Consider the following 288,358-nt stretch of genomic DNA (forward strand, 5'->3'; position numbering starts at 1 on the left):
AACCCAGGCCCACCAGTCCCCGGGACCGTGTGCCAGACGCTGCTGGTGAACCCAGGTGGCATCTTGCGCTCTCGTTGCTGGTGACCGAGAGGGACTGGCCTCCAGGAATCCCGGCTGCCCCGACCGTGGTTGAGCCGGAGAAGTGAAGTCGTGGGTCAGCTGGGGGCATGGGTGCTGGGGACATGGGTGCTGGGGGCACGGGTGCTCCGGGCAGTTGAGTTGTGGCGGGTGGGGAGGGGAAGGACAGGCAAGGGCCCCAGCCAGGCCCCCTCAGGGCCCTCGCCAGCCCGGCCACTGGGCCAGCGCACACGTGTCCCCCTGGGTCTCTGGCTGGTGGCTGCTGGGCTGGGGAGGCTGCCCTTCGCGGGCAGGACACGAGCCGCCTGCCCAGCCCGGGGACGGCTGCGCTGCAGGGGACCGACCGAGGAAGCCTTTCACGGTAAAGGTGAGAACCACCGAGCTGGGCGAGAACAAGTGTCCCAAGACACTTGTCCCAAGAGGTCGAGCAAGGATCCAAGGACATTTTCTGATTCCAAATGCTCCATCGTATTAACTAGATGGATTCTTAAAGTCGATTTCCACCCTGATTCTAGGGTTCAATATTCCCAGTGATGGAATATTAGGCTTTTGGTTTAGATTGTCGCAATGGACCCCGCTTCATTGTTGTCAGTTCAAAAGCTACTTTGCACTCGTGCGTGTGAACTGTGCATCTCGTGGGATTCCTGCACAGCGGGGACAGGGCCCTTGTCACGGGAAGGATGTGCAGGGGAGGCATGGCTTCTCCTGGGCCTGACTTGAGTGCAAGGCGGGGAGAGGTGCTTCTGTCTAGAATGTCGTCCAGGGCGTCAGGGGGGAGACGATGCAAAATGAGGCTTCACCAGAGGCTCGCGGACAGGTGAGGGGCTCTAGCTGGGGCCAGAGGCTCTTGGCCACTGTCACCAGGTGGCTCTCCCTGCCTGTCACGGGGGGTGGGCCAGCAGGAGGACTGTAGGCCCTCAAAGGGCAGACAGCGAGCGAGCCCGTGGGGGTCGGGGGCACGAGGCCACAGTAGTGGGTTCGTGAATGACGCACTCGCTCTCTTGTCCCTCCCTTTAAAGTAGCGTCAGATCAGAAGAACATTGGCATGTGATTGACTCGGAGAAAGGCCCTCATGTAGTTTGGGCATTTCTTTCTCACAAGAAGCTGGTACTACTCAATTATTTTATTTTTAAAATTAAGTTATTCCCCCCCCAAAAAAAAACTAAAAATAAAAAACTAAAATAAAATGTGTCTCTAAGAAATAAAATCGTTATTCCCATTGATTTGGAATTCCCATTGCTTTGGAAGCATAGAGTGTGTTCTCTTGACGTCTCCAATGCCTATTTTTTCATCTTCATGGGAGAGTAGGATGAAATGATGTTCACATTGTATTTGAGAGGGAACTTGCATAGGAAGGATGGGAAGACTTCCCTTATGTTCATATTATGGAAATTTGAAACGAAGGGGGCAGGTAATGGCCAGGGCAGGGGCATTCTAGATCATTCTAGATGCTGGTCACAGATGTGTATTACTGGGAAATTTATAAGCAACGCCAGTAATGTCACCTAAATATTTTCTTCAATGTGATACGTTTTGTGTGGGGTTTTTCGAATAAAATTGTCCTCGCTTTATTTCATTTGTACACAGGTGTGTGTTTCTGTGTGTGTGTGTGTGTGTGTGTGTGTGTGTGGATTTCTTCCTGCCAGTGGGGAAGCTCACGGCATACGAGTTTTCCCCACAGGTCACCAGAAGAATGCCAATGACCACTTTTTAAAATATACTTACACCCACCCAAAAGTCCACTGCATGCACAATCGTACTTGATTCTGATTCCGACCTCTGAGGTCTTTTGTTCTCATTTCAACACCCAAGGGAGGAAACCCAGAGGCGAAGCGGCTGCCAGATGAGCAAGTCAGACTTTTTCTGCTAGTGAGACCCGGAGTCTTCGCTGGTCTGTCCCTTGTCTCTCTCCAGCCTTGAACGAGTTACTCTCCCCGAGTCCTATCGTTTAGTTCGAGGTGAAGGAGGACACGGCCCTCTTCCCATGGCGCATTGAGATGGGTGGAAATAGTTGGACTTTGCAGAACGCGCTTCAGGTGCCTTCATTTACTTTCCCCATGAAGATTAAAGGATGGGCATTGGAGACTTCAAGAGAACACTCTGTACGCTTCCAAAGCAATGGGAATAATGATTTTATTTCTTAGAGACACATTATTTTATTTATTTATTTATTTATTTATTTATTTATTTATTTATATATTTATATTTAGGAATAGCTTAACAGACAATAACAGCACACACATACCAGAAATGGGCATTGGAGACTTCAAGAGAACACACTGTACGCTTCCAAAGCAACGGGAATAATGATTTTATTTCTTAGAGACACATTTTATTTTCTTATTTATTTATTTATTTATTTATTTATTTATTTATTTATTTATTTTGGAATAGCTTAACAGACCATAACAGCGCACACATACCAGAAGCGCAGTGCATAGCGGAGCGGTGGGGCACACCACGTGTGTTAGCTCACTCCATCCTTGTCACAACTCTGGGACATATTATCACCCCTAAGATTATCCCTGTTTTAGGCGTGAAGGGAGTGAGGACAGCTGAGGTTTAAAAAGTGGGTTCAGGGTTACCGTGACCAAGCCAGTAAGCAGAGTGCTGGAGTTTGGACTGGGAGACGGTTTCTGAGCTCCAGATTCCTGTGCCTCCCTCGCCAACTGTTGGGGGGAGCGCAGGGGGGACGCAGTGCGGGCCCAGGGGTCACACACTGGAACACCTGTTGGAGGACTCGAACTTGTGAGTCCCATCAGGTGGGAGATGAGTCAACCTCCTACTCATTCCATTCCGTGGCCTCCATTTCCCTCTGGCAAGCTGATGCCTGAACGAAGAATACAATCATTTCCAGGTGTCCTCAGCCCATAATACGTGGTTTTTGAACAAAGGGGGCAGCGGCTCTTCTTGAGACTTAACCAGCAAGTCCTACTTACACAAGCGAACGACCCGAGGTGCTCAGGGTCAGTACCTGCGGCTCCTGGTCCAAACGTGGCCCTCCGGAGTGGCCGGCTGGAAAGGGGAAGGAGCGGCGCGGAAGCAAGAGGAGGAGTCCTTTGAGGTTTGGTGTGTGGGAGGCCCCCAAGGGGGTGCTGCGCACCCCAAGCGGAGGCCCTAAGGGGACACAGGACTCACGTTAGATCAGGGTTGATCAAACATCGCTTGACCTTCCCGTGCCACCTTTATGATTGACTTAATTTCATAAGGCAACTAACTTGGTTTTTAATCTGAACAGCGTGAGAAACATATGCAATCGCAAATTTGTTAATTCATCCTTTAGAACGTATATGGGTTTATAATATACACACATATGGAACTATTTTTTCTTTCTTTTTTTTTTTAAAGTTTATCACTATGTTGCCTAAAATGATCCCACGTGGCATCGGGGGTTTTAACACACCTTGGACACTGAAGTAGAAGTAAGAGAGGCTATGTTGACTTGCTCGGGGCTGCGAGAGAGGCCCTAGGAGGAAAGAAGGGAAGACGCGGCCTATGTGTGCTGTAGAGGGTCACATGAAAATGGGGTGAAAGAGAGGGTTAAAAGGTCTGGAGTAGCTCAAAGCCATTCGAACGAAGAGGATCTCTGTCCTCCAAGGTGAGGACACGCTAGAGAAGACAGTAGTCAGCAGGCTAGCAAGTACCAAGGAATGACGTCAGTGGGCCCTACTCACACCAGAATCCATGCAGGTGGGAGGTTCTTTTTTTTTTATTATTATTTTTTTTGCTTCCTGGGGGAGGTGTATGTCTTCTTTCTTAACAAACAAACAAACAAACACCTTCTGCAACACTTTTGTTGTGAAGCAAATACTGCCTTCTGTTCACTTTTTCATTCTGTTCCCGACACTATATTTGTTACTCAGGAAACAGCAATAAAGACAGATTTTGCTTAACTGTGGTGTCATCCTAATTATCAAGAGTTGGGAGCATCCTGCCACAGGGACATATGAAATAATGTGATATAAAAAAAAAAAGTCATAGAATGTGGTGTCTAAGAATGTGGAAGTCAGAGGCCGTTTAGGCCCAGAGAAGCATCTTCTCATTTAACAATAGTTAACTGAGATGCATATCGTTTAATTTAAAAAAAACAGCAGCATTAGTACATGGCAGAATTTTTTTTTAAGCCCTGAAGTAATAGATTGAATCGTATGAAATTGCCAATATTTGCTGTTTTTTATTTATTTATTTTAATTTTTTTTTTAATTTTTACTTATTTATGATAGTCACAGAGAGAGAGAGAGAGGCAGAGACACAGGCAGAGGGAGAAGCAGGCTCCATGCACCGGGAGCCCGATGTGGGATTCGATCCCGGGTCTCCAGGATCGCGCCCTGGGCCAAAGGCAGGCGCCAAACCACTGCGCCACCCAGGGATCCCTATTTGCTGTTTTTTAAACCTGCGTATAGACAGTTTCATAGGAGTCCGTCTCTGTAGATACTATTTGGTTAATAGGGTGATAGTTTCTACTTCAGACGAGGGGAGTGAGGCCAAGGGAGAGAGGGAAACACGTTTTATTCCATGCTCATCTGAACCATCTTTTTTTTTTTAAACAAGGGAGAAGGGTATACTCCTGTATTACTTGGTTTCATAACAAAAAACAGTAACAACTAGCTTTTCACAAAATGGTCAGATAAGAAAATATACATTTTTTTTTTGAGATTTATTTATTTTAGAGAGAGTGAGCGAGCATGGGGGAAGGGGAGGAGGAGAGGGGGAGAGGAGAGAGCACAGGATGAGGGGAAGGGGCAGAGGAAGAGGGAGAGAGAATCTCCAGCTGACCCTGCCGTAGGCCGGGGTCCCCTGCACATGGGGCTCCATCCTTGGACCCCGAGATCCTGACCTGAGCCGAAACCAAGAGTCAGTGCTTAAAGGCTGGGCCACCCAGGTGCCCTGAACACTCACGCTGCTAGTGCCCATGGTCCACAAGGAGGTTTATTTTAGTTACACTGATAGCAAACAGTCTATACTCCAGTTGGCATGGAGTTGCCGCCCGCTTCGGCTCCCTTGGGTGGCTTTGTTCTCCAGGCTCCTGGGGTGATGGGGTCCTGTTGTGGGCGGCGACGACCGGAGGCCGGTGGCAGCTGGAAGCCCAGGTTGCTTCAGCACACGTCTAGCTAGAGGACTCAAGCGCCTCTTTTTACCTCCCCGCGGAGATCGGATTCACATACTGCACAGGTTTGCAGCTACATTCTGACTGAGCACTCAACTCTTCGCTCGTATGCATGTTCTTGCTTTTTGTTTTCTTTAAATTCTTGCAGATTCATGTTTTTTTTTTTTTTTTAAATGGACAGGGCAACATTTATTGTTAGTTTGCAATCATAGGAACTATAGAAGTAAAATTTGAAGGTAGGTATTTTATGACTGCAGAGTTAGACCGAATGCATATTTTAAAATAATATTTATAAGTAAATCAGGGATTGAGGCCTAGGATATTGTGGTGTAAGTAACTATTCACCAGAGCTCTTTCAGCCAGAGAGAAGCATTTCTAGATTTTTATTTCTAGATTTTGATTTGAGGTTCTACAATGTCAATCATTCTAAGTCTAGAATATAAATTTACAAAATTGTGAAAGTAGGCAATGATAAATTCTGTGAGGAATCCATAACAGGCACCATTATATGATGAGGCAGATGTCCCTATTTTTCACTTTTTTTTTTTTTCCTGGAGAAATGAATAAACATACTCATTCCTGCAACGTAAGTGATGTGTAGATAATCTCCAGGTAGAAACTCTTGCAGACTTGCCCTTGGAAAATGGTCTAAGGAGGTATCTGCAGTCATTCAGGTTCACAGGGGACATTTTCAAGGTTGGGGGGTAGCAAGGAGACACGGTGTCATCAGCCCTACATCAAGGATCCTCTAAAGGAAAGTTGCATTTTCTGGGCTTTCAGATGGGCCGAGCAGAACACATTCTTGTCTGGCCCTGCGCTAGAGCAACACCATTATTAATTATGCAAACCTTTTTTTTTTTTTTTTCTTTTTGGATGGGTAAAAGAATTTGAGGATGACTCAGCAAGAGATTTCAAAACCAAATACCTTTACCTACTTGCTGAACACGGCCGTTTGAAACGCGCTCTCTGTTCGGTGACCTGGGGTTAAGAGTCTGAGACCCACGGAAGGAAGGCTCCCTGGCTGCCCTGGCCTCTCGGAAAGCTCCAGTTCCGCCAGGAATGTCAGATCAGTTGTTCTAGGTCTGGTTCTAGTCCTCCCATCCTTTTAGTCTTGGCTTAAGTCGGCAATAGATGGGATTTCCAGGGCGGCCTGCAAGGTTTCTCCAACAACCCTGAAACTTGGGTAAATCCCCTAACCTAACTGATGGGGTCTAGGCCTCCTGGGCGTGTGCAGGGGGGTGGGGGGAGCAGGGTGCTAATCCTAACCCTAACCCTGTTCCTCCAGGTGACCTCGGGCCAGGCGGACGTTTCCATGCACAATAAAGATGGGAAGGCAACAGATCTTTCTTTCTTTTTTTTTTTTTTCTTTTTCTTTCTTTTTTTTTGTTACCAGTCCCCCGCTAAGGTGACAGTTCAAGATGCAGCTGCAAGAGGCCAGGCTCCCAGTCACCAGCCGGGGGAGGAGGAGGCGTCCTCTCACCTATTTTGGAAACGACTTGCAGATGTGGGGAAACCGCCGAATCGCTCCCACCGGGGGTTTTGCAGAGATTTCCTCTGGGTTTCTTTCCTTTTTCCTCCCCCCTCCTCGATTCGATCTCCCGCAACCTGTGTTTGTCTCGCGTCTGCCGGGCCGCCCCGCGGTCTACCTCGCGCTCCCGCCGCCCGCGTCTACGCGCCCCGCTCCGGAGTGAGGCGGCGGGCAGGGCGCCGGGGCTGCAGCCTCCCTTCCTGCGCCCACGTGAGCCGCCGCGAGCGCCAGCCCCGCAGCCGGGCCCCGCGCTTCCTGCCGCTGCGACCTGCGCCCGCCGCGCCGCGCTCTCTGCGCTTTCTCTCTTTTCCTTTCCTTTCCTTTTTTGCTTTTTGTCTGTTAAATCGCAGTTTTGGGGATGTTCGTTCTCAGCAGAAAGTTTGCTGGTTGGGGGACTCGGAGCGCGGTGTACCGCTCCCCCCCGCCCCCAGTCCCGCGGCCCCGCCGCTCTGCTCCCCTCTCCCCTCCCCGCCCCAGGGCGGCCCGCCGCGCTGCACCCCCCACCCCGCCCCCCCGCCCCCCAGGTCGGCCCGCCGCGCTGCACCCCTGCCCCCCGCGACCCCAGGTCGGCCCGCCCGCTCTGCTCCCCTCTCCCCTCCCCGCCCCAGGTCTGCCCGCCGCGCTGCACCCCCCACCCCGCCCCCCCGCCCCCCAGGTCGGCCCGCCGCGCTGCACCCCTGCCCCCCTCGACCCCCAGGTCGGCCCGGCCGCGCTGCACCCCCCCACACCCCGGGTCGCCCGGCCGCTCTGCTCCCCTCTCCCCTCCCCGCCCCAGGGCGGCCCGCCGCGCTGCACCCCCCACCCCGCCCCCCCGCCCCCCAGGTCGGCCCGCCGCGCTGCACCCCTGCCCCCGCGACCCCAGGTCGGCCCGCCCGCTCTGCTCCCCTCTCCCCTCCCCGCCCCAGGTCTGCCCGCCGCGCTGCACCCCCCACCCCGCCCCCCCGCCCCCCAGGTCGGCCCGCCGCGCTGCACCCCTGCCCCCCTCGACCCCCAGGTCGGCCCGGCCGCGCTGCACCCCCCCACACCCCGGGTCGCCCGGCCGCTCTGCTCCCCTCTCCCCTCCCCGCCCCAGGGCGGCCCGCCGCGCTGCACCCCCCACCCCGTCCCCCCTGCCCCGCAGGTCGGCCCGCCGCGCTGCACCCCTGCCTCCCGCGACTCCAGGTCAGCCCGGCCGCGCTGCAGCCCCCCACCCCCCGGCTGGCCCGCCTGCTCTGCTCCCCTCTCCCCTCCCCGCCCCAGGGCGGCCCCGCGGCTCTGCCCTCCCTGCCCCCCGCCCCCGGGTTGGTCGGGCCGCGCTGACCCCCCAGGTCGGCCGGGGCTGCACGGGGTGGGGGAGGGGAGGCTGCGGTCGGCCCCGGCCCCGCGCCCCGCGCCCCGCGCCCCGGCCCCCGCCCCGGCCCCGGCCCCGGCCCCGGCCCGCCCGGGCCTCCCCGCACCGCCGCTCCGCTCGCTCGTGGGCGCCGCCGCGGCCGTGGTGCGTGTTTATCTCGCGGGTCGCAGCCGGAGGCGTCGGCGCGCGTTTGTTTGTGGAAGGCGCTCGGGAGGCGGCGGAGCTGCGGCCCGGATCCTGACCCTGATTGTATGAATAAGTAAGCAGGATGCGAGTGATTGGGTTAGATGCTGCGAAGATTTTTTTTTTTTTTTTTCAAGTTAGGAAGAGGGTGAAAAGACAGCCGGGGGGGGCGGCGGCGCATCCCCAACCCTCGCGCTTCTCCGCTCCCCGCCAGTCGCTGTGCCGGCGGCCGAGGCTCCCGAGTCCCGCGCCCCCCCCGCCCCCGGCCCTCTCGGCGGCGAGGCGCGGATGTGCAGACCGGACTCGCCCTCCCCGGGCGGCGGCGGCGGCGGCGGCGGCGGCGGGCGCGGGGGGCGCGGGAGCCCGGCCTTCGGGGGCCGCTGAGCCCGCGGGGACTTCGGCCGCCGGCGGGGCGAGCTGCGGGCGGGGGCGCCCGCTCCCCGGAGCCGCCCGCCCCCTCCCGCCGCCGCACCTGCCCCCCCCCCCGGGGCCCTCCCGCCGGCCGGCGGCGCCCGCATGTGTCGGGACACCTGAGCCGCCGCGGGTCGCCCAGGCCGCCGGGAGGCGCGCAGCCCCGGGCCCACCTGCCGCGGCGGGAGCAGGATGGGGCTGGCGGCGCTCGCCCCGGGGATGCTCGTGTGGCTGCTCGCCTCGGGGATGCTGCTCCCCGGGGAGCCCCGGGCGCGCGCCGGCCTCGCCTCCGAGGACGCTTCGGACGGGAACGAGGGCGACGGAGCGGACGCCATCGACTACAGGGACCCCTGCAAGGCCGGTGAGTGGCCCCGGGCCGCGGCGGGACCTCACCTGCGCCCCCCGCCCCGCTCCTCCGCTGCCCGCCCCGGGCGCCCGCGGCCCCCACTTTGGGCCGCACGTCCGGGGCGCTCGGGTCCCCGCCTCCCCCGCTCCGGGCCGGGGGCTGCGCGCGTCTGCGGGGCGCCTCCTCGCCCCGTCCCGGGCGCCCCCAGCCCCGGCTGCCGGCGCCCCCCGAAGCGGGCGGGACGGAGCCCTCGGGGCCGCGCGGGGGCCAGGCGGAGGGGGCGCCCGGACCGCCCCGGAGCTCCCACGGCGGGGGCGACCACGTGCGTCGGCCCGTCCGAACGACGCCCCGAAATAAAGAAGACCCCAGAAGCCCGCACGCGTGCGAGTGGTCACCCGTTCAGACTCGTGCCCTCGCTCCGTGCACGCCCCGGGGATGCGCTGCGGCCGAGCCCGAGCCCAGCCGGCGCCCCGGGACCGTCTCCGTCCCGCTCGGGGGCGCCCCCGCAATCCCCCCGGGTCGCAGCCGCGCGGGTCCCGGGTCCGAGGGCGAGGGCTCCGGGGTCCCAGGGCGGGGGTCCCGGGTCCCAGGGCGGGGGCTCCGGGTCCGAGGATGGGAGTCCCGGGGTCCCAAGGCGGGGGTCTCGGGGTCCGAGGATGGGGGTCCTGGGTCCGAGGATGGGGGTCTCGGGGTCCGAGGGCGGGGGTCTCGGGGTCGAGGATGGGGGTCACGGGTCCGAGGTCCCGGGTCCGGGGGCGGGGTCGCGGGGTCCGGGGGCGGGGTCCTGGGTCCAAGGGCGGGGTCGCGGGGTCCGGGGCCGGGGGTCCCGGGGTCCGAGGGCGGGAGCTCCGGGGTCCCAGGGCGGGGGTCCCGGGTCCCAGGGCGGGGGCTCCGGGTCCGAGGATGGGAGTCCCGGGGTCCCAAGGCGGGGGTCTCGGGGTCCGAGGATGGGGGTCCTGGGTCCGAGGATGGGGGTCTCGGGGTCCGAGGGCGGGGGCTCCGGGGTCCGGGGCAGGGGTCCCGGGGGTCCGAGGGCGGGAGCTCCGGGGTCCCAGGGCGGGGGTCCCGGGTCCCAGGGCGGGGGCTCCGGGTCCGAGGATGGGAGTCCCGGGGTCCCAAGGCGGGGGTCTCGGGGTCCGAGGATGGGGGTCCTGGGTCCGAGGGCGGGGTCTCGGGGCCCGAGGGCGGGGGCTCCGGGGTCCGGGGCCAGGGGTCCCGGGGGTCCGAGGGCGGGAGCTCCGGGGTCCCAGGGCGGGGGTCCCGGGTCCCAGGGCGGGGGCTCCGGGTCCGAGGATGGGAGTCCCGAGGTCCCAAGGCGGGGGTCTGGGGGTCCGAGGATGGGGGTCTCGGGGTCCGAGGATGGGGGTCCTGGGTCCGAGGGCGTGGTCTCGGGGTCCGAGGGCGGGGGCTCCGGGTCCGAGGGTGGGGTCCCGGGTCCGAGGGCGGGGGTCTCGGGGTCGAGGATGGGGGTCACGGGTCCGAGGTTCCGGGTCCGGGGGCGGGGTCGCGGGGTCCGGGGGCGGGGTCCTGGGTCCGAGGGCGGGGGCTCCGGGTCCCAGGGCGGGGGGTCCGGGTCCGGGGTCCCGGGGGTCCGAGGGCGGGAGCTCCGGGGTCCCAGGGCGGGGTTCCCGGGTCCCAGGGCAGGGGCTCCGGGTCCGAGGATGGGAGTCCCGGGGTCCCAGGGTCCCAAGGCGGGGGTCTCGGGGTCCGAGGATGGGGGTCCCGGGTCCGAGGGCGGGGGCTCCGGGTCAGAGGGTGGGGTCCCGGGTCCGAGGTCCCGGGTCCGGAGGCGGGGTCTCGGGGTCCGGGGGCGGGGGCTCCGGGGTCCGAGGGCGGGCGCTCTGGGGTCCGAGGGCGGGGGTCTCGGGGTCCGAGGGCGGGGGTTCCGGGGGTCCGAGGGCGGGGGCTCCGGGGGTCCGGGTCCGGGGGCGGGGGTCCCGGGGTCCAAGGGCGGGGGCTCCGGGTCCGAGGGCGGGGGCTCCGGGTCCGAGGGCGGGGGTCCCGGGGTCGAGGATGGGGATCCCCGGTCCGAGCTCCCGGGTCCGGGGGCGGGGTCCCGGGTCCGAGGGCGGGGGCTCCGGGTGGGGGGGTGTCCCGGGGGTCCGAGGGCGGGGGCTCAGCGGCGGCCTGGGAGGGAGGGCGCGCCGGTCCCGCGGGGGTGGGGGTGGGGGTGGGGTCGGGGGGCGGGGGCGGAGGCGGGGGCGGGGGGGCGGTCCCAGGTGCCCCTGCCTCGGCGAGGCTGGCCTTGGCCGGAGCTGCCCGTCCGTGGGTCCGTCCGTCCGAGCGTCCGCCCGCGGGTGGGCCGTTCTGGGTCCGAGGGAGGAGGCTGTGCGCGGCGAGGGGCGCGGCGGGCCCCGGACGGGCGGGGCGGACCCCTGGTGCTCCCCGGGGCGCAGCTCGGAACCGCCCGGAGCCGCCCCCGCCCTGCTCTCCTTCGCAGGTGCCCGTCGCCCCGGCCCCTCGGTCCGTCCCAGCGCAGGTCTGTCGGGCTCCCCCGTGGATGGTCGCGGCAGGCGCCGCCCTGCTGGGTGGGTGACCACCGTCACTCCCGAACATACTTTTTTTTCCTTCGAAAAAGGACTTTTGAATCGGGTTTGCGACTGGGTGAAGATCGTAGACGTCCCTGTTTTAGCTGAAGGAGAGATGAAGTGTTATTTCTAAAGAGCGTCTAGGAAAACGTCTGATGCTCTGTTGTGGGAAAGATTCAACTGGCTATCCATGTTAAAAAAAAAAAAAACCCACAAAAACTCCAATGCATATGTATCCATTGGCCTGATGGCAGGAATATAATATAGTTTTCTATACAGATTCAACAGAAGTTCATGCCTTTTAAAAATCATTCATTTCAAATATGAACATAAGAAGTCTCCAAAATTAGTACTATTTTCAGAAATGATGTTGTTTAGGTTTACCTTGTGTTAGAAGTTGTCTAGGGTAACGTCGTAGACATAATTGTTTCCTTTTTTCTATTTAAGAATCTTTTCAATTTTAAGATTTAAGTGGTTGCGCCATGTGTATTGAACTTCGCCTCAAGCATAAATGTTTATTATCCTCAGCAAATAAACATCTAGGGCAAGAAAAAGACCTTCAGGAGCATTTACTTTAGTTTTTCCTTTATTTTAGAAGATAACTGTTGAAGATAAAACAACAAAAACAACTTTAAAAGTGGATTATTACTCAAAACTTATTTCTTCCCTATCGTTGAGTGCAAGAATATACCTACCTGTGTATGTGTGTATATTTATATGTGTAATGAAAGAGAACTAAGAATGGCCCAAGTGGAAGGCTGAGAAGTATATCCAAAATCTGAGATCACTTTTTAAATGACCAACCCTGCTTTTTAAATTAAGTGACACGAAAGGTTTTAATTTCCCATCTTGGCTAAAGAGTGGCAAAATCTTTTTCTTTTTCTTTTTTTCCCTTTTGGTGGCCTCCCTTTTGGCACTGTTTAAGACGAGTAAAAGTTGTAATAACAGGAAAAAAAAAAAAACTAAATAGCACATTGAAATCCCAGATAAGAGTCCAAAAAAGGTCACTAAAATAAGAAAGTTGAGGATAGATAAGTGAAAGAAGGCCACAGGAAAGCAAGAGAGGGTGCTCTCCAGATTCTGGGGCACCTTTGATCTGCCCTTTCGAAAGAGCTAGAGTGGAGGGCGAGGGCCATAAAATAAAGTGTCCTTTCTGAACTTCTCCAACAAGATCCTGCTTTTTCTCAAGCTATGCAGTGGCTCGGTGTCATAACGACTGGCATCGCTTTATAGTCCCAAAAGCGCTTGGAAGTACATTATTCAGCTCAACAATTTGTTAATCTTCCCATTACGCAGGTAGGAAAGCAGATGCTCCATGAGCTCAAATGGTTGTTAAGATTATCCAGAGCTTGATGTGGTGTCTTCTGGCTGTAAAACCTGGCACGTAGATAGACAGACAGACAAATAATTACACTGCATTCTCAGCCAGCCTTTTGGAGGACTTCCTTGAAAAACAAACAATAGAAATTTAATCTGGTTTACCTAGAGTCTAGACTAAAAGAAGTGCAGTTACTTTCACATCTGATAAGCGTGAAATGACTAAGAATATGGTTTCATCTTTTCCAAACCCAGTTACAGTATAAAGTCTTTGAGGGCAGAGGTCATGCCCGATTTTTAATGTTTATCACGGGGATAGATTACCACTGCTGATATCTAGTAAGTTCTCAGTTCCTTTTCGATACCTATAGACTATACATATTGATCTTCATCCCTTAGCTACAGACTTCTGTTCTAACCAGTAATGTTACCCGAGGAGAAATCGTCTTCATATCGCTCGTTAAAAATTGTGCCCTTTTTAATGTATCTGTGAAACGGTGTAGTTTTTATACCCACGAGAACTCCGATGATTTCAGGTTCGTGAAACCAGTGGACAAAGAGGAAGCCTTGTGTGAACTGAACATTCACTTAGAAAGACATTTTGGTGTAAGTGACAGTAGGTAAGTTAGTGCAGTGCAGCTTCAGGTCTATTTCTATAGCCAAGTCCATTGGGACGGAATATAGGTAATTAATCTCTCTCTCTGTATATATATATATATAGATAAACACAAAGACGCAGCTAATTCAGAGGGATCTCTGATTGTCTTTCTTCAGCACAGTACATAGTCATCTGAGTTTGCAGTCTTACTGTCTAGTTCAGAAGGTTCCTGAGGGACACGGGGGAGCTGATGCTGCAGGAGGCCATTCCAGAACAGAGAGAGGCAGAGGTATCCTGTTTCAGTGTTGTCCTGTTCCAATAGGTGTTAATCAGAGTATTAATAGCTGTGAAGAGCCTGGGCAGATTCGGTGTGCAGCTTAATCTCTCAGGTTCGTCTAGAAATTACCTGGACAGACAGAGACCCGAGAGACCGACTCTGTATCAGGAAAGCTCAGGGCAATTGAAAATATAACATGCAGTAAAAGGGATGAAAGAATTTGATAGTTTGAATGACGGGTAAACGTAAACCGTTTGTTCAGAAGCTTGTCCTTATCCTCTTTGGATAAGCGTGAACACCCTGAAAGAAGAAGAAGGAAAAAAAGGCTTTCTATCTTGAATCTTCTGAGTAAATGACTCCTTTCCTTGGAAAAACTCCAAACATGATTAAAGGTCAGTGACTTGCAAGGTTAAATTAGCCTTTAGAGTGGCGTATGCGAGCCTGTTTACCTAGAAACCGGGTTTGGGCGTCCTCAAGGAGTCTTCTTGCTGCTGTTCTTTAAGATCAGCCTCCCGGGGCCCTCGTACACGAATTCTTGGGGTGCTCTTCCTAAGTTTATAAGCTCTTGGAAAGATCGCCCCTTCGTTCAGTCCTCGGTGCCGGGCTCCCCAGCTCCGCGGTCAGCCTCCCAAGTATGACATTTCAGAATTTGATGTCCAACCCTGTGTCGACTTTATTCTTTCTTAGTATTAAATATTGAAGCATGTATTTCTTGGTCAGCACCTCCGTCAGTTGCCAAACCCTCATGTTAAAAAATGCATTTCATGGAGTGGCTTCTCTTTACCAGCCTCTTTTCTTTTGGTTTTCAGGCCTCAGATCTTGTTTTTTCTTTTTCCCTTTTTTTTTTTTTTTCCCCATCCCTCCTGTTTCTGATGCCAATTCAGAAGTGGCCAAAATATGGTTCTTGCAAAAGGAATGGACAGACATTACATTCTATGTACTTGGATTCTCTTCATCCTTTGCCAGTAGTGATTCTGTAGCCTTCGTCGTGAGGGTCCCCGTCCAATTTTGGCCCATAAATGGCCATTCCTGTCACTACGTATGGATTAGATAGACTTTTTTTTTCTCTTAAATATATTCCCATAGAGTAAACCGTTTTTGAAGCTCCTTTTTGTTTGTTTCTTTACATCTCGTCTCCTGAGGTCTTCCCATGTTCTTGCCTCTGAGGAAGGTACTGTCACTTGCAAGTTCAACGTGTAGTTGGAATCCCTCCTCGGAGGCAGCTCGGGTAATCGTTAATGGAATCTTTATGATTTCTGATTCAGACCTACTGAATTAGAGTCCCGCCTTCTCTGTTTAGGCCTCCTTAGTCTATGGTGGAACAGTTAAAAGGGGGTAGGAGCCTTGCAAAGGCTTTTTGAGAAACTTAGCATGTACTTGCACACGTTTCCTCTTGCCGTCACGATGGCTCACTTTTTTACGAAAGCCTAATGTGTGCCGTGTGTGGTCTCTTCTGCAAAACCATATTGTCTTCCCCTGTGGTATATGTAAGGACCCTATTTTTGTACATCTTAGCAGCTTCCCCTGATTTAAAATTTAATCTCACTTGCCTCTAGTTACCATCCCGTTCTTTGTAAACCTTAAGAATATTAGTCACATTATGATCCCTTAGGCCTCTTCACCAGCGGGTATATTGGACAGAGGTTAGCCCTTAAATGTTTCTAGAACTCAGATGGATGGTATCAAGTGCTAGGGATCGACCAGCATTATTTCTTTTCTTTTTAGAATATTATCTATTAGTTCTTATTAGTACCTTAGACCCATCTGCTTAGAATATTTAAAACTAGGACCTCCCTAAGCTTTTCTAAGAATGCTTGGAAAAGATAGAGGCCAATAATCCATTTAAAATGAGGCCTTACACATCCTGCTGGGACCATCTGGTGTCTGGGGAGGTGGGGGAGGGGGACCATGCTGCTCCCCTGAACTGGAGGAAAGCCCCCTGCAGCATCTCGAGCCTGTAGCTAGGCCTGGGCCAGGCCGAGGCTCAGGTGCCCGGCAAAGTTTCTGGGGATGTAGGGCATCCTCTACTGGGGGAACTTTGAGGCCTCTTACAGTTCTTTCCTAGTCCAAGATCTGGACTTAATCCTGGACCGATCCTCCCTAAATGATGGAGTGAAGAGTCCTCCCCCCAGCCCTGGATCCAGTAGAATGATTTAGCAATATGGCTTTAGTGGTTTATTTCCTTTAGTTATCTAGTGAATAATGATGCTTGGGGAGGAACATTTAAAAAATTATAGCCTTAAAGCTACGGAATGAACTGCACAGAATGTGTTCTTTCCCAGAAAGCAGGAGGGAGAGAATCCCTTGCTTATTTATTTAGTTCTTGCCATTGTCAGCCCTGAAAATGGGATATTGACGATTAGATTCTGAGACTTTGTGGGTTGGCTGATGGAAGGCTTGTGCTGTCAGCTCTTTGCAAAACGTGTGCTAATCCTGTCAAGCCGTTTGAAAGAGCTGACTATATACTTGTATTAAGAAGTATTGCACATTAGGTGTTAATTGAAATCCAGAAAGCGAACCAAGGAGGCGTTCGCTGGTCTTACTCAGCTCTTCTCTTGCAACTTATATTTATAGTTTGAGCTAAACTATTTGCCGTGGACCATATTTAAAAAACAGCAACAACAACAACAAAGCACAGCTTTCTTAATGATGAGAGCCCTTTAAAAAGTTGAAACCGTGCTTGAAGGAGGCCTGAAGTGTTTGCACGTGTATTATTTTCCCCAAACAAAATCTAACGTTGTGTATTAGTGAGCTACTCAAAGCATTTACCTAAATGTTTAAAAAAAGACACCCCGACAGTGTTTAGCGCGCTACACCGTTCTACAAGCCGCAGTTGCACGGGCACCGAGTCACAGAGCCTGCACGTGTTGTGGGCATTTGCTGCCTTCCCCGGGTTGTGAACTTCCAGTGGGGGCCGTTAGCTCGTGTGTTGGGGGAGGCGGGGGTGGGGGGGGTGTAGGAGGGTCGGGCAGCTGCTTCTTTCCTTACCTTTCCCATCTGTGCTACTCGGGTGGGACCGCCGGGCCCCCGGGTGCCCCGGCCCGGTGGGCCATCTCCTTTGGCCATGAGTGGACTTGAGGTGCTCCCGGGGTGGTGTCTGTTGTTGAGCAGCGTTGGGAAGCCCCGTGGCCTCGGTTCCGTGGAGCGGCCCATGGGAAGGACGGGGCTCTGTTCCTCGGGGCTCCTGGTTCTGACCCCGAGCACCTAGCAGATGGGGCTTTGCGACGTTCTGTGCTACCCCTCACGTTGGACGTTGGACTTTTGAAATGCCCCAAGGAAGAACATCCTGCTGCACTAGAAAACAGCCGCGTGGAGAACTTTCTAGAGAACGAGCCCATATACCTGGTAGATCCAGGCATGGCCTCTGTGACTCCTGTCACAGTAGCGTAGTTCACAGTTTCACGTTAAGCCTCTTCAGCGGTCGCCTGCCTTGGCCCTGTGTCCGTGAGCGAAGGTGACAGTTCCCCTTCTGGGGCACACGGGGACGCGGGGCGGGACGGCTCGGCCGCAGGCCGTGGTGACAGTCGCCGAGTGATCAGAACTTGAACCCAGGGGCCGTATGTCAGGTGCTGGCTCTTGGCCCCCCTCCACGGGCTCCCCGGCCAGCCCCGGTGTATTAGGGCTGGCGATACCGGGGGCGCCCGGGGGCTCGGTGCTTGAGGTGGGGCAGCTGCCCCCCGCCCAGGGCCTGACCCGGGTCCCGGGATCGAGTCCTGCATCAGGCTTCCCCCGGGGAGCCTGCTTCTCCCCCTGCCTGCGTCCCTGCTTCTATCTCTGGGTCTCTCATGAATAATAATAAAAAAAATGACCTGCAGTTGAGGTGGTGGCGCCTGTGGCACGGGCGTCCAGCTGTCGCGCAGGTGCTCCCTGTAGGGAGAAGCGTGTTGCCATCGACGGCTCGCGCTGTCACCTGCCTGCTGCACGGTCGGAGGAAGCCGGGGCACCTCGGGCGGGGCCTGGTCCCTGTCCCGAGTGTTCTCCAAGTGGGGCCGGTTGCAGACGAGATGCCCGGCGGGGTGTGGGCCCCGTAAGGAGGCACAGGATCCATCTGAGCAGAGTCCGCGCAGCGCTGGATCTGAGCGGGGCCCGTCCTTAGAGCCCCGTTCTTGGCACAGGCGCTGACGTGTTGTGTGGCAGGCGTTAACCTGTGTCACACTGGAGACTTGCTGTGTGAGTGTCCGTCAGTGCGTGACTCGGGCCCCCGAGAGTGAGAAGCACGTCCTGGCAAATGCAGGCCATTCAGGAAAGTGCTTTGCTGTGTACGTTATGTGCGGGGATGATGTGTGAATGCCTTTGAGAAAACAAATATGCTGAGACAAGGCTCTTTTTTTAAATTTTCTTTATTTTCATTTTTATTTATTTTTTATTTTTTTTGAGACAAGGATCTTAAAGAACTTCATCTTCTCAATCCTAACTTGCCTGAAAACCCAAAGGTCAAAAGCTTGAAAGCTTCGCAGGGATCATAGGGGTAACTAGACTCCTCGGATCTGCCCTGTGGTTTCCTAAGACTAGGAAGTCTGGCATGTTCGAAATATATACTTTATGTGATATTTACTAAATTACAATTTCTTTGAAGAAAGCCTGCTACTTTGAGCAAATTATCATGTGTTCTAGGAGGAAGAGTTCCTTCTTGTATTTTTTCTCAAACAAATGCGTAAGAACAGAATCTGGTAAAACAGGCTTCCTTTCTTGTTCTCTTCTTTTCTAAACCTAAGAACCGAGGGGACTTTTTTTTTTTTTTTTTCTTTTAGATACACATTTTAGTCCCAGGGGAAGAAATGGCATCTCTCTGGACCTGGGTAGACTGCGGCCTACAGGCAGTGACCAGGGGAGGAATAATTAGGATTTGCCATTTGGAATGGGTAATGGATGTCGCGACCTAAACCAGGAGTTGGTGTGGAATCATGTTTCTGGGGGGAAAGAGATTTGTGAGATTTGTCGGGTCAACTAATGACCAAGAGTCAAACACAGAAAAAACGATATTGATGATAAGATACGTCTCCAGGGTGTCCAGGATTAAAAAGAATTTACAATAAGGGTAGATTTCTAGTGTATGTAATGGTGGAAGGGGCTTCATACACAACACTGTGTGTATCATTAAAAAGTGCTCTGTAAAGTATCTTATCTCTCTTTTTTTTAATTTTTAAAAATTAATTAATTTATTTATTTATGATAGTCATAGAGAGAGAGAGAGAGAGAGAGAGGCAGAGACACAGGCAGAGGGAGAAGCAGGCTCCATGCACCGGGAGCCCGACGTGGGATTCGATCCCGGGTCTCCAGGATTGCGCCCTGGGCCGAAGGCAGGCGCTAAACTGCTGAGCCACCCGAGGATCCCCAAGTATCTTATTTCTATATTGAATGGTAGCTGTGGCTTCGTGTTTTAGGATAACTTACTCTAGGTCACCCAGTGATACAAACAGAATCTGAATCCAGAACTCTGGATTCCGTGTGTTGCCATGCTGCTGCTTCTCTCTCCCTCCCTCTCTCGCTCTTTTGGATGGGGATATTTTTGAAACTTGGGGTTGGTTTCAAAGATTATTTTTTAATATTTCGGCAAAACATAATAGTGCATCTGTTAAAAACTTGGCATCTAGAGCGAGATGGGTGTGGCTTCTAATATCAGACCCATCCTATGGTAGTTGTGGCTTTTTGCGACCTCCACAATACTTCGGTTCTCTGATCCGTAAAATGGAGATGCTGTTATGATCCTCATGGTGTTATTACAAGACCTAAATAAATGTTAGGTAAAGACCACTCTGTCTGGAACATAGTAAACACTGTATAATTTTTACTCATCGTGCCAAAAATGTAGAGGAGGTGGAGGATTTCTTTTTTAATTGCAGCTACTTATTTGTGGGAAGATGATCTTTATCAAAACACTTGTAGATAGAGTTCTTTTTTCTTGTCATATATAAAAATGCTTTCATGTCTCAAGTCCTCCAAACCTTGCATTTGAGAGGTTAAGTCCCTAAGTGGAAAGGTAGGGGAGGTTTGGAGAGGTAACGGGGACAACCAACATACACATTTCAGTGTGTTGTTCTCTTGCCTATTTGCTCAAATGCTTAGTAGATCTAAAATATATTGACGATTTTCAATTCACATTGACTAATATGTGACTAGAATCTTGGCTATGTAGTCTTCAGTAATTTCTGGTACAGATTTTGCCATCTGGGTTAATTTGAGGAGCTTACATACTCACAATCCTATGTTTACACAGAGCTAAGATTAAGCACATGGCTCTAAGCTACAAATATTCAGAAATTCATCAAACCTTAATCGAACACTTGCTGTTGATGAAATGTGGATTTATCCTTGGAGTTGTAGAAATGTGAAATATGATACAATGCCTGACCCGGTGTAAAGTCTTAACTTTATCATTTTTAGATAGACAATATTTTATGTATAAATAATTGTATACTAATCACTGAACTGAATGCTGAAGTTATTTCAATTTATGCATTTGAAAATGGTACTATTATAAGTCGTGACAGTCAAGATGTATATTCTTTTAAATTTTTCCTGCAATTTTCTTTACTCATGATATGTGAAGAGTAAGCCTTTGTGGAGGGCATAAACACTTTTAAGAAAGTACTTTGCAGACTTTGTTATTTGGCAGGGGATTGGGAGGGGATGTGACTGATAATTACACAATTATTTGGAAGAGGTCTGTATTGGTAATATGATTTTTCAATTATTTTTCTCAGATAGATCGATTTAGCAATTTCAACTTATTTTTTGTCATATTTTCCCACATCATCTACTAGAGCACATTTCGGCCCTTCGCACAATGTCCTTATCCTTGCATACATTTAAATATACATGGTTGACTTTTTCTTTGGTTGCAGGTCCAGGAGAAGCAAAAACAAATGGTAAATTGAAAAAACAAAGTGTCTAGTCTTTTTTCACTTGCAATATTCTACTGTGGTTTTGAAAAGCAAATATAAGTTTTGCTTTCTTTAAATAATTCTGTGTGGCTAGGTGGTATGGCAATCGAAAAACAAACTATCGGTAATAAGAAATGTAATTTCCACTGCTGGCTGTGCTGTTGTACTTGTGTGTAACCTTAGGGATATCCCTTGATTTTCTGGGACTGCAATTTCTGAGGTTTAGAAACCTCGAAGGCTGTCCAAGCTACAAAGCCTTTTGAACCCTCGCGTCCCTGACAACAGAAGCAAGAGCTCCTCTGAAGTGGTACCAGGAAGTTGCAGGGCCAGTGTCCCGTAGCGTTCATTAAGAGGGAAGGGAAGATGCTTCTACCTCCCCAGCGGGCACTCTTGTTAAGGCCTCAGGTTTCTCGTGGCTCCAGCCCAATCATGGCAGCCAGCGGATGCAGCCGCAGTCACTGTGGAGCTCCTTGACTTGACTTTGCCAAAATCATCATTGAAAGCATTTATGCATAATATTCCATCCCTCTTTTCCAGCTTCAGTCCATCAGTAAAAAAATCTGCCAACACAGTGACCAGGTATTCAGGCATCACCTATGTGCTTTTCAGAACTTGTTGGGCTCACGTGCCATTAGAGTCAGTGTCGCTTGATATGTTTCAAGGGAGAGATGATTGCTTGTTGGATGAGCCGAAAATGGCCAGTGGATGGGGAAAATTCAGTTCTTTCAACTTTGAGGTCGATATTCATAATGGAGAGAACGAGTGCTATAGGCAAGTTTCTGCGGGAAAGTTCTGATCTATAAAATGGAGAATCTGTGGGAAAGTTTATCTGGCTTAAAACATGAAATGTACAGTATATTAAAAGATACCTTCTTATATCAAATAATCACATATCTATGCCTGGAAACATTCTTCCACTTGGCATAAGTGTATATTGTTAATTATCTCTATAAAATTCAGTTTCAAAAACCTTCAATTTATTTAAATTGTCTGGTAAAGAACTACTTTTTTCATCATAAGTTAATATTTTATGTATGAAGAGTTTTTTAATGAAGAATCTCAAATTCTCAAACAAATCATTGCCAAAGGAAGTCTCCATTCTTGAGCTTTTATAATAGTAAAGAATGAACGCCAGTAGACATTAATAGTATGGATGTAGGTAGTATGGTTTTCCTTAAAGAGCACTGGGTATCATGTCAGAAGACTTAGGTGCAATTCTAGGGTCTTCTGTGTTTAATTCTATTAATTTGGTCTACTTACTGCTGCTGAACTTAAATTCTCTTATTTCTAATATGGGGGTGGGGTTACCTCATCTATGAAACAAGTAAGGATTAAATGCATAAGTGTGATGCACTGTACAAATACAAATTAATACACCGATATTTTGCACCTGATGTGTCTCAGGAAGATTGGGGAATACTAATAAGATGTGTCCCCTCCAGTAATGATTTCAAAATCCACCAGAAAAAAAAGCAGCACATATTTCAATTATCAATGTGAAAGTGCAGTAAACAAAATATCATGGTAACACGGAGGAAGGAATGCATTAATTGCATTTGGGTTTGGGAAGGGTTTTCAAGGAAGGTGACATTTGAGTTGGATCTTGGTCTTATAAGTTTCTTCCTGGACAAAAGGTGGTGTAAAACTTTACAGAGTCCAATAAATAAGATAAAAACTGAAGTTGTAAAGATTCACGAAACTTTATGAAAGAGGAGGTGGTAAATAGCCCAATGTGGGTAGTGCAGAGGGTATGTAAGGGTTTATGCTTTGGCAAGAAATGATTTGGGAAGGTGCAACGTAAAGGATTTGTAAGGCCCAGGGGGGTTGTTGTCTGGATCCCCCTTTGCAGCAGGAAGGTGATTTACTGAATATTTAGGTCAGGTTACTGGCTTGAAAACAACCTTATTTTTTAAAGATTGGTGAGGATGTAAAGAATGGTTTGATATGGTAGCAGGAGGAAGTAAGGCACAGGTAGGAGCAGGAGACTTGTAAGAGCTACCCTAGAAATGATGGCAAGTTGATGAGTGCTTGCATTTGTACCGTGGCTGTGGTTAGGGAAAAGAGGGGTTGGCTTTCAGAGACCAGATAGCACTGGAGTAAGGGTCAGAGGGTAGAAGAAAAGGAAGACTCAAAGATGATGTCTCCAGGGCTGTACGCTTGAGTCACTGGAGAAGCAGGGATACAAAAGAGCAAGGTAAGAAACACAGACTAAGAAAAACACAGTTTGTCTTTTGTAGAGAAATATAAATTTGGTTTTATGATCCCTTTGAGTCACACTGACCAGATGTTTGTTATCGTAGATCCCCTCATGTTGTTATTCTTCAAGGATATATTGATTATATTCAGACTTCTTTATTCTTTATTAATTATTATTATTAATTGCAAGGGAACAATTGTCGTGTCTCACTGTTTAAATTGGAATTGCTTTGACTCTAAGGATTAATTTAGAGAGAATTATTTTTTATGCTAGTGAGTCTTCTAATCCATGAACATGGTATGTATCTGCATTTGTTTAGGTTTTCTTTAATACTATTTAACACATTTTTAGTATTTTTAACTATGAAGGTTTTTTCTTTCTGCTTGTTTTGACAAATTTATTCGTATGTATTTTCTATTTCTTGATGACATAATTATACCACTTTATAAATGGTACTTTTAAGCCATTTGCTGCTGTTGTGAAATGTATTTGACTTCTGTTATGTTTGCTTTTTACCCCAAATCTTTGCCAAACTTTCATTCATATTAATAATTTATCTCTATATTCTTCACACAGGCAATCAAATCATCTGCAGTAAACTTGTAGCTTTGTCTCTTCCTTTACAATTCCTATGCTCTTAATTTACTTTGATTTTCTTCCCTTATGTGCTGGTAGTCTTCCCGTGTTATTTGGAAATGACGATTGAGGGCTAGATTACTCTGTTCTCAGTTTCAAGTAGAATGCTTTATTTATTAATTATGCTATTTGGTGTCTTAAAAAAAAGATACCTTTTATCAGATTAAGGAATTCTGCTTTTACTGAGATGATAGGATTATCTTTATCCTACCAGTTACTGTGGTGTATTAGAGTAATTGATGTACTAATATTAACCCTCTTTGCATTTCTGGGATGAAACCAATTTGAACATAATCCATTACTCTTTTAAAATCCTTGTATTCTGTTTATTGATACATACTTTAGAATTTTTGTTTCTGTGTTCATTAGTTAATTTGCCTGACTTCTTTTTTTACTGTTCTTATTGAGCTTTGGTGTCAAGGCTGTGTTAGCCTCATAAATACTCTGGAATATTTTGTGGAAGACTGGAGTTGTTTGTTCCTTTACTGAATTGAAGTGATTATTCTTTGTTTCTGTCCAGTGTAAACTTAAACTAAGTTATCTGCTTGAGTTTATTGGGCTACCATGGTAGTATTAATTTAGAATGCAGACCTGCTTTGGGAATGATTTTTGCCTATGACACTTGAGAGGATATTTGCTTTTTTCTCTCCTATTTAGTTTTAAGCTTCTAGATAATCAGATTCTGTACAGTTACCTTAGGTGATACGAGTTTAATATTCATTCTTCCTTATAGTCAGGCAGCCCAGATTTGGGAGCCTTAGTATTTTTGGGGAGAGTTATCTGTTATACTTTCCAGCTTTGTGGGCCTTGTGCTGTGTCTTCTTTCTTCTGAATCGTGGTTGACAACAGATTTTAATCATCAGGTCAACCGAGCTTGGCAAATGCCCTCACTGGAGAGCTGGCTTTAGTCTTCTGCCTATTCTTTTGGGTTTCCTCTTTCACTCAGCCATGAAAATGTTTACTCATCCTGTCATACATCCGGGGGGATTTTTTAAACTATTTTATCTACCAGTTTTAGTTATGCAGGAAGCTCCAGTACACGGTCTGCCATGTTGGTAGAAACTGCAGTCTTTATAAAGGATTTTGAGTGTTAAAAAGGACTTTATAATGTTAAGCATCATCAAGGAATTTCTTTTTAGAATTTACAAATTATGATTAAATGGCTTTATTCAAAAGGAATTTATCATTTTATATTAAATATAATCATAAGATTTTCTATGAGAATATACCATATGTTTAATTTGGTTCATAATGACCAAGCCACCATTTGCTTGAGCTGACTTTTCAGGACATTCATTCAGTCCTAAGTATGCACCAGAGGTCCAGAAGTTTCATAAGTTTTGTGTGAATATATCAATGTAAATGTAAACATTTTCATGCCCTTCACTTGAAAGAATTCAATTCAAATTTCATGGGAAAAGAAAATCTATATGTAACACAAACTAGCCATTGTGATTTGCAAGGGAAAGACTTGCTTGAATGAAGCAGTATACACAGGTTACCTGCACTGACTTGCTGTCTCTTTTACCTTGTTAGAAAAAGCTAGGATTAGGATTTTCGTTAATTTGCTGTGATGTAGATCAGGAATGTGTTTTAGCATATTGTGATATCTAATGCAATTTGTTTTATTGATTTTGAAAACATAGAGAAGCAACCCACCATTATTTAATCTTTTATTTTTTTAAATTAATAAGATTTTTTTAAATTTAAAATAAGCAGAATTTTGTTAATCTCCTAACAAAACTCTGTTTTGTTTATTACGTTTATTAAAACTCTGACTAATATGACTTTAACCTCAATTAACAATTAACTCATTCAAAATTTCCTGTATTACTTTTGAGTTGTAAGTCCTCAAAGTAAATATTATTCTCTACATTGTAGAAATATAGCTCTGAAGGTACTCTTAGGGATTATAACCTAAAACTCCTCATTTTAGAGGCATTACAGCACTGTTTTGAAGTCCTAACCAATCCCAGTTACCATGCTTAACCTACACTGAAACAGACTATGCAGATAGGTTGAGCTGGAGATGGTGATTTGTATGTATGAATGGAAGTGAGTTAGTGAATGTGTCATCTCTGATTCAGTAGTTTCCCGAAAATATGCTATTAATGTTTTCTTTCAAATAAGCATTGCTTTCTCTATACTTTTTTCTTTTCTTTCTTTTCTTTTCTTTTCTTTTCTTTTCTTTCTTTTCTCTTTTCTTTTCTTCTTTTCTTCTTCTTCTTTTTTTTTTTAAGATTGTATTTATTTATTCATGAGAGACACAGAGAAAGAGAGAGGCAGAGACACAGGCAGAGGGAGAAGCAGGCTCCATGCAGGGAGCCCGATGTGGGATTCGATCCCGGGTCTCCAGGATCACGTCCTGGGCCGAAGGCAGGCGCTATACTGCTGAGCCACCCAGGCTGCCCTCTATACTTCTTTTAAAACACAGTACTCTTTTCTGGATAAGTATTAAGTCATTAACATGGAAGATTAGGTCCGTTTTATAAATGTACTAGGAACAGAAAATAAGAAAGTCAGAATGAAACTCTGAGGATAATCCTATCCGACTTCACTTTGCTTTTGGGCAGGTTCTGGTCAGGGTACCTCAGTGACTCTCTTGCCCTTAAACTTGTGCATTCTTTTGTATTGGTGCCTCTGCATCATGCTCAGTTTTTCTTACTTAACCTTGATCTGGGTTGTGCTTATAGACATTTTTCTTCTTCAAATAAATTCTCCTGACCTTACTTTAGAGGAGTTCATCTTCAAGATGGTAACCATTTCTGTCAACCTCATTCTTCATCACAGCTTCAAATTGTGCTTGTCATTTTGAGTCTTTAGTGAGCATGTAAGCTTGCACTGAGCTTTTGAGTGAGAGTATCACTGATAGTCTTATCAACTTCCATTGAATGATAATAATTTTTAACTGCTTTTTTTAGTAAGATTTTCTACATAGGTGTTCACTACCTAAAGAAAATTTGATCAAAATCAAATGACTATATTTCTTAAAATGGGGCTGAATAAAATCTTAATAAATTCAAACTATGTGAACTTCTACTTCTGGCCAGAGTGGGGTAAAAGGGGCCAGATTATCACTGTGCCTGAAGCAAGTGAAAAAGTGGACAAAGTATAAGGAACAATAGTTCTAAGACATTAAGCATCAAGCAACAAAGGGCAGTGGTCTTTGGGAGATAGGAAATAAAAGAGGCGTAGAACAGGATTGGGGAATCCAGGCAGAGACCAGAAGTCTCCTTATGTTGAGGATATGGAGCTGGGAGTCCAGAACTCAAGGCAGCTAGAATTTGCAGGGCAAAATACCAGAGAGGAGATTGATGCACAGAGAAAAAGCTCTTGAGATCTGCAGAAAATCCCTTTGTCTTTTGTTATTCAGCAGATTGTCCATCCTGAAGAGTTAGCTGACTACTGATTGGTCTATGCTTGTAAGAAGTCCATCCAAGGCTCAGGAAATAACTACCCTAAAAAGATAAGGTTGAGAAATCCTTGGAGCTCTCACAGAGCTGGTAACAGTGTCCTGTTTGCACCTTGCAGAATGGAAAAACTCCATAATTCACTAAATATCAGGTAAAATCTGACAAGCATTTTTCCAGAATATTGGCAAAAACTTAGCTCTAGACTGAACACTGTTCTGGGCCTTTCTAACAAAACTTGAAAAAAAGACCAGAAAGGATCCAAGTTACTGGACTGTTTTCCAGAACAAAACTCAAGAATATTTATAGAAATATAAAAATATCCGGGAGTTGCATCTGGCATGCAATCGATATCGCAGCATTGCTTTAAGAGGCAAAACAAAAACAAAAACAAAAAAGCACCCCTGCGAACACAAAGAGAAAACATTGGAAACAATGAGAATGTCTATTGTTAAAAAATGGTTGATTAAAATATGTTAATGTGGTTGGTAGAGAATAAAATAAAGAAGTTGAAAGAGAATTAGTTAAGCATGTATCTCTTGACCTAGAGACATTTATGGTATATAATAAAGGGGAAAAAGTGAGTTCCAAAAACACCCACAAAGAGAAATTCTGTATTTGTCTATATATTGTTTACAGACAAAAGATAAGGAAATGGAAAAAGATAAGGAAGGATACACACCGGAGTGTTAGTATTTGTTAGCTGAGGAAATGAAACTGAGGTCGGGTGTGGAGACCACATATCGGCACTCCTGACTTTATTGTACTTTAATACAGATGCTGTGTCTTTGCAGATACTGTGTTTTTTACAAATTGAAGGTCTGTGGCAACTCTACATTGAGCAAGTCTGTTAGTGCCAGTTTTCCAAGAGCATATGCTTAAGCTTATTTTGTGTCTCTGTGTCACACTTTGGTAATTCTCACAATATTAACACAATTTTTTTATTACTACGTTTGTTATGATGATCTACAATCAGTGATTATGATTCATTGAAAGCTCAGATAGTGGTTAGCATTTTTTAATTAAGGCATGTACATTTTTTTTCTTGACATAATGCTATTATACACTTCATAGACTGTAGTATAGTGTTAACCTAACTTTTATATGCACTAGGAAACCAAAACATTCATTTGACTCATTTTATTGCCATATTTGCTTTATTGAGGTGGTCTGGAACTGAACCTGCAAGATCTCTGAAGTCTGCCAATAATTTTTTCTTTCATATAATTGAATTATTTCAGTTGTAAAAGAAGCACAAATTATCTTGTAATTTTTTAATCCTTAAAATATTTAAGAGAATGACAAGACTATATGAGGATATTAAAGATCTTTATAATATAAGATGACAGCATGGAAATATTAATTTGACTATATGCTTTGAATCTGTAGCTATAAAAATGAGATATGCATTTGGATAAAAATTAGTAAGAACTTCAGAGTTTTTTTAAAAGAGTGCTAGATATAAGTATACTTCCCCCCATTTATATCTGAATACTTGTGGGCAATAATAATGATAGCTCTGTGATATAAAGTATGTGAAATATAGATGGATGTGGACAAAGTGTAGATGAGAAAATGTAAAAATGAACAGTGTTAGGATGGCAGGTTATGATTCATTTTATGTTTTCAATTTCCCCAAACTGTATGTAATGTTGTACTGTCTTTATAATAAAAAATAACTCAAAACCCAACAGGGCCTGCAAAGAACCACAAAAATATGATTTACAATGAGGAGAAAAATCAATAAAACTTTTAAAGCATCTCAGAAATGATACAGATGATAGGACTAGTGGGCAAAAACATTAAAATAATTATCACAACGGTATTTTATATATTTAAGAAGCTAGAAGAAATGTTTAACATATCATTTGGAGACCTGAAGGATATAAAAAAGACCCAAATTGAATTTGTAGAGAAGAAATATCCAGTGTCTGAGATTAAAAATACCCTGGATGGTATTACCAACAGATTATACAGGGCAGAAGAAAAGGTTAGTAAGCTTGAACACTATACAAGAAACTATGTAAAATGGAACACAGAGAAAAAGGACTTTCAAGATACGAGCAGAGCATCCATGAGCTGTGGCGCAAGGTCGAGTAACATAATATTGCAAGCAATTGGAATTATATTTTTTAAGATTTATTTATTTTAGAGAGAGAGAGAGAGCACACAGCAGGAGGAAGGGAGAGGAGAGAGAGACAGAGAGAAAAAGAGAGATCCGTGGGGAGGAGCAGAGGAGAAGGAGAGAGAGTCCCAGCCAGACTCCTCGCCAAGCACAGAGCCCGAGGCGGGCCTTGATCACATGACTCTGGGGTCATGCCATGAGCCAAAACCAAGAGTGGGTCACTTAACTGACTGAGCCACCCAAGTGCCCTGCAAGTAACCGGAATTCTTGAAGGAGAAGAGATAAACGTGGTGGTGGAACTCAGCCTAGAAAACCATACGTAATGACTAATGAATCTCTAAATGTTACAGAAACAATCAATCCGTGCATGCAATAATCTCCGCACACCTGCGGTACAAGAGATCTGAAGAAACTGCACTATGTCACATCACAATCGTACTTCTTAAAAACAGCGATAAAGAGAAACGATGAAAGAAACCAGAGAGAAGAGCACATTACAGAGGGACATGCAAGGGAACCGTAGGTGGGGGAGCAAAAAGAAGAATGACAGCGGGTTTCTCATGGTCAGCGCTGCAAACTGGTGGACAGTGGAGCATGTCTTCAAAGTACCGAAAGAAAAACATTGTCAATCTAGAATCTTTTACACAGTGAAGATACCTCTCGGTAATGAAGGCGAAGTACTTTTTCAAGCATATGAGAGCTGAACAAAGTTGTAAGTATCCAGCTTACCCTGCCCTACAAGAAATGTTAAAAGAAGTCCTTCAAGGAGAGGGCAAATGGCAACAGGACCGTCTGAATCTACTCAGAGGAGTGAAGAGCATGGGAAACGATGACTCCATTGGAAACAACTTTTCTTTCGTTGTTTGAATCTCTAGTTTAACCTTTCCTTCTGTCCTGTCTTAATGTGTCTCATTTCACAAAGGATTTGGTGTTCTACATTCTCCCTGCGTATTGTGTCTTTCCACACTGCCATCCAGTTCGCATCTCCTGAGCCGTATTTACCTTGTTATCTTCCCTCCCTACTGTCCTCCTTTTGCTGGCATACCCTGCTCATACCCCCTCCCTCCCTGAACCTGCACACATCCACACATGCACACACACACACTTGTGCACCCCTCCTCTTGTAGTGGTGCAATTTGGTTAAAATTAGCATCAAGTACAACTTTGAGGAGGTCCTAGAATAATTAAGAGTGGTAAATCCTGGAAATGGTTAGGGTTAGGGACTGAAATGAAAAGAGAACATCCGAATATGTTAAAACCAATGTTATAATTTCTAATCTGTTTTCTAAAAGCATCATCAGTTGCTTATCTGACTCGTTCTCTGGTTGCTCACCAATGAGGCATCCCACAAATGTCCAGGGAGGCAGATGCCCTCATTATCTTCTAAAGTGACTGCTTGTCTTTGTAGAGTAATAATAATGCCCCAATTCATTTCAAGATAGGAGCAATTTTCTAAGTGTTATAGGTCAAGAGTCATCCACTCCTGACTTGATTTTATAAATGAAAGTTTTATTAAAAAAAAAAAGCTTTATTGAAACACAGCCGTGTCTCATCTTTTCCGTATTGTCTATGGCTGTTTTCATGCTACAATAGCAGAATTCAGTAATTGCAACGACTATAGTTAGTATGGACCTCTCATAAGCCTAAATTGTTTACCTTTTGGTCCTTTAAGGAAATGTTCACTGGCCCCTATAGTTACTTAAAATTAATGAGAGCAAACACAGTACTTACTACCTACTATTTTTTTTTGACTTTCTTTTTTTAGAGAGAAAGTATCTGTGCATGTGTGCATATGCTGAGAGGGGAAGGGCAGAAGGAGAAGGAGAGAGAGAATCTTAAGCAGGCTCCACACTGAGATCACGACTTGAGCAGAAATCAAGAGTCAGATGCTTAACTGACTGAGCCACTCAGGCACCCCTATGTACTAAGCTTTAAAAAAATATGTTAAGTACAAATATTAATTTTAATACTCATAAAAACCATATAATGTGGGTACTGTTCCAACACCTATTTAGCTGAGGAAACCGAGGCACACAGCATTTTATCCTAAGTCATAAACTTAATAAGTGGTAGGGCCAGGATTCAAACAAAGGTGGCTTGACTCCAAAGTCTGGGTTTTTAACAGCTGTCTCATACTGCTGCTCCAATTAAAGAAATAAAGGAAATACAGAACTAAAAAAATCCGGCACATAGAGCACATGGTTAATTTATGGTGGACAGCCAACCAATTTGGGTGAAAAGCAGAGAATTATTTAAATTACAAGAAAGAAGAGAAGATATATTTAATTAGTTTTAATTATTGCAGTTTCTTCAGGCTTATCCACAAAAGAATAATTAAATGACTAGCTGTTTTTTTTTTTTTTTTTAATTTAGTTTTAAACAGCCTCAGCGAGTTACCTGTTTGAATTAGACCCGCATGTCAGGATGGTAATTCTGTAAGATCAGTAGACTCGGACTCCTTTTGTCATCTTCCCTATTTCTCTATTTGTCTTTTCTTTTCCATTTGGTTCAGTGTCACATCCATGGAACTTTTCCACTGAGGAAGCAAAATCATTTCCAAAAGTTTAGTTCCATGACTCTGAGTTTTCCTTAAACCTGTTTTATATTTTCTGCATCGCTGTAGTAGAGAAATCAGTAAGCATTTATATTGCTAATTGTTTGCAACTAAAACACGTGAAACAAAACAGGCTCAAGAGGTTCTGACAGCTTGCTTATTTTTCTTGAAATTATCTGAGTCTGAATTTTTGACGCAGTGGTCTCAAAAAGTTGAAGAATTATAAACACGCAATTTGGGAACGGCTTCTTCTTGTGAAGACTATACTTGTGACCAGAGTTTAGCATGAACTAAATTTAAGAGTACGTCATGGTTAAGCTTTTATTAAAAGACCATCTTGCTGTAGCCGTATTTATTTTCGAACTCAAACCATAATGTCTTTTCTCTTTTAGAGCTATGATATTTCTTTCAAGGTAGGAAGCACGAGTTTCGTTTATCACGAGATGTTAAAGTAATACCGATTCATTGCATCCGTATAACCACACGAGCTATAAAATAAATGTGAGCATTTTCTTTTACTAGGCCCCGGTGGCATATATGAGAACTTAGAGGAGGATCTCGAAGAGGGTGTCTTGTCCGAAAAAGAGATGATAATCCGGTCGGGAGTAATAGGATGCATATACAGATGATCGTGATAAAAAATGCAGAGTAAGATCGGGTTCACGCAGGACACTTCATCCCCCTGTGATAGGTATTGACTCACCTACTCAGGACAGTGCCACAGATCGCCATGAGATGCAGCAAACATCTGCAGCAACCTGTGCTATAGGACTTAGAAAGGAAAAGGTATTCTTTTACTAGTTCACCTTGGGATGCTCTACAAAAAGGTGTGGACTGGGTTTTCAGTAGACAGGGAGGATTAGATCATAACGAAATACTAAATATGTCCACAGCACTTGGTGTTTTCCCGAACGCTTCCATCCGTCTAATCTGATTTTACAACAACCTACTAGAACAAGTAACATGGATATTTTTATTTTGCAAATAATCTGAGATGAGAGGTTAAGCGTCTCGGGCAGACACAACTGGTAAGTGGAGACGTTGCTCTTTAGGGTCTTCCAACTCTGAACCCTCTAAGTTTTGTATTGGAGCAGCCTTTAGAGAGGAGGGTGGAAAGCACAAAGCTCCACTCGTTCCGCCTTGAACTCAGGTAAAGGAGGTTGGAAATTAAGCTGGGAGTCAGGGAGGGTTTAGACTCTGAAGCTCCTGAAAGGCCTGGGAAGGGATTTGAAGTGGGGGTTTTCTCTTGAAAACGAGTAGACCATCGCAAGAACCCAGGCAAAACAGGCCTGTGCCCCCGACCGGAGTGTGAGTGATGTGAGGCGGGAGAGCAGTGTTCAGATTCTGGATGCGATTTGGAGACTGAGCCACTGCACATGCTGATGAACACGCGTGGGGGCTTGGGAGAAGGCGAGGGTCAAGAATGGATCCAAAGGTTACAATTCGGAGGAGTACAGAGCCGGGTGTTAGATGTATGGAGTCGCGATGCCGGTGAGACATCCAAGTGGTGATGTCACACGGGCCGCTGGACACTGGAGGTTAGAGGTGAGCGTCGAGTCTGGGCTGGAGGGACAAAGGGACGAGTCCTCAGAACGGAGGTGGTGCTTCTGGAGGGGAGGCTGGGCGAATCCTTAGGGGAACGAGAAGGGGTCTGGGAACTGGTTCTGGGCCGCTCCAGCGACCTGAAACCCGGAGGAGGAGGAGGAGGAGGAGGCGGCACTTGGGCTCTTGTACCGGAGCAGTGGCTGCGCGAGCAGAAGCTGCCACGAGGCTGCCAAGTATGGGAGAGCGGTAAAGGCAAGTCGAAACATAGCTCGAAAGCAACTTGGAGAGATTTCTAGAGATTTCTCGACCGTGCTACGGGCATAATGGTAGGTTAGGCATGGAGTAGTCCGAGAAGGGCCATCGTAAGACGCTGTAGCGGCTTATTTGTCGGGTGAAGCAGTGCTCATGGCTGTCGCAGGAACCGAGTGAGAAGCGAAGGGGGGTCCTTAGCCCCACTTCTAACACAGGGAAACCGAGACCGGAGAAGGCGAGGGAGGTGCCTGTGGCCTTACCATGCACAGTAGAACTTTCCTTGCTGTTGGTACTCAGGTCAGGTGAAGCTTCAGTCGGTGCCGTGGGCCCTGCTGTCAAAGATCTTGCGAGCTCCGTGTATTTCGTGAGGCTAAACCGGTTAGGGGTCAGGATAAAGTGGAGAGAGCAGTAAGGGAAACAACAGAGACGGTTGGAAGGCGGTGACAGGCTGTGGGGACCCGAGGGCCCGGCCCGGCCCGGCCGCGTGGCTTTCGGGAAGCCCGGACGCTGGGGTCTCGGGGCCTCGGGGCTGGGTGCGTGGCCCAGGGCGCAGCTTTCGCGGAGAAGGGAAGGGAAAGCACATCGGAGGGTCTGGGGGCCCCTAGATCAGGGGGGCAGGTCCCAGGAGCAGGCCGGACTGGGGGGCGACCGAGGGCCCGTCTTCCTTCGCCCGTCGGCCTCGCCCGGTTGGTTGAGGTGTCGCTCTCCGTAGTTTCACGAGGAAGACGAGGAGGAGGGAGCACAAGGAGAGGCCCGGTGGGGCCAACCGAGGCATCGGGGGACTGGGCCCTCCTCCTCTCCTCCTCCTCCTCCTCCTCGGGCCTCGGGCTGCGGCCCTCCCGGGAGCCCAGGCGTGGGGGCCGCTCGCAAGACGGGGCCTGTCCTCAGCCCTGGGCAGGGTCTAGGACTCCTGGAGCCCAGGAGAGCGGGTCCCCGAAACGCCTGCAGCCTGGGGGTGCCGGGGAGCTGGCGGCCTGGGCGCGGGGGGCCTCCTCTGGCTGGGGAGCCTGTGGGGCCTGGGCACCCCGGGTCGACACCTGCCTGGGCCACAGGCAGCCGAGGGACAGGGCCCCAAGCCCGAAACCTGGGACCCTCGGTGTGCGTGAGTGGCTCCCCTCCTTGACGCGGGGACAGCCCTGCTGTGTCACACGTGTGTAAGGCACCCGCGGGGGCTTCCAGACCGCAGTGTTTCTGGCACATAAATGTGACAGTTTGTGCTTCTGTTGAATGTGACAGTATTTCCTTTGTTCTGCCGAAGACCTAGACCCGCAGGTGTCCTCCAGAGAGAGAGGGTCCCCGAGTCCCGAGGCCCGCGCCCGTGGGCCGGCTCCCTCCCTGGCCTCCTGGCCCCGAGCTCCAGGCCGCCTCTCTGACCCCCGCTCCCCGCCTAACTGTCCCACACTGACCCCCCGACCCGCAGTTTGACCCCCTCCCTGGCTGCCCCCTGACTGTCCTTCCAGAAGCTGAGCTGCCTGCGGCCGTGACCAGGTGAACAGTCCCAAACCCGCCAAAGCATCACGGGCGCTCGGGGACATTTTTACTGGTGACAGACTGGCAGGTCCGGGCCGGAGGCGATTGCCCGACGCCCAAGGCCGCCGCCAGCCCGGAGCCTGGGCCCGTGGGCCGCCGCACGGGAAGCGGGGGGCCCCGCAGTCTCTCGGGGCTCAGTGTTCTGGGCTCTTCTCGGCTGTGGGGAGGCCGAGATGAGGCATCACCCTGTCCTGGCGCCTTGGTCGGCACGAGAGGACACCCCGGGCTCCCGGAGCTTGTGACAGCAAGTCACATGGAGCGTCGTCCCCGGGGGGGTGCTCGTCTCGCCGTCCCGTGGAGAGGAACACGAGGGGGTTGAGCTGTTGTGTTTTTTTTTTTTTTTTCCCTCTTTAATCAAATATAAACCACTGAATGCACTGGGGTTCACAAGCGGATGCTTTCCGAAAATCAGCATCATGCCACATAAACTGTGAAGTGCCTACACGCTCGTTCCAGTTCTTGGAATAAGACAATCCAGCCAGTTTCCCAAAGAATGTTCTTGCTTGAATAACAAGTCCAGATCATTGATTGCTGTTGTTCCCTTTAGTACACGATTAGTTTCTTACGATTAAAATACCCCGTGACAATCAAGTTATGTCTGTTAAGGGGTGGGGTCAACGCTGGGGATGTCATCGGGTGCCAGGGACAAGCAAAACGCGCTGAGGTCCTCACGTTGCCGACGATTGTCTATTTTTATCGTGTGAAGGGAGCCTTTGCGGAGCTGAGTGTCCCTGCCCAGCACCTCGTGTCACCCTCCTAGGACGGCACATGCCGATCACTAGTTGGGCTGTGGCTTAATTACAGACCACTGCGTGCGGCAGGTGAAATGATGTATAATTTACGCACCTGGGAAACTCGGGGCAGAGCTGATCCCGCTTAGGTGGGAGAGTCTAAATACCGTGCTCCAGGGCCAAGTGCCCGGCTGCCGGGCCCCCCTCCCGCGCCTCCCCTTTAATTTGCAGCCGAGCACAGTAGCCGCCGTCTGGCCGTAGCCCCTGAGCCCGGGGCCCGCGTGAAATGCTGACGTTTTAGTGTCTGGTGTTTGCCGCACACCCGGGGGAGGTTCCAGAAGTACACGGGGTCAGTGCAGGAAAGCCCGTAGCCCTCTCGTTATTCTTCACCACCCTTGGTTGTCTGGAGCACCAAGGAATGACGTTTATAGTCTTTTCAGGAACATTTAATTTTTTTTTAAGTATTTTATTTATTTATTCATGAGAGACCCAGAGAGAGAGGCAGCGACCCAGGCAGGGGAGGAGCAGGCCCCATGCAGGGAGCCCGATGCAGGACTGGACCCGGGACCCGCGGTCACGCCCTGGGCCGGAGGCGGCGCTAAACTGCTGAGCCACCCGGGCTGCCCTAATTTTTTGATATTCATTACCTTCATTCAATACTATTTTGTATTTTCTTTCTTTTTCTTTTTCTCTTTTTTTACCCTTTGTAAGATGCAAGGATTTTTTCCCATCGCTACCCGCAGAGAACAGCAGGCTCCACTAAAAGTCCCCTATTTATGCAGATTTGGAGAAGTCTTGAATTCACTCATGCTGTCCCCAGGTTCTCTTTCCTACATAAACACGATCATCTGTGAGCGCCTGCAATGCAGGCAGCAGCGGCCTTTTGGGACGTCCCTGGAAGCTTGTCCCAAAGTAAGGCCGGGCTGGGATGGCCTTTCAAAGGAGACGATGGGAGCGGGTGGGGCGGGGGGAAAGAGAGGTAGGGACCAACCATTCGGATCCGACGCACGACTGCTGAGAACCGACCGCGGCTCTTCCTGCCTCTGAATTTTGAATGTTGTGGTCGGGCCTGAGGGCGTCGGGGCTCGGGGATCTGAGAGCCACAGGCCCGCGTCTTTCTTCCCTGGCGCTGGACCCCCTGCAGGAAGGTGGCTCTTTGGACGGGCGTTTGGAGCCGAGTGCTCCTATGACTGGGTTCTTGGTGCTTCGGACCATCGAGCCCCCCCCCCCCCCAGATTCCCAGCCAGACAACCGAGGTCCAGGAGGCCTGGGACAGTCGCCTGAAGCCACAGGACGGACATCCCACGGTTGTTTACTCAAAAGATATATATCATTAAAGTCAGAATCTGGGGGTGGGGGGGTGGGGGGCAGGACTGCTAACCGTCCCGTCGAGAGAACCGCCCTGTGCTTGGGAACGGGCCGGAGCGTGTCGGGGAGCATTTGGGTTTAGGACTGGAGCCGGCCCGGTGTGCGGCACTACTAATTGCCATTCAGAATCACTTCAAAAAGATGAATATCTGAGATGCAAATGCGGGATCGCCTCAAGCACAATAAACAGACAATTAGACCAATTATAACTTAGCAGTGGAGCTTCCCAGTGGTGAGACATTGGCCTCGTTTCATGTCTGGCGAGAGCAGAGGACGTCGGGCGGCCTGACTGTGGTCACCTGCGCTGGGAGGCCGGAAGGGCCTGGGGAGCATCCGCTGGGGTGACTGTCTCCCCCCGCGGGGCCCGGGGCTCCTGGAGCCCGGGGGCAGGTCACAGGGACCACGGAGGATGCGAGCTCCACGCTTCTTTCTCGTGGAGAGAAGAGCTTCACTCTTTGCCGTATCTTGGCTCCTGCTCCGAGAAAACAAGCTCAGAAACCAGTCCGGTAGTTTATATCTTGAAAGGAGCTCGGGGACATACATGTGTTGAAACTAAGGTGAATATGCACGTTCAGATTTATGCTTCATTATGTTTGTGTTTTATGTAAAAAAAAAAAAAAACAACGGAACAATCACTGAAGTCAACTACCGCATGCCCAAGTATTTAGGGGCCGACGCGCCGACGTCTGGGATTTACTTGGAAGGACACCAGGAAGGAGGTGGACTGATGCTTGCACACACGGTGGAGCAAGGAGAGTGACCTGTTCATGGCAAAATGTCGACGGAGGGTCCATGGGTGCTTGGGATTGGATTCTTTCAACTTTGCTGTGTGTTTGGAACTTTCCTGGATAAATTACTTTGGGGGGAAAACTCACCAATATAGTTCAACTCCCTCATTTTCCTAAGCGAAGAGAGTGAGATTCAGAGCGAATAAGGTTAGTCATTGGCAGAAAGGAGCTAGAGCCGAGACACAGAGCTGGTTCTGCTGCTTGTCCTTACCTCCGAGCACTTGCCCCCAGACGTCTTCACATCAATGTCAGGAAAGTCGTGAGTGTTTTCAAGGATGAAAAAAGGCCTTCTACAGGACGACTGAGCCTCCTGCTCTTAGAAGGATTGATTCTCCTCCTCCCTCTCCTGCTCCTCCTCCCCCTCCTCCTCCTCCTCCTCCTCTCCTCTTCCATGTATTTTTCATGCTGGTAGCATTGAGGCAATTTGGGGGCTTCTTGTCATGTTCGATGCACTAGAATTGATTGTGAGCTTATATATGCTACGGTTTTTCTGGGCCAACTTTCCATTCTGGTTTTCATTCATATATAAATAAATGCATATGGTCTTTCTTGATCAGTATATTCCTTTGAAAGTATGGAAATGACGTTAACATTTTTAGAAAAGGTCCATGAACTTTACATAGATTCTTCTAAAGCCTTTTCGGGGCAGGGGGGATACAAGGGGTGGCTTTGCTTCTGGTGTTTGGCTGGTGTAAGTCATGACGAAAGGCCACCCAAAAATGAATTCTCCTTTATTCGTATACTCTGCTAGAACATTTAGAGGCTAAGACTCTCTGGAGTCAAGACGGGCTTAGGTTTAAATTCTAGCTGTGATATTTCTAAGTGTGAGGACCTGGAGAAGTAATTCAGATTCTCTGATCTTTCTTCTTTGGGTATAAAATGGGGATACGGATGGTATCCTACAGATTGCGGTATTTAGTGACATCAGCTATTAGGACTTTTATTACTGGTAACCTTAGAATATGCTAGTGGATATCTGATATATATTTACATCATTTTATATTTGCATTTTGTTTGATTCGTTTTACTTTTTATTTATAGCTGATATTTACTTTCACGGGGGATTGTGCTTCTGAGTATTTGTAGGATTTGCATCTTTACTCCCTGTCAATGAAGCACGCACTGGAATTCTTACAGTTCCTTGCACAAAATCATGAGTCCTCTGTAAAGCACATTTTAGTTAAGATGAGGTTTATTTCATAATTGTGTTGTCCTTTAAAAGATTTTTTTAAAAAAGATTTTATTTATTTATTCCTGAGAGGCACAGACAGAGGCAGAGACACAGGCAGAGGGAGGAGCAGGCTCCCTGCGGGGAGCCCGAGGCGGGACTCGATCCTGGGACCCCGGGGTCAGGCCCTGGGCCGAAGGCAGATGCTCAACTGCTGAGCCGCCCCCCCACCCCGGGCGTCCCAAGAATTTTTTTTTTCTTTTTTTCTTTCCTAGGTTTTAGTGTTGATGACTGCATTTCAGTTTCCTCTTAGATTCCCAAAATGTTAGAATTGCAGACTAGTACAACTCAAAAATAAGAAATGTGGAATTCTAAAAGACCAGGACATTAATATTTTTGTCATCTAAAATACTTAAAAAGTGAGCTTAAAAATTGTAATGTAAAGATGCTAATATTTCACAATAAGTGGATAAAGATATTGGTTAATTGTAGGTGCAGGTTCAGAGTAATGAAAATATTAGCTACAAGTTGCTGGATAGGTATATTTTATCCACCCCAACATATAAGTATGTGCGTGTATAAATAATGTATATATATTAATATGTAATATATACAAGTAATATAATACACATAACATGTATATTGATACATAATAAAAACATACCCACACATATCATAGTTTAGTATTTGAAGGAGCAAAAAATCATGGTTATATTTACTGTCATTCAGTAGTTGTGTCTATCATTTGAAATTTCTCTCTTTCTCTCTCTTCTTTTTTTTTTTTTTTTAATAATCTGATGTTTCATGGTTTCCATGAGCAGCAAAATGAGCTACGGTACAGAATCATAAAATTTGGTGGGTTGGGAGGAAGCTTTGAGGTCATCTGGAATTCTAGATTTGTCATTTTTTAATTTTTATTTCAGGAAGCTTTAAAAAAATCCTTCTATTTCCTTATACTCCAATTACACTAAATTAGAATCTCTGTGAATGGGGACTGCATAGTCCTACTCTTCAAAAGCTCCTCTTGTGATTGATGTCAGAGTCATCCACCTGGGGTGTGTGTGTGTGTGTGTGTGTGTTTTATTTTTGTCGAAATTTAGAAAGGAAACAGGATCTAGATCTTGGTGAAGTTACGGAGCTATTTGCCTTCAGAACTGAAACAGAATCTTGGTTTCCTCTTAAACCGGTGGTTTTTCCAGTCTCCTACACAGCTTCCTTTGGCTACTCCGGATTGTTCCCTTTAGAATTGGTGTGGTCCCCCAAACCCTTGGAATGGATGTCTCCTGTGTAGTCAGGTCCTGTTTTGGTGGGTGAGCCGTAGGGATACCATCGACTTGTATTTCCTAAAACACTGGGGTGTAAGTGAGGATGTTGGAGTAGCTCCTATATCCCTGAACTGGACTGGTCCAGCTGTTCCTTAGGGCGCTCCTGGGCCGGGATGAAGTACGGTGCCTCTCCTGGTTGGTCACTCTGAGTTTAATGCAGTATGCATTAATTAAATTATATGGTACTCGGGATGCCTGGGTGGCTCAGCAGTTGAGCGCCTGCCTTCTGCCCAGGACATGATCCTGGGGTCCCAGGATCGAGTCCCACATTGGGCTCCCTGCGTGGAGCCTGCTTCTTCCTCTGCCTGTGTCTCTGCCTCTCTCTCTCTCTCTCTTTCTGTGTCTCTCATGAATAAATAAATAAAATCTTTAAAAAAATAAATTGTATGGTACTCTATTCAGTAATAAGGGAATATGGGTCTATTAGAGTAGTTTTAGTTATGGGATATACATTAAATTATTTACAAGATGGTGGGAACAAATGGAACAAGTACATCCTGTGATGAAAGTTCATTTTATCTATTTCATCCATTTTAATTTTATCTATTAAAATTTTATCTATTTCGTGATATGCTTACGGTTTTGTTATTTATAAACAACATCGTTCATATACTGTCTGTAATTAACTGACTTTCTGAGTGTTCCATAATTTCTTTAAATATGGCGGCAGGACGTCATTCCAGTAAAGCTGATTTCCAGTGACTGGCGGTATGGAAAAATGTGTTCATAGCCCTTTAGTGATATATTCTTTGGATAGATACAGTTCATTCTAGGTTTTCGTCACCATTTCTTGCTGTGGTGGGATGATGTTATAGGCTCGAATGGCGTGTGGCCAAACATGGATGCGGGGTTCGTGCCTCTTGAAGGCCTTGTTTAAAACTCTCACCCTGGGATACTACTGTGCTTCTTTACTTCCAGACTGACCACTGCTCTGAGCAGTGTTGGGGCAAGGCCTGGGCCGCCCGAGCCCTTGAAGTTCAAGAAGAAGCACCTGGACTTCTCATGATGGGAGGTCAGAGTCCATGTAAGTGACTTCCTAATTTGGGGGGCTCGATCCCTTTAGTGATTTAGGTCGGTATGAAGTCGGCCATATAGGTAATTATATTCCCTGTGTGTTTTGTGTCATCGTTATACCCCTAAATACCGCCGCGGACTTAAAATAGACCTATAGAAGCGTTTCTCAAGTAAATTCTTATGCGTCTCTGGTGAAAAGCATCGTCTAAAGATAAGATGCATTCAGTTCCTTCTGTTTCCTTAGGACTGCCCGTCGACATTTTCAATTCCTTAAAACTGTTGCTCCGAGGAAATTAGAGTTACTTGGAAAGTGTGCATCAATTATCGTTTAGGGAAAACTTGAGAGTCTGATTTAAAATTTTCTTAGACTTTAAAGCTGGGCATAAATAGACTCATAAATGCTTCAGAGGGCAAAGCTACAAATATACATCTTTGAAAATAGTTTTAGTTTGCCTCTGGTTTGAGCATCGTGGAGCATTGTTCCTCGGTACGAATTTATTTCTTTTCAAAGATGTTACTTCATGAATTCCCAGCCATGTAGGAATTCCCAACTTTTAATTCCCAATTATAGCAGAAAGTGCTTGGTATATGTACAAATGGATGATAAAAATAGGAGAAATAGGGATCCCTGGGTGGCGCAGCGGTTTAGCGCCTGCCTTTGGCCCAGGGCGCGATCCTGGAGACCCGGGATCGAATCCCACGTCGGGCTCCCGGTGCATGGAGCCTGCTTCTCCCTCTCCTATGTCTCTGCCTCTCTCTCTCTGTGTGTGACTATCATAAATAAATAAAAACAATTAAAGAAAATAGTAGAAATAATGTTCGTTTGTGATAAATTACAGGGATTGGATTTTTGCATTTAGGGCAAAATAATGAAGTTATGATGCTTGTATTAGGATGGAATTTTCATCACGAACAAAGAGGAGAAATGATTATATACATCAAGTTTTACTCTCATCAGGTCCTGAGGATCGAAATCTCTTTTTCAAAGAGTTTTTCCAACTGTTAATAAGTTATAAAGTATTGATATTGGAAGATCATGAGGAGATAATTTCTCTTATACAGTTGAACTCTAGAGCTCTTGCATAAAATTATAATGCTCCATTAAATAGAAGGGAAAAACAAGGTTCTACAATAAGTAAAGATTCAAATAAGTTTCTGCTTTTCTATACAGTGGCTTGCGTCTAACTCTGATGAGCGACTTTGAACTTCTAGCACACAAGTTAACGCTTTGTGTATCACCACTTCTTTAACTGAATCCGTCCTATAACATATTAAAATAGCGAATACTGGAGGGAACATGGTATATCCAGCAAAGAAGCCTCAGGTGTGTTTTAGGTTCCCATTCCCCAGTTCTCTAGAGTGTCATTAAAGGTCTCTGAGCGCCTAGGGCTTCTAGGTTGCGAGGACCGAATGGGATGACGTATGTAAAATCACTTAGTCAACTGGAGCAGGCTGTAGAAGGTTAGTTAGTGTTTTGGGTGCAAGACTTAGAACAAACCACTTCAGATCTGGGTGTTTTGCCCAGCAACCTGAAGGAGGAGTTTCGTCTTCATACAACTTCTATTTAAAAACAAAAGCGCCAGGAACAAAGTTATTAAAAATGCATAGTAGGCTGAAGTACATGGAATGACAACATCAAAATATTTATGAAAAGCAGCTTTGGTTAGGTGGCGTCGCCTGGGTCAGGTGGTCTTCAGAGGCCCCCCTCCCCTCACTCTGCTCTCTCTTAGCTTCCCCACTCCCCTCTCTCTTTCTCCAGTCTGTTCTTCCCCCGCCCCTACTTTGCAAAGATGTGGGGCTTTCCTTCCCGTCTTCTGACCTTATGTTTTGTCCCCTGGGTGGACCCTCTTCTTCATCAATATCATATCACGTAGACATCCTGGCAGGTTTTGTATAAAGGTATTATTTATTTATTTATTTATTTATTTATTTATTTATTTATTTATGACATCTTTCCCTTAATGTTTTGTAGTAAGAGGGGGTGAAGCTCTAAGCTGCTGGGCTAGGAAAAGGAGAGCAGTCTTTGGTCCCCAGTGGGTGATAGAACCCCAGGTAGCATTGACAGGTGTGCATAGTCACACTTTGGCGGAGACTCTTGTGCGATTTGAACCTCCTTGGCTGTATCTGTCACTACCATTCAAAATTTAAAAGCAATATTTTTTTTTTTTTTTTTTTCTGAAACCGCACCAGATGTTTAGAATGAAAACTCGGGGAAGAGCGCAGAGAGAAAAGTAACGCGTTCAAAAGGAAAACTAAGCAGAGTTTAAGAAGTTACATAGAAATCTGAATTGCACGAATAGGATAACAGCCAAAGTTGATTTTTTTGGTTTTTGGAGATGGGAGGAAGCCTCCTGACTGAGAGCGAAAGACAAAGAGAACCCCTTTTCCCAGGATGGCCGTGGCTTGTCAGGGTGGATTTCAGAGCAGTTGACTGGGGCTCTGGGAACCAGTCCACACCAGTTGACCTGGGCCAGGAGCACTGGGAAGGGAGATAAAAGCCAAAAACCAATGGGTAACAGGAGGTGGGGAACCTATTTATCTTGGCATTCATCACTTAAACATCTTAAAGCAAGAGGAGTCTCTGTTTTGAAACTACATGAACTTATTAGAATCAGATACTTGTTGTGATTCTTTGTTATTGGTTGTTTGTTTTTGAAACTTGTAGTTGAAAGAGTGGTTTAGAAAGCTGAATATTTGCATGAATATTGTTTACCATTCGCTAATTACCCTAAGGCAGAAAACCGGGGTTGCCTTTTTCTCCGTTGTTCCCTTCATTTCTTTATTATAATCATCCTTTTCTTTCCCTGCCTTTCTTCCCATGTCTCTTCTGGCTCTCCTTTGTTTTCTGTTCTCTGTCCCAAGATTTTAGAATGATTTCTGTAGATGCACAAGCCCTAACTTGACCATGGGACACCTCAGGAATAGGTTTCTCAAACATAACCATGGATAATAGCAGCTTCAAGGGGCTCCTTGTGCCGCACTGAATTCTTAAATTTTCCCTATTGCTCGGAGACTGATGCTGGTAAAGATGTAAGAATGAAAGCAAAACAAAACAAAGCAGGGCATCACTTCAATAATTTGGGCTGTTTGTTAGCATTGCTTTAGTATTTTCAGAATTTGTAGATGTGTCAAAATTATGAATTTTGCAACGTGATCTTTAGACAGAGCCAGCTCCTCTCTGAGGGTTACGGTCTGGTAGCCAGCACAGGGTTCTATAGGGTGAACCTCTGATCACTTGAGATTTTTGGGGGGGAGGGGTGGGGGGCTGGCCGTCCACATGTGAGTGTTTCTCGAGCTGCTGTAGTGTCCCTGTCTCTCAGGTAGGCATAGCATTAACTAGCTTGTACTTGTCTTTGGATAAATGACAAGAACGTGCCCCCTTTGAGCAGAAGAATCCTAATAATGCACTTTTCCTTTCAGGTGTGGCTTGGCACTGAGACGGGGCTGGGTTTGGGTCCCCACGTGCCACCCAAGATCTGTTGCACATATATAAATAGTAGAATCGTATGCAGTAGCCCCGCCTCTAAGCCACAGGGCAATGGAAAACATGGGAAGTTTTCCCTGAAACATCATCAGATCCCCGAAATATAACAAATACTTTCTTCCACTCTTTGTCAATAATCCGAAATTGCTGGCTTTTGGGATGAGCAGATTATCGGCATTTCATCTATTAGTTTTCAAAGTTTCCTAAGTCAAGTATTTGTCTTAAAGTATAGTCATTATATTAACTATTGGAAAAGTGAATTTGAGATGTAAGAATTGTTTCTGAGCTACTAAATGAGGCTTTGGGGTAGGAAAATAATGCAATTTTAAATGAAACCTATATTTATTTATTTATTTATTTATTTATTTATTTATTTATTTATTTTTAATTTTTGGGGCATGAAACCTACATTTAAAGCAGAGATTAAATTTTGAATCCTATCACAGTTCACAGGGTTGGTGGCAGTAATGATGAGTCGATACTCTTGGTAGCGTCCCAGATTCACAGATAACTTGGGAACCTGTGGATGGCAGTAGAAATAAAATGTGTGCGTGTGTGTGTGTCTGGATCTAGGTCTGTCTATTATCTGTATCTACTTTTTTGACATATGAATTCAGGTTTTAAGGCCTCACTGAAGAGACAGGGAGCAGGATGGGATGAGGTTCTGGTTAAAAACTTTGTACTTAAGACTGTGACATTCCTCTTAAGTGCATTTAAAAATATGAGTGACTGGAAAAAGCCCCATAAGAAATCAAACCTGGATATAATGTGATTGGCAGTCTGCCCTCTCCTCTGGCTAAAGTTCTTATCTTAAGGGGACCCCAAGGGGCAGGAGATGGGGTGGGCAGTGGGAGGTCACTCCGCGTCAGGAAGCGGAAGCAGAGAGGGGAGCCTTGAGTCTCTTGGATCCAACTGGCAGAGTGTAGTGAGGAAACCACCTGAGTTTCAGGACTCGCTGCTCTTGTCCTTGACATTGCGGCCAGCGTCAGTGCCATATGCTCATATGCTGTCCTCATTGATTTTTAGGCTGCACTGGGCACCCAGGGGTGCCGTGCATGTCAACGCCAGGAGCTGGAGGCCAGACCCCGGGAACCTGCAGCCCGCCAGCTGGGCTGCCTCACTGTTGTTTCGTTAACTTTGCAATGATGGAATCTCACGGTTCATGCAACTGAAAAACTGGGGTTTGGGACTCTACTCATGAAATCGTGATAGGGTTTTATTGGACTAAATGAATGGAGTAGACTAGGTTTCCATTCTTCCTCTTCCTTTTTTTTTTTTTTTAATAAAACCCCAACTTTATCAAAAACAAAAAGTAATAGATCTGGCCACTGACTATTCATGTTTAATGTTTCAGTTTTAAAATGTGAATTTGTTGCTCTACTACTTGGTTGAAACCAGAACAGAGCTCTAAATTCTGGAGCTGCTTTTGAAATACATAAAAAAAAAAAAAAGCAGGGGTACATTACAATCTGAAACGAGAAACCTTTTGTGTACCATGAGGGAGGGCATGGCTTTTGGATGGTAAATACTAAAATCAAGTCGAGGATATTTGCTTCTTCTTTAATATTTTTTTTTTCCTTAGACTGTTTTGTAGGAATATTGAATTGGTGATTCTTATGTTTGGCTCCAAGGAGGGACTTTTAAGCAAGTTTAAAGTTAAACTAAAATAAAAATTATTAAGGTTATGTCTAGGACACGTTAAGTGTGCTTAATTCCTTTTAGAGCAAGAGGTTTTAGCTAGGCCTTTCTCTCTCTCTTTCTCAATTTCTTTTCTTTCTTTCTTTCTTTCTTTCTTTTCTTTCTTTCTTTCTTTCTTTCTTTCTTTCTTTCTTTCTTTCTTCTTTCTTTCTTTCTTTTCTTTCTTTTTTTCTTTTCTCTTTTCTTTTCTTTCTTTCTTTCTTTCTTTCTTTCTTTCTTTCTTTCTTTCTTCTTTCTCTTTCTTTCTTTCTTTCTCTCTCTTTCTTTCTTTTTCTTTCTTCTTTCTCCTTCCTTCCTTCCTTCCTTCCTTCCTTCCTTCCTTCCTTCCCTCCTTCCGTTCTTCCTTCTTCTCCAGTTGTTGTATTAACAGCTATAGACCAAGTGACAACATCATTGTTTTTAATAAAATGGATTAATAGAAATGTAAGAAGATTAAGTATTCCAGGTTCTGGCTTCTATGCGTGGTATGAGGATATTGCTTTGAAGCCAGTATACCAAACATGCTGATTTATTGGTACTTTGCTTAAAGTCGCGTAGAAGGTGACCTCCTCTGAGATGGTTCACCTGGGGTAGTTAGTCTCAGCCTGGAGCAGTCCTGCCCCCAGGGGACATTTGGCAATGTCTGGGGACATTTTTGGTTGTCATAATTGGGGAGGTGAGCTGCTACTGGCGTCTGCGTGAGTAGAGGTCAGAGGTGCTGCATCCCACAAAGCGCAGGAAAGGCCCCACAACAAGATGAGCCAGTTCAAACTGTCAGTCGTGCCGAGGCTGAGAAACCCTGGTCCAGGGCCATTTACAATCTGGCTTCCTCCTTAATCTCTTTCCATTTTCTTTTTCCTTCTTTCTTTTTCCACTCCTCTTGCCTAGATAGCTGTGTGTGGCTTGGTGAGGAGAAGAGTCCGTGGCCCTCTCGGTTCTGTGCTGGTGTAATGTCTTCGGGGTCGTGTCCCAAGGTGTGGTGTTGTACGGAGTGGAAAGGGAGTCAGGAGACCTGTGGGGTAGCTGTGACCCTGACCCTGTTGCTTAAACCCTCCAATTTCTCTGTCTCTCAAAATCAGGACTGAACAGGACCCAAGGTTTCTTCTAGTCCAACAAAGTTAAAGTAGTTTGGCTCAGCACTTTATTCAACCTGACATGAGCACCTCCTCTGCGTCAAAGAACATACTGGATTCTGTGACTGAAACGATCCAGGAGACCAGAGGATGTGGTTCTGACTCTAAGTGCCTGTGATTTAACGGGGGAGACAGACGTGCAAACAGATGTGACTGTGCGCTGTGACGGGCGTCCTAATAGACGTGTGATCAAAGTTCCACAGTGCAGGGGAGGACGGCTGCTGCCAGAGGTAAAGGGGGTTGGGGAAAATCTTATCAGAAGGAAAGTGGAATTCGACAGCCTACTGGGGGGATAGAGGAGGGATTTGCTGGGAGGGGAGGAAGGGCATCCCAGGCCAGAGGAACAGCAGGAGCAGAGGCTTAGGGGCGGGACAAGCCCTGGAATATGCCCTAACGTTGAGCAATTTCAGTGTGGCTGGAACATTCTCACTGCATAAAGATACGTTGCTTGTATTGCCTTAAAAGAGCAAAAATTTCCCCAAGAATCCCCAGGCTGTGAGAAGTGAACGTTGCCACCTCGCCCTGAGCTTGCACCCGGCCGTTCACTCACTCCCGCGTGCGCCCCAGCCCACCGGCCTCATTCCAGTCGGAGGTTTCCCTCGGGCTCCAGCTCTGCGACTTGTGCTAACTTGTGCCTCGCCTGCCGCTTCGTTGCTCGTGTTGGGCTCGTGGTGCACAAGCGTCAGCAGGAACAGACCCGATTAAAAAAAAAAAAAGTGCATGATTTTTTTTCCCCCATCAAACACCCTTGAAATAATTTTGGATTTTAATAACCCCCTTGGGGCAATGGACTTGGGGAGTTAAAGCTGCCGTTGGGGCTCATGGGTGCCAGCGGGCCAAGCGTGGGCCCTCCCGGACCGGCCGGGGCCTCGGGCACAGTCGGCGCCAGGCCCCAGGTGGGCTGCGGGTGACCGAGGCGCAGCCCGGCCCTGCCCGCGCGGGGCTCTAAGCTGGCTTAGGGCACGACGGCATCACCCGCTTCCCTCGGCAGCTGTGCAAGTCAGCGTCTTCCTGCACGTGGTGTCGTCAAAGGGAACGAGAGCATGGAGGGAGACCCAGGTCTCCATGGTGGTAAAGAAGGAGGCACGTGTTGCTGCGACTTTCCTCAGCAGGAGGGCGTTGAAGTGGGACACCTGCTGTTGCCTCCTCTGGAGCCCCCCGGGTAGAGACGCAGGTGGCGAGCAGAGAGCACAGTGACTTGATGTGACTTCAGCCCAGCAGTGGACTCTCTGTGACAACTTTTTTTTTTTTTTTTTTTTTAATTTCTGAACTTCTTCTAGAAATAAACCTAGTAATCACCTGGTGTCCATTGCTCAGGACTTAGGAAGTAGCATCTCACAGTATTTGAGAAGTAAAATGCTCTGCGACACGAATAAGTGTTTTTCCAACCTTGATGTCCGTTGGCTCCCTGCTTATAGGATTAAATTCTAAGTTGTCTGATATTTGCCATCATCTTTTTTTTTTCTTCCCCCACCAGAAGGTAAAATTCACGATTAACTCCTCATTAAGAATTTGTCAAAACATTACTTAACCTAATAAATATCCCAGAAAAGAGCCGACTTGGCTGGAGTTGAATCAGTACAGCCTTGCTAATTTGGCCACTGAATTAAGCCAATACTTTTCATCTCAAATCTGGATTGAGCTAAGGGGGGTTGTTCAGAAACCAAGGCCTGGGTGCATTCTCCCAGAAATCATGGGGGTGCAGCTGTCTTTATTCAGGTCCCTAAGAGGAGGAGGGGATACAAATAAACGTGTTCAGGTCCAGCGCGTCCCCCTGTGAGATGTGTGGACCCCCAGTGGTATTAACCCAGGGACTCTGAGACTATTTACGACCATGAAGAATTAGTGGCTGAGCCATCACGATGTGACTTATGATAATTAAAATATTTTGAGTTCTTAAAGACTGTTCATCACGCAGTAGTGTGTATTCTTTTATCAGATTTTGTTTTCCGTGGGAATACTTATTTATAGCTTGCTTTAGAGCTGGACTAGAAGGTTTATTGAAAGCTTCACACTCCTTTATTTACATGCAGCTTGTGGCCGCTTTTGTGTGACGATGGCAGTTAAATAGTTGCAACAGACCATTTATGGCCCAAGGAGGCTAAAATAAAACACTTATACTATCTTAGAGTTTGCTGACCCTTGCTTTAAAGAAATGCTTTCTGTAAACACAAATTAATTTCTGTGAAATCGATAAATTCTCTCGGGGTCATTGTTCACCCAGCGAAGTGAGATGCTTCTCTTCTCAAGGAGCGGAACCCCAGATGCTTTCTTTGCACCTCATTTGCTTTCTAATACTTGAGAAATTCTCTAAACAGGCAAATGTTGAAATAATATGTAAAAAGGGGATGTGTCTCCTAGCTCTGTAGGCCTCCAGAGCAAACAGGCTTGGAGCAGGACGGGGCCTGCCCAGTGACCCTGGAGAGTCGTCACCAGTTGCACTTGGGAAATGAATACATGACAACAGTGGCAGAGTCAACATCATCCTTATTTTATAGGCGGCAGTTTTGAGTTGAGAATCCGTCTAAAGGCTTCACCTTGCGAGAAAGACGGCTGAGGAAATAGTGTTCCTAATTCATTTCACGGATTTACTGAGACCAGTGGACAGGGGTGTCCGCGGGGTCACCGAACCCGGTGGCCGAGGTCATCGAGAAGGGCCAAGGATTCGGAAAGTGCCCGAGTCGCACCTGCTGGTGCACCTGCTGGTTTTCGGTCCTGAGCCTGGTGGAGCGGGCGGGCTGCTCTGAGCTCAGGCCCCGCAGGCTTCCGGGGGCCCCGCACGGACGCCGACCCCGCAGCTCCGCCCGCGGGGGAAACTGAGGCAGGGCCGCGGCCTGGCCGCCCTTCAGCGGGGTCGTGCCTGCCGCGGGGCTGGACTGCGAGGAGGCGGCCAGAGGTTGCTGCAGCAGGCGGGGCTGCGTGTGCGGGGGTCTGGGGTGGGGGTGGGGCGGGGGGCAGGGGGGCAAGGGGTGGGGTCGGGCAGGGAGCAGGGGGAGACGCCCACGGCCTGCACTGGAGGTTGCCTGGGGTGCCCGCAGCAGGCGGGGCTGCGTGTGCAGGGGAGAGGGGGTCAGGGGGGCAAGGGGGCAGGGGGCGGGGGGAAAGAGGGGCGCAGTGGGGCAGGAGGAGAGGGAGCCAGGGAGCAGAGGGGGGCAGGGGTGGGGGGAAGAGGGGAACAGGGGAAGAGGGTAACAGGGGGACGGGGGAGGGGAGAGGGGAACAGGGGGCAGAGGGGAGCAAGGAGCGGGGTCGGGCAGGGGGCAGGGTTGATGCCCACGGCGTGCACTGGAGGTTGCCTGGGGCGCCCGCAGCAGGCGGGGCTGAGTGTGCAGGGGAGAGGGGGTCAGGGGGGCAAGGGGGCAGGGGGCGGGGGAAGGGGGGAAAGAGGGGGGCAGTGGGGCAGGAGGAGAGGGAGCCAGGGAGCAGAGGGGGGCAGGGGTGGGGGGAAGAGGGGAACAGGGGAAGAGGGGAACAGGGAGATGGGGGAGGGGAGAGGGGAACAGGGGGCAGAGGGGAGCAAGGAGCGGGGTCGGGCAGGGGGCAGGGGTGATGCCCACGGCGTGCACTGGAGGTTGCCTGGGGCGCCCGCAGCAGGCGGGGCTGCGTGTGCGGGGGAGGGGGGCAGGGGGTCAGAGGGGCAGAGGACGGGGGAAGAGGGGGGGATGGGGGCAGGGGGAGGGGGAAGAGGGGGGCAAGGCGGGGGGTTCGGGCAGGGGGCGGGGGGAGACGCCCACGTCCGCGGCGGAGGTCGCCTGGGTGCCCGCAGGTGGCGGGTGCGCCGCTGGGACGGCGGCAGGTGCCGGGGGTGTGGGTGGAAAGTGAGGCTGGATCCTCCCCTTCAGGGGGTTGCATGGGGACACCCTGAGACAGGCGGGCGGCTAATCCACGGGGCTCCGCGACCTTCCCCCGCCGGGGGCGCTGCTCGGGCTCCGCGGGGACCCGCCGGGCTGGGAGCTGGGCCGGGGGGGAGGTGGTGGAGGTGGTGCCGCGTCAGCAGGTGTCCCCCGTCGCCATCCCCCCCCCCCCGCGTCCTCCCCGTTGTTCGTAGTCTGTCGTGCAAGGCCCCGGAGCTCCGCGCACGCCGACGGCTTCCTGCCCGGAGCCGCGTGAAAGGGGGCGGGGGCGGGGGCGGGGGCGGGGGCGGGGGGGGGCACGCGCAGCGCAGGCCGTGGGGGGCCCGGACCCCGAGGCTCGGCCCGAGGCGCGTCTGCGTTAATAGTCACCATGCGGTGCTGGAGGGGTGGATGACGATGCTCGGTGCAGGTGCTCGGGGCGCGGGTGGCGATGCTCGGTGCAGGTGCTCGGGGCGCGGATGACGATGCTCCGTGCAGGTGCTCGGGGCGCGGGTGGCGATGCTCGGTGCAGGTGCTCGGGGCGCGGATGACGATGCTCCGTGCAGGTGCTCGGGGCGCGGATGACGATGCTCCGTGCAGGTGCTCGGGGCGCGGATGACGATGCTCCGTGCAGGTGCTCGGGGTGCGGATGACGATGCTCCGTGCAGGTGCTCGGGGCGCGGGTGGCGATGCTCCGTGCAGGTGCTCGGGGCGCGGATGGCGATGCTCCGTGCAGGTGCTCGGGGCGCGGATGACGATGCTCCGTGCAGGTGCTCGGGGCGCGGGTGGCGATGCTCCGTGCAGGTGCTCGGGGCGCGGATGACGATGCTCCGTGCAGGTGCTCGGGGCGCGGATGACGATGCTCCGTGCAGGTGCTCGGGGCGCGGGTGGCGATGCTCCGTGCAGGTGCTCGGGGCGCGGATGAGGATCCTCGGTGCAGGTGCTCGGGGTGCGGATGACGGTGCTCGGTGCGCGTGCTCGGGGCGCGGGTGGCGATGCTCCGTGCAGGTGCTCGGGGCGCGGATGGTGGTTCCCTGTGCGCGAGCTCGGGGCGCGGATGACGATCCTCGATCCTCGGTGCAGGTGCTCGGGGCGGGGGTGGCGACGCCCTGCGGGGCCCCCGCAGCCAGTGCGCGGCCGGGACGTGGCGGGGCCGCCGGGGAGGAGCGGGGTCGCGGGCACCGAGGAGGAGGCCCGAGGCCGACGGCCAGGAGGGCGCCCGGGGAGGCGCGTGCGCAAGGCCCGAGCGGTGCCCGCGTCGCTCCGCCTGGGCCAGGAGTCGGCGCCTGCTGCCCCCTGCGTGCGCCCGAGCCGCCCCTGGTGCCCGGGGCCACGAGGCTGCTGTCGTGCGAGGCCCGGGGGCGGCGACCTCCCATCTGGGCCCCGCGGTCCCACCGGGCTCTGCCCCCCGCCTGGGCCGCTGCCCTGGTCGCGGCGACGTCACCTGGTGATGCTCACCCGGCGGGACGCCCCCAGCTTGCAGTCCGGGGGGCCTGGGACTGCGGGGGTCTCGGAAGCCTGCCCCGCTGCCTCAGGTCCCTCCGTGTCGTGCCCCAGCTCCCCCGGGGTAGCTCTCCCAGGGCCCCAAGCGCCCAGCTCCCCCGGGGCCCCCAGCGCCCAGCTCCCCTGAGACCCTGAGCACCCAGCTCCCCCGGGGTAGCTCTCCCAGGGCCCCAAGCGCCCAGCTCCCCCAGGTCCCCGAGCACCCATCTCCCCTGGCCCCAAGCGCCCAGCTCCCCCATGGCCCCGAGCACCCCGAGCACATAGCTGCCCCCGGGACCCAAGCACCCAGCTCTCCCAGCACCCTGAGCACCCAGCTCCCACGGGGTAGCTCTCCTAGGGCCCCAAGCGCTCAGCTCCCCCAGGTTCCCGAGCACCCATCTCCCCTGGCCCCAAGCGCCCAGCTCCCCCATGGCCCCAAGCACGCTGAGCACATAGCTGCCCCCGGGACCCAAGCACCCAGTTCTTTTTTTTTTTTTTTTTTTTTTTCCAAGCACCCAGTTCTCCCAGCACCCTGAGCACCCAGCTACCCCGGGTTAGCTCTCCCCGGGCCCCAAGCACCCAGCTCCCCCCGGTCCCCAAGCGCCCATCTCCCGCGGCCCCGAGTGCCCAGCTCCCCCGTGGCCCCGAGCGCCCCGAGTGCATAGCTGCCCTGGAGACCCAAGCACCCAGATCTCCCAGCACCCAGAGCACCCAGCTCCCCCAGGACCCCAAGCACCCAGCTCTCCCAAGGCCCCAAGCACCCAGCTCTCCCAGGGACCCTGGGCACCTAGCTTCCCTGGGGTCCCGAGCACCCAGATTTCCTGGGTCCCCCAGGGGCCCAGCTCCCTTGGGACCCTGAGCACCCAGCTCCTCTGGGACCCCAAGCACCCAGCTCCCCCGGGACCCCAAGCACCCAGCTCTCCTGTGGGCCCCAAGCACACAGCTCTCCCAGGGCCCAGAGCACCCAGCTCTCCCAGAGCCCTGAGCACCCACTCTACCAAGGCCCTGAGCACCCAGCTCTCCCGGGTCCCCCAGCACCCAACTCCCCCGGGACCCAGAGCACCCAGCTCTCCTGTGGGCCCCAGCACCCAGCTCTCCCAGGGCCCCGAGCACCCAGCTCTCCTGTGGGCGCCCCAGGCTCCACCCCCAGCCCTCGCTAGGTCACCGCGCTTGGGGACCGAGTCCTGCTGCTCCTCTCCATCCTTGGCACTTTTGCGAGCTCCCTTTTTTCTGCTTCCCGTTTTGCTGCAAACTCCCTTGGCTCACGTCCAGCTCCCAGGGGCGTCCTCCTCGCCCTGAAGGGAGGCCTTAGTGTAGAGGCCGCGGCTCCGCGGCGGCGTCCCCGGCACCTCGGAGGACCAGGCCCCTGTGTCAGCCGTCGATGCCAGCATCCTTGAGAAGGCACAGAAGTGGCGCTCATGGCACCTGACACCAGGCCTCACATCCAGCTCTATGAGGATGACCCAGGGGGCCGAAGGCAGAGGAAGGGCGCCTGAAAAGAAAGGAAGACAGAGGACAGGTTTTCGCCTTTTGCTCTATGCCACACGCGCCACTGGTTGGTGTGAGCCCGGCGCACTGGGGGGTCAGCGGTGGCCCATGGCCCTGCAGCTCCAGCCCCCGTCACGCCCTCCCCAAACCAATGCTTGTGTGTATGACAGTGGCCCCGGGAGCCTTCTTCAGAAACAGGTCCCTGGACTGCGTTTGGTCCGAGGTGCGTGGGAGCCAGGAGTGGGAAGGGAGGACTGGAGCGGGCCACGTCCCGCCTCTCCTCTTCCGGGCTACAGTCCGCATTTCGGGCTCCGATGTTTTCTGAAAGCGAGAGTCAGAATTTTAGAGGGAATTTCCACAATCCAAATGACAGGCGGTATTTCTTGAGGGCCCGAACTCCCTCTGGCTCTTTGCACAAAGATTCGCCGGCGTTCAAAACCATAGTGTCAGTGGTTACTCCCGTCTTGCGAACGAGGAAACTGAAGCTCAGGCTAAAATCGCAAAACCAAAAAGCAGTGGGATTGGGATTAAAATTCGCGTCTGTCTGACTCGTGCCTCTTCACGCGACTGAGCTTCAGTAAATAGACCGCGTTAGACGTATGTCCATGGCCAAGGATCTTGTGCCAAGTAGTGTTTCTTGCTCGTTACCCTAGAAACACACTGAGGACATCTTCTGGCACAGTCAGTGTTGCTCGTGTGACCCCAACCTCCTTTGCTCCAGCGATACAGAAACGTAAGGACGACTAACTTAACGTTGCCTGATCCAAGTTGGACCTCGTTAGGCCTTAATTATTATAAAAGTAAAGCTCAGATGTAGGAAACCCAGATGAACGGGATGAACATGCAGTTTTAGTGACTTACGAGGTGTAACCTCCCCCCAGGTCAACGAGCACAACCTTGCCACCGGCCGGGGAAGCCCGTGTGTCTGCACCCGGACAGGATGCCCCCGTTCGACACACGTAGCCACTGTCCTGCCTCCGTAATAACCCCCTCGCCCTCCGCCTCCATCAGCGGCCGGTGTCTTCCTCGACACTGTTGTGTAGTCTGGCCCATGAGGAAGTGTGATGAATCTTAGAAATCTCTGGACCTACAGATGCCCCTCAGTCTCTCTCTTTGTGGTGTAATCTCCCCGGGAGACGGTGCCCTCTGGCTGGCGTACCTTCCGTAGTAAGTCTACGTTGTGGTGATTTGGAGACTTGTGGTGCCCTCGTCCCGTTCTTCCTCGTTCTACATTTCCTGCACGTAGCAACTGGAGCCTGACATTATCAGACTCAGGTTAGGGCCCTCTGGTGTTGTGTTCTTTTTATCGTGTCTGGTTCTAACTTCATATATTAGCAGCTGTTGACCCTTGAGGTTTATAATAATTACTAATTCCTTCCTTGAGAATTGCAAAATGGTGATTCTTTTTCATTTATATAGCTAATTCCATAAAGACATATTTTCCCTCTTTTGTTTTCCCTATTTTGTTTTTTTCTTTATTTTTCTTTTTTTAAAAAAAATTTAAATTTTTTAATTTTTTTTCCTATTTTGTTTTTATACCCAGATGTATAGTTCCTATAGGAAAGGCAGGATAGATGTTTGATACTTTCACTTCATTTATACAGTTTATAGGTGGTGATTTCATTTGCTATCATCCTTTCAAAGTGACCAATTACTATTTAAAAAACATAATCAGGAGCTCATCTGAACGTATTTGTCATGTTTTATTTCACAGCAATTAAATAAAATTAAGACTATAATGGTTTTCCCTGTGGTTTTTATGTGGTTTCCTTAGTAGTTGCTTCAGGTTTTATGATCCATTATGCATTCGCGACTTATCACCATTTACTGGCTTGAGCATTTTACTATGTTATACGAAGCATGGAAACCTTCCTTCCATGTAGGTGCCTTTACCATCTCCATGTGTGTCATCATCTTAAATACTGTGTTATATCACTTGTATGTGGAAACTAAAAAAGCCAAACTCTTAAAAACAGAGACTAGCATGGTGGTTACCAGGGACTGGGCGGTGGGGGAAATGGGGAGATGTTGATCAAATAGTACAGGCTTCCGATTTTGAGAGAAGTATGTCTGGGGACCTAATGTACAGCCTAGTGATTAGAGTCAATTAGAATGTAGTCTATACTGGTAAGTGGCTGAGATAATAGATCTTAAATGTTCTCACCCCAAAAAGATGTGCTAGTTACATAAGCGCAGGGAGGCATTAGCTAAGGCTACGGTGTTTATACTTTTACGCTGTGTAAATGTGTCAAACCAATATGTTGTACACCTTAAAGTCATGCGAGATTTTAGTCAGCTGTACCTCAGTCAAGCTGGGAAAAAAAAAAAAAGTATCATTGTCTTGAGTATTGGACGTCTTGTAATTTTGGTTTTAATCATCAAATATGATTTATAACACTCAAGAGGAGCATACTCGACTATATACACCTAGTTTTCTGCTCCCTCTGTTATTCTTACACCCTTATCCTGTTCCAAGATCGCTTCATCTATTTTTTTTTTTTATCATTGTTTCTTGGCCTACTCCCTGGAAAAACTAGGAAATAGTATATATTTTTAAAGATAAATTGCCTTGTGAGTTCATTCAGATACTGCCAATTCAAATATTGGGTCCCTGGGTTTTTACGTAATCTTTTTATTTCGCTTAGGTTCTCAAGGACACGGAGGACGTTAGAATATTCCATAATTGTCCCGTCCCACACATTACGTGCAATATTCTCAGAATAACAATACTAGGACTATTATTACCAATTCTGATTACTGAAAATAATAAAACAAAAGTCTTTGTATACGATACATCTATTAACCTTCATTTTTGGGGGTCAGTTGATGGCTGTAACATACAATGATTTCTTCCTTCAAACCTTCATTTCTCTTTGCTCTGCGAGTAATTATTTGTTTAATGCTCCGTGCAAGTTCTCCTGTTGATGGCCCGCCAGTCATTTTGGGTGTCACAAGTTTGTTCTCTAGTAGATTCTGCGAGAGGGGCTAACAGTAGCCACATACTTTCATGCCAATGACAGTCTGTATCCTTTATATTGCAAGTTTTGTTGGGTAAAAATCTTTGCCTCAAATTTTAATTTTTTTTTGAGAATCTTAATTATACTCTCCACTTATTTCTGAAATAAAGCACTACTCTCAAAGAAAATAATTTTCTTTCCTCAATCAATTATATACTCCTTTAGTCTAGATGCTCACAGCATTTCTTTTAAGTCCAGAATTTCGCTAGGTTATGTATTGGGGTTGATAGTCATGGGTGGATACTTCTATGTGCTTTCCCAGTGTATAGTTTCAAATATCTTTATTTTAGGATTTTTCCAAGTTGTGATTTTTATTTTTATTTGTCTTGTTTCCTTCAGGGACTGCATATAGAATAATAGAGTGGATATACTTTAATTATTTTGAAAGTGTGGCCTCGCTCTTTTTTTAGCATCTAGTATTACGTAAAAATTCAGAAGCCATTCTGATTCCTGCTAAATTATGTACTTTTCCTCTTATTGACTCCTCTCCTACCCAGTGTTCTGAAATTCCTGAAGCATTTGCCTTAGTGTAAGTCTTCATTCATTGGACAAGGCACTAGGTGAAATATTTTTATGTGGAGGGTACAGTTCTTCAGTTTGGGGAAAATTGTTCTCTTGTTTTTTAAGATTTTCTCTCCTTCTTAATTTTCTCATTTTGCAATTCTTATCAGCTGAATGTTTAGCCTCCTGGATTAATTTTCTAATGTTTTCCCCTTTGTTTTCCCATTTTTCATGTTCTATAGGTTGTGTCTCCCCAAAATTCGCATATGAAATCCTAATGCCCATGTGATGGTGCCCAGAGGCGGGGGCTCTGGGAGGTATTTCGGTTAGGAGACGAGCCCCCCCGAGTAGGCCTTGTGCCCTTCTACAGTAGCCCGCGGGGAGCTCCCTGGCCCCGGCCTCCCTGTGAGGACAGGGCGACAAGAGGCTGGCCTGCCTAGAGCAGGAACCGGGCGCTCACCAGACACCGACTCTGCTGCCCCCGTGGTTTTGGACTTTCCAGCCTCTCGAACTTCGAGAAATAAATGGCTCTTGTTTATAAGGCCCGGGCCGTGGTGTTCTGTGGTAGCATTCCCAAAGGACTCAGACGGCATCTCTGTGTCTTTTGTTTTTTAAGCATGATTTACACGCATTTTTGCATTGCCCTTTCCAAGGCTAGAGTTTGATATGTTGACGAAGGTATGCGGTCACTGAACGGCCACCACGATGTCCCTCGGTTCCCCTGTGCTCCTTTGTAATCCGTTCCCTTCCCCACCCTCCTGTCGTGGCAACCACTACTCTGCTTTCTGCTCCTAGAGGTTTCCCCTTAAAACCTCTGTTCTTTTGTTCTACTATCTTTTAGGTTTTCACAGCTTTTAGATTTTTTAAAAACTACTCTTCTAAGAAATATTTTAATTTAAGCCGTATTTAACGTTGTCCCTGACCTCTTGTTCGATGGCTTCCATGCCATGCTGTCTGTCTATGGATAGTAATTATGGTTTCTTGGAAGTTATTTTTCTGTATTTCCTCTGAGTTCCCCTTTTTCCTTTATTTTGCTCTTCTTCTCCCTCCGCACTACCCCAGCCCCCCAAGTTGGACAGCTTTCTTAGGTGTGTGGTAGTGGTTAACTATCCAGTCCCATTAGTGTGAAGTTCTACGTGCTTGGGTGGGTCTTGCAGGATCTGAGGCTTCATGTATAGAGGGACGAGCTGGTCTGTCACTGGTAACTTCAAAATTATCTGTAAATGTGTTTTTTGGTGTTGGTAGTTTATCTTTAAAGAATGAGCCACCATGTCCTTCCTGGTAATCTAAGCTGCTACTTTTACAAGTTTGAGGTAAGAAACGGGGGCTTTGGAGCTCACTGATGGCTACACCGAATATCACTTAACCGTTGTGTTTTGAATGCCACTTCTCATCACGGGTTTATCCTGTGCTTAGTGTCCCCAAATCTGGTGTCTGATTGGCTCCGTTTCTTCAGAATCTCTAAAACTCCTTCCTTCTGGGTCGCTTGACAGATCTGACCGGGGTAGGGTCTGGGGACCTAACTATTTTTTAAACAGATTTTCAGATGACCCACCTGTTTTCGGCCCCAGCCTCACGTCAGCCTTCCACTGTACTTGGAGTTTTCCGTACTTGCACCTCTCTAGGGTTCTACAAGGCAAATAGGGTTATTTCCTCTTCATTCTTCCTATAAAGCTTCTCTCTCTTCCATTCTGCTAAGTCACTTACTCTCCCTTTGTCTACTTACAGTTTGGGCTATGGACGTTCTAAGAGTCAGTCTAGATGGTGTCTAAACTTTTCTCTCTCTCTTTTTTTAAAGATTTATTTATTCATTCATTCATTCATTTATGATAGAGAGAGAGAGAGGCAGAGACACAGGCAGAGGGAGAAGCAGGCTCCATACAGGGAGCCCGACGTGGGACTCCATCCCGGGACTCCAGGATTCCGCCCTTGGCCAAAGGCAGGTGCTGAACCGCTGAGCCACCAGGGGATCCCCTAAACTTTTCTTTCTTATTATATTTTTTGTTTAGGGGGAGTTTTGGGAGTAGAAGTGTGTGGAAAGGTCTCTCCGTATCCATCTTGTAATGAGAAGTCTGCAGCTATCCCCTCAGTAGCCCTATGGACGTCTCGTCCAGAAACCGCAGTCTTCTGCGGCGTTTGACATAATGTACTACCATTGCTAGGATTTCTTTTCCTTTGACTTTTATGATTTTCTTTACTCTTATTTTTCTATGTCTACCTTCTTCTTTTGTCTATTCTCATGGTGCCACTTGCATCCATAGTACCTCTTAAACGTGGATATAATTCTGGGGTTTGTAATTCTCACTCTTCTTCATTTCCCTGAGTAATCACTTGGAATATCATGTCTTGCTTTACCCAAACTGCAGTTGTGTATATCCATCTTCTTAGTAGGCATTTTTATTTATGTGTTCTACCCATTTTAATAGAAATCAAACAACAAAGTCAAAGATCTCTTCTGTACCAAATCAGCTTCTTTTCACTTTTCTATACTAGGACACTACAATTCCTTTATGCGATCAGGCTTGATATTTTAGTATTACCCCTGCCTATTTAATTGGAAAGTAAAATTATCCATTTGGTTTTTTTCTTTAAAATCATATAATTGTATTCTACATTTTCTTTCCATTGCTGTTGCTTGAATACAATTTGAGTTATTTTTCCCTTTATTATTTTTATTATCCTACTAAGAGATATAGATCACACATTTGTATAACTAAAGAAATTTGCTGGGTGTAAATTCCATCAAACTGATGTCAGGAAGTTGAAATTCCTAAGAACTACACAAATAGTGCTTGTTCTCTCTACACACACACACACACACACACACGCATGGGTGCACACATGCTAGGCATAAAGATAACCAAAGAGATTGGTAATGAACGATGGACACATTGGTTATATGGGGAGTAGAAACTTATTTCTTAATTTGCTCAAGAAAAGCAGATTTCTCATTAATACGAACCTGTATAAAGTAGAAATTGTTTCAAGGAAAATGATATGAGATCTTTGCCCTCCTAGATGTTCCTTTCTGTATTATTGTTAGGAAAGATGTGATATGGATTTGTGACCTTTTACAGATATTATATTAGCTGTTTTATGAAAGAGCAGAGTGCACATGGCCACCTTTGTTATCTGGGTGATGGGGGTCTTGTAGGGCAGTTTTGGATGGGACCAGACTTGCTTGCATTTTGTAAGCACTCACCATTTATAGAATTATTTCTTCCTGGTGTTCTATATCCTGCCACTTGGCTGGAAATGTTATATGTTTGCTCAATCCTGTCTGTTAGCATAGCTTATTTTATTATTCTGTATACAGAATAATTCAGAATTTAATATGATTTTGTTATATCAGAGATTCCATGATCACTTTACATCATTTCAATCTGAGAATAAGACATATTTTATGTATCTTCAGAGCTTTGTAATTGGCTCAAGATTATATAAAAGCTATAAGCGGATGCCTTCTTGGTACTTGAAAGACTTTTTTTTTTTTTTTTTCTTTTTGGTGGCTTTTGTTCTACTGTTCTTATTTCTGAACATAAAGCATTTACTAAATAGCACTGTATTATAGTGATGCAGACAAAGATTCTACTCCTTATTTACTAGTTATAAAAGAGGGGCTTTGTGAAAAGGTAATTCCTCTGAGGTCCAACAGAACAAAATGGGCGTGTTCCCGTGATGAGGCAAGAATTAAATTTTGGGAGAAAAGTAGAGGTAAAATGAAAACAAGAAGTTGAGTGTAAAGAAAACGTATACTGGGGGTGAATAAAACAAAAGTGCAAACCATCGTAACATAGCTTAGATTTTGTGAGGAGGGAAAGAGAGAACAAGGCACCTGATGAATAATGAGGCAAAGACATATTTTAATAATTAATTGTTGCTGAAATTGAGTAATTGACCTAACTTAGAATTATACCTTAACAAATCACAAAATGTGTGATTTATAGCCCAATGCCAACCTGAAAATGTATTTAAGTTTAAAGTACATCCCTTTGAAAAAGAACTTAAAATTAAATTAAAAAATGGGAAAGAATTGTCCGGACAATACTCCCATGTATGGAGAGTAAATGCCATAACCAAAAGCTAACGATCATTAGCTTGCCTGCCTGCCTGCCTTTCTCCCTTCCTTCCCTTTATTCTTTTCTACTTTTTATTTTTTAGATTTTATTTTACTGGATCATAGAACAATATTGTATTCAGGTTCTTTTTCCTGTTACTTTGTTCTCCTTTACTGTCACCTTGACTTTTTTAAATTTTTGGAATTTTTTCAAAGTTTGAAAGCTCTCAAACAAAAAATGAAGAAAGAGAGTATTTGTTATTTGAACTGTATTGTAGCATATACATTTTCTTTAAACCACTATACTCCAGGTAGTGTTGGAATAACGGCCGTAGGGTTGGTGCCGTCTGAGTTTAGGTCCTGGCTAGGACGCGGACTAGCCGTACGGGCCCAGCTACTTCTCTTCGGTTGGCTAAGAAGAGCAAGTATTTGCATACGTCCACCGCTCACAACGTCTATGGGTATTATTAACCTGTTTTGCAGATGAGGAAATGGGAGCACAGCAAGACTAAGTAGCTTTCCCCAGATAACCATAAATCATCATTTCTTCATCAGGGCTATCTGTTGATATCTTTTCCAGTTTCATTTCTGGCCATTTCTCTCCAGAAGCCTCATGCTCTCAACAGCATTGGCATTTGCAGTTGTTGGAGGATAATCTGGCCATTTGCGATCTGTGTGGCTTTGTAATGCATTTTCCTGTGAGGCTCTCCTCTCCACGCTCCCTGTTTCTTTTCCTGGCTAGTTCTTCATCCTCCTCCCAACACTCAGCTCAAGCCCTGGCATCACTTCTAGCAGCAAGGCTTCCTTCTCTGTCCACCTGTGGCTGAGTTTTACAAAAATGACGCTGGGCTTCCATGGCACTTGTTGTGTTTTATCTTTTCACTTTGCATTATACTTAGGGCTTTTTTGTCTATGCCCATGACAGACCGAGCGGAACTTAGGTCCTGTGTTTCTCTTACCAGAATCTAGCTGACTACCTCTCAGGATAGAGAAGTGATTGAAAGAAGAGTATATATAATTTTTAAATTCCAAGTTGTATACTTTGAACAAGTTATTTCTTTTAGCTTTTGCTTCTTCAGTTATACAAATGGGTTCAATACCATCATCATCCTAGTAGAGTAATTATGAGAATTGAGAGAATAGATGTTAAATGTGCGTACATGCCATGGGAAGCCCATACAAGGGAGAGCTGGTTTTGTGATTATTATTATTAGTGTCCTAGATTATTCACATACATAAGCTCTCTCAGAACACCAAACTATGCAATATGCTTGCTACTGGTCGTAGATCTTTTTTGAACATCATTTATTTTCATTTATTTTCTCTGATAAAGTATTTCATTTGATGGTTGGAAAGAGCAGGGGAAAAAAAAAAATCTCTGTATTTATCAAGGGTGAATGGGACATTCAGGTTCCCTTAATGTCTCTTTAAACTTGCAATATTTATCTGTGTACTTTAAATCAAAATTAATGGCACTGCAGGATTAATTCCATTATTTACTTACCATACTCAGCATATAAGAAAGGATTGCTAGCTAATGCAAGTAGAATAATTGCTGAAATGGAGTTTTCTTCTTTTCAGTCTAATTATTTAACAACGTAAAAACTTATTTTCAAAACCATAAATTTTAAGCTTTTATACAAAGAAGCAAAATGTTAATTTTCGTAGAAATCTCCTTGAGTGAAAAAGAACCCTTACTTTATTAGTTGTATACTCCATACTGTCAGTTTTATTTATGCTTTTAGAAATCTTCTTAGAGAGCTTTGGAGTTCCAGATTTTAAAAGATCATAAGCTCTTCTCTCTTGATAGTGTTTTCTATTTTTTGTTTCTTTTGGATATTCTTAATATGATTTTTCTTAAGAATAGATTAAATTTATGTAATCGAGTAAGCTTTCTTTAAAAGAAAACTGCTTATCTCCTTAAAATTGAACCTTTAAAATACTCATGCCAGGAAGTATTAAGTAAACCATGAATCTGAGTTCTAGCTGTGGTTATTTGGAAATTGTTTCCTATAGTCCTCCTAAGCCACATGTACTCTTTGGAAAATGTGAAGCAAAATACTCATTACTGACCTCATCACTTAAAGCCATAGTAAGGCAACATCATGAAAAAGAAAATGCAAGCACTATATAAATAAAGCTGCTAAAGTAGATTGCAGTTATTTTTCATTTCTGACTTTTTGTTCTGTATTTTATTGGAATTGAATATTTATAGTTATTTTTTTATTGCTGCTGCATATGCACAATATGTATTGGCTTCTGCCCATCCTAATAATTTTGGGTTTAGCTATTACACCTTCCTTTTGGGGATTGACCTCTGTCTGCTTGTGCGTAAATATTTTTAGTAGCTTCAAATTCTTGTTTCAGTCTTTATGGACTCAGCTATTGGAGCATAAGCAGTCTTTTGATATAACTTCATAATAAAAGGATAAAATGCCCCTTCGGAGGACATTCAGTGTTTGGAGATGCTCTTACTATTGGTGATCTCACCAGTTGATGGGAGGCTATATCATAGGGGGAGATGTTTTAAAGTGCACTACATTAAACTGACCTCTGTACATCAAATTTTGTCACTCTGTTGCTTAAACAACTCCAAAAGCTGTCCAGTGTACTTAGAAAAATCCAAATTCCACAGCTGTTCTCTTAAGACCCCGTCTGACGCGGCCTTCAACTGCTCTCCAACTTTATTGCAGGCCCTGGTCTTCTCACTCTAAGTGCTTATGTCTCCGTGGTCATATTTCATTCCTAGCATAGAGCCCCTCCCTGGACTCAGGGGCTTGCTTGCACTTTTCTTTTTGCTTTGAATTCTCATGGTTCATTTACTTAGTTGACTCGTTTTCATCACGCAGGCCTCAATTTAAATATTACCTTCTCAGAGAGGCCTTCTCCATCAACCCAGAGTTACTCCTTCCCCCTTGTTATCTGACAGGCTATTATTTATTACTTGGTTATATCTATGTTGTGTGTTATGTCTGTGTTTCATCTTATTGTCTTTGCTGCCATAAGTAGTAGACCTTGAAGATCTGCAATTTATATTACCTAACAAGAGCGTCTGCATCTAACACTTTGACTAACAGTGACTAACTCTGCATCTAACACTCAACAGTATATGAGAGATTAACAATGAGTGCTTAAGAATATATTTCTTCACACACAGGGAGCACGTTTTGCAAAGTTCCTGAGGCAGGAAGGAGCTCAGTGTGTTCCTCTGTGCTCCAGTGTGGCTGGAGCATCACGGATGGCACGGTAATGACATGAGCTGAGCTTGCAGGGCTTATCAGGGACTGGAAGTCCGTTTTAGCACAATTAGATTTATTCCACGGTATAAGGAGAAATCCTTGTAAGGTTTTAAGTAGGGATGAAATGGTGTGTATGTCAAGGAGTTCAGATTCACTGCCCTTGGAGACAGGACTGGATGTGGGAAGGTGAGCAGAGAAGGCCCATGTGGAGGCTTGTGGAGCACCTAGGGGAGAAGATGGGCCTTGGGATGCCAGTGGTAGTAGTAGAGTGGGGAGAAACAAAGATAGAAATTGAGACAAGACAGTCGTGGTGTCGCTTTGTAGATGTGTAGTTCTGGGATCAGGATCACAAGTTTGGAGCGGGGGATTAAAAAAATGTTAGATGCGCTGTTGTGAAAAGACCTGAGATCCAAGTAAAGGTGCCAACTAGCGGATATAGGAGTTTCAAACTCAGAGAAGAGGTTGTAACTAAAGGAAATTAATTTGGCAATCTTTGCTATGTGATTGTTACTCAAGCACACAGAGCTGGATATAATTCATCAGGAGGCGTTACTGAGAAGGAAGCAAATCCAGGGAAGAACCTCGAGAAATCTCGACATTCGACAGGCAGAGTTTTGCAGATTCAGCATAGAGGCTCACGAAGAACAGTGGGTGATGCAGGTGCAAAGCTAAAATGTGGAGTTTGAGAGAAGAGTGAGTGGGCTGCCTCACCTGATGCCTCCAGGAGATGGGAATAAACCATAAGAGATATTACTCATGTTGGCAAGACATTAATGTTGGGCAGGCGTTGGTTACGGAGGAGAGCAGGGGCTAAAGGCATCATGTGAAGACAACTTTGAAAAATTGCTTTAAGGGGTGGCATGAATGGTGCAATAGTGCTGGGGACTTTGAGAAGGGGGAGGACTAGAAAGAATGATGGGTATCGGAGCAAGTCTGTAGGTTGGTGGGAGTCATCTTGTTAGTAGAGGGAATTGTCGGTGACTCAGCAGAGAGCAGAGGAAAACTGTCTAATAGGGGTTTCATTGTGACACATAAGACTTCATAATAAAGGGATAAATGTTACTTATTTATCTAGTTTTGCTTGAAGTGGTACAATTGTTAATTCTAAGCTGATATTAAAATGATCTAAAGTGTGAGTCCGGTTATAAGTATTGTAACAACCACTAAAAAAATTATATGAAGTCTATTTAAAGACCATATAAAAATTATAGTTAAAAAGACAAGAGGAAATTAAAATGGAATTCTAAAAAATACTTAAATACTGAAAAAGGGCAGGCAAGGAAAATCCAAGGAACACAAATGTGGTGGGCAGATCCTAAAGAACTGCCCGCCTTCACCCAAGATTCCTGCCCACAGGTGTTTCAAACACTAATCCAGAGGGGACTCTGCGGATTGAATTCAGGTCACCAAACAGTTGACCTTAAATTAAGGAGGCTACCTGTCGTTCAGGCAACCACATCGGCTCTTGAAAGCCGAAGGCAGAAGCATCAGAAAGATATAGGAGAAGTCAGGGATTTGAAGTGTGAAAATGAGTGAGAACAATTCGACCTGCTATTGCTGGAGGTACAAGGTGAAGAGGAATGCACGCGACCCTAAGAAGCTGAAAGCCGACCTCCAGGACTTTGCCCTACAGCCCCAAGAAAATGAACTCTGTCAACGACGTGGGTGAGCATGGGAGCCGATTTTCCCCCAGAACCTCCAGAAAGGCACACAGCCCTGCTGACACCTCAGTTTCAGCGTAGTGAGGTGCTAGGCCGAGGAGCCAGCTGAGTTGCACTGTGCCTGGCCCACAGCAACTGTGAGACGAATGGTGGTGTGTTAGGACACAAGATTTGTCATAATTTGTCATGGCAGCAATACAGATTCATACAGGTTTCGGTACCTGGAAGTAGGGGGCTTCTGTACCAAATACTTAAAGATGTAGAAACGGCTTTGGATTCAGATGGTAGGCGGAGGCTGTAACAATTGTAAGGAATATGGTAGAAAAAACCCACTTAGATTGCCTTGAATATGGACATTAAGGATGCTTCTGGTGAGGAAGTAGAAGGGAAGGAGGAACATGTTATTAGAAATGGGAGGGATGGGGATCAATGCTTTATAGTCACAGAACACTTGGCAAATGGTCCTGCAAGCTCAACATGGCATTTACTTGATAGGTGCAAAGAAGACGTTAAGGGTGCTACCTGGGGTAGTAGTCTGCTCAGGCTGCCGTAACGCGGTACCACAGATTGGGTGGCTTAAGCAACAGAAATTTATTTCTCACAGTCCTGGAAGCTGGGAGGTCTAAGATCAAGATGTCAGCAGGGTCGGTTTCATTCCGAGGGCCCTGCTCTTGGCAGGTAGGCAGCTGCCATTTTGCTGTGGGTTCACATGATGTCTTGGTGCTCTTGCAAAGGGGCAAGATCTTTCTCTTCTTATGAGGATGCTAATTCTATTGGTTCAAGGCCCTACCTGGATGACTTCATTTAACCTTAATTACTTTTTTACTCCAAATACAGCCACACTGAGGGTAGGGTTTAAACATACAGATTTTGGGAGAGGACACAAACACTGGTTTCTTCTTGCTGCTTGTAATAAAATGTGAGGAGAGAAAGATAAACTGGGGCAAAAACTATTAAACAAAAAGGAAGAAGGACTTAATGACTTTGGAAGTCCTCAGGTTACCCTGATGGCAAAAGACTGTGAAATTAAGAGATTTATTGTCCCTAAAGGGTGCTCTGGAGAAAAGTTGAAGGGTAGGACTCTACAACTCTTTCATGAATCTTAGAAAGATTAAAAGATCAAGTATCCAGGTACATAAAGGGATGTTTGCAGAGATTGAGGGTGTGACTTACAGAGCCCCTCGTTTAAACCAGAGGGCTTCTAGGAATCTGAAGGGTGTTGTCCTTCCACCATCTCAACAGAAGCCAAAATTAGAGAAAAGATTATCTAGGAAAAATTTTAGAGGAGCATCTTGTCTAAGGATGTGAAACCCTTTGAAATTCACACAAAGCCCATGAGGTTCTTGAGAATTTTAACTGGTGGAAGCACTGCCAATTGGGACAGAAAAGGACAAGAGAGTATGAGATAAAATAAGGCTGTTTGATCTCCAAAATTCTGCTGGCAGGTGAAACTCCTGATAAAACTACTCAGCTGTAACAGGTGCTACATTTCATAGAGAAAACACAGGGTTGAGGGCCCCTGGGTGGCTCAGTGGTTGAGTGTCTGCCTTTGGCTCAGGTCGTGACCCCGGGGTCCTGGGACCGAGTCCCACATCGGGCTCCCTGCATGGAGCCTGCTTCTCCCTCTGCCTGTGTCTCTGCCTCTCTCTCTCTCTCTCTCTCTCTCTCTGTCTCTCATGAATAAATAAATAAATCTTAAGAAAAAGAAAAAGGGAGGAGAAGCGCTTCCAACAGCCTAGGACCACCCGTCAAAAAAAAAAAAAAAAAAAAAAAAAAAGAAAAAGAAAAAGGAAAAGATTGATTGGAGAGCAGAATCAGGGGCCCAAAGACTGGAACTAGGACCCTAGAAGGCAGAACCAAATGCCAAAGAGGGTTCCTCCCAAGCCTTGAAACCTAATGTATTTTTCCTGCCTGGATATTGAAACTGCTTTGGACCTATGACTGTGCTTTACCTTCTATTTTTCCCCTGGTGGAAGCAGCATGTTTGTAACGGACAACCTATGCCTGCCTCACAGTTTACTGGAGGCAGATAACATGTGTCTTTAATTTCATGGGTCCGTCGATAGAGAAAGATTGTTCCCAGGAGTTCTATTTAATAGATTACTCACCCACACTTGATTTAGATGAGAGATTTTGGACTTTTGAACAGATGAGATTTAGATGAGATTTTTATGCTTTGAGTCGACGCCGTAATGGGATGAAGCTCTTGGGAGGATTGGGAAGGATGGATGTGAATGTGTTTTGCATTTGGGGGGGACCTGAACCTTTGGGGGCCTGAGGACAAATTGTAGTAGATGTAATTCTAACAGTGTTCCTCCAAGATTCTCCTCTTCTGGGTATTTAATCAAGTTACCCCAGGTACTGCTCTGAAGGGACGTTGCAGATAATTAAGATGGGACGAGCTGATCTTAAGACAAGTAAATTATTATCCTGGTTTATCTAGATTGGCTCCACGTAATCACATGAGCCGTGCAAAGCAGAAAAGGCAGGGTAAGAAGGTAAAGGATTCAGCAAAAGAAGTCAGAGAGATTTGAAATGAGACGAGGACTGAACCTGCTGTTATTGGAGGGCAAGGGGATGAGGAATGCAGGTAACATTAAGGAGCTGAGAGAAGTTTCCAGCCAGCAGCCAGCAAAGAAACAGGACATCATCTCAATAGCTGTAAGGCACTGAATTCATTCAAGAAACTGAAAGAGGTGAGAAGCTGATTCTTCCCCAGAGCCTTCGTGAAGGAGTGTAGCCCTCCTGATAGCTCAGCTTCAGCTTGGTGAAGCACTAAGCAGAGGAACTATTTGAGCCACATTATGCCTGGGACCTGTGGCCTCTGGAAACTCTGATATTATAATAAGTGAGCATTACTTTAGCCCATTGTATTTTTGGTGATTTGCTACAGCAGTGATAGGAAACCAATACGAAAGGAACATGTAGAAAAGCAACTCTAAAATGGCAGCTGTAAACCCACGTAAGCCAATAATTACATTAAATGTAAATGGTTGACAGCATTAGAAGGCTAAGATGATCAGATTAGCTATAAAAGCAAAGGCCAGCTCTACGTTTTCTTACTAGGAAACTCACTTGAAATATAATATTAGTAGGTTAAAAATAAAAGGATGGAAAAATATGCCACATGAATCTAAGTAGAAATAGAAGCCAGATTGACGATATTAATGTCAGACAAAGAAGACTTCAGAACAAGGAAAATTACCAGGGACAAAAAGGAATATTATATAATGATGAAAGGGTCAGCTCACCGAGACATAACAATTTGTGCAGGTCTTTTGTAATAAATGAAATAATAATAATAATAATAATAATAATAAATGAATAAATGAATGGAAATGAAAGGGACAATTATATTTGGACACTCTAACATTCCCTTCTCTCTAATTGATAAATAGGAAATAAGCAAATATAGGCAGAAAACTTGAGCAACAGAGGCAACTTGACCTGACATTTATAGATTATTCTACTTATCAACAGCAGAATACACATTTTTTTTCAAAGGTACATGAAGTATTCACCAAGATAGATCACATTGTGGGTCATAAAATAAACCCTATTAAGTACAAAAAAATTATTCAAGCTCTATTTTTTTGACTATAATGATGTTCACATAGAAATTGATAACAGAAGAATAGATAGAAAAATCTCCAAATATTTGGAAACACAAAATAATATATAATGTTAGTAAATAATCCATGGACCAAAGGATCAAAGAAGAAATATCAAAGGAAATTAGTAAATATTTTGAATTGAAAGAATGTAAATCTTCAACATATCAAAATATTTATAATGTTGCTAAGACAGTTTTTAGGTGGGAATTCATGATGTCAAATTCTTATTATTACCTTAGGAAAAAAAAGTCTTCGAATCAATCACTTGAGTTTCCACCTTCGAGGTCTAGAAAAGGAAGACAAAGCAAAAGATAAAGCAAGCAAAAGGAAGGAAATCATCAGGGCAGAAATCTCTTAGGTTGAAAAGAGACAAGCATTAGAGAAAAATCAATGCAGCCAAAAGCTGATTCTTTGGAAAAAAATCGATAAAATTAATAAACATCTAGCCAGACTGACCCAGTGAAAAAAGAGGACACACAAATCATAAGCATCAGAAATGAAAGCAGGGATGTACTTACTGATCCCAGTATTATTAAAATGGAAAACTACAAAAAAACCTCCTATGCGCATACATTTGCCAGCGTACCGATTCCTTGGAAAACACAGAGTACCAAAATCCATCCAAGAAGAAATGGTAATCCGCACAGCCTGTGTCTACTAAAGAAATCAAATTCTGGTTAAAATCTTTTCACGAGAGAAAACTGCAGCTGCAGAAGGGCTGGAATTTAGGATGAGGCTTTGGAGCCGGCGAATGATGGGTGAATCCGGATTTAGAGGCCGGGCTCGGGACAGGGCCCAGCCGTAGGTTTCTTGCACCAAGGGGAACCCCAGACTCCGCCTGCTGGCAGAAACGGGGCCACTACCAGGAGGTCTGTCATGGTCGTGTTGGCCACCGGCCAGTTAAGAGCAGCTCCGGTAGGTTTATTCAAGAAGGTCTGGGTGGTCCATGGGGAACAGGGGCAGTCTCAAGAGGACATGTCTGGTCAAAGAGGAAGGGCTAGTGATGAGCATTTCCCTAGGGAGGCGGTGGGTGCGCGGAGAGGAATTTTGGCGAGACTGTGCATGAGTGCGTCGTGTCTGACTCGTGCGTGGCGCCCCAGTACTGTGGCCAAGGGAATCCTCTAGTGGCTCGGGGCGCCCTTTGGCTCCCTGCTCAGCCCTGTGCCCTGGAGGGTAGTGGGCTCCCCTCGGTGACCAAGCACCGCGCTGTGCTCCTGGCAAGGTTTGACTCCATCACAGTCACGAGTCCCTTCTACCAAGTCAACCTACTTCCCGTTGCTTGTGCATTTTCCTTCTCTTTAGGGCTGTGCTGTGGAGACAGAAGGGCTCAGGGCTGGGACCTGCACATCCGCCGTGTTGCGCACTCTCCTAGCGTGGTGCCTGTCTCCACGCTTGTGCTCTAAACCTGAACAACCCTCTCGTGTATTTGTGGCCAGGCAGCTCTGAACAGGTAGCAATAAAAAGGTTTGTTTTTTTGCAGTTACAAATAGGACCTATAGTAAAATACCTCTCGTGTGATTGAAGATCCAGTTTCCCGCTCATTAAATTACTCTAACGTACTCTGCAATTTTGGCCGTGTCGAGGAAGACGGGAAAGGATTCTCTCTTAGATATGAACAATATTCCAGGTTATACTGAATTTCTATCGTATTTCATAGTTACTTTGTCAGCATTGCTGGCCTCTTAAAACTATGAAATCTTATGGCTAGGCATGACTTCACATTTTTATACGATCTCAAGAACGCATTCAGGTCATTTAAATGATTAGACTATACTCTAATTCTGAAGAAAACTCGCTTGGGCCTAAGTTCTAAATTGTGAATGTCTTCAATATTGTTAACAGTGATTTGCATGGTGAGGAAGTAAGGTAGGGAGACCATGGACAAGGGATTAAAAGTCTGAATTTTAGGGATCCCTGGGTGGCGCAGCAGTTTGGCGCCTGCCTTTGGCCCGGGGCGCGATCCTGGAGACCCGGGATCGAATCCCATGTCGGGCTCCTGGTGCATGGAGCCTGCTTCTCCCTCTGCCTGTGTCTCTGCCTCTCTCTCTCTCTCTCTCTGTCTGTGACTATCATAAATAAATTAAAAAAAATAAAAATAAAAAATAAAAGTCTGAATTTTAGACATTGTTCATTTTGTGACCTGGGACCCCTCGCTCAACAATTGCTTTTGCATCGTATAGATTTCTTAGGAAAATTGATGAGAATGGTTGGATTGAAGCATTTGAAATACAAGTAAATAAAGAAATGAAGGCTTACTGCCCCAGGATGTTGAATGCTTTCTAAGGACATTTCTAAGGTTATGGTTTTCATGATTCTACTGTATTAATAGTCGATGGAAGACACAATAGAATCGACTCTCTGCCAAAATACCTCTGTTCATTCCCTACAATTCATATCAGTGGGAGAAAAAAAAATCAATATTTTCCAACGGTCAATAGATTCAGTAATTTAAAGAAGAAATGACCTTGTTTTTGTCTTCCAAATTATAGTGGACACGGTGTCCCCCCACTAAAGAGCCAGAATGAACTTAAAAAGAAAAAGGAAACCTATTATATAGATTTCATTGCTGACGCATTTGCTTAATTTGCAACTTTCTCATTTATGTTTAATTAATTATAATGCTTGTAGATTCAGTTTTTCCCCCAGATCTTCCAAACAGGCATAACACGTCTAACTAACGTAAAGCGATGATGCAGGTCAGGATAAGATGTGAAGAGCAGTTGTCTTGTCAGGGCATCCTAATATAGGTATTGGGTTTGACATCATGATTATGAGCGTCACGGTGAAAGGACGTGTGACTTCAACATTTTGACAGTAAACCATGGGTTTGGGGAATAGAGGGTCAGATGATCCGTGGGGGAGGCCGGTCCTAGGGGGTGTGTACAGTATGTGTCCTTTGATATTTATTGTCATTGCTCAGGTTCCCACCCAACCTGCGGTTTTCAGGACCCGTGAAGCACTTGCTGCCAGATGGACGGCTTGTGCTTCTCGCATGCTTTGGCTCCCCCAAGCTTCCCTGCTCCATCTGGAGTCTGGTTAAGTGTGCCAGTGCTGCAGCCCTGGGAGCTGCTCCTACCTGCCTCTCCACGGCTGTGTTCTCTCCATGGAGCGTCTATTTTTATATCACCTCCTGCTGTAGCGCCCAGCTGGTTTTGTTGTTGTTGCTTTCCATTTGCAGCAATATTAACTACAATGGTATTTATTCTCATAAAAAACACCTTCAAGATAGGTCATTCATTTGCTCTTTGTCATATATATATAGCATATATATGTCATAAATATATATATAACTATATTTTTTTTTTGCACAAATGCAGAGTGAATTTCACTCAGTTTAGTCAAGGACGCGATGCCGCTTAAGCACTTCTCCTTATTTAACAGTAGGTCATAATTTCCCTTCAATCTCTTTTTCACTTCATGAGGAAATAGTTGTTTCTGACTTAGAATGTGAACGCTAGCCTTCTACAATCAAAATAAATTTCTCTGGCGAATCACTGTGCGGTTCTAGACCTAAGAGGAGCTCCTGTGTCAAAAATCTCTTGTAATAAACTTACAGTATTTCCTCGTGTCTCTGCTTTCCTTGATTTTATTCAAACACAGGTGCTCCCCTAATTTATGTATTTCAAATTTTACTCTGGTGGCTACAATTCTTAATTTGAATACTATCTTACGGTTTTTACTTTCAAACTCGAGACTTATTTTTATTATATCTTATTTGGGATCTTTATTCCTAGAACTCCTCTAAATAATTGTTGGCTTCTTTCCAATATTCGCTAATTGGATTTGTGTAAGAATGTTGCAAAGGACCACACAACGTTACCCGATAGCAACGGGGATGCCAAGAGATATGGGGAGAAGAGAATTCTAAGAATATCTCGGTAAGATTGACTGTAGCTGTTTTGTTGAAATACTCAGAACACCTGGACGTTTGAGAGAACCGAAAGGGCTAAATGCACAAAGGAAGCAAGTGGGCTCCCCAAAAGGAAGATTTTTGTAAAGATCTGGAAAATACTGGTGGACTCATAAGAAGACAAATGGAACAAATCATGACCGCCAGCTTAGTAATAGTGTGGTGGAGAGTCGAGGCACGACCAGCCAAGCACGATGTTCGGGTGTGACAGCAAAAGAAAGCAGGCAGTGGGACATGCTGGGTTTTTAAGATTCAAATACAAAGGCCCTTAAATGAGCGCATATTGGGATTACCTTCTTCTCATGATGGTCATCACTATGTTATATGTGTCGTATATTGTATTTTCTTTGTTTGTGAGGGTAAGTCAGAGAAATGACGTTTTCCTAACGGCTCAGGGAAGGTTGCACTTTGATTCTGTGATTTGAGGATTTTTATAGTGAGGATCGAAGAAAATAAACAAGAAAGGGTAATCCAGGTGAAGGGGGGAAGGTGTACTATCAGCAGAGGGCTGGAAGGGCCTCTGTCCATAATGGATCATAAAGTACGAGGAGGAAGAGTGACACCTTCCTAGGTGAGAGTCTGTGTCTATACCTGAGGATGGGTCTCCAGGGTGATGGCTCTGAGGCGTACAGAGTCGCAGCAGCTGTGCGTTCAGTATGAAAACAGGTGAAATGAGAAGGTGTGGTTGGGAGAAAAGTAAGAGATCCCAGGCCGGCGGAACAACACCAAAAATACCACCAGTTACTGAAATAACGCGTGTTAAGAGATGTCTTTGCTAGTGTTCTGTGGTCGTTAACACCTAATGAGGAATTTCTGTCGGCCACTGTGCCAGGACCTAGAGACTTTAAACTAAATAGGGTGAAGTCTCATTAAGATTTTACAGCCTGGTGGGGAGACGTATTGTAGCATCATACATTAAAAGGAATGAACTGCAAAAATAAATAAAAATAAAATAAAATAAAATAATAAAATAAAATGAATGAAATGCTATAAAAGAAAGATATCAGAAGAGTAGTCGGAGTTAAATGCTCAGGCTCTGGAATCCGACTGGCTGGGTATGAGCCTGGCGATTTGCGGGATGAATTTCTTTAAGTTCAGTTTTTTTTTTTTTTTCATTGGCTTTTTAAAATCTGAGGATAACTGGATTACTTTGAAAGTCATCGTCTACCAGCGCCTGTACCGTACGTACTGCCTTTAGTGCCTGTTACACGCAATGCTTTAGGTATGAGAATAATTACGAATAAAATGTTGTGAGAACAACACTGGATTTGTAGGCTATAGGGCCGCAAAACGTCTACGTGTGTGTGTGTGTGTGTTTGCACCCAAGAGCTCAGTCTTCGTAAGTTGTCACACAGAGTTAGGCCCTCGTTCTGGCCTCAATGCTGATTAGTCCTGACTGTTCGCCGAATCTCTCTTTAGTCCCTTTATATGTTGTCATTCCTCCCTCCGTGGGTTGCGGTGCGGGTATTTCAAAGGCTCTCTAAACGTTCTGTCAAATATAAATGGATCCATCCATCTCAATCACCCCTTGCATAATTTGGGGCACTTCTATTTTTCGTTTTTAATATGTGAAAACTATGCTGATTGCTATTACCTGGTTGCTTATGTCCAAGACTTTTAGATTCCTAAAATTAGGTTTTTACTCTGTCCATGACTTTGTTCTGTGTCCAATCAAAGTAACCAAAATCTAAATACAGATGTATCCTGGACTCAAAAAGACTTAATACTCTTTCTTTGTAGAAGTATTTGGGTAATTTTTGATGAAATTATGTTTACTTTTAAGAGAGCCTACATGTTAAAACTCCTTTACTAAAGATTTTATCGATACCCATTTACTCTGAAAAAAAAAAATCCCCATTTACTCTGAAGTCAGATTTAGAGCTTTTTCAACCCTTAACGAGTAGAGCTTTGAATCAAAGTGAATGAAGAACTCCAACACGCGACACAAATCTGTGTCATAAAACCCTACGTTAAGTGGGCACTTTATTTCTTGGGATTTTTACCGAAGCCTTCTTGGTAGAGCTCTTGAATAAGTTTACTTATTAGCTTTGAATCTAAGAACTAGAAGAGGACTGAGCCAAGCTTTTGGAAGTGAGTATGCAGAGAGCTGGGGAAGTGGCCCCATAGAACCAGAGGAGGACAGATGTGTATTCCTGCAGTCTCTCCAATAGCCCGTGTTCGTAGTGTCCACTTTGAGTCACCGACCAAGAAAGTCAGCAATGCACTTTCCATGGAGCGAGGCACATGTGTTAGGTTTAATTGTGTTGCCATCTAAACATTTGATGTGAATGATCACTTACCTGGAGTACCAAGAAGCGTTGCGGTACTTCGAGCAGCAGCAGGAAGGATGTGCATTTAAGCTTCGTAGGCATGAGGGTGGGAGGGGGAGGAAGTCACAGCTTGAATGGAGGCAAACAGCAGAACGAAGCCTGTGGTCCTGGGACGACGAGAAGGCTGACAAGTGGAGCGAACGATGAAGCCAGACACAGAGGTGGGGGGCACCCACGCTTAGGGCTTATACACAAGCATCATCCTTGGAGCTGAAGGACAGACTTCTGGTCCAATCTGGAGACAGTATATTTCCATGCATTGAAGTTCGAGGCCAGGTATCAACACTTTTTCTAGGTCCTTGCTAATTCTAATGGGTTTAGTCCGAAGTTCACGCTTCGAGAAATGGTACCAAAGAAGATGAAGCCATTTGTTGAAGGCCCATGTTGTGTCGAAAGGTAATGCTAGGAGCGTTCCAGAGCGATGGATCAGATGGAGTGGCCTGCGGAGGCCAGGAAGACGGCTACTGGCCGTCAGTTCATGTTTGTGATGAGAGCCTGGCCTGGCATGTGACAGAAACAGTAGAGAAGATGGAAAGGCTCTGTGCAGATGGCCGAGTCAACCGAATGGGACGACCCACACTATTAAATATGGGGTAGGGGCATCCCTGGGTGGCCCAGCGGTCTAGCACCTGCCTTTGACCCAGGGCGTGATCCTGGAGCCCCGGGATCGAGTCCCACGTCAGGTTCCCTGCATGGAGCCTGCTTCTCCCTCTGCTGTGTCTCTGCCCCTCTCTCTCTCCCTGTGTCTCTCATGAATAAATAAATAAAAATCTTAAAAAAAAATAAATATGGGGTAGAGAAGAGGGAGCTTATATACTAAGGTATCACTGGAAGGGAACACAATTTTAAAGGCAATGGATAGAATTTATATTGGGCTCATCCTTTATCCGATGACAATTAGTCTGGTTTCTGTTTAACGTTTACTCATGAGTTAATACAACATTCTAGTTTCTATTTAGGGTGTATTCATGAGTTAATATGACATAAAGGGCCTGGGTTTGAATTTCATCCCCTGCTAAAATTCACTTGAGACCAGTTTGCGTACCTCACTGAGCTTCAGCGTTCCTATCCGTGAAAGGGCTGGACCAGCCTCACAGAATTAGGACGAGCATCAAGTGTGTGCATTGCACTATTTGCATCCTTTGAGTTCTAGACACCGACGAGAAGTGATCCACGATGCTTTGTCCTTGGTCTCAGAATCCTGCTTGCAGAGCAAGAATTTTAATGTATTTGTGCTTACTGTCTTCTCTTCCACAACATGGAACTTCTCAACAAGAAGCACGTATCTAAGTTTCTGAGGTTATTTTGAAAGAAATATTGTTATTAGGAGCCATACTATGTAACATACGATCCGGACTCACGCATTTCTAACAGGAAGCAAACTGCGGCTTGTAGGCCGGAGCATCGCTAAGCACACCTTTTCTGCCCCCAGCGCCAATTCTGAATCCTTACCTTGGGTTGCTAATTTGTTAGTTTTCTGCACCAGAGCATAGACCAAGCTAATGAATAGCTAAAAACACTGCTTTTTCACTGCTCTTTGGAAATGAGGTGATCATTTTCAGGCTCAGTTCTTACTTTTTTGGGCTCTATGTTAGAGGATCATTATTTGCTAAATAGTTGTATTAAATACATGTTTATTTAAATGTATCAGCTTTCCCAGAGAAAAGCTAAATGAATTTAATATTTATGGCTTAAAAAAGGGGAGATGATAGGTTTTGTCTTGCCAATATTTTTTTTTTTTAAGAAAAAAAGATTCAGATTGAAATGTATGCTATGAACATGTCATTTTTTTCAAACCTTGAGATTGGAATTGTTATAATAGTTCATCTCTTGAATGAAAAGCAAGCTTCTCCCTTTGTGTGACCATAGCAATAGTCATGATGAGCTACATAGGGAACTTGGGTCAAAGGCATGTTGATTGTGGTTTTGGAAAGCTGTTTTCATTGCCGCCTGGGTGGTGCAAAAAAGGATATAAATGTGTACGTGTTAAGCCTTGGAGAACCTGGGAGTGTTTTGAGCTTGGCAAAATTAAATTTCACATTGAGATGTTTTGTTTAGCAAAATTCAAAACATATTTGGAAGGTTGCTTTCTCCCTTAGGTTTATACGTCTGGGTGTTTTAAGTAATATGTTAATTTCTGTTCCATTTCCAGTATTTTATGAGAGATTTCTGATAACCATGGGACCTTCTTTTTTGAACCTGGAAACGTTGCCTTGCCAACATTCAACTGAACTCCAGTACCGAAAGCTTGAGTTCAGTTTAAAAATTGTAATCGGTGCCTTGATGGTTGGCCAAATATCGTCAGTCATTCCCAGTGTGTTTGTACTTAATTATATGGAAATGCTTAACTGGTTTATCTTATCATTGCATATGTCATCTTACCTTTATTATTGTGTTTCAGTGGACATGCATTTAGAAGGAGTTCAGAACCCTAACCCTTTAAGCATCAAGACTGTCCATAACTTTTATTTGGTAGAGCTGGCGTGCGTAACATTGTAAGAATTTGCATCTACACACATTTAAAAAATGCCGTGTATATGTTGCGTGTATTCAGAGAGCCTCCAGATTCAACAATTCTAGCTCCAAGCCACGTTATGAGAAAAATACTATGGAAAATGTCCTCAAATGGATAGAAGTTATGATAGCAGAGAGTGTCATAAAGTTGTGGATTTTTTTTTTTTGCTATTGTTTTGCAGATGACCTAACAGAAATTACTTGGTGTCTGCTTTTCTCTTCCTTTCATGAGTGTGTGGCATTCTTGATGTCATGAAAATAAACTATAGAGCACAAGTTCAGAATTATTAATCAGTGAATCTAGGAGGACTTTTTCATATTAAAATGTTGAAAACATTAACTGATCCTTTGAAGAATCTTGTTTTGTATATTTTATTATCACTAGGGCACATTCTTATCATATAAAGTTTATGAGAAGTTATTATTCCTAGCTAGAGTTTTACTCTGTGTAATGTTGTATGTATAATTTCACAGGAATCTACAGTTCCCACACAAATTTTCATCCTGTGTAACTCCAAGGGAATTCATTAACTTAAATACACAAGCTCGGAAAGATTCTGAGTGTCTCATTACTTCATAAGATGTAAACATTAAAGTTTTAATGAGTGTTCTAAGGCCAAAGAAGACCACCTTTTTGGAATAAAAAAATAAAATAAAAGAAATTAGTGCCTGCTTTTAAACCCATTAATGTTTGTGCTTAGAGATGCTCTATGCTAGAAGTGAAATATTCTAAAAATGTGGTAAATATCACTGCTTCCTTAAGCATCCTTCCTTTCTGTGATTTCTAAATGTACAAATGAAGGAACAAAAATATACAGATTCACTATGGTTTTGGAAATGGTCCCATGGAAATCTGCTACTGTCAGTTCTCCAGAAACGGAGATATGACTACATACAGTGTTCTTAAGCAGGTGACTTCTCAGAGACATTTAAAGTATTTTAGAGAATACTACTTTTCATTCTCAATCTTTCTTTTCTCCTGGTAAGTGAAGGCTGTAGGAGGACATTTGGTTTAAGCCTTTTTTTCTTCATAGGAGGCACGAGAACATCAGCATTTAAAGTAGACATTATTCTTTTGACCATATATGAGTGGAAGCTAAGAATATTTACCTTTTTTTTTTCTGATTCAAATGGACTATTCTGGAGTATGCTTCTTGGAAGTGAGTATAATTACTCTGTTTTGAAGAATATATAATATAGAACATTGAATTGGTTCACTGGTGATTCAGTAACTGTCATGTGTGACAGAAATTGAATTTCATGAGTGCTTTTTTCCTCTCCAAGGTCTCTCACCCTATGAGTTGTCAGTATTAGGTTGTCCTTGGCTAGTGTAGATGGATTTTCTGTTGGTGTCACCCATACCCACGTCCTAAGGGTGCTAAGCCACTGCTCCTATACCCTTTTGAGGCCATGACTGCTGCATTTACAATCAGAATTGGTCAAGAAAGTGTTATGTATTGGTCAAGAATGTGTCATAAGTCTTGACACTTATGGTTAAGAAGTGTGATCCAAGAGGATTACCTTCTGCCAAACATCTTCCTCCATTCCCAGGTGTACAGCAGCAGTCCCAATTCCTCATGATCAAGGTCAGTTACCTAGTCAGGATGGTTACACCTTATCTTACCTGCTCGTAAGATACCCTTGTACCCTTTTTGAACACTTGGCACAAAAAGCTGAAAGTACTCAAGTAGTAGTCATAGTTTAAAGTTCAGTTGTCTTGCTATTTGGCAGAAAAGCTCCTTCCTTTTTTTTGTGAACCAGGATATCTCAATGCTCAGAGTCCTGAGCTGTGGGGATGTGGACAACTGAGAGTGATGGTAATAGGGCAATTTCTGTTTCTCTCTTGGCTGTGTGTGTGTGTGTGTGTGTGTGTATGTGATGCTGGCCCACACTCAGCTGTTAAGAATTTGTTAATTTTACATGTTTTCTTATTATTCAGTTTTAAGGACTATGTCTCCCTTTCATGCTCTGTTTCCAACAGTCCTCAAGATATCTGTGTACGGTTATCTAATGAAATAGCTATAGGCCTCTGCGGAAGGACTAGAGGATCATTAGCATGTATTTGTATGGCATTAAAGAGTTATTTCTGTTGGAGCCCTAATTCCTTCTTCCATATCTGGATTCCAGGTCTGAAAACTGGCTTATATCTTGAAACTCAAGATCTATCTATCTATCTATCTATCTAATTTTTTTGGGGGGGAGGGTAACCAGTCTTAATCTTCTAATCATCAAGCTTCCATATTTTTTGATGAAATAATACCTTTTGTTGGCAGTCCATCTATTTTGCCCCTTGGATCCCATGTTCTGTGACCTGTATCATAACCCTCTCAGGGCCAGGGTTCCTGCATGAGACTACAGCCTTGCCATGCATTACGATAATTGCCTCCACCTGGCTGGTGTAATGGAGTGTTGTCCTATGATCTCTGTTTTTTGTTTGTTTGTCTGAGATTCCATCCTATCTGTTGTTGTCAGTGAACCCAGCCCTGTAACATCATCGTCTGCCATCAGTCTTGGCTTTTAGAAGACTATCACTTAGTGATGCTAGTTTTTCTTTCATCAGTGTGTTCCTAATTAGCCTTGGTAAATGGTGAATCTTCAGGGCCTTTCTACATAGTCTAGTCATCTGCTGGGTTTTCTGGCTGAGTATTATACGTCCGTTCAAGCATGTTTACTTCTCAGAGCCTTTCAATCCCTCTGACATGACCGTTCTGGCATTTCTCTTACTTATGGTAGTTTCATGCTTTATCCCAATAGCACGTTTGCATGCTCCTATATAATTTTATGTCCATCCCTTAGATTGAGTCCTTGAGTGATCTCTGAGCTCCTCTAAGTACATGTTGGATACAGTCCTTGCCTGGTTTGGGCCTAGCTCATCCTGGTCAGGTTATATTTTGATTTAACCCTAGTTATTGGTTTAGCAGCAGAAAGGGAAGTGAAAGTAGATCTTGAGTAGTGCATGTTGTCTTTCAGGGTAGGGTCACTGCATCATCTTTAAATAAAGGAAGAACACTGGTCCTTAATAAGATGGAGTGGGCCACTTCTTCAGGCTTAAAAGTTTCAGAGGAATCTTGAAGGTCACAGTTTTCAGGTGACTCAACTCATATTCTTCATCCCATGTGTCGGTACCATTATTTCCAAAGTACGATCTAACTATGGCATAGCTGACCTGCTGAGCTTGGGAGGATAGCCGTTTTTTAAGGTTCTATAGCTCTTAAGATTTGGCTTTGGACTTTGGACCTTATTTTTAATTTTGTCTTCTATCAGGCTGTAGAGGATGAGAGCTGATGCTGTGATGACCCATCAGAGTCCCAAGTTAGTTTGAGGTGACTATACTCTTAAAGCTCACTGGATGCTGGCTACCTATATGAAGTGGGCTTGACTATGAATTTCGCAGCTTTTCAACCAAGAGGCTGAATAGCTGAAGTCTCAGTTAAAACCTTTCCAGCATCTGGGAATCAATTCTTCAAATAAAAGGTGGGATTTGGGCAGCCCATCAAAGAATCAGTTCTTCAAATCAGAGGTGGGATTTGGGCAGCTCATCAAAGCATCCTCTAAAAACTACCATAGAAAAGACTCTCGTGGTGGTATCCCTCTCCATATTTATAGGGGCGATGCGGATAGGGAATATCTAGGTTACAAGATGCAAGAAATCTATTGGAGCCAATGGAAATATCCAACATATCTGATGAATAGGAGATAAAAATATAAAAATTATTGTCTTATATGCAAATAACACCTAGAAAATATTTAAGATGTTTGTATTTATTATAGCAACAAAATATGAAAGTTTACCTAGAAATAATTTCAACAAGGTGTGTCTAAGACCTTTATGAAGAAAAAGTTACAGCTTTATGTGAACATGTAAATAAAACCAAAATAAGTTGTAATAGGATTATGAGTGTGAAAATTAAGTATCTTTAAAATGAAAACTTTTGTGGGGCACCTGGGTGGCTCCAGTCATGATCCCAGGGTCCTGGGATCAATCTCCACATTGGGCTCCCTGCTTGGGAGGGAGCCTGCTTCTTCCTCTCCCTCTTCCATCTTCCCCCGACTTGTGCTCTCTGACTCTATCTCTCTGTCAAATAAGTAAATAAAATCTTTAAAAAAAGAGAGAACTTTTTCTATATTAATTTATGGAATCAATGCAATTCTAATCAATACTTCAAAAGGATTTTTCTTGTAGCTTGACTATCTGCTTTTGAGATTCACATGGAAAATCCTGTTTCTGAGAAGAGCTGAGAACATTTTGAAGACTTAGGGGAGTCCTCCTACTCGATAAAAAGACTCATCGTAAAGAGAGTGTTATCGATACAATACGGTATTAAAGACTGATAGATTAGTGAAACAGAATTGAAGACCTAGATGTACGACATACTTATGACAGAGGTGGCATTGCAGGTATTTGGAGAAAGGATGGGCATTCTTTAAGTGGGGCTGGGTCACTTTGAATTATTGCAAGGAAGAGTAAAAATAGATAAAACTGTCAGAATTAGTCCCATCACCCTAGCAACTGTGCACAGTATCAGTCTTACCAGTTCTGTACCTTTAGCTCTGACTCTGCCAAGTATCTCTGAATGACAGCCCATCATTACAATTGGCTGCACATTAAATTACTTTTTCTTTATCCTCCTAGACTGTGGCTCTAATAGTCATTCATCTGCTACTTCGGAACAGGCCACTAATGAAATTCAAGAAAAAAAGTGGATTTTAAACTTTCGTTTTTAAACATATTAGTCCTTTTGGAGAGTTTCTTTAAGACCTTTTTAAAATTCCTTTCTTCTTATTTTAGACACAGTTTTATAATCCTCCAACAACTTTTAAAGTGAATTAATATATAGGTTTCTTTTTTTATGCCACTGGATTATTTTGCTCAGTACTGAAGATACAATTTTTGTTCATGATATGCATTTAGCAGTTTTTTTTAAGCTTACGACTTACTTTCTTTTTAAAATTATATAATCAATAATACTCCAGAAAGATTGGGGATTTAATGGCAAGATACTAGTTATATCTATTAGCTAAAATTTGTGCTAGTTCTAAATATTTAAATTTTAAAATGATATATTTAGGGACAGTGGTTTCCTGGCATTTATAAAGATTTTGTTTGCTAGATATGCATGGATTTCTGTTTGTATTTCCACATCCATTTTCCTTTATTATCTCGAACAAGGCTTGAAACATTATAGGCAGATTACTCAGTAATATTAATATTGCAACTAGGTAAGCAGAGTCTTATTTATCCTTTCCCATATGCAAGTCATGATTAACTCCATTTCATTTAGTAAATGCTTCCATTTTTCAATAAAGTGTATTATCTCCATACGTCAGTGCAGGTAACATCCTTATTTCTGCAAATCTGAAAAGAAAGGAACCATCTATTCCTTGATTCCCCTTGTGAGACCTTCATGTGGTTAAGATGAGTCGCCAGCATGACCTCAAACTGAAATTTTTAGACAGGTGTGGTTTCTGGCTCGGAATCTTGTGACTCTCACAAATAACCCAAAGTCGGTCCTAATAAACTACTACTTAGAGTAAAAGGTAGGTATTATACGATGGGCAATAGAGGATGGTAAGTTTTTAAAACAGTGAATTCTATCAGCAGGTTAGTAATATGAATCAATATCCTAGCCCTGAAAGGAATAAAGTACTTTATTGATATTAAGCACCACACGTTTAACATAAGTTACTGACACTTTATAGTAGTATCTCTAGTAACTTTATAGATCTTTTAAAGTAAGAGTGTAAAATGCTAAAAATAATGTTGATAGAATATTTCCATTTTTGCTTGTTTTTAGTGTGCATAAAATTTCCTTTAATTACCCTTCCAATTATTTAAAGTCACTGGGGCCACGGAAGGAGGAAATAGAAATCAGTATGTGGAGTTGAGTTCTTGGGATGTCAAGGAGTTTTTACATTTTGTAAAGTTTATTCCACTGGGCACATGTTATTTTATGGGTTTGCAGGGGGATATTAACCAAAGAAAAAACTCAGCCTTGGACTGGTACTCAAGAGGAAATCTTTTACAAAGAACCAGAAAGGTTGGAATGCAACGTTTTCTCTCTTAACCCTTCCTAGCAGTAGACTCAATAAAAATGGGGGAAAAAAAAGTGGGAAACAAGATTCTGTTTGTGTGATGAGATGACCAGCCAGTGGATAAAACACAACTAGAATATAGAAAACAGCAGATTGGCATGAGCAGACTTACTTCCAGGAAGACATCAATATTTACCCCAAGAGCTAGTGTCAATATTTAGAAAATAAACAAACTTAATTAAGAAAGAAGTATCAGGGTTGACTCCTGCACAAGTGGCCACAAGTATAAACAATTATGGGCCTGAGAGAAGAAAAAACAAGTGTTTATGCTGTCGTTACAAGATCTATGATGTGGGAAACATAAATAAACCAGATCTTGGTAGCTGTTGATTATATATTCATTATTTGAGCAGTATAAGAATGGAAGTTTTTAAGAAACTTAGAAACTATGATAATTTGCTTTCTTAAGGCTTGTAACAAATTATTAGGCCATATGCAAAGAAAGTTTCAATATTGATTTTTACATCATTTGATCGAAGCACTTTTCTGTCAGTGTTTTCTCTTTTGAGACAAAGAGTTCAGAATGAATATTTGTGGTATGGGTGATATTTTAAAAATGTTCTGAGAAATCCTATCCATGGGCATTGTGGGCTATAAATGCAGATTGATATGGCATTTCAATGGATCTTTTGTTATGAGAAAAATTTTGTTTTCTGTCTTAAAAAGAAAGATGCTTATTTGAAAATTTAGCATTTAACTGTATCTGTAATGTAGAACTGCATTAAAACAGAAAAAAATATTTATTTTTATTTACTTTACTTATTTTTAAATATTTTATTTATTTATTCCTGAGGGACAAAGAGAGAGAGAGAGGCAGAGACACAGGCAGAGGGAGAGGCAGGGTCTCTGCGGGGGGGCCCGATGTGGGACTCGATCCCGGGACCCCAGGAGCCAAAGGCAGACGCTCAACCACTGAGTCACCCAGGCGTCCCTGCATGGGCTGTTTTCCTACATTCAGTACAATAATTGGACTGCAGATACTCTCTTTTTTATTATTAGGAATTTGAGAAGGAAATATGTACTACATAAAATGATTCTCATCCTGATTTTTTTGAAGACTAATTCTGAGAGTCTGTATAAAAATATGTATATCAAGACTTTAGAGTTAATTGTTTCCCAGACTTGGAACTTAAATTAACTTTCATGTGTGTCATTTGGGGGCAAAAACTTATTCTGTGAGTATGAAATGCCACCAGAAGATTATTTTCCCTTTTAAGTATTGTAACAATGTCTCCAAAATGTATGATTAGAACTTTGGCCAAATCTTACTTTTCCTTGGGAATTTGCTTCGTGGTTGTCAATCAAGTAAAAATAGTTGACTTTTGAGCCTTCATTGTTGTCCTTGTCTGAGGAAATTTTTACTAAGCCTTTATTGTGGGGTAGAGCAGCCAAAGCGGCCTTGTCAGGCCTTCACATGACATCATTCTTCCTCCCTAAATCCAATATCAATAAAAGCAGAAAGTTTAAACTGTATATGGAAACAGTGCAATAAGCAAGTGCTCTCGGCTACTGTGGAAGCTGAGCTCTCTCTTCAGATCTCATCAATCTCAAGATAACTGACCTATTTGTTAGGTCTGTATTTCCTGAGCGTAGCGGTGTGATGTTTGGAGAAAAAAGGACACTCAACAACATGTACCACAGAAAATAAGCAAGGCGGTTGTCCTTTTTAAAGATTTTTGTCGAGTGTACAACAGTAATCCACTCTGGCTTGAAATGGTTTGAAATATTCCTTAGAATGGTGACTATCTAGTATTTTGAGTCTCAAGGCAAACCTGGGAAGTGTGTAGCGTGGCTAGCCTTATTTTTGTCCTACGTAAGCTATACCCCAATCCAGGGTATTTCCTCATCCATATTTTTTTTTGTGTATCGAGACATATCGAGGGCCTACTTTTTGCCAGGCGCTCTGGCGGTGAGGGTTTAAGGATGAGCCACACGGGCTTCCTGTGGTCAGTATTTTCAAAATTAGATTGAAGATCAGACTATTGAAGACATGGCATGAAACCCTGCGTGCTGGTCCATTACTGACAGAAGCACGGGCGGGACACAGGAGCAGATGAAACACGAGATCAGTTGCAAGGCGGGGGGGGGGGGGTTCTGGAAGGGCTTCCTATAGGTAATGCCTGAGGAGACCCCATCAACTCATCTATTATGATAGGCTGTCAAGTAGTGACCAGCTGTCACAGGCTTTTGCATTAATTCAAGTAAATGTATTCATTTTGGGGAGGATACTTAACTTTGCAAGCGTTTTCTCCCGCGTGTTCCCGAAAGGCTTTGCTTTTGGCAAAGGTAGTGGCTCTTGACGTTGTGTGATCCTTTCTGACAACCTGTGGTGGACCTCTTCCCTGCAAAAACATGTTGCGACTGGATATGTAAACTCATGCATTTGTTTTGTTTTTTTTGCATGCAGCTTTTAGGGAATCACGAGCTTGAAGACTCCTTTGGATCCCAACTTCCAAACAGAAAGGCTAAAGATGGTCGGGGAATCTTGAAGGGGTGGGAGAAATCTCATTTAGAGTTATGGTGTAGGGGATCGCGATCTTGGATTGCTTATTCTGACCATACATCCTGTTGTAAAATGTGTTTACCTAGTACGGTAGAAGCTGTTTGTCTTTCTTGGTCTTTGATTAAAAAAAAAAAAGGAATTGTACTATGAATGCAAATAGCCTTCAGAAGAAAAACAATACCTGTGGTTTTCCATGCAGTTTAAAAATGGTTCTTCTTGACATTTTATTTTGCCTGTTGCTTAGCTCCAACCCCATTTTGACCATAGGAATCCAAGCAGAATTCCAAACAGATAGTAAATATTCTAAGTGCACTTGAGCATTTCCTTAGTATTATCATCTATAACCAGTGTCCTGTATTGCTTTCAGTTCCGATATGCCCAACCTCAAATCACTGGATTAAATGGGGCTGATGAGTAATAATGCATACTTTTAAAAACTGTTTCTAATTTTTGCGGGTTTTTTGATGCAAAACAAATAGAAAATACCGTAAAGAAAGGAAAACAACAAACTCCAACGCGGATTTGGGAATTACAAGGATCTTGGAGCTTAAATAACAAATACGTGTTAGATTATAATGCAAATTCTAAATCCATGTATTACAGGGTGTAATGGTCCAGCTTGCTGTACCAATGCATAAGTATTTCAGCATGCAGAAAGAGGACACTTAGATTTAACTAGAAGATGAATGAAGGAAACCCTTAAATGTGTGCAGTGTGAAGAAAGAAATTGTGCATTTTAAACTGTATGATAGGTTGTAATTTTAAGCTGTTTTTTTTTTTTCCTGCTGATAGTATCAAAATTTAAAGATGTTCGTGGCCTGCAGTAGATCAAGTTTGCACACCAGTGACTTGGCTTTGTCGTTCACGATGGCTTGTTCTCACAGAAATATTTGGTCTTCTCCCGAAACAATTCATGGTGTGTTCAGAACTGCCACAATATTCCGAAGATTTTAGTTCAGAAAAAATTAGCAGTAAATAAAATATGGGTTTCTGTATTTCAGGACAGTTTTGTCTCCTTTTCAGAGTCATCTGGCCTTGTGCCTTTCCTTCTCCCCAGAAGTAATGTTTTTGCTTCTGTGAAGTGTTATATCCTTGGACTGCTGATCTGTTTTTGATATAATCCATCCATCAAGACATGAGTCCTATTGCATGTGAAAAGTTGTTACAAGAAAACAAAAATCTAAAACACATTTGGGTTTTATTTTACTCATACTCGTACTACTTTTATTATATAAATAGAGGACTGACAAGCTACATTTTGTTTGGTCGAGGGCCTCACGCTTTCACGTTAGCCAGCTGGTTCAGAGAGGAGTGAAAGTTGGTTCTTGCAAAAAAAAAAAAATAATAATAATGCTAATAAAGATGATGACCATGACAATTATTTGCAGTGATGGCAGCTTGTTAAAAACGTAGACTCTAAGGCCTTTCTCCAGACCTACGATCTCACAGCCTGCGTTCTGGCCAGAGCCTCTCTAGTTCCCACTCCAGTAATGCTGGAGTAACCCTCTTTTCGTGTCTCGATTTGCCCCCAGCACTGAGAAAGGCAGAGGGAGGCTGAGAGTCCCTGCCATCAGGACCTCGAGCGCTTGCATAGTAAATGCACATAATGGGAAGACTTAAATAACTAGCAAACTTGGATTTACCTGAGAGTGTAAAATCTTGAACAAAGAAGTACAGAATTTATTTTTATAAAACTGGACAAGCCTTTTATGTAATTACAGTCTTTCGCTTTTTGTTTAGGCAGGCCATCCATTTCTTGGGATGTCTGGCTGTAGGCGCAACGGAACAGCCGTAGTTTCTGCTCCATGTGGAGGAAGCTAAATAGAATCTGGCTTCGATGTCAGGCATCAAGGCCAGCCTCTTACCCAGGGCTGTAAACTGTTCTACAGACCTCTCATTACTTCGTCTCTAGGATAGTAAAAGACAGCCAGCGTCTCTCTGCTTCTACGGACGGCCGTTCCGTTGACAGTAGGGTGGAAGACAGGGCTTGAAGAGAGAATTCTGATTTTAATGAATAGTTTTCCACGTGTTGAACCGAAAACCTACCTCGAGCTAATTTCTATCTTCTTCCTTTCTAGATTCACACATAAATCTAATCCCTTCTTATATCATGTCTTCTTGTATGAGGGAACGAACCTAATTTTATATAATAAACTTTTGGCCAAAACCTAAAGTATTGTATAACTTTCGGGATTGAAACCTAAATTTCATAAATTAATTTCATTACCTAGTGTTTTTTTTATACGTAAATTCATAAATGTTAAGGTTCAAATCTACTAAAAGACAGTGATTTGAAAAGCATAGATTTCATTACTTCCCCAAATTTTAATGTATTTTCTTCCTTTCCTTTTTGGTTTTGCAAAGCAAAAATTGGAAGAAAATCTTGAAAAAGAAAATTTGTGAACTTGTATCATGAAACAGAATTTCCAAGGCGTTTGTCAATGTTTTACTATCTCACGATTAGTTTATTCTCTCTCTTAAATTTGCTATGTTTCCTAACTTACTATAGTTTGACATCTTGCAGCACTAGGAGATTGATTACTCCACTTTTTGGAAATAAAAAGGACAGCAATTTTTTTGTTATGTTAATATGTATTTTTGACCTTAAAAGAGAAATCCACATACTGGTTTTAAAGAGATTATCGCATTTTTTTCCCACAATGGTTTACAGAGCTTTGTTGTATTAAGTAGCACAAAAGACTGGATATAAAAGATAGAGTCAGAGGGCTTTCAGGATTTGGGGCAATGATTTTGAAGCTCCTGGAAATATGGACAGTGTGTTATTTATCATTAAAGATCAAAGGAGTAGCATCTAGTCTTTGACTAAATAAATGTTGACTTAAATATTATTTTGATGTTTATTTATGCACCTTACAGAAGCTCAGAGGAATGTCATCTTTAGACAAAGTGCATATAATTGTATAAAAATGTGATGAGTAAGGTGCTGTAACAGACAATATTTAGTCTACTATGTCTCCTTCTACCTGGCAGTGAAGACCGGCATCCACTGTAAATTCAAGCACACTCATCAGATTTTCACTTACTTGCAAGTTAGCCATGCTGCAGAATTCACTTTCTAATTCCCCCATAAATCGGTGCCCATTTCATTCAAAGAAATGACTTAATCCCTTCCCTCAAACATCAAAGAAGGAAAAGATAGATCATACCCTTTCCCAGGTGGTTCATATTCTAGTGTAACAGGTCTAATATTATTATCAATTATAATTACTTTCTGGACTGTCTATATGGGCTGCATTTCCATATTTTTAGCAATATTTTTCTAATTAGCTTTGTTTGCATTGGCTTTGCCCTCAAATATTTTACATTTTAATTGAACTTTTCTTTTTTAGCTGTGTTTTGGGGTGATATTGCCTTAGATGATGAAGACTTAAGTATCTTTCAAATTGATAGGACAATTGACCTTACACAGAACCCTTTTGGACTTGGACATACCACAGGTATGGTTAATTATTTGATTGAATTTGTGTTCATTTTGGAGAAAAGATACTCTTGAAATGCTATTAGTATTCTTTGGGTCACTTTTAATGTCCTGCTGATCAACTGTGATTTCCTAAGTATAAATGAACCTATTTGAAAATTTAGATTTTGTTCATGGTTTTAATTTTATTAATTAATTTCTTTACCAGATATTTTGTAATGTTTACCATGTACCATGCTTGGTTTAAGTGCTTTGCAGATAATTACTCTTTGAATACACATAATAACCCCATGAGGTATAGCTACTAATATTATTGTGATCTACACGTGTGGAGATCAAATTAATTATATTTCTTACTTCAAAGTGTATAATCTTTCCCATAAGTATTTACTTAGTTTGTATGTTTTCAGTTTTTTTTGAGAATATGTGAGAAACAACCACTTATTTTATGAATTTCCTTTTTTTCTGTATTAATGAACTACCTACATAGAATTTTTTGTAATTTTAATTTCTATGAAAATCTTTATAAATTGCTAAATATTAAAGGCATTATTGCTTTTAGTGGTCTTGAAACATTGTTTTTTGAAAATTCTATAATTACTGTTATCTTTTTAGTTACCTTAATATTACCTAAGACCTTTCCTTTTTCTCCTGATTAACCATCTTTTAAATCTATTCATATGTGCTCCTGGCATATCTAGTATGAAGTGTAATTATTACACAATTGTCATTTCAAGCATATAAATGCCATTCTTTAAGAATGTTTCTTATAACTACTTAAGAACGAATACATTTAAATATTACCTCATCCTTCTAAAATGTTCAATGAAAGAATCTCAAAAATTTTTCTCAAGTAGCACAGCAAAACTGTGACCGTGTAATGCAAATAATCAAGCACGTTATTAGTCAGTGAATAAGCCCCCTAACTTATTTGCCTTATAAGGACTTAATTGATTTTTTTTGCCCTAGGAGGCTTATATGGTAATGGTTTTTGTGATTGGTTTTGGTTTTTATTAGCTTTAATCTAGGGAAATAAGTTTTGGTATCAATTTCAAAGGGGGAAAGTATTGGAAAGAAATAGATCAAGGTGCAGTTTCTGGCCCTTTCATGATCTTAGCCTGAAAAGACTCAGGAACCATACTCTGGTGGTAGGAATTCATCTGCGCTTGTGTAGATATCGTCAGTGGTTATATTGGTTGTTTGCTCGGTGATGCCTTTTTGTTGTCTACTGAAAATTCAGAAAGAACGGAAAATAGGAGATACAATTGGGAGAGCATTCTGTTAAAGGGCTGGAATGAGAACCAGAGTACTTGGGTTTTCCTCAAATGCTCTGGTTTTTGACTTATGATAGGAAATCTACCTTTCCTCATCTTTTTCCAGTTGTTAAAACTGCAAAAGGACATATTTCCTTATCCTGACCTTCTCATCTGCTTTTCGAGCTATAAAATTCTTCACATCTATTTTTATGAATTTTTCCAGTTACGTAGCATAACAGAATGCATTTTGCCACTGAACATCCTTTCGGGTTGTTTTGACGTTTTTGGAATTACGTGTTAATTGGTTTTTATAAATTATCAAAACTCATTTTCAAATTTTATTTGAACATTTTATAAAGTATGATAATTGCTTTTAAAAATATCTCAAAACCGATCGCAGCTTTGGATCAAGGCTTGCACTATACATTTACTTTTCTAATGTTTTTATTTCCATGTGCTGATTTGGCTTCTGAAAATATTCAGTTTACATTGGAGGAATAGCTGGAATGCAATCACCAGGGCAAAACAACTTGCTGTCATCCTATATAACACTATGTGATGTCAAGGTCACAGTGAAGAAAAATGTTTCAAATTATCAATAGATGACTCAGTTGCCATGATGTCCAAATAAAGCCACTCAGATTGCTCTCTGGATCACCCCACCCACTTGTTTCTTGTTACCAAAATTGTGTTTGTAAAATGTTTACACGCTTCTTTAAGATTTATGGGTTTTCATGGCTCTAACATTCTAAGACCACACACACAAAGAGAGATGTCCAAAGAGAAATCAGTGTAGCCTGTTGGTATGGCTTATTTAGAAGAACTTTAAAATGCAATGGGTTTAACTTTATTTTATTTTATTCTTAAGGTGGATTTGGAGACCATGGTATTTCAAAGAAACGAGGGGCCCTCTACCAGCTTATAGACAGGATAAGAAGAATTGGCTCTGGTATATCAATGTTTAAAGTTGCAGACGCTTGACTTGATGTACAGTAAATATTATACTAATAGCAGTTCAGTTTGCCATTAATATGTGACGGGTGTAACGGATATATGCTGACAAAGAGTCCCTTTTGTTAGCTGATGTTTACTGTAAGTTTTTTAGAAATTAATCTGGGACCATTAAAATGTTTCTTTAAGTTATTTTCAGCTTCTCCTTATTATAAAATGTATCAGGGCGTTATTTTACTGTTGGTATTTATTTCCACTGCAGTGGGTATCACACTAAAGTGTTTTTATCAAGCATGGAACTCTCCATTATCACTTTTAATCAAATCAGAAAATGCCGTGACCGTTTTGAACTGAAACCCACTTCAAGTAAATTGACAAACCGATTTGTTAGAATGAAAGAAAAAAAAATTGGAAAATGTTTTTATCCTTCCAGAAAAAGACATAGAAAAACAGCCATCTGGTTTCAAAATCAGCTAATACTTAGAGTAATGAATCTGTTAAACACGATTTGTAGATTGTAGAGTCTTTAAAAAAGTTTCCTGTTCTAAGTTTCTCCCCCAACATCTTTTTGGTCGATGAATTGTTAATTAAATAATTGACAGTACGCAGTTTCAAGGAATGGTTTTCCCATGCAAAAACGCTTTTCTTCAGGACATGACAACCATAGACCTGTTAGGGACGTGGGAATCGGGGGCGTGCCGTCAATGTTTATTGTATCTGAAGTATATTCCAGTACTGGGATATTTGGATCAACAGTGATAGATGCATAAGAGTGAATAATAAAGCAAATTTAGGAAAGACAAAAACAGTAACAAAAATATCTTGAAAGCTCACCAAGACAATGAATGACCACAGACGTGAAAGGTGCTCCAGGAATGGGTTGTGTTTTATATTGGCTTGTTCAGGATGTGTCCTGATGTCTAAACGGTGCTAAATCACCTGGAGACAAACCCAGAGGACGTTTGCACAGAGACAGACCAGTGTTCCAGGAGGCTGGGACCGTACCTGTCTTGGCGTTATTTCATTTATCCTCTCTGTAATGTAATAATCCTACTTTCAGGCCGTACTACGGAGTATCAGTCCTGATATAAAAGAGTGAAGGATTTAGCCAGAGTTAAGAAGGATTTGGAATATCTTGGACTTTTTAAACAATGTCCATTTGATCATCTGGTGGTGAACTGGCAGTGATCTAGGAAATTAAAATAAATAAAGTCATTTTTTGTGGCCTACCAGTCTGCCGGACGTCTGTCCGCTGCAGGCTGTTGTACGGGAATTCATTAAAATTTGCTCATAGAGCATTAAGAAGTAGTATTTTGACATGCAGTGCTTAAATATTTTAATGCTTTTTCAAGAATGCAATATAAATGAAGGTTTTCTTTAATGCATTTTGACTTCAGGCATATTTACACAAATATGTAAATAAGACATTTTAACTTTAGTCTCTTAAGAGGAAATGATTCCCTGACCGAGGACTTGTGTTTCACAGAGTGTTTTAAATGTCACTGCAGGCTTGGAGCAAAACAACACAGTTAAGGGAAAAGCACCCCTAACATTCTCAGGGCAAAATGAGAAAAACCGAGTTCCCAGAGCTGCTACATCAAGAACCGAAAGGATATGGCCTGGAGGTGTTATCCCTTACGTTATAGGAGGCAACTTCACTGGTAAGACGTTCCCAGAGCGTTTATTTTTGCAAAAGAAACATTATCACACAGCTTAAGTGTGTATTTTTACAGAGTATTAATACACAGAGCGTAGTAGTATCAGATCAAACGTGAGAGATGCTCCAATCACCCCGGCGGCCAGTTGAGAATGTCTCTGAGGTTGGGAAATCTCTTAGTCTGGAGTTCTAAGAGTCTCAAATACTGTTCTGGATTTTCTTTTGTATTTTTTTTAATAATAAATTTATTTTTTATTGGTGTTCAATTTGCCAACATACAGAATAACCCCCAGTGCTCATCCCGACAAGTGCCCCCCTCAGTGCCCGTCACCCAGTCACCCCCACCCCCCCCACGTCCCCTTCCCCCACCCCTAGTTCGTTTCCCAGAGTTGGAGTCTCTCATGGTCTGTCTCCGTCTCTGATATTTCCCACTCATTTTCTCTCCTTTCCCCTTTATTCCCTTTCACTATTATTTATATTCCCCAAATGATGAGGCCATATGATGTCTGTCCTTCCCCGACTGACTTACCGCACTCAGCATCATCCCGTCCAGGTCCCTCCACGTGGAAGCACATGGTGGGTATTTGTCGTTTCTAGTGGCTGAGGGATGTCCCACTGTCGCCACAGCCCCCCGCTTCTCTGCCCGTCACCTGTCAATGGGACCCTGCACCCCGATGTTCACAGCAGCCGTGTCCACAATAGCCAGACTGTGGAAGGGGCCTCGGGGTCCATCGACAGATGTTCTGATTTTCAGCCGCGTTTCCCACGTGCCCCTTGAGTCCGGGGGCTGAGCCTCGGCCTAGGCCCTGTGCACAGGGTGGCCCGGGCCCCCCGATCCCGAGGGCGGCGTCCGCTCCCAAGGGCCGTGCTGGGGGGCCCGGGCCGGGCTAGCTGGCGGTGCGGGTGGGGGCACCGGGCGAGGCGCCCAGGCCGTCGCTCCCTGCTGACATCCGCGTCCTTCCAGGCAGCCAGCGAGCCATGTTCAAGCAGGCCATGCGGCACTGGGAGAGGCACACGTGTGTGACCTTCATCGAGAGGAGCGACGAGGAGAGCTACATCGTGTTCACGTACAGGCCTTGCGGGTGAGTAGAACGGGGGTCGCGAGGAGCGGGTGCAGGAGGGGACCCAGACTGGGGCCCGCCTCTTCCTATTTGCTTAGCACTTTGCCCCGGGGGAGGTGAATTTCCACAAGAAAATATTATACTTTAAAGAAACACATTCTGTGGTCGCAGAGCTCTGTGCATCTACCTGAGCGCGTCTCTCCACTGCGCCGACTACTCCTCGCTCGTGGTGCGACTGCGGCGACGGTATTGGCCATGTCCCAGGGGTCCCCCCTGTGAATTAGACACTTCCATAATGTCGCCTGGTGATTCTCTTGTGTCCCCTGTAGAACCCGTGCACTGAGATGACATTCTAGTCACCAACACCTTTGATTTCTGCCTCTGTCCCCTGGGTCGGCCGTCCCTGGCTTCGCCATGTCGTGATGGATCTGTCCCCAGGGCTCTCGTGTGTCCCCTCCCCCGATCGCTGCCACTAGGAGCATCTTCAGAAGGTGCCGGGCAGAGCGAGACGTCAGGCGCCCTGAGAGTCTCCAGGCTTCCTGGCAGAGCTGCTTCCTAGACGGGCTTCCCACGGGAGGGGGACAAGCAGTGTCCCGGCGGCCGTCGTGGCCTGCGGCAGGCTGAGCGGGGTCCCGAGGTAGCAAGTCCAGGGAGCCTTACGGATGTTCAGGCAATTGAAGAGACGATAGGGACGCCCGGGTGGCCCGGTGGTGGAGCATCTGCCTTCGGCCCCAAGATCGGGTCCCACGTCGGGCCCCCTGCATGGAGCCTGCTTCTCCCTCTGCCTGTGTCTCTGCCTCTCTCTCTCTCTGTGTCTCTCATGAATAAATAAAATTAAAAAAAAAAAAAAGAAAAGAGGGTAGGATGCAGTGCTTTTTACTTTATGTGGAACAGCCGAGCAGCCGTGCTCTTTCCAAAGTGAAGAGCGTGCACCGATCTGATCTCCCACAACACCTTTTGGGAAGTGTCAGCAGGGAATGAGATCCAGATGCCCCAATATGACATTTGAAGGGTGCCACGAAGTCACCGCTGCTGCCACGTGCAGCTCCTGTGGCCACCAGGTGCCTGCCAGCCGGGAGCCAGCGGGGCGCGGGGGCCACGGGCCTTGGGGGGGTCCTCTCCCCTCTCTTTCGGGTGAGTGGCCACGTGCATGGACACCACCGGCTGCGTAAGGATCGAGGCCTGTCCTGTAGGAACACTGCGGAGCCCCGCCGCCCGCCGCACCTCGGCTCCCATCCGGAGGCCCATGGGCTGGAGCCTCGATGGGGAGGCTGCTGTGGGCCAGTGGTTCCAGGGGTGACAGCCCGGCCCCTCGCTGTAAAGGGTCCTGTTGTTGTGAAATAGTGTCAACCTCATGGGCTTTCCTTTTAATCCTTCTCCGGCGATGAGCTGGGATCATCCAGGAAGAGGCACCGTCTCACCCTGCTAGAACCGGTGGAGGGCCTCCTGGAGGGTGCAGAGGGAGGCCAAACAAAGACCTCACCCCTTTCCGGGACACAGGGCTCGCTCCAATCACATATATTTGGGGGGAGAAAGTACGTATTTCACTAGGTGTCGGGGGAAGGTTGTGCCCTCTTGGCTTTGTTCTACCGTATACCCCAGAACATTTGACCTCACTTAAAAGGTCATGGATTTTAACTTTGACCCTATCTGACTGACATTATGAAATAGTATACGTTAGTACCTTTCTGTATAGTTTTGGATAATACTTTTTTTTTTGTTGTTGTTGTTGTAGTGGTGGTGGTGGTGGTGGTGGTGGTGGTTTTTTAGTTTTGACTTATTCAGGTAGTTTTCTTCCAAATTGCTCTAATTTCAGCTTGACAGGTTTTGGTTGTATTTGAAATGCCTCCTAGAAAAAAAATGAAATGCCTCCTGGTTCTTCATATCTATTGAATATTCAAAAGGTCCAAACCTAGACTCTCCTTCCTTTCTTCCGGTTACCTAATAGGAATGGAGAGAGCTCAGCTCACGTATTTCTAAACACGAAACGTGTGGGAAATCTCAGAAAGGGAGACAGAACGTAAAGACTCCTAACTCTGGGAAACGAACTAGGGGTGGTGGGAGGGGAGGAGGGCGGGGGGTGGGGGTGACTGGGTGACGGGCACTGAGGGGGGCACTTGACGGGATGAGCACTGGGTGTTATGGTGTATGTTGGCAAATTGAACACCAATAAAAAATAAATTTATTAAAAATAAATAAATAAATAAATAAATAAATAAATAAATAAATACGTAATGTATTCAGACCCATACGTCTTTCTTTTCTCTCTACCACCTTTCAGTTTTGTGAAACAAATACAAAGCGACCACTGGCGTCCATTATTTTATTGATAAATCTCTGTTGTAACAAACTCATGGTTATACTCATTCGCTTTCGTTAATGTGGCTTGTCTCAAAATTTTTCGTTTTACTTGTCTTATTCTGCTAAACGGTTCTCCCCCATTCGCTATCATTTCTTCCTGTGTTTGCTTGTGCGTTTCCAGGTGCCTGGAATGGCTTTGCTCCATTTTCATCAGTGGAAACCATGCACATATTTCTCTCTTACCCTTTTCTGAGCTGCCCTCAGGGTGACTTCGCTGGGCCTTCAGCTGTGTGAGTCCCATTCCCACCATTGGTTCACTGTCTGCCTTCGTGCGTGGTGAGGACAGGCCGTCCCTTGTGACACCCAGTGCACTGCTTTATAGATGGGTGATTAAGAAAATAGTGACAATTTGCACATCAGCCGAGGCATATTGTATGTGATTCTAAAAAGAAAAGCATGTAAGCATTTCAAGAGGTATCGAAGAGCACGTACTTTAATGATCATTGTCATGATTTGAGAGCAATGGACACTGAAGTTGTAAGTTGCCCTTAAATCTTTGAATCTCTAGTTGCACTCCTGAAATAAAGCTTTTGAATATTTATATATTCGTGTAATTCTGTTAGCGTAGTACTGCTGCATTTTGTGTTTTGTTTTCAATTTCAATTTCCTTATATTGTATTTTCCATGATGGGAAGGACAATACGTTATATAGGGATTGATGATTGGGGGATCCCTGGGTGGCTCAGTGGTTTGGCGCCTGCCTTGGCCCAGGGTGCGATCCTGGAGACCCGGGATCGAATCCCACGTCGGGCTCCCGGTGCATGGAGCCTGCTTCTCCCTCTGCCTGTGTCTCTGCCTCTCTCTCTCTCTCTCTCTCTCTCTCTGTCTATCGTAAATAAATAAATAAAGTCTTAAAAAAATAGGAATTGATGGTTGGCTTGCTACTCACTCTAACCATTTTATGACTTCTAAACTTCATTTGGAATTGCTGTGATTGGCCATAATTTCATGAAACAGTTATTTTATCAGTTTTTTTTTTAACAGTTTTTTAAAACAGTTATTTTATTTATTTTATTTATGGGGATTTTTTTCTATGATAGTGCATTTATATCTCCTAAAAATGAATTAAAATTATTAAAGAGTTTGGCTGTTAGTGTTGCACAGAACACTGAGGGCACTGCAATGAGATCAATGTCAAGTTAGACACATAATCCTCCTGTTGGACCTTGGGATTGTGTCCTTTATGTCATAAGAGCTGTTGCACAGAGGCTATTGTATTTAATAATGTCTAGTGTAAATCTCCGTTGAATATGGAGAGCCTGTAAGGTATTGATCACTGGTGGCAGCATTTACCAGTCCTATTTCAGGTTTTAAGATGGCAAGCAAACACGTCTTGCCATTTCGTATAACTTTTTAAAAAGATTTCCTTCCTTCCTTCCTTCCTTCCTTCCTTCCTTCCTTCCTTCCTTCCTCCCGTACAGATTGAGAGAGTGCGAGCGGGGAGAGGGGCCGAGGGAGAGAGCATCTCAGCTGACTCCACACTGTGGAGCCTGCTGTGGGGCCCGAGCTCATGACCCTGAGGTCATGACCTGAGCCGAAATCAAGAGTCAGACGCTTAACTCCCGGAGCCACCCAGGCACCCCTCACTTTTATCATTTTGATTTTAGCTTACCCACTAAGTTAGGCAACTTCTAGCTATTATGGTTTTTTAAAAATAAAAGCTAAAATAATGTCCTCCTTATTAATAGGAGAGTTATTAAATATGGAACCACTTTTACCATTTAGAACATTGTATATCCCACCTTATTCTGCTACAATCAGCCTTTATTCAATATATATTTGTTTGGTACCTAATTCTATATCAAGTCTTTGGTAAATGGGGAAATGATAACATTTTAAAAAGCAAAAGGTAAAGGTCAGAACTTCTTGTTATATGATATCTTTGATCTGTCCTCCTCCATCTGCTTTAACTTACCCTATGTGGGCAAAACGTTTGAACTATGAATATTTTTTCGATGAATGCTTATTGTCATCAGTGGCATTTATTTCACAAGATGATCAATTACTCTCAGCGAAATGTGAGATCACTTTATAACAACTTGTTTGATTCATTTCTTTGTAAGTCAGAAATTTAATAGCTGAATTTATTACCTTTGATGTGTAACTCTATATTCCTGAATATCTTCTATTTTTAAAGTGTAGCTTTATTTTCTTACCGTGTTACATTAGTTTCAGGGGTGCAATATAGTGATTAAACAATTCCACACCTCACCTAAGTGACCTCCTTAACCCATCACCAATTTTTAGCACAATCCTTACCTTCTTCCCCTCTGGTAACCATCTGTTTTTTTCACCATAGTTGAGTCTATTTCTTCGTTTCTCTCTCTCTCTATCTTCTTGCTCATTTGTTTTGTTTTTAAATTCCACGTATGAGTGGGACCATATCGTATTTGTCTTTCTCTGATTGACTTACTTCATTTAGCATAATACTAGCTCCATCCATGTCATTGCAAATATCAAGATTTCATTCCTTTTTATGGCTGAATAGTCTTGCATCGTGTATATATACCACATCTTTTCTATCTGTTCATTAGTCGATGGCCACTTGCTTCCATATCTTGGTTATTGTGTTGTAAATAGTGCTGCTGTAACCATAGGGGTACAGGTATCCCTTTGAATTAGTGATATTGTATTCCTTGGGTAAATAAGATTGCAGTGGCTATGTTGTAGGGTCATTCTATTTTTTTTTTTTAAGATTTTCTTTATTTATTCATGAGAGACACAGAGAAAGAGGCAGAGACACAGGCAGAGGGAGAAGCAGGATCCCCATGGGGAGCCCAAAGTGGGACTCGATCCCGGGACCCCAGGATCACGCCCTGAGCCGAAGGCGGACGCTCAACCACTGAGCCACCCGGGTGTCCCTATTTTTAACTTCTTGAGGAAACTGTGTTTTCCAGAGTGGCTGAACCTATTTGCATTCCCACCAACAGTGCATGAGGGTTATTTTTCTCCACATCCCCTTCAACGTCTCTTGTTCCTTGTGTTGTTGATGTTAGCTAGTCTGACAGGTGTGAGGTGACGTCTCATTATAGTTTTGATTTGCAATTTACTGAAGGTAAATGGTGATGAAATATTTTCATGTGTCTGTTGGCTACCTGAATGTCTTCTTTGGAGGAATGTCTGTTTATGTCTTCCGCTCATTTTTAAATTGAATTATTTGTTTTTTCTGGTGTTGAATTTTAGAAGTTCTTATATATTTTGGATAGTAGCCCTTTATTGGATATGTCCTTTGCAAATATCTCCTCCCGTTCAGTAGGCTGCCTTTTAGTTTTGTTGACCATTTTTTTTTTTAGATTTTATTTATTTATTCATGAGAGACCCAGAGAGAGAGGCAGAGACACAGGCAGAGGGAGACGCAGGCTCCGTGCAGGGAGCCCGACGTGGGACTCGATCCTGGGGCCCCGGGGTCATGACCTGAGCTGAAGGCAGACGCTCAACCACTGAGCCCCCCAGGTGTCCCTTGTTGACCATTTCTTTCACTGTACAGAAACTTTTTATTTTGTTGTAGTCCCAACAGTTAATTTTTGCTTTTGTTTCCTTTGCCTCAGGATACTGGTTTAGAAAAAAGTTGCTATAGCCAATGTCCATAGACTTTACAGCTTTTGTTCTCCTCTAGGATTTCTTTGGTTTCAGGTCTCACATTTAGGCCTTTAATCCATGAATATCCTCTATTATCTATTAGTTTTTTGAAAAATTTTACTTTTTTTCCTATCTGCTAATTTTTAATGATTCCTTAAAAACAACTAACCAACCAAATAAACTTAGGGTTAACTTATTTAACTATTCTTAGATTTTGTGTTTTAAATTGTATTTAACTTTGGTCAGTTGGTTATTCAGATTATGGCAGCAGGCACTTATTCATCTTTACCTATTGAATTTTTGTTTTATGCCACCTGTACTATACTAATTGGGGGGAATACAAAATTGAATGTGAGGTATTTTTCTCTGCAAAAAGTTGATAGCTATGCAGAGGAGGTGTGTTAGCCAAGATTCTTGCTTGTAAACAACAGAGACCAGTTAATTTAAGCAGAAAAAAAAAAGAAAACGACTTGTAGGACTATTAGATAATTTATAGAAATTATTAGATAATTGATAGAATCACACTTGTTGGATTATTAGGTAATTCATAGAAGACACAGAGAGCCAGGTTGAGGGAGGTATCTCAGGAAGAGCATGTTTGACCCCTGGCCAAAGCACCTTCGCCTCTGCTTTGGATGCTTTCTGGTAACCCAGTCTTGGCTCTCTCCTGCACTGATGAGATCTATTATTTCAACAGATACTTATTAATTTATTTTTAAAATTATTTTAAAAGTATTTTTAAAGTGATTTTTCCAGTTTTATTGCAACATAAATGACGTAGAACACTGTATCTGTTTAAGGTGCATGCCCTGACGAGTAGGAATAGGCATACGTTGTGAAATGATTCCCACAATAGATCTAGTTAACAGGCATCACCTCCCATGGTGGCAACATTTTTATTTTCTCGTGATGAGAACTTTCAGATCTGCTCTTTTAGCAACGTTCAAGTGCATGATAGAGCATTATTGACTTTGGCCACCATGCTGTATATTACATCCCCAGGACTTATTTATCTTATAACCCATTGCTATGGGTGAAGATTGTACCTTTTCACCCCCTTCTCCCCTGTGACCCACACTCCCACCTCTTACCCCAAGTGCTTGCAACTACCGGTCTGTTCTCTGTTTCTGCTGAGCTAATACTATGTGCCTGACTCTGTTGTAGGGGCTAGAGACATCGGTGTACAAAACCTCTAAGTTGTCCACAGACGGCTTAGATTCTAAGATGGGGAGTCAGGGAAAAAAATGGAAATCAATGAAATATAAAATGTATTAATGGATTATAAGTTCTAGGACAAAAAGGACAGAAATGTAAATGCGATAGAAAGGCATTTGCACAAAAACTTGAAAAAGAAGATGAAGTGAGCCATATAGCTAGCTACGTGGAAAACAGAAGTCCGGACAAAAGAAATAGCCAGTAAAAAGGCTGTCAGGCGAGAGCATGTCTGTATGCTCAAGGCAGAGCAGGACACCGCATGGCTCAGGAGGAGTGAGTTGCAGGGACAGTAGTAAGAGGTGGTAAGACCCTTGTGTGTGAAGATCCAGATTTTCCGCTGATTAAAGGGAGAGCTGTATTAGCCAGCTGACAGTATTTATGTCATTGTACTGCATGATCCTGTGTACATGCATGTGCACCACTGGTTGGCTGTGTCTCTCCAGAGCTACCATGTTAGTTTTCACTTTGATGGCGGAACCTCTCTTTAGAACAATGCACTTGTGGCAGGTGCAACACAGACAATGTTGCATATGGACTATTAAAGATTCTCTCCAGAAATTTCATAAGCAGTCTGGGCTCACATGGCATTAGCCAGAGCAAGTCACGTGACCAAACTCTGCATCAGTGGAGTAAGGAAGTATGATTATCTTCCATGGAGGGGTGATGAATATTTTTGAACATTGTCACAATTTCGCGTAGAACCATCGGAGACGATTGGGTACAGCAGAGTCATAATATGACTTTACGTTTTTAAATTACCTCAATGTTGAGAGAAGGATGCTGCGGGGAGGACATCTATGGTAGATGATCTAACAGGCAAATTCCAAAGGTGCTTTGGTTCCCCCAGTCTGAGGCAAAGGTAAGGAATGGCAGGTTTTAGATCACCTGAGTACTCTCCATGCTTAGGGAGAAGTGTGGCTTCCTACAGATGGTGAAGGTTTTTCTTGAGGGGACAGATAGATCTTCCTGTGGTCAAGCATTAAAAGCGGCACACAAATGAGTAATAAAAAAATCAGAAGCTCTATAAAAGAAACTGGCATCAACCTGAGTGATATTTGAAACTAAGATAATACTTAGACATGCTTAAACCACATTTTTATAAGCTTCACATATTACCCTGTCATTCCATACCAATTGTCTGTGCCTATTTTTAGTTATTTATTATCTGAGCATCCAGAATTATTCTCTCCCGAGAACCATAGGAATCAAACCACCACATTTCTCTTCTTTCACAGGACAATTGTAAAAGTCAGTGGAAAAAATATTTTTGTTTTCTGTAAGGGAATCCAGTCTTATTCATTGGGCATTGCTATGGGTGAAATTATGCTTTAAAAAGGTGTTTTAAATTAAATAAGCTGACCACATTGCTTGGCTATCTCCCAGATTTTGATTTGCAAAGTATTTTCTTCTTTGAATGTAACCAGCAAGAATGACTCAGTGTGTGTGATTTAGTTGCTATATAATCATCAGATATTTCAGTTTAACTACTATTGTTCTATGAGAGCACATGATTCAGTTTAAATCTCGAAAGTGTGTAAATTTTGCCTTTTTCTACATCCAATATTTTACTATTTGGGTATGTAGTAAATATCTATTTATAGATTGAAAAATACTATTAAAAATGGGGGCAAAACCAAGTTTCCTGATTTTTTTCCCTTACCAGTTACTTCTTCTTTTCTATTATTGATTTATTAAACTTCATTGACTATTATAATAGATTTATAAATAATAAGTGTATGGTGTAGGTTAAGATGCTTAAGGCATTTAAAGCCTACAGAAATAATTGGAATGACAAATATTTGTATTTGTGAACAACCAGAAGGACTATAAATATACTTACTCTGGAAACTGAAAATGTGTGAAATTCCTTTTAGCATTTGGGCAATTAATTTTTGGCAATTTTCTCTTTTAATGTAATAAATTAAACAAGGTGTTTGGTGTCTTGTGCCTCATAATTACCAGCTACCAATTATTTATTGCCCTCTATTGCTGTCTCAAGGGGTAATCCTATAGATAACTTATTTCAATGTCAACCCTAATTATTAAAGTTTTAGATATAATTTTATTTATATTTGCAAATCTCATAACTCTACCAGTTGTTGATTTTCTCCACCAGTTAACTATTAACCTTGGAAAATTTACCTTTTGAAACTAATTTTTTTCTATTGATTTCTTCTTTTAAAAGTTTCCTTCTTCAAAATGAATTCTCCTGTGAGTAGGAAAAATAACTCTTCTTTTGATTAACCAACTTTCTTTTTTTTTATTTTCTTTTTTATTTTATTTTCTTCTTTTCTTTTCTTTTCCTTTTCTTTCTTTTCTTTCTCTTTCTTTCTTTCTTTCTTTCTTTCTTTCTTTCTTTCTTTCTTTCTTCTTTCTTTCTTCTTTTTTAGAGAAAGAGAGAGTGGGGGTAATATAGAGATGGAGAGGGAGTGAGAGAGAAACTCAAGCAGACTGCTCTAAGTGTGGAGCCTGAAGTGGGGCCCTGTTTTACAACCCTGAGATCATGATCTGAGCCAAAATCAAGAGTCAGATGCTTAACTGACTGAGATACTGGACTCCTAATTCTGTTTTTCTTAAAGAGAGAAAATAAATTTTGTTTTTATATTCCAAACTGAAATAATGGATTGTTGCCAGATAACCATAGTGACAAAGTAGTTACCTAAATAATATAGATGGGTTCTGAGAATAAAAAACTGTATTAAAAATAATTGTGGGTTTGGTAAATCTTGAGTTTAACTGTATATTTTAAGCACGTTAATCACCATCATAGATGTCTTATTTTCTGCTATCTTCCTAACACTCCAAAAAACTATTTAAGGCCTATCTTCTAATGTATGATTTAGTGAAAAAGCGCATTTAGTGATTATGTGGAGACTTTTGCTGTCTTTGTTTTTGCCAGGACTAGAAATCAGCCATGCTTATTGCCAAAAGGCTGCTCGGCTTCTGAATGTGCTGCACGTTGTAGTCGATCATAATTCTTGACGTGTCACTGTACTGTAATTCATCCATCATTGCCGCCACATCTCTGTTGTTTTCTCCTTTATTGCAGATGCTGCTCCTATGTAGGTCGGCGGGGAAATGGACCTCAGGCCATCTCTATTGGCAAGAACTGTGATAAATTTGGAATTGTTGTTCATGAATTGGGCCATGTGATAGGCTTTTGGCATGAACACACGCGGCCAGATCGTGATAACCATGTCACTATCATAAGAGAAAACATCCAGCCAGGTGAGAGGCTGCAAATACGTTGAGTTTAAGGTTGATAGAATATCTTTTAGTTGTGTTTATACTATTTATGATTTAACTTTTTCTTAAAAAGTGTGGACTGATTTTTTTTTTTGATATGATAGAATCAGAGTTTTGCTGGATGAAAAAAGTACCCATGATGGTGTTATGTTTTTAATTTTTTCCCTTCAGACTGTATAATTTTATGTGCATTTTGGCTTGCTTTTTTTCCTTAAGATTTGGCTGTCTTATTTATAAACTTTTGTGCTTTCCAAGAATGGGTATAGGCTATGGAACCATAAATTAATATTATTTAATTTTTTAAAGCATTTTGAATACTTTGCTCTATAATCTATGTGTTAGGGATTTAGAAAGGATCCAGAGGGTTTGGCATGAAACGTGCTGCTACCGTAGAAATCTATAATATACCAGGAGCAATTTCTGGAGAAAATTTCAGGGAAATGAGTCATTTCCAGGGTAGTCTAAATAGTTTCTTTGAGAATTCTCCTTAAACTACCCTAAAGATATATTCTTAAGAATTTTTCAGTAATTGAAATATCATATATAATAAAACTTAATTTTTCTCTGGTAATTGTTATGTTATAATAGCCTTATTTTAAAGCTTTTTACTTAACTTTCATAAATTAATAAAGATCATTACATTTCAGTTACCAAAAGAAAGATTCTGTTTTTTTGGAATTGTCTTATAAAGTCATACTTATTTAAAGCATTCAGAAAGTAAAAATGTGTCCTTATTTCCTTATTCATGGCAAGTTTTAAGTTACAAACATTGAATTCCTCAGAATTCCTTGTAATTAACAGTATGGATCTATTTATTTGCTAATCACATATTTGGTGCTAATTATTTATCGAGGCATTTATTAGGTGTTGAAAGTGCTGTCATGACAAATACAAAGCTTAATGTGAGGTATGTGCACATATATAAATGATTGCAAGTGGGTGAGAGAAGTGGTTATGGCCATATGATGAAAGTACCACAAAGTCCAAGTAACGTGTGACAAAATGCCTTGGCAAGTCAAGGGAGATGTCACAAAAGAACTGGAATTTAGAAGTAAAGTAGAAGTGTTCAAAGTGAAAAGAAGAGTGATAGATTTCTAAGCTGAAAGAAAACATCATGATGTTTGCTATAATTACAGAAATTTGAATCATTTTTAATTGCTCATTTTGGCTGCCTGGTAAGTTGCAAGTGGGAGATTAGCTGGTAATTACCAAAGGAGGTTGGATCACAGGGGATCTTCTATACATAGCTAGGGAACTTAGATTCTATCTTTTAGCTACTGGAAAATAATTGACGATTGAAAGCAGAACAAGTTCAGATTTTTTAAAAAAGGAAAAAATAGTTCTTTCAGGTTTGGGATCATTAATGAGAGTGGGGAAGTGGAGGTAGGGAAGATGAACTTAAGGAAACCTATAAGAAGATGAAATAAGTAGTTTATGAAAGATGACTAAGTCCTTGGTTAAGGAAGTGCAGTTCAAGAATAAGAGGGAATAATCTTTCAAAAGTATTTTAAGAGGAACACTAACATATGAGGGAAAATCTTCAAGGTTTTATTTTTAGGCAACAGGATGAATGGTGGCACCATCAAATGACAGAAGAAATAGGGATAAAGCAACATATTTTTTAGAGTGAGAAAGAGAAATAATGATTTTATTTAGCATATCCTTAATTTTGAGAAGTGTTTGGATTATCCAAATGGAGATGTTTAGTCCACAAAGCAAAGGTGAGTCTACAGTTTAGGTTATATCTAGAAATAGAAATTTAATGACCTATTTGTCCGGGGAAACACTGAAGGGAGAAGAAAATACAGCTAAGGTTAGAAAATGGGGAACAATATTTAAGCAACATTTTGCAGAAATTCCCCCAAAAGACTAAGAAGGATTGACCTAAGAGGTAGAAGAAGAAAAATCAGTGAAGGTGATGTCCCAGGGAAGAATCATTTCAAGAATGATAAAGTAGAAGAAGAGAAGAAGGTGGTTCAAGATTGCAGTGTATGAATATCCTGAACTCACCTCCTCTCATGCACACAACAAACTACCACTACACATGGAATAATTTCTTTGGAAAAAAAAATCCTGATGACTGGATGAACTGTGTGCCTCCACAACAGAGGATAAAAGGGTTATGTGGAGTTGGGTAAGAGAGGTAGAGGTACACCTGCTGCCAAAAAAAAATCCCATTCTAGGCATGATGACCCATAATTAGGTGAGATTTCAAAAGTATAGCATGTTGTCCTGAGGAGCAAATGGCTGACACCTCAGCCTCTGGATCCTGCACTGGAAAGATGAGCCCCCCTCCCCCAAACATAAGATGATCAAGATTTATATCTAGGAGAAAAAGAACCGTAGGGAACAGAGAACCTGCCCTGAAGGGGCTCACATGTAGACTCAGATACTCCAGGAACCAGGGCAAAAGCAGCAATTTAAAAAGCACCTGGTCCATTTGTGAAGCAGACCCAATTACTATTCCTAAAGTGACCACTAGAGAAGCAGGAACATGTTGGGACTCTCCAGGGACAGAAACACTGGTAGGTGCATTTTTGCAATCTCATTCTACCTTGTTAATGCCAACACTGGTGGGTGTTATTTTGGCAATCTCCCTCTAACCTGCTAGTGCAGGTAGGTGTACCCCACATCACCGTGCCCCATCTCTGCCATAGCCACTTGGGGGAGTGCCCTGTGTCACACCAGAACCATGTCGCAGCCAGGCAGGTCAGAGGCCTGCCCTTCTAAGCCACAGATTTACTACAGCTAGGCAAGTGCCCCATCCCTCCTATGCCATAGCCATGCCATTACCAGGCAAGCACTTCACCCCCTTCTGGCCACAGCCAGGGCTCTACCACAGCTGGCAGGTGCATGCACCCCAAACAGGGGATACCTCTGGAGTGCCTGGCTCTGGTAGCCACGGGGATTATGCTCCTGGGCCTCACACATCATCCTCTACACAAGGCCAGTTCTTCAAGACTGGGAGAGGTAGCTCTTCTGAGAATCAGGCAAATGAGACAGAGGCATATGTTTCAAATGAAAGAAAGACAAAACCTCAGAAAATGACCTTAATGAAACAGAGATAAGTAATCTACCTGATAAAGAGTTCAAAGTAATCATCATAAAGATGCTCACTGAGGAAGAATGGATGAATACAGTGAGAACTTAAACAAAAAGAAAATATAAGAAAGAACCAAATAGAAGTTACAGAGCTGAAGAATACAATAACTAATGAAAAATACATTAGAGGGGTTCAACAGCAGACTGGATAAAGTAGAGAAGCTCAATGAACTGGAAGACAAAGCAATGGAATTCACCCAGACACAGTTGCAAAAAGAAAAAAGAATTTGAAAAAGTGAGATACCTTAAGGGACTTATGGGACAATGTTAAGCTGAATAATATCTGCATATAGGGGTCCTAGAAGGAGAAAAGAGAAAGAAGCAGAAAACTTATTTGAAGAAATCATGGATGAAATCTTCCCTAATCTGGGGATGGAAACCGACATCCAAGTCTAGGAAGTCCATAGAGTTCCAAATAAGGTGAACCCAAAGAGCTTCACACCAAGACACATTATAATTAAAACGTTGATAGTTAAATATAGAGAGATAATATTAAAAGTAGCAAGAGAGAAAAGCTTGTTATATACCATAAAACTGTCAGCAGATTTTTTTCAGAAGAAACTTTGCAGGCCAGAAGAGAATGGCAAGACCTAGTCAAAGTACTGAAAGAAAACAAACAAACAAACAAACAAACAAAAAAACCTTCCAGCCAAGAATATTCTATCCAACAAGGCTATCATTCAGAAGTTAGTGATAGATAAAAGAGTTTTCCAGACAAACGAAAGCTAAAGGAATTCATCACCATTAAACTGGCCTTACAAGAAACTGTCAAGGGACTTCTTTAAACAGAAAAGACATGATGGTAATTAAGGATAATAAAGCACAAAAGTGAAAGTTTTCACTGGAAAAGGTAAGTATATAGTAAAGGTAGTGGATTAATATCTGTAAAGCTAGTATGAAGGTCAAAAGAAAAACATAGAGTAGGTAAAGCTACAATAATCAGTTAAAAGATTCATAAGATAAAAAGATTGAAAGTGTGACATCAGAAACAAAACCTGGGAGGGGAGGAATAAAAATGTAGTTTTGGAATGTATTCAAATTTAAGTTGCTACCGACGTCAAATAGACTTTTAAATGCATAGTAATGTTATATATGAACCTCACGGCAACCACAAAGCAAAAACTTATAATAATAAAATACCTGAAAGAAAATGACAAAGTAATTTAAATGTAACACTGAAGAAAGATGTCAAACCACAAGGATAGGAGGAAAGGGAACAAAGAAGAGTTACAAAAACAGCCAGAAAACAGTCAACAAAATGGCAGTACCTATCAATAATTACTTTACATGTAAATGGACCAAATACTCTAATCAAAAAATACAAAGGGGCTGAACAGTTGAAAAAGAGTACTCGTCCACATACTGCCTCTAAGAGACTCACTTGAAGAACTAAACACACACAAACTGAAAGGGAAAGAATGGAAACAAGATATTCCGTGCAAATGCAAATGAAAAGAAAGCTGATTAGTGATCCTCAGGCAAAATAGACTTTAAGACACAGACTCATAAATACCGAAAGGGCACCGCATAATGTTAAAGGGATCAACACAGCAAGAAGAGTAGCACGTATGAACGTATGTGCAACCAACATAGGAGCACCTAAATACATAGACATTAACGTACCCAAAGGGAGAACCTCCTAGTAACACAATAGTGTGTGTGTGTGTGGGGGGGGGGGGGGTTTCATGCCCCACTTACATCATTGGATGGATTTTCCAGACACAAGAGCAGTAAGCGAGCATTGGCTTTAAATGACACATCTGGTGCCGTGGATATACGGAGCATTCCACCTTACAGCAGTAGATGCACCTTCTTCTCAAGTGCACGTGGAACGTTCTCCAGAATAGGTCACACGTCAGGTCGCAAAATACGTTTCAATAAATTCAAGAAGACTGAAATCATATCAGCACCTGTTCTGACCACAATGGTATAAAACTAGAAATCGGTGTATACGAGTGTCTAATCACTGTGTTGTACACATGAAATTAATAGGATATCGTATGTCAATTATATATATATATATATATATCCGTTTAAAATGATAAAATCCATTTGTAGTGTTGATTACAAAAAGAAGTACAGAAAACGTTTACTCCTAGTATAGGAGACCGAAATGCCTGAGCCAGCTATCAGAGTTCATCTTACTTTATATCATTAGGAGAGACATAAAGAGGAAATAATATTTCCGAAAATGATTTCAGCTAGTAATTAAACGAGAAGTTTGCCGTTGACCATAGTTATTAGGTTCCTTTTATTACACGGATCAAACATCTTATAAAGGAAGTAACTTTCAAGAATGATCCTTACTCTTAATAATAGGACTCCATTTTAACATAAGTATGTACTTAAAGCAAGCCAGAAACATTTAAGTAGTATATAAATATATAATACTTCACACAATGCTTAGCAAATTATGGCTCTTCATACTTTGGGTGACTCAACATGCAGGCCCATAGAAAAGAAAGAATTTATTGTGTGAGATTTCCTAAGTATTTGCAACTACTTGTGGCAGGGCGATTCTAGGATGAAAGAGGTCATGTCATGTTGAAGATTAATCTTCAACAAATTTATGACTTACTCTGGCTCAGAAACTTAAGATCAACTGTTATTCAAGGGCAATGTCTAATAAGTGCAGACTTTAGCCTAGCATTTATGTGCAAAATTAGTAACTACAGTAGGGACCAAATTGGTGTGAAGATTGGATTACTTTGATCCATTTTAGAATACTTCTTCAAGAAGAAAGCTCATCTTTTTTTTTTTTTTTTTTAATTGTTTAGGGTAAGTTCCCCTGGTGCTCTATATCTCTGATTCTCTTCCCTTTTTTTTTTTTTTTCATGAAATAAATTCAGTTTTCTTTACTTGGACCATGTATGGCCATATTGCTTTTATTTAGCTCTGGACACTGAGTCATCTCCATGTTGAGTGCTCAGTTATACGCCTCGAAATGTATGATTACGTTGTTTAATGTCCCACTCTCAGGAATTTTTATAAAGCATTTTGCTTTAACTGGAGAATATCTATCCACATTGTGCTTGAAGTTGAAATCTCCAGTGGGTTATAGATTAATGTCTATAAGATCAGCTCCATAGCTTTATGAAAATCTCCTCGTAGAATTGGAATTGTTAAAATGTGCTTATTCTTTCTTATGAAGAAGAGAGTTGTAACGATTGCTTCTAGGAGAGGTTGGCGAGAATGAAGGGAATATCTTGAAAATGGGCTTAAAACACAGACAGACATGTCAGAGGTTTGGGGAGCACACACTACACCTTCCAGGCTGCTTAGTGCATTAATATGTGACGTCACTGAAAGATAGACTGAAACACTATAGTCTGGGACGTGGGTTCTGTACCTTCAGGATGTTTCTCTAATCCGTAATGCTCATGTGAATATACTGGATTTCCTCACGTGTAGAAGAGATATGATGCTCTAGTATCACTCGATTTCTTTATTGTCTTTTGGAAAATTTTTTATTCACGCAATACTAATATTTTTTGTAGTCACATGGCAGTTGGAATAAAAACCTAGTTAGATGAGTGTTGTCCTGGTTCCATTGTGTGTTACAACCTTGAATTCGGAATTCTCAGAACTCACCTTTGCATTGGGATCTCTCAAAGCTTTCGAAGTTACATAGATGAGCCATAAAAGCAGCCATCTTCAGCTACTGAAATTGTGAAGATGGGGTCACTGAGGCCTGAATTCTGTTTCTGGAACCATCGCCATCGATCTGCATGAGAAGTCTGTTATTTTTGGATTTCAAGAAATAGGACAGCAATACAGTTATCAGTGGCCAACTGAGAAACCTGTTAAGATGGCAATGTCCACGGGTGAAAATGACAGCCATGAACAGTAAAGCAAAAATACATAATTAAGTTTTGAAGCACATTCTCCTTGATCAAAAAGCCCCCCAAGTAGAGGTTGGAATAGATCCGTCCGAGAGAATCTCGTTTCCGTTCTGAATGAAACCTGCTGCCGGTATTTTGCTTTTAGTGACCAGGTCCCATAGCTACGGCCTGCAGTGTTGTCTTTACCTACAAATACCGCTTTTATGTTTTTCGCAGTGTTTCACAGAAAGACTCTAAAGCAAATAGAAAGATGGTTTTTGTCGATCTTGGCAAATGTCATAAGAGAAAGGTGGGGCTCATGAGGTAAAGATACAACTTTTTGTGATCATTCCTGCAGTCCTGTGAAGGCAGTGAGATTGCAGGGCTTCCTTTTCCCGTGTGGTGGGCAGTGAAAACAGTGGCACGCCTGCATTGCACGTACCTGGGTGCTCATAGACGGCTGCAACCAGCCTGTAGGAAAGAGCAAGATGCGCACCCGGAGGGGCTCTTCTCTCCTTTCCTCCGTCTGTTACAAGCCTTCTGAACTGTGTGTGACTGATTCTTAGGTCAAGAGTACAATTTTCTGAAGATGGAGCCTGGAGAAGTGAACTCGCTTGGAGAAAGATACGATTTTGACAGTATCATGCATTATGCCAGGAACACCTTCTCAAGGTTGGAGTCTCAGGTTATACCTTTTGACTTTTAATTCCTCTCCTTACAAGGCTGTGTTTAACATTAGAACTAGAACTGCTTTCTTTCCTTTTTCTTCCTTTCCTTCTTTCTTTCTTTCCTTCTTTCTTTCTTTCTTTCTTTCTTTCTTTCTTTCTTTCTTTCTTTCTTTCTTTTTTTTTTTTAAGATTTTACTTATTTATTCATGAAAGACACAGAGAGAGGCAGAAGGAAAAGCAGGCTTCCCAAGGGGAGCCCAATGCGGGACTCGATCCCAGGATTTTGCCCTGAACTGGAGGCAGATGCTCAACCAGAGCCACCCAGGCGTCCCTAGAACTGCTTTCCAATACTGTGGCTGTGATGTACAAAAATACTTGATGGATATTTATAGCCAATGCTAGCATTTGAGATTTTAAAAACATATTTTCACATTTCCTATCAAATATATAAATTCAGAGTAAAAATTAAAATGATGTGAATTACTTGAGCCATCTTACATTCCTAAATCACTTTAAAAAGTCCAACAAAACTGATGAAACCAATCAGCATATTAAATGAGCATGACATTATTTAATGAAAATTAGGCATTCACAAATCAAAGAGGGGACTTGGTTGTTGAGTTGGAATTCTGCTATCTACGCGACTTGTGCTTTCTACTCTGTATTTTCTATTGCTCAAATACTAGTTATGCTCATTTAATTCCCAAAGTACATCTTATGAAGATATTTTACTTCATATAGTTAGAATTTCATCACTTACTAACCTTAAAGTTATTTCATTAAAAATTAAATGCTTTTCTAAAGAATGTAATAAATTTGGGTTTCAATTACTTTATTCTAAAGATGATGTCATCCAGCAAATAGTTCTCAGGTAAGGAGTTTGGGGCTGAAATCCTCCCCTTTCCCCATTTTAAGCCCATCTTACACTCATATGTCCATTCCAACTCATTCTTTTTGCCCACTTACGTCCGTTTCACAATTCATCAGACATCTGTTTCCAAAGGCAAGGTTGGAAAGAAGATAAAAAATTCAAATTAATACCTCTGTTTTTTAAAAACAAAAACTTAAAAAGAAAGATTTGATTTGGTTTTTTAAGTAATCTCTACAACCATAGTGGGGCTTGAACCTACAACCCTGAGATGAAGAGTTACTCGCTCCACTGACCGAGCCAGGCAGGCACCCCCTAAAAATTTCCTAATAAAAAGTAAAGAAGAATGTGTCGAAGAACTCTTAATACTTTGATAAATATTTATATATACACATTTATATATAATATTTGGATATTTATACAAACATACATATTTGTTTAAATATAATAACGACCAAATACTTAAAGTTTCTGGAATTGAATTTAAGTTTTGGTAGAAATGCCTCCATAAATTTGGCTTGAAATTAATCTCAAAGAGTTTTAAATTGTTTCTAGTTCAATGCTTGGAATTGAGTTTTCTTGTAGAAACATGTACCAAATAGGATTTGGGTCCAGGTTCAGCCAAGGCGCCTCTCCTATTCCTATGCTACTGAATTATATCATTTAGAACTAAACCGACTTTTGATTCTTTGGAATACAGGATGTAGTGGAAAGTGGAAAAAATTGTTCACTCTTTCTTATTTAATACACGATGAACTTATACCAAAGTGTAAGATATATATTTCCTCTTATTCTCTGTATTTCTCTTACATGTTTAAATTGCTTCTTTTCCTTCTTTTCTGTCAGTCATTCTGCTCTTGCGACCTGCAGTCCATCATCCCCATCCCCCCGCACCATGGTGCTGCATGCCAACCAGCCTTGGTCTATCATTTTGCCTTATTGTTTCAAAATTATCCTGTTCAGTTTTCCTAGTGAATTCATATTCTTAGAGTGAAAGTTACTATATCTACCTGTTAGAAGCGTTGATCCAACCAACATTATCTTATTGTTTTGATCTTTAAAGAGAATGTTTATTAATTCATACGTATATTTAAATAACTGAATTCCAGGAGATAAAATATTTGGCTCAGTTCTTAAGCCCTACCTTCAAAATATTTGAGGGTGTATGTGTGTGTGTGTGTGTGTGTGTGGTTAAAAAACACACAACCTAAAATTTACGATCTTAATTATTTCTAAGTGTACCGTGTGGTAACGTTAAGTACATTCACATGGTTGTGAAGCAGATATCTATAACGTTTTCATCATGCAAAGTGAAACCCTATGCCCATGCCCATTAAATGACGATGCCCCTTTTTCCCCTCCTGGTGGCCCCTGGTAACGACTGTTCCATTTTGTGTTCACATGAACTTGGCCACCTTAGATATTTGCCTTTTTGTGACGAGCTTATTTCATTTAGCACAAGGTCTTCAAGGTTCACCCATATTACAGCATGTGACAGGATTTCCTTCCTTTTTAAGGCTAAATACTATTCCATAGTAGGTGCAGACCATATTTTGTTCATCCGTTGATGGATGCTTGAGTTGGTTCCATTTGTTGGCTATTGTGTATAGTGCTGAGGTGTGCAAATATCTTTTCCAGACCCTGTTTCCAGTTATTTTGCCTATACTCAAAAGTGGGATTGCTGGATCATATGGTAGTTCACAACCTCACAGCAGTGCACAAGGGTTCCAGTTATTCCAGATCCTTGTCACATGTATTATTTTCTTTTTTTTTAAATATTAACCACCCTAATGAGTGTGACATGCTGCTTTATTGTAGCTTTGATTTGCATTCTCTGATGATTAATGATGTTGAGCGTCTTTTCATGTGCTTTCTGGCCATTGTGTCATCTTTGGAGAAGTATCTGTTCAATTCTTTTGCCCATTTAAAGTCATATTATTTAATTTTTTTTGTTGTTAAATGGTAGGATTTCTGTATATATTCTGGATCCTTTTTAGATACTTAATTGGTAAATATTTTCTTTTTTCATCTCCGCTGCACAGTAGCTTTTTGATTTGATGTAGTCTCACTTACCTATTTCCGTTTTTGTTAATTGTGTTTTGGCTTCATATCCAAGAAATCATTGCCAGATCCAATGTTGTGAAGCTTTTTCTCTGTTTTTTTTCATCTAAGAGTTTCATAGTTCAGGGATTTCTGTGTAGGTCTTAAACTGTTTTGAGTTAATTTTTGTACCTAGCTTAAATAATTATCTAACTTCATTTTTTTGCATAAAGATTTTCAGTTTTTCCAACATCTTTTTTGAAAATATTGTTTTTTCCCTGTTTTTTTTTTTTAAGATTTTATTTATTCATTCATGAGAGACACAGAGAGAGAGGGGCAGAGATACAGGCAGAGGGAGAGGGAGGCTCCCTTTGGGAGCCGATGTGGGACTTGATCTCAGGACCCAGGGATGACAACCTGAGCCAAAGGCAGATGCTCAACTCCTGACTCACCCAGGCATCCCTGTTTTTTTGTTTTGTTTTTGTTTTTGTTTTTGTTTTTTTTCTTGTTGAGTAGTTTTGGCACACTTGTTGAAGATCATTTGCCATATTCACTAGGGTTTATTTCTGAGATTCCTATTCTATCTTCTAGGTCTGTAGGTCTGTCTTTATACCAGTAGCATCCCGTTTTGATTACCTTAGCTTAGTGACGTGTTTTGAAATCACTATGTGTGAGTCTTCCAACTTTGTTCTTTTGCAAAACATTTTGGCTATTTGAGGTTCTGTGAGATTCCATATATATTTTAGGACTTTTTAAACTTCTAGAATAAATGCCTTTGGGATTTAGCAGAGATTGTGGTTGATCTGTAGAACATTTTGAGTAGTCTGGACATCTTAACAAACTAGGTTGTCTAATCCATAAGCAATGGAATGTCTTTCCACTGATTTATGTCTCCTTTAATTTCTTTTGCAGTGTTTTATAGTTTTTTAGTTACAAATCTTTCACCTTTTTTGGTTAGGTTTATTCCTAAGTACTTTATTCTTTTTAATGTTATTTTAAATGGAATTGTTTTTCTTAATATCATTTTCACATTGTTCACTGCTATTGTACGAAAACACAATGGATTTTTGTTTGTTGATTTTGAATTCCACAACTTTGCTAAATTTGTTCATTAGCTCTAACTTTTTTTGTGGACTCTCTAGGGTTTTCTATATTTAAGGTTACATGATCTGTAAAGAGAGATGATTTTAATTCTTTCTTTTCTATTAATGTCTTTTACTTCTTTTTCTTGCCTAATTGCTCTGGCTACAACTTCCAATACTATGTTGAATAGAAGCAGCAAGAGCAGAGATTTCTACCTTGTTCTTGATCTTAGATGAAAAACTTCCAGTTTTTCAGCACTGAGTATGATGTCCTCTGTAGGCTTTTCATTTATGGTCTTTATTATGTTGAGACAGCTTCCTTCTACTCCTAGTTTTTTGAAAGTTTTTATGATGACAAGTGAATTTTGTCAAATGTTTTTTCTACACCAGTTAGATGAACATGTGGCTTTTGTTCTTCATTCTGTTAATGCAAGTATTTGAAGTTTTATATTTTCACCTATTCTGGCCCCAAGGAGCCCATAAAAGTTTTAGTTGTCTTCATGGATGTAGCCCATCAGCAGATATAGGTACTTACTTTTAGGAAGTATAGGGCTAGATATCTGTGGCCTTTATATGAATGAGTGACTTGTAATATAGAGGCTTGCTAACTGGGATTGCCCATTTTTCATTAATAAAACAATTGCAAAATTTTACAGTTTTTAAAGGAAGCATAGCTAATTCCCTCTTCTAAAGTAGAAGAAATGAAGATGAGTAAGTGTAGCCCTTTGTAATCTGTCTCTGGACTATTAATAGTGCCTCACTGAGGATGTTCAGGAAAAGCCTGTATTACTTAATGACCTGGATGTGGAGGAGAGAATTGTTAACTTCCTGACCACAAAGGAAGAACAAAATAAAAGGTGACTGACCCCTTCCTGATGGAAGAGGTTACCTCAGTAGAGAGAAGAAGTAAAAATTCATCATTCTATTGTCTGAGTTTGAATAGACCCATTTCAAGATGTCCTTGACCTTTTTAAATTAAAGCTGTTTTGAAAACTGGAAAAAAATGAACCTCTTAAAGATTGCAAATCTGCTTTTAGAATTAGAAAATAATGAATATTCTGTTGGTGTTGAAGTACTGCAGAAATGCTAGCCCTTCATTAATTTGGACCTACCTACTTAATGTATCTGTTGATGCATGAAGCATAGTTGAAGAACGGCGTTTCTCAATGCTACTCTATCTTATAGCTCAACTTCCTCGATTGCATTGGCCTAGCTGGAGTTGTATCTTATTAAAAGTATGAGCAACTTCTCACTTGTGCTGGTCTACTCCCGCAAGTCATTAGCTCCCCCTCCTTCCCTTTATCTCAAGCAGTATAGATGGAGAGTTCTGTAGATACTTAGGTTCGTAAAGAGTTTCATTCTCTATTTATCCAGGTTTTATCTAAGGGTCACTACTCTTACCCAGGAGCCAGAGAGGTTAGTTAGTCATAAAGCCGTCATAGATCATGTCACTCCTCCTTTACCATCTTCCAGATATTAACAGTTTTCCTCAGGCTAAAAGTCACGTTCTCCGTGTGACACTCAAACACTTTAAGGATCCTCCCATCTCTGAGTCGTTCAATTTCCTCTTCTTTCTTTCTGGAATTCTCTGCTCCCATTTACCCACAGTGTCCTCACCTTCACTTCCTTCATGTTTGCCCAAAATGTCAGCTTTCAAGTGACTTTTTCTTTGATTACTTTATTTAAAAGCTACTCCATCACTGGATAATCAGTGTCCGTCTTCACTTCTTCTTTCTCCATAGTACCTGTCACTATCTCAATGCTCAATCTTTTGTTTAATGTCTCTTGCTCCACATTAAAATGAGAAAATCATCAGTGTTTCTTTTAATGTCTATAAATCCAGACCTACAACAACCTACAACACTGCTTAGTAAATATTTCCCAAAGGAAGGAATAGAGACAAATGTTCTTTTAACCTACAGTCTAAATATAATTTATTCATTAAAATTTGGAAAGGAGTATAATGCCTTTCATCCTAATTTAAAAGATTTTTTTACGATTGTATTTCTTAATTTCAAATACTTTTCTAGAAAACCTCTCTCTCTCTCCTTTGAAATCCTCATTGTTCTTACCACTGGAATGGCTTCCCAGTCCATTTAACTTTTAAGCTCAGTTCTTCCTTTAGAGTTATAAATGTTGATATTCATTGCAAAATTAAGACTGTATCTCATGCATTGTATTCAGAATTTTTAATTTTGAAGGTATCACATATTAGGTTTCTCACAACTCAGTATCTCTAGCTTAGCATTATCAGGGCTTTGCTATTGCTAGTTTTTTTCTTCTTAATTTTATCATGAAAATTTTATTCTCTTTGTGTGTGTGTGTGTGTGTGTGTGTGTGTGTATCAAAATACTATTTTGCTTTAAACTGTTCTTTCTAAAATTTGATACCATTTTTCCTGGTCTTTTAACATACTATAATACTTAGACTCCTAAGAATATATAGGTTAAATTCGTAATTTAACTAAAAAAATGATACATTTTGTTTGGCTTTTACAATTTTAGTAAAAATATGTAGTATAGGTTGTCCTTAAAAAATAGACTTCTATGAGGAAAAATTGTTTTACAATTTAGGAATCCAGGGGGTTCTTAGATTTGCTTAAAATCCTAAACCTAAAGCCGTGGTATACTTGGTGGGGGACCATATAGAATTCTAGATTTTTAAAAGTTTTTCCAAGTAAAAAAAAAAAAAAAAAAAAAAAAAAAGTTTTTCCAAGTAAAAGTGCATTTCATCATTGACTTTATGCTAGATATACAATTTAATACAACTACTTTTTCTACTTTGATAAACATGTTTTGAAAGTCCGGCATACTATTTGAAGCCCAACACTGATATATTTTCCCTTTACTTGACATGAGTTTGAAAAAACAAATCTTATACTTGTAGGGTATGTATGTGTCTTAATTTGGTGACTTATGTGTGTCTTGCTTCTGATTTTTTTCAGGGGGATGTTCCTGGATACTATCCTCCCCTCGCGTGACGATAATGGCATACGTCCTGCAATCGGTCAGCGAACCCGTTTAAGCAAAGGAGACATTGCACAGGCAAGAAAGCTGTATAGATGTCCAGGTATTGCACCAGATGAAAACAGAGCCATAATTGTGCCTGACTGTGTTCTTGCAGATGAATAAGCCACAATTTACTGAACTGTTTACTTGTGTCTCTCCATGCTGGCAAGTGACGTATTCAGTTCAAAGTCAGTAATCATAAAATGAAATGAGAGAACTCTGGAACACCCATTGATATAATTAAAAACAAATTGCTAGAAATCAAATTTAAGGCACAGGGATAGTATTTTTTTTTTCTTTTAACTTAACAAGTAAAAGAGCAAAAAAGCAGGATTGTTTGATAGTGGTTATTAGTTGCATGATTTCATAGTCAAATGTTGGGTTTTCTTGCCAACATAAAAAGAATATCCTTTATTTCAACTTCAGAATTGAGGCCTGAATGATCTTTTTCTTGCAAGTACCATCATGAATGATATATAAATTAAGATTTATGACTGTTGCAAAAAAATGAGCTCTAACTGTGTTGCTAATGGGTTACTCTATGTTTTGTTTTCACAACTGGACAAAATTGTGAAAAAGAGATGAAGGGAAGATCTTAATAAGAGTGTTGCAAGGGAACACCGGGTATTGGTCCAAAAAAAGAAAAAAGAGTCTGCTTTCAATTGGAAATGCTGCATACTCTATGTACCTCCTGCATAGTCAAAATCCTTTGAAATACCCTGTATCAAAGAAATATGTTTAACTTTGGTTAGCACAGCTTTTCCCTAAACTTTCGTTCATGGACGTATGTAAATTACACGTGTATGTGTGGTATTTATTTTTTTTAGACCTAAATTTCCACAGGAAAGATGTATTTGTAAGTGAATAAGTGAATGGCACCACTGTGACAACAGAAATGAGTGATCCTTGGCTAGTTTCTGGCAGTACTGGATTTATTACACTTTTTAAGTAGAAAGTTTGGGGGAAGATTGTGTGATTAATAGCAATTAGGTAAATAGAAAGTTCAGATAGGAAACCATTTCGTTTGTCTCTCTAAATATGTGTGTGTGTTTATATAATACCACCTCAAAAGCACACTAGAGATGCTTTTACTCACTGCGTTGTAGGAAGGCCAGTCAGTAGGAATCAGAAAAGTAATCAAACTTATGACACTATAATTTTCAGCCTATAGCTCTTAAATATTTAAGTTACCATGGGAAAATATATATAGTTTTCACTTAAATACGTAAACAAGCTATTTTCTTACTTGAAATATAGTGATACTGTGTGCATTGGTTTGTTAATACAGTAAAACCACATCGATGAAGGTTTATCAGTAGCTCCAAGAACATTAGTGGGATAAATGTTAAAGATTGATAACTGTAGATAGAAGTTTAAGTAAGATTACTTATTTGAGAATTATCTAGGAAGAGAGTAGGAGTTCAGAAAATGAAATGCGGGTTGCATCTTGGTTTTAATGCAGAAAAGGCGAGAGTTCTAAAACTGCGGAGTCCTTTGGAGTTTGTCTTAGTGTTTTCTCCTGTTAGAAGTTGCTGGTGAATAGAGCCGATCAGAGATATTTGGCAACATTACTCCAGCTTTTCACTTCTTATCAGTTTACCCTCTAAGCTCTTCTGGATCTGCATTTTATAGAGGTATTCCTTAAGAGATTAACCTTGAAAGGAATACCGGCCTGGTTCACACTTCAATATTTAAGGTTGTAGGTTTTATGGTCCATGATAAGTGGGGCCCTGAGTCCAAGAGGGCAGGTCCCTAATAGGCAGGTAATAGTAGGCAGATTGGAAATAGTGTTGCTTTTCCATTAATAACATAGTAAATGTGTTTTTATCTATGAGAAGGCGAACAGCCTTAAAAAATATGCATTTTTAATTTCCTTAAAGCCATATAAAGTGTTGTTTTTTATGAGACTTTCTAGCTGGCAAGCAACTTCTAATCCATCATTCTATTTACCTATGCCAAATATATAAATTAGATTTGTATAGGAATCCTGAATTACTTATTGTACAGTCAGGGCATACTAGTCACGAAAAAGCTCCATACAGGAATAAAGTTGTGTTTTTTTAAGGTGATGGGATGAAGATAAGTTTCTTTTAGTTTAGAATTATTTTCCTTGCCATTTCTTGTTCTTTTAGAAGCAGGCAAGAAATCTCTCCTTATGTATTTAATATAAAGAAAGAATAGGATTCTTTACAGCTGTGCCCCTCCTCTAACGCGAGACCCTGGCATCTATCTCCAGACCACATCCCAGAAAGGAGAAGGAAGGGAAATAAAAGGAGGCCTGCCCAGCCCTGGGATTGGATAGGTTTCCAGACAGTGCTGCCTGAAGGCCAGTCCTGTGTCCTTCCTTCCAACAGCTTCCAGGTCTTTCTAGCATTAAAGCATCTAACAGGACACCTGCTAGTGCTCCTTGGCCGGCCTGCCTTTATAATCCCTTGCATCCTACATACTGTCAGGACAAGATATGCCCAAGCAAGGGTGGACAATAGGGCATCACTGCAGTCTCCATCGTCCCTTAGCAGTTGGCTTGCGAAGGAGGTCTTTTCTAGGGTGTATGAGTCGGAGTGGGTATTCTTCTCTTCGTAAATCAGTAATATGTACTATTGTTCTCCCTTTGCCGGGGGGGGGGGGGAGGCTTGTTTTTCTTGTGACCCTCATTTTCTAAAATGTATTTTTTTCTACTTTAAGATTACTTTCCTTTTTGATTTCTAAACTGCTTCATTGAACTCTTCTCCTGGTACAGTTACCAGTCTTTATTTGCATTTTTTCTCTTAGGTCTGTAGTCCCATGGCGTTTTTTGCTTACTTAGGACTTCACCAACCGTCAGTCCAAATATTCTTCAGTAAATCCTCCCCAATAAATATGTCAAGAAACATAATAAAATTTGGGAAATTGCAGAATAAAATGAAAGCTATAAATCAAGGGCCTTCTAAATATTAGAATTCTTCCTTATTACATAAAAGTGTGTGTGTGTATTCACCCATAAACATGCGCACAGTCTGAGTTCACAAATTTGGGAGTTTTCCATGCCAGTATCTGCACAGCAGGTGTGCTGGATGGGCCTGTCTACAGATGAGCATCTGTGGGTGGAAGCCAGTCCCCGCGAGCATGGACCCCGAATACTAGAAACGTTGCATTCCTTTAATCCCTAGTTCATTAACTTTACCTTGAAAATGGAAATAAGGTTCTTATTAGTTCCTTAAAGCGTTAATCTCTTGGCTCCTGGTATAATTTTCTGAGGTTCCAGACGGAATATACTTTCCATATGTGCTTGTACATACGGAGATCATGGCTAAAGTATTGCCCACATGTAAAAAAAGTAATTTAGCCAATTTTTCCCCATTTACTCATGGAGTCATTTATTCATCTCCCTGCAAACAGTCCCTGGGTCGGTGGATGGTACCACACAGGGATAGTCAGGCAGCCCGAGCCAGGAGCCAGAACCGGGAAGGGCCTCGTCCCCTCCTTCCCTCAGTGTCTCCAGCTAACCAGTCCTATTGCCTTCTTGGAGTCTTACCTTCTAGCAGTGCATCCCCTCGTCTAGGAGCCTCATCGTTTTTCTAGATTGTTGAAATGCCTAATTCACCTCTTGCCTCCGTTCTGACATCTCTTTAATTCTCTGGCCATTCTAAGTGGCTTTGGAATATGCAAATCTTACTCTGTTTATTTTCAGGATAAAGACTAATCTCCTTTCCTTCTGTCATTCCAAGTTTTTTTTTTTTTTTTTTTTTCTTACCTCTTCCCGGAGTCTTTTCCCTAGGTTTTTTCCCCTACAGCCTGGGTTTTCGCCTCCACTTCACTTAGCTCCTGGTACCACAATGTGCTTGCCTCCTTCCTCCTCCGCCAGCCAGGATGCTCCTAACTGCCTCGGGCTTCAATCCCAGCTCAAGTTTAGGATTGGGCTCCTAAGTCACCTCCTGCTTGGAGACTTCCAGGCCTCCCCTGTGGGAAATGCCGCATTCGATCCCGGTCTTTGTGTCTTACTCATATAATTATCAGTTGACTTGGCCTTCCCCACACTGGATTATAGCTCTGTGGGATTGCAGTTGGATTTTCCCTCATGGTATTCTGGATCTGATGGAAACCAAGTGCTCAGTCAGTCGCTGCTGAATGAATGAATGAGTCACCGTTAACTCGTGGAAGGCATCAGATGTCATGGCCACGGAGGAGGAAGCCCAGACTCCACGCCCAAAGCCCAGCCTCTGGGGCGTCACACGGACAAGATCACTCGGAGAGGAAGGGATCCTAAAGGATGCTGCACAGGTCCCCGAGACACGCCTCACGGGGCTGAACGGTGTGGGGCGGGAGAAAGGTCTCCCCGCAGTTGGTGTTTATGCTTCATTTTAAAGGGTGATTGAGACTTGGCTAGGCAGTTACCATCGAAATGCATTTTTAAAACATTTCAGTAATTAATCTCACATCCTCTCTCACATGATTTAGGATTCCTTTTAACATTTTCTTAAAATCATTTTACATTTTATTCTACATTTTAGAAATCATTTAAACCTATATTTATTATATTTAAAAGTTTAAGGGATATCAATATGTTAATTAGGAAGCATTAAATTGACTAGATAACAGTTTTCTTTCTTCCCCTAATTCCTCAATTTGTCAAGATCCTTTCGGAAGAGACTTATCTAATAGAAATTATTGTGCATCTCTGTCTGTGTTTTCCTTAGCCTCAGTAAAATTATAAATGCGGTCCTATAGAATATGGAGAAAGGCAAGTTCTCAATCTTTGGTGTCGGGTGGATAGTACAGAATTTGGTGAGCAAAGTAGCCATAGATGGACATGCAGACAGCTATGAATTTAATAATGTCATTAAAAGGACAAGAGTTTGTGATAATTGCTCAACAAGACACAATCCAAGTAGTATTTATACAGTTTAGGTATCATTTTCTATTCTGGAAGAACGAAGGTATATGTAAATCCCCTGATTTAGGAGCGAGATTGATAAAGGACTTAGTTTAACTGCTTTTTTTTTTATTATTAATTATTTTTTATTTGAGCAGAAAAACACATAATATGACATGTACCCTATTACCAAATTTGTGAGTGCGCAGTAGTGTCAACTCCATGCACACTGCTGTACAGCAGGGCTCCAGAATCTCTTCATCTTGCGCGGCTGACACTGTCCACCGCACAGACTCTTCATTCCCTCGCCCTTTCCGCTCCCCACTTCTGAGTCTGACTCCTTCAGGAACCTCAGGAAGTGGAATCACGCAGGACCTGTCTTTCTGCAGCTGCCCTCTTCCTCTGGCAGAATGTGCTCTGGGCTTATCTAGCGCGTAGCATAGGCCAGATTCCCTCTGTTTTAGGGCCGAACAATATTCTATTTTATGCATATAGCACAGTTTCTTTATCCATTCACCCACTGATGGATGGTTTGGATGTTTCTGTTTCTTGGCTAATGTGAATAATGCTGCAATGAAAACGGGAGCAGAGATACCTCTTCAAGATCCTGTTTTCAGTTCTTTTGAATAAATACCCAGAAGTGGGATTATTGGATCATTTGGGAATTATTTTTACAATTTTTGAGGAAATCCCACACTATTTTCCATAGTGGCTGCACCATTTTATATTCCTACCAACTGTGCACAGAGGCTGCAATTTCTCCATTTCTTTGCTGACGCTTCTTATCTTCTCTTTGCTTGTTTGTTTTTTGATAATGACCATCCTAACAAGGGTGAGGGGATACCTCATTGTGGTTTTGACTTGCATTTCCCTGATGATTGCTAATGTAAATAGAACTTTTTTTTTTTTATACCTGTTGGGCATTTCTTTCTTTCTTTTTTTTTCTTTCTTTCTGTTGGGCGTTTCTAGGTCTTCTTTGGCCATCTCTTTTTCTTTGCCTATTTTAAATTGGGTTATTTTATCTTTTGCTATTGACTTGTAGGAGTTCCTTATATATTTTGAATACTAACCCCTCATGAGATATATGATTTGCAATGCAAGTATCTTCTCCCATTCGGAAAGTTGCCTTTCACTCTGTTGACGGTTTCCTTTGCTGTACAGAAGCTTTTTTTTTAGCTGATGTAGCCCCACCTGTCCATTTTTGCTTTTATTTCCTGTGCTTTTGGTGGCATATCCAAGAAATCATTGCCAGGACTATTGTGACAAAATTTTTCACCTCTTTTCTTCTTTGTAGTTTCGGGTCTCACATTCACGTCTTTAATTCATTTTATGTTGATTTGTGTGTACAGTGGAAGATAAGGGTACAATTTAATTCTTTCTGTATGCATATTTCTAGTTTCTCCAATACCATTTGCTGGAGAGACGATGCTTTCCCCAATGAGGAGTCTGGCACCCTTGTTGATCATCAGACCATTACACATGGGCTTATTTGGGGGCTCTCTCTTCTGTTGGTCTGTATGTCTGTCCTATGCCAGTATCATACTGTTTTGAATACTGTAGCTTCAGGTTGTGGGAGCCTCTGGCTTTGCCCTTTTTTCAAGAATGTCTTGGCTATTTTGGGTTTGTGGTTTTATGTGAGTTTCAGGATTTGGTATTTTTTTTTCTTTCTGTGAGAGACGCCATTGAGGTTTTGGTAGAAATTGCGTTGAATCTGTAGATTGCTTTGGGTAATATGAATATTTTAACAATATTAAGTCTTCCAATCATGAACACAACTCGTCATTCCCTTGATTTGTCTCATCTTAAATTTCAGCAATGTTTTGTAGTTTTCAACGTACACGTGTTGTACCTTGTTGGTTAAGTTTATTGCCAAGTATTCTATTCTTTTTTAATGATATTATGAATGGGACTGTTTTCTTAATTTCCTTTTGAAATTGTTCTTGGTGTACAGAAATACAATTGATTTTTCTGTGTTGATTTTATATCCTGCCACTTTGCTGAATTTGTTTACTAGTTTCTAACAGTTTTGTGTGTTTGTGTAATGTTTATGGTTTTATACATGTACGATTGTGGCATCTGCCTACAGAGATAGAAGTCTAACTTCTGAATTGTTTTTAGTTTTAGAGTAATTATTAGGGCAGTGGAATTAATAACTGACCACTGTATATTTCTTTATGAGTTTTTTTCTCCTAAATATGACTGAGTTTTAGTTCAAAGACATATTCAAATACTTTAGACAGCAATCTTCCTACCTGTGTAAGAGGTAGCTAAAGGTTGAAAAAAGGATTCAGGGCATAATAACATTTGATCCCTACAAAGCAACTTTATTAAATGTTATGTTAATTAAATGTTCACTTAACAAGAGAAAACTTAGGCTGAAGCTTCTGAGACTTTCTTATAGGACATAATTAGTAAGTGGTAATGCCATGACTAAAACTTGTGTTTTCTTATCCAGAGATTTTGCTCAGTAAATGAACAGCATTTTAACTTCATAGCGCCACTTTTTTCTTGCTTGATTTTTCTTTAGTTTTTTTTTTTATAATAAACTTTGCTTTTCATATCTGGATATTAATCAGCCTATGGCTGGGGAAGGTACTAAAATATCTTTTGTAGTAGGGATCAGATAGTCAGGACAACCACACTTTCTTATAAATGATTATAAGCTTTATAAGCAAATGCTGTATAATAGATTGACTAAATATTTGAATTATATGCTGTATTCTATTTTTCATTTCATAAAATTCTCCATTTCATCTTTATCAGAACAGTATTTTTTTTGTGTACATCTGTGGATTCAATATATTTGTTATAATTCCACTTCAGTAAATGCAGGACCAACATTCTATGTGGCTTAATGTACTTTTCAATCATTAAAGAATTTATTTTTAGACTGCTATCAATTACAGTATTTTACATTGAAACACACTCACCTCCCAAATGATTATTTAGCATCTGAACTGATCCTACTTAGAAGCACGTTGTTTGCATTAATAGAATCTTAATAAATTTTCATTTTTCTAAGTGTTCTTGTAATGTTGCATTTATCAAGAGCTCTCAGATGACTGATGGAAAGTACTGAATTATGTATTTTTGACCTTGAGCAGCTTCATTTTGTTCTAAAGGTGCTTTGACCTGCCTATTCATCAAAATAAACACTGCTTACTTCTACTCAAGAGATATTTTGTTGTGCAAACTTAATATCTGTGTTTTCAAATAAATATTTATATCATGTCAGACTTTTTACAGCTCTGTTTTGTTTTCAAAGTCATCATTTTTCTTTCTTCATTTGACTTAAGATATGCAAAGCCATTTATTATTTATGGAGGATTTGATGAGATGAGAGTTCACCTGCTGGTAGCTATGACTCTATAATATGGTAATATCTCAGTCTGATTTCAGTCTCCTTCAGATGGAAAGAACTTTTTTTTTTTTTATTGAGTGAAGGTTATAAAGATGACAGGCTGCAGCAGAAGAATTATTCTTAAATTCAGGATACTTAAAGCAGCCTGGTTTCGTGTGGCACAAGCTATGTCTTACAAAGGCAACAGGAAAACCCATTATAGAATGGTTCTGACCACTAACCTTGGCTAAACCAATGAGCTAATTACACTCTGTGTCTTTGTTGAAATGGCCCTGAAGATATCAATCACACCGATCTTGAGGCTGTGCAGCTGATAATTTGCTATTTTAGATAACTGATAATTACTTTCAAGAAATTAGACAGTTGTAGTAAGAGGCAAACCTAATTGCTTTTCCAGTAATTTTTACTTACGATCATCAGAAATGAGAGAGTAAATAAATGTCCACATCTTGTAGGAAAATTTCAATCTTCCTTTATGTTTTTAGCTTTTCAATTATTTTCAGCTTATTTTGAGAAAAATTTTCATTGTGTGCGACATTTTTGGTACCTTTATTGATTGTATTCTAATCATTATTTAAGATATCTTATTTTCCAACTTTGATATTTGCTATGAAATTTAGCCTCACTTTACACTGAAAATATTAATTATATGTCATGTGATCCTCTATCCACTTCAAGTACTTCAACTAGATACCCACTGGCCTGAATCTGAATATGAGTGACTGACTGACTCTTTGGGAATGAATGAGAAAAGTCTCCATGAGGAAGAATTTTATGAATGCCAGATTATCTCATAATCTTGTTTTATGGTTAGCCCTAATGATGCCATTAAAATGGTATGCTAAAATCCTGGCAGTAGAGACCTAAGAAGAAATTTACTTGGAAAGGAAAAGTCTTTTATAGAACACAAATATATATTCTCATCTAACACCAAAAGACTCAGGGCTTTATTTATCATGTCAGTATTTTTCATAAAAATTAAAAGAATGATCTTATCTTTTTTTATGGAAATATGGATAAGTCATGTCTTTAAAAATGAAATATATGTATCTTTTTCCCCCCCTTTTAGCATGTGGAGAAACCCTACAAGAATCCAATGGCAACCTTTCCTCTCCAGGATTTCCAAATGGCTACCCTTCTTATACACACTGCATCTGGAGAGTTTCCGTGACCCCGGGGGAGAAGGTAGTTTATACCATTGATAGTTCTCATTTAGTATTATATAAATACAAAAGTTCATCTTCTTTTAAATGTAATTTGCTTTATTTTTTATTCTTATATGATTCTTCAAAGAAGAGAGTAAAAAACTCAGAAGATTCATCATGAAAATTGCTCAAACTCTGGGAATGTTTTGAAAAATGTAATTTAAAAAGAAATAGTAAATGCTCCAAAAACATTGAAATAATACAGATTATGTTCTCAGGCATAATGAAATTCAAGGTAAAAATAGGTATCACAGAGATAACCAGAAAAATCCCACACATTTCAAAGTTAAGAAATATACATAAAATATTCAGTTCAGCTAAGAAGCAATTACAGTGGAGGTTAGAAATCATTTTCAACTGTAATATAACAAAAATACTGAATAGCAAGGCTGTAAGACTCAATGAGAGCAGTACTTGGAAATTCACAACCGTCATGCTCACATTAGCAAATAAAAAATGCCCTAAACTAACGAGTTAGACATCCTTATTCAGTGGCTATTAAAAGGGTAATAAAATAAATGGAAAGGTACGTAATGGAGGAAGTAATAAATAAAAGATAAATTAAGGAGATAAAAATAACATGGTACAGAGTATGAACAAAATTGGTACTTTGAAAAAACTTAGAAATAGTTCAAGAAAGCAAAAGAATAACAGGAAAAGCACAATTATCGAATCACTAGAATAAAAAGATTATTATAACCATAAATGTTCTAGATACCAAAATGAGAATAAAAGAGTATTGCCAACATTATGGCAGTAACTTAAGGAATATAGATGAAAGGGGAAAATTCCTAAAAAAAATATTACTGAGTTCTTACTCAAGAAGAAGAAAAAAGCTTGACTACTCCTATAATCACTAAAGAAAATGAATTACTGTCTAATTGAATCATTAGGTTTTTTGTTTTTTTTTTTTCAGCCATGCAAGTCTAGGCTCAGATGGCTTAATTAGTGAGTTCTAGCCAACATTCAAATAAGAAATAAGTATAATCGTATATAAACTTTTTATTCCAGGGAATAAAAAGTGAGATCCACTCTCCTATTTATATGGCTAACAAAACCTTGATAGCAATCCTGAGAAGGACAGTATAAAAAAAGGAAAATTATAATCCAGGTTAACACTTGAATATGGATATAAAGTCTCCAAGCCAAACCAAAGGTAGATGCATATGTGTGCACATGTGTAGACACAAGCACCATTAGATGTATGTTTCAATTAAATCTAGAAAAAAAAATCTATTATTGATGTAATAGCAACAAACCCTGAACAAATGGGGAATAGGTATTTTCTTAATTTTAGAAAATTGACAAAAATAACTGTAAATATCACTTTTGTGAAAACTCTGAAATTATTTCTTTCTACCACACCACTTCTTTTTCAACATTTTTGGTGGAAGTCACGGCACATTAAGGCAAGAAAATGGAATTAAGCATAATAAGGATTGAAAAGGAAAAATATTCCCTTTAGCATATTTAGTTGGTTTGGTTATAGAGTTTTAAATCATTAAGAAAGGAAATAAGTGAATCTATTAACTTCTGGTTTCTGTCTTGAACGCTAACTTTAAAATCTTTCCAGACCAAGATTGTATTGATACTAATCTTTATTTTTGCCAGTTACTAAATAGTTTTTGTTATTTGCTTATGACTAATTCACCTGGAATGACTTAACTATACTTAAAGCTTTGGTGAGAATGCAACTGAGGTTAAAGAAAGTTTGAGATTTCTGATAATTGAATGTTGTTAAGAGAATCATGGGTGTGGAGCTGTCCAGGGTGTTCCAGGACTCAGTGTGAAAATGGAATGAAACATTTGCGTGACATGAATAGTTTTTAAATATAAAAAGTTACAACTGACTTGGAATACATAAATGCATACATAATTCTCTATACAGTCATTTTTAATTTAAGAATTAAAGGTCTGTAATGAGAATATTTTATTAAAATCATTTTGAACAAGGCGTTGAAGAGCAAAATATAAAAGCTGAAAACTATACATGATTTTGAAAATAAAATTACAGAATATGAATAGTTTTTTTTTTTTAATATGAATAGTTTTGAACAAGGTTAATAAAAGTAAATCCACTCATAAGAGCAAGATAATACGGGAAAAAAAATTGTTCCTCTTATCCAGTTGCATTACTTACACCATCAGTATTCAAAGTTAATTCACTTTTCTTATATGCATAGTTACCAATAAAACTCTATTTTCCAAATGGTACAAATAGGAAGAAATCAGCACATCTATCATCTTTTAAAATTATTTTTCTTAATATTATATATGATGATGAGCAAATAAATTGAATTAAGTGGTCAGTGAACAATATTAACTCATTTTTCATTCTTGTGTTTATATTAGTGTTTTTTGTTTGTTTTAAATTTGGGTTTATTCTGATCTTTTTTACTTCTTTCGTTGGCAGTTTAACACATTGATTCCAATACTAACCTTTAAGGCTATAAATTTTCTTCTAAGAACTACTTTATCTGAATTTTACTAACTTGACATACGGTATTTTTGCTATTTTCCAATTTTTATTATCTTCTTTGTCTCTTATTATTTTTCCTCAACTAACATATTTTTTGGTAATATATATTTTCTTATTTGCAAACATACATTTTCTTCCCAATTATCCTCTTCTCCTTTAGACACGTCTAGTGAGAGACTCTAGTCTGTAAGATGTCAGTGTTTGAAATATATTGAGGCTGGCAGTATGACCTTGAGTGACCAGTATTCGTGAAGTCTAGTCATTGCTTTAAAATTGGGGTATTTGGGGGCCCAGTCAGTTAAATATATGACTCTTGATTTCAGTGATTTCTTGATCTCAGGGTCCTGAGATGGAGCTACATGTCCTGCTCTGAGCTGGAACCTGCTTAGGATTCTCTCTCTCCCTCTCCCTCTGCCCCTGCATCCACTCTCTCTCTCTAGATAAATCAATCAGTCTTAAAAAGGAAATGTATTTATTTTTTTAAATAAATATTATGATTTAAAATATTTTATTCTATATTATTATATACATACTATGTTTAGACTATAACATCTTTCTGATAATTAAATTGTTATGATATGCCGTATTTCCTTATCTCTAGATTTAGGTTAGTACTCTATTTTCTCTGATATTAATAGGGTTACACATTCTTTTGATTAGTATTCTTCCCTGGTTATATCTTCATCTTGCTTTAGACATTCATTTGTTCTGTGGTCTTGTTTCTTGGGTATGTCCTTATAGACAGCAAATAATTTGGCTTTATTTTTATTTAATTCATGGTGGCTAATTTGTCTTTAGTGCTTATTGCAGTTACATTTATTGTGATTACTGATGTAATCAGTAATTACTATTTTTTTGTTTGCATCCAAATGTCCCACTTTGTTTCTTTTGTTCTACTTTTTGCCTTTTTGTGTATTGAATTTATGGTTTCGTTTTCCCTCATCTCATTTATTTTCTACCTATTGGTTTGAAAGTTTTAAATGTATATTCTATTATTTGGTACCTTTTTTCTAGCAGCCTTCTTAATAGAGTCATGTCTAATTGATATCCTTATCCTTCTCCCAAACCATGGAAAGATTCTAAAAAAGAGGTTACAATGTGTAGTTATCTTCATTTTATATGCTATTGTTTTTATTTTTCCTCAAGTTTGTTTCATCCTGACATAAATGAGATATTGTTTTTTTCAGTTAACATTTGTTAAGTTATATACGGATATTTATCAAAATTTTTATTGTGGTAAAAAACATGTAAAATTTCCTGTCTTAACCATTTTTGAGTGTATAGTTTAACAATGTTAAGTACCTTCACATTGTTGTGAAACAGATCTCCAGAGCTTCTCCATTTTGCAAAACTGAAGCTCCATACCCATAAACCATGTCTGTTTCTCTACCCCTCAGTGGTCCTCTGGGAACCACCATTCTACTTTCTGTTTCTACGACTTTGACTACTTTAAATACCCACATAAGTGGGAGGGTACAGCATTGGGTTTCTTCTGTACTGGCTTAATTCATTTAGCATAATGGCCTCAAGGTTTAACCATGTTTTAGCATGTGACAGGATTTTCTTCCTTTTTAAGGCTGAATAATATTCCATTGCAGGTATAGACCACATTTGTTTATCCATTCATCCGCTGATAGACGTTTGAGTTTCTTCCACCTTTTGGCTATGGTGAACAGTGCTATGAACATGAGTTTGTAACTATCTCTGTAAGACAGTTTCCTTTCAGTTCCTCTGGATGCACTGCTGGATAATTTGGTAGTTCTGTTTTTAATTTCTTAAGAACTTCCATATTGTTTTCCATAGCGGTTGCACCATTTTACAATCCCACCAGCAGTGTAGAAGGGTTTCAAATTCTCCACATCTTCACCAATATGTAGTATTTTTTTAAGATTTTTTAAATTTATTTATTCATGAGAGACACACACACACACAGAGAGAGAGAGAGAGAGGCAGAGACACAGGCATAGGGGGAAGCAGGCTCCATGCAGAGAGCCCGACATGGGACTCGATCCCAGGACTCCAGTGCTAAACCGCTGAGCCACCCAGGGATCCCCATTATTTGTTTTTTTGATAGTTGCCATCCTCATGGGTGGGAGGTCATATCTCATTGTGGTTTTTATTTGCATTTCTCTGATGATTCGTGATGTTGGCCATCATTTCATCTGCTTCTTGACCATTTGTATATCATCTTTGTAGAAATGTATCTTCAAGTGTCTTGCTCATTTGTTAGTTGGATTATTTTATTTTTTCTTGTTGGGTTATAGATCTTTACATATTTTGGCTATTAACCCCCTACGAGATGTATGATTTGCAAATATTTTCTTCTGTTCTGTAGTTGCCTTTTTTACTCTGTTGATTGTTGCTTTGCAAAAACTTTTTAGTTTTGTGTAGTGCCACTCAACTATTTTTGCTTTTGTTTGTTTGTTTTGCCTATGCTTTTGTGCCATACCTAAGAAATCATTGCCAGTTCCAGTATCATGAGGCTTTTCCTCTATGCTTTCTTCTATTTTATAGTTTTGGGTTTTACATTTAGGTCTTTAATTCATTGTTGAATTAACTTTTGTACATGGCCTGGCTTCATTCTCTTGTACATTGGTCTTCATTCCCGGTAGCATTTGTTTGAAGATTCAGCAAATATTTTTATTTATTATTTTTTCTCACACCACAGACTTCCATTAAGGCTCATTTTGCCCTGCCTATAGTTTATACTTCAGGTTATTTTTTTAATTAGTATATTTTTATATGCTAGTATTTTTTCTGTTTGAAATTATGAATTCTTTTACTTGAATTCACGATAATGTAATTTTACCGTGTACAATTGGCTATATATTTAACTTGGTTAAAAATCAAAACTTGAAGAAATACTTTCCTTTGAAATATTTCTTAATGTGGAATCCTGAAATTGAAAATATCAAAAGTGATTTAATGAGCACAAAAATTGAATAACTTCTAACCATACAAAATAAGTTTACAGAAGTTATTATAAAATGATGCTGCCTGCTTACAGATGATTTCTCAAGGCAGTTTTTTCATATTCTAAAATCTCAGATTTCTCTCATGTAATAAAATGTGTTTCAAGTGCATTACATAACAATGTGTACTCTTCATTTTTTTTTATCTCTCTCCATTTATTTTACTAGACTAGTAAAATTCTGATAAGCATACCTTACACATGACACATGAAAAAATTATCAAGTGCCTTACATATGAATATAAACACATGGATGTTATATAAAGTTAATGAAATGAAAGCAAGCTATATAATTTATAAAATTGAAAGTGTTTTGAGCCAGTATTATGAGAGTAGTTGAATATTATAAAATTTATTATTTTGTCAAATGATAGTACCAAAATTGAAAAAAAAGTCTAAAAATTTCATAAATGCTGGTAACACTAGAATTCAATATGCATATTTAAGGATAACCTGATGAATTAGGAGTAGGAGGACATATTTCAATCCTATAAATATAAGAAACTAATATTTATTGAGTATTTACTATGCCAGGCACTGTGTTGAACTGCTCACACTCCATTGAGTTTGGTATTATGATTATATCTGTTTTTTATGTGAAGAAATTGAACTAAAAAAGGATTGAGTAGCCTGCCTAGCACCACACAGCTTGCATTCGGTAGAGCTAATCATTAAAATTTTCTTTAGTTATAGAGAATATGTTTTCTTTTCTCAAAAATTCAGAAGAATGAACCAAAAAAATGACACTTAGTTTGATCAAATAAAAACAAATATACTAAAATGTAATAGATTTTAGAAAACTGAAGACTTTTTTGTGGACTCTCCTCTCAGAACAGACTGATCTTTTAACAAGGGCAGATTGCTTTTGTCTTGAATAGAGTTAATATTTTTTTTCTTTTCCTGAATAGCCCAATTAAGAGATGTCTTTTGACTGCTTTCATTTTGCAAAATTTTCTTTTTTAATCACTCATCTGTGCTTTACACATATGGAGTCAATTCACAATATAGTGTTTCTGTTGCCAAAGGCACCACTTAAATTTAGCAATTAGTATGTAGATAAATCTGCTATTCTGTTAAAAAAAAATGTATCTTCTGGCACGTGAAAGAAATCTTTGCCAATAAAAACTTACAAACATATAGCAAGAGCAAGGCCCAATAATACAATAGCCAAACTCTGAAAAATCACAGAACACAAGATGGAATTCCTGAGGTAGGAGAGTGCAGATTTTGTTGGGAGATGGAGGCCTTTGATGTAGACTTTGAAAGGTGTGAAGAGATTCCACGAACAGGGAAGGGGAGAGTGGTGTCCCAGGAAGAAGTATGTACACCTTGACTAAAGGAGTGCTGGAATTGGGGGTACGTTTTCAGGGCCCCATGGCAAGAAGTCAGGCATCAATGGGATGAAGAATCTATGTCTGAGGTAGTGAAAAATGAGGCAGGACAGGTGGATTATGGCCCTAGAGTCATCATGCCCAGGATTAGGTATTTACACCGGATTGGGTGTCCACCACTGGTGCCCAACGCTCATGAGATTAAAGTGACCGTATAGGCTTAGGCTGCATTGGAGATGAGTGCAACTGAAAGCCACAGCACAGGTTGTGAAACTATTGCAGTTAATTCAGAGATTTGAAGGACACGGTAAGTGAAGATGGGCAGAGAGCATTGTCAGGGGAACTGCAGAAGTAGGAATTGATTAGGTACAGAGGTGGAGTGGGTACTGAGGAAAGAGAGGTATGAAAAATGTTCCTGTGAGTAGTTGGTGACGACACACCAAAATTTCAAAATCCAGGTATTATCATATAATTTTAAGCAGAGAAATTACTTTTATAGAATAAGCCCATTCCTGTTTTTCACCTGTCGTATGGTAAATCTCTGTTGGAATTAGAGATCTACCTGTGTCATATAACAAGTTGGTTCTAAGGCAGGGACTTGAACCAAGGTCCCAGGTTCCCCTGTCTAGTCTTTAGACTTTAAGGTGAGAGTCCCTTACTTTTCACATGACGATTTTCCTATGAAACCTTAAAATTAAGCTGATTATTTTATGTTCTTAGCATAGTTGCATTAAGCAAATCGGGTTACTACTTTTATTTCTTTCATAAGTGCCTTCAGGATTTATGCTGTGAGCGCTGCCTGAATATGTACCATGAAAATGGTAATACATGAGGATCTTAACAATGCTTTCAGATTGCCTTCGTGGTTTTCTGACATTACCCAGTGAAATCCTTCTGATTTAACTCTGCTGAAAACAGCTTCATATTATGGCCTCCAGGGGTTTTACGGGAAGAACATACATTCAAACCAACAGGGTTTATGTCAACTAGCAAACCAAGAAGCTAGAACTTAGACTCGGGCTTTCTGACTCCCAATCATAAATAGCTTCTAGTTGTAGGAAAAAGATGTAAATTTTTCCCTTTAGCATGATAAAATGCAGAGCTGAACAGAAGCTTTAGGACCAGTTATTCCATGAGTTGGCAATTTTTTCTGGAAAGGATAATACAGTAAATATTTCTGGCTTTGCAGGTCATACAGTTTGCTCCAAAGATTCCATTCTATTGTATTGTGAACGCCGTCATAGACGATATGCAAAGGAATGGGCCCAGCAAGCTGGATGTGATCCATAAAATATAGTTTACTTCTCATTTTTAGTCTTATTTCTGAGAAGAACACTGTAGTCTCCCTAGAGATTAGTAGGCTTGTCCAAACTTCTTTGGGCTGGGACCCAGAAATCTATTTTATTCTACTGCTTTTGATGCTAATATCTCTTTCTAAAGAGCCATTTAATAACATCAGTCTAATCGAAGACTTGTGTCTTCCCCATCCTCGCACTGTAAGACCAACTCTAATTGGTCTTTCTGCAGTGCTCATGGAATTGGTTTAGGTGCTCAGTCGTGTCTTAATTGTGCCAACAATAGTTTTTGGATTGTCTTTTCCTCTGGAGATTTGCAGACATCCAGCCCTTGACTGTGGGTCTGCCTTTCTTCAAGGTTCTGCGTGCTGTGGCTCTCTGCAGGGCTGTATAACAAAGTTTTAATAAAGTCTCCACAGCAATTACATCAATTTAACTTTGCAGAATAGCAACTAAGCCTCATAACAGATCGTAGGAAATTCTAGAATTGTTCTTCGCATCTCCTTCAATCTCATGTTCCAAGGGAGCCGTGATTAACGTTTTTTTGAAATTTTAACTGATTTATTCACGGAGACACACAGAGAGAGGCAGAGACACAGGCAGAGGGAGAGGCAGGCTCCCCCGTGGGATCAAGACCTGAGCCGAAGGCCACCCAGGCGTCCTGAGCCACGATTAATTTTAAATTGATAACTGTACATTGCTACTCACCATAAGAAGTAAACGTTTCTATAATTGTGCTAGTAGTTTTAATTTCATCATTCTTAAAAAGATGCATCACATTTACATAAAATAGCCTAACATGAGACAACCAAATATTTTCCAAGTGCTTTTGATTTGTAATTCAAGTTGATTCTGCTAGCAACCTTAGTCAAAGGCCAGCATTTTACTTCTGTGTCAGAGCCCTAAGATTTGATTTTAGAAAACCTATCTTTATTACATTTTCTGCTTCCAAAGGACTCTGTGTTTTATATTAAAGTAGGCCAGTTTTGTTCCTCCACGGTGCCTGGCGTTTAAAATAGAAGATTAAAAACAAGATAGGAAACTTTTCTGTTTAGAGTTATCCCCCTTCCAACTGTGTGTGTGAGTGTGTTTGTGTGTGTGTGTGTGTGTGTGTGTGTCCCAAACTTCAAATATTAACTACTTGTTAGCAATCCAACCACATTGTTCTAAATGTAAGCATAAGTTGATGATACGCATAGTTCTAAGTTAGCTGATTTTTTTTTCCTCGTAGAAGAGGAAGTGAAGCTATTTGCACCTCACTGTAAAACTCACCTTTAAATCTAAGAAGGAAGCCACACAATGAGCCTTGAGATCTACTGTTTGTGTCTAAATTCTACTTTTCCATCTCTGCTATAACAACAGTGCTTGTATGATCATATGGACTCAAATCCTTGATGGTTGCTCTAGAGAGAATACAAATGCAAAATGAAACCCAAGATCGAGCAGTCGTAGTATTCCCCATTTGTAGCAGGCTTAAAGAAAATACAAACTTAAGGAGAAAAACCAGAAATCATTTCCCAATGTTGTCGAAAGAATAACCTAATATTGCATTGGTATTCAGAGATGGAGGAGAAAACATATTGGAAACTTCAGAAAACGTGTTTACAAACCATGCATTTTTGATAATCAAGTGTGGAGGATTACTGCAAAAGAAAGAAAGAAAGAAAAAAAAAAAAAAAAAAAAGACCAGTCCTGTGTCCTTGGATATTGTGAGAATTTTTGTAAACATTTTTGAGAGTATTTGGAATAATAAAATTAGTTGAAGGAAAAGAAAAAAGGAAAGAAGAGAAACTATAAATAAGGTAGACAGAAATAAATGAACAACTTCACTAAACAAAAGCAAGTTATGCTGTACCTCTTGGGTTACATAAAAAAAAACAAAACGAAACAGTGTGCCTCTGTTTTCACGTCCTTGGTAGAGTAGACTTCCTCTCTTTGGAGTCAAGAAAGTACATGTTTAAAAAAACTGGAAAAGGTTGAATTTAATGGTGAGATGTTAATGCCATCATAGGGTACAGCTGACTTTCATCGTAGTTAGATGAATTCTTAGTTTCTGTCTCCATAAATGACTATTTTCATGGGCAGTTATACCCAGCTCCGGTGTACAGCTCCGTTGGTTACCATCATTGTCGCAGGGATGCAAGATGCCGTGAGACATATTTATTGTTATGCTGGGTCTTCATTCTTATAAGAAGTAAGCTAGTTAAGAATTGATTTGCCGTAATTAGCACGTACATGCCTGTTGATTATATTGTGTTCAAGAAAGGGGAGAAGCGTACATTTTCTAACACGAATAACGGCAGTACTTTTCTGGAATATGGATTCAGCATTGATTGATTATCCATATATTTTACTCAGTTCTTGAGCTTGAGAGTTCTCTTACATACAAATTCAGATTTTTATATTGTCACCAAAGGATTCTTTAAATATTCTCACAAACTGAAGTTTTATATTAGAAGCATTTATTTAAAATACTCATAATTTGCTGTTTTGGGCCAAAGACCATTCCTGCTTCCAGAGTAAAAAACAGATTCACTGCACACCCTAAGCATCTTAGATATTTTAAGCAGAATAGAGTTAGAATGAGTTTTTGAATATAAAAAAGCACATTATTTTCCAAATGAATTTTACTTCAGATAGGTATATTTCTCATGCTAGTTTGGCTCTCCTTTTGGTGTAATCAAGTAGAAAAATAGTTAATTATTTGAAAAATAAAGACTCTTTATAAAGAGGTAAGAAAATTGTCTTTCCCAGAGTTGTTCTTGAATTATCTGAATTATCTTGACAAAGAGCGGCATCATTTCAAAACAAAGTACACAATAAGGGGTCATGTGCAAGACCTTATAACTCGAAAGATCGTTGAATTATATATTCTTGGATCTAGAGAAGCACAGTGACATCTGCCTTTGATTATAGTTACATGGATAAATTCAGATTTTAGAGCTGTATTTAAAACATTTCAACATACACAATGATATTATGCTCTTGGAATATGGCATATGGTGGTAATTTTTAATGTAATTATACGTGTCTGACTGGTTGTCTTTGAAATAAATTATTAAAAAGAAGACATTCATGGCAAAACCGGAATTTCTCATGGCTTAAGTCATGTTTATCTTTTAAAAATTCAAAATAAACTATTTGAATAAAGATTTCTGTTTATTTCAGAATTGTTTAAATTGCCTTTATAGAACCTCTGGTTTACTTGCTAAAATGTTTAGTTTTAACTACTGCCGTTGTGCTCCTATATTGTCAAACATTAATGAGAACAAGAAAATATTTTCTTTTTTTGAGGTGTTTGTTAAGAAACATGTTAAGGGAATACTAATAGAAAAAAAAAAAAAGCATTAGCTATGAATCTGTTTTCTTAGCAGTCCTGGGTTCCTCATCTCTAGGGATCAAATAGCCCGTGTGCAGTTACAATCATTTCACATTTTTTGTGTCATTTTGCTCCGATTTGCAGATTGTTTTAAATTTTACCACAATGGACCTATACAAAAGCAGCTTGTGCTGGTATGACTACATTGAAGTGAGAGATGGGTACTGGAGGAAATCACCTCTCCTTGGTAAGAGATGTGGGCATGCCCATGCTCGGTCCTCGAGAGTAGATTCTTTCAAGAGTCACCTTAGACTGAAAAATGTATGTGGCCCACATTTTAATTTGTATTATTCTCTTTTCAACCACAGCAAAATATAGTCAAATCTATAGATTGATTTTTAAAGTAGCTTAGATTGTGGGGAGGTGCTTGGGTCTGAATATAATGATTCAGAATAGCGTTCACATATATTTTTAATTCGATAATCATTGCTCTAATGAGGTAAATGATGCGGGTGTGCATGGGTGTGTTTTGCTCGGTTTGCCAAGGCAGTGGAATGTGAGCCGTTGGGGCCGTGTTGGCTGATTTCTTAGGCCACGCGTGTCCGCTCTCACTGTCGACGTCACAGCGTTGCTTCCCAGAGACTTTTTGTGGCCGAGAAGAGACATTCGTGCTCTGTGTCGTAAACCGTAGCTCAGATTTGGTGCTCCCAAAAGTCCGCTGCCAAGTGTGACCACAGACCGCACCAGTAACTCGCAGGAGCCACCCTGGGGCTGCCCTCTGCTTTACTTAACGGTGAGAGCCGTTGTGAGCACGTAAGCATCGGCTCCCACATTGATTTTATTTTTTATTTTTTTTGAAATGGCAACTTTTCCTTTATTTTTAGAAGCAGCTTTGCTCAGCTGTGTTTAGGTGACGCACAGATCTTCTTTTTTCCTTAACATCCGAAAGCTGCTGAATGGACAGTGTCGTATTAAAAAGTGTATTAAAAGCCTTAGTAAAAAAAAATAATAAAATAATAATAAAATAATTTTTAAACTTATAAATAAGTAAATAAGTAAATAAAGCCTTAGTAAGTCCACGAGATCCAGAAATGTTTAAAAATATGAAAAAAGTAATTGAGAGAATTCGATAAGTCAGATTGAGGAGAACGTGGCCTCGAGCGTTGGCTTTCGTAGCCTGGGCGAAGCGATCTGTAGTATGTGTGCGTGTGTTCCGAAGAGAACGTTTCATTAAACTCCCATCGAAGAACCCAAACGAAAGCTAAATGTTGGAGCACACCTGTGTTTGGAACGCCTTGCGCCCGCGTGCCCGGGGAGTGGGCCAGCGCCCGGTGCCCTGTGGCCCAGCTGTCGCGGGGCCGCCCCCCCATCCCGAGGCCTGTTCCTCGAAGCGCAGCTGTCACAGGCAGCTCGGGTCCCTTGCTGGTGGAGGCTCAGGTGCCCCTCCATGCGCTCTGCGTGTGAGGCCACCTGCTACCAGGCCCTTGGCCTTCCACGTGCACCCGCAGCCTCAGGGACGGCTCGTCCCGTGCCCCGAGGGGACTGTGCCACCCTGGAGAGCACTTGGTCACCTGTTGGCTGCCGGCAGCAGTTTCCTTTGGGTTGACCCCTCTTTGCCTTCTACTTAAGCTACGAATGACCTCGCTGCCGGGGGCTCGGGGGCAGAAATGGTGACCATGCAGTATTGGTGGAAACTGATTTCCCGGTGGTGGGCAGATCTCACCATTCTGTGGTCGTGCGAGAATTCAGAGCACGAGGGCAAGCCCGCCGGCAGCCTCCGATTCTTCTGGGGGGTGAGGGTGTGATGCCCTGCGCCCGGGGCCACGCTCGCCCAGGAGGGCTGCCCGGCCCGGCAGGTGCAGCACCCACTTGGGGCCCCCACGCCCCTAAGCAAGTAGCTCCCCTGCCACGATGCACCTGGAGCCCACGTGTCCGGGTGGGTGCACCCCCTCCTCGGGGGGACGGAGCAGCCCCGGCCTTGCCTGGAAGCCGTGACCCGTTCCGGGCCTGCCCTCGGCACCGGCCGCTTGCCGATCCTCCGGGCAGCCGTGGTGGCCCGCTCGCCCCTGAGGATGGCAAGTGCTCGCGTGCTCAGGGCAGACCCGCAGGGACCCCTCACCTCATCCGCTGCAGGACGGGGCCGCCAAGGCCACTTGGAGCCCAGGCCCTGGGGACGGAGCCCAGGAGCCCGATGGGGTTTCTTTTATGTGACTTGCAGCTGGGGCAGAAGCCCGTCCGCGGGGCGTGTTTAGGAGTCTCTGTGTCCTCTTATTGCTTTCAGGTAGGTTCTGTGGGGACAAGTTGCCTGAAGTCCTCGCCTCCACGGACAGCAGGATGTGGATCGAGTTTCGCAGCAGCAGTAACTGGGTGGGCAAGGGCTTCGCCGCGGCCTACGAAGGCAAGTAGGCCTCCCCCCCCCGCCCCCCGAGGTACATGGGCTCCCCGAGGGCTCTCTGCGGTCCCGGGCGCTCTGGAGCTGTCCCCGCCGTCACCAGAGCGACCCCATGACAAGTACTCGGTGAATTAAAATCGTAAGAAGAAGCTCCTTCTGGTCCCAGCCCCCGGGTGACATCTGGGTGTGTGTGGGGGGTGGGCAAGAGCTCTCAGCTTTGCATTTCTTTCCATGAAGGTATTAAAGTCTGTGGGTATTTGGTGCCCCCGCTGCCCAAGCTCCCCGCTACAGGGAGCTGCACAGGAGGTGCTTGGGCGCGGTCCTGGGGCGCCCGCCTGGGGGGGCAGCACTGGGGGTCACTGCTGCTTGGCTCGGCCTGTGCCCCCCGGAGCCCTCGCCGACCAGGTGACGGCCGCAGCGGCCTCCCGGGGCTGCCTCTGCTCCCCCGGGCCTCGGGCTGGAGGCCAGCCTCCTGCCTCCCTGGAGCGGGGCTGTGGGGCCGCAGGGGGGCCCGGGGCCCGGGGCGACTCCCCGAGCTGCTGCCTTGCCTGAGCTCAGAAGACGGTAAGAACCGGCCCGGGGGATCCTACAGCTCGTGATAGGACAGCAGCACGCAGGGGGTGGGTGCACGCAGGGGGCACCCGCAGATCTCCAGGCTCCTCAAAAGTAAAAAAAAAATATGCAATCGTGCATTCCCGTGCTGTATTCTAATATTTATAGTTAACTGGCGAGTCTCCTTCCATCTAAATATTTATCACAGTACAACCAGCCAACTTTGTTTTTTTTTTTTTTTTTTTTAATAGCCTGGTCTTTACGAACTCAGCTACAGGCACTAGACTCAAATGTCATTCTCAGAAGGAAGCGAAAACGCAACGTTTATTTATGGGTTTATTTACGTGTTTGTTTCCGCCCCCAGCAATCTGCGGAGGCGAGATCCGCAAGCACGAGGGGCAGATTCAGTCCCCGAATTACCCTGATGACTACAGGCCCATGAAGGAATGTGTGTGGAAAATAACGGTGTCGGAGGACTACTACGTGGGACTGACCTTCCAGGCCTTCGAGGTAACCCCCCGCGCCCCGAAACCACAGGCCACCTAAGGGGACCCTCGGTAAACAAGCGGAGGCCCAGACGGAGGCCCAGACGGCACCAGCCTCTCCATCAGCGAAGGAGCACGGGGAGGGGGGCCCTTAAGAGGTGACATCAACAGTGAAAGAGGGTTTTTTCCTTCTTCTTCTTCTTCTTCTCTCCTCCTGTTGCAGACATTTTCAAGAAGATTAAAGTGAGTTTACATTATCTGGGCAATCGGAATCAGAATGTTTGAAGTCCTGACAGTAGTTTCTTCTGGCAAATGCACAGGCTTGTTGCACAGCGCCCATTAGCTAGTGGGACTTTCTGTGTCTTCTAAGCTAGGAGGGGAGAAGGCGGACGGACGGTCCTTTTTCTGTTGTCCTCGTCATTATGGAGGAGATCCGTCTCTTGCCTCTTTTTTTTTTTTTTTTTTTTTTTTTTTACCATTCTGCAGAAAGCTGGTTATGTCAGAAATAGAGATTTAAGTGTTTTTTGCTTTCGATTTCCTCCGAAGTAGACAGCTGGGAGGCGAGGGCACCACCAGCACGTTCGATGAGGGGCCAATAAACCAAAGGTCAGTCAGAGTCTGGAGCCAAGGCCCGGCTCCCGAGCGGCCGTGAGTCACTGTCACGCGGCCCGGAGAGCTGGATTAGGTGTCAGAGGGCGCTTGTGGCGAACTCCCGAGTGTGCTTACACCAGAGGACCCTGGGCCACGGGGATAGCAGTGACGAGATGGTGGTGGCGGCTTCCGACAGCGCTTAGGGACCCAGATGCCGTAACTGGGGACTGCTTCTTCACTGATTAGACGGTGGATCCTCTGGCCGAGCCATCGGGGGGCAGGCGGGCTCCCCCGCCCCGAGCCAGGGTGTGCTTGGCCCGAGGCCGTGCATGGGGGGGCCTGTGTCCCCACCGCAGAAGCACCGGGACAACCCAGGCCCGGCCCACAGGCCCAGGGCATCGCCCGCCTCCTGGGCCCTGACCTCTGCCCCTTCGCACGGGCCGCTTGGTGTCCCCGACGTACCGCCTTTTAGGGCAAAAGAACGGTCTTCTCTTACAGGAGCGTCACGTTGTGCTACCTGCTCCTCTGCCAGATAATATTTCGTATTTTCGGCAACTGTGGTTCTTGAGATCGTTTGATTCGTGTTTGAATGTTGTTATTTTGCCGGATTGATGATATTGCGGACGTTGCTCGAATAGGCCCCCTGATTGCCCACGGTGAACTAACTGGGCAGGACTCCCCTGCTGTTTAGAACCAAATAACTGGGGGATCCCCGGGTGGCTCAGCAGTTTAGCACCTGCCTTTGGCCCGGGGCATGATCCTGGAGTCACGGGATCGAGTCCCACGTCGGGCTCCCTGCATGGAGCCTGCTTCTCCCTCCTCCTGGGTCTCTGCCTCCCTCTCTCTCTGTGTCTATCATAAATAAATAAATAAATAAATAAATAAATAAATAAATAAGTCTTTAAAAAAAAAAAAGAACCAAATAACTGGTTCAGCGGAGACTTGTCTGCCCAAGGACTGTGTTCCTCGTATCTTCTGATGTTGCGAATGGTCAAGAGCTGACCTGCCTTTCAAGGTATGATTCGGTGTCTGTGGACTGGTCCGTTCCCGACGCGGCGCAGCGGGCGCCCCTGAGGCCCCATTCCGAGCATCTGAGACCTGAGGTTCGGTCCGGAGCCGCAGAAGCCTTAGCTGGTGCGCGGCGTTCTGCTCAGCGCCAGCGTCGTCACCGCCAGAGTCTCCGAAAATCGGCCAGCGGAGGGGCAGGCAGGCGGGCAGCACTCAGACCCGCGCCCCACACGGAGTGGCTGCTTGATAAAGATTCGTTGATTGAGCGAATGGAAAGGTTATTCCTAAGGTTTGGGATCGAGGAGAAGTCCTGTCATGCTCGGCTGACGGCACGTCTTACCTACGGTCTCTAGGAGCCTTTCTCCGTCTTGCTGGCGTGTCCTTCTTCATCTTGCTGCCATTTCCTTATGTCTCTGCTCCTCTGCTCATAAACTGGACATACTTAAATATCTGACAGGCCCCGATCTTCAAATGACCAGGACCAAACCCTGGAAGGTCTTGTCCTGCTCACTGGCCCGTCTTCCTCAGTCTCCCAGTGAAGGATTCACTATGTCAGCGTCACTGCTGACTCCAGGAAGAGCGCTGATGCCACTTTTTCTCTTAAACCCCGAGACCAGTCAATTAGGGTGTTTCACTCGCCTCGTCTCCAGCAAAGCCCCACACAGGATCGCTGAATCCCAGCTTTCCGACCGCTCTGCTCCCCGCTGCTGCCCGTTCTCTCGGAACGTGGGGAGACCTTCACGTCTCTACTCTTGCCCCATATATCCTGATCTCCACACGGCAGCCACACGGACCCTTTTACGATGTCAGTTAGGTCATAACACTGTGCTTCTGTTCTTTTGGCTGGGGGGCAGGGGGCAGGGAGGCAGGGAAGGAGGGGACGCTGCGCCTCTGGGTCGATTAAGTGGCCAACTCTTGATTTGGGCTCAAGGTTGTGAGGTGGACCCCATATCAGGTCTGCCCTCAGTGGGGAGTCTGCTTGAGGCTCTCCCCCTCTCCCGCAGCCCCTCTCCCTGCATATGTGTGCTCTCTCTCTCTCTCTCTCTCTCTCAAATAAATAAATCAATCTTAAAAAAATTCTTTCAAGAGTTTTCTATCACACCTAAAATAAAAACCAGACTCGGTGATCATGGACCAAGTCAACCCAAGACTGGTCCCAAGCTCCTTCTCACCCCCTCTAAGCCAGCCTCTTTGGATTTCTTTCTTTTCCTTGGAAATACCAAGGTTACTCAATGTTATAGCATGTGCCACGGGGGCTCTTCTAGCCCTAAATCTATGCTTTTGTTCCTCTCCTTTCATTTGGGTCTCCGCTTAATCATTGCCTCCTTAAAAAGTCCTTGCCTGGTAGCTACTGAAAATATTTTCTTCTCTACAATTGTCTATAAGCCATTATTCTGTTTTGTGTCAGTTTATTGCACTCATGACTACTGGAATTTACGTTATGGGTCTGCTCATTTGCAAAGTTACTGTCTCTCTCACTAAAATATGATCACCAGAGATTGGGGATCTGAATCCACCTTGTCAATCTCCGTATCTCCAACACCATTAGATGCATGATTAATGCATGATGATGGGAGGGATGGAAAAATGGATGGGTTAGAGGTAAGGGAGCGTGAGAGTGCGTGATGACTGGCGGGTGGAAATCAATATGTCATTCCTTTATCAAAGGTACTAAGTTTCAGGGCAGAAGAAAACAAGCGTAGATAGCTAAGAAAAGTTTGATTATGCAGGACCTGATATGCCGTATGGCTCGATTTAGATAGATCCTGGGTTCTAAGAAATTCAGATGTGACAAGGAATTTAGGGATGTTCTGATATATCATCTAAATCTTCTAGGTAAGGGAAATGAACTTGTGCCATTAACCTAGAGTCGTACAAGTTAGCACTAAAACCAACGCCAAAATCCAAGCATAGTCAATATGCATTACTCACAGGTTCTATATTTGTGAATTTGCATACTAACTAAAAAATTCTTTGTAACCCCTAAATCAACACTCATGGTGCCTTCTGGATCATTCACGGACATGCAGAGAGCTGCAAAATATTTGAGTCATCTGACATGCACGTTCCCAGCTATCACGTGCCTTATGGAGAAAAAGTGTATGTTAGATGAACAGTGTTCAGGCACGCGTCGTAACGCAATTGGCTGTGAGTTGTATTACTGAATTGGCGATAGATGTTACGGTGCATTTAAACTGAAACACACCAAACACAGGGTCGTAGGTTGATTGGTTGACAAAAGATTTGTGACCCGAGTGCACAGGAACCAATTCTAGATCTTCCCAAGAGCACTGAATCTGTATTTGCTAAGTTGAAGTGTTCAGCAACTTTATAGAAGTTAACTACCATGGGGACGCCCGGGGGGCCCAGCGGTGGAGCTCAGGGCATGACCCCGGGGTCCTGAGATCGAGTCCCGCATGAGGCTCCCTGCAGGGAGCCTGCTTCTCCCTCTGCCTGTGTCTCTACCTCTCTCTCTGTGTGTGTGTCTCTCATGAATAAATAAATAAAATCTTAAAAAAAAAGAAACTTCCATAAATACTGAGAATCAACTGTGTATATATATTTAATTTGTTCTAGTGGTCATTAGGTGATTTGTCTCATTTGATTAATCTGTACCTGTTTGTATCAATTTATTTTCATTTACGTAATATATTTTCAATCTTTAGCTTATACATTTTATTTTGAAGATGTATAGTTAAAGTCCTCGCCACTTCTTGGTGTTTTGTCGTTTTGTCCGGCAAAACAGTTTTTATTCATTGATATCAGTCCTTGCCTTTATTCAAAAACTGTTTCTATTTTTAATTCTCTGTATTTACACTCTCCCCTTTCAGATAAAGGGGCCTTAGACAAATTTGTCCATCGTTTTGTTGACAGTATCATAAGGAACTTACTAGTTATCTATTATCGATATCATTCCTTGAGTTCGTGTCATGGCTTTGCCTCTTCTCATGCTACTTAGATTTTAATGTAAGTACAGAAAGAAAATCTGAACCAGTGTCTTTGTTAGCGAATTTCAGGTATCTTTGAGCAGGAAAGGATACTATTTGGAGGTCGACAGAGTTCTGCTACTTCTGTAATTGTACTTTTTGGGGAAGTTTTTTCTTCTCTAGTAGATGCATCGCCTCTGAAGGCTGGTACTGAAGTGGGTTGTACATGGGTTGTACATGTAGATCGTGTCGGAAATCCTCTTGGAGTCCTTTGTAAAGAAACCGCTATCTCACGATTTTGCTTGAGCACTTTCAGTGCAGAAATACGAACGAGAAAAAGGTTGGGAGCCTCGAAATGTTTACAGGAACGACTTCAAAGAAATGTCAATAAAGCAGAAAAGAAGTGAAACAAGCCCAGAGCTTACTTATGCTTACACTGAAATCCCCACATACATTAATTTAAGTGGGATTAAGTTTGAGGCACTTGTCAACCTTTCCGCGCACTCTGATTTGGTCACACGTTCCTTCCGAGAAGCACACACGTCAAGTCGTCTTACCCATCATCGCGGCAGCTGCGCAACTGTAGACTATGTACTGAGGTTCTTATCTTGATCCTTTGAGTATTGCCTGACTAAGTAATCCTTTAATTCTTTTAAATATTTTATTTTATTATTTTTTAATGACAATTCTTTTATTATTATTATTTTTTATTTATTTATGATAGTCACACAGAGAGAGAGAGAGAGAGAGAGGCAGAGACACAGGCAGAGGGAGAAGCAGGCTCCATGCACTGGGAGCCCGACGTGGGATTCGATCCCGGGTCTCCAGGATCGCGCCCTGGGCCAAAGGCAGGCGCCAAACCGCTGCGCCACCCAGGGATCCCTAATTCTTTTAAATATTTTATATTGTTTAAGTTAACTGGTCTTCGAAACCACCTAGGAAGCCAAGACAGAGACTTCAAGTAGTTGACATTGTTCTGTTGGCCGCGTACTGTGTCTGGATGTTTGGCTAAGAATATATAGTGGTTAAGGAGTTAAAAGAGAACTAAGTAGCCCTTCAGATTTGCGGTTTAGGCCGTAGTTCTGCCCTGAAAGATAGCGTCCGTTCCCCTGAATATGCTGCCCAAGGTCACACAGGTCATAACTGGTAGGGCTGGGACTGAAATCCGTTCCGTCGCCTGTACCGCCCTGGGCCCAGGTCCCCGTAGCCGAGAGAGGCATCTCTGTTCTCTCACGCTGTCAATTCCTTCCCTTTATAACTGTCTTCATTTGTGCATTTGTGTTGTTTAATCAACATCTGTTTGTCAGTCAGGGGCATGTCTGTTTTGTTCACCTCTGCTTATACACTGTGAAGTGTGTATTTTCTGGCACTGGTAGGTTTTCAGTGAATATTTGTTAAGATTAAGAGGGAGTAAAAGTAATTGTGTCGTGAAAAGAAGAAAAAAAATCGAATGGCAGCATTAAAAAAGCCAAGTCACATGAAGTAGACCTAATCCAGACTCATGATTTTCATTGTCACAGGGTCGAATGTATAAATTTTCTCTCTGTTTTTGGGCTGTAATGATCTAAGTATCCATATTAAGTAATATCAAATAACAATAACAAAATAATATTATATGATTGAATATTAAATATGATAGTAACAAATTTTAAAATAATGATCTATTATGAAGCTTTTCTGCCTTTTATTCAAAATTCTTTTGCTTGATAGCATCATGTCCTAGACTTTATTGGATTTTTCCCGTTACTAAAATTAATTTATTTTTAGTTTTATCATTTTAACAAGAGCGTATGTAGTAGTATACCTATGAGGAATCCACACAGATATAGAAATCCCCCAAATTAACTTATTTTTAGTGATAAATGCTAATCTACATTGTTTTTTTAGTCATGCTTTTCTTTTTTTTATATATAAATTTATTTTTTATTGGTGTTCGATTTGCCAACATATAGAATAACACCCAGTGCTCATCCATCAAGTGACCCCCTCAGTGCCCGTCACCCAGTCACCCCCACCCCCCCGATAGTCATGCTTTTCTTGAACAATTTTTCCTCCAAAGCGAAAAGTAATGACTAGCATTGTTCCCTGTGTATATGATCTTAAATTATATTATTTCTAGAAGTTTAATCGTTTATGTAGTTGATTACATTAGTTATACATTTTTAAACTTTATTTTTTATTTAAAGTTAATTAATTAACATATAATGTATTATTGGATTCAGAGGTAGAGGTCAGTGATTCGTCAGTCTTCTACAACACCCAGGGCTCATGACATCCCGTGCCCTCCTTAATGCCCATCACCAGTTACCCATCTCCTCTCCCCTCCGGTGACCCTCAGTTTGTTTCCTATGATTAAGAGTCTCTTTCAGTTTGTCTCCCTCTCTGATTTCATCTTGTTTTATTTTTTCCCCTCTTCTCCTATGATCCTCTGTTTTGTTTCTTAAATTCCATGCGTGAGACCCCATGGTAACTGTCTTTCTCTGATTGACTTCTTTCACTTAGTGTAATACCCTCTAGTGCCATCCACTTGCTGCTACATTAACTATACTTGAGAACTACATTCTAACAGTCATAGGAGAGGGTTGCTTTCATTATTACAGTAAATTTTTAAAAAAACAAAATTTACTATATTAACTTTTTTTTTTTTTTTTTAAGATTTTATTTACTTATTTGCGAGAGAGATGAGCAGGAAGGAGAGGGAGAGGCAGGCTCCCATGAGCAGGGAGTCGTCTTAGGGTTCGATCCCAGAACCTGAGCTGAAGGCAGATGCTTAACACCTGAGCCACCCAGGCGCCCCCATCTTAACCATTTTAAAGTGTACAGCTCAGTAGGTTTAAGCACATCCACATTGTGCACCTTGTCTCTAAAAGTCTGTTCGTCTTGCAAAATTGAAACTTCCTACCCCCAAACAACTCCCCTTTCTCCCCTACCCCAAGCCCATGGCAACCACTTTTCTAATTCCTGTTGCTGTGGATTTGACTAGTCTAGGTACCTCGCAGAAGTGGAATCCTTCAGCCCCTTCCTTTTTGTGACTGGCTTATCTCACTCAGTGTAATATCTGCAAAGTTCATCCATGTTGTAGCACATGAAAGGATTTCTCTCATTTCTAAGGCTGAATAACATTCCGCTGTATGTATATTCAGCATTTTGTGGATATATTCATCCATTGATGGACATTTGGATTGCTTCCACCTTTGATCATTGTGAATAATGCTGGTATGACTGTGAAGGTGCAAACGTCTCTTCCAGACTCTGCTCTCAGTGTTTTAGAAACAGATCAAGAAGTGGGATTGTTGAATCAAATGGAGGATTTTTAGTTTTTCTGGGAGAGCTTTTATTGCATCCATAATCTAGAAGTTTTGGAGTTTTCAGAGCTTTTTACAAATAACTAGGTAGATGTTTTTGCAACATTTATTTGGACATTTGGTTATAAAATGAAGGCAAAGTGTGTGATTAGATCCTAAACCTGGGCATGGTCCCTCTTTTGACCACAAAGCTCTGCACTAGTTGACAGTTTTAGAATGAGAGGCTGACTATAGGTTACATTTAATTGATTTTAGTTCTTGCTAAATAAACATCACTCAGCTTTTCCATGATTCTTTTTTAATCTGCCAGTAAAAGGCATAAGCTGCACATAGTAATGAAATGTAATATTAATCCCTCCCAGCTAATCTCAGTACTCATTCTTCCTTTTTTTGTGTGTGTATTTGAATCTACTTCCAATATCATTTTAATGTCAGTTCCCTAAAACCTGTTCAGAGCTGTCACTGTCCTCGTGTCCTAATTGTACATATTTGGTCTGTTTACATTGTGATAAACTTGCCACATTTGTATATGGTTTATGCTCTGATTATCTTAAAGCCTATAATAAATCAGCATCATCATTATCAAAGCATACTTATTACATGTGTAATTGTGCATGACATTGCATTCAGGTTCCAGATATGAACTGTGTCCATGCTGTAACTCAAGAAGAAATTGCTTTTTCTTTCTTTCTTTCTTTCTTTCTTTCTTTCTTTCTTTCTTTCTTTCTTTCTTTCTTTCTTCTTTCTTTCTTCTTTTTTTTTTTTTATAAACCATTGACTTTGGTGTTCTTTTTTCTTATGGAGCTAAAACACCAATTGACTTATCCCTTTTTTAGCTTCAGTCATATTTATTCCTACCCATTCTGTGTATTAATTTATTGAAGTAATTGATATAGCCAGAGAAAATATTACGCAAATGACATAATTGAAAGCACTCAAACTTTCATTTGTGCTCACCGTCATCACTCTTGTGTAGATGTAGAAGAGGCACCATTATAATTGACACCAATAGAGCACAGGTTCATTGTGCTCGTGTTGCCACTAGAATTAATGCAGTTAAACTGAAAAATCGGTAAGCAAAGATCATTGAGGTCATTGATAAGATATCTATGTTGTTGTAAAGGGATAATGTGTTTTTAAATAGCACAAGGTCATATATTTAAGACACATTTTATTTTCTAGACAGTCGAACGACTGTGGTATTTACAATGTGAGAATGCAGTATATGTCTCGGTTGTGTGACCCCCTAACACAAAGTGCATGATATTTAATATGTAAGTAGTACGTAATAAATAGGTGCTGGTGGAATTGATCCTAAAATTGGCCATTTTTGTGCATTTTACCCGTGAAATGTTTACATTTTGTTTATCATATAAAATATTTAAACCCCTAATTTTTTTTACTAAGCAACCAGTGAATATATGGGTACTTTAAATTAAAATTTAAAGAGATCTGTTATATACCTGTTAAAAGAACAGAGTGAGTTTCATGTACAGGGAAATATCCATTATCCTATTTCTTTTTAATCACTGAATAAATATAATTTTTTTTTTTGTTTCTTTCTTGGTAGCGTCTGTCTTGCATTCTTCTTCATTGAAGTGGTAATTTTTGAAAGCCATTATTTCTTCAAGACAGTAATTAAAAACCCTTTCTAATTAGCCTTCTTATTTTTTTATCCTAGTATGGCTTATAATATGAACCAATTTTATTTTTCTTAGTTGACCTGTGAAAAACAGCTTTTTGTATTGTGTATTCACACTTCCTTCCTTTTTTTTTTTTTTTTTTTTTTTTAGATTTTATGTATTTATTCATGAGAGACACACAGAGAGAGAGAGAGGCAGAGACACAGGCAGAGGGAGAAGCAGGCTCCATGCAGGGCGCCCGACGCGGGACTCGATCCCGGGCCCCCAGGATCACGCCCTGGGCTGAAGGCGGTGCTGAACCGCTGAGCCACCCGGGCGTCTCTTCCTTTCTTTTTCTAACTCATTCTTTCCCTTCTCTTCTAAAATGACTCCTGAGTCAGGAGCAGTTCATTCTGTGCTGCTCAGGCGGGTGAGGAGAGGTTAGCTTGCTGAGACCTTTGCTATTTTCCCTAGTTTGTCACTGTTTCAGTGTCCTTATTCTTTTATCCAGTCTCAACCTATAACATTTGGGATATTATTTTATGTGTCCTCTTGACCGAAGAAAGGCCTTTGACCATCTGGAAATGTTCTCATCTTTATAGAGAACTCTGATTTTGAAAGGAGTATATTAAAGGCTGAGAAGAGGCAGTATGTAAATAGCTGGTCAGCTTGCCCTTGTCATCCTTGGTGACTAAGTTACAAGTGTCACTGCTGTCTCACCCAAGCCATCTCTCTAAAAAGCTATAGTCTTAAAAATGTGCTTTAAAAATGAGGTAGTCTTTATGGTAAATATTTTTCCATTCTTTCCCATAATTCCACACAACACAGAAAATACATTTTTTAGGGAAAAAAAACCCCATGATTTGTAAATCAAGCCCAATGAGTACCTACTGAAGGTATAATTTAAAATTATTAATACTCCCCCCACTTCTCCTACTTCTCATCTTGTTTTACTTTATAGTTTTCTATAGAATTCATGCGTTGCTAATATTTTATGATTTCATTATTTATCCTATTTGTTGTCCCTTTACTCTCTATCCACCAGTAGCATGTAAGATCCAAGAGAGCGAAGCTCTTTGTTATGTTGCCGAAGGGTGCACACCAAGCAGTGAGAAGAGTGCCTAGAAGAGAAAGGACATTAAATATTTGTTGAAGGAGTGAATGAATCCTCCTGATTTGTCACTGGGAAAAGGGCAGCAGCAAATGTAGTAATTAGTTCTGACCTAATCTGTCCCTCAAAATCTGTTGTTTTCTATTTGTCCTTAGGCTATCTATATATGAAGATTGTCATTTTTAATGTATTGACAATTTCTAGGGCACCTGGATGGCTCAGTTGGTTAATCGTCTGCCTTTGGCTCAGGTCTTGAACCCAGGGTCTTGGGATCGAGTCCCACATGGGGTTTCCTGCTCTGCAGGGAGCCTGCTTCTCCCTCTCCCTCTGCCTGCCACTCCCCCTGCTTGTGCTCTGTCTCTCTGTCAAATAAATAAATACAATCTTAAAAAATAGAAACAATTTCTGAATTTTTTTTTTTTTTTTTTACAGAAAATAAGCCAGCTACTTATTAGAGATTGTTTTATAATTTGAAAAACAAGTTGCAAATTTTGGTTTGTTGTTTTTGGAAGTTTGGGGCCAAAACATAGATTCATGAACATGAAGTTCTTCATAAAATGTCATAGGTCTGAGCTTTTATTTGAGTTGTTTAAGGAAAGAGATTGAGTTCCTGCAGGTTCTACGGGTTGGGAGTCTGTTGGGATAAAAGGTCTCCCCTGAACCCTGAACAGCCGTTATTACGTTGAGGAAGGAATAGGTCGCGCTGATTCTACACAGTCTTTCGATAGCTATGCTGACTGTGGGTCAAGAATTTCAGAGACTAGGAAGTATGTAGTTGTATATTATGAATTAGTCCTTTAAAAAGAGATTTATTCCCGTAAACCATGCAATATCTATCAGCAGAGTCTGGGTCAGGCTTCTCTATGAATAAGATAACAGTTTTGTCCGTGAAGCAACGGCAATTTTTATGTTTCAGAACAAATTATACGTTGCTTATAGCATATCTGGCCTAGATTTTTAATGATAATTTTAAGTCTGAATTTTGTTTAGCTCTTTTTTTTTTCTCCAAAGAATTACTATGGGTACTTTTATTTTCTTTTAAAAGGCAGTTAACATCTGTTGGTTGTGACACATGTGAATGCACTCTCCCATTGATTTCTGTATCTCCCTCTGTCCACCAGAAAAATAGGCCCTTTGTTCACGCGCAGTGTAGATCTTGCCATGCACGCTCACAAGAAAAGCTCTCATTTGGTGTTAAATAACTTGTCATGTGACCCTGGCAGGATTATGGCTGAGAACCAATATTACTCTTTCTGCAAAAATTGATTTATCTGCTAATTAAATATATCTTCACATATTTTTTTTATTGTTGCAGATTGAAAGACATGACAATTGTGCCTATGACTACCTAGAAGTTCGGGATGGAACCAGTGAAAATAGCCCTTTGATAGGGCGTTTCTGTGGTTATGATAAACCTGAAGATATCAGATCTACCTCCAATACCTTGTGGATGAAATTTGTTTCTGATGGAACTGTGAACAAGGCAGGGTTTGCTGCCAATTTTTTTAAAGGTAACTTGAAATCATTTAAAGTGGTGAGGTCTTGTTGGTCAGGGATAAATGTGAGTTTCCCTAACCCTAAGAGAGAGAACTATAGTGAAGTTATGCTGAAAGTTAAGAATGCACTGTGCATACAGATATTTTAATGATTTTTGGTGGTAAAAGGTTCTTGGTAAAATACTGGAGTTTGGAACTTTGTAGCACGGGGTAGGAACTCCATTAGGAGATTTTACCTACTGTTTTTATGAAATATCAAAACTGCAAAATCCAGAAAGGGGATTTAGACAAGGAGAAAACCTTCACAACATGATAAACAGAAGACTCGTAACCAGAAGAAGCCATTCATTCATCAGTTTGTTTACAGGTGACATCATTTCTGAGCCATCCTGTAGACCATAATGTTCGACCACATTGGAAATAATGCATGGCCTCCGTAGCAGAACCGTCCGATACTTTAAATGCCTTCGGGACAAAGAATTATCATTGGTCAGCTTTCATTTTAAATCGCGGAACCAAATCTTAGTATATTTTCAGGTCCCATAGTTGGTGTGCTCTGATGAGGTAAAAAGAACGATTTTATTTATTTATTTTTTCAAGGATTTATGTATTTATTTGAGAGAGAAAGAGAGAATATGGAGGGGGAGAGAGAGTCTCAAGCAGACTCCATGCCAAGCATGGAACCTGATGCGGGGCCCCATGCCAGGGCCCTGAGATCACAGCCCGAGCCAGAACAGCTGGAGCCTTAAACAATTGGCCCCCCCCAGCCAGCACCCCAAGAGAAAGCCATTTTAGTGCAAAAAGCATCAGACTTAATTTTACAAAATTCACAAGCATGTGACATTGTGACACTGTAAAATAATACTCTCTCACGGGGTCAGAAAACAAAAAGTTTCTCTATGCTGATTTTTTATAGAATAAATGATGGATTTAGTTGTGCATGTCAAAATTTAGTGTGAATGATAACCAGATATTTTTGTTATTTAAAAAACAGCATAGTGGATCTTTCCCTGAGAATTGCTTAGGTATTCACCATATGATCTGAAAGGCAAAAACAAAAACAAAAACAAAAAAACAAAAAAATGAAAGGCAGAGAACTTTGTTACTTTCACCAGCTGCGCTCAAAATATTTCTTAAAAAGTATATGTATGAAAAAAAAAAGTATATGCATGTGCTTCAGTTCTGTAGTATTTTATAGTAGAGGAAGCATAGCGTCGTCGAGATCGTCTCCTGGGATGCTGATCTATTTGGTCATAGAGATGGTCAGCGTTTGGCCAATGTGGGATTTCCCCAGAGGATATTGTCCGCTATTTTCTTAACTCACACGAGGTTACTCCTGAGAATTGAAATTATGGAATATTTGGTCATATATGTTGTTCCCAATAGCGTATATTATTCGTACATATATTCACAAAATGAAATCAACAAGTGAAGCTATATGTTTTTCAATAAGTTTTTCTATTTTATTCTGGAATTCTCATGTTATAAGAATTCCCTTTGACCGTAACATCAGGAAAAAAAACAAAACAAAACAAAAAAACCCACCAAGACACATACGTGTCAGAGATGTCAGAGATAAGGTGATCTTCATTTGACACCGCTGTGGATCCCTAGTCCTTGTCTTGCTGCTTAGGCCATCGGGGTTTCGGGGAGGACATGCGGGTAGGCCGCGTCCCAAGGGCCTGCAGGTGGTTTCTGCTCCTTTGTTGGAGACGTCAGTTGTCTCCGTTTCAGAGTTTCTGAGTGTCATATTTTCAAAAAAAAAAGAAAAAAAATTACGCCTGAGTAGGTACAGGCCGACACCCTGACCGGGCTGTTGCCTGCGTGGCGCCCCGTCCTTGCAGAGGAAGACGAGTGTGCCAAGCCGGACCGCGGGGGCTGCGAGCAGCGCTGCCTGAACACCCTGGGCAGTTACCAGTGCGCGTGCGAGCCGGGCTATGAGCTGGGGCCCGACAAGAGGAGCTGTGAAGGTAGGCCTGGCCCCGGGCCCCCGCCCTTCCAGGCCCCTGGGCCTCCCGCTGTCCTCCCTGCCCTCCACAGTGACCTCTTCCCAACTGCTGGGACCCGGCCTGTGGCTCAGTTGACAGGAAACCCTGCCTGGGAGCTCGTCCCTCCGCTGGCCACCAGGCCGCCGGGTTTATTAGCTTGCGCTGTGTTTCTCCTCCCTCTCTCTTCTGCTCTATTTGTCTTATCATCTCTCTCTCTATCCATTTCTACTCTTATCTGTCTAGACCCAGGTTTTCACCCCCATCCATCACTTATTTTCACCTTCTCTTAACAGAGTTGATGAACACACCCCCCCCTACCACGGCTCGGAGTCCTGAATCCACATGCTTGGTTTTATCTCCAGCACCTAGCACGAGCGTGAAGCAGCCGCCCAATGGGTTTCATTAATAAATGATCCATTAACAAAGGGATTTTGCCATTTCCTCTGCACATTCTAAGATGAGATTTCTTGCACAACGTTTTGTTAGTGTGTCCTGTGATCTCTTCCTTCAGAATTTAAAGCTGCTTCTTCCCCCCCCATTTCCTATTTATTCCCTGCTCCATCCTATTGCTGGCCCCATACTTGAATTACAAAATAAATGGACCGATCTTCCTCCTCTGTTCCGTCCCTCCTTTATTCTTCTCTCAGAATGTCTGCCCAAATCCTCTTCATAGAACGTGTAGCAGTTCAACATTACTTATCGTTATGTATTCACGAAGTTTACTTTTGGTGCTTCCCACAAAAATGTATATGTAAACTCCCTGAAAATGAGCACCTTTGTTCTCTACTGCGTCTGTAACACAGGACACAGCAGTGGTAAAGGTGGCAGATTTATTTGCTGAACAAATAAATGCCAAACCCTTACTGAGCTGAATAAGAAAATCAGAGACTGCCTGTTTCTTCTTAAAGTCTTAAACTTTTCTTTTTGGCAAAAGTCTCCATCCTTATCTATTAAGCTAATAATTTGCTCTCTGGGCTAGACTAAAACACCCGCAGTTATGAAGGCAAGGTGGCATCTTTAAAACAGAGGGCGTTAGTTCTCATAACTACCCTATGGTGTAGATATTGTCATAACCATTTAGAAGATGAGACAACTGACACCCAGTCTTCTTTATCTTGGTTGTCCAACTTTGCTTTAAAAAAAAAAAAAAAAGGGTTGTCTTTATTTATTTATTTGAGAGAGACGGAGATCGTGAGACAGAGCCCGAGTGGGGAGGAGAGGGAGAGGCAGCCTCCCCAGCCTCCCAGGAGAGGGAGCAGGGAGCTGACCTGGGGCTCCACCGCAGGGCCCTGGGATCATGACTTGAGCTGAAGGCAGACTCTTAACTGACTGAGCCCCCCAGGCGCCCCGTTGTCCAACTTCAAAGTGATCTGAGATGTCATACAGCCGTAATTTGCTTGGGTCCCAAGCAATGAATTCACAGCTTGTGAATGGGATTAGATAATTAAAATAGTTGTAGTAGGCGACGGCGTCTGCAGCTTTCTAGATTTTGAAAACTCTGGAAGATGATGGGAATTTAATGGGGAGATGTTTGGTTACCAGCAGAAAGGTGCTAAGAAGGGGATGACCCTATTAGGGGAAAACCTTGTCCTTTCCTTCCTTCTAGCGGCCTGTGGCGGACTTCTTACCAAACTTAACGGCACCATAACCACTCCAGGCTGGCCCAAGGAGTACCCTCCTAATAAGAACTGCGTGTGGCAGGTGGTCGCACCAACCCAATACAGAATTTCCATGAAGTTTGAGTTTTTTGAATTGGAGGGCAATGAAGTAAGTGAAAGATAAGTACATTCTTTTCTGTTGGGTTCTGGGAACCTCTGAAGACAAACTGGTCAGTGGAAGGACGGAGGAAGGAAGGATTGCAGCAGTACAACTGTGCAGATGTTGCAGTCTTTCTTTGCTGTACTGTTCATTTCTGCGACTGCTTGTAATTCCTCTTGGCATTGGATAATATTTTAGGCTATTTTGGGAGATTGAAAACTACCTAGAAGGGGTTTTTACTTAGTGTATTGGGATACAGCAATTTCTTGATTTATCAAAGAACTATGAAGAAATTAGGGTCAGCTTTATATCGCATTGACTTTTCTAAAAAAAAAAACAAAAGACAAAAAAAACCCCACAACAATCCATCAATCGACATTCAAAATCCACTGGTTGAGTCATAACAAAAATAGCCATTTTGGAGAGCCTGGTATGTTTATTTGTAGAAGTGAGTATATTTTCTTTATGTAAGTAGTTTCTCGTTATGAATATGTTCATGATTCCCCAGTAAAGATACACTTTTTAATCTCAACAAATATGCGTTTAGTTGACACTGTCTTTTGTTTATAAAATATGGCTTGTTATAATGAAAGTCCAGTTTTCTGCCAGTTGACCGCATTTAAACAAGTGAAATCATTTATTTGAGAATTCCTATGTGCTAGTACACATGCACCAGATTCAAATGGAATGTCAAGCCTTGAAATGAGAAGTTTTAGGGCTTGTGTCCTTTGTATTATTGGTCAACATTGGCTTAATTTCGGTTTTGTTTGGGCTTTCCTACTTTCTTTTCTAACTTCCATATTCTTTCTTCCAATGACTTCTTTTCTGTGCCTATTTTAAAATGAACATGATTTGAGACTTGTAAGTATGATAAAATTAACTCAAAAATTATTTTGTCTCTGATATTTATCTGTTGAACACTTTTAAAGAAGTGAGAAAACAGAAATATAATATATCTTTGCTCCTGAGCAATAATTGTTGGTAATATGTGTGGATTTTATAGCATTATGTTGCCTTTGTATATGTATATTTGCCTCTTTTCCCCCTTTCTATTTTTCTTTATTTCTTTTTAATGACTTTCTCACTCTTAATTATGCCTATCAGAATCAAGTCACTTATGTGCATTTTTTTTTAGTGCTACTAATGGCTTTGAGGTAAAAAGAAGTTGTGACTTTTGTGTTTCCTTAAAGGAAATTAAAGTCTAAAATGTGACAAACTTATATATTTCAGAGAATTATACAATTTTAGAGCTCAGTGGACCTTTTGAGATCTTCCTTACATCATGTGTAAGTTTTATGATAGCAAAAACATGAATTTATATTTCTAATATACTCTGTCCACATGAAACATCATTTTCCTTTCATAATTACCTGAAATTTAGAGAAATATTGAAATGAAGAAAATATTTGTATAGGATTTTTAGAAAAGTTTTCATAGGAGAAGTCCTTTTTGAAAATGGCAGTCTCCCTACCAGTTCTGTGATTTGACATGAACTTGGTGTTGAATGACTTCAACTCTCTCCGTTTTCCCTAAAGCAATTAGCTGTGGCAGGTACGACATTTTGATTCATGAGTTGAGAGATGTTACTAGGAAGGCTAGAAGTTTATGTTCAGGAGGAAGGAGGGTAGATGGTTTTAAGTAAATGGGTCATTGTGTTCTGAAAGCATTTTTCCCATGGTGGTGGTCTTTATTCCTAGAAGGATCCTTGACAAACTCTCTAACGTAGCCCAAGTTTCTTAAGCTTATTATGATGTTACTACGTGGAAGGCTGTTACAAAATTCTGCGCGTTTTGTGGTTTGATGTCTTAAATACTTAAAATAAAGGCATGAGCAGAAATGTGACTTAGAGAATACTGGGTTAAGTTAAAACTTCATTGTCTTATTTATTTACATTGATATCCAGAAGGAACGATGATGTCAAACAACTTTAACCTCGGTAACTTTCTCCCATCCCATGTCAGAGTCCTTCTAAGCAGATATTGCTGTTGTAACCAGGTGGATAGAAGATTCAAAAAAAATTTTTTTCCTAACAACTTTTGCTTATCTATCACCGTATTAATATCACAAGAACCGTAATTTTAGTTGACAGATTGCAAAGTACAGATCAGGCCCCAGGGTTCAATCATATGCTTTGTTAAGCCTTGCTAATTACACCTTTATGTAATAAGGTCATTCACCCAAGAAGTATTATTTAGAATGTGCCCTGATGGAACTTCGGAGAAGTGTATTATGGAAACATCTGCTAGAGGTCGAAAATTGCTACGAATACCTGGCATTCACTTAGCTTCTTCCATTTTGGCGTTGTTAGTGCATTGCACATAAATCAGAATGTGCCTACTTCATTTTAGTGTGAATTCCTTTCTCATTCCACACATAGAATTTTTATTTGTTTGCAATCCTGTAGCGTAGCTCCAGATTAATTTTATAGTGCCTGACAACTCAAAGAAATTAAGAAATACCAATTTGTTTGATGATGAGTTTGAACGGCAGAGTATCCTTTTTATTGTATACCACAGTGTCTGTCTCCTTTGAAATTTCCTAAGGCTGCTCTTCCGATTAGAACACAGTGTTCCTGGGAGGCAGCACCAGACCAAACCAGACTCTGCTCTTTTCTCTGAATTGCAACATACGATAAGTATAATTTTGGACAAGTCACATAGAAATTTGTGAACCTCAGTTTTCTCATCTTTACAATTGAAAAGGACATTTCCATTATTAATGGTTCTTTCATAGACTACGTGTATCACTTTCATGTCACTATAGTCAGCATTAAATAAGACAATACATGACAAGTTCTTTCACGGTTCCTAGTGAAAATTTAAACACGAAAAAAAAATTTAAGCCAACAGATACTATTCTTCTTGTGACCGTCAGCACCACTGTCTCGACAAATATTCATCTCAATTCTCCTAAACTCTATTTCTTTGGAAAAGATATATGCTGTAAATATATATAAACAAGCACACATTGGTATTTACATCTCTTGGAGATATTCAGAGCAAAATTCTCTGATCTATTTTTTCATGCCATCTGCCTTGTATTTGGACTCTTTCCCTAATTTTTTTCTTTACCTATTAATTTCAGTTTGACTATCATGAAAAAATATGATAAAATAATGATAAATGTCAGTCATCTGATATTTAAAATCTGGTGACTATAATAACCACGTCTTTTCTAGGTTTGCAAATATGATTATGTGGAGATTTGGAGTGGCCTTTCTTCTGAGTCTAAGTTGCATGGCAAATTTTGTGGTGCCGAAGTGCCTGAAGTGATCACATCTCAGTTCAACAATATGAGAATTGAATTCAGGTCTGACAATACTGTATCCAAGAAGGGCTTCAAAGCACATTTCTTCTCAGGTATCAGTATTCACATGATGCACGTGTGTATCACGGACTTTCAAGGTGGATTGGCTTTCATTGTTACCCACTCTTCATAGTTTTCTGTAGATGTAATTCAGAGGGACATAGAACGCATGCATGTTTATCCTAGGTTTAGCAATTTTTAATAGAATATTAATAATTGGGGGTCTGATGAAATATAGCTCTCAAACACTTAATAATCAAGTATTATAAAGGCTAATACAATAACAAAATTATTACTATCATGTTTTCATACAGTGACTTTATAAGTGCATGGGGATAATGATACCAGACTTCCAGACAGTGGCAGGCTTTTTCAAAATGATTTATCTTTTCCTTGGAATATCTGATCTTGTTTTAGCAACATATTTTTTATTCTTATTATCTAGCAAATATTTCTTATTCCTCCTATTATTATATTTTCATTTATGGTTAAGCTGATATTAAAATCCATACCTTGCCTCATCACTATAGAAAGAATTACAGTATGAAACCTACAAATATGGAAATTGCAATTTTACTAAAAACTATAGATTATCAGGTATATTAAACAGTGGACACTTCTTTTTGGAATTTAATATTTAGTTTAACCAACCCATTGTAAAATTTCCCTCATCTAGAGCTGAAATTTCATAAAACATCCCCCCAACTTTAAGGAAATATATGAAAGCACCAGGGAAATTCCTTTATTTTCCCAATTTTGGAATCATACCTACTTATAAAGATATTATTCTGAAACTTCAAAAAAGATAAAATTATAATAAGCCTTAGTATAGCAATCTGCCTTTCAGACTGGCAAGCAATTTAAAGCAAGTGAGTTCCAATTATATTTTAATATTAGGTAATTTGGATTGAGTTAATTCAAAGTCCATTTATTCCAATCCCCATGTGTTTAAAATTAATGAGATTTACAGTGCCCAGGGTTTGTTTGGGGTTTTCAGTGTAATTGAAGTTAATGGTTCACAAGCTCCATTGAGGTCCAAGTCATACACAGAAGTACATTCAAAATACAAGGGATCTTGGCTTTCGTATTCTCCTTGCTTTCCTTCCCCCAGATTTAATTGCCTTTTAAAAATTCTTCTCAGGCATTAATTTAAGACTTATGTGATTCAAAGTAGCATTTTAATGCTTTATTTTAATGAAAGCAAGACATTCTTAGACTTCACTGTTTTATAAACATCATGTGCTTTACAAATTGTAGGTGACCCAGTGGTTAGATATAAAAGTCCTTGTTTTAGAACCACCTAAATATTTATTTTAAAACTGAAATTATAAAGTGAGTACATTTTATCATAATATTAATAATATTCGGGATCCTTTTTACTTCACCATAGTCATACATTTTATTTCATATTTAGTTTTTAAAAAGCTACATGCCACATATACCAGTGGCTAAGTATGATTAAGTTTAGAGCTAGAACTCAGAATATTTAAAATTCACTGTCTGATATTATTGGTCAGGAAAAACTTCCCAAATTGTAAAGATGGATTGTGTCTTTAGAAATAGACTATTGAAATGTAAAAAAATGCTACTTTAACTCTTATAAAACAGTTATGAAGGCACATAAAGATGCTGTTCTGCAGCACAGAGTCTTTATTCCTTCCTCTGGGCAGCTGTGCTTTGTAACGTTACCTGAGTACCTCGGTAGTACTTCAGCCCTTGGGAACTAAAATTTGCTATAAATCATATTCAGTGATACAGATCATTTTAGGAAGTTGTATCTGTTTTGGGTATTTCTCAGTGCTATATTTTAAAAAGTGTAAATCACCTGGGTGACAGTGCTTCAGGCTGATTGAGGCTAGCCTAAATTGTTTGATGGAAAATGAGTAGTTAAGTAAATGGGACGAGTGTTCGTATGATAGCTACCATTTTGAGAATTTATTACGCAGGCATGCATCGTCTCTCTAATAATCAAAATAAGGGTATAGTATTCTCATTATTATATTCACTTGACAGACGAAGCAGCTGAGGAATTAAGTGAACTGCTTAGTGTCACAAAGCATTTAAATACTAGTTTGTCTTGGTTTGTCTAAGAGCTGGTCATGCCCCTTGCAAATAGCATGTAACTGGACATATTTGTGACCTGAAAAACAACAGATATACTTTACACTTCTTTATTAGATTAATAATTTATAAGGTCCAAGATAATTAAGTGTAAACTTCCAGTGGCTTCTTTTTGATCCAGTGAAAAATATCAGCACTTTGTCAGATTCATATTTATAATACTGTGGTTCTGGATGAGTATTAGATCTATTTTATGTTTAATTTCCTGGGAGTGTCTGTTAGTGGGGAAGATGTTTGCTCAGGAAAGGGAAGATAAAAACAGTCTATTATGATAAAGAGCCGGTGGGGCACTAACAAGAGATGGCCACAAGTTCAGACTTAGTTTACCTGATGTCCTTATGATCATCACACAAAATTGTAATTTCTAACAAATCACCTATTTTAGTAGATAGGCTCTATTCACATTGAAGATGTTGTTTTTAAGGCCCAATAATGCTTTAAGTGTAATTATATATAATCACTTGTTCAAAGTCAAATAATTCATTAAATTTATTAGAAAACAGACATGTAGGGACGCCCGGGTGGCTCAGCAGTTGAGCATCTGCCTTCGGCTCAGAGTGTGATTCTAGAGTCCCAGGATCGAGTCCTGCATCGGGCTCCCTGCATGGAGCCTGCTTCTCCCTCTGCCTGTGTCTCTGCCTCTCTCTCTTTTTGTCTCTCGCGAATAAATAAATAAAATCTTAAAAAAAAAAAACAAGTTAAAAAAAAAAGACATGTAAACCATGGAGATACGGTATTTCTCAAACAAAATTGAAGGATATTTTTGTTTTCTAAGGTTTACTCTTGGAGGATTTGATAAAATACATTACTGGGTTTATTGTGACAAACTCTTTAAAAAGAAATTTAACCTAGGAATCAAGAATCATTACAATGATTATTCTAGTTGCCTCAGAAATCTCATTCTTGAGACACATTTTTAAGGAAATGTTTCCAGATCTGGAAGAAGGATTTCAATATACTATTACAATGATAGAAATTCAAAACAACCCAATGGTATGACAAGAGGAAAATGGTAAATAAACTATAGCAAATACACTTTGTGGGCTTTTCTAGACCACAAGGATGGCTTACTGATTCTGTGATGTAAAAAGTCATAGATGATGAAACATCAATGGAAATCTAGGTGTGAAACTATCTGCACACTGTGCATACAGCTAAGCGTGCGGTGGGAACAAATCAAAGTTGCCGTATGAAAATACCAAGAATGTTTGTGCTAAGGTGGGAAGATGGTGCATCATAGTTTTTCTCCAATTTCTCTGTTTTCAATTTAAATACAAAATATAATTTTAATTAATTAGGTTTTGAGCGGGGGCAGTGGGAGGGGCAGAGGAAGAGAGAGAGAGAGAGAAAATCTGAAGCAGGCTCTATGCTCAGTGCAGAGCCTGACGTGGGTCTTGATCCCACAACCCTGAGTCCAAATCAGAAGTCAGATGCTTAACCAACTGAGCCACCCAGGTGCGTCTAAAATAACTTTAGAAGAAAAACACATACCATATTGCTGTCACTCTAGGTATTTCTAGATTTGCGAACATTACCTAATAGACTTTAATCTTTGAGAGTGAAGAAATGTTTGAGTCATCTCTTTAGTTAATTAATTAATATAGATTAATAGAGGTTAATAATACAAGTATTTTGTGATAGGTTAAATTTTATAATCTTAACTTTATAGTTAGTTAATAATATTACCTTATTATAGATGGTCGAATGGATGTGTCACTGTGTTGTATATGTTAATCCAGAGATGTCTTATGAAGACTCAGTGTTAAATGCTTCTGTTTGTAATCCCTGTTCTAAAGATTTCAGAAGTGGTTGTGGATTTATCAAAACATGATGAGAAATATGACATGCTCAGCTGTTTTTTCCACAATCTTGTACCAGGAACAATTACCAAGGATTCAATCAAAAGAAGAAACAGTGTTTGATAATAAGTGATTTTTCCGTGTTATTTGGAAAGGAAAGTTATTCAAAAACTAACTCTAGTTTTCTAGCAGCTAAGTGATACATCAAGAAAAAAGACACAAGAAAATAGATTTCGATTTTTAACGTGTTACTGTGAAATCAAACTTTTATAGCGTCATTTCCAAATACAAGTATTTAATAAAACAATCACAGAGGTTCTAGTTCTCTTTGCACATAACTTCTCATTTTAAATAAACATTTTATGGACCTAAGAAATGGAATCAGAAGAATGACTCTAAGAGAACTTATTAGCAAAATAATGTTGAATTCCGTAACTTCCCTATTTACAAAAATAAGAAACCCTCACGATAAATTCTGATTTAAAATCTTAGCAATAACATAATAAAACCTTTCATTGAACATGAAACAATGCTATAGCTTGACCGTTGAGAGGTTCCTGTGTTACATCTACAGCAGGGAGTCCCCGAGGTCCGCTAAAAAAAAATCAGTGTCATGTACTGTACTGATTTTAGGATAGATTTAAAAAACAATATAATGAAGTAGTATGAAGGCAAATAAGGAAATTAAGGCAATCAAAGCAAAGCTATTCGGGCATGATATAAAATTATGTCTTTTGAGTCTTGTAGCTACATCGGAAACAGCGTAAGCATTTTCTAGAAGACAGTCTGGCCCAACAGTATATCACTCTGATTTTTTTTTTTTTTTTTGGACTGAATGAGATTTGTTTTTCCATTAACACTAATAACTTACTTTACGTGATAGTAAAATCAAACTTAATTTTGTACGGTGGTGCATTTGAATACAAGTATGCAAATCTGCACAGGTATACGTGATACCGCTTATGTATTTTAAGTGGTTAAGCAGTTACCTGGAGAAGTTAATCTGGAGAATAAACCTGATTTAAGAGCAGTGTCTCTCACGAATCTAGTGTCGAAGACCTAGCGACTTGCTCAGTGGCCAAAACAGAATAAGACCCGGCTTTCCTGACTTCCAGTTCATTTCTGTCTGTAACAAATGTAGGAGTCGGAAAAAATGATGTGTGTGATTGTTCTACCCCAAATTCAAGTGATTTCAGCAGACCTGCTCCTCATTTTACCCGCCTTTGATTGCATGCGGTCACCCCGTTACCTCCTTCTCCTGTACACCCTCTCTCTAATGTAATGCTCGCAGATACCATTAGAAGAAATTCAGCCCCATATTATTCTAAGAAAACTGTAAGTGTTAATGTGATTGACTTCAAATAATTAAACAAAACTTTCCTGCGATTTTAACAAGTTTTCAATATTTCCATGTCTTGGAAAGAGCAAGTTGTCTTTGCCTAGCTCTCAGTAGAGTTCATGAGCGCTATTGGTTTTCTCAAACTTTTATTGAAATTCTAAAATCAGTAAGAATTAGAATTAGTAAGAATTCTAACTAATTCTTAGCATACAGGATGATATTAGTGTATTTGTGCTGTTTGGAAGAGGACTATTGTCAGTTCTGTGTTGAAACTCGCATGTGCCATGTATACACGTGCACACGCATGGGAGTGTTTGTGTGCTCGTGTGCTTGCGGGGGGAGTGAGTAAGTCTGCTTATTTTATCTTTCGTCCTTTCTTGTGCGTATATCTGCTCATATATGTTTCTGGTCTGGGGCTTGGACCCTTTACCTTTTTGTTTCCCACAGACAAGGAAGCTTTCTGCAAAGAGAAAATTTTTATTTTTGAGTCTTGCAAGAATTTGATACAGGTTGCCACTTTGGTTCCATCCAGTATGTATTATTCATAGCCTGATGGCTGCTGATAGTCTCAGACGTGCTCCGCAGGCCTCTGATGGGAAAACGCCACCTCCTTTTTTCCTAATAATGGACCTTTCCTTTATCTCACATGAAGGAATGGAAAGCAGATGTGTCCATTCTAAAGAAGGAGGCAAATTTCCATCTGCAGAGAAGAAAGGTTTTATTTCTACTCAGCAAAACATTTGTTTCTCTCACTCATAAAAACTGCTTTAAAATTTTTGTGCCTCCAGTAGGAAAACACTGGAAAATTTCAAATGAGTTATTGGTAGAATTCTCGATTATTAAATTTATTATGCGGACATTCCAAGAAATATTTACAGCTGCATCCTTTTCCCTTCTCTCCTTTGGATTTTCATTGTTCAGAATATGTGCAGTCTGTATGTCCTAAGAGGAGAATGGGAAAGAAAGTGAAAACATAAGCATGTCTGCTACTAGCTTTTTTCCTCTAGTTTGATGACTTTCATTCATAAGAAGTCCGGAATATATTTGCGGACTTCATCTTTTGGGATGTTGCTATTTCTCATCAGCAGCTAATCAGAAATTGCATTGACTTAGTTAGAGTAGTTTATTTACTACTATTAAAACAGTACCTAAAATAGAACAAGCACTTAAAAAATAACTGCACTGTATTCATTACTCCCTAGATGACTTAAAATATTAATTTAAATAAAAAGCTTTCTTTGTCTGCATGATGTAAATTGTGTGCATAAGTATTCCAATGTTTACTGAAATTTTTCTCTTTTCATATAATTATTTGACACGTGGAGACACGTTTTTATATGCTACTTTGCTGGGCATGATAACTTTCCTCTGCTTCTTTTATTTATTTATTTATTTTTCCTCTGCTTTTAGTTGCTGTTTTGATTAGCCTAGTTTTGATTTTTAGCTAAACTTTAGGTTAATATATGCAGAGAATATACATATTCTAGTAGTGTCTTATGCTTACTTTTGATGTTTACATGACATTGATTATATTAGGCACTAGCAGATGTGGGGGTGAGGGCAGGAAACACCAATCAATGGGGAAAACAGTATTATGGATACTTAGTAATGACCATATAAAATCTTCTTCCTCTTGTTTTTCCTCTAAAGATTATTTTTCAATTATTAATTATTTTCCCCCAAACAACATAAAGATGAATAATTGGCTACAAATAACTACCATGCAACGTGATCTATTTCACTTTCAACTTTATTTCCCTTTAGTCACCATTACCACAGTTCTTGTGGTAATATTATGTTCTAGTATCATTCTATCATCTTATATTCTATCAAATCTAAAGCAAGTAATTCTTCCTAGAAACATAACCTAGTGACTTGAGATTTCTACTAAAGTTTTAAGTGTCCGAAATATCTCAGGTATTGGAGTTGTTTTTATTATAAAATAACTGTGGACTTAAAAATGCATGAATAATAGCTTGTGTTTATGTTTGCATTTTAACACTTTTATTTTGCTCATGAATAGCAAGCCAAACAGGTCCAGATAAAAAGAGGATTCCAGCAGTCCCTGCCCACCATTGGTTCTCTGAACACTTAATCTGTTTACCAGTCATTTTCTCTTAATTTGCTTACAGTTGTTAGATTTCCAGTGAACTCTCAAAAGTCTGATTGACCTATATAGTACAACTAAGGTTCAGCCTAGCAGGTGTTATTTTAAGAACATCAGACACTCATCATATAAACATTTTCATAGAAAATATGTAACTATTTCAGTGTGAGTAATTCTGGCACCAGAAATTTTAAATTGGTTATTTCCATTTAACAAAGAAAGTGTATTTCTACATCCACTCATGAGGTTCTATTTTTTTCGGAAGCATCTTAAATAAAGAGTCTCTGGAAAGTCACATTAAAATAATGAGTTTAAATCATGTACTGCCTGACTGTCTGAATTGGAAAATACAAGTGGCTGACACCTGCAAGGAAAGAAGTATGGCTTGCCATGCACCCGTTTTGCAGAAGTCATTCATAACTCACAAACTATAATTTTCACTATTGACACAATTAAGGGAAAGGGACTTTGAAATGATTATAAATTTTTCTAAAATTAATTACAGGGCTAACCCCGTATTAACTTATGATTTCTCATGCATGTTGATGCTCTTTTAAAGAATCATTTTCTTTTTTCCACTTTTATTTTGCTTAGGCTACCTGATAACTAATAATAAAAGTGTAGTCGAGGTGTTAAAGATAGATAGAGAACCCATGAATCACAGATGTATTGATTCTGATATATTCTTTAGAACTTTGGGACTGTCCGTATGCATTTGGAGCATTCTGCTATTGCCGATTCATGAATATTTCCCAGAAGCACTGTGCTCAATGTCATGTAATCAGTCTCCAAACGTGGAAAAATAGATGCATCCTTAAAAAATTATTATCAGATTCTTTTATAAAAATGTTTTTTTCTAAGCCCATTTCCATAGAGTGAATATTGATTTGATATAAAAAAGCAAAAATAGCTTTAGCTATCAGTGTGCCACCATGAGCTCACAAACTGTCACTAGAAAAATTAGTTGACAGTATAAATTTTGAATTCAGGCAACCTCTGATATGACTGTCATGTGTCCTTTTTGCTCTCTATGCTGTGGGAGTGATGAAAGTCTGAGTGATGTGTCATCATCTATGTGTGTCAGGAGCAATCTGCCAGTTTTGACTTTAATGGACAAGCCAGCCATGGAATGACAGCTGAGTGACATAGTTCGGTGGCTGATGCTTCTCACTGATTGACTGCCTGCTAATCTAGTTGGGCTTTTTTCCCTGTAGTGAATTTGTTGGCTATTTCTTAGAGCTCATATTTCCTATTCTAACTCTTATTTCTAGCACACTAAAAGCCTTTTCAGGGAATTACTTATTAATAAACTAGTCTGCAGGAGTAGATTTGTTTCAAATATATAAATTAACTTGCTTCTTTAGGATAATCTAATGATGCCTTTTTCTGTCTTGGGCTGTTATGAAGGGCCCAGATTCATCAACGCTGACCATAACAGCAAAGTTAACAACAAAAGCAACAACAACAACAAAAAATCAACAGAAGTAGTTATACTGAGTGATTTTTTTTTAAGTGATTATATACAAATTTTGGAACCTTGTTTAGCCTCCGTCTATACACCATGGCTAATGTATTGAAGGATTGCCCTCTTCTTAAATGCTAGTTCCCTCATTTATTCAAAATACTCACAATTTTAAACTTATTTTTTTAAAATTGGCAATAAATGTTTAGGATTAGTTGGAAAAAGATTCATTCATTTCCTGGCTCCTACTAAAACTCCCACTCCAGCATAGGAGTGAAGGAGGTCAGAAGTTGTCATCCTAGAGCCGATCATCTTAGAAACTCATGGTACAAGGCTCCAAGCTAAACAAGGAGTGGGTAAAACTAAGACACTATAAATTTTGGGGGTTTTGTTGGGAACAAAGAAAGCTGTGACTTAGTTTACCCTTGGTCAGTGTTAACCACACCTAAAAGACTCCTTCTTTGATACCCTTTGTGTTTAAAGCTACTTACTAAACTGTGGGGTTATCTTTTTGCTAGACAAAGATGAATGCTCTAAGGATAATGGCGGGTGTCAACATGAGTGTGTCAACACAATGGGAAGCTACATGTGTCAGTGCCGTAACGGATTTGTGCTGCATGAAAATAAACATGACTGCAAGGAAGGTATGAAAGGAATGTTCTTTTCTTGACAACATCTAGAATTGCATGGAGTTTGGGTAAAGCTCTGCTTCCAAGTAGGGTTAATCATATCAATGAGTGATATCATTGCTGACTATTCAAATGTCAAAAAGTAAAATATGTGCAGTGTTCAGAGATCCAAGGCATACCATTGGAAGCCTCCTAATACCTAAAGGTTTGGCACTTCACACATGGGTGGCATTAGAATAACTTTGTGTAACAGACATCGAAGCGGCTATAAGGCCATCTGGCAGCTAGAAAAGCACCCAGGTCCTTGTAGAACAGACCTTATAACATTCTCCATATTTAAACTTGACTTCTGCTAAATGTTTTGCATTTGGTTTAATTTCCCTCCGCAGAATATCTCGTGTATGTGCTATATGAGGAATGGCACTTTAAATACCAAGAGTATCAAACTCAAATGCCTACCAGAGGAAAGACATTTGAAAATGGTAGATACTGTGCCATTTAAAGTTTTAAGTCATGGGTTTGGCCAAAAAAAAAAAAAAGAAAAAAAATCATTTTAATAGCACAATGATAGTTATCAGCTTTGGGGCCCAAAGGCCTTACAATATTCTGATTTTATAAAAACAGTTATCTTTATCTTCTTAGCCAGTATGAGCTAGATGGGAGCAAGAAATAGTGACTCAATTTTTATTTCATCCTTTGAGGGTTTTGCTCCTGAATTCTCTACTTAAATTGGATTTATGCCCATTTTGAAAGAATTATTATGGCAGATTTTATAACTTTAGTTATTAGCACATGTATATTGGTAGGTCCCTGGCTAGAATCATAGTTAGATAGAAGCTCTTTGTATGAACATTGGAATAGTACAGGATATCCTGAGCTGACCCTTGTTCCATTCAGTTCCTTTCAAATATTGTCACATGTCAGGGTTTTTTTTTTTCCTATTTTTTCATTGAGCCAGTGGTATTGCCCAGAATCATATGCAAACAGGATCCCCCCACCCCCACCTTTTTACTTTCTTATATGAGGATAAACCTGTGAGGACTCTGATACTTGTAACTTAGTATTCTATTAAATTAACAGGCTGGGGAATAGTCTGGTTATTTTACAGTTATGGAAGATAATTCAGAGAAAAAAAGAGACAGTTTTTGCAAAGTATGCATGTATCCTGTGGCTCACAAGTGACAAATAGATAGATACCTCAATTCTCTGTTTATTACAATAAACATTTTCAAGAAAGGATTTCACAGGAAACTTGCTTTTAGGTAGAACAATATTTAGGTGTCCCTAATAAAGCTCATTTTTATTGCCAGTAAAGGGTTTGGATTTTCTTTTAACTCTGTTATGGAATGGACACCTCCTACAATTTAGCAGTGAGCCTCTTGGCTTTATCTTATAGGTTATTTCCGGATCCTGGAGGCTCCATATTTCATATTGCAAAGCAAGGACAGGGATAATGGAACTTAGAAGACCCCTAGGATCTAGAATCTAAGACTTGCTACATGATCCTGTGTTATTTGAAAGGAACTGAATTTCTTCTCTTTTTTTGTATTCCTATGTTAAGAGTCCAAATCTCCCTATGGAAACCTATCATGATTAAGAGAAAGATCTAGTAGTAAGGAATGCAACAACAGCATATTTATGTTGGGCGTTGTACTCTTATCACATAGCCGTGCAGCCAAACAGGTGTTTTGTCTGCATAGGAAAGAATTGCTCCAAAGAGATTTCTTGGAAGATTTCAAAGAATTAATTGTGTTTTAGGAGGGATATCTCATACACAACAAATAATTCCCAGTCTACATTAGTATGTGTAGGGTGATGCTTCATGAGTTACAGAGAATGGATAGAACCTGAGGATATTAAATATTTTTTTGATATTAAACATTTTTGAAGTTTTATGTTAACAATGTGGAGTAGTTTCCTTTAAGGTAAGGCCATTTTAATTGTGAAAAAACCTAAATTTCCTATTTAGGAAAGTAAAATAATTAAAATAAAATAATTTTTGAGTAAAATAATTTTTGAAATTAGTTCAGAAGCTATTTCCATGGCTAGTAGCTATTCACTTATTTTTCTCTTTAGTGCTGCACTTCACTTTGATAAAATTAGGATTAATTTACTTCAGCAGCTAAAATTATAGTGTAGGTATTCAAGTGTTTACTTTTACTAAGGGTGAGAGAAAATGTAAATACATGATCCATAAAGTGGCTGAATGGTGTTAATTAGCTGTAAATGATGTTTCTGCTAATGAAAAAATAGGAATTGAAAAAGGCATAATCCATTGATTTTAATTTGTGGCATTGCATTAAATATTTTTCAGGTGCCAAGTGTTGATATCCTTCATTGTCAATACATGTTGCTCTGTTAAAATCTGAGCTTTCAGATCCAGCGACTTAAAATAGTTCATTTTCTTTTAGGCATTTATCTAACTCATTGTAAACACTTAATTTCATGTAACCAAGAAAACAAACATTGCCTGATTATGATCAGCAACATGTTTGCCAAAGCAGATGACTCTGATAACAGACTAGGGTGGTGATTAGTTAGTATTCAGGGAAATCTTTCAGCAGTGTAGGGGGTAAATAGGCTACTTTCCTTTTTTTTTTTTTTTTTTTTTTTTTTTTTTTTTTGCTAAATCAGTCTTGGGCTAGATTTGCACACTGATTGATATTATTGTCATTGGCACAGCTGAGTGTGAACAGAAGATCCACAGTCCAAGTGGCTTTATCACCAGTCCCAACTGGCCAGACAAGTACCCGAGCAGGAAGGAATGCACATGGGAAATCAGTGCCACTCCTGGCCATCGAATCAAATTAGTAAGTGAGCTCGTCCTTCTTCTATTAAACTGACTGCCCATGTCTTTTCTCAGCCAGCACGTAGAAAAAAATGAATGTTTATTTAATTGAATTGAATTAGTGGGCAGCTGGAAAAGATTTCCTTTCTTATGCTTTCCTACTTACACTGAACAAATCCCTGACTTCCTAGATCGAGACGACGGTAACGGCAGCCATGTAGTTCTCATAGGGTGTTCGTATCCTGGGTGCTTTCAAAGGCACTATCAAAGCTACTGCAAAACAGGAGGCTCTACTTCCTAACATGTTATTGTTCATCATGTTTCCAAATGGGAAAAATAAAGGAAGGGACAAAAAAATCATCAGAAATTCGGCAAGAAAGAATTAAAATGACTATTTACATAGCATAGTACTGGTTGTGTCAATTCTATATACCTCATGTACAAAGCATATACGTTTTTTAGAAAACTAATTTTGTCTTATAGCCACAAGTCATTTTTGCATAACATAGTTGCCTCTTTTAGATGGATCCTGATATCCTCAGATTTCCTCCAAATTCCAATATGAATGTAATGTTTGTCCTTCCTCCTGTATTCTTTGTAATGCATTCTGTTCTGATCATCTGATAATATATATTAAGTTTCATTACAGGCTTCATAGTACTTGAAGCACGTAATATACAGAAATCATCATAAGAATATAGAAATTTTGACAATTTCCCATAGCATGTTATTGTTAGAAGCAGGAGAGAATGCCAGCCAGCAATGCTCAGAACAGTCTGGTGGCACCATAATAAAGGACAAAACGTTGTCCTGAGAATGAGATTACCAGTCAATGTGTAGTAGCTTACTGGACCAGCCCAGCCATAAGGTTAATTTTAAAACTTTGTTTTTAACCTTTCTTTTCAGGGAACTTAGTAGGGGAAGGGGGAGAAGCATTACGTATACATGGCATTATAACAATGACATTAGAGGAAGTCACCAAGACATTCATAGCCATCGTATGGAGTTTCATGCAGTCACTGTATTTGGAAAATATCAGTAAATGACTTTCCAAATAGAGACATCAATTTATTGAAGCCATTCTTTGGAAAGATGCTCGATAATTAGATGACGGCATTGTGGGAACATGATTAGTTGCCAGTCCTGTCCAAGGTCCTGATTGAGAGGACCATCCTGAAGCTCATGGCTTTTCAGCAGTGCAGTTAGCTAATGAAGGACTTGGGAAAATAGATTTTCTGAAGACATTGTTTTTTGTAGATCCACATTTTGTCTGCTATTACATTCCTTGTGTCTAAAGACAGATTCCTCTTATATTTTGTGTAGCTTATGTCGGTGCAGTATCACTTTTTAAAGATATTTTCATTGGGTATAGAATTCTAGGATGACAATTTTATTTTCTTGTCTATATTTTAAACTGACTTCATTATTTTCTGGCTTTATTGGTTTCTCATAAGCCTTAAAACTCTTGTATTTATTCCTTTTTTTCCTATTGGTATCTTCAACATTTTTTTATCAGCAGTTTGAATATAATGTATCTAGGGGTGTGTGTGTGTGTGTGTGTGTGTGTGTGCATGTGTATTTAGAAATTTTATGGGATTTATTCTTCTCAAAATTCTCTGAATTTCCTCCATCTGTATTGTGGTATTGTGATATTATTAGGAACTTCTGAAAATTCTCTACCATTATTTCTTCGCAAAGTTCTTTTTTACTATTGTCAATCCTTTCCTTCTGGGATTCAAATCATACGTATGCTAGATTGTTTTATATTATACCATAATTCTTGTTGCTCTATTAATTTTTTGTCACTCTTTTTGAGTGTGAGTTGAATAATTTCTATGGACCTATCTTCAATTTCAGTGATTGTTTCTCTGGCTGTCTTGAGTCTCCTGATGAGCTTGTTAATACATTCTTCATCCCCCTTACCATGCTTTTTTATTTTATTTTATTTTTTTATTTTTTTTACCATGCTTTTTTATTTCTAGCATTTTTATTTGACTCATTATTATAGCTTCCATGTTTATTAGTTTACCTGGGTTGCCATAACAAAATACCATAGACTGAGTGGCTAAGACAACAAAAAAATTATTTTCTTACAGTTTTGGAGACTAGAAGTTCAAGATCAAGGTGCTGTCAGGGTTGGTGTATGGTAACACCTCACCTCCTGGCTTGTAGATGGCCACTTGGTTGCTGTATCCTCGCATGGCTTTTCTTCTGTGTGTGCACTTTTCTTCTAGTGTCTCCTCATCTTCTTATAAGGACACTAGCCCTATGGGACTAGTCACCTATATGACCTCATTTAATTTTAATTACCTCCCTTAAAACCCTAGCCCCACATACATTCAGACTGTGGGTTAGAGATTCAATGTCTGAATTTTGGGGAATACAATTCAATCCACAACATCATCTCTTTGCTAAAATTTCATACATGATTGCATATTGTCTACATTTTTACTGGAGTTTATTTTTTTTTAAATTCAATTTAGTTAACATATAGTGTATTATTAGTTTCAGGGGTACAATTTAATGACCTGTCAATTGCATAAAAACGCTCAGTGCTCATTAGATCAAGTGCCCTCCTTAATGCCCATCATCCAGTTACACGATCCCCCTACCACTGTCTCTCCAGCAACCCTCAGCTTGTTCCCTATAGTTGAGTCTCTTATGGTTTGTCTCTCTCTTTCTGTTTTTATCTTATTTTATTTTTCTTTCCCTTCCACTATCTCCACCAGTTTTGTTTCTTAAATTTCACATATGAGTGAAATCATATGGTATTTATCTATCTCTGACTGATTTATTTCGTTTGGAATAATACCCTCTAGTTACATCCATGTCATTGCAAATAGCAAGATTTCATTCTTTTTAATGGCTGAGTTATATTCCATTATATATATGCCACATCTTCTCATCCACTCATCCATTGATTGATATCTGACCTCTTCCCATAGTTTGGCTATTGTGGACATTACTGCTGTAAACATTGGGATGTAGTTGCCCTTTCAGATCACTGTGTTTATATCATTTAGATAAATACCTAGTAGTGCAATTGCTGAGTCATAGAGTATCTCTATTTTTAACTTTTTGATGACCCTTCATACTGTTTTCCAGAGTGGCGGCACCAGTTTGCATTCCCACCAACAGTGTAAGAGGGTCCCCTTTCTCTCCATCCTTGCCAGCATCTGTTGTTAATTTTAGCCATTCTCACTGGTGTGAGGTGGAATCTCACTGCAGTTTTGATTTGTATTTCCCTGATGCCGAGTGATGCTGAGCATATTTTCATGTGTTTGCTGCCCATTTGTATGTCTTCTTTGGATAAATGCCCGTTCATGTCTTCTGTCCATTTCTTAATTGCACAGTTTTTTATTTATTTATTTTTTTGGTGTTAATTTGGTAAGTTCTTTATAGATTGTAGATACTAGCCCTTTATCTATTATGTCATTTGCAAATATCTTCTTCCATTCTGTAGGTTACCTTTTAGTTGTGTTGATTTTTTCCTTTGCTGTACAAAAGCTTTTCATCCTGATGAAGTCCCAGTAGTTCATTTTTGCTTTTGTTTTCTTGTCTCTGGAGATGTGTCTAGCAAGAAGTTGCTGTGGCAGAGGTCAAAAAGTTTGCTGCCTATGTTCTCCTCCAGGATTTCGATAGATTCCTGTCTCATATTTAGGTCTTTATACATTTTGGATTTATTTTTGTTTATGGTATAGGAAAGCGGTCCTTTACTAGCATCTTTAGCATATTATTTATAGTTACTTTATTTTTTAAAAAAGAGTGTGTGAGCAGGGGGGAGCGGTGGAGACAGAGGGAGAGAGAGAATCTTAAGCAGATTCCATGCACAGCGGGGAGCTCAACGTGGGGCTTGATCTCAGGACCCTGAGATCATGACCTGAGCTGAATCAAACATCAGATGCTTTATCGACTGAGTCACCCAGGCACTCAAATCATAATTACTTTAAGTTCCATCTCATAATTTAAACATACCGGTCATGTCTGAGTCTGTTCTGTTGCTTATTTTCTGTCTTAGTAGAATGTTTTGTTTTTGTTTTTGTTTTTCTTACCTTTTCGAGTATCATGTAATTTCTTACTAAATACCAAACATTATGTGAATAATAGTAGAGATTTTATGTCTGGAAGTGGACACATCTCTTCTGAGACTATCAGCACATGTGTGTGTATATGGGAATGGATGTTGTTGAAGAAATATCTAGTTAATAAATAAGAGTTTGGGTTTTCTTGTTCTTCTGATGACCATCAGTGGACCATTGGCCTTGAATTCCTTTTTCTTAAATTGGAGGCTGGGATTTCAGATTCACTTCACAATGTTTCTACTTTAGCTTCCCTGTTCTCTGCCATGAGTTATTTCCCTCTTCACACTGCAATTCTTGTTGCTTGGTGCTTGCTGCTTTGTTTGCGAGGATGGGTTCACTACTGTTTTAGTACAGCTTCCACCTTAGACAGGCCCTGATTGTTTGGATTTTAGAGGTGACCTTTCTCAGTGTCCTGTGTATCCCTCCTGTGACAAGAAACTCCATCTTATATCTCCAGTTGGTCTTCTATGAGAGTTTCTTGTCCCTTCCATGGTAGTAGCTGGTCTCTACTGTTATTGCTGTAGGAACTTGAGACCAGTACTTCCCCGAAGGGAACAGTGGTTTGATGTGGGGTTTTGTTGTTGCTGTTTGCCTTTCACGGTGGGTCTGTGTCCTTGTCCTAGTGGTGACAGGATTTTCTTTCTCTCTCCCAGAAGCTTACGTTTTTTTTTTCCCAGAGAAAAGTTGAATCAGGGCTTCATATTTTTCTCATAGCAGTGACCACTTGATTCCTCCAAGTCTGCAACACTGAGGAGGGCACTTCCTTGGCCTTCTCCTGCTCTGATCACAATTTTTCTTATGAGCAGGAGATTGGGGTCCATAGAGGAGAGATTGCAAGTGGGTGCTTCACAAGTTGCAAGCTTTAATTTTCATGCAAATATTCCACTTGAAGGTCAGGACATAAAGCATGTCTATCAACAGTGGTCATGCTTGTTAGAATCCTAAGAAGGAAATTCTCAGAAAGAAAACAAACACATTAGGCAAATATTGATCTTTACTTGTTTGACTTTGTGATCCTTGTGGAAGTACTTACAGTCTAAGCCCTCAGCTTTTTCAAATGTTAGCATCCATCAGAATTATCTGGAAGGCTTATTAAAACACACATTAGTGCACCCCAAAGTTTCCATATTGAAACATAATACTGATCCCCACTCTCTTATCCCATTAATCACATTCATATAAAAGCTGACTTACAATACACTCTAAGAGTTAGGACCACTAGAAAGTGTGTCATAACATTAGCTACCAGCTTCAAGTGATATTTGAGTTCTATATTTTTAAAATTCTTTCCATTTCAATGTTGTTATTTGGATCTATTATTATTGTCTCCCTGCTTGTTATATAACTGTTGACTAATCTTATCTACTTTAAAATTGAAATCAATATCTATAGCAAATATCACCAATGGACATTTGGCCAACCCTGTTTGTAATTCCAATTCAAACCATTGAGTCACTTTCCTATGTAGTTAGACATTTATTATATAGGAAATTTTATCAAAAAAGATACATTGTTCAAGACAAATGCATTTTGCCTGGTTTCTTTAAGATCCTTAATCTTCATGGAGAAACTTGAACCCAAACTGAATTTGGAAAATGGATTCCAAGGAAACTTGGGATATTATTAATCTTTTAATGGCCTGGCCAAGAGCTGCTGATAGATACTTAGTTACAAGCTAGTCTCTATGGGCCAGGGCCAAGAGAAAAAGCAAAGAAAACGTTTGTTCTCTCTGTACACCATGGAGCTTTCTTTGCAACTCATTAATTGTTTGGTTTTTTAAAAGATTTTATTTATTTTTTCATGAGAGACAGAGAGAGAGAGAGAGAGAGAGAGAGAGAGAGGCAGAGACACAGGCAGAGGGAGAAGCAAGCTCCATGCAGGGAGCCCGATGTGGGACTCGATCCTGGGTCTCCAAGATCACGCCCTGGGCTGAAGGCGGCGCTAAACCCCTGAGCCACCTGGGCTGCCCATCAATTCATTTATTGTTACCCCTCTTTACACAGGTTGCATGGAAAAATAAGGGAACATTTCTAAATATTTCACCTATTCATATTAAAGCAAAGGAAAGGAAATTGTTTCTAAAGACAATTTCATAAGCTATAAAGAAAAGTACCTTGTTTGTGAATTTAAGAAGCTTACTGTTCTTTTTACACAAATGTTCCTTTAACTTGATACAGAATTATGTTGGGTGACATGAAAGTTGTGGTTTGTGGGTTAAACAAGTCTCTCACTATGTCTTGGATAGCCATATTTTAGTTAATTTGGTTTATTTGTAGGACTACAAATATCATGGTTATTTATACAACGTTACAATTATGTAGGTAAATGACTTAAAATAAAATTCAGTGTCCTTTGAGAGATATGAGCATTTTTGTGCATAGCATTTACTTATCATCAGCATATTCGGTTCACAATCCGACTATCCATATCTTATGTATATTATTGTGCCATAATATAAAGCTTGAACTATAAATAGTGGTCATTTTGTTGCAGATTTTCAGAAATTTAGACTTTTGGCAGTATAATGCGACTATTCTTTTTTTATGCACTGATTTACTTATCTATTGCTTCATAATAAACTAACCCAAAACCTCATGACTTAAAACAAGCACCATTTTGTTATATCCTATGGTTTGGGGAGAGGGGGGAGGTCATGATTTAAGTAGTGCTTCCCCTGTCAATTCTTCTGTTGCCCGTGGTATCGATTGAGTTCAGTTAGGTGATAGTCACCTGGGTTTGGTCTGGTTTGGAGGGTCAAGGTGGCTTTTTAATAGTATGTCTGTCATCTTGGTGGAGAGGGCTGGAAGGTAGTCTCAGCAGGACAACCAGAGCACCTACATGTGACCATTACAGTACGGTAGCCTCAGAACCATACTCTTCCCATGGTAGTACTGGGTCCCCTATGAGAGCATTTCGAGAGGCCCAGGAAGGTGCCACAGAAGCCCCTGAACATTACCTCTTCACACCCTGTCGGTTAAGGAAATTACCAAGGCTGGCCAGGATTCAAGGGGAAGAGAATTAGGCCTTATCTCTGAATGGGGACAGTAGCAGAGAATATGCAGCCATCTTTAATCCCACACATGCATTTCAGTAGATGTGTAAATGTGCACATATTTTCTGAAAGTAAAGGTAACACCAGTGAGTTACTGCTTATACTCTCCTGACAGATTTGCTCAGGGTAAAGTCCAGAACGTGTAACCAGAATATGATTGGGTTGTAGTATGCCTACCTGATAGACAAGCAGGAGATCTTAAAAGGTGATTAAAAAAAAAAAATGACATGGTCAATACTGTCCTGTAACATGAAAACAACAATTTGAACATCGTAGTAGCTTAAATTATGTCTATGTTACATAATAAACATCTTTATCCCTAGATCTTGAATTTACTATCATAAAGCTAAATATAAAAATGACATATTTATGTATTTATAAATGATTATATCAGTTCTTGAAGATTTTTTGTATATTTTTTCATGTACTATTGTGGTGCGTGCTCTGATCTTTGTAAAACCTTGGAATACTGTCTTCACATAAATGTAGCAAGCTCGAGCGCTGGGATCCAGAGAGCCTGGAGTGTGTCCTTTAAAAAGGGCCTGTTCTAAAATAGGAGGTCTCTTATATGTAGTTCCACAAATAAAAATATAAATGTTCTCGAGGTTTCCATTTCTTAAGAGTCTTCTCCAAATAATAAAGTGCAGCTTGACTGGGCCCATCTTCTACCTCACAAGACTGTGCTTGGACTAAACTAATGTGATTATAGTGCCTGATGGTCTCCAAGTGGTATCATGTGTATTATCTCAAGTTAGTGTCACAGCTGACACTTAAACATAAGGAAGCTGTCCTAGGCAGGTCAGGTAAGTTGGCAAGTTTATAAAGCTGGTCGGAGTCTAAGTATCTTCAAGCCCAAGATTCTCTCTCTACATTTTACTTATTTTTTTTTTATTTTAACATCCTGCATCCATAATTACTATGTATGTGTACATATATAGTAATTTAAATGGAAATATTAATAAGACAAAGATACAGGATTAAGTAAAATAAATACCCAAAAGAGAAATATGGAGGGATTAGGAACATAGATCTGGAACTCAGAGTGACTTTTGTCTAAACCTAAGTAGCCACGTTATCTTGAGAAAGATGCTAATCTTTTTAAGTCTCAATTTCTACATTTGGAAATCGGAGCAAATACCTACTTAGGACTTTTCTGTGTGCATTAAATGAACTTGCAGATAAAGTGTTTGGCATAATGTCTTACTAAAAGCCAACACACATCGATACATGATATCCAAATAGTAAGTATAATTGTGGCAATGATTAATAATAATCATATACCATTTTATTGGATAATCCAACCATGATCAAGTTTTTGTGTAGCCTTATGAATTTGAAATTCAATGCTGACAACTAAAGATGTAGCTAATGATTGCTTGTCAGAAACTTTTTTTTAAAAGGCCAGATAGGAAATATTATAGACCGTGTCGACTATGTGACCTGCGTTGCAGCAATTTCATTGTGCTGCTCTATGTGAGAGCATCCACAGACAATGCACAAATGAGTGCGTATGGTTGTGTTCCAGTAAAGGTTTTATTTATTTTTATTTTTATTTTTTTTTCCAGTAAAGGTTTAATTAAAAACAGCCTGAGGGCCAGACTTGGCCTGTAGGATTGAGTTAGTTAAGAGGGTCAGGGCAAAAGAGTCTGAAATCATGGAGTCCTAAGTGTTGGTGATCATTTTCCCTGAAATCAGTATGAAAACACTTAGCTCTTACTTTTTGTAGTAGATGGAATAATGTTCCTCACCAGCCCCCAAAGATGTCCCTGCCCCCGTCCCCAGAATCTATGCACATGTTACCTTACGTGGCAAAAGGAGCTGTGGTTAAATTAAGGATCCTGAAATGGAGAGATTCTCCTGACTTATCTGGGTGGGCTTGATGTGGTCACAGGGGTGTTTATGGGGAGGAAGCAGGAGACCAGACAGGAGAGAAGATGCTATACTCTTGGTTCTGAAGATGGAGCAAAGGGACAGAGCCAAGGAATGAGGGCGGCCTCTAGAAGACGGGCGAAATGCAGAGAAACTGGTCCTGCCTTCCTCTGGAAGATCCAGGGCTGCCCGCCCATCTTAGACTTCTCACGGCCATCCGAGCTCTAGGAGAGTAAATGTGCGTCATCTAAGCCACTAAACCCACGGTCATTGCTCCAGTGGCAATAGGAAAGGACACGTTTGCTCTGGTTCTCTGTGTTTGTGCGTCTTGAGTTATGAGATTCTGTGTTGACAGCTTTAAAGTAGAAAGAAACCTTGGTTGAAAGATATTTGTGGGGTGAAAGTCTTCTTAGAAAAGAGATGGGGCGCCTGGGTGGCTCAGTGGTGGAGGTCGTGATCCAGGTCCTGGGATCGAGTCTCGCGTCAGGTCTGCTTATGTCTGCCTATGTCTCTGCCTCTCTCTCTCTGTGTCTCATGAATAAATAAATAAAATCTTTTAAAAATTTTTTAAAAAAAAGAAAAGAGATAAAGTTCTGAACGAATAAGGACAAGGATCTATTTTACTCCTGGCTTCATCTGTCTTGGTTTTGAGTGACGCAACAGACTATTAAATTTTGGGTATTTTTAAAAATATTTTTTAAGATATTAAAGCATTAAACACAGCAACAACAACAACAACAAAAAACAGAAAAACAAAGCAGGAACAAAATTCCAGGCATAGGGGCATCCAGCAATAGGCTAATAGTATGTCATGTTTATCTGATTTGTCATTTCCTGGAGGTTTGCTAAATTATATAGTTGCAATTTATAGCTTCATATATGGGATATTTAGAAAACAAAAACATCTACAAATGTTGCATAATTCTCCACCATCAATCCAGAAAAACTGTATTTGGTTGCAGCTTTAGAGGGCTTATGGGACAGAAAAGATCTTTTGAATCAGAAGGCCGGGGTTGGTATTCCACTCCACCATGCTCCCCCGGGGCCTCTGATCCTTCCAGTATCTTGTGGGAAAACCAATGTTAGCTCTTACGGAAGACAGGGAAAGGCCAAGGATGGCTGGGACCGGGGGGCTCCGAGCCTATCTCATGGCTGCTCAAATTGCATCTTACTTTTAATGGTCACCTTGGCTAAATTTTATTTCTGCGTTAAATGCTGTCATTCTATTTTCTTGTCCTTTGTGAATATATGTGGCGACTCCAAATGGCCTCATCCTTTAGCCAGTGCCTGCGTTTTCAACAAAAGCAGATGTTCACCTGAGGCTGCGTACGCAGGCCTGGCTGGGGGCCAGCTAGGTAGATTAGGCTTGCCTGGGTGTTCCAGAAACACACAGTTATTCTTTCCACAGCCTCAAACGAGAATTCAATTTTATTTCTTTTGAACGGGACTCCTTAATCTTAGTTTGCCTTGTGGGAAATGAATTAGTTACTTGTGACTAGAGCTTACGATTAATTGCTCTCTGTTTTTTTTTTTTTTTTCTTTTTAAAGCCTAGATTAGTAACCTTAAAATCATAGACACAGACACATAGACGTTCATGGCTCAGCACGTGTCATAAAATAAAGTAGTAAATTGTGTATCTCACTGTATCTCTGGGAATTCTACAAAAATATTTTTTAAGATTTTTCCCAGTTTCCCGTGGGCCCCTGTAATACCTTTCTGTGGCCTAGAAATATTTTTTTATTGAGGCAACATCGCTATAGAGGGAGGTCCCTAGATGTGGCTGTCCCTCTGATATTAAGGGCCAGGTTAATGAGATCTCGGCATGTGAGTCGGTCACACTTTTGCTTGTGTGGTGGAGCATTTGGGTCCGACCACCTCCTGGAAAAGGACCACCCAATCCTAGCAGATGACCTAACGGGCTGCTACCAATTTCCAAGAGGAAAATTCACTAACACCTTAATGAATGAGAATTGTTTGCATCACTTGAGAGTACGTCAGCTGCAAAACCTTTGCCTAATTCGACTCGGACAGAGTCAGTCTGATTCCATTAGTAATTTGATAAAAAGCGGGAGCCAGTTGGCTCCAGACCAGGTGTCGTTATGCCCCCAGCCCACAAGCTCACTGCCACCCTGTGTGGTGTTGCTCTGTTCTGTAAAACAGATGTTATGATTCACTCCAGACGTCCTGCATCTCATTAGGGAATGAAGTAGTCACTTAGTTATCTCATTCACTGGGTTTTCAATGGACTGAACATGTGTGGTCTGTACATTCCGATCCCATTTTAACCGTTACTTGGAGGCTGTGCTGTAGAATGCCATCACCCCCATCACTCTTGCAGTTTTCTCTCCTGCACAGTAGGCTTCTCCGCTCTTTATAGGTGTGTGATTCTAAATCACATGCAAAAGAGACAGTTGTTGGACACGCAATGGTTTTCAGATGTTGTTATTTTCCTGAAACAATGCTTTCATTTTTTTTTTTTTTCTTGAAATAACGTTGATCTTATGATTCAGGAGCTTGGTTTCATGGTTGGCCTGCACCTTCACAGAGTTTCCATCCATGGAATAGGTAGGTAGGTAAATGAATGGACACCCAGCCACCTGTCCCTGCAGGGTCTCCTCTATCCCAGGCGCTGTGTCCCCTCTACTCCATTCTCTGCCACTGGATTGCAGACGTAAATAAGTGGCCAGCGTCTGTGGTCGCCTGCCTGGAACGGCGGGCGTACGTCACGGCAAATGAAGTCTTCTTGTTCACTCTATTTTCCTGCACTGAGTTGTTTGTTTGTAAGATTCTCTGTGTGTTATTGATCTTTCTGGCACCACCCAGTCAGGGTCTTCGTAGAATGAGGTGAGCATTCCTCTTCACCCATAATGGTCATGACAAGTAATGACCCTCTAATGCTCATTGGTTAGAACATTCTAACGTATACTTTTTTAAGTAGGGTGTGGTAGAGATCAGCCCGCTTTCTTTTCTTTTATTTCTTCTTTTAAGTACCTTTCATTCTTTCCTCCTACTCCCTAATTTAATATAAATTGCTTCTCCTTTCTTGCCTGACTCCTCCAAAGCCAGTGATGGCAGACCGTGGTTCGTTAAGGAATAGATAACTGGCCAGCACTGACGGAGAACCATTTGTAGTTAGTTTTTTTTTTTTTTTCTTTCGGAATTACCAAAATGCATGCCTTAAACTTAGAATGGTGATCACCTCGCAAAATTGTGTTAAAAAACCATGTATGTAAAAAGCTTATGTGCAAATATTTTATGCTGCAGAGACTGCAGGAAACTTAATGACTTTTTAAGTATATATTCTATTCCTCCAGCTTTATTTTAGTGGGAATGATACTTTAGTTTTTGAAGGTCTCATGGTTTTTCTAGGGCAGGGAAAAAAGCCTTAGTTGGCAATGGCAAATAACCTAGGATTCCTGGAATTATTAATAATTAGGACATTACTATTTTGTCTGTCTCAATTAAACTTTCCTTTGTGTTGTTTAATGTGTTATACACTTAATGAATTTTTATTTTAAGAATTTGCTTCTGTACATCACTTGAGCTTAGAGTTGAGGCCTCTGACTGGCCAACGGACTCACAAGTGTAGGTAATGAGCTACACAAGGGGCATGTCTTCTGCTAACACCACAAGGGGCATGTCTTCTGCTAATACATGTCTCTGGCCCAAGGAGGGAAGTTTGATAGTAATTCTTACTACAAGTATTTTTTAAAGAAAGATAATTTGCTAAGACCTATACATAAAAATTATTACACAGGAAATATAGAATAATTTTTAAGGGCATACTAAACTTTGCAAGACTCTCAATATTAAAATACCATTTATCTTAGAAGTAAATTAAAAATAAGCTAGCCTAAAATCGCATTAGTATTCTCTGATAATATGGGCTGTAGGATCTAAAGAAAGAAGAACATAGTGAAAATGCTCTTTGTTTTAGTTCTTCTATCAAGATTTACTGTGCTTAATTTTTGTGAAAATGTAACAATTTTTTATAAAGATTTTATTTATTTATTGATGAGAGAGGCAGAGACACAGGCAGAGGGAGAAGCAGGCTCCCCATGGGAAGCCCAATGCGGGACTCGATCTCAGGGCCCTGGAGCACAATTCGAGCTGAATGCAGACGCTCAACCACTGAGCCAACCAGGTGTCCCTGTAAAAATTATTTTTTGAAGTTTTCTTAGTTTAAGTGTCCCAAGATAGGGTGATGGTCATCAAAACCAGAAGGAATCAATTTTTAAAATGCAATTATTTAAAATTTTCCGATGCACTCAATATAAACTCAGAGTTATATCGAGAATAAAATATCACTTGGTTATTATAATTTATCTAAATTCTGGAGCTGATTGTGATGGTTTTGTGATAGTTTTGATTGTGATTTAGTTGCAGTGGTTGAAGAGTAGAATTTTGCATGAGTTATTGTGCTGTTCTCCTCAGTATGTTTTTCTAGAGATTTTACATTCTACTGATTTCACACTCCTTTCAATAATGATCTCTCCGATTAATTTATTTGTGTGTCCTGAGCATGTGTTATTGATGTGCATTTCTGCTCCAAGGAAAAGAACTCATTTGAGTGATATGTGTTTTTTTTTTTTTTAATAGGCCTTTAGTGAGTTTGAGATCGAGCAGCATCAAGAATGTGCGTATGATCACTTGGAAGTATTCGATGGAGAAACAGAAAAATCACCAATTCTGGGACGACTGTGTGGCAACAAGATACCAGAGCCCCTTTTGGCTACGGGAAATAAAATGTTTGTTCGGTTTATTTCTGATGCATCTGTTCAAAGAAAAGGCTTTCAAGCCACACATTCTACAGGTCAGCATATTAGGGCCATGTTTCTCTTTCCTAAGATCTAGGTTTCTCTTCCAGTGAATGCGGTGGATCCCGTAACAGGAACATAAGGAATCTCTGAGCACAGCAAAAGAAATCCCACTAAAACACTGTGTGAAATCTGTGAGAGTTATGCAGCAACCTACTAAACATCTTTGTAGTTGTTGAACGTTTAGAAAGAAATGCAATAGTGTGAACAAATTCATGTTCAATGCAGTATGGTCAAGTAGAATTATTTCTAAACATTTGTATCATGCATTCCATATTAACTGGAGCAGTTTGATTTATATCCTCTAACACTTAGAAATCTGCTTTTTAATATTCAAGAATTATGTTTTCTTTACCATCCTACCTGGTTGGCTAGTTTTTGCATGAATATATTTTTGTAAATCAGGTTTGCTATTTCTCTCTCTACCTTACAGTCTTATTTGTTTTTCTTTTTATTTGGTGTGCAATACAACCTTTTTCCTAATCCTAATCCCTAATTTGACTTTGTAATGGAAGTTTTCAAGAAGTAAAACATAATTCAGGAAAAAATATGGAAAATTTTAGGCGAGAATGCAGAATAACATTTTTTATAATTTGGAGTCCACTTAATAATATATTTCTTAAATATCTAGGAAATGTCCTTTTTTCCCATTCAGTTTAAAAAAAAATTGATTATAGTTTCCTAAAGTCTTTAGCTTATACTACCACCTAGTGGCCTTCTGATGAATAAACCATTGAGGCGTTGAGGCAAGAACTCCTGTCTTGATGTATGTAACACACAGTGTAGTAGTGTACGAATTTGTCCGTAAAACAATTTAATGCAGTAATTTTTGTCATAGGTTTTGATTTTTGTTTTTATTTTCTTTCTTTTTAATTTTTTTTGAGAAATCAGAATTTTAATTATTCCATTGTCCAATGTTCTTTTCCACTTTAGTATATTTTATTATGAGCATTATTAGATTTATATTGAAATCTGTGAGAAAGTGAATATTCTCAGAATTTATCTTATTCCTACTAGTAATGGTTGGACTCATTAATCATTCAATTTAATTATTTCTCATGATTAACATAAATATTTTGAGTTGAGAAGACTCTTTCACGGACTACAGAAATTTCATACTAGTAAAAGGTTTTTCCATACACTTGACATTGGCTCTTTAAATATTTTCCTGATAACTTGTTGCATTGAAGGGGGGGAGTGATTATAATCCCATGATTTCATTAGTACTTTCCTGATAGCATAGAGTTTATGACATGTGTATATTTTTTAATGTTCTGGCGATCACAAGTTCCAAGAATGCAATCTGAAAACATGCTGTCAAAATTCTTGAAATAGCTGACTACCTATTTTTAAATTACCCACCTATTAATTCCTCTTTATTACTTTAATAAAACATACTTTTATAGGATTTTTTTACTCTTTGTGAGTAGGAGGACTAAGTTTTATATTACGTTACAGTATCCTGGGTGGTACATTTTGGGTTTTTGGTCCATTCATGCATCACCTAGCTGGAAACTTTGGAGAAGATCATTTCTTTGCACTTTGGTTTCCTCATCTGTAAAATACTGTTTAGGGTTTCTTATAGCTATAAACCTCTTTAATTTGTATGGCATCTGCTCTTGGATCCTATTTGTATTGTTTATATTACCATTAAGAATCCATTGGTAGGATCCAGGTGAGGTCTAACAGAGATCACGTATCGAGATCTGACGGTGGTGTATGTGGCATGCCTTTGGCATGTTAGGCACGCACATGTACTTAATATACATTTTGCGTATATTGAGACCTCAAAGACTATATGATGTATTACTATCCTCATTTTTCAGAGGAAGAAATGGAAAATCTGGAGGATTACTTAATTTTCAGAGATTTCAAAAATTATGTCAAAGCCTGGATTTTATTCTTATTTTGTCTCCAAAGCTCATGTACTTTCCACTGTAGCATATTTTCTCTTTATGTAAAAGTCTTGGATTAGGAAGCAAATTGATATAAAACCAGTCACTGTTACTGAAACACCAGGTATAGATTGATGCTTCCTTATGTAAGTTTTTAAAAATCCTCTGTTCAAAGTATGTAACATTTATTGGCTGTTCAGTTCACATCCACTCAAATACCTACATGAGCCACAGATCACATTTTTGTTGGGCAAAATGTGCCTTGGGTATTGTTTAATCCAGCCCTGTTATCTTACCCTTGAGGATTCCAAACTAAAACTTACATGACAAAAAAAAAAAAAAAAAAGAAGCAACTTATATGACAACCAAAGTAGAGCAACAACAACAAAATAATAGTTGGTATTGGAATCCTGGCTTCTTAATTCCTACTCATTTGCTGTCGTCAGAATTTTTGATGTTATCTGTGGCTTTTTTCTCTTCACCCATAAATTTTTGCTCTCACCCAGCTACTGTTTCTGGGTCTATTTGTTTCATACTGTTACTTTTTTTTTTTTTTTTAAGATTTTATTTATCTATTCATGAGAGACACAGAGAGAGAGAGAGGCAGAGACACAGGCAGAGGGAGAAGCAGGCTCCATGCAGGGAGCCCGATGTGGGACTTGATCCCAGGACCCTGGGGTCACACTCTGAGCCGAAGGAAGGCAGACGCTCAACCCCTGAGCCCCCTGGGGATCCCTATACTGTTACTTCCTGCTAGTCATACATGCGGAAACCCTTCTACATAGTGACTACTATTGATCTCAAAGCTTTCTCTTTAACAAGTTCATTTAGTCCATAGTCTTTCATCAGGCATTTATTTGGTACCTGTTTTGGAGAGACACTGGAAGGTATTAGTAATTCATAGGAAAAAAAGAAAATTAGGCATTTGTGGGAATTTACCAGGAAACAGAAGAAATTTCTGTCTGTTGACAACTTACAGTCTTAAGTTAAACTTTTTTTTTTTAAGTTAAACTTCTGATTTTCAGAAGTTTCTGTACTTTTGATTTTTTTAGTCAGTTCCTATTGACAAGATGGTCACATCCCGTGCTGCATCAGCCAATTTTTGCTACATGTATAGAATTTTACATGTAGCAGAAATTACTTAATATTTAGTTACTCATTACTTACTGCCTTCTGAAATATGTGTGACCATTATCGACCCTGAAATACACATTTTAATTTGGTTGAGTAAATACCATTTTAATTTGGTTGAGTAAATTTATATTTCTGCATACAATTTGAATTCTTTACATAAGAAAAGCTTCTAATGCCATGGATTTTGAAACCAGGTGATTAGAAATACGGCTCTACTATGGCTTTATGGCTATTTTTTTCACAGCATTATGTATTTGGATTTTATTAGAAAGAGTCCTTTTTTCCCTCCGCTGGTGTATATCCAAATTCTAAGCCCAAATACATTTAATCAGGTAACAAATAGCGTTATACCACCCTTAGATCAACTTATTGCAGGAAACACATCTGTCAGCAATATATATACATATATATATATCTCCTGTGTATTCTCTCAGAGATATGGCTGTAATACAGAAAAAGAGGGAAATTTGAGGAGAAAATAATATTTTAATACACGACCTGTCAAAAAAAAATTTAAAAAGAGGGAAGACCAACCATAAGAGAGACTCTTAAGTGTAGAGAACAAACTGAGGGTCCCTGGAGGGAGGTGGGCAGGGGATGGGCTAAGGGGGGGTGGGGTAGAGGGGGGCACTCGTGGTCGGGAGCACTGTAAGTGATGAGTCTCTAAACTTCTGCTCCTGAAACTAATATCACTATGTGTTCACTAACTAGAATTTATATAGAAACTTGAAACATTAAAAAAAATAAAATGAAATACTGTCTGGTGGGACTTGTTTGGTGCGGCCCACGGCGTCATACTACTCATCGATGACATTTAAAAATCAAACAAGAAAAAAAAAAAATCAAATGAGGCATTCTTAAGCTTCTTAGAAAGGAAATTATTTTGATCTAGTTCAATTAAATTAGAATGGCCACTAAAAGCATTTATAGGTCAGATTACAGGGCCTCTTTGGGAATTTAATACTTTATGGGGAAACAAACAATCATGTCTTTCCGAATTAAAACAAAAGCCACCCCCAGGCTTCCTGTCCCTTCTTGTCACCTTTCTTATTCGGCTTCACTTTTATTTTCCAGAGTTCTGTAGAAGATGTTCGGGCAGCTTATAAAGTATTTTCAAGAGAATAATACGGCTGACATGCCACACTAGTTTTATATTGTTCCAACTTGGTAAATGAATAGGAATATTTTCAGGAGATGTATTTCGTTAAAAACCCTTAAAGGGACCATATTAACTGATATATTGACCGTATTTCGAAGAATCGCCCCCAGGAATCTCAAAGACACCGTAGGCAATTGCCCTCAGGCTGCCAGTTATTTTCTGCTTATGGAATTTCAGGGCGTATTAAAATCACACATCTTGTGCATATAATATTTAAATCTTTGTTCTTAAAATTTTTATCCTGTGGACTAAATTTTTTCTCTCTCGTTCTCTTTTTTCATGGTTGGACCTTTAATTCCAGATTTATTAGTGTGATCACTGATGCATAGGGACGCGGTGGTGCACGGCCGCATGAAGGAAAATAGGCAAACTTCTGAGACACTTTAAGTCATCCTGAAATGTAATTTACTTATTTTGAATAGGGCCACTTTTGAGACATTCTCAGTAAAATCAGACCATAGCTTCTCACTGTCATTTTCAGATTCATGGAGGCTTCCTGGAATCTCGTTTTCCATTTTGTTCGATGACCTTCCTTCCTCCTTGATTCTTGTTCCAGGCGGGGGCTGACAGAGGACGGCCTCCTCTGGACCTTGCTCTTCTGTCTTCGTAGACATGCGGGAGCTGCGCCTCCTTCCGCTCCTTCTGGCTGCGGGATAAAGTAATACAAGGGCCCGCAGCTATTTTTCTTTTTTTAAGTTGAAAACAAAAAACAAATCAGGCAATTCTATCAAACTTTGAGACCAGGTTGAGTTTTTAAAAATTTCCCTATGTGAGATTACCCTGGTTTATACCTTTGTATGTTAAATTTGGAAATATTTTTAACAAAATATCTTGCTGGCCTTCAAACATAGAAGTCTCCCTTCATGATAGCAGGTTAAGGGTGTTTTCAATCGTTTTTTATTTTTCCTGGCTTTTCATTTCATACACGAATGGATCGCTAGCAGCACAGATGATGGCATTGAGATGTTCTCACTGGAAAATAATGACAGTGATGGTGGAGGCCTACGTGAAGCTAGCCTTGCCCGTGTGCCTCCATTTCCCATATATTATCCCATCCACTCTTCTTCTAGACCGTGTGATGTGAGTACCAGGTATGATCTTTGTTGTAGACGTGAAGTCCCACTGCTGATGACAGGCAAAGGCCAGATTTGCACCCAGGTGGTGTGGCCGTGGAGAGCTGTCAGAGAGCAAGGACGATACTTCTTGGAATTAGGGAAGCACCGTGGTGGGAAGGGTAGGATGTTTGACCTCCAGTCGGTGGGATTCAGGAGAAGATGTTCAAGAGGGGAGTCTAGCTTTCAGGTGATCCTAACACGTTCATGTTTGCAATAGCGGTGCCTTTATCGATTGGTTGTGCAAGATGCCCCACCTGCCCCCCTGGAGCAGGGAAGGACACTTCAGCTCTTCATGGAATACAGCCCAGCGGGGGAGTTATTCTCATGGCTGGAAGCCCCGGTTGGCAGTTGGAGCATATATCCGCCACGCACAGGCTCGAAATGGCTTTGTGGGTGATGGTGCCCATATGTTTGGTGGAGCCTACCTGTACTTAGATACACCTGAGTGGGGCTCCAGCCTGGGGATTCAGAAGGATTTTGTCATTTAAAATCACCCGTTCTGGCAAACCATGTGCAAATTTGAAAAATCCCATGAGGTGTTGTAGTTGTGGAGTCCACCCTCACCGGTGTCACCAGGGACTGTGTGGTCGCAGTTGGCCGTGAGAGTGTTACACTGTTTTGATAATCTAGGGTCCTGGCTCATCCACATCTTTCCACCTTGGATTTTTGTTCTTGTTACCTCCCAGCTTATGCCAGCTTTCCTGGGACTTGCTTGGTTTTAGCCCTGAAAGTACTGCTTTCAGACCAGGAACCTCTTATTGCTTGACAGACAGAAAGAAACCCTACTTTCTTCTAACATTTCTTATATCTTTTCTTTTATAAGAAGAGATCTTTTTATATCTTCTCCCCCGACCCCCTGCCATGAGTTTGCATGTAGATTGGTTGGAGGGGGTCTCTATTTAATTTCTAGGTTTCTGGGGTTTTTTTGTTTGTTTGTTTTTATTTTGTTTTGGTTTTTGAATCTCTAGGCATTGGAAAGTTTTGGGGCTGAGATTACAAAGTTTCTGAGAAAAGTCTTGAAAACTTTTATTTCTAAATTATGCTAGCTGGAAATCTTTGTGCATACTCTTCTATTTCTTTGGTATATTTACCTCTAGTGACAAAAGCAATAACTGGTAAACCATATGTTTATTAATATCTTTCTGAAAAAGAAGCTGTGAAAAGAGCATTTGATTTTTTTATTTATTACAAATATGAAATATAGTTAACAGGTTCTGATACTACCAATGTTACTACAAATAAGGATGCATGTATGTTTTTCCCAACCAAATTAGATAAATATTTCTACCTAAGTAAAACTGTCCTACATATTCTATGTAGAGTTCTATATCATTCATGTACACACAGGAGTTTTATATATATTTTTTTATTTTTAAGTTATTTCTTGTTCCTTTGGATTCTGGGTTCTTGAATGATTAACAGTAAACCTGAATTAAGATACTGACCTCTTTTTTTTTTTTTTTGTATAAAAACTAGTTAGTGGAGACTAAAAACAGCATCGTGTATAACAATGAAAAAATTTGAGAGTGACTATATGCTAGGCAGTGTTTTAAGTGATTTTCATTTATCCATTAAATCCTCAAAACCCACTGAGATTGGTATTATTTTCATCATCTGCATTTTGCCCAATGGATCAGGGAAATGACGTCACTCCTCTAAAGTAGCTGAGCTCCCCGGTGTTGGCAGTGATATTCCAACCCAGCAATGCCGAGGGCCTGTGGTGATTGATCCCCAGCACAGCCTCAGACTCTACGATTATGGGAGATACGTCTGAGGATCAAAATGAATTCAGAAGTCAGAGAATGCTTACACCATATCAGAACTGACATTGGACTTGCTCAAGCTCACTGAATTTATTTCATTTTTCTTTCCCGGGCAGAGTGCGGTGGCCGGCTGAAAGCAGAGCTGAAGCCCAGAGACCTGTACTCACATGCTCAGTTTGGTGATAACAACTACCCGGGACAGGTTGACTGCGAATGGCTGTTAGTGTCAGAACGGGGTTTCCGCCTGGAGTTATCCTTCCAGATTTTTGAAGTGGAGGAAGAAGCTGACTGTGGCTATGACTATGTTGAGCTCTTTGATGGTCTTGATTCAACCGCAGTGGGGCTTGGTCGATTCTGTGGATCAGGGGTAAATACAGTCCCTACAAGATACCATAGCCATGGTAGAAAATGCCCATTGAGTCATGACTGTGATGTGTACCATATACAAATTGGCAATGTTTTTACCAAAAAAAAAAAAAAAAAATCACATCCTATTCTTATTGGCTTGACAAATTATGCTGGGCCTCTACTCCCTTACCTCTTCTCCATCTCTAGTGAGTTTTCTCAATAATATCACCTAAGAGAGATGAACTTAGTAGGTATAATTGTTTGTTACTGTCCACATCCTAACTTTTTCTATTCAGGTTCTTATTGTGCAATAAACATTTAAGCATTTAAGAATCTAAAGGCAATAAATTTAAAGACACACCTTTGATGGTTTTGTAGGCTTCTTAAATTAAAAAACAGAGGCAAAGGAATATACACACCATTCAAATTGGCGTTCCCGTCTCAACAAATACGCTTGCTGAGTGGCAGGGCCACCCCTGGTGTGTGGGCTTAGCCAGTGCTGCCAGAATGTTCCACTGGAGTGTGCGCTTGTGCATGGGACAGAATGCCAGATCCAGGTCAGAGTGTCACCACGAGAAATAAGAGAAAAAGGAAAGTCTAAGATTTCCTTAATGCTTCCCCCCCACCCAGGACCCCCTGCAAAAATATCAAGTGGTCTTCTGAATACATACATATTTTGTTCTGAAGACATTAGTTCCATTTTTTTGTCTACTAGTGCCTATTGCTTACATAATCCTGAACTTGAATAATATTGAATTCCTGTCCAAATACCAGCTGAAATGAAACGAAAAAGCTTCTTGGTATTTAGGTCATTAAAACGAACAGGAATGGACGATTTGGATTCTGGAAGTGGCTCTGCCTCAGAGCACCTTCTTTTTTTTTTAATACATTTATTTTTTATTGGTGTTCAATTTACCAACATACAGAATAACACCCAGTGCTCATCCCGTCAAGTTCTTTATCTTCTTTGAGCCTTACTTTATTTACTTGTAAATCACAGGAACTTGGCTTAAAATCTGGGGGAAAAAAAACCACCAAGTTCCAGAACTTGGGAACAGACTTACGTTCCAAGCCCAGCTACATTAATGCCTATGATCTTGAGCATGTCATTCGTTTCTCTGAATCTCAAGTTGGCTCATCTGTAAAATGAAGAAGTCACTTATACCCACTTTTCAAGGTTGTTGGGAGGATTAAATCACATACCAGAGGGGGGAAAAAAATCCCAAACATGAATTACACTGAAGAAAAAAAGTGACTGATTCTGTTGTTTGTTTATTTGCCTGTTTGTTTGTTTTTGTCTTCAGCCACCAGAAGAGATCTATTCAATTGGGGATGCTGTTTTAATTCATTTTCACACTGATGACACAATCAACAAGAAAGGATTTCATATAAGATACAAAAGCATCAGATATCCAGATACCATGCATACCAAAAAATAACACCAAAACCTCCATCAAAACGTAAAGGAATGTGCATAATGGAGAGAAGACGTATTTTTTTTAAATGAAGATATTAGTACAAATGTTTTATATAATGAGTCTGACCGGAAGAAAACTGTAAGACCAGGATTATGTCTGTACTAAAAGAGAAGTTTTCAAGCCAACCCTGATCAGCATTGCCAAGACATTGCAACTCCATGCTTGATGGTATAAATACAAATAAAGCTGGTGAGAGGGCATCATGTAACTTCAAGGAAGACTCCAGAAGCTTTTGTTCACGGCTTGACATAGATGCCTTGCAATTCAGACAGTTCAATTCAGGGTCTTGACCTTGCAGAGTGTTTCTTTTTGACGATTTTCAAGATTTTGGGAGAAAGAAAATGAATTTGCAGGTCATAAACTGAAAAACCCTCTTCTCGTATCTTAGGATAATTGCTTTGGCTTTATATCTTGGATACAGATCCATATAGGATGTTGCGAAATGGGAGTCTTAAGGGCAGTTTTGCTTTAAGTGTGGGCGTGTCTGATGTTTGGGAACTGGAATATTTCAGCTTCATTATTTTCACTTGCAGGCCAGATTCACCTCTTTGAAACACAAAAAGATCTTGACACCACTTCATTTTATTGACCCTTTGACAAGTTGGAAATGCCGATAGTGTCCATGATGGCAGTTACACTCTAGACATCATTTATTTAAGTCCTGGAAAATGCCCAGTTGATTGGTAAACTCAAGTTCTTTCAGTGAAAGTGCTGCCTTTTCACACCAAATTTAAGAAGCGTTGTGATGTCTTGGGAACTTCACGAGGGAACTCCCAACAGGTGTGAACAGAATTCTTCGAAGGGACTGCCTGGAAGGTCCATTCTTGAGTCACCAGTGCTGCTACTGTCTTTTCTGTTGTTGTCGTTATTGCTGATGTTGTCATGGTTGATGTTATATTTAAAAAAAATGAAATGAAGTGGAAGTAGGCCATGTAGTCATTGAAAGAGCTGTCTCTCTCTCTCTCTCTCTCTCTTTCTCTCTCTGTCTCTCTCTTTTTCTCTTCTTGGGATTTGGTTAAAAAATGAAATGTTGGAAAAAAAAGATTTGTTTCTGAAAGACTTTCTATGGTGCTATTCCATAAATGTTTTTTTTAAACAAAATTTTTGACCTTTGAGCCAACCACCTGTAGACTATGAATGTTTCCCTATGTCTGTCTGGTGGCATTTGAAGACTAAAGACTTGTTCAGTGTATCAAGAGTCTATCATTGCAGGGCAGCAGTTGTCCCGTGGACCCAACTACTTATAATGCCTTAGAATTCTTGCACATGATCACACAGATCCTCCTGGAGACACACCTTTTGAAAGGTTGAACATAATAATGTATGTTAACTAGCAGCTCTATGAGGAAAATCCATTTCCGTGACTGAGAACATGGGGTATAAATATGGTGACCCACTTTTGTTGTAGAAAATGAATTATCTGCTTTAAAGCCATGCATGTTTTTAATATTGTGTATGTATATGTGAGGTCGTCTGAGTGAGTGAAGCTATAAGAAGGTGAGAAGTAGTGGGGGATGGAAAAGTTAAAATTTATGTGCCAAGTTCTACTAGAACCCTGTTTGAAGTAGCACCTTTCTTTTAGGAGATTTCATGGGCAAATAATAGGAACTTCTAATTATTATCAACAACGTGAAAAAAAAAGGTTTTTTCCTTTACAGAAACTCTATTTTGATATGTTTTGATGCTGACGTAGATTGCTATCTGAAGTAGGTTTGTTTCTGTTACCTGTCCATGAACACTTGACGTTTAATAAAATTGGGTATTTTTCTTCATTTTTACAAAATTAAGCTATACACACAGGTGTAGCTTATTCATTTTTTTTTGGTCCTTGTTGCCCTGAAAAATATTTTCTTGCGTATGAATTATTATATGTAAATACATTTTTAAAACCAATCTTTTGATCTTATTGAATGTTACTTTGGGAATGTGTAACTATTGCCTGCAATATAATGAGCTTTTTAGTGGAGCTGATTTATTCCAGTAACTTCTATATTTTTTCACTTAATCTTCAACTAGCCAAAATATATCAGGAATGGGAAGGAGAGGGGAAAAACCCATAATACCTAGTGTACTACACTATGCCTAGCTGGGTACTAGGCACATGGCACTAGCTTTTTAAAAAAAAAACTTTATGCTACCCTTTGAGAATTGTGGTGATGTTCTCATTTTGTAGTTCAGGAATGGAGGCTCATAGAAAGTATGTAACGTTCCCAGGATCACAGTGTAAAGTTAGATGTTGAAACCCAGCTTGTCTGATATAAAAATCTGTGCTTGTTCTACAAAATGTAGTAGAATCAATCTTGACATATATAAATAGTAGACATGTTTTTATGGTGAAACCTTTCCACATAAAGTAAATTTTAGGGGTGAATTACAGTAAAACCATCAGGATAAATATATTGTTCTTTTCAGGAACAGCATGACAATTCGAATATCAACTGTAGATATCTTTAAGAACCACAGTTAGTGCTAGAAATTAAAAAAAAAAAAAACCTACTCTAGTTCAGAGTTAGTAACGTGGATGGACCTTTTGTTAAAATAAATGCATTAAATTATTCTATCTGGCGTGGTAGGGGAAATGTAGTTTTCTAGTTTAAGAAATATTCTGGATATTATGATTGAGATCTTATTAGGCCACAGCGAGCTGCTTTCAACACAACCAAGAAATGAAAGTGAAAAGATATTTAGAAGGTATATATAGAGATGTCCCAACTTCAGATCTTCAATGTGAACATTAATTTTTACTGTATCTTATGTCAGATATCAATTTGCTGCATATTGTTTTTATATTAATTCAATTTTGGCTTAAATGTGTTGTTAAGTGCAAGTACAAACAGCTTTGTTGTTATTTTGTTAATAGTTGTTACTGTTTCAAGCATTTTATTAAATTAATTTTGTAAATTATTTTCAACCCTTACATCAGTATATTGGTTGTGCTCTCTATTTGCCAAAGTTCTAACTCCTATACGATCCTCACTAACTATACACAGAAAATACTGCTCCTATTTAATATGATTTTATTAAATTATTTTTCAAGTCAATTTTGAATATTAATCTAGTTTATTAATGAGATCATGACTTAGCATAATTTCACAAAACAACATTTAAAATATGTATGAGAAGCAGCAATAGTATTTCCAAAGTCTCCAAATGTCCCCTTCCTGTATTGGCTGGATTTTTGCTATGTAAGACTAATTTTAATATATCACAGTATCAGATTCAAATCCTGTCCAATTTTGTTTTTAAATTTCTTAGTCTCTTTTATTTGGTCTCTATTGCTACTATATTTTTGCTGGTAAGCCTCAAATATTAAATTTTGCTCTCTCATACAGAAAATCTCTAAAAGCTTCTAATGACTATTATTCTTCATAAGGGTAAATATTACTTTTTATAAGTAAAGTATAACCATGTGTGATATTTAAAAATAACTTACTTAAAGCAGTTATCAAAATGTTTGGAAATTGTGTTCAGTGACAATGGGAATAAAACTTGCCTTTTGGAAAAACTTTAATACCATTTGTGAAATCTGGCATGGGAGGAGGAAAGCAGGAACAACAGTTACCTCCTAAAGATTTGTAGATTGAAGTTATGCCTTCTATTTTATGAGAAAAAAATTGTGTAAAATGACCATATCAAAAAGAAAACAAAAAGCTGGTCTGTGAACGAATTAAAGCTTTCTATGCTTCAGTGCTTAGGAAGTGGTCACCAATGAGTAGTTAGCTGTTAGTCTTTAGCATTATTATTATAAAATTAGGACCCACTGTCATTAGCTTAAGAAATAATTGATGTAACAGATGGATCTAATACATTGCGAGATATTATTATTGGTCTCCAAACTTTCTTTTGACATCGACTTGTTTCATTGTCCGGCCGCAACCTGCCCCCTTTCAGCCTCCTACCAGTAAATTCAGCCTGCTTCCAGGCTTCCAAGAAGGTCCACTCCTCCTATGCAGGAGGATCCCAGAAAGATTTAGGGCCCCGAGCACATCTCACTATATACAACTTCCCTCTCATCCAATACTTTAAATAAAAAATTAAAAGCATTAAATCACCTTCTAACTTTTGAAAACTTGGAGTGGAAACATCTGGGTTAAAACAGACGCAGACAGAAGACTTAAGAAACCAACATGCAGCTTAAGACATGTGGATAAAAGGTCCTGGTGGCTGGGTCTTGTCTTGCCTTTGCTTCCCCAGGGGCAAGGGGTTGAGTAAATAATGAAATTACTTGTGTTATTATGTGTTATTCTATACAAATACCAGCTACTGGCTTCACCAGTCCTTCTGCTCTTACTCGGCTCTGTCTACCTGTTGTTTGTGTAGCTAAGAAACCAGTTATATAGCATTTTATTTTTGCCCAATTATCAATTTTTTTAGCATATTTGCATCCGAAATAAAAATAGCAACTAAGGTTCTTCAAAGCAACTTATAATACTGTAAATGTGCTCAATGCTTTAGTGTATTGTGCAAATTACATTTAAAAAACCAGATCCAATGGTGTTTCTTCTATAAAATATTATAGGGTCATTAATTAGTCATAATATTTAAACTATAAGACAAATCTACGAACTGAAAAATCTCCTTTGTCAAAAGCTCTATTAGGATTTTTTTTGGAAAGAGTACCTATTAGAAATATAGTTAAAAATGATAATTTTCAATCAAAATGTAAAAGTGCATTTATATCCCCTCATGATATTTTTATGTCAGAATCAGTGACTGACAAAAGTGACAGCTAAATGCTAAAATAATGGTGATAAAGTTGAGGTCAGAAGGAGGGGTTTATTGCAAGGAATGCCATTAAATTATTTAAACAGGAAGGTTGCCAGAAAAGACAAAGTGAAAGGATAACAGATAATAAAGCTTAGATATGTAAAGCTACCCTAAAAGAATATCTAGTGAACATACTTTAGGAGGCTATAATTAAAAAAATATTTAGTGAACATTCTTTAAGAGGCTATAATTACAAAATCAAAGTGAATTGTAAGAAAATTCTCCACGAGGATCTAATAAATTTGTTAAGGTCGTTTTTATAAAACAGAATGTCTATTACTTGGGTTTGAATTCCCTGGGAGTAAGGGTCCTTCATTAAAACTTTTGTCATTTTCAAACAAAAGACATATTACAACCATGTAGTTTATTCACTCATTTATTTCACAAATATTTGCTTGATTCCTTTGAATATTCTTAGCACTGTACTAGATACTAACAATTTAATGAAAGGTTGAAAAAGAAAAAAAATGACGGTCTTTGCTTTTGTGCAGGTTAAATTCTAGCTCTCGAAGAGATAAACATTAATTAAAAGCAATCACAATGTGTCAAAATTGCAGTATAAAACATGCATTTATATTTTACAGCCTTTTGGGGGACATTATTCCAAATAACATGGTTGTATCTTGAGAAAAGTATTAACATGCATCCTTCCTTATCCTTGGTTTTCTAGTCTTCTTACTTGCCTTTGTTCTTTTTAAAATTTCAATTGTCCTCTAAAATTAACTTTTTTTTGCATCAAGTTGAATTTTTCAACTTGTAAATTATTCGTTCTCAAAATAGATGATGGGAGTGGCACAGCATATCAAAATTCTGATGTTTATTCCTATAATTATTTAACAAATAGAAATAATGTAACGTACCAAAAGCACTGCTGATGGCCAGCACAAATAGTGCTTGATAAATTCTAATTCTTATGATCCACGTTAGGATACTTGAAACCCCAAATCTCCAATCAATGCTGTCCTAACGAGTGGAAAGGGATGTTTTGCAATTGCAGTATGACTTGTGCCTCATCGCCTCACTATACGTATCCTTGCATTCTAGTAGCTCTACAGATAACGCTGCCTCGATGCGATGCGATGTCCCAATAAAAAAATTATAAAATGTTTAGGTAAGAGTAATCCAAAATAACAAGTGGTATAGTTAGACTTTAGGACATTGGATACTAGAATTATCATATGTAGAGTAAAATGATTTTAAAAAAGAAAGAAAATATGTGGATAGGTATAAACACTACCAAAATACGGAGATTTTTAAAAAGAATAAATTGAATTTGTGGAAACAAAAAAGTACAATAACTAAAATTTAAAATTCAGCTTAGGTACAGCTGCCAATAATAATTTATGAACTGAGAGAGCTTAGACTGAGAGGGACAAAGAGATGAGAAAATATATTTAGAATAAGGACTAGAGAGTGAATATTCTATATATGTTATTAAAAGTTTGAAACGCAAATATAGAGAATGGAGGAAAATAAGATATTCAATAGATAATATCTGAAATGCCTTGGAGCTTTTGGAAGATGTACATCCTCATATTCAAGTGAGTTCTCAAACTTAAGTTCTAAAACAAAATAAATACAAGGAAAACTACACCCAGACACAGAGAACTGAAATTGCATAACACAAAGTTAAAGAAAAACAACTTAAAAGTAACCAAAGAAAATATTACATAGAAGGAATTACTTTCAGAAATACAGTATGTCACATTTTTAAAACGATTTTATGTATCTATTCATGAGACACACAGAGAGGGCAGAAACATAGACAGAGGGAGAAGCAGGCTCCATGCAGGGAGCCCAACGCGGGACTCGATCCCGGGACCCTGGGGTCACGCCCCGGGCTGAAGGCAGATGCTCAACCGCTGAGCCACCCAGGTGTCCCAATAGTAAATAATTATTGATATAAATTTTTGAACTCGGTTGGACTACTAGTTATAAATAAGAATTAAGTCAGTTTTGGGTTAGAGAAAACAAAGAGTTTACCACTAACAGATACTCATTGTTAAAGGGATTTTTCTTCTAGAAGAAAGATGAAAACAGGAGTGAATGATACAAAAGAAGGAACGGTGATCAAAGAAATTGGTTAATTATGTACCATTTTAAAAGATACTAATACTATAAAAATAAAGCACTGACTAATTTGAAGAGGAAGTGGAATTAATTATGAGAAAATGTTGTGTACAATTAAAGACAGATCACTGGATTTGAGGAGTTCTAAGTTCTTCATAGAGTTTGAGAACAGGATTAACTGCACAGTTTGTTGAATACCAAGTAAAATTATAATGGTAACTGAAAGCATAGAAACAGGATAAATAACTTCTAACACATAGAGAGGGAAAAGTAATTTTAAAATAAGAAATATTAAGGATAGCATGAAAAAGGGGAAATCATAGAAAAAAAGTAAAGAAAATAGGAAGTATAAAATAAGATGACCAAAACAATAATATGTAAAATCTGAAACATATATCTGACTGGTATTTTTCTAAATGTGGGACATATAACTCATTTAACCTCACAGTTAACCATGAATTATATTGTCTCCATCTTATGAGTGAGGAAATAAATATACCAGTAATTACAATAATTTGTAAGTGCTATAAAATTTCTAGTTTAAGGGAAGATATAGTCAGATTGAATTAAAAAATCATTTATAAATTTTTAGAAAGGATGCTTATGAAGCATAATATGGGAAAAATTGAAAATAAAAAAACACATAAGATAAATTCTAAGCTAAAGTTAACTGATGTTTCAATAGTAGTATAAAATAAAATAGATCTTAAGGCATAAAATATCATTTGGGATAAAACAAATGACTCCACAATGATAAAACTAAATAATACAGTAAAAAAATTAAAAATATAAATATGGACAGATGTAATAATATAGTCTCAAAATATATAAAATTGTCAAAATCATAAAAAAAATAATCAGTAATGAGGAGTAAGAATTTTAAGGTTTCAGCAAGAGAGATATTAAAATATAATGTATTCGCAGTCTATATTCCTGATAAAGTATTAGAACCCAAATTATATAAAGGAATCTTAAATTTAATAATATACAAACAACCCAATAGATCAACAGTTGGCAAATTATTACTTGTGGGCCAAATGTCGCTTGCTGCCTGCCTGTGTATAAGCCATGAGTGAAGAATGACATGCAAAAGAGACTTTTTTGGCAAGAACAATTAATGTTGAGGACATTGCCTGTTAGCTTGTAAATCCTAACCTTTACAGAAGAAGATAGCCACCAAAGCAATAGATAGATGTGCAAAGGGGATGTGTAGACTATTCACAGATGAGGAAATTATAATGACTAAATAAACAGGAAAGTAGAGTTGACAGCTATTATTTGGAAAATTCAAATTTTAAAAGTGAGATAGGATTTCATATCTGCTTCATTTGTATAAATTGAAGTTTTAAACACTATTAAACGTTTGTAAGTATTTATAGCACGGGAACTCTTACACACCCCTGGAAAGAATTTAACCTGGTGCAAATGCTTTAGATAGGCACTTGGCCATATGTAGTCCTTGAAGAGGTTTCTACCCATTGACCAGGAATCCCATTCCTTTACAGAAAGAACTCTTGAACTTTTACCTGGTTTTAGAGAAGCCACCTGAACTGCCAAAGCTGGGTATTAGAGAAGCTGTGCAGGCTGCAGGAGTTTTCTGAGAAGAGCAACTCAGAAATCAGAAAGATGAGCCTTTCCCTCCAATGATGTCATCTAGTGCTTTGCCCCCAAAGAGATTAATATGAGGCTAGCAAAGGATAAATATGCAAAGCTCCATTTGCCACAGCAGGCAATGAAAAAACATATTTTGGATTGAGAGATGATAAATAGGCAACTGGTAATATATAAAAAGACACAATATTGAGAACATAAATGTATATGATATATAACATTCTGTGATCTTTAAAATTATAAAATTCATAACCATAAGAATTAAATACTTAACTACACTTTAAAAGTGAAAGCTGTAATGATACGAAAATAAAATTCCTGGCTTGAAGTGACAATTTCCTCATTCTCCTGTTTCTAATTTTCCCCTCTAGGTCCTAGTGAAGGAGAGCAACATAAGTAAATCTAATAATTAAAAGACATGTTCTCAAAGAATTTTTAAATAGGATATAATAATTAATATATGTTGATTTTTAAAAGATTTTTTTTATTATTTGTTTATTTATTTATTTATGAGAGAGGCAGAGACATAGGCAGAGAGAGAAGCTGGCTGCCTGTGGGGAGCCTGATGAGGGACTCGATCCCAGGACCCCAGGATCACAACCTGAGCCGAAGGCAGACACTCAACCACCGAGCCACCCAGATGCCTCTATCTGTGTTGATTTTTAATTCAGATTAAGCATTTTTAGGTGCACAACACCTTGTAAGATAAGTATTATTTCAGTGTTGCAGATGGGGATCTTGAATATAACATAAATGAAATAACTTTTCCAAGATTATATTGTGTCTGTGATAAAGAAAGTATATCTGAAAAAGAGTTGATATACAAATTACAGTTTAAATTTTAAAAAGTAATCATAATTCAGATTTTTGTTTTAATCTTTGTTGTCATTTTGAATACTAATATATCCACAACTAACTCTCCCTTGAAAAAAGACAAGCCACTAACTTCCCCATTAAGTAAACAATTTATGCAGATCAATTAAATTGTATTGACTTCGATATTTAGTTATGATGGAATAGCTTGCTGCAAACTAATATATTCCATCAAGAGCACATAGAAAAGTAGGTGGGTTTTTTCAGCTTTATTGACAAATATAATTGACAAATAAAATTGTAAGATAATTTAAAGTGTACACATGATGCTTTGATATAAGTATACATTATGAAAGGAGTCCTCTCATTGAATTAATTATCACATCCATAACCTCACATATTTATTTTTCTGTGTGAGAACATTTAACATCTACTCCTTAGTAAATTTAATATATACACTATAGTATTATAGAATACAGTCACCATGCTATACATTAGATCCTCAGAACTTATTCATCTTAAGACTTAAAATTTGTACCTTTTTATCAACCTCTCCTTATTTCTCTCTCCTGACAACCACTTTTCTTCTCTGTTTCTATGGGCTCAATTTTTTTTTAGACTCCACATATAAGTGATACTATGCATTTGAAATTAAATTATTAACAGTTTAAAATGCTGTAATAAATATAGGATGTTTTATATAAACCTCACCGTAACCAAAATGCAAAATCCTATAATAGATATACAAACAGTAAAGAGAAAGAAATCAAAGTGTACTACTATAAAGAATTGTCAAATAATAAAGCATGAAAGTAAGAGAGGAAGAAAGGACAAAAGAGATTACAAAGCAACTAGGGAACAATGAACAAAATGGCAATAGTAAGTCTATTCTTGTAAATAATCGCTTTAGATATAAATGGACTATATTTCCCAACCAAAAGATAAACAGTGGCTGAAAGGATTGAAAAACAAAACCCAACTGTATCTTGCTTACAAAAGATTCACTTCAGCTTTAAGGATACACAGACTGAAAGTTAAGGGAGGAAAATATTCCATATACAGAGAAACCGAAGGAAAGCAGGTGTACCTATACTTATACCAGACAAATGAACTTTCAGCCAAAGACTATCAGACGAGACAAAGAAGGTCATTATATAATGATAAGGGGGTCAATTCAACAAGAAGGTATAATAATTATAAATATTTATGTACCAATATATAAGCATCTAAATATGTAGAACAAATATTAACAGATCAAAAGGGATAAATAGTACTACAATAATGGCAGGGAATTTGATACCCCACTTTCAACAGTGGAAAATCATCCAGATACAAAATCAGTAAGCAAACACTGGACTTAGACTTTATGTTAGACCTGATGGACATAACAGATACATACAGAACATTTCATCCAACAGCAGTAGAATGAATATTCTTTGCAAGCACACCTTGCACATTCTCTGGGGTAGATCACATGTTAGGCCACAAAACAATGCTTAATACGTTTAAGAGGATTGAAATCATATGAAGCATCTTTTCCAATCACAGTAGTATGAAATGAGAAATCAATTATGAAAGAAAATAGGAAAATTAAAAACTGTGAAGATTAAGCAACATGCTCCCGAACAAATAATGGGTGAAAGAAGAAATCAGGAGAAATAAAAAACTATCATGGGACAAATGAAAATGGAATCATTTTCATGGATGTTCCAAATGGAACAACACAGCTATTGGGATGTAGCAAAAGCAATTCTAAGAGGGAAGTTTATAGTGATAAACACCGGTGTTAAGAAAAAAGAGAAATCTCAAATAAGCAACCTAACTTTATACCTCAAGGAAGTAGAGGAAAAAAATAAGCCCCAAATTAGCAGAGAAAGGAAATAACAAAGATTGGAAAGGAAATAAATGAAAAAGACTGAAAGGACAATAGAAAAGATCAATGAAGCTAAGCTTTTATTATTATTTTTTTAGATAAAATAGACAAACCTTTGCTAAACTTACAAAGAAAAAAAAAGAGAAGACTCAAATAAGTAAATGTAAAATGAAAAAGAAGGTATCATAACTGATAACCACTCAAATATGAGAATCATGAGACTTCTAGAAATAATTATATGCCAATGAATTTGGCAACCAAGAAGAAATGGATAGATTCCTTGAAACATATAATCTACTCAATTGAGAAGGCTGAACTTGAAGAAATAGAAATCTATGTATATTTTAAAAGATTTTATTTATTTATTCATGAGAGACACAGAGGGAGAGAGGCAGAGACATAGGCAGAGGGAGAAGCAGGCTCCATGCAGGGAGCCCGATGTGGGACTTGATCCCCAGATCTGGGATCAGAACCTGAGCTGAAGGCAGACGCTCAACTGCTGAGCCACCCAGGCCTCCCCAAAAATAGAAATCCAAACCCACAAATGACTAGTCAGGAGATTGAATTAATAATAAAAAACTTTCCATCAGCCACTGGGGAAGCCTGCTAAATACCAGCAACAGCCAATGGTGGTCTTGCTGGGCCCAGCCTGGGCTCCAGGCCTGACATCTACCCTGAGGTTGGCTGCAGGCCTGGCAGGTTGTCCACAGCTGAGGGAGCCAATGCCCAGTCCCCTCCTTGTCCTCCCATTGCAGGAAGGCCCCGGTGGAGGGGCCACCCATTAAGCCATTCACCCCACATGTGCAGGGCCCCGGGATTAAAAGCTACATGTCTTTGGAGACAATGGTGGGGATTATATTTGGGGCTGGGGTGCCATGGGATTTCAAAGAAATGGGGAAAAAAACAAGGAGAATAAATAGTGAGAAATATGGTACCAACCTTCCTGTGTCAAACATCTCTCGTGAGAATTTATCTCACTAGAATTTGGATTCAGAAGTAGCTGTTCCTGAAAATAAAAACCTCCTACCAAGAAGAGATAGTGCAGAATCAGTTGAAAATTCATCTAGCAACTGATATTAGAACTTAATTTGTCAGAACATGCTTACAAAGGAACACAGAATGGTAAACAACGGATATTTCATTTATGGGGTTATCCTTCAATGAAGGAACTATATGGAGAACAGAGACTTCAAAAAACCATCAATGGAAACTGGAAACCAATAATCCCATAAGTCCCTTCACTCTGAGCCACTCACTAACAAATCCTTAAGTTGATAAGCATATGGGTTCTTACTTTGGACTGCAGATGCGTTAGGTCTCCACTGGCCCTATGCTGGTGGATACTTTTTAAAGAACAGAAGTGAGCCTCATATTCATTTGTGTTCAACTATAGAAAACTACTACAGTGCTGAAACTTTAAATGTTCCAAATTAGAATTTTACATATGGATACAACAGTGTGGAAGAAAATTTAAGAGCTCAAAGTGGTTCATCTGAAAATAAAAAAGCAAATGATACTTTATTCAGATAGTTTTAAGATACAGACCTGAACTTAAAGCCAAAAGCCATAGAAAATGTTGAGGAATCTTTCCCTATCCTGATTTTCCTTCTTCCTCATTTTGATACTCTCTGGATTTGCACAAATTAGCCCTCTCAGTGTCTGAAAATTGGAAAGTAAGAGTGGAACGTCCAGAAAGCTCTACTGAACATTCGATTATTCATTTATTGGAAATGGAAAGAATACAACATATAACTTATACAAAAAGAGAGGCCAAGACTACAAACTACCTTTTGTACTTCAGTAGTTACTCAACAACCTTCTCCCTTCAAAGCTATACCCAAAATGAGACAGCCCAAACTTTCTGAGTCTTTAGACAATGTGTGTAGGTAAAGGTCTAGAATAGAAAAAAAAAAAAAAATGTTTCTTGCAAGCTTGAACAAAATGCTTCCAAATGGAACTGGAGCAAATTTGGCAAATATAATTGAAATTCTAGATCATCATCTCTAAAAATTTCATCCACCACAAAACAATTGATTCTAACTTAAGAGGACTATGAGAATACCAAAAGCTCCATTTGAAATTTATGATAAGAACTCTTAATCAAGCTTACTGTCCAACCAATTGGTTAGAGTGGTCTTAGCAAGATGTCTGCCACCAGGTCTCCAATATCAGTTTCTTCTTCATCTCCATCTCTTCCTGATAAGCAGAGGGAAGAAATTAAGTCACTAAGGACCAACACAAAACAAAATAAAACAAAAACCTCAAAACCAAAAACCAAAACTAAAACCACACACAAAAACAAAACTTTACCAAAAGGGTATAGTGTTGAACAGATTATTCTAAATTTAGAAATTAAACTATTACCTAGCTAAAGAGAAGTGCACATCCACTGGCCAAAAATAACTATTTTATACAACTCAGTGTAAGCAAATCTATTCCAAGAATCCCAGCTAAATAAAGTTAATTGTTCTGAGATATAGGTATTAAAGACATGCACACACTAAACAATTATGTGACATGATATGGAGTGGAACTTGTGAAAACCATTGCTGAGATGTCCTATATATAAATCCAAAGGCATCCATACTGACATACTTTACAATCTTTTGTATTTTATGTTTCAAAGAAACATTTCACTAAATAAATTATTCTATCCAAAAGATTGTTCTTTTGCTGTGATTGTTTTCCAGTATAATTCCATCATCACTAAATGGTATAATTGACTTTAAAAAAATCTCCCAACAAAGACAAGTTCAGAATTAGATGGCTTTACTAGTGAATCATAACAAACATTTAAAAAGAAACTAATTCTAATACTGCTCAAACTCTTCCAAAAGTAGAAAATGAGGGAACATTTCCCAACCTATTTTACAAAAAAAAAAAAAAAAAAGAGAGAGAGAGACAAAAAAAAAAAAAAAAAAAAAAAAAGATTCTTAAGTATAGAGGGCAAACTGATGGTTACCAGAGTCGAGGTGGATGGGGAGATGGATGATGGATGAACAGGGGAAGGGAATTAAAGAGTACACTTGTCATGATGAGCACTGAGTAATTCATGTATACAATTGTTGAGCCACTAGATTGCACAATTGAAATTTTTATAACACTGTATGTTAACTAAAATGGAAATAAAACAGAAAACAAGACAAACAAATCCTTATTCCAGGATGCCAGCATTACTCTGATACTGAAGCCAGATAAGGATATTCTAAGAAAAGAAAATTATAGGCCAATATCTCTGATGAACATAGGTACGAAAATCCTCAATAAAATGTTAGCAAACCAAATTAAACAACATGCTATATAGGATCACACTCAATGATCAAGCAGGATTTGTTCCAGAATGCAAGGCTAGTTCAATAGCTGCAAATCATTAAATGTGATGATTCAGCATATTAACAAAATGAAGGATAAAAATCATATAACCATCTCAATAGATGTAGAAAAGATATTTGACAAAATTAAACATTTATTCATGATAAAACTTAGTAGACTAGATACAAGGAAAAAATACCTCTACATATATCAAGCATTGACATCAGAAAGGAAGAAGTAAAATTTTATCATTTGCAGATGACATGATATTACATGCAGAAAACCCTAAAGACTACACCAAAAAATTATTAGAACCAATATACAATATCAATAAAGTTGCCAGATACAAAATCAAAGCACAAAATCAGTTGCATTTCTATATACCAACAGTGAAAAATCAGAAAGAAAATCTAAGAAAACAATCACAATACTTAAAAAAGAACAAAATGCATAGAAATAAATTCAACACCAGAGGTAAAAGATCTGTACACTGAAAATTATAAAATATTGATTAAAGAAATTGAAGACAAATAAATGGAAAGATACTTTGTTGCTTATAGATTGGGAGAATTAATATTGTTAACATATCCATGCTACCCAAAGCGATCTGCAGATCAATTCATATCAATAAATATAAATGGAAAAATTCCAACGGATCTTCACAGAGATGGGGTGATATTTTTAAAAAGAAAACAATTCTCTTTTGAAGTCATCTGAGATTTGTCAGGGGAGCCAGGACTTGAGGGGCCAAATGTTCAGAGAGACAAACATCTATGTTCCAATTCTCCAATATTCTGTTCCAGGTCTTCCCTCAACTCTTGATTCTGGCTAAGAGGCTATGCATCTGTGTAGAGGATGACTTAATCTTTGCCACAATATTCCTGAGAGAAAATGTTAAATGAATAATTTGACCAAATACCTAATCACAGAACACTGAATGCAGGGGAATTGGAAATATTGAAAGAACAGTCTTTTTTTTTTTTTTTTGAGAAAATTACAAAAAATCCATACCCTAAAAGAACTGTTATCTGTTAATGGAGAAATGACAAGAAACAACATTTTTAATTGTCCATGGAAAATAATTGACCAAAAAATACAGTTAACATCTCCATTTTAGTAGATTCAGTTAATTATATACCTGAAGCTGAAAGTTCAAATGGGAATCCAGAAGTGAAATACACTTGAATAGTTTTTTAGTTTTAGCTTTTTACAGTGTTGTCTTAGCTTCAAGGCAAAAGCATTCTGAAATTGATAATTCTTTAGAGCATTCTTTTGTCCTTATATGTATTTTTCTGTCTTTTTGATTTTTAAAGAGATCAAGATTTTACTTAATAGAATATGAGAAGAGCGTTCTAAATAACAGAGATTGTAAAATATTTCTGTTATCAGAAAGATAAAGAATGCAGATAAATTTCATTTTATGCCATAGTTTCCTTCAAGAAATCCTATGGAGAGTGACAAAATAAATCAATTTAAAGCTATATCGTGGTTGAACAGATAGATTTTGTCATAAGATAATGTACTTTTAAAAACACTATGGTAGAGGTTTTGAAAATTATACTGAGTGCACTTCTCTGTGTGGCACCAAATTACATTTCATGCTGATTGCATTTACCCTTATACTGATTTTTTTTTCCTGTGTAATGTTTTGCTGTTCTTGAAAGCAGGCAGTGGATATTATTATTTTTCCCTTGTACCCACCAGACTTGCACAGTAAAAACCTCCAATATTAAGAATTGGCTTGAATTGGATTGAAATGGGGTTGAATTAAGTTATGTTGAGTTACCAGTTGTACTAGGAAGGGTCTATTCAGAAGATGAGCATCTGTCACTCTAGGATCTGGGATATTTTCTGAGCGATGCTAGTATGAAATTAATACAGTATAAACTGATATGAGTGGACTTGACACTGATAATAATGAACATGAAAATGCTATCCTTTACCTTCATAAACATGCTTAGTTTACATTATAAAAACGTGAAATTAAAAAAAATAAAAAAAGAAACGTGAAATTCTTTTTGTAAAATAAACAAGAGACTTATTTCTCTTTTTTGAATTTGCCTCTTTTTTTTTTCTTTAGGTTATAAGACAGTAAGTTTGAGATAAAACCATGAGTTCATGTCACAGCATGCTAATAAATTTGATTTTCTGTGATAAAGACAAAAGTTTACATTTCCATTTTAAGTAAATAACTTTCTTAACTGGCTTTAAGCCGGGTGAAAGAAAAGAAAGTTTTTTTTTTTCATTCTTAAAAGGATTAGTTTATCAATCTTTATTTAATAAGTAAATATAAAAGATTTGTTTATTAAGGAATAAAGCTAAATTACCACATTTTTACTCCCATTTATTTTTCCAAAATGAGATTTTTGGGATCCCTGGGTGGCGCAGCGGTTTGGCGCCTGCCTTTGGCCCAGGGCGCGATCCTGGAGACCCGGGATCAAATCCCACATCGGGCTCCCAGTGCATGGAGCCTACTTCTCCCTCTGCCTGTGTCTCTGCCTCTCTCTCTCTGTGACTATCATAAATAAATTAAAAAAAAAAAATTTAAAAAAAAATGAGATTTTTTGTTGTTGTTGTTCTTTTAATATTCCTGGCAAAAACGGATCATGATCTCAGTGGAAACCTTGCAAAATTGAATAGATAGAAAGTTTGGAATGAATATAATTTAACCTTCAGCAAACCATACTATTTTGGGGAGCAAACAAGTTTTATTAAATTAGCCAAATGGATTCAGTATTTGAGTATCACATGGAGGTGGCTACTCACACTGTATCCTGAAAACAAATGGATATTGGACAAAAACCACAGTTGATATAGCACCTGCTTTTTATAAGTGTATGGTCAAGCATGAATGTGTTTTTTTTCGCATGAAGTAGACACTGTGTTGGACATTTTAAGCAGAAAGAGAACTCATTGGTATCATCATGAGATGGACTGAGGGGGGCGCTCCTGACTGGCTGCCAGCCATACCTCCCTGAACCCCATGAAGCTGATCCAGTAAGGGAACTGCTACCTGTGTTATAGCCAAAGGACAAAAAGCCAGGAGACTGCCTATCTTTGAGCTTTTGAGTTCAAGAGCACACGGCCACTGCGGATGGGACTTCCATGGCCATTAGTACCACCAGACCCCTTTGAAGCCTAAGACTACACCCTAGAACACAGCTGTAGAAAGTCTCCACACCTCCATGACCAAGCTGCTAAGCTGAAAACAGTAGCAGAAAGATGATATCAATCTAAGTTTTCCCTTCCAGATATCATTAAACTCCTTCTAATTAGCAAAATTAATTACATTTAAAATATCAATTTGCAATGAACCCGAGGAAATATAGTTTTTAATTTTGCAGCCCTGGGAATTTAGTAATTTGTGAAAGAATATGGGAATAGATGCTGAACACCTCTCCACCCATACCCAATACGTTTGCAATGGGCATCTATATTCATTATCTATTGCTGTGTAACAATTATTTAAAAATAAGGTGCCTTAAAAGAGCAAACATTTGTTATGTCATACTTGCTGGGACTCAGGAATCAGATGAGGCCACGAGAGTACCTCTGCTTCAAGGTCCCTCATGAGAGAGTCCAATCAAGGTGTAGACACTGGCCTGTGATCTCATCTGAAGGCTTGCCTGGGGTAGCAGCCACTTCTAAGCTCACTCATGTGGTTGCTGGCAACATTCAGTTAATGGCTGTTGGCGGGAGTCTTCCCCCCTCAGTTCTTGGCCATTTGTGTCTCTGAATAGGGCGGTTCAAAACATGCTGCCTGGCTTCCCCAAGTGAGCAGAGTGAGAGAATAGTCAAGACACAGATTAGAATCTCGGAAGGGACACTCCATTGCTTTTGCCATATTCCCTCGTTAGAAATTACTGATAATATCCAGCCTACAGTCAAGAAGAAGGGATCAAACAGGCAGGGATTACTGGAAGCTGCCTTGGAGGTTGTCTATCACAGTATCTTACGTCCTTCATTCATGTGGTCCCATTCTTCGCTTACTTTTCGTGCCATATTTTATTATTTTCATGGGAGAGAATACAAACTAAATTATTATTTTTGTTATTTACAACTTGCTATGTTAATTATGCTACACCGTAATCCAAAACACTCATGGCATAAGTAGAAAGTTACCAAAGATTATTTTATCATCTATATGGTGAAGCTCTCCACTAATGAGCCATTTAATATTAAGAAATACATGTGGGGCACCTTGGCGGCTCAGTGGTTGAGCGTCTTCCTTTGGTTCAGGTCGTGAACCAGGGTCCAGGATTGAGACCTGAGTGGAGCCTGCTTCTCCCTCTGCCTATATCTCTGCCTCTCTCTCTCTCTCTCTCTTTGTCTCTCATGAAATAAATAAAATCTTTAAAATAAAAAAATAGCTACATATCATCATGAAATAACAAGCATTTATATTAAGAAAAAAAATTGAATTAACATGATATAATTCTATGCATTTAGTGGTATTTCTCTTACTAAGTATCAGTCTTAGTTTCCTTTTCTAATCTGCATGATAATTTTTTAAAATTTGGAACAAAACAATTAGAGGAAACAAGAATTTCAATACTCTTGAAAACAATATGCACCAATTAAAGAATTGTGTGCTAGTTATTTTAGGGAAACTTGCGAAATATTATTTTGAGTTTTTAATTTGTGACTTTTGCTACTGTAAATTTTCTAAAAAAAACTGAAAACAAAAAAAGCACCTGAAGTAAAATTGTTAGATTTCTTTTTAGTAACTGACACTTTCCCTTTTTCTTTCTGTATCTCTCTCTCTATTTTTTAAGATTTATTCATTTATTATATATAGAAAGAGTGTGTGAGTGGGGAGAGAGGCAGAAGGAGAGGGAGAGAAAGAATCCCAAGCCGACTAACTATGCTGAGTGTGGAGCCCGGAGTGGGGCTCAATCTCTCCACCCCAAAATCATGGCCTGAGCTAAACCAAGAGTCAAACCTTTAACCGATTGAGCCATCCACGTGCCCTGACACTTTTCTTTTTATTTCTATTGAGGCACTAATTATTTTTCTACTAGAATTTACCCAATGAAGGCATCCTTTGTGGCATTCAGGAAAAAATGGAAATAAAATAAAAAGATGCGTGAAGTCATTGTTTACAGTTGGTCTAGTCATTATAGATGTTTACCATATTTGGGACCTGGAAAAAGTTAGAGTGGTTGTTTTTTTAATTTTCTTTCCTATTTGCTTCTTAGAATTCACAAAAGGAAAATTTTTTTTAGTAGTTAACATGTGCTCTTGCCATCTTAGAGTAGATTTAAAACCAGCATCCCGGTGTTGCCTAGGTTTTCCTACTTTTTCTTATATTGTTGCTTATAATGTTTCTGAGCTAAATAGGAATACGAGGAATATTGTATTTGTTATCTCACCATCTGCAGGGAAGTAATGTGTCTTGTTATAAGACTATTTTACTCCAGCTGTATATGGTACTACCAAAGACTAAAGAAATAAACCAACAAAACAAACCCTGAAACATTAAGTAGTTTGATGACTATAACAAGAAAGTATATTAGCCTTGAAAAATACTGGGACTAAAAAAAAAAAAAAAAAAAAGAAAAATACTGGGACTAAGGTCTAAACAGCTGGGGTGGTAGTGGGTAGTGGGCAGGGAGAAAGGATATTCCTTCTAGGCAACCACTTTTTTTTTTTTTTTTTTTTACTCTTTTCAGGCAATTTGCTTGTTTGTTTGCTTTTGTGCTAGTTGCTTCTGTATAAGTCCTAGCATATCTAATATTTTCAAGATAGCATTTTAAAGTGATTAACTAAAGGGAAAATATATGCTTAAAGCTACTACCAAATTTTAATTTTCAAATAACTTAAAAGTGTTTAGAATATTTTACTATGTTTTGTAGAATTTTCCTCAGCAGATAACACATTATGTTTTAGTTACGATATCTTTAAGGACAGGGGATTATGGACTAATGTTTAAATCAAAACTGGTAAAATACTTAAACTTTACATAATCCACAAACTTTACATTTCTAGGTGAAGAGACTGATGCTGAATCTTAGGTGTTAGGTGACACCAGTTTATTAGTGACTTTTTAAAAAGCTATTGTCTCATTTCCATATTTTTTTCCTGAGTTATGTCAATTTAATTGAGAGAAACGACCTAGAAACTCTCATATTTAAGTGATGTCACTGAAGAAACAATGTGTTTTATAATCGTGTTTATCCCGGTGCATAAAGGAAACTTGTAACTGAAAATGGCAGGCAGCGTACAGCACGGAGTGCTTGCCTCTCCCACTTTCCTTCCTTCTCTCACACCCATGATTAATTTGTAATCTATAGTAAAATTAGTTCCTTTCCACGCTCCATTTTTTCTATATTTTTTTCTCCATATTCTTTTATTTTTCTCACCAATCACTATTTTCTTTTGCTTTTTTTAACATATCTTTGTAAGCAGCTTAATTTTTATCTGAATTAAGTTTAAACAAGAATTTATATATAGGAGTTAGAAAAATAGTTAACCTCAGTTATATATTTTCTTAATATAAGTGGCTTCAAATTTTCAGGACAGAGATACAATACTAGGCTCTTATGGTTGGAAATTGAAATGCTCATTACGTTATTTAAAACTAAACAAATACTGTATTAAAATCAGTACAAACACAATTAAATGAAATACAGATGAATGTAGATATATTTATATATGTTATACCTGTGTGTGTGTGTGCACGCAGGCAATAATGAGAAACACCTAGAAGCTTCGAGAACTGGAGTCAGGGCAGAGTCGGAACAGCACAATCATTGATTAGTATTTTTGTGTGAGCAGAGCTGGAAAAGAGTGTTGGAGAACAAGAGAATTTTAATGAGATATGGAACCTTTGAAAGATACATGGGTAAAGAGGATCTATTTTAACTTTTGCTGTGCATTTTTTAAAGTATAATTTTTCCATCTACTACATTTTTAAGAGATTATCTTGTCTAAGGCTTTTGAATATGACTTATATTGCTTTGGAAAGCAATGTTTTGTTAAAATAAAACAATATGGGAGAGAAAAGGTCCAAATATATATACGTTGTTTTGAAATAACTGCTCTCTGGAAAGAATGCTAATTTACCGTCTACTCAGGGGATTCATAAGATGCTCAGTTTGGTACAAAAGTGTAAGAAAAAAAAAGTAAAATTTGTGATGAAATGTATTTGTCTTCAAATGATGCAGGGCTTGAGATAAAAATTTGGTTACAAGTGCTAGATCAGGGATCCCTGGGTGGCGCAGCGGTTTGGCGCCTGCCTTTGGCCCAGGGCGCGATCCTGGAGACCCGGGATCGAATCCCACATCAGGCTCCCGGTGCATGGAGCCTGCTTCTCCCTCTGCCTATGTCTCTGCCTCTCTCTCTTTCTCTCTCTGTGACTATCATAAATAAATAAAAATTAAAAAAAAAAAAAAAACAACAACAAGTGCTAGATCAACAAAGTGTTCCCAAGGGACGCCTAGGTGGCTCAGTTGCTTAAGTGTCTGACCCTTGGTTTCAGCTCAGGTCATGATCTCAGGGTCTTGAGATTGAGCCCCGCATGGGCTCAGCATCCAGTGCAGAGTCTGTTTGCTCCTCTCCTTCTGCTCTTCATCCCCCTACCTCTTGTACTCTCTCTCTTGCCCTCTTGAATAAATAAATCAATAATCTTTAAAAAACAAAATGAAACCAAAACCAAAAAGATGTTCTCAGGGGAAACCCAAGAAAGAGAGCAGGAGAAGCTAAAGAAAAGAAGTCTAGGGATGGATCCAACTTCAGGGGAGTTACGGAATGTACATTGTGTTTATGAGTGAGTCTCACTCTGAGTCATTGGTGAAGGGGCCATCCTAAGGGGGAAGGGCGGGGGAGGGAAATTTCCAGGTATTTCTGGTTTTGGATTTTCTGACTTTACATGTGGATAAAGTTGGTCAATACCTCAAGGCCAGTTCTTGGAAGATAGCTGCAGGTATGAGCCATTGCAACAAAAAGCATAGCAAAGGAAGGGCTAGCAGAATGGGTAAGAGATCCAAGACCATTGTGACAGAGCGACGACAGTGTCCACTACAGTTTTCTAAATCTTTATGCATATGATGAGATCCTATGCTAATCCCTTTCAAATAGTTATTGATGCAATGGATGATGGATGCTAATTCGTAAAAATGAGTATCTTTTAAGTTTCTACTGTTTGTAATGCAGGATACAGGGAATGTAATGTATAGACAGAAAAAGTTCACACTTAATAGGGAAGATCTGGATAAGTAAGAGATAGTGAAAATATGTTAATATAAATGATTTAATAAAATGATAAGGCATAACTGACTGGTATAGTTTTTGGAAAGTGTGCTGTTTATTTTGCTTTATTCTGTTTTTCACGTTTTGCTCTATTCTTAGATCCATTAAATGTTAACATCTTAGCACATTCGATTTTTCTTTCTTTGTGTGTGTGTGTGTGTGTATAATTCAGAAGTAAGATGCAACAACACATTCTTCTTAAATATTTCAGCTCTTATCTCCTTAGAACAAATGCATTTTCCTATAAAGATCACAGTGCAATTATATTATTCAGAAATTTACTATTAACACAATGTTTTTATTTTACATAATCAACGTCGAAATTTTCCCTATTATTCCTATTAAAATGTTCATTATCCGGTGCCTGGGTGGCTCAGTGGTTGGGTGACAATCTTTGGCTCATCTCTGGGATCCTGGGATGGAGTCCTGCATCAGGCTTCTCACAGGGAACCTTCTCCCTTTGCCTATGTCTTTGCTTCTTTCTGTGTGTCTGTGTGTCTCTCATGAATAAATAAACAAAATCTTTAAAAATAAATAAAATAAAATTAAAAAAATAAAATAAAATATAAATAAAATACAATGTTGATTTTTCCTAGGGAAATACCTATACCTATATCCATTATCTATCTATCTATCTATCTATCTATCTATCTATCTATCATATCTATCATCTCTTCACATATTTGTTAGGTATAATAGTTATCCCTATTATAACAGATGGTCTATCATAGCTAGTTTTTATTAAACTAAACCAGTCAATTATTGCATTGATGATAACTCTTTGCCTTTATTTGTCCAAACATATTTTAAATTTTATGTAAATTCCTCATGATAATTTATTTTTCACTTAATATTTTATTTTCAGAAAAGTTTAGTGTTATCTCCAACTACAGATGAATTGGAATCAATCATTTTCTGATTATTTTTTCTAGAATTAATTTCTAGTTTAATAAGAATTTTAAAAATAATATTATTTCCTTAGAAGTATGCATTAGTGTACGAAAAAAACATGTCATAATTCTCCATTATATAGTGTTAAGCTCTTCCCATGTGCTAGACACTATTTTAAGTTCTTTAATTATATTAATTTCCTTAATCCTCAGAAAAATCCTACAAGATAAATACTATTATATTATCCATTTTTACAAGTGGAAAAACTGTCACATTTAATGTAAAAAGTACTAATCATCTCATTCATTCTCAATCTTCCACAGTCTTTCACAAACTATAATTTTGCTATTTTGCCTTGGATATTCATTTAATACAGCACTATTTTTTTTTTTTTTTTTTTTTTTTTATCCCGGAGAACTTGCCTGGATCGAAGGTCCAAGCTGCAATCATCTTATGGCTGTCAACATATTAAAGTTTATTTAAGATGTGTGTGTAAATAAGCTTGAAGAAAGTGTTAAAGAAAGAATTTATTTTAAAATTTGGCTAGAGAGATTGACTGGTATAAGGACAAAGGTCAGTGATACAATCCTTAATATTATCACAGTTAATCATCAAAAGCACTTAATTTCTCAATAGTGGAAACAAGTATTCACAATACCATATGATTTCACTTATACGTGGGATCTAAAAAAAAAATGAGTAAATAAATAAATAATAGAATCAGATCTATAAATACAGAGAACAAACCAATGGTTGTCAGAGGAGAGGGTGGTGGAGGGCTGAGCAAAATGGGTGAAGGAGAGCAGGAGATACCAACATCTGGTTATGAAATGTGTAAGTCGCGGCAAAAAGGCACAGCATAAGAATATCAATAATATCATAATAGTGTTGTTTGGCGACAGATGGTAGCTTGACTTGGGGTGAGCACAGCATAGCATGTATAGTTGTCCTCCGCTGTACATCTGAAACTAATGCAATATTTTGTGTCAACTCTACTGAAATAAAAATAAAAATATACTTATAATAAAGCTATTTTATAACATGTTTTAAGACATTTTGTTTTGCTTCTTTCAGCTGGGATTATCTATGTCCACCATCCCTGCCTCCTGTTTTTGCAGATTTTTAAGAGTTGACTTAAACAAATACAAGGTGAATATACTAGTATACCGATTAGTGTATCAGTGTGATAAGATCTTAATTGCCTTGGAGGTCCTCGGGTCTTAGCCCTAGTTCTATTTTCATCTGAAACTATTTTTTCTAGTCTCTCATCCTCATATGGAGCTGATAACTTCCACATTGACATAGCTAGTTCAGACTGCTTCATTATGCCTCTGATCTAAATATCAAACTGCCAATGAGCTACTTCAAAAGCACCTCAAACTCAATAGATCCAAACTGGAGTCAAGGTTCAGTGACCACTGGGGCATCTGGGTGGCTCAGTTGGTTAAATATCTGATTCAATATCAGTCTTGATCTCAGAAGTTGTGAGTTTGAGCCCTGTATTGGGCTCCATGCTGGATGTAGAGCCGACTAATAAAGAAGGAAAGAAAGAAGGAAGGAAGGAAGGAAGGAAGGAAGGAAGGAAGGAAGGAAGGAAGGAAGGAAGGAAGGAAGGAAGGAAAGAAAAAGAAAGAGAAAGAAAGAAAAAAGAAAGAAGAAAGAAAGAAAGAAAGAAAGAAAAGAAAGAAAGAAAGAAAGAAAGAAAGAAAGATTGATTCAGTGTACTCTGTTTTCATGAATGATATGTCATCTCCAGTTGTGTAAGCTCTGGTCCTAGTCTAATATTAGAAATCCTTCTGCTTTCCATTCTTTTCCATTCACTTTAGTACCAAGTCTCGTCAATATTAACTCCTAAATGTCTTTCCATCTGCTTCTGTCCATCACTATTGCTACTGAACTTGTGTAAGTTATTGTCGTATCTTCCCTGCCCTTTTGTAACAGCTCACTACATGTCAGTCATCTAAGCTCTCTACATATATTAACTTATTTAACCCTTTTCCTATGAGACCAGTACTCTGATTATCTTGATTTCATCTATGAGGTAATCTGCTTAAGAATATACAATCAGTAAGTGGAAGAGCTGGGATTTGAACCAGGTCTGTTCAGGTTCCTGAGTACGTCCTCAACACAACATTATGGAACCTGATCCAGAGAAACAAATATCATCTTGTCGTTGAATTTTATTAGAAATCAATTGTTAAAGTTTTAATTCAAGTCATCGTGAGTCCTTAATCCAACTTTGCAAGATGGAAAATAATTATTTTTCATATTGCAGTTCCTTTAATTATGACTTTGAGCAAGATGGAGAATATAACATTGAAATCCTAGCCCACTAAAATTCTTTCTCCGGGGAATTAAGATAATGTGATCCAGATCTTTTTCCCTCTAAAACCTGATATTTGGCTTAACACAGAGGATGAGTTTGGAGAAACTTGAGGAATAAAGATTTTAACATGTTCTTAGACGGGGCCTGTCCTATATCAGCTCCCTCAAGTAAGCATGGGGCAAGAGCTGCGTCCCGGTCTGTTTCTGGTGGAATCCTCTGACAAGTGCCTGAAGCACAGCTCTTCTATCCCTGTTGATTACAGAAGGATCCATATGATTTAAATTCCAGAGACGCCGGAGGCTGTCTTGACATCCTGTTTTGAAAACCGAGGAGACTGACCTGCATTACCTTTCAAAGTCCATTTCAAATCTACACAGAGATAGACTCCAAGACATTCTGCAGATTTATTTAATTGGACTCTTTAAAATGACTTGATTTTCCTAGGCTATGTTCCATTTTAGGGTACGATGTATGAGTTCAAAATCAAAATCTCTGTAATTGGGTTGACACCATACCCAGAGTTACAAAGCCTTGAAAACCATCAAATTTCTCGGAAGAAATATCTTATTTTTCTCTCCAGAGTAAGGGGTATTTTGAAAAAAAAAATCAGCAATTTATACTTTCTTTCCTGTTGTCATGTCTTCATCTATTACTGGATGATATTGAGTCAGTTGATCCTGATGCCTAACATCTTTGAAAGGATGTGGGGATCATCTTTTAACAACTGTTTCAAATACTGGATGTTGCTTTTCCCTCCGCTCCACTGTCTGCTGAATCACGGAGCAGGACTGAGTACTTTTCCTTACTGTCAGTTGTGATGACATCCAGTAGCAGCTCCTGGTATGTCATATTCTCTAGCACTTTCCAGGTCACTAGCTTCGAAGGCCCTCTCTATTTTGCAGCCTTTATACAAGTCACGGGACATGGTAAGTCCCCAGTGGTGCTCATACAAGAGGCCTGTGAAGCAAAAGGGACAGCCTAATTCTGTCTCTATAGAGCTTAGCTGTCATTGTTGACTTCAGATACACGGACTTCCCGCTCAGAATGAAGTTTCATCCACCCTGAGGTTGCCATATGATCTACAAAGCCATAACTTAGTAGGTAGGCATAGCTCGCAGGTAAATCTCTTCAACTCTTATTTTTAAGCTTAGGCTTTTCTGGTTTCATTGCTCAGGGTCCCAACCTATATATAGGTTAATCCATGATCCATGATATTTATGGGTAGAGAAGATTTCAGGAACCTGGAATAATGTTCCCTCACCTTATTTCTACCCTTGCCCCAGGCAGCTGGGATGACTTGATATAAGATTGTTAAAAAAAAAAAAAAAAAAGATTGTTCAGTAATGTTTCCAAACTTGAAAGAAGCAGGCTTAGGTGTGTCCTGTCTGATTTCCCTTCTGTTTATTGGTAGAAATGTTAGTTTTGTAGAGATCAGTGGAAAGCATATGTGTAAAAGTAGGACTGCCTTTTTATATAGGAGCAGAAATGGCTTTTTATATAGAAATATAGCTTCAGAGAACAGAAGAGAGGAGCCCCCCAAAACTGCAAGGCTACTCCCTACCCTGGAAATAGAAGATACCACCCACTGGGTAGGGAAGAGAACTGTTCAGTATGAGGACAGGGTGCGGAGCCCCAGCCCACTAATGATCATCAAAGAGCTCCAGGTCAGTTCTCTGAGTTTCGTCTCAATGAACATAACATAATACTTAGCCCTAAAACTGCTGCAGCCAGAGAAGGCTAACTGTTCTCTGATGATCTGGGAGATGGAGCCACACAAAATTGAACATTTCTGGCACACTGTGTAGGAATAATTAGAGATTCTGGACAGAGCTTCTCAAGTTAGACCTGAGCAATAATGAGAAATGACCTGGCAAAGTACCATCCTACCCAAAGAGCGTGCTGCAGAACAAACGAAATCGCAAAGAGGAGAACAGGCCCAGCTGAACATGAAATTCCTGAAATAGAAGAAAACATTGAGATAATCACGGTAAAAGCAGAGGGGAAATTAAAAAAAGAGATTAAAGCAGGAAGAGATCATAATAGGGAAGACAAATGAGATAATATGACATAAAATAATTGGTGTCTCTGAAATAGATAACCCATATTAAAGGGAAATTATTCAGTGACACAGCACGGGAATGTTTCCCTGAAATGAAGAAATGACTGAATTTGCAAATGAAATGGGCACACACTGAATCTTATCTCAATAAAATCATAGAGTATCATAAGAATGAAAATACAAGTATTCAGGCATTCAATCTGAATGAAAGCAAGAAACTTAAGAAATCAAAAAAAAAAAAAAAGAAGAAAAAGAAAAAGAACCAATTTGGCCTCAGGCATCTTCACCCAACCATCAATACCAAGGAAGAATAGAAAAGTGTCTCTGTAGACCACCCCGATAGAGATCCATCAGAGCAGGAACCAGTTCCCCCTTATTTGATGCTACATCCACAGCACCTGTACCGTGTATGGTGCATAGTGTGTGCTCAGGAAATGCTTGTTTAATAAAGGAATATGCATTCCCGAGGAAAAGTGGATAGTTCTTGAATATCAGGTTGGTCAACTTACCAGTCAAATACGAAGGCATAGCCCGAAATACGAAACAACCGCATCCTTAGTAAACATTCTCGGAGAAAGTCCAGTTGAGTAATAGATGAATGAACCTAAGGAGCCTGGGAATGAAGGATGTAGGGTACTGTGTCCTCTTTATGAAAACAACACATTCTTTATTCTAAAAGCAGAGCCTGAGGAGAGGGTTGAGAGGGGAAGAAAGCAGGAATTGAAATGTGCCGGGAACCAACACACACTGGGATACGTCAGGGGGAGTGAGGGGCCACAGAATAAGTTGAAGAAGGCTTATGTTTGAGAGAATTGCCGCAGGGGAGAGGGAGGATATTAAGAAGGACCGTGGGAGACCTGAGAGCGTGAATCAGCACTGCTCATTTTGGTTGCCCTTGGTGGGTTGTCTTGGCTGGATGCAGGATCCTTCGGAGAGGAGCCCCCGTGGAAGTGCATGGGTCCCCCTGCAAAGTCAGCATGGGAGGCTCGTGGGCCCGCAGCAGGGACAGCCGTGGCTCACACCCACTGGGGCAAAGGAGGTAGGTGCTCAGTACCCACTGGCTGAATGAATGATCCTTTAGTCACTTCCCTATTACAGGGTGTTCTTACTCTAAGAGATTATCATTACGAGGCTGATGATAACATTTATTACTAAATCTTTCAAGAAGCCAGCTTTTATTTTGGTTGTTTCTACGTAGGATGCTCCTCATATTCCAGGAACTCTCTTCTCTGTTCTTTGCTTCATTTCCCTATTATTTCTGGCCCCTCTCAGAGTTTATATAAGCGCCTTTTCTGCAAAGCTGCTTATATCAGAAACAGTTTTTCAGAAGCGTATTTTTACATACACTTATACCATTTTCCAGGTTTAAGGCACCTCACAGATAATTCGGTTTGGCATTTCGTTTTATGGAAAGGAAGAAACAATTCACGTTTCTAGGTGACTTGCCCCAAATCCCATAGCTCCCAATTCAAAATGCTTCCCGCTCTGCTATTTTTAGATTTTTGCTTTACTGGCTTTCTGAATACAAAGGTAGTACAGCATATAATATATCAATATCAATCATTTCAAAATATATCCAAATGAGATAATTTTATTTGAATATTTACTTTCAATATTAAAACATAAAGAGACTTTAAATCTTTAAACTTCAGCTTCTCACCTCTCTAGTGCTTGGGTGTACATGTCATATACCTACTGAGTAAACAGTCATGGCTCATCTGAAGTCTTCTGAACAATCTGCCGAATTTCAGGACTTATTATCAAGGCCTTGTTTACACAATTAATTTCCTGAAATCTGCCTAAATTCTGTGTTCATGTTTCCTTTGCCACCCGCTGAAGACCCAGGGTGGGTAGGAGAAGAAAGGAAAGAAAATAGGTGCTCTACCTACGTGGTGGGTCTTAGTCTTAATGCTGCGGTAAAGAAACGTCTTTAACATCAGACCATTTTCCAGAACATAAGCTTCTTGGCGTTTTCCATACGTAAAGAGAAACAGGAGACCAAGATGCCGACAAGGGAAAATATGATTTTGCAAATGAAACATCAGTGTATTATTTTGATTTTGGAAGCGTTTAAAGAGATTTAGTTCTAACTTTTCTCTTGTTGGATCTGAAGTTTATAAGCTCTCTCAGGAGAACAGGAGAAGTCTAATCCGGTGTAATCATTGCTGTTATAATAATTGTTACTTGCAAGATTAAACTTGAATAGACTTCAACATATTTCTTTCTTTTATAAGAGTGAGTTTCTTAAATTTTACGTAACAAAGGTCAACATCACATTTATCTGCTTTTGTTCTAGACGGGAGTAGTGACTTGATTCCTAGGGATTTTTATGCTGGTTAAAGCTAATGCAGACTCTGTGTGTGCTTCTCACCTTCAGAACCTCCTTTTATATTTACTTACCAAAAACTTAAAACTTAGAACTCACTTTATCCACTCATACTGAATGTGCCACTGTTACTTTTTCCCGGTTTTCCTGCCTGTAAGCCACTGTGAAGACTAAATTCCCTAAGAATAAATGTAGATCATACTTTATCAATAAAATGAAATAAGTTTCTTGACCAAAGCAAACCATAATGACTACAATAAGAATTAATTTTAAAGGTGTAACACTTCATTATCATTACATTCCATCTCTTTCTGTATAAGATATAAATAAACATTGATTTAACTGGATAGAAATATATTAGGGAGCCAACATAATTCAAAGTGTATTATACAATACAGGTGCAATCTGTGTCAATTTCAGCTTCTGAATGACTTTGTAAACTTAATTATTCATTGTTAATTCTTAATGAAGAAAATGTCCTGCATAGGGCTTGGTAACTGGGCACAGGTATTTTAGAGTCAGACGATCCACAATTTCTGTTACTTAGGTATCAATTTTGTTAATTATAAATTAGAACAAACAGGTGCACCTTTTTCATCATCTTTTCCCCCCAAAATTTAGCAAGGATAAAATAATTTGTCCTGAAATCTGAAGCAAAGCATTTGGGACATATTAAAAATTCAGTGAGTAGTAGATTAACATTATTAATACTAATAACTAAAATATCTATTTGAGTGAATTTCTGTCTAATTTATACAGAAATATAAGCCATATTTTCGTCACTGTATAGAAATTAAAGAAATTTTTTTTTTAACAATTGGTGCTTTCTCAGAATTGCCTTATAGTTGAATTGTGTATTCCTCGTCCATTGAGAATAATTTGAGACTCTTAAAAACTGGTTAAGTGAGGGAATTTTACTGTCCTCCCCAGATGTATCTTCCTGAGATAAATCAGTGAGTTCTTATTACTATCAATCTTTTAAGAAAGTAAAAGCATTTTCTAGAATTATAGTGGAATCTGGCATTTAGTTTATTTGGAGATTTTATCTTTCAATTATGTGACCATCAATGTGTGAATTCTAGTAAATTTAGCTCTCTTCTTACCCAATCTATTTGGATGTGTTCTTACAAATTTCATCTCCCAAAATGATTCTCCCACGATGAGCACAGATGTTCAAAAAAATGCTTCAGAGACATAATATGTCAAATAGAATATTGTGTAAAAATGACACCTTATTTGGCTCGCTTCACAGAAGCAATGGTGTATTAATAGACAGAAATATCAGACTTATTGACATTTTGGTCAAAGTAGTAGCTTTGTCTTAATTTCTATAGAAAAACACCAGCATATAGAAATACAGTGACATTCAAACAAAAACAACAGGCATTTATTGGGAAACTAATATCCTCAAGGCCCTGCAGCAACATACAGAGGACTGAATGAAAGTGAAGATGCAAAAATTCTGTTCAAGGAGCTTGTGAAAAGGGATGGAAATATTAAAAATTAAAGGCGAGAAAAAGAACTGATTGTGTACAACAGAAGAGAAAGAAACAAGAGGGAATGCGGTACTGCTGTCCATTTCTGGTTCATGGATAACAAATGAGATAAAAATAAAGAGAAAGGATAGCTCTGTTTTTGACCTCTTGAGGAACCTCCACACTGTTTTCCCAGAGCTGCTGCACCCGTGTGCATTCCCACCACAGTGCACGAGGGTTCCCCTTTCTCCACATCCTCTCCAATATTTGTTGTTTCCCATCTTATTAATTTTAGCCATTCTCAATGGTGTTGGCAAATTGAATTTAAATTAAAAAAAATAAAGAGAAAGGCACAATCTTTTTCAGACTTGGGTGGTCATGGGATTTGAGCAAGTTTTTAAAACATAAAAAAAAAGGAATTGAATAGGTTCCTAAGTAAAAGAGAGGTATTCCAAAAGGATGGAACATTATGACCCAAAAGTGCTGAGGTTACATACTAGGCTATTATTCAAAGAAAGATAATTAAGAGAGACATTAAGGAACACAGGGAAATTTTGTGGGCTGGAAGGATTTTTCCAGACCACAGATGGCAGGCAGGGCTAGACTGGTAGTTATTTCTAACTGTGCCTGAGAATATTAAATTGGCACAGATCTACCCATAGTTTTAAATAAGTACATGTTAAAGCTAAAATTGTTCAGGGTTCAAATTTTAGAAGAGCATTTTGTGGTTGTTGCTTCACAAAGCATAGCACATTTGATATAGAATTGTTTGCTACTGTATTAATGTGTGGGACAATTGAATACTTCAAAGTATGATAATCAAAATGTTATTATTCCCATATGTTAGCTGGCTCATAAATCTATATGAAAAGTTATTACAAATCCAATTCAGCATTATATTACATGTGCTTTTAAAATGAGTTTGGTATATATTTCTTCCCTAGAGGTTAGAGACCTGGTTTTTATCCCATTCTCTAATATGAGGTTATGCACATCGGCAGATTTCAATAGGAAGTGATTCATAGATGTTTCAAATTTTCAAGTACTAAGTTAATTAACTTAGTTTATCTAACTTTTTTAGATGCAAAGTTACATTTGATGGCCAAATGACCAGAAAAGTGACCACTTGTGAACAGATAGTTTCATAAAAATTATAGTAGAGCAGAGATATAGTTTTTTGCAACATATCCATTTTATTTCATTTCAGGTACAGCTAATTGGGTTAGGAGTCACTAGGTTTTTTTTTTTTCTATTACTAATAGAAAAAAACTATTAATAATAGCTAAGACTCAAGAAGGAACATGGTGAGTAGCCACACCTCAGCGTAATTTCTTCTGCAAGAAACATGCCACAGGGTCGCCTGGATGGCTCAGTGGTTGAGCTTCTGTCTTGGCTCAGGTCATGATCTCAGGGTCCTGGGATGGAGCCCCGGGGATAGAGGCCCATGCTGGGCTCCCTGCTCAACAGGGAGATTGCTTCTCCCTCTCCTTTTGTCCCTTCCCCACTTATGCTCGCTCTTACTCTGTCTCTCAAATAAATAAATAAAATCTTTAAAAAAATGCCAGAGAATCATATAAGAGTGTCTTCAGTTGGTTCTATTGCAATTGTTCGACTCTTTCTTTTCTCCATTCCTGAAGAGGAGAAAAATCACACAGTCCCTTTTATTTTATTTTTTTAAGATTTTATTTATTCATGAGAGACACACAGAGAGAGAGAGGCAGAGACACAGGCAGAGGGAGAAGCAGGCTCCTTGCGGGGATCCCAATGCGGGACTCGGGACTTGATCCCGGGACCCCGGGGTCACGCCCTGAGCCCAAGGCAGATGCCCAACTGTTGAGCCACCCAGCTTCCCCCACACAGTCCATTTTAGAGATGATTCCATTTGTTGTAGTTTGATTTAAGTCCTGTCTACTCATGACACATCCATTTCTTGCTTCAGAGAAACTAAGCTTAAAAATCCTCATAATATGCTTGGCTTCCTACAGCTCTTTTTAAAAGTGCTTTGGAGGAGTTATTTGAACATTTTCAAAATCCACTTTGGCCCGTCATGGATCAGACCATCTTGCAAAACACTATTTCCAGCAATTATATAATAGGACCCTTTGGAAGGATTTCAACGTGGGTTACCTTACGAGGTATATTTTTCCAGTACTTCTTGATTCATGTGTAAACCAAATTCTTTTAGATGTGCATATATTTAAAAATAAGAACGCAAGATCTGGACAATAATGCTATATGGTTCATTGACTATTTTAAACAAGTTTGGTATTGGAGAATACAGGCACTAAAAGCCAAAAGGCTTGGCAGATGGAGAGAAAAATTTCTTGTCGAGACTTCCTGTCATTTTGGCTAAAGAAGTCTTATTATTTCAGGAGCAGAAGTAAGAGACAGAAGGAACACAAGCAATTTCAAGTTAGGTGGATGGCGTGGCTAGGGGACACTGTGGCAATTGAGAAAACCGCTGACGTTTCTAGCTTGGCCTCATGACTTTTTTTTTTTTTCTCTGTAACTGAACCAAACTAAACCAAACTAATGGACAGTCAAATAATCAAATCCATATTTTTGTTTATTTGGGGATTTTTGGCGATGATTGGCAATTAATAAGCACTAAGATTATGACCTTGTCTACACTGAGGATATATCTCAGTACAGTCTTATTTTTGGAAGTAGTGTTTGGGGGCAGACTCTCCCCTGAGGACATAGAGATTTGTTACTAAGATATCAAGGATCTTGGACTCTCTCAATAGTGAAATTAAGTGGTTACACTTTAGGGAAAAGGGAGTTAACATCATTTTAGTTTGAAGAAACACTGTACTATTCCTTCATCAAAATAGATAAGAGTTCTAACATAATCATTTAAAAGTTGGCTGATAGATTTTCTTAAAAATATTCCAAGTCATAAACATTACTTTCTAAGAATTGGTGAAATGTTATACTCGATTTGAGCAACCAACTTTGAAGAGCATTGTATTTATTTCTAAGGAAAATAAGGATATTTATTTAAATATTATTGATTGGTATGACAATGCAGGGTCGAATTAAAATAAATGAAGAAAAAAATCGGAATGTCATCCAAGCATACCCTCAGCAGCATAGCAATGGACCATTTATTTATTCCTAAGAGCCCAGGGAATGGGCCCAGGAGCCTTTATGATATTAATAACAGCCCTAAAAGCAGAAGCTGGTAGTATGAATGACCTTCCCCTGAAGCAGCTCTTCATATTTGGTGACGAATTCCTCTGGACATTTTGTAAAATACACGAACAAATAGAAGAAGAATATGCAAACCACGTGGGAGCCAGGAAGCTATTGACCGAAATGTTTCAGACGGCGTTCATCTGTGCCCATCTGTTCTTACTAGAAGAGATGGGATGTTCTCAAGCTCTTTAAAGTTAAGTGAGATTGGAAAATGTTCCATTATGTGCTAGAATTATTGGTTACTGGAGGCAATATTCAGATCATTCCGCTATGGCCTTCTTGGGTTTGCTCCCTCCTCCCATTTGGTTCTCATGCTATCATAACTCCTGAGGGCCTGAGGCCCCCAGATCATCATTGGGAAAAGTGTGGAGATCCAAATTGGATTTACAGCTACCCACTGGCTTTCTTGATATGCTAACAATCATTTAGTAATAGAAGGACTCTTTCAACCTATAAAAGCCTGAAGTTATAACATCTGTTATATACAAAACTAGTTTATTTATTGACATTTATTGAAAAGGAGAACATGGAATTATGTTTGCTTGAGATTTTACTCAGTTACATTCCCTGTACTCACTAAAATCCTCAATGAAAAATAGAAAATACAAAACAGATTGTGCGCTTATGTTATTATTTGATTTTGGAGCTACTTTGGGTCAAGGTGAGTGGTTTTTGGACTCCTTTGTTTCTTGTTTCTCTGAACAATACAGGAACATAGAACTAATCTGTGCTTTTTTACTGAAATGTGTGCTTTATTTAAAGGGATGCAACTGGCAAGTTAGAGAAACTACATCTTCTTCAGTTTTGAATTGATGCCTCAGATCTCATTAAAGTCAAAATTTTCTCTAAAACATATTTTGTTGCCATCTTCCTCCTGAAGCCTATGTTTCCTTTATGCTTTAACCCAAACCATCCTATTTTCACCCGGCTGCCACCCCACTACAAACCTAGGAGTTCTCATTGATTTTTACTCCTTCTTCATAGTCCATGTTTAATCAAATCATCATGTACTGTTTATTTGACTGTCTAATGGTTTTTGAATCAGTCTCTAGTTTTCCATCCTTCTTAAAAGAGCCCTGGTCTAGACTCTTACCGTCATTTGTCTGGATTATTGTAACCGTTTCCTCAATTGTCTCCCTTCATTGAGGCTACACTTCTAGATTCTACACTCTTCAGAGCCACAGAGGGTTTAATCTAAAACAAAAATCTGACCATGCAACTCCATCTTAAATGATTTTGGTTGGTCCTCATTTCCTGTAGGGTAACTATCCAGCTCCTGAGTGTGATGTGTATGACCATCCATGAGGACCTCGATCTGCAGCTTTGGATTTTCTAGAATTAATAGAAGTTCCCTGGGAGCCTCTCTTTTTATCACGTGCTGTTATCTATGTGATAGCATGAGGATAAGATCATCTTTTACCGCTTCAGACCAGACTAGAGATGCAACGTACTCTGACTTCAAAGAAGTGACTACTGATCAAAATTTAGCAACATATTATCAGACAGGCCATGTATTTTATGGCAAACATCTAGTAACACTCATCGGCTTTTACATAAAATTTTACTTCTCTCACCATTTCTTCTCATTTGTTGAAGGCTACACTATCTACCATGACTGATATATCTATGTATATAAATGCCTTTTTAAATCCTAGTCCAGGAGTGCCTGGATGGCTTAATTGGTTAAGCATCTGCCTTCAGCTCAGGTCACGCTCTCAGAGTCCTGGAATCGAGCCCTGTGTCAGGCTCCCTGCTCAGCAGAGTCTGCTTCTCTTTCTTCCTCTGCCAATCCCCCAACCCCGCCCACCCCACGCATGCTTGCTCGTTCTCTCAAATAAGTAAATGAAATCTTTCAAAAGAAATCCTAGTCCAGTCACACATGGACATACGAAGTCAAATAAGTGGGTAGAAGACATTATTCAGTTATGTGAATATCGTCATACTGAAAAACTAACAAGTCGATGGCCTTGGCTACAAGAAAAAAAATTCTCGAGGTGGTTCAGTCAATTATGTTTCTAACTCTTGATCTCAGCCTAGCTCATGATCTCAGGGTCATGAGTTACACCTCCATCTAGGTGTTCCTACTTAAAAAAAATTACAACCCAAGACTGTTTATACTGCTCTTCTACTCAGTCTGCCCACTTAGGTCCATGTCTAAAAACATAACAAGGGTACTCTCTTTATATACAATATATATAACATTTTGAACATGAAGAAATATAGATAATATACACATCTAGGAGAATCGTTTGAACATTGAAAGGTTTTGAGTAGGTAAGGTCTGAATTTTATGTTATTTTACTAATTTCTCTACTATACAGTCCTTGATTTAACCTTCACAATTGGAACAGCTACTATACACTTGATTTTGAGATAAATGATAAATTACTTACCATGTCTCCCTTCAAGGAGTGATGGAGGAGAAAGACATAAATATTTTGGGGGGACTCTACATCAGTGAGTCATAAATATAAAATTCTCTTTTTTTCTAGTTAGTACTCCTCATCACACTATGTTAAACCCCTCTTCCTGAACTCATAAAGATGACATGAGAAGATCTCAAAGCTTCAGGGTTGATTAAACTTCGTTACAAAATGTTCCTTTAAAAACCTAACCTCATATGTTTTCAGATTTCATATCCTCATATCTCCTTGCCAGAAGATTGATTTGTCACCTAGTGTTTTGGGCTCTTCCATGGGCTCTAAGACACCTCCTTCACATTTCCCTCATTTAGTTTTAGGTGTTTGAGGATGAAGATATGTAGGTAGAGTGGGGAGGCTACATGTTTTGGGGGGTTTTATGTTCTCAGTCTTATTCTGGTTCCAACTGGTTCAGTCTATCCCTGATGACTCTGTGGATGATGATCTCCTGATTGGGAATGTCCACAGCTCTCTTGGGGGCTTTGTTCTGCTTCATTTTAGCTCATATATTCATTAAAGATCCCTTCAGAGAGGGGCAAATGTGTCTTCCTTCACCCATGTTTCCATGCTCTCCACTTAGGACATTCTCTTCCCTGGAAAGGTGAATAGCTTCTGCAAGGGAGATCATCTATGCCTCATTATACACAATTACAAGAATTCCTTAGATCCCTTCAGCATAACAGGGAAATTCCCAAAGATATGCCAAGGAACAATTCCTCGTTGTTTGTTTAAATAAATATATATCATAGCAAATAACAGTTCCTATGTTCAAAAGAGATTAGGAAATGATGAGCTAAATAAGATTAGTTTACCACATTGAATTTTCCACAGAGCTTTTATTAAAATTTAGGTATTATGAACCTTTGAGAGAGGGGGATTAAGTAATGATTTTATATCTACTTGATCACGTACTGCAGAACTACTTTAAGGAAAGTTGACCAAAGCAAATCTTGAGTCTCATATGAGAATAAATAAAAGTTAGAAGATTGAATAACATGGAAAGCATTTTTATCATCAAACGAGAAAAAAATATTTTATCAGAAGATACTTTTTTATGTATCATTTCATAATTTAAAAAGATTTCAAATAAAAACTTCTTCACCAACCTTCCTGGCTTAGCACTATATAGTGGATTTCAAATTTCAAATGTAAGTCATAATTAATACCTAAGTTTCTTGAATCAATGGAATTTCATAATTCCATCAATTTGTTTAATTCTGTAAAAAAGTCTGTCCTCATATGCTGTAAATTTGAGATAGAGTTGATTTATATCTCTAGAGAATTTAATGTGATTGCTTTGGGATTGAAATTTTATATTTTTTTTATTGTTTTGAAAAAAAGTTTAGCCACAAACTAGAGATTTTTCTAAGAACATATTTACATTTAGTGTCAGAAAGCAATTGGATTATGTCACTAGAAGCCTTATGTTTCCTATGGATGTTAATCTAATATTAACATTTTTTTTAGGATTAAAAATGAATCTTGAAAAAGAAATGGTTTAAAAAAAATCTTCTTACACATTCCCTACTGAGTCTAGCAATTAACCATCTTTAATTCCTAACATATCTTTTCTCTTTTCCAAAAGCTTTTCTTTTAAAATAAAAAATAATAAAACAGACCTGTAGCTATTTTCCTACTGAATACAAGCTTTAGAACTTAGATTTGTATGTCAGTATTTCAAAAAGGAGTTATTAAAACCTAAAATGTGTGAAATTTTTCTGGATCCTGAGGAAATAAAAATTTAAGTTTCTCTTAAGTTGTTGATGCTTTTTTTTTTCATTTTTAAAAGAATTTATTTTAGACGGGAAGGGGTAAAGGGGGAGGGAAAGAGAATCTTAAGTAGATTCTGTGTTGAGCACAGAGCCCAACACAGGTCTCAATCCCAAGATCCTGAGATCAGGACCTGAGCTGAAACTAATGGTCAGATGCTTAATTAACTGTGCCACCCAGGTTCCCTGGTTATTGGTTGCTTCCTAATATTTTTGATATATATACATTATTCAAGGAATGATATGGCAATTACTGACTTGGAAATAAAACTTCATGGTGACCAATAACACTGGGATGATTATTGCAGTGGGAAGAGCAAGGATAGTGGAATCTGATCCTACTTACATACTAACTTTGTGATTGGACACTGTATGATTATGAATATAATAATTTCATTGAGGTTTTCAGGATTGATTAAACTTTGTCTATTATAAAGATGAAATATCAATTTTTAGTCTTTTGGGTTGTGAGGAAAGTAATGAAAATGTTCATTGTGGAAGTATTTATCAAGGAAGTATCAACTGAGTTGAACTGTGAAGGATGAAAAGACTTAGGTAATCGCCTGTGGAGAGAAGAGCATCATGGAGTCCACCAGTCCTGAGAGACGAGCAAGTGCCCTTTGGGAGCTACTGGTGCATTCAAGGTAAAGGCAGGGAGCACGTGCTGGCACTCGGTGGCCACTGCTTTGGAATCCTAAGGAAGCGCCAGCCACGTGGGTGTATCTTGAAGTGGAGGCACAATAGGAGTACATGGGTTAGGGCCCAAAAGATGGTTTCCGGGCAGGGGAGCCAGAGGATTCTCCTGTGAGCATCTGTATTGATTCCAAAACACAAATTGGACTCCTACCTTGTTACGGAGAGAAAGACCAGCTAAATCACCTGGTAGCTGATTCCCTCTGAATTGTCAGGACATCAGTGGCACTCATCGGAACCACACGGAAGGATTAGAGGTTACCTTGAGGCTGAAACGATCTCAACCTAGTCTCAACTTTAGGTGGTAAGAAGCTCGTAAAGCTAGGTGTAGAATGTGAGTATCTTTTGGCCACTTTGGGTCTGGGCAGGACATCAATTAATTAATGAAAAGTACTTAAATAAGGAATTAATTAAAGAAGTATAAATGTATATATATCAACATCAAAGACCTATTATCACTGTCAAAGATAAGAAAGTACAGTGTTAGCAAGTTGCACAACTATTTTTAAAACAAGGAAAAGGAATTTTCAGCATTTGTTTTAAATGAAAGCTCTTTGAAATAATCTATATTTAGTGGAAATGTAGAGAATGTGGCTCCTCTGTACCATAGCTATTGGCCTCTCAATTTTTACTTTTTTTTTTTTTTAACTTACTCTTAATGCTCCTACAGGGCAGAGCTTAGTGAATTTTTGCAAATGTTGACTGAAATAAATCATAGCTCGATTTGAAATTTTGATCAAGTATGTAACTGATATCAATTACATTTTTTTCTATATGAACTACTAGATGTACTGTTTTAATTGAATGACGATTATTATAGATTTGCTGTACCCTGACCCATTTGATGTTTGTTTGATTCTCCCCAAAAGCATAGGGAGACTTCTCTTGCTCCCTCCCACCACCTCCCTCCCTAAGAGACCTTGGGCGGCCTTTCCTTCATTGCAGGCTATATTTTACTACCCTGTCCATCTGCCATTATTGGAATGGAATAGTCAAGTGTGATAGATCTGTTTTGGCAAAGAGGCTATGTAATTCGATAGAAGGAACCAGGGTTAGGTTGGGAATCAAACTACTTGAATTCTAGCTCTGGTTCTGTACTGAGCCACTATTGTTTTATGAAAGGACATGACTTGGATCTCAGTTATTCTCTCTGTAAAAGAGTAAGATAGGATTGAACGGCTTCTGTGTTCTTTTCTGGTTATAGCACAGCTGAATTCCAGAACATGTCTCCATTTCTCTGGACTTCTTGTAGGAGTTCCTTTTCACATGGTTTTACTAATTCTGGTACTATTTTCCAGTCTCATATAGTCCTAGATTAATTATTAAACTTCTATCATTAGCCCATTTATTTTGGGTTAACAGATTATTCATTTAAAGAGCAAATGGCCTTTTAATTTCCTGACTGACCAATTTTAGGGCACTGAGCAAGGAAGGAGATCCCACAGAAGAGTATCCCAGAGGTGTTTGGGGATCCAGAGGAAGATGTCCAGTGTTCCTCATGTTCTGCGTTTCTTTCTCCCGTGACATGGTCATGCCATGTGCTCTGCTTGTCTGATAGTCTCTCCAACCCTTCCCAATGTCCCCGCCCGAGATGGGAACTTGAAAGTCCTCTCTAATCACACCTCTTTCAAGAGAAATCCCTCAAGTCAACTGAACAAATAGTCATCACAAAGCTCAGTATTGGATTCTGCACTCATTTTAGGGATTCAAGGGCACAGTATCGCTTAGCCTCTTCTTTAAGAAGTGCACACTGAGGGGGGCACTTGACGGGATGAGCACTGGGTGTTATTCTGTATGTTGGCAAATTGAACACCAATAAAAATAAATTTATTATTAAAAAAATAAGAAGTGCACACTTTAACAGATATAATTCAGAAACATTTATGTATATTTTGTTATTTTTAAGAGACTCCTAATTTTTTTTTAACTGAATGTCTTTAGTCAGCATACGTCTACTTTGGAATAATTCATTTTATGCCTAAAGGCTCCCCTCATGTTACATCTGGCCCTTTTGGCTTATTTATGTCACCCTGAAGACTTCAAAAGTAAACAGTTTGTGGCCCCAGAATAATGTAAACAAATATCACCATGTGCCTATTATTCATTACAGTGGTCTGATGGTGTGGTCAAGCAGGAAATGATAGGGACCAAGTCTCTTCCAGGACCATGCAACAGACTACCCAGTTTGTTCTTAGGAAAACTTGATGCATACAAGGAAAATAATGGTTTTCAAAACATGAGTTTGTAATGTCACAAAAGTGAACTTGAATTTGTAGGAAACTTGAATTTTAAATTACCTTTTGGTAGGCCTTTATCCTGGTAATTTTTGGATTCAGTCTTTCATCTTTAAGTTTTTAATCCTCTTGTCAGGAAACTTTTGGCACCAGGCAATGTGATGGACAACGAGTTAAATAAGGCAGAGATTGTAAATTCTATGTCCTGGGTTAATGCCTCCAAAAAGATGGTTTAAAAATAGAAAACTGCTTACAGAGTTAAATTACTATGTTAATCCTAAACCTGCCAGATTTCTGTTTTGTTTACAACTGTGTAACCCCAATTCTTTTGACACTTGACTTAAAAAAAAAAAAAAAAAAAAAAAAAAAAACAAAACCCAACCATAGCTCCCAGTCATGATTCTATATTCCAAGTTCCAGCTTGGCATATAGTTTGTAGCTAACATGATTTGGGCTGGAGAAATGTGTTTCACAGCAGAAGTGATGATAACACAGCCATAGCTACAGTGGAGCGCAGAGTGAATTCACTGTCCTATTGTGTTTGTCGTCACTCGAGGCCTCTGATAGGAGGTCTGTTTTCAGGCTGCCCAAGGGAGTCAGGATACCTGCAAAGTATTTGTGTCCCATTTCCTGGAGGAAGGGTTGCTATGTTGGCATGTGCTGTGGGAGCTGTGATAAGAAGTTTTCCCTTCAGAACCTTCTCCTCTATTAGCCATTCTTGCTTTTAAAAGACCAGAAATACTCATTTGAAAAGGCACCATTATTTCTTTCTTTGCAGAAAGTTTTCTTTCAGAAGGATAAAGGATTTAAAAGAAAATTGGCTGTTTTATACACTTTGTGTTTGGAGGTCACTCGAGCCAATGAAAATTAGGCCTTTCAAAACTCTTTCCAATCCCTCTCAACAAGGAGCACAAAACTGGGGCCGCAAACCAGTAGCCCTTGCCTTGAAGTGAGTTTACAAGGCCTGTTTGATATGGACATTTGTGCATGGATTTCCTCCTGGAGTCTGGGCCTGATTTATTGATTTAAAAATCATTGCTTATTTATGGTTTTTGCTAATTTTCCAAATTCAGACTTGTTCCCTCAAATATGTATTTGCATTACTTAAATATGCTTTTGAAGCGTAATTGTTGCTAGCCTTCGCCTGCTTATTCAGAACTCCTGTATGCATGGCCTTATTTTTGTCCATTAGACTTTCAGGCCTGTGTTTCTCTGGACTAGGCCTCCTATTGTGCTATTTATGTCTAGGATGATAGTTCCCAATCACAGGCAGCATCTCACAAATTCTGAGCCGTGGCTTAAAAAAAATACTGGTGGGAAGATTAGGAAATAATCTAGAAGCTATGCTGAGGTAATACAGCATCACTGTCTTCACTTTTACAATGAAATACGACACTTTTAATTATGTATGTCTTGTTAGCCTTGTAGCTTGCAAGGGATTCAGTTAATGTAAATAAAAGACCTAAATGGTGTGTCATGGATTTAACTGATGATTTCTCAAAGGGAGGGTCATTTACCAAACATGTCATCATTATAATTAAAAGCAGAAAGTCTGAGGGAAAATATTTATAAGAAATAGGAGGAAAGGATATTATGCACAATATGTGATAAGCTCCTATAAAACAATAATAAAAATGTAAAAGTTATTAGTTAAGTAACAACAGAGGATAAAGATCACCAAAGGGAAAGAAAACTAAAGCCACAATGGGATAACCCCTTTTCACACCTTATTATTAGTAACAACAAGGTTATAACCTCCAGTACTCACCTATAACCAAAGCTTTCTCCTTCTTAGCACATAAAATAATTACGTTTCTCAGTCTCTTTGGAAATAGATGGGGTAAATGATGAGTCCAATGAGTGGCAAGAGGAAGTAAAATGTTACTACTGGATCTAGACACTTAAAAATAGTTTCTCTTCTCTTTCTGTGACAACCTTCAAGAACATTTGTTCCAGATAGCTCCGTGACAAGGTTAGAAGGAAAATGTTGGTGATAGACAAAATTTTCTTTGTGTTAAACCAAAGGAGTTATGTTCTTACTTAACGTTTCTTGGCACCAGAACACTGTTTTGACTGATACAAAGATAAAATAAATTGATTACATCCAGCGGTGCTGTGTGGAGAAATGGGTCCCACCTGCTGATGGAAGTGTAAATAGGTCCATTCTTTTTTGGGATAAATTTAGCAATTCACATCAAAATGTAAAGTTTGCATGCCAAGTAACCAAAAATTTACCTTCTATGATTCTATCCAACCAAGATACTTGACAGAGGTGAGGAAAGAGGCTCTTTGCAGAAAATTTTTAAACAAACTATTGATAATGAGCTAAACATCAATACATAGGCAAAATAGTTTACCCAGAAAATAATACGCAGCAGTCTAAACAAAGTACACTTACATTTACTACAACAATGAAATATCCTTGATATGTTAGAGTGAATAAGAAAGCTATAAAACAGTAAGTTTTACAGGCTTCTACATCATACCCAGCTATACATAGAAGAGAATGTAATTTAAGAAATTGCCAAATCTGTGATAAATGGATGGATGTAAGAAATAGAAAAAGACTCAAATAACTAAACTTTTGAAGAGCTGTGGTAGGGCAGGAGAAGGGGAAGAACTTTGAGATTTATATTACACATTGGGTTGTTCAGGTTTGCTATGACTATCATATAGTACTTTGTAATTTAAAAACACCTCCATGTTAAAATATTCATATATTTTTAGGATTTTTGAAGTCATTCATACCTTAGCTTTTAATATTCATAGTAGAAACGTGACCATGGATTTTTGGTTTCATTGCTAACAGATGCAAGGTATTTAGTAGTTGTGGCTAGCTTCAGTTCCTGGAAATAAACAAAACTAAATCATTTATTTGTAAAACCAAAACAAATAAAAACATCTATTAAGTGGAACATATTTCTAGCTCAAGATGTTATGGGCATATGTGCTTATATCTTGTTCTCTTCCAAACTCCAGTGAAATGACTCAAACGATAAAAGAAAAGTAAAAAAAAAAAAAAAGATTCAGTATTAATGTTAAAATAAGATTGGATGCCTTCTATGGGCCAGAAACAATAAGTGACTCTATTAGGGGAAGAATATCCTAAGAAGGAGAGAAGGGGAAAGAATTCTCAGATGAGTACCATTAATATTTATTAAGGCTGGAGGAGAATATGAGGAGTGGGGTAGTCCATAAAACATGAACATTGATGCTACCTGTATCTCCAAAATAGGCAAATTTCACGTAGATTTCACTTGCAATTAGATCTAAGTGAAGAAGTATGCCAAGTGAAGCCTAGAGGCTGCTTGGTCTGGCCCTTAGACAAGAAATCGTGAAGGAAAGACTCTCTACTGACAACTGAGAGGATACCATGGCTTCAAAAACAAAAAAAACAAAAACAAAAACAAAAACAAAACAAAATTCCCCCAAACAAGCAAACAAACAAAAAGACATTTGGCTTCTGGAAAGCAAGCCTTGTTTATGATAAAAATTTCTGTAAAGTCTTTATGTCCAATAAACGTTATGAAATGTTTGGAATATGTATGGATTAATGCTAGAAAAACTAATATTATTTAGTATGTAAAAGAAATGAGTAAGAGATGACTCTACAACACTTAGGCACATTATTTTTTATTTTTTTCTACTTTATACAATATAGTGTTACTTGATGGAATGATTAGTCAGTCATCTAAAGACTAATCTACCTCCACAGGCTTATTTAAAATACCTATGGAACTTTTCTTAATTGACGATTGGGATGTGAAGAAGTAGCTTTTTATAAAACCTTCTCAGTTTGCTAGTAGATCATCAGAAATTACTTATTTTATTATTTATTTGAAAAGAAAGCATGTATTCCTATCTCATCAGATTCTTGGCCAAATTGTATTTTAATAGATATTAATTAGGTTTTCTAAGAATTGCAGCCAATTGCTTTAGAATCACTAGTTACTTTATTTCTTTTTTTGAGATCAAAGAGAACATTTAATGTACTAATCTGCTTTGTGAATATTCATGTAGCTGATAGGGCATACAGTTTCCCACGTAATTCAGTCATGGAACACTTCTTTCTAAAATCTCTTATTATTATCTCATAGCATTTTGAGTTTCACAAAGTAGTTTAAAAAGTTGCATCAGAATATTGTTAAAAGTACCAGACTGTGTAAGAAATGGAGTCTCTTACAATATGATTCGGTTTGTTTTTATATCTTTTGCCCTTTTGTAAAATAAATCATCCTCTAGTATGAAATGTAAAGTTAAAATAAGGAAATTGTATTACAAATTATTTCCAGTTAACCATCCATTGTCACACCACAGGAAATCTTTTTACTCAGGATGAGAACTTTTTAGATCTTTTCTCCTAGCAACTTGCAAGTATACAATGCAATATTATTAACTTTAGTCATGTTAACTAGACTTATTGTGGTGATCATTTTGTAATATGTACATATAGTGAATCATTATGTTGTACACCTGGAACTAATATAATGTCATATATCTATTACATCTCAATATCTATCTCTTAGAGAGGAACTTGATAAGTGGATTCTAAAATGCACAGAGAAAGTTAAGATCCAAAATTTATTAAGATAATCCTCAAGCAGAATATTTAAAGAACTCAAAGAATACCAAGATATATTAAAAAGCTCTTGTATTTAGAATGTGTGCCATTGTTACAGAGCTAGACAAGCTATGCAGTCGATTAGAAAGCAGAAATACGGATGTACTCATATGTATACTTCAGTGATGAATTGCATGTCCGGGGAGAAAGAATGAATATCAGAGAATACTCAGTAAATGGCAAGGGGACAATTGATTACTTTATCCCCTGCATAAAAATAAATTCTTGATGGACTTGCAATGTGGATAGGAAAGGCCAAAATTTTAAACTTTGATAAAATTGGGGAGAGGATTTATCCCTTTGCAGGAGGGAATATTTTCTTAAATAAGACACAAACATTGCAATCACTTTTTTAAGGTTTGGTCAATTTTACTAAATAATATTGGGATTTCTGTCCATCAAACACATCATAAAATACATTAAGAGACAAGCCGAAACCTGGAAGAAGACGTTGCTAACACATGTAAACAATAAAGAATGAATATTCAGAGCACTAAAGAACTCAAAGGCGGTAAGAAATTCATTAGAAAAACAAGGAAAAGATAGAAGCAGGACATTTCACCAAAAAGGCAAAACTCAAATAGCTCATACCCATTTAAAAAACACTGAATACCTTTAGTATTTGGGGAAGAGAATACTGTTATATGATACCATTTTACATCCATATATTATCAAAAGTAAAAATCTTACAATACCAAGTGTTGGTAAAGATGTATATAGTAACAGGGGAAAAAAAAAAACATTTCTTAGCAAACTTGTTTGAGGAAAATAATATATTCACGATCAATTGATTTAAATATAGAGTCTCACTTAGAAATGAAAATACTAATTATTGCCTTTTTTGAACACTCAATTGCGGGGGAGGGTGACTCGATATGTTTTAAAAAATGAATGTTGAAATGGAACGACCATTTCTTCCTGTGTCGCAAGATACATCCTGTGGCAGAGGCCCCGTGGCCTGGGTACATAGACACAGCTAAAATGGCCTGGCCTCTTCCAACTAGTTGGAGGGAACTATTTGATAGAGGCAGTTTAAAAGTTTCTGTAACAATGATGCTAATCTAAATAGCTAAGCCAGCACAAGGTGGGGGGGGGGGTGTGTGTAGGGGAGCATAAGTGGATGAAGCAAGGAACACACACAGTGTAATAGAAAATGCTGCTGGTGCCAGGCGGATGGAATAGCAGCCTAAACAGGGCAGTGAGGACAACAAATCAGTCTAATGCAGTAGTTGCTTCTAATTTTCAGGTTCTATGTAACAGTGGAAAACACTTCCACTGGCTCACTGCAAGAGAATCTGAGCAGGGACAATTCTGATCTCAATGGTTGGACAACTCTTTGAGTAATTTAAAAAGCAATTAGTATCACAATGAGTTTTTCCCAGAAAATAGAAAACAGAGTGAGCAATGACGAGCTGACCTTGATGCTTTACTCAAGAGCAATCTGCCTAAAGCTATTTACAGCATGACTGTGTGCTCCTCCTTTTTGGTTTGGCTCATGAGTCTATCTTGGGAATGAGCTATTAAGCATGGACTTAATACACAGTACTCTGCGTCTGTGTGTGGGCGACCAACCAAGCTGCTGACACAACTTCAGCCCAGAGTTGTTTAGTGTGAGGCCAGCTCCCATGAGAGACACACACAGGTTCAAGGAAGATGACGAGAGTGAGAAGAATGTCTTTTATGTTTATAGCTTTTCAAAATCCAGCCTAATTTTCAAATATTACATGCTGATTTCACAGCAAGCTTTCCTTAAACATAAATAGCATGGCCTTGGGAGTATGAGCTTTTATTCAAGCACTTAAAGGGCATCTTCAACCATGGATCTCAGAAATAAGTGCAGCATATTTTAAATAAACTTTGTAACAGGGGAGGTGCCTTTCAAATAAGATGGAGTAGGTTTTAAACCTTTTTCAAGTATCTTAGATAAGCACCCTCCATCTCTCACACATTTCTTCTATGCCCTTCTCACAAGCAGACACTGCTTATTTCCCACAGATTTTGACTTAAATTCTTGGAAGGCTGAGTACATGGAATGACAGTAATTTTCCATGGTTGTCTGAAAAGTGATGGCATTTTGTTTTTTCTACAGTTTCCATGAAAATGGTTTCTTTTCTTTTTTTTCCTTTTCTGAGAAATGAAGTGCTTTAAGGGAGAGCGTTAATTTACTTTGCCCAGTGCTATGGACACACAGAATCAAATGGGGACTAGGAGATGATAGCTCATGTGAAAGAGAGAAAGAAGAATGGGTGTTGAAAATTTGAATAAAGAGGATAATAATGAAATAATCAACCTAAGAACATAAGAGTGAATTGACTAAGAAAATGCAGTAGAGTACCTGGCTAGCGCTTAAGGGTGAGTGGAGACTCAGGTGGTGAGAAATCACAAAGGCCAGGGTAATGGATTAGTGATGCTTATGAGATCGAGAAATTGTTTCGGGGGATTACTAAAGCAAGCTAGCTGGGAAGATAGGAGGTTGTCATCAGAAAATGGAAGACATGTGGAAATCAAGAATGACAAAGTTCTGAAATGGCTACTGAGTGGGTTTGGAATTGGTCTTTTATGTGGGTATAGAGACTGCCCAGAATGATGAGTGCTGGTGAAGAGAAATGTCATAGTCTAGGACTGTGGTACATAAGAGAGAGTGACAAGGAGATCAACAGTTGCCGTTAAAAGCACGTGATACCGTCTGGTGGTTTGGGCTTCAGGAAGAAATGCTTCTTGAGGAAAAAGGAAAGGAAATGTTTTGGGATACACAGTGAGGTCAAGGAGGGTACCTACTGTCTTGGAAAGGCATCAGATCACAATGATTATTAGAATGAGTTCAGAATCAAATGAACTTTTACCATTTCGTGGATGTGGTAACCTTAGGTAAGTAATTTAAGTTCTCGGGAGCTCACTTTGCTCAGTAGTAAATTGGGAATATTTTCTATCTCATAGGGTTGTTTTAAAGATTAAGTGAGTTAAACTGCTGTGGCTGCCTAACGCACAGTGATTGTTCAATAAGTTCGGGTATTACCCACTTTCAGCCCATAAGGAGGAGTATGGGAAGAGAGAACCATGCCGCATCTTGACAGTCATGCAGGGTAAATTATGCTCTCAGAAAGGAGTCTGGTTCCTTTCTACTGATGGAGCAGTAGGTGTCCTGAGAGTAAATTGAACATGCAGAATATTTTGCTGATAGCTGACTCAGAGTTCCCAGGCCCAGTGCTGGCTTAGATATGCAGGAAGATTGGATTTATACTACACGAGGATAAGAATCCTGGTGGTGATGGGTGAAATGGAAGTCTTCCATTAGTGTCTGGGGTAAACACGTGTTAGCATTACTCTAATATTATTTTCAGAAGCTCTAATTATGACCTCATTATAACTTCTTTCTCAACTTGACCTCATGTAGTTGCTAGTCATTGAGTGAGTCATGACATAGTATCGGGAGCATTTAAAATATTAACTGGCTTGAAAATCCTAACTGCATGAGAGAATGGTGAAAACAGCATCTCATCTCTGCCAAAGTACTATGCATTTATCTTGATTCACCTGGAAAGAATTAAGTAAGAGAAGCAAAACATAGTTAATTTAGAAGCATCAATAAACATGAGCCTAATTTACCTAAACAAATCCAGCCATGCAAGACATAAAACAAGAAGACTATTGAATAACCCTGAATTATGTAGGGATCTGGAGAGTTTTATTTAAAAATGCACTCAAATTTGCATTTTTCTGTTCACTTGTAATTCTACAGCTTTTTTTGTCAATTTGTCTTGTCATTCATACATTGCTTTTCTCTCCCTTAAATCATGTACATTCATGCTTCTTCCAGTAAAATAAATTATAATACAAAGCAAAACACACAGAATTTTTTAAGGAATCGGTGAAGCAGTCAGATTGCATAATAGCTCTTATAGAAATGCACAGAGGGAGTACTTAACTGATTCAAGTGGAAATAATCACAGACAAGTGGAAGAGGTGGAAGATTTGCAAATGGAGGATTGTGATAAAGGCAGGTGTCAATACAGCTCAAAATTTCCCAATGCCTTAAATCTCTAAGGCCATAGAGTTTTGCCCTGGATATCTTGTTATTACATTTGTGGAAAATTTATTAGTTTTCTAAATTGCAAACTTTTTGGGGAGTCCCACTGTTAAAAGATCCATACACTGAATTTTGAAGAAAGGAAATGAATTGAAACAAAAGGAGCCAAAAATTACATGATTTGAATATCAAAAAGCAATAAAGTATATGATGATAGCTATTACAGATGTTTGCACAAATTAGAAACCTCACTGGGTTTTCAGAGCTTTTCTAGGTCAGTGCAAATAAAATATCACATTAGGGATGGTCTTCCCCTTGAGGAAATTTTGTCCTAAATTTATCAGCTGACCTAATAAGTTATACTTTACCATAAGAAATTATTAAATATTTATGGATGTGTGTTTTACAGGGAATAGTACTTTTTGTCAAAAAGGTAATTATTGATTTATTATATTATCATCAATATATTACTAATGAAACCACAAAACTTATCTTATTCTATATTTTTCTCTTCTTCTTTTGGCTTTTCCTTTTATTTTATTTTATTTTATTTATTTATTTATTTATTTTTTGGCTTTTCCTTTTAAAATCAATCTCCTCCATGGTTATTTCTTTATCTTTTTTTCTGAGGTTTTTACAGTTATGCCTTACAAGGATGGCTTCACTGTGTGACAAATAAATATGAAAATGAAAAATGTCAGTCATGGTTCAAATTGTAGAGCAAAATTTAATGATCAGCTTTTCAGATGGTTTAAGAAAAGAATTAAAAAGTACCCTAAAGAGTTTGACTTTTTCTAACATAACAATTCCATCCAAAATAACAAGAAGATAATACAGGAAAGTAAGGAGAAAACACACATATAAGAATTCACAGAGATAAACATTGATGCTAATTCAGGACAAACACATATTTTAGTAGATCCACTACTAAAAATAAAAGAAAACATGAATTTTTTAAGCAGAAGATAAAATCTGAGCTCTTAGGGACACACTTATTTACAGAATCGATATCTTACTAAACTGACTAAGTGCAAACCTTGTCAAACATCACTTAACCTTTGCATAAACAATGAGATGAAGTAAAATTAAACAGATAAACCAAAGAGTATTTGGAGAGAAAAATAAATTAACACTCTTACAAAAAAATCTGAGAGAAAATGGTAAGAGCACAGTGACATTGGTAGCATAATTTTGGAGCTTTCCACATGCCTGTGTTAAAACATACAGAGTAACTAGAGATCAAAACCCAAAGGCACATGGGGAATAGTTGTCATAAAGCTGGGTAACAAGATATTCTCTAGAATACTAATGGGAGGGGAAAACCACTGACAACCACAAAATCTATGTGTTTTTAGCATCTGCTCTGGGGAAAGCCTAGAGAAACAATCAGGCATCTGACAGATCATGATGATAAGTGAGAAATCCCTAAATATCTATTCACTTCAATTCAAGTGGTCCAACATAGAAGAGCTGATGAAACCAGGAGGAATTTTGTTCACTGTGCTAGTGTGTAAATTAGATTTAAAGGGTATACTAGACCTAAAGGGACAGAAGTCATATAGTTGCCATGAACTGGTGACAGTGAGTCACCGAACATTCCTTTCAGAGCAGGTACTCCTCTGCACAGAGCCAAAGGAAAGAGAAGGCCCAGATAAAAGTAGGAGCAGGTTACAGAGCTAGGGAATCTCAGATTGCAACATCTCATAGTTTTTAACACTACATGAAAAGAAGAAAGAAGAAAGATTTGTGAAGCTAGAAAAGCTACCTGAACCAAATCTCCCTCTAAAGTTCAATGAAAAGAAATTCACATTAAAAAATAGCAAAAAGGATAAGAAAACAAAGACAAAACTCAATTTAAGTTACTATAATAGAAACATATAAAAGGAGGATTACCATCTTATAGAATATAAAAGCTTTAAGAAGACAATCCCCCAAAACACTTTAAAAGAAACTAAGATGTTCAAAAAAGAAGATATGAAAGAACAACATAAATCAGAACTACAAACTCAAAAATGAGATCATGAAACTCAAGAAAGAATGAGAAATAAAACATATTTTAGAAATTAAGAATATAGTAGAAGAAAGTCAAGAGCAAATAAAAATGTCTTCAGAGGAAGATAAGTTGAAAAGGAGAACTTGTAACCTTCAAAGTAAAGTAAAGAAAGTGACACAAATGATTCAGAGAAAAGTTGCAACTATTGAAAATAGTCAAAGAAGATCCAAGAAATGGAAAAGGTGAACTCTAAAGAAAACCAAAATCAGAGAACAAGAATAATGAAACTATGAATCAAAATAAGGGAAAGGAAATCTGTCCTGAAAAAGACAAGAGTGACCAAATGATTTGAAAAAAAACATTCTAATTGATCATTGAAAGATTAATACCAAGATTTAAGCTAGTAAAATTACCAGACTTTAAGGAAAAAGCAAAAAATTTCTTTGAGTATCTAGGGAAAGAGAATATGTGATTTATAAGGAAAATAAAGTTACATCAGACTTTTTATGAAGTAATATATTTAAGATTTTCAAGGAAAGAAAATGAGAAAGAAAATTTAGGACCAAAATTTCTATATCCAGAAAACATAATCCCTATCTAAAAAATGTAAGAAGAGGTATTAAAACACAGTAATTTTTAATATGCAGTAACTCAGAATATTTTCCTACTGGGACTTTTCTAAGGGATCTACTATTAAAATGAACCTCCATGACCTAAATGACAGTCATCAAATTGTGACTCGTGGATAGCCTTGCCTTACTGTATAGATACTTGTAGAATTTAATGAGAGGTAGAAGGAAATACTATAGCACATAATAGCAATATATCTGATAATGGAGGCATAAAATAAACACTAAAAATTTGGGATAGCATATCCAAAAATTAAAGGTTTTCATTAATCAAAATAATACTAGTATTGCTACTGTGAGTCAGTTGTGCATGTTTGGCAGTTTAAAGCAAATAAGTGCATATGGAATCTTCTAATCGTCACTCCATTTGTCCTTAATAATGAGGATTCTTGGTGTGGAAAGAGGAGATACGGATCTAATACGGAAGATGTTAAGTAGTAGAAGATGTTATGGAGTTAAATTTGAATTGGAAATAAGAGTATAATATCATGAGTGGTCTTCTAATTCCGTCTACTGAAAAGAGCTGGAAATAAGGAGACAACTGTGCAGTGATGAGCATTGTTAGTATGATGATTGGGGTCCTTAAGTACTGTTTCCTGACTTCTGGGCATTGATTTTGTATCCTGCCACGCTACCGAATTGCTGTATGAGTTCTAGCAATCTTGGGGTGGAGACTTTTGGGTTTTCTATGTAGAGTATCATGTCATCGGCGAAGAGGGAGAGTTTGACTTCTTCTTTGCCAATTTGAATGCCTTTAATGTCTTTTTGTTGTCTGATTGCTGAGGCTAGGACTTCCAGTACTATGTTGAATAGCAGTGGTGAGAGTGGACATCCCTGTCTTGTTCCTGATCTTAGGGGAAAGGCTCCCAGTGCTTCCCCATTGAGAATGATATTTGCTGTGGGCTTTTCATAGATGGCTTTTAAGATGTCGAGGAATGTTCCCTCTATCCCTACACTCTGAAGAGTTTTGATCAGGAATGGATGCTGTATTTTGTCAAATGCTTTCTCTGCATCCAATGAGAGGATCATATGGTTCTTGGTTTTTCTCTTGCTGATATGATGAATCACATTGATTGTTTTACGGGTGTTGAACCAGCCTTGTGTCCCAGGGATAAATCCTACTTGGTCATGGTGAATAATTTTCTTAATGTACTGTTGGATCCTATTGGCCAGTATCTTGTTGAGAATTTTTGCATCCATGTTCATCAGGGATATTGGTCTGTAATTCTCCTTTTTGGTGGGGTCTTTGTCTGGCTTTGGAATTAAGGTGATGCTGGCTTCATAGAACGAATTTGGAAGTACTCCATCTCTTTCTATCTTTCCAAACAGCTTTAGGAGAATAGGTATGATTTCTTCTTTAAACGTTTGATAAAATTCTCCTGGGAAGCCATCTGGCCCTGGACTCTTGTGTCTTGGGAGGTTTTTGATGACTGCTTCAATTTCCTCCCTGGTTATTGGCCTGTTCAGGTTTTCTATTTCTTCCTGTTCCAGTTTTGGTAGTTTGTGGCTTTCCAGGAATGCGTCCATTTCTTCTAGATTGCCTAATTTATTGGCGTATATCTGTTCATAATATGTTTTTAAAATCGTTTGTATTTCCTTGGTGTTGGTAGTGATCTCTCCTTTCTCATTCATGATTTTATTAATTTGAGTCTTCTCTCTCTTCTTTTTAATAAGGCTGGCTAATGGTTTATCTATCTTATTAATTCTTTCAAAGAACCAACTCCTGGTTCTGTTGATCTGTTCCACAGTTCTTCTGGTCTCGATTTCGTTGAGTTCTGCTCGAATCTTTATTAACTCCCTTCTTCTCTTGGGTGTAGGATCTATTTGCTGTTTTTTCTCTAGCTCCTTTATGTGTAAGGTTAGCTTTAGTATTTGAGTTCTTTCCAGTTTTTGAATGGATGCTTGTATTGCGATGTATTTCCCCCTTAGGACTGCTTTTGCTGCATCCCAAAGATTTTGAATGGTTGTATCTTCATTCTCATTAGTTTCCATGATATGAGAAAATGTTCTGCATCACTTGCCATCAGGGAAATACAAATCAAAACTACAATGAGATACCACCTCACACCAGTGAGAATGGGGAAAATTAACAAGGCAGGAAACAACAAATGTTGGAGAGGATGCGGAGAAAAGGGAACCCTCTTACACTGTTGGTGGGAATGTGAACTGGTGCAGCCACTCTGGAAAACTGTATGGAGGTTCCTCAAACAGTTAAAAATAGACCTGCCCTACGACCCAGCAATTACACTGTTGGGGATTTACCCCAAAGATACAAATGCAATGAAACGCCGGGACACCTGCACCCCGATGTTTATAGCAGCAATGGCCACGATAGCCAAACTGTGGAAGGAGCCTCGGTGTCCAACGAAAGATGAATGGATAAAGAAGATGTGGTTTATGTATACAATGGAATATTACTCAGGCTATTAGAAATGACAAATACCCACCATTTGCTTCAACGTGGATGGAACTGGAGGGTATTATGCTGAGTGAAGTAAGTCAGTCGGAGAAGGACAAACATTATATGTTCTCATTCATTTGGGGAATATAAATAATAGTGAAAGGGAATATAAGGGAAGGGAAAGGAAATGTGTGGGAAATATCAGAAAGGGAGACAGAACGTAAAGACTGCTAACTCTGGGAAACGAACTAGGGGTGGTAGAAGGGGAGGAGGGCGGGGGGTGGGAGTGAATGGGTGACGGGCACTGGGTGTTATTCTGTATGTTAGTAAATTGAACACCAATAAAAAAATAAAAAAAAAGTACTGTTTCCTGTTAAAAAGAAATAAAAAATTTTTAGAGAAATGGCTGTTTCTGGTCCTAGATCTGGGAAGTAAATGTATAAGATGGATCTAGAACACCCTGCTGTAGCAGATATAGTAAGAAAACTATCAGACCACTAAAATCATCTCAAGGAGAGTTAGGAATCCCTTTGAAGATATGCTCGCTGGCCAAAAATGAGACAGTTTAAGTTTCATCAGTGATAAAAATTATAATGAACTAAAACTAATAAAATATATTTAAATCTATGAGATTTTTTTTAAGATTTATTTATTTGTTTTGGAGATGGAGAGAAAGAGTACAGGGGAGTGGGAGAGAATCTCAAGCACACTCACTGCTGAGCACAGAGCCCCACACAAGGCTGCATCTCATGATCCTGAGATCATGACCTGAATCCAAATCAAGAGTCAGATGCTTAACTGATGTCCATAGATCTGTAAGTTTTTAATGATTAAAAAATGCCAATAAGGGCAGCCCGGGTGGTTCAGCGGTTTAGTGTCGCCTTCAGCCCAGGGTGTGATCCTGGAGACCCTGGATCGAGTCCCACATCGGGCTCCCTGCATGGAGCCTGCTTCTCCCTCTGCCTGTCTCTGCCTCTCTCTCTCTCTCTCTCTCTCTGTGTGTGTGTCTCATGAATAAATAAATAAAATCTTTAAAAAAAAATGCCAATAAGTGATCACTTCCTGAAAAGACAAGTAACCAAGTCATTATTTTGAAAACTGGTTATATCATATAAAAGTAAAGAACCAGACACTTATCTTCCCTCTCCTTTTTTTTAAAAAAATATTTTATTTTTTTTTTAAGATTTTATTTATTTATTCATGAGAGACACAAAGAGAGAGAGAGAGAGAGAGAGGCAGAGACAGGCAGAGGGAGAAGCAGGCTCCATGCAGGGAGCCCGACATGGGACTCGATCCCGGGACTCCAGGATCACGCCCTGGGCCGAGGGCAGGCACTTCTGGCATGAGGATCAAGAAGCCTGAGCAGACCCTCATTATGAATTCCTATTCTCTGAACACTTACTATGTGGAGCATAGCATATGGAAGGCTTTTCATTGACAGGTTATATATAGGCAACACACTGCAGGGAAGGCTTCATTATCTCCACTTTAAAAATGAAAAACTCGGGTAAATATAATTAATTAATTAAATCACTCTCCTATCTAGCTAGGATCCAGAAATAAAACCAGGTCCGCTTGGCTCCAAGGTCATCAAGGAGAAGAAATGGTTTGGGAAAGTGAGTTATATAATGTACTGAATGTGTAAGCCATTTCGCTTTTTCCTCTGATAATTTTCTGATGTAAAAGCCGAAGAGACTACCTTGTTTCTCTTTTTACGTTTTAACTTTATGTTCAAGCTTTCTCAGATCTAAAACAACTTAACTTTATTAGTTTATTAGTTAAAATAGCCATGCTGACTTTTTTCTGCTCTGTTGGTATGATTTACAATTTATAAGTGACTGGAAAGCAGTCTTGCACAAAATTGCTTCCAAGTAAGGAGCAGTATTATAAAGTTATTAAGACCCCAGGCCCTTAAGGACTAGGCTCAAATCTCACCTATGGGATTTGTTGATTTGTGTCATCTTGAACATTTTGTTTGAATCTCCTGTGCTTTGGCTTGCCCTCGGGGAAGTGGGAATATCGAGATAATGGAAGTGAATCATGTGAAAAAAGTTCCTGGGCGGGGGTGGGGGGGGGACCTGGGTGACTCAGTCCATTAAGCCTCTGACTCTTGGTTTAGGCTCCGGTCATGACCACATGGGTTGTGGGATTGAGCTCCCCATGGGGCGGGGGCTCCTTGCTCAGCTGAGAGTCTGCTTGAAAGACTCTCCCTCTGCCCCTCTTCCTGCTCTTGCACTCTCTCTCTTTCTCTCTCCAAATAAACAAATAAATAAATCCTTTTTTTTTCAAATAAATAAATCTTAAAAAAAAAAAAAACTCTTGAAGAAGGACATAGGTGAAAATTCACTAACTGTTCGTTATTCAATGTGGGAGTATTTCTAGATGTACTATAAAGATAGTACAAAGGTATTAGATTTCTCTCCCATCAGTGTAAGCAATCTCCATGCACGTAAAATAAGTAAAATCAAATATCACTTCTAATAACTAAGGCATTCAAATAATTATCTGAATGTATTGTAAACAAGTGCTTAAGACTTCAGATCCCATCTACCTCAAGAACAAATGGATTCGGTGACTTCGTATCTAAAGAGTCATCCGTGCCTTCCACTGAACTTGGGTTCCGTCACTAAAGGTCGTTCTTTGCTGGGCAAATTTTCACCTCAATTTTTAGTCCTAGTTTTTCTTCTTGTGTGATAATATTATAACCATTTGACAAAAAGGCCTTTGGGGGTCTTCTAAATGTTAAATCTTTTAACAGTAAGGGTTTTATTAGGCTCTTAAAGCTGCTGTGACAAAGTACCGGTAATAAAGTAGCTTAAAACTGGAAATTTATTGTGTCATAGCTCTGGAGGCTAAAAAGTCCCAAATGAAGGGTTCAGCAAGGCAATAAACCCCCCAAAACCCGTAGGAGAGAATCCCTCCTTCTTGCCGGCTTCTGGCTGTGTGCGGACCATCCTTGGCTCCTTTGGTTTGCACCCGCAGCACCTCAGACTCCGCCTTTGTTGTCTACCTTCCTGCACCTGTGCCTTGTCCTCACTTCTTGAAAAGACATCAGCTGTTTGTCGTTACAAATTCACGCCACTGCTGTGTGGCCTCATGTTGATTGTGTGTGCCTTGTCCCTCTTCCCAGGCAAGGTTGCTGCTGATACTGCAGCTTAGGACTTGAACATATATTGGGAGGGAGACGATTTATCTCATATCAAGGACAGTGACAAGCTGTTATGAACATGTCCCCACAGGCATAGATTTGTACGTCCTCTGAGAAGCCTCTGGAATACAAGCTCCCCGTTTGGACTTGCTTAGCAAGCTCTCCTAACGGAGGGTCGGATGTCTACACCTTTACCCCTTCACTGTTCTCAGGGCCCAGCACCGTTCCCTAACGTGCTATCCTTTCAAAAACCTTGTATTCCTGGCAGGTTAGAAAAATGGGTAGGCGTCCCCCCTAAAATTAAAAATGAAACCAGGAGCAGTGATTACTTCCAGGTATGAAAAATACATCAGGGCCATTTCTTTTAATATTTGAACATAAAATCTCACTTAGGAAAGCTTTAGCTTCTATGGTTCTGTGAAACGTACGTCATCACCAAGTTTATTTTTTACCTGGAACTGTGTGTTTTCCTTCGTATCTGTCATCAAACATTATCAGGTGGTTAATTTTGCCCAAGAAGGTGCCGGGGTGTAAATGTTCAGTATAAATAAAGACACTCAGCCTGAACTTTTCATTAATTTATTGCTTATTTCTACACCCTCTCGGCTAATTGGAGATAGGACACAGATTACAAAACAGAAACTTTGAACCTGTGCAAATAAGGAGGCCGTCGTTATGCTGTGTGTGTTGCCAGGGTAGCTTCGTTTTAATGAGGTGAGCACAGAGGTTGGAGGGGAGCTTCACAGAGAAGCCCTGCGTTTTGGCTAAGAATGCACCCAAAGCCTCTTTCTTCCACTTGCTTTTGACTCCACTCCTTTCCCCATGTAAGCAGATTTGCTTGCAAAACTACACAGAAATGTAAATGTAATGCAGGCACTTAATGTTATGTTTCTCCTGAGCCCTAAGAAAACAATTTTACCTAGGTTTTAAACATTTTGGGCATTTTTATCTCAATATTTTCTGCCCTTCCATGGCAAAGTTTACCTAGTTTTAAGAACTTACTATCCTATGTTCCCACTTTAACTTTACTTACTACACATTGACCCAAGGGGGGTTGCAAGTAGCAAACACTATGCTTGTACTTAGTGTGTGTGTGTGTGTGTGTATCTTCCTGTGTTTGAAAATTTCCCCATATCTTCCTGCTTCTAAAACGTGCTTTAGGGGCGCCTAGGTGCTCAGTTGGCACAGGTCACCATCCCAGCGTCCTGGGATCGAGCCCCACATCGGGCTCCTTGCTGAACGGGTGGGCAGCCTGCTTCTCCCTCCCCAATGCTTGTGGTCTCCTGCTTGCTCCCTCTGTCAAATCAATCAATCAATCAATCAATCTTAAAAAAAATAAAATGTGCTTTACTTTTTTTAATTTTTAAACTATTTTTTCATTTATTTGACAGAGAGAGAGAGCACAAGCAGGGGGAATGGCAGGCAGAGGGAGAGGGAGAAGCAGGCTCCCCATTGAGCAAGGAGCCAGATGTGGAGGGGGCTCGATCCCTTGACCCCAGGATCATGACCTGAGACGAAGGCAGATGTTTAACCTGCCTAACTGACTGAGCCACCCAGGCAACCCTAAAATGTGCTTTATAGGGTCATCTGTGTCGCTGTTTATTCCTTAAGTAGGAAGTTACTTCCCTAGCAGACGGTTCTGGGGGTTCCTAGACTGTCCTTCATGACTTACACAGAAGAATCAGCCGGGGGGACCTATCCTTTTGGTTGAGACAACAAATACCTCCCCCCAAGGCTTTATTGGTACAACAGCAAAAATCTGCAGCCTCTGGTGCCTCTTTCCTCAGGACCACAGTTACTCCTGTAGTGCATATTTCCCTTTGAGGTTTTCTATTTGGTGCTCCTTTTTCTATAAAAACACAGCATCATTGTACCTGCTTATGTTTTATTACTTTTTTTTATGGACCCCAAGAATCAATCATTCTTTCCACCTGTGAGGGAGTCATTCTTCTCCCAGACAGATGCTATGACCCGAATGTTTGCAGCCCTTCAAAATTCATATGCTGGGACACCATCCCCCAGGAGGATGGTAGGAGGAGGTAAGACCATTGGGAGGTAATTAGCATTAGATGATACCATGAGGATGGAGCCTTATGAATGGGATTAGTGTCTTTATAAGACTCATGAAGGTGAGGATACGATGAGGATCCTGCAACCTGGAAGAAGGCTCTCGCCAGCACCTGACCTCGTTAGCAGCACGATCTTGGGCCTTTAGGCCTCCAGAACTGTGAGAAATACATTTCTGTTGTTTATGACTTACCTAGTGTGTGTTATTTAGTCACAGCAGCCCAAAGTGAGTAACACAATGGACGGGGAAGCTGGGACAAGAGTAAATATTGGTAATGTGTCAGTGGGTGGCAGAAACCAATTTTGAGTTCCCTAAGTTCTTGGATGGAGTGCTGTGTTGCTTCTTGATGATCTAAAACATATGACGGGGTGTTCGATTGATTACCAAATCATGCCTTTTTGTCCAGATATGTATTTTCTACACCTCTGGTTAGAGATGCTGTAGGTTTTTTTTGATACGGAGTCCTCTGCACCTCTCCAGTCAGAAGAATTCCTTAACAGAATTTTTATGAGCAATCGGTAGACGTCACCTTATAAATTTGCTTATTTATTTTAAAGAGAGAGAGAGAGCGAGAGAGCTGGGGAGGGGAGGAGGGGCAGAGGGAAAGGGAGAGAAAAACTTTAAGCAGACTCTGAGCCAAGCACAGAGCCCGGGGCAGGCTCAATCCCACAACCTGGAGGCCCCCACCTGAGCCTAAATCAAGAGTCTGATGCTTAACCAGTTGTGCCACAACCAGGGGCCCCAATGGTTGTTATATTCAATTATTAAATTATGACCATGAGAGACACCTCCATCTTCGGGAAGAAAAATGTTTGTGAGGTAAGAATTACCCAAGTTCATTATGATAAAATTAGTAAAGTTATTAAGAAAACATAATAAACTTTTCCCCACTACAGAGCAATTTGGCGTTTTCCATAAGTAGTTTCCATTTGTCATTTGTTTTACAGCTTCTTGAGTTAGATCGAAAACTTCTATTTTCAAAGTCAGCACATCCTAATTTGGGGTTTGGGTATGCTGAGGAGGCAGTGGAGCATAGCTCTGCCTCTGAAGATTCCCTCTGGTACACTTGATGGCGTCTGGTACCCACTGTGAATATATATTTAAGAAGACCAGAGTCAGAGTAAATGCATTTGCATATAGTTTTCTCCTTGCATCATATTAATGTTTTGTAGATATCCCGGGAAATACTTGAAATGGGTGAAACAGACATTGCTGAGGATTCTCAGTCAACCCAGTCTTACGACCTCACTTACAGGAACGTGGCCAGTGGTTTTTCCTTGATGGTTGACCAAGACAGTTATGGCGGATGAACTATCCCAAGGCTGTCTCATGAGTTCTGAAGTTTTGTGGCCACGTGCTGCTGTGGAATGGAGTGTGAGGCCAGGCCTAATTTCCGCTTGGGCGATGTCCCAAAGAAAGTATTACTCCTAAGGCAAGTGGGGTTCTTTGATTCTTTGGGGGAGTTGGGAACCAGCTGCGATGACTTGAGGACTACTCTTGTCACCATTTGTGGGCTGTTGTGTTATTTCAACCGCAGTGGCATCAGCAGTCCGCATCCTAGGGACGGTTACCGCTCCAGGGCTATTCAGTGAAGACTCCTATTACAGCTTCCTCTACCATTTCCTTAGGTGGGCTCTCGCTCTCCCTCTCTCTCTTTCTCTCTCTCTCTCTTATTTTCGGTGACTTCACTAGGCAGGAAATCTGAGTCCACACAAAGTGGTCATGAAAATCTAGTTATTGTATTATTATCAATAAAGGGTCATTTCCAATTCTGACCCTATTCACAAATAGAAACACTCTGCCAGGTAACCCAAAGGCCGGTCTGTGAATTGAAGCAGGCGGCGTCACTTGTCCGTAGCCCAGAGGTCCTTCATGGTCTTCCTTCTCAGTGTGATTCTGCATGTGAGGATTCCTGCTCCTAAAGAAATGATCTACCTTTGTCTTTATAACTCACTGGCACTAGATGTCAGCATTGTCCTTTTTCTTCTAAACAAATGGACTTGCTGCATGATGTCATAGTCCCTTCTGTCTTTCAGAAAGAACATTCCTCAGAGAAAATTTTGCAGTCACGACATCTTTTACCAAGGTGGTGCTTGCCTTGCGCTGTCTGGTTCACTGTGATACAGTCTGCCGTTTAAAGTTACCATGATCACTGCTTTTCTTATGTAAAGAACAATATTTTTATGGAAGGATTAAAGGCAAAATAAAAAGTCACAAAATAAGAGGATATTTGTCGAGGACTTTTAAACGACATTAATATTATAAAATGCAGTTAGCACTAATCACTTCCAAACGTAACTAAAGCTGTTGAGCATCTTTGAAAACCTGGTGAATAAAAGAGCAGCAAGAAATGCAAGAAACAGCATTCAGAAAAGCATTGTGTATCAGATATTTTGTAAATTGTACATATTTTTTTGTTTATATTGTCTCGTTTGTGCTATGAATGTTTAAGAGCACTTAGTCAGAAAGCTGTATTTAAACATCTCGCCTTGGTCAGAAAGTGAAAATAATACTGAACTACCTTGAAACGAAGCTCCCCTGTACCTGTGCAGCGGAAGTCCCGTAGTCACTCTCAACTGGCAGATCCAGCCTTCCATGTTAGCATGACTTGCTTACGGGCTAAACTTATCTAGGATTTTTGTCATCTGCTTGCTTCTATCAGCAGATTTTCATTTGGCACTTATTTATTTAATCTCCTATTCACTTGTTAATTCATTCAGCAGATAGTTTATGGAGTACCTACTATTTTTTCCACAGGCTGCTGTAATAAACAAGACACACAATATGACCATCTTCATGGAGGCCGCGTCCAAGGGTGATGGCTGAGACTAACAAAAATATGAAAAAAAAAGTATATTTTACAATCTCAGGAATTTTAAACTCCATTAAGAAAAAAAAAAGCAGAACGATGGAACGTCGCAGAGTAGAATTCGTTTAACAGGAGTAGCCTTGGAAGACGTAGATGTGAAGGTGACATTTGAGCCTAGAGCTGAAGTGAGGCATGGAGGCTGCGGTACAAGCCAGAGAACAGCAAATCCAGCATGGTCTGCGATAGAGATGGACCAAAAAATTAGATGTAATTGGGGAGGCCCTCGTTCCACGAGTGTCGTGAATTAGAATACAGCTGCAGAACCTCACGATTGGAACATTTCAGGATTGAGGTCACTGAGAATTTGTGATGATGATCATGGTGATCATACTCCGGATTAAAAGTAATAGCTAATATTTCTTGAGACTGGATATGTGCCAGGCAGGCTTAGAAAAACCTTACATTTATTATATTGCTTAATTTTCACAACAACCCAATGGAAAGGATAATATTGTCCCCTACTTTTTAGATGAGGGAACTAGGTCATAGAGAGTTTGAGGAACTTCCCTAAATTCACAGAGCTAGTGGAAGAGCTGGTGCAGCCACAGCAAACACAAAGTCATCTTGGCGGGGTGCCTGGGTGGCTCCATGGGTTTGGTGCCCAACTCTTGGTTTTGGCTCATGTCATGATCTCCTGGTCGGGGGATCGAGCCTTAGGTCTCGGCTCCCTATTTAGTGGAGAATCTGCTTCCTCTCTGCCCCCTCCTCAATAAATACTCCATGTTTCTAATCATGTACTGCAGAAAAAAAGTAGCTGATGCCTTAAGAAAAGACTAAAATTGAAAATGAGGAATACTGAGTTCCTGTTTAAGCTCTCCATCTTAGTCACGTACTCATGGGTACTTAGCTATAAAATAAGCATGAAAATATCGGCCAGAGCTCACAGACTGGTAATCTTAGGGATGGCTATAGTTTCCCATATGTGTTTTTCTGACAGCCACAGTGCTGTCATTGTTGAAATAAATTTAGTTTAAAACACTTGAAATTAGAACATGTTAGATAAAATTATGGATTTATGGTTTTAACTGAAAAATATGAAGATTTAGCAGTATTGAATGATCTTGTATTCTTCAAGCCAGTTGGTCACCAGGAATTCAGCGGTGGATGGACCCCTTCAGAAGGACCATGAGTTCTCTACTTCCCCGCAGTCTTTCTTCACCAGTCATTACATTGTCTGCCAGGCTGCGCTAGGAATTTGTGATGGGACGTCCAGATCCAGCTGTTCTCTGAGGTCCTTTCTAGCTCTAGATTTTATGTCTCTACTTTATTCTCCTCCAGTAATATAAGAAATGTTGTGGGGGCAGCCCGGGTGGCTCAGCGGTTTAGCGCCTGCCTTCAGCCCAGGGCCTGATCCTGGAGACCTGGGATCGAGTCCCATGTCGGGCTCCCTGCATGGGGCCTGCTTCTCCCTCTGCCTGTGTCTCTGCCTCTCTCTCTCTCTCTGTGTTTCTCATGCATAAATTAATAAAATCTTAAAAAAAAAAGAAATTTGGTGGTATAAAAAAGACAGTTACGAGCAGAGAAGACGAGAAGAGGTCAGCTGACATTGTACAGTTTTTCAGCCTCACCCTTTTACGGACAGTATCTCTGTAGTTGGAAGATGAAAGATGAGTTTGAGGTAGACCAGAAGAACAGAGCTTCCTTCCATTGCTTCTGTACAGTGTGATGAGTATGAATTTATAAGCCATCAGCAGGCAGCATATACATACGATATAAAATGAATTCCAAAGGAAAACAAAATATCTTTAATTAGTTGCTTTTATAAATTACCCATTTCTCTGTTTTTTTTTTCTAGATGTCTCTTTATTGAATGGACGTATATGACTAGAAATTGATTCCAAACCTCTGAAAACATAATCGTCCAAATAGATTTCACTCAAATATATCATTTTACTTTTATTAGGATGAAAATAGACAGGTGTTTCTGTCCTTATCTCCTCCTGCCCAGGTATGTTCCTCGTCTTTAGGGCACCGAGGTTCACTTTGATGTGTGGTCTGCCTTGTGCTCACTGTTGGAAGCTGAAAAAAGATAATTGTTTTAGAATGACAGACAGAGAAGTGCTGGGTTTGTGACTTTTTTTATGCTAACTTTTCCTTTTCATGCTGTATTTCTTGCTGCTCTCTTTCTCCAGATAAGAGGTAGAGTGAATGATAAGAACAATAAAAGTCAATCTATCTGTACATGTCATTTAAATAAAGTATTTTAAGAAAAAAAACTGGCATCAAGAAATGTTTAAAAAATAGAAAAGAAATATATACTCTTCTAACTAATGTATCAGAAATTCCCTTAATTAACCCATTATCTTCAGGATTGCCAGATGAAGCTCGACTACTGGCAGGGACAACATGATCCAATACAAAAATAATTTTATAAAAATTCTGGTAATATCGTCTTTTTGATCACACCTGAACTTTGCTCCATGTTAAAGTTCAAATCACTCCTCTAAGAATAGTCCCAAGATAAAAGTTCAGGGAAAAGCTACAAATTGCACAATCAAGAGGAATATGAAAGTATGACCCCAGCTTCCCTAGAGAAAGTAGAACTGAAATATTCTCATGTTATTTTCTCAGAGGTCTCAACAAACATCTACATAAAAGTGAGGACAATCTAGATGGACATGTACAAGTGGCTCAGATTCCTTTTTAGGGATTCTGGGATAGCACATGGTGACAGTTTTTTAGGAGAAATATATGAAGGTCATTATATTCTGATGATGATAGACTGTCCTGCTCTGGTGCATTTGTTCTTAAAGGAGCCTATTGGATGTGAAAGAGCTCAAACTTTGAGGCTAGATTGCCCGAGTCCAAATCCTGGTTCTGCCCTTAATTAGTTGTGTGACTAGGGCGGGTTACTAAACTACTCTGGATTTTAACGACTTCATATAAAAACCTTAATATTATGAGTTAATATTTATACATCGTTTAGAGCAAAATTGGTAAGTAATGATTGCTATATTTTGTTAAACCAACCATATTTTATATTTTGGACTGTTGATTTAGGATTTATTACCTGGAAGGACTTTCAATGTTTCATTGTTATTATTTAAAATTTCTCTCTAAATAAAATCAAGTGTTGGCCAAATTTAGGGATGCTTCCCCTATCTGAACCAGATTTTATCTTGATTAATTATTATTTTTATGATGATGATTTGGAAACTGCAGAACAGGAGGCAAACATCAGCAGAATTAATATCCATCCCAGATAAGATTATAATCTACTGAAAAGCACTAGGCTACAGGGAGAGGTGATTCCTATCTTACAGGATTAAGTCAGTCCTATTTTTTAGAGAAGAGTCATTTTTTATCAAAGGTAAAGTAGTAAATTTCTAAGATGAGAGCTTTGAGAGTCTGTAATTGTACTTTCTCAGAAGTGACAGTAATTTTTGCAAAGTGAATTTCAAAATTCATTCTTGATGAGTTTAGAGAAAGAGCAATGAAAATAATATAAGAATTTCTATTTGACTTCAGAACATGCCTTTTATATTTTTGCTCGTGATTTGTTGTATCGTGATATTTTAAATAAAATGATGTAGTCATATAGAGTTCAGAGTCAAGTGGAGGAAACAGGAATATTACCTAGCTCCTTAATCTGATGCTTAATCTGTCATACTTGGTCTTTATTATGTTGAGGTATGTTCCCTCTGCACCAACTTTGTTGAGAGTTTTTAATCATAAGTGGATATTGAATTTTTGTCAATAGTTTTTATAATGGAAAAAATTTTTAAATAATTTTATGGCTCCTGATGAATTACTACATCATATTCGAACAGATCAGTTTAAACACACACAAAGTTCTCAACTTCTTTCAGCATAAACTGAACTGTTTAACATGTTATTGAAAAAAATGTTATGAAAAAAATGTTATGTAAAAAAATATTAAAATATGACAGTAAGAATGCATTTTGGCATTATTCAAAGTAAGCTAACAGAGAAGTGCAAACCATTGGAAGAATGATTAAAAGCCCTGTTATTGACATTACAGCTAGAATGTCAGATTAGTGGGCTGTTACAAAAAATAAAATTAGTAGCATTGTCTGAAAATACAGCCCAGAAAAGAATTCTAGCTTTGAATCCAAAGTACTTGAATTAGTTTGGAGTCTGAGATTATGTGACATCTTGAGAGTTCAACTGGATGAGAATATATATTTTGCAAATCTCTCCTTTGTGTTTGTTTTTGTACGACTTTTTCAGGCAGGACAGTATTAGGAAGACTTATTACATTTTAAAATGTTTGACACATAAAGGTAACTAGATAATGGAGCAGTTTGAACTTTTATCTTTTCTAATCACATTCTTCTGCTGTGCTCTGTCAAAGTTCTAATTCAAAGTCCCTTAAAAGCATTTAGGCAGACCCCATAGCCGTCCTTTCATTTCTGGTTTTCATAAATTTAATCGACTTGAAAACCTCGATTTCATTTCTTCTTCTATCCTCTAGCAAAGGGTTAAACCTTTGCTTGAGGGAGTTGGATGGAAAGGTCTGTTTTTTTATGTCCCTTCTCCCTCCATCATTTTATTCTAGGTACTACCGAAATAGGTAGCCTTTAGGGTGGATGGGTGAAAGTCTCTTCTTACTATTTTGTATACGATTTTATTTCTGTTTTGTTGCTGCCCCATTGGCGACCACGGTGTCAGCATCATGGGTGTCTTCTGTGAGGCAGGCATCTGGTGGATGATAGCTCTTTTATGTAGAGCCTTTGAACTTTTCTAATGCTCACTTCCCTGACTTTGGAGACCAGGTCTGAATTAATTTCTTCCAACCATCCACTTCAGCTCCCTTTCAACCTGTGCAAACTTAAACCTGTACAAACTCTGATCTCCTTACCTGGCGGGTTACTTTCTTGTGTGGAACGTGAGCAAAAGAGAGCTACTTTTGAGATGCAACTTTACCTCCTTGAAACGAACACATCTTTGCAAAAGCAAATGGTGAAGATGTAGATTCTTGGAGAGTTGTTCTACTTTCCCTTCCAATTTTCAAATTCTCTTTCCACGTAGATTCAGGGCAGATCAACAAATAAGCTATTTGAGTAGACATCCAATACTTGTGGGATGTTCATGTCCTCCTCGTGAGTCCCCCCTGATCAATACAAATTTTTCTTTTGAAGCTCCCTTAACTTCATAGGATTTCAGTACAGACCTCTTCTCCATGAATATTACTCTTAGTAAGAACCTCAAGGTTCTCATTTTCCTGGTTTTTCTGAAACACCCCACCAATTGTAGGCTCCAACACTACTTTATGTGTCACTCATTAACTAAAAATCAATGCTACTAATTAAACTATGCCATAATGCAGTCTTGTCATGCATTTTTTTTTGAAAACTGTATCTTGTTAAAAAGAACTCTTTAGGCACAAGTAGACTTTATCATGTATCATTTTTGCGCCTACAAAAACTGAAAAATGTAAGGAAAATAAATTGATGAATATATTTCAAGAACAACCTCATAATCAGAGTCTGAATCTTCTAAGTCACTTTGGATTCACAGTCATCAATGTCCATGTTCTTCCACCTCAGTAGTGTGCTTTGTGTCATCAAGAGTTGTTGATTGAAGTGTTTTTTAATAAAACACCAACAATAACCAAATAGCCAGTGTTGTCAGATAAGTTTTGGAATTATGCAGATTTAGGGAGCCGTAGACTCCCTTGAAAACTGTTTTGAACCATGTCTTCATTTCTGCCTCTGCCGCTCCTGTACGAACATCTGGTTTCCAGGGTTAACAGCTTCCTCCATTGTCTCCAGGACTTTTTCCAGGGCACTCATTCTGTAAGTTTTGATGTTGGCTCTTTTGTACACATTATCTCACATGAACAGCAGTGGCAACTATATTTGAACTTCTGCCGGCCTAAGTGACTGTAAGACAGTATTGATCGTAAAGGCACTTGGGTTCAAAATTGTTAAAACCTGAAAGAATTGTGTGTCTTACAATCAATAAAACGTAGTCTACTGACTTTGGATGGGGTCCTGTGATCTACTAGGATGGTGTCTGGTGAGTTTGTTTGGTCACCTGAGCTTAAGATCTGAGAGCATCTTCTGGTCTTTAATGCTGAAGACTTCTTTTTTTTTTTTTAATTTATTTTTTATTGGTGTTCAATTTACTAAGATACAGAATAACACCCAGTGCCCGTCACCCATTCACTCCCACCCCCCGCCCTCCTCCCCTTCTACCACCCCTAGTTCGTTTCCCAGAGTTAGGAGTCTTTATGTTCTGTCTCCCTTTCTGATATTTCCCACACATTTCTTCTCCCTTCCCTTATATTCCCTTTTACTATTATTTATATTCCCCAAATGAATGAGAACATATAATGTTTGTCCTTCTCCGACTGGCTTACTTCACTCAGCATAATACCCTCCAGTTCCATCCACGTTGAAGCAAATGGTGGGTATTTGTCATTTCTAATAGCTGAGTAATATTCCATTGTATACATAAACCACATCTTCTTTATCCATTCATCTTTCGTTGGACACCGAGGCTCCTTCCAGAGTTTGGCTATCGTGGCCATTGCTGCTATAAACATCGGGGTGCAGGTGTCCCGGCGTTTCATTGCATTTGTATCTTTGGGGTAAATCCCCAACAGTGCAATTGCTGGGTCGTAGGGCAGGTCTATTTTTAACTGTTTGAGGAACCTCCACACAGTTTTCCAGAGTGGCTGCACCAGTTCACATTCCCACCAACAGTGTAAGAGGGATCCCTTTTCTCCGCATCCTCTCCAACATTTGTGGTTTCCTGCCTTGTTAATTTGCCCCATTCTCACTGGTGTGAGGTGGTATCTCATTGTAGTTTTGATTTGTATTTCCCTGATGGCAAGTGATGCAGAGCATTTTCTCATATGCATGTTGGCCATGTCTATGTCTTCCTCTGTGAGATTTCTGTTCATGTCTTTTGCCCATTTCATGATTGGATTGTTTGTTTCTTTGGTGTTGAGTTTAATAAGTTCTTTATAGATCTTGGAAACTAGCCCTTTATCTGATAGGTCATTTGCAAATATCTTCTCCCATTCTGTAGGTTGTCTTTGAGTTTTGTTGACTGTATCCTTTGCTGTGCAAAAGCTTCTTATCTTGATGAAGTCCCAATAGTTCATTTTTGCTTTTGTTTCTTTTGCCTTCGTGGATGTATCTTGCAAAAAGTTACTATGGCCGAGTTCAAAAAGGGTGTTGCCTGTGTTCTTCTCTAGGATTTTGATGGAATCTTGTCTCACATTTAGATCTTTCATCCATTTTGAGTTTATCTTCGTGTATGGTGAAAGAGAGTGGTCTAGTTTCATTCTTCTGCATGTGGATGTCCAATTTTCCCAGCACCATTTATTGAAGAGACTGTCTTTCTTCCAATGGATAGTCTTTCCTCCTTTATCGAATATTAGTTGCCCATAAAGTTCAGGGTCCACTTCTGGATTCTCTATTCTGTTCCACTGATCTATGTGTCTGTTTTTGTGCCAGTACCACACTGTCTTGATGACCACAGCTTTGTAGTACAACCTGAAATCTGGCATTGTGATGCCCCCAGATATGGTTTTCTTTTTTAAAATTCCCCTGGCTATTCGGGGTCTTTTCTGATTCCACACAAATCTTAAAATAATTTGTTCTAACTCTCTGAAGAAAGTCCATGGTATTTTGATAGGGATTGCATTAAATGTGTAAATTGCCCTGGGTAACATTGACATTTTCACAATATTAATTCTGCCAATCCATGAGCATGGAATATTTTTCCATCTCTTTGTGTCTTCCTCAATTTCTTTCAGAAGTGTTCTATAGTTTTGAGGGTATAGATCCTTTACATCTTTGGTTAGGTTTATTCCTAGGTATCTTATGCTTTTGGGTGCAATTGTAAATGGGATTGACTCCTTCATTTCTCTTTCTTCAGTCTCATTGTTAGTGTATAGAAATGCCACTGACTTCTGGGCATTGATTTTGTATCCTGCCACGCTACCGAATTGCTGTATGAGTTCTAGCAATCTTGGGGTGGAGACTTTTGGGTTTTCTATGTAGAGTATCATGTCATCGGCGAAGAGAGAGAGTTTGACTTCTTCTTTGCCAATTTGAATGCCTTTAATGTCTTTTTGTTGTCTGATTGCTGAGGCTAGGACTTCCAGTACTATGTTGAATAGCAGTGGTGAGAGTGGACATCCCTGTCTTGTTCCTGATCTTAGGGGAAAGGCTCCCAGTGCTTCCCCATTGAGAATGATATTTGCTGTGGGCTTTTCATAGATGGCTTTTAAGATGTCGAGGAATGTTCCCTCTATCCCTACACTCTGAAGAGTTTTAATCAGGAATGGATGCTGTATTTTGTCAAATGCTTTCTCTGCATCCAATGAGAGGATCATATGGTTCTTGGTTTTTCTCTTGCTGATATGATGAATCACATTGATTGTTTTACGGGTGTTGAACCAGCCTTGTGTTCCAGGGATAAATCCTACTTGGTCATGGTGAATAATTTTCTTAATGTACTGTTGGATCCTATTGGCCAGTATCTTGTTGAGAATTTTTGCATCCATGTTCATCAGGGATATTGGTCTGTAATTCTCCTTTTTGGTGGGGTCTTTGTCTGGCTTTGGAATTAAGGTGATGCTGGCTTCATAGAACGAATTTGGAAGTACTCCATCTCTTTCTATCTTTCCAAACAGCTTTAGGAGAATAGGTATGGTTTCTTCTTTAAACGTTTGATAAAATTCCCCTGGGAAGCCATCTGGCCCTGGACTCTTGTGTCTTGGGAGGTTTTTGATGACTGCTTCAATTTCCTCCCTGGTTATTGGCCTGTTCAGGTTTTCTATTTCTTCCTGTTTGAAGACTTCTTTAAAATGTGGATTTCTTAATTTCCTTCCTTCTAGTTTGATCCCCATATGCCCATTCTAGGACAATGGGAAAATTTGACTTTGCAGTTTATTACATGTACAAAAAAGGACATTTTAAAAGATTTTAGAGGAATTGTTAAGATGCCATCAAATAAATTGGCAATGAGTTACCAAGCTTTATGCCAGCAATGGCCAAAAAACAAAAACAAAAGCAAAAGGCAGAAAAACATCCCACTGTAGGAAACAGTGGTTAAAAAATTTTACTAAAAACATCATGAGGTCGCAGTTGTTGCAAGAATAACACAGGCAGCTAAAAACAAAACAAAACAAAAAAACCCAAAAAACAAAAAAACCCAGCACCCTTCAAATTGTTTTATGTTTATGTGGTAGCTTGCCCTAGAGAATAGAGAGATTTGGAATTTAGAAAATCAAGTCAACTTAAAACATTATTCAATTTGGTGTGGAATGATGGTATTTTTAAAATACTTCTATGTGTCCCTTATTTTATTTATTTACTTGTTTATTTAATTGCCTATTGCTCTTTTTTCGACTCAAAGCATTAGAATCTTTCTGTGATCTTGCCTTAGGGGAGAAATGTGTGAATTGAGAACAGAAAAAAAAAAAAAAAAAGAATTGATTCCTGGCTCTGGTTCATAAAAGTGTAAATCTCACAGGGGGCAGTAGGGAGTCTTGAAATAAATAAAATGTTTGAGAGGAGGCATTTGAAAATGTTGGATTATTCCACTTCTACTCTGCTGTCCTCTCTTGTCTGCACCTCCTAGAACAGACTAGAGGAAAATTTCTCAGATTGGAGAAAATGAGAAAAGCAAAAGGAGAAGCAACGCTATACCACTTGTTAACATAATTCATTACATGATTAGAAGAAAGGAACAAAGCACATGAACCTACAATGATGCTGAAAATATTTCATAGAATATTATAGAATGGGGAGACCGTGTGCAGGTGTTTGAGACTGGTTATATAATTTGTGTGGCCCAATGCAAAAATGAAAGTGTGTGTTTAAAATACTAAACCGTAAAGCTTTTTCTTTTCTTCTACAAGCTTTCTTTCTATTTATTATGGTATTTTATATTTGATGTTTCGTGTTATAAGTAAGGACATGTTAAAAATTTAAATTATTACCAGGAGTTTTACTGGTCTTGTTTAAGTTGTGTAATGCCAGTTTTAAATGCAAATATAAGGATATTTAGCTCATGTGAAATCACCAAAATTACACAGTTTTGTAGCTCATACATGCATATACATTTAGTTTCTACCAGAAGGATGGAAATGCTGCCCAAAACCATCACACTAATCTTTATTTCACTTCTTGATATAAATGCATTCAACTAATGCTCTACCCTCAGCTTGCTGATGAGCAAGGAAGGACTGAAAGGAAAAGAAACTGTGAGTTTCTCCATCTTTTCCTTTCCTTCCACATCATCATTTTTAGTCTAATACGGGAAGCAACAAGAGTAAGCAAGGATGTGGTAAGGTTCCTTGCTGATTCCTGTTTCTTAGAATGTCATTGCCTTCTTGCTTTGGAAACAAATTATGATTCAAAGGAAAACGTGGCCTCCCAGGGCTGTCAGCATCTCCTCCTCACCTCAGCTACTCAGTTGTGAATTCTTACTTTGTACTTGTGTCGAGTCTTGCTAAACTCCCACACAACAGGGTCCATCCACTGTGCTCGTAGGCATCACAAACATTATACGTAGATGGGTGGCAAGGAATGGTGGAAACGTGTATTACACATATCTGTTCTGCTTACACACATGCTCATCATATAAATTATTCTTTTTATAGCTGAGGAATATTCCATTTTGTGTATATTTACCACATCTTCTTTATCCGTTCATCTATCAATGGAAACAGGCTGCTCCATTGCTTGGCTATTGTAAATAATGCTGCAATAAACATAGGGGTGAATACATCCCTTTCAATTAGTGTTTTTGTATTTTCTGAATAAATACCCAGCAGTGTAATTACTGGATCATAGGGTCGCTCTATTTTTAATTTTTTAAGAAACTTCCATACTGTCTTCCACAGTAGCTGTACAGTTTGCATTCCCACCAAGAGTGCACAAGGGTTCCTTTTTCTCCACATCCTCCCAACACTTGTTTCTTGAGTTCTTGATTTTAGCCATTCTGACAGGTGTGAGGTCATATCTCATTGTGCTTTTAATTTGCATTTCCCTGATGATGAGTGGTGTTGAGCATCTTTTCATGTGTCTGTTGGCCACCTGGATTCCTTCTTTGGAGAAATGTCTGTTCATGTCTTCTGCCCATTTTTAAATTGGATTATTTGTGTGTGTGTGTGTGTGTGTGTGTGTGTGTGTGTTAAATTGTAAAAGTTCTTCGTGTGTTTTGGATAATAACTCTTTATCAGATATTATATTGCAAATATCTTCTCTCATTTAGTAGATTGACTTTTAGTTTTGTTGGTTGTTTCCTTTGCTGTGCAGAAGCTTTGTATTTTGTGTAGTTTCAATAGCTTATTTTTGCTTTTGTTTCCATTGCCTCAGAAGACACATCTAGAAGGATATTGCTATAACCAATGTCAGAGAAGTTGTTGTCTGTGTTCTCTTTTAGGATTTTTAGGAAATCTTGTGACTTGCAACAACATGGATGGATCTAGTGAATATAATGCTAAGCTAAAGGAGACAAAGATAAAATGATATGATTTCACTCACATGTGGAATTTCAGAAACAACAAATTTACAAAGAAAAAAAAAAGGGAGACAACCTAAAAAACAGACTCTTAACTATTGAGAACAAACAGATGGTTACCAGAGGGGAGGTGGATAAGGGGATGGGTAAAACATGTGAAGGGGATAGAATACTTTATCTTAATGAGCACTGAGTAATGTATGGAACCTTTGAATCATTATTTTGCACACCTGAAATTAATATCACACTCTATGTTAATTATACTGGTATTAGAAAAAATAAAATTATTAAGTCTTTCAAGACTGCAGTAGCAGAGCATTAAACCAAGCAGGGAACCCCTCAGCATATGGAGACCTGTGCAACTGCCCAGGTGACACACTACATAACCAGTTCTGATCAGGCTGCCAGTAGTGTTAATCACCAGATATATGAGTGAATACATCTCCCCTGAATACCAGCCTGGGGCTATCGACTCAGCCCAGCCTTCAATTTTCCTAAATAAAGTGCCACATACTAGGACAGATTTTACATTTGAATATCTTTCCATTTGAAAACAATAAATTAGACAGAATAGTCCTTAAGATGACTGGATGTAACCAACAAAATCTCCAGATTTAGTGGAAAACCCGTTTGCGCATATGTACTTCCCACTGCCCATTCCCCCAGCCCTATAATAATTACATACGTAGCCGCCTGCTCTTCCGAAGCGTTAATCCACATACTGCCGGGATGTAGCTATACTCTTCTACTTGATGAAGAGATACTATTAAGTACAGTGGATTTCTATCCTAGTGTGTCCCACTGTTTAGGTTCGGAAAGGTAATTTGAAAAAGCAGAAAAGGAAGGAGTTAAGAGTGTGGGGTCTGGAGCCAGACTGTGCAGGTGTGAATCTTGGTTCTATTCCTTACCAGTTAGATGACATCGGGTCAGTTACTTTATCTCTCTGTGCCTCAATTTCCTCTTTTGAAAAATGGATGCAATAATAGTGCTCATCTCATAGATTTGCTATATTAAATGTTTTATGTAATTCAGGTACTTAAAAATGTCTGACACATGATAAGCACTCATATGTTCTAGCTACTATTTTTAATAGTTTGGCTATACATTTAGTTAATTAATAGTTTGGTTCTTTTATAGAGGAACAAAAGTAAATTTGAATATGGAATTATATCTAAGCTGATTGCTTTTGGCTTAACTCTATGGAATAAGACATGCTTTCCGTACTTCAAAAAGTACATGGTTCAAAAATATAAGAATTCCTACAGGCAATTTGTAGTTGATTTTTGAATCATGGTATGTTATTGTCAACAAATCCAATAAAATCGATGATCTGTAAAAAAGCATGCAACTAAATAAACTTTGTTATTTAAAATGTGAATTCACTTTAAAAAATTCTCTGGACCTTGAGGCCAAAACTGAATCAATATCCTTTATTTGAAGAAATAGCCCATGTAAGAGTAGCAAGCAGAGAAAATTACTGAAAGAATACCCAATGACATCTATTACCTGGACTCTACTGATCCACAGGGATTGATTTAAACTTGTTGCTTTGAGTCTCTGTTACTTGTCACTGATTGCCCTTCAGAGCTATGTTAGAATGACCCTTTTTTCTTGCTTTTCTGTGCTGATTGCCTCTTACCTATAGCTTCTATTGTTACTGATGTCATATTGGTAAATGACAAAAACAAAAACAAAAACAAAAAACAAACAAAAAACAAACCCCAAACCCAGAGTTCTAGGATTGTGGTCTTTTTCAATCATTTCTATTGCTATGTGTTTATTATTATTAGTCATTTTCAAATGAATGGTCTAGAATGTTCATGAAAATTAGATGTAGTTTACTCACAGGCTGGCTTTCTCAGGCGTACTGATCACCGATTTTGGTACCTAAGCTCATGGAGAGAGGCTCCAGTTGGCTGACTAGCTTTGTGTTCTTCCCTGGGGTGAGGGCGAACGATGTAGCAGGCATGCCTTTGTATAAAGAAGATAATTCATATTACGATAACCCTGAGTCTGGTTGACCGTGTTCGAGGAGGAAAATGCTATTAAAGTGGCTGACAACGGCCTCTTGGGGCTATGTATATGGTTAATATGGAATGTAGGGAGTTATCATGATATTTGTGTATGGCTATGGCTCTTATTTTTTCTATCAGGCATAAAATGAATTCTAGGAATATATAGATGTGTGAAAAATAAACATTCATGTGTTTAAAAGAAGCAAAAGACCTTCTACAGAATATTTTGATGTGATATTTAACTTAGATTTCTCTTCGTATCATTTGGCTGTTTCTTTGATTTGAAATACTTCTTTTTTTTTTTTTTTTTTTTTTGGTGTGACTTTCCCGAAGCGGACCTGTGAGATAGGCTTTTTTACCTCTTTCATTGAAATGCATAAGATAGAAAATCATATTTCTGGTGAGGAGCCAACAGCTATCTTGCCCTCTGCACACACAGAAACCTCTGAAAGGTATTATTCTACTGTAGCAATTATTTTAAACAATAACTAGCTTCAGCGAATTAAATTCTTTTTTTTTTCCCTTTCCTACTGGCACTTAGCTGCAGGTTAGCAGCATCAGAAAAATCACCTTATTTCAGGCAGTTGGACTGTCTATTTCTTATCTCACGGAGGGCACAAACAAGAGCTAAAGATCATAAGATTTCTTTTTCGTTCTGTTCCCGTCTGCTAGGTTTTTGCTTTGTGATTTCGTCCTTTGTAGTTAGCTCAAAAGCATAATAGTGATAATTTGTAAAACTTGGGTAAAATAAACTAAGGAAAGTTCATCCCCAAATGTTCAAGTTTACTATTTCTCCTCAGGTTACAGAGTTTGAAACAACACAGCAGGTTCTAATATCCATGAAATAAGAATCTTATGAACAGAGGAAACCCATTTCTAAGGACAGTTGGAAACCGCTTGCCTGAGCCGCTTCTGCTTAGAATCAAAGATGCCATGTGGTGACACATTTCTGGAGAACAAGATCCTTCTGTTTGTGGAACTTCACACTGTTTGACTATTTTCATTCCAAAGAAAAATCCAAAATGGGAGACAGTTTGATCTTATAATTTAGTGTAGTACTCGGAAAGGTAGTCTCCTTATCTCCCAGGGAATTCTGAAAGAAGTCAGCAGGATTGGTAGAAATGACAATGGGCCTCGGAAAGCTCTGCTTCAAAAAACTTCTTCCTCTAACTAAGGAGCCAGATGGTGTTTATATGAGTCAACTCCCACCCAATTGGCATTCTCAGCCACATTTAAAGTAGAAAGATGAAGATGGGAGAAATTACCAGAATGTGCTTTTGAGGACAAAAATTAAATATATCACAGCTTATGATGAAGCAATTTTAAGATAATGTCTCTGAGCGTGTATAACTTGTGCCATCTTTACCGTAAAAAAAAATGCTTAGGGTATAGAAAAGATCTTATATGTACATATAATGTATATAGTGGCATTTATATATATTATATGCTAAATGTAAAGACAGTTATATATATATATAATATATATATATAAAACTGTGTGTGTGTGTGTATATATATATATATATATATATATATATATATATATATATACAGTTGACCCTGAACAACATGGGTTTGAACTGCACAGGTCCAGGAAGATTTTTTTTTTCTGCAAAAAGCTTCACTGTTTCCTTTTGGTCTTGAGCTTCAGTGAGGGCTTCAGGCTTGTTAGAAAGCTGCCTGGTGGCTGGAAGGAGAGGTGGAGGCCGAAGTCTTGGCACCAGGGGGATGCGAGAGGGACCCGACCCGGGCCACTGGGCCCTGGAGGCTCCTGCTTATGCTTGAGGGTGAGCATGTGGAAGAGATACTCACCCCCACCCCCAAGCCTGGGGGCCAGCCAGCCTGCCCTTAGTCAGGGGGTCGCCATCCTCTGGAAGACGTTCACCTCATCACCCGGGCAGTGGTTCTCCAGGAAGTCACAGGGCCGGGGTCTGCACGGGTGGAGTCCAGGGCATGCAGATCCAAAGGGCCTGCTTCAGGGCCTTATCTAGGACCATGATGGCTTGGAATGGTGAGCAGCATTTTACCCCACTCATCTTGGGATGGCTTCTCCACGTCCTGGAAGAAGGCACGGCCCAGACGCCAGGTTTGCATCTTCTAGGGGTGCTGAGTGCCCTGGTGCTTCTCTTTGGCCAGCTCACAGAGGTACCCACACCATCCAGAGCCACATCATCCTGGTGGGAATAGAAGCCCAGAAAGACGTAGGTGTAGGAGGCCCACAGGTGCATGTTGACCAGCCAGTTGGGCAGCCTCCGCCTCGGTGGAATAATTCTGAGGAATTTGGGGGCTCCTGGATGATCAGCAATAGGGAGCTAAATTCAAAAAAATGGTGTTGGCTGGTGCCTGAGGCAGGGGATATCTAAGAAGATTATTCCCAAGACCTTCACTGGAAAAGAAATTGGAAAGTGGTTGGAGGCTGGAAAAAAAGACATCCCTGGATCCGTTTTGTCCAAACACTGTTGAAGCAACAGACAGACCTGCAGGACTTCCAGGTGGACAGCCTATGAGGAATTTGTTTACGGTACCTGTATTTTGGAACTGTACATGTATTTTGTCTTCCTTATGATTTTCTTAATAACATTTTATTTTTTCTAGCATACCTTATTGTAGGAACACAGTATATAATGCACACAACAAACAAAATACATGTTAATTGCCTATATTATGGGAAAGGCTTTTGGTCAATGATAGGCTATTACTAACTAAGTGTCGTGGCAGTCAAAGTTATACAGAGGGTTTTGACTTTGCAGGGGTTGACATCTCTGACTCCCTCCTAGTTCAAGGGTCCACTGTACGTACATGGGTATGTACATTAAGAATAATTTCTAATTATAAAGAAAATTTATCTTTGAAGATATTTCTATGGCATTGCTATTGAAGAAAACATCATGTTGAAGTTCACCATCTTAAAAAGGAATGTGCTAACATCGTCAGGTGAAACCAACTGAAATATAAATGTTCAGAGAGGGCGTAGGATGATTCTGGAATTTGTTGAAAGCTCACAGAATACAGATGTTTGATAAAAAGCGTTTTGAAGGAAGCAAAATTTGAGCTAGTACTAAAAAAAAAAGATGGAATATGTTGAGGATATTAGAAAGCTCTTATATACATAAAGAGGTTTGGAAATTGTGCTTGGGAAATGTTATTAACACAATAATATTTGACAGGATGTCTGTGTTAGTCCCTTCTTAATGCCTAGAAGTTCTAGTTTATTAAAAATAACTGGAAATTAGATCTTGCCTTAGCTCACCAGAGTAGCTAGCTTTTTTTTGTCAACCAGACAGAGCAAACTATATGAGGCAGAAGAATAACTCTCATTTAAGAAAGAGGAGAGAGAGAGAGAAAAAAAAAAAACTATTTCAGTTAGATTATATTGGTGAAGTATAGGAACATAGAAGCCCGGGATTGTAAGCTATTTAGGATGACAGTTGCCAAGTTATTATATATGGACTTTCTTTTTTTATTTTGTCATTTTGTAATAATTTATGTGTAGGACAATAGACTATGAAAATAAGATATGTGAGGTTCAGATTGCAAGCCTTGCACAAGAAATTAAATTCGCTATTGGTATATAGGGTTTTTTCTGGTGATAGCATATTTTAAGAAACATAAAATTGTCAACTTTTCTTATGTATTAAAATTAGCTATTTTAGTTTCCATTTCTAAGTTCCTTTTGAGTCACATTTTGGTTCAAACTCTCCTTCATAAATTACACTTATGCCCTGTACTTTCTGTTAAACTTTGTAGCTTTGCATTTTGAAAAATGCAGATGATTCTTAAAATGTGTCTGTATTTTTTAAAAAAAGTAAAAACACTTTTCACTTAAAACTATAAAATAGGCTGTGTATTCAAAATAAAAAAAATAGAAAATAAATACCTTATTGTATTAATTAATACATTGCATATGTTATATATATTATATATGAATAAATTATGTATATTATATATTTTCATAGTGTGGAGTATTAGCCACTAAATATATATGGAATTAATAACACACAAGCAGAAATATATCTTATTGCAACATTCTATTAGAAAGCTCATATGAATTTTAGTACTTTGGAAATTAAAATCTTGACTTCAGTATAAGGGATTGATTCACTCTTTTCAAATAAAAAATATCTGGGGATACTTTACTTGGGGTTTTATGAATAAAACAAAAGGATTTGTAGAGAATGGCTAATCCTAAAGTCTACATTGAAAAGCATGTGCATTTTGCTTTAGGAGTAATTTAAATATAACACACATTCGGCAAACTATAGGTAGTCTACACTCGTGTACTGATATTTATGGCCAGCATACCCCTTCCCCCCTACCCCATCCTTCACAAGGATTACTAAGTGATTTAAAATATGTATATAATAGTAGCTGGAGGAGTGCCTGAGTAGCTCAGTAGGTTAAGCATCCAACTGGTGATTTTGGCTCCTATCATAATCTCAGGGTTGTGAGATAGAGCCCTGGACGGGGCTCTGCTCAGTAGGGAGTCTGCTTCAGATTCTCTCCCTCTACCCCATCCCACACTCACTCTCTCTTGCACGTGCACCCTTTCTGTCTCAAATAAATAAATAAACCATTAAAAAAAAACAACCCAGTAGCTGGATATGGTTACAACAATTATTTTTTTCTGTTCTAGATTACATAATTCTTTAAAAATATATATCTTAAAAGTTCAGTATAATCTGTTGATCCTATTTAGTGCATCCCATGTTTTTCCTTACTTACTTGCAAGAAATATTTTATCATTCTTTGCAGAAAGTCTCAGGCTTTGTCACTTGATTAGTAAGGAATCTTTGTTTTCCTCCAGTGAATCTGCACATCATCAGCTGCTCCTTTGCCTTATCTATCTAGAAAAGACTGTGTAATGCTTTGTCTCTCTCTCATCCCAGGTGCCTCTGTTCTTGTTTGAACATATGCCCTCGTGAGGAAGGATGTGAAACAAGTTACAAAAATAATAAAGTATTTTCAGAAAACTAAGCTGAAGTAGAGAGTAGGCTACTGGTTATGGTCTGAATGTTTATATATGCTTCCAAAATATCAGATATTGAAATCCTAATGCCCAATGTGATGATATTAGAAAGTAGGGCCTATGGGAGGTGATCTGATTATGAGCGGGGAGTACTCATGAATGAAATTAATGCCCTTATGAAAGAGGCCCTAGAGCTTCCTTGTCCCTACTCTCATGATAGGACATAATCAGACTAGGAAAAAGTCCTCCAACCCAACCAGGCTGGTACTCTGATGACTGACTTCTAACCCCTAGAACTGTGAGAAATAGCTTTCTGTTTTTTTAATAATCTGCCTTCTGTGATATTCTGTTATAGCAACCTCAACAGATTAAGGCATTACATAAAAGAAAAAAATTACTGAAAAAATTCTGACAGTATGGTGAGACTAGATCTTGACTGACAAGAATCTGATAATTGCATCTATTAAATGAAGAAAAATGAAAAGATTTTGAATAAGAGTTATATTCTGAAAACTTCAGGAAAATCAACATTGGAAAGATGTGTAGATTGCATTAAAAGACAAGGAAAGGAGAATTTCCCAAGAACACAGAGTGCACATAACTAGACGAGTGTTTGTGATACATCAGAATTTCCCTGCCTGATCTCAATAAAGTTGACATTGATAATACTCAATATTCTGAGTAATTTTCAAATAAAGCATAGTAAAATACATAGGTTATTAAAATTATGCTGATAATTTTAGATATTTTTGTATGTTAAGGGTATCTGTATTTTAGAGACATTGTTGGTCACTTTTTCTTTTAAGCAGCTAACAATTCATTTATGGGATAAATATGTCCCAGACACTGAGCTAGACATTGGGTATATAAAGACTAATAAGACACATCCTCTCCCCATAAGGAGCATATGAAGTACAAGGACAAAGAGACCAGCATATTGATGGCTATTAGCATAAACAGTATGGCAAGGGCAATGACGCATATGTGTGGGGGATGGTCCTAAAACAGGCTTTGGTTGGTGGTGGTCAGGTGGGGATAGTATCAAAACTCATGGAAAATTAAAGGTTCTCCATCTCATGAAGCAATGGGGCTATTCTAGACAGAAATAGAAGCCTATGCTTTAGTTAAATGCCAAGAAAATCCATGTTTCCTTCATGGAATATAACATATGGCCTAGAGAGAGACGTTATTGGGCTACACAGACAAGTAAAGAGCCATGCTAAGTTCAGACTATGTCCTGAAATCTATTGAAAGTCATTAAAACTTTTATTTATGAGAGTGACTCCACAGCTGCGTGATTTAGAAAAGTCACCATAGAGACAATTTGGAGTATAATTGGAGCATTGGATACTTGAGGCAAGGTGATTGTTTTTGAGATTGTTGTATAATCAGAGCAAAATTTAATGTGATCCTGAAATGAAGAAAAGCTGAGACTGTTGGTTAATAAAAGACTCATTTGAGATGGAATGGCTGCAATCTTGAGAATTGATTGGAAGCAATGGGCTGAAGAATAGGGAGAAATCAGGAATGATTTCTACGTTTCTCATTTGACAGTTTCTTGTCTGCATGTTTTGTAAGATGGAGAATATAGAAGAAAAACAAAGTTTAAGAAGACATATTTGGATGTAGTGATTGAATACAAATGGCACAACTAAGGGGGGCTATTCAATGGGTAGTTGGATTAAGGGAGCTAGAACTCAAAAGAGAGAACTAGATCTTTGGTAATCCAAGTGTGTCTTTGTAGTAGCAGCATCAGCATCACCTGAATGCTATTCGTAATGCTGAATATCAGGTCCTAACTCGGATCTACAGAAACTTCATTTAAACAAGATCCCCACATGTTTTAAATGTGCATTGTAGTTTGAGAAGCACTGAACTAGAATCCACATCCATAGCCAGACACACGTACACACCTCCATATACACGTATAGTATTAGGATTTAGATAATACTAGGAGTTACAATTAATTTATTCATTTAAGTAAAATGTGTAAATTGAGAGTAGGAGACTGGAAAAATAGAAAACTATAGAAAAAATATTTAAAGGGGGAAGGGAGAAGATGAACCCCTAGAATAAAACTGAGGTACATTTCAAGGTAAAGGAAAACCAGGGAATGGACGTATCAAGGAAGCTAAAGAATTTAGTAATTCCAAATAAAAGGAGTTGGTCTATAGATTAAATATTGTAGAGAATTCAATTAAGAGGAAGTCTTAAAACCATTTATTGGATTGGGCATTAAGTGGGTTATTGATGATTTTTGTAAGTTCTCATTAATTGAAATGATCTGGGTGTAGGATGGACTTCAGTGCAAATTTAAAGAAGTGAGGTTTTATAGGGAGGACATATAGACTGCTCTTCCAAAAGAGATAGAAGGAAAAAGCAGTCACTAGGATGAGCATAAAGTGGAAGGAAAGTTTTTAAAAATTATTAGTATATGAAAGGTTTATGCTTAGGGACACCCCCGTGGCTCAGTGGTTGAGCATCTGCCTTTGGCTCAGGGTGTGATCCCGGCCGCGGTCCTGGGATCAAATCCCACATCAGGCTCCCCGCAGGGAGCCTGCTTCTCCCTCTGCTTGTGTCTCTGCCTCTCCCTGTGTCTCCCATGAATAAATAAATAAGATCTTTTAAAAAAAGGACTTATGTTTATATTCTAAGAATATATGAAAAAATATGGGGGGATACACGGAGATACATAAGCAGCAGGAAAGAGCTGAGGAAGCCAAGATCCAGAGGGTATCCGGGGCTAAGCAGGGAATGAGGAGATGTGTTCTCAACTCTTCCTGGACTTTAGAATCACTGGAAGCTTTAAGAATATACCAAAGCCTGCATCTTATCAGACCAATTGATCAGAATTTCTAGTGGTGTGGTCTGGGCACGTCCTAGAATTTTTTTTTTTTTTTTTTTTTTATTTATTTATGATAGTCACAGAGAGAGAGAGAGAGAGAGAGAAGCAGGCTCCATGCCCCGGGAGCCCGACGTGGGATTCGATCCCGGGTCTCCAGGATCGTGCCCTGGGCCAAAGGCAGGCGCCAAACCGCTGCGCCACCCAGGGATCCCCGTCCTAGAATTTTTAAAAATTTTCAGGGAATTCTAATTTGTAGCCAAGTTTGAAAACCACTAGGTGAGCATTGACCCCAAAGAAAGAGGAAAATGATACCTGAATAATTGGTGAAATAAAAATCCTGGTGATCAACGAAGTGACATATTTTACATCCATATTGCCCTCACTCCCCAAGTGGAAGAAAACATAAATATACATTTTCCTAAGAAAAATAGATATGAAATATGATAGTAGAGTTGCCCATGAGTTTGCACATTGGGAAAGGACAGGAGATTTATAATATTTCACCAGAAAGCCTCTGTTTTGTCTCACAAGTAGGAAGTTTGGTCTTTCAGGGGAGGAGGGCTAGTATTAGTCCTCTGATGGTGCAAATGGAGTCAACATAGTTATTGTGGATAACGGAACGACAAGAATTGGCTAGAGACGTGTAGGAAGACGTTAAGGACTTTCAGAGTAAGACTGAGGTTGACGAATATACTATGAAAATCACTTGAGTATAGAAGGAGAGAACATGGAGACTGAGTTCTTCCAACATTGAAATTTTCTTTTTGCTTTGGTTGTTATTTGTTTGTTGGGTTTTGGTGATTTTTTGGATCGTGTGACGGGGAGAACTGGGCTAGGAAGGAGTTGAACAAGGGTATTGACGAGAAAATAGTCAAAGTAAGGAAACTTGGAGTCAAAGCTATGAAAGTAAAGATCAAAGTAGTGGCACGGACAAGCATAAATTGAAGGCTAAAGAGAGATTTGATTGTAGTTAAATATGTGGTTTAGGAGTAACTGAATGAGAAAAGTAGAAGACTCAAAAGTTTTATTCATACAACTGGAGGTTACATTCTAGGATAGACCAAGTAGAACAGTTCTGGCTAATACAAGGTCTCCTGCTGCCCAGAATATAAAGGTTTAGTGAAGTGAGGGTTAAATTCAACAGAGAGAAGGTGTTAAAGAAATCAGAGGTTACCTGCCTGGTAGGTCTGGCTACACGGATGCCTGATAGATGTCAGTTGGACTGGACCAAAGGGGAAGATGGAGTCAAATCGTCAAAGTTCTTGATCCACACAAAGCAGAGGGTGATAGAAGGTTAAGGGATGTGCAGAACTATTACCTTGGTCATGATTAATTTGAGGATATCATTCAAATTCTTAACTATTACTACAATTCCTAGAAGAGAGGATATCAAATATTTCAGTACTATAGGGATATCTGTAGCATAACCCTGAGACTAGTTCACAAATTGCTCCTTGGAAAAAAAGTCCTGTCTTGTGAGTTAGTTGTACCATGCATTGGCCATTGCCCAGGGAGTCCCAGTGTAAGTACGTGTGTGACCACAGGGCGAGCCATCTCGGAAGGTCAACATCAGGATGGCACTCTTGCCTTATTCTGGTGACCTTATCCAGTCCAAATCTGATAGCAGGTAGCTGTGCATATGTTTCCTTTTTATTTTTATATTTGGTTTCTTATTTATTGCATTCACTTTTTGTCTAAAGGACCATCAGGCTTACACTTTCCTGTTATTTTTTATTTTTGTTTTGCTCTGGCATTTTTTCAAAGTTGTTTCCTCTTGTGCTTAGTTACCATTCCCTAGATTATCACCCCCCAAACAGTTATCTTTTTGTCTTTCTCCCTTCTTTCTCTTTTTACTTGGCTTATACTTCAAAATATAAAGACTAGAGTTCAGATGCCTGAGTGGCTCAGTGGTTAAGTGCTTGCCTTTGGCTCAGGGTGTGATCCTGGAGACCTGGGATCTAGTCCCACGTTGGGCTCCCTGCATGGAGCCTGCGTGGAGCCTGCTTCTCCTTCTACCTATGTCTCTGCCTCTCTGTATGTGTCTCTTGTGAATAAATAAATAAAAACTTAAAAAAATAAATATTAGGGCTAATGCATCAATACATTATTTTAAAAGTCTTAAAAATTAATAAAACATGTATCAATAAGCACAATAAAGTACATTACATTTATTCATGATAGAGAGAGAGGCAGAGACATTCTAAGAAAAGTAATATTATGGATTATAATATCTCATTTTAAAAGAAAAATACAAATGAAAATAAGACAAAACCATTTTTTTTTAATTTTAATTCTTTTTTTTTAATTTTTTATTTATTTATGATAGTCACAGAGAGAGAGAGAGAGAGAGAGAGAGAGGCAGAGACTCAGGCAGAGGGAGAAGCAGGCTCCATGCACTGGGAGCCAGATTTGGGATTTGATCCGGGGTCTCCAGGATCGCGCCCTGGGCCAAAGGCAGGCGCCAAACCGCTGCGCCACCCAGGGATCCCAGACAAAACCATTTTTATTTATTGATTTGATAAAGTAAAAAACAAGTTTGAGAACACATTGTATTGAGAAAGTTATGGAAATATAGATCCTTACTCATTTCTGATTGGAATGGAATATAAATTGATAAACTTGGAGTTATTTATGAATGCCTCAAATTTGAAAAAAAGTTACACTTAAAAAATGTTAAAAATATTTCTGAATCAAATGCATTTTGACTTGGAAATTTCTCTACTAAGAATCTTTTTCTTCAGATTCATATGTGTATTTGTGCAATACAATTCTTTGTGATACCAAAAGACAGAAAACAAAGCATCCTTTGGTAAGATGCACTTAAAAATCAATTGTTCTATGTCATACATAAAATAATATCACTTATTAAAAAATGAGATTCTTCATGTGTGGATATAATAGGAGATTTTGTTAGATGAAAACAGTAAAGAATTAGAACTATGTGCATATTTGCCACTACTGTATATTTTTAAAAGACTGTGTATATGTGTATAGAATATTGTTCATAGAATACAAATTCTTGCAAAACTGATCGTGGTGGCTTCTTTTGCAAATTGGATTTGAGTGGCTTAGGGACATTGATGGAAAGAGAATAGGGAAGTTAGTAGATGTTGCAGATACCAAGGGTTAGAGAAAAATTCATATGGAATTCACTATCTACTTATTATTATGTATTTCATGAAATCAATGTTTTGTGTTTTATTGGCCTTTTTAAAACTGAGACATCTGAAGAAAAAATATAGTGTGTTACAGCTGTTAGGAGTGATAAAATTTTAAGGATATGTATTGAACCAGTTGGCTTGAGATAATGAATTGGATATTGAATATATATTAACTTTTCTCTAAAAAATCAGTTTATATATATTGTAATACCCATATTACCTTGAAAGAAATAAACTTGGATGAGATTTTCAAAATAGAAGTTGATTACTCTTATGCTTATCTTTTTTTCCGGTAAGCAAAGAAAAGAGAAATGGGTTCACTATTCAGATAATTCAGTCAGAATGGACCAACCAAAAACTAACTACACAACATGAGTTGTAAATAGGTTTGTGCAATTTTTAAACTAAATTCATTGGAAACCTTCCTAAACTTTTTATTTCCTTTTTTCATTTAAACATAGCTAGTTCTCAGAGTTTTAATATATAGCAAACTCTATTTTTTTACCTTCAGGGGTGTTTTATAGATGCAAATGCTTCCTTAGAAAGCATTGAATCTGATCATTATGAAATCATATAGCAAATCTTAATGTAAAAACTTAATGTTGCAAACTGTCTTCATTCCCCAAAGCTATTAAAAAATGGTAT

The 288,358-nt window shown here is 39.9% G+C and overlaps 1 protein-coding gene and 2 pseudogenes across 2 annotated transcripts; all 3 read left to right on the plus strand.

Annotated features, from left to right (window-relative positions):
* Window positions 1-8,813: 8,813 nt before the first annotated feature.
* On the plus strand, window positions 8,814-202,473 carry TLL1 (tolloid like 1). 2 transcript variants are annotated; one of them, XM_025438977.3, is made up of 21 exons: window positions 8,814-8,998; window positions 91,117-91,224; window positions 93,330-93,410; window positions 94,921-95,073; window positions 96,034-96,151; window positions 106,335-106,513; window positions 114,021-114,126; window positions 121,057-121,181; window positions 130,403-130,518; window positions 142,078-142,180; window positions 144,215-144,331; window positions 145,242-145,387; window positions 157,242-157,437; window positions 159,267-159,392; window positions 161,017-161,177; window positions 164,347-164,527; window positions 173,821-173,946; window positions 176,614-176,741; window positions 190,323-190,536; window positions 197,723-197,973; window positions 199,259-202,473. In XM_025438977.3, exons 1-21 carry the CDS (start codon window positions 8,830-8,832, stop codon window positions 199,391-199,393), a joined length of 3,039 nt encoding a protein of 1,012 aa, XP_025294762.1. In that variant the 5' UTR covers window positions 8,814-8,829; the 3' UTR covers window positions 199,394-202,473. The 2 variants fall into 2 exon arrangements, with proteins under 2 accessions (XP_025294762.1, XP_025294763.1); XM_025438978.3 differs by lacking the exons at window positions 142,078-142,180; window positions 144,215-144,331; window positions 145,242-145,387; ... (7 more) ...; window positions 197,723-197,973; window positions 199,259-202,473 and adding an exon at window positions 130,627-132,800.
* LOC112654926 (small nucleolar RNA SNORA62/SNORA6 family) lies at window positions 189,251-189,426 on the plus strand (annotated as a pseudogene).
* An 8,984-nt stretch (window positions 202,474-211,457) lies between the features above and the next one.
* Window positions 211,458-212,644, plus strand: LOC112654523 (protein FAM217A-like; annotated as a pseudogene).
* The last annotated feature ends 75,714 nt before the right edge of the window (window positions 212,645-288,358 follow it).

The sequence above is a fragment of the Canis lupus genome, chromosome 15 (assembly GCF_003254725.2).
Source record: "Canis lupus dingo isolate Sandy chromosome 15, ASM325472v2, whole genome shotgun sequence".
NCBI classification, from domain to species: Eukaryota; Metazoa; Chordata; class Mammalia; order Carnivora; family Canidae; genus Canis; species Canis lupus.

Bases quoted from the DNA above. Each gene is read 5' to 3' on its own strand.
- TLL1 (XM_025438977.3), top strand. From the start codon at position 8,830: ATGGGGCTGGCGGCGCTCGCCCCGGGGATGCTCGTGTGGCTGCTCGCC. The intron at 159,393-161,016 runs GTAGGCCTGGCC...CCTTCCTTCTAG, and splicing joins CGACAAGAGGAGCTGTGAAG to CGGCCTGTGGCGGACTTCTT. The intron at 164,528-173,820 runs GTATCAGTATTC...TCTTTTTGCTAG, and splicing joins CAAAGCACATTTCTTCTCAG to ACAAAGATGAATGCTCTAAG.